The following is a 288,358-nucleotide window of genomic DNA, read 5'->3' as shown; positions in this document are numbered from 1 at the left end:
ATATTTGCACTACGCTCATGTTAAAATTAGTAAGATTTTTATCAAAACTGTGGAATAAGACGTCTTTTTTATCTTTCAGGCTCTTGATAATCTAAAACTAGGGGTATAACAAAATAAAATTAAAGTAAAACTTCACCCGAAATGTTGGGTTATTATTTTTATCACACAAAAAGCCAAATCTTGTATTTCTAGAAGCAAAGAAAAATAGTTTAGCTTTCTTTCAACAGGCAGAACAGCCAGTCACCTCACCTCTCCTACCCTGTGAAGCCAGATAAATATTTTTTGATACGAGCATAATCTGAAACCGCTGCCTCTTTGACAAAGTTAACATTTCCTCAAAAAACCTGTTGCTAAAAATATTTGACAAATTTTTCTAATGAAATGCAAGACATGGAAAACTATTTTTGAGAAAACTAGGTAATGTTTTAAAAGCAATTAGAAATTCAGGTTTTAAAGATATATATTTTCTGAATATTTTTTTCTTGCATCAGACGTTAAAGGGTTAAATCTGTACAAAGGATAACATTTGCAGTTTTTGAGACGTTTTTGTTTGTTTGTTGTAATATCAGTATAACCTGCAACTGCCAGAGAAATTAAATTAAACTCATCAAAAATGAACTATTAGGTTAAACGAATGAGACTGAAAGGTTTTTACAAAAGTATTTCCTATTTGGAAAAAAAATGTATTGCACTGGTAAAATACACTGGTTTTTGCCAGTAAGACTGCACAAAAATCCACAATATATTGCAACTTTATCCCTTTAAGTTTTAGTCTAACTTGTTTGTGGGAAAGAAGTTCTCCTGCCTCTGTTTTTGACAGTGTTCTCCTGCCTGCTCTAGCTTAAAAATCACCTTCTCTGGCAGAATTAGCATCAGTCTCATGGTACCTGCCACATCCCAATCCCAAAACAGGTTATGTGAAATATTAATGCACTGTACTGTCGTATCAAATACAAGTATTTGATTTTATTTATTTGTATTGAACGGATGTTTTTTTTTCTCATAAATCTATTAATTATTGTGCAAAAATCTCAAAATGAATCAATGTGGGTGATTAGAACCTGTAATTTGACTCTTGGTCTAAAGATGTAGTTAACAGTGTTGAGTGAAACAGCATGTTGCTTAGATTACATCTGTTTCCCTCGCTGTAGCGATTTAAACTCTGAATCACCTCTCTGTCCATAGGAAGCAGCAAATTAAAACGCCTGAAATCGTCCCAACCATGAGCGAACCCTCCTTTCATTGACAGCTGGACTGCCCAGCATCGCCGGTCGTTGCTCTCTTTGGTTTCCCTTTGCTATAAAGCATCAGAGACGAGCAGAGGTGGTAAACATTAGCATGCTGCGCGCCGTTTGCTGAAGGCATGTTGTGTGATTTCTGAGGTTTAAAGAATGGAGTTTACAGAGAGTTACCCCATGCTGCTACGAGGAGCTGCCAGCATGCACATTTGCTATACACAGGCATGAATTTAAATTGAGCTAAATATAAAACGCATCTTAAAATTGGACTGAAATCGCAAAGAATTTGAGTCAAGTTGCCCCTTTAAGCTAAAAATGCTTTTAAACTGTATAGCTAGACCTGACGTCATTTAAATATGGTCAAAGTTTCCTTGCATTTTTTTCCACCAGTATCAGATTGGGGACACCAGTAAATAGACTATTTCTGTATTCCTTTCATCCACTTGACTGTACTGGCACGGGGTTTGTCTCTTGGTGCTTTCAATTTTTTTTTTGGTATCTTTACAACTTTGAAGCAGCAAGGTTCCTTTTTTTAGAAGGTTTTCTTCTCTGTTTCAATGATTGCATTTTCCTCTGTTGTGCTGTGTCTTTCTGGCTCTTTGTTCCCGTCTCTGTCTATCTGAATTGTAAACCACGGGGAAAGAGAATTCAGTCCATCTGTCCTCTCCAATGTGGCTCTCGCACCCTGCTGGGAAAACATGGCAGATACCCAGATTTGCTGTCCCCTGCCAAAAGGACAAGCATGCACACACACACACACACACACACACACACACACACACACACACACACACACACACACACACACACACACATATCAGGATTGTTCTGATGATACATCAGCTTCATGAATAGAAACAATCTGAAGGTATTTCACAGACTGAAGCTATATGCCTCCCCTAGTCTGTGTTTGCAGAAACGCTTTGATTTCATCTTTATTGGATGAAAATGTATATTGAATTGTTTTTTACTGCTCTAGTGATGCTGAAAAAGCAGGAATTTAGACTGATGTAAGGTAACTTCACTTTGCGTGTTGCGCCAAAGAAATAAATCTTTGCAGCAGTCATGCTATCTGAATGAAAAGATTAGATTGCATTGTTTGCTTTTTTGTGACAGTAAAAGGATTCCATGTACCATTTTATTGTATTTTCTGATATAGATCCCCACCACTTTACCTTGTTGTAGCTTGGTTAATCCCACACTATCTCATATTTAGATACTTTGATATCCATGACATCAGGTTTAAGTTCCATATATTTGGAATACTTACAGTAAAAGTCATTTTAAAAAATGCACAGATAAGAGATTTTGTGGCCATTCTCCAGTCAGCAGTTATTTTTTTTATTCTGCTTTTAAAAGCTCCAACCTGACAATATCAGTTTGAGCTGTTTGCAATTTCTCTTTAGGATTTGTACATGACAACAATGTTTCTTCTGCTTTATATCTAAATTATATATTTAACCATTTAAAACAATGATAAATGTAATGTTCTGATGCATCTCAGTGATCCAGGTCAAAAAATAAAAAGGCTTGAGTTTATCAGTAACTCCTCAGACTCAAAAAGTCTCTTGGAAAAGAGAAAACGTTTCAACAAAGAAGAACCCGTCCAGAGGACCTAGTCAGTTTTTTCTTTTTTAACAAGTTGAACGATTTTCTCAAAAAGAGACCAAATTTTTCTTTAGTTTGACACATTTTCTTTAATTTAAGCAATCTGAACCAACAGAATGAATATGCCGTTGTTGACAATCTAGTTTGTTTTTCGACGGGCTTCATTTTAAACCACACTCATAATTGAAAATGAACACATTTTTAGTCTTGTGTCCTCTTGAATAACAAAAGAGGGTTGTTTGTCACTGTAGCTTATAAAGTGTACAAATTAAAAATTGTGTGTATCGAGTCACCAGCCGGTTTTCTGGTGCTTCTCTAATCTTTAGACCTATCTTTTCAACTTTATTTAGCTTTTTTCTAAAAAAAAAAAAAAATGATGTGCTTTTTTCTAAAAAGCAAAATAAAATGATGATTATCTAATTACACACAGCCGCTTAATATTCAAGTCAATTTAAATCCAAGAGGCTGCGAAGAAAATTAAGTTTACTACTGTCATATTCAGGTACAGTTTAGTTAATTCCAGTTTTAACCATTTCCAGAAACTATAAACTTTTAGTAGTATGAGTCCTGCATGTCCTTAAATATAGCCATTGATGCCCCTCCAGGTCTTGCTACCCTGGGTGGTGTGCCGTATTGCCCAGTTCAAAATCTGCCCCTGGCAAAACAGATTAATGTATGAAAACAGTATGAGGGTTCTTGATATTATTAAATTTGGCTATGTATCAGTATTTGCGTACTTTAGCAATTATCTGGGTTTCAAGTTTCTAACATATTTTGTAGAGTTGGAAGGTAGCTCACTGTTCTGAAGTACATGCAATAGATTTATTTCTCGCTCTTGAACTCTCTGCAGACAGGACCAACCGTCATGCAAGGCAGAGGATGAGCAACCATCTTCAGAGCCCAGCTACGTGCAGGCCCTGGACAGTCAGGGTGTCCCTCTGTGTCTCTCCTGCCAGCGGGCCTGTTCTAACACAGGTGGACCTTGGGATACGCGATTCTGCAGCCACAGGTACAAGATTGCTACAGTTTGTACAGTTTTCTGAAATTTAGGGAATAGGATTGCACAACGAGTGAAAAAAGATCAATAACGCAACTTTTGATGTTTTTGGGGTTGTTTTTTTGCAGGATCAGAGCTATATTAAAGATAAATCACAATGTTATATGTGTTTAAGACACAAAACCGCCGCTGGTTTTCAAATTTGAGTCAGAGTTTAGACGTTTCGATGTTTGATTTCCAGATGCCAGGAGGAATTCCAGTTGAGGTCTAGCCAGACATACATGCGTTCCCGTGTGCTGGAGGTAGAGCAAGGCGTTTGTCAACACTGTGGCCTCAAGGCTCATGAACTGTTTCAGAAGGTCCGTGATGCCCCAGCTTCCAAGCGAAAGGAGATGCTGGAGAACACATGGCTTTCTCAGCTGCCACTTAAACAGGTCAGTAAGCCAAGAGCTTTATCAGAACCATTTAATCTTGGCAAAACAGTTTATTTTTATTAAAACTGTACTTTTTTAACCGCAGCATGACTGAGTTGAGACATGCAGCATGTAAACTTTTATTTAGTCAAGTAAATCCTTGTTTATGAAGATTAATATTATGTAACAGCAGTGTTTAGTCATGCCCACTCTCTCTTTCTACACCATTTTTGGAGATTGAACACATTACTCACTTTGTTTTAAAGGTAGGGTTGGCAATTTTTCCGGACATTTCCCCCAAGTCTGTTTTTGAACAACGACGCATGTGCAAGACCCGTCTTACCTGCTCTTCCGCTCCTCGGGGGGGATCGCGTTGAAAAAATCTCTCAAATCCAATCTGGTCTTATTTCCTTCTACTCAGGCCTTCCTCTTCTTCTCATGAACTTGTACACGGTTTGCTTCTTGCAGCTCTCAGTCATGTTCAAAGTATACAGTATGAGAGCAGCAGAGCTACAATGAACGGCTAACACAGAAGCTAACTGCTAAGCTAGCCAGATACATAAACACTAGAAATGTGCATGTGCAGCCAGCAAGTAGGCACTAACAAAGAACCTGCATGCAAACTGGTGTTACGTGAGATTGACAGAATGGTTAGCGTGTGGGACAACCAATAGATAAGGCCATAACCCCGGACGTTGTGGGACACAAGGGGGTGAGGGCAGGACCAATCCTCTGACCAATCCCTGCCCTTCGGTGTGAATGACAATGATTGGTCTGTGTTTTTACAGGCCTGCGGCTGTAAAAACTGTAGGGGGGGTTATCTAATTGAAAAAAATATTTATAGCTGTGTAGGTTAGGCTTTTATCTTTAGCAAGGAGCTAAATATTTCTAAAAATGGCTTCAACAGACCCGCCATAACAGAAATTAAAATGACAACAAAGATCACATTAGTGTAAATCAAATAAAAAGGGAAGTGATGCAGTGCTTAAAAAAGATGGTAAATGTTAACCTAAAAGCAAAGTTAAATTATGCCATTGGGTAATTTTGTAAATAAAATTATTTGAGAAACAATTAAACTGTTGTAATAGCGTAAAAAAAATATTTTAGGAAAATAATCTTATGTTAGCATATTATCATGCTAGCCAGGCTAAAATATGCTCTCTTACCAACTATTAAAATGTTTTCCAACTGAGCTACAAATTTGGTTTTACTAACAGCTGTCTGTTATAAAAGGGGGGAAATTGCTAAACTAAATTATATCGGGGTTTTTAGGTGTAGGCAACTCTACAACTGTTAAAGCCCCCATAATGTTTAAGTATTAAAGCATTTTATTTAGTAAAAAAGATTACTTTTGTAATTCAAAGAAAAACAGGAGAAGAACAGTAGTTGAGGAGGTTAAAATGCCAGCATGGGTGAACTATATCATCCTGTTTCTCCTGTTGTAAAATGCCCAGCAACTCTACTAATGTTACACAAAACACATTTCAATCATTAGACTTCACAATTACCTGGAAATTTGCAGAGATTACACAAAAGTATTATCTTAGTTAAACATGTTAGCAAGCTAGCTTTGGTACCACATCATACATATATTAGCTAAAACTTGATGGTTTCAAGTATCGGTATATCTATGGATGAGAAACTATGTTATGGTAAATTATCTCACTCAAAATATATATAAAATATTTTACCATAATTCATTACAAAATTCTTATTAGTAAATATTCTACTTTCAAATTAGATATTTTTAAAGAATGTAGTTGTTGCTATAATAAATCTCAAAGTAACACATTGTTTATCATTCTTATGTAAAATGTTCTTAAGAAAAGATTTTTATAGAACATGTCAGTGACTAACAGAAGACTTAAAATGCAAGGTATATTTATTTTCTTCTAAAAAGGGAAGAAGGCATTTTTATTGGTGTTTTGTGAGTTTAAAAAAAAAAATAGAAATCGCCTCCTATTCTCCATCCATCCCACCTACGCAGATATGCACACAGACACACACAATGGTGCAGGTTGAGCTGCACTCCGAGGGGCCAGCTCCCAGTAAATGGATTGCTGGGCACATTGATTTTTATTTTTTTTTCTGGTGCCAGGTCCCGACCAGTAAGCCTGTTTGATTTGGTTGGCTGTTATCCTGCAAAGCCAGCCCCCCCCAACACCACACACAAACACAAACACACACACAGATAGATACCCCACATCTTCCCAGTGCTGCCGGCATCAGCATCAGTGGCGATCGATGCACTGAGCTTTAGAGGAAACAAACTCAGCCACATGATAAGACGCTGCAGTGGTGGAGAAGCCTTGAGATTATAGGCTCATTCTTCGGTTCATACCAGAGCTTCTGGTGTGTGTGTGTTTGTTCCCAGGTGTGTGTACATGTGAATGCATGTCTTTTGGGTCTACTTTTTTTTTTCTGTGAGGGTGTTTTCTGGATATGTTAAAGCCTTCAGGTGCCTTTGAGCAAAGCCTTAGCGTGTTTGAAAGTGTGCAACAGCAGGGTTGGGTTGCAGGAAGGTGCATGTTGTTGGCACGATAGCAGGTTTAAATGACTAAAACGTGTGTGTGTGTGTGTGTGTGTGTGTGTGTGTGTGTGTGAGAGGTGAACTCTGCCCATCTGAAAAGGCCTATTCTTCAAATCTGCTGGGATCAATTCCTGCTCGCTGCCTTAATGTCGGCAGAGCACTTCTCAAAGCAGGAAAATAGATTTTTTGGCACTAAACTCTTCTCATAACATGTTTTTTTTTTCTCTGGTTCTCTTCATCGTCTTTGTTTTTTTTTTTTTTTACTTGACTTCATTTCTTTCATGTTTTTCTTGTTTACTGTAGAAATTAAAATGCTCACATATGCAAGTGGCTAAATAAGCTACAGGTTCAATATCAAGGCCAGTATTTCCCCACTGCTCCACTGGATCTCCATAAATCTTACTGTAAATATACCCTGCAATAATTCAGATGGGATTAGATCTGTTATTATTTAAAAGTTATTTTATTTTTTACTTCCAAGTTATTTTATAAAAGATGATAATATTAATAATTATCATGATTTCTGCGACGTGTTGGATTTATTTTCTGTAGATTTAGAAAATGGTTTGGAAGCGACACAGGAGCAGCAGAAGCCCAGGTAAACTTGGCAGTGAAATATTTGCAGCTGTGCTACCAATGCTAGCCCCCTGGTGGCCGTGAGATTTGATTCTATTGGATGTTTCCAGGAGATCTACAGGGACCAGCTTGGCCCATATAAATCCACTGTCTGCTGAAATGCCACTAGAGCGTGAAAGGCAGCTGAATACTAGCCCTCTTTTGCATGTCAAAGAGGTTTCTTCACAGAAAATAAAAATATGAATACATTAGTATATCTTTGGGACGGGGTACACATGTGTATATCATCTTAGTGTCTCTTATTTTACGCTATATAAAGGTTGTATTTGTGCAAAAGAGCTCCACTTTATTTAAGATTGCATTAAAAAAGTATTTGTTTCTCTTCACCCAATCCTAGCAGACCAGAATAGCTGCCATGAGCATTTTAGCATCCCACCTCTGCAAATCGTGTTGGTGTTTAACCAGCAACATTTCCATGTTATTGTACAAGCAATAATAATCCAATAACCATATGTGGGAGATACATCCATACACAAACTCAGCATACGGTTAAAACCATTTTGCATGTACTAAATGTGGTAGTAGTATTAGGTTAGATTATAATTAAACAATATGATTTGAGTTAAATGTTTGGGGTCCAAGCTTCTCACAATAGTTAGCTGATATTTTGGCCCATTCCGCCTTGCTCGATCACACGTTTTCAGCTCCGACTGCACATTTTCTGTGGACCTGAGACCCGGGCTTTGTGGTGGCCACTCCAGAACATTCACTCTGTTGTCCTAATTTTGTTGTCCTAATTTTGCAGAATAATTAGGGTCATTTTGGAGACCTGATTGTGTCCAGGCATTAGCTTTCTAGATAATGTCTGGATATGTTACTTAGGTATTTCCAAGGCATGCTCTTCATGATGCCGTCTGTCTTATGAGGTGCATCACTGTGCGTAATGAAGCTATATAACGTATGTTTCACTTTTCAAATGTAATTGGGATGGAATTACCTTTCGATAAATTAACTAAAAAATTATATTTGTAATAAAAAACTATGGCCAGAGCTTTCTGTTTTCGGACTTCCTCCTTCTCTAGAAAGCAACATTAATTAGCATTTCTCAACTAGCTTTAGTTCATGTGCTTCTTTTTTTCCCTTGTTTTTGCCCCACGAGGGAGTAGAAACATGTCCAAGGTGTTTCCTTCCAGGGACGAAATTTGCATCTGTCATAGAAGCTGCCTGTCTCCTCAAATTAGCACATCTTTAGAGTTTGTAAACTTCTTCCCAACTAAATGATTAAGTGTTTCGTTTGCGTTGAGAACACCGTCTCGCTAACTCTGCTTGCAAAGTTTAAAACGAGCCACTGAAAAAAAAGAGGGAGAAAGTTAAGTAATTTAAGCAGTATGTATCTTACTGCCGCGCGGTGTTCCCTGTGGTATTTTTAACCTAATTTCTGCCTACTTCATCAGACAGACTTGCAAGCTCTCCATGATGAAGGTTCCCTACAGCTGCCCATTATATAGGTCAGTCAGGTGATTTATATGGCTGTACCTGAGGCGTCCGATGATGATGGATTACCCAGGGTTCAAAGTTAAAAACCTTATTGATTCAGTGAAGATATTCTTTAAAAACCTGGTCTTATGCTCGCAACCGCAAAGCCCTTCATTTATGTCAACATCTTAAGAGCTAATAAGGCGCAGTTTTTTCAGCAATTTGCTCTCATTAGTTCCAGGAGTTTGCTTTTCTTTCTCGCTGCATTGAGAAGCACACCTCACAAAGTGTCCCTGTGGTGCAAAAATTTGTTTAATCCAAGGGATTTCATGCATTTGTGTACAGTATCTTGCACGAGTATGCGCACGCCTTGGCTTTATCCCCCATTTTGTTACATTACGACTCAACAAAGTAAAGTAAAGTTATTATAAAGTGGAAGGAACGGCAGACAGCTCAGATAACTGTAGAAGATTCAGATACAAAATAATAAACATTTTTAAAAAGCACTGTTCAGTCCATCATCCAAACCTGAAAACTGTGTGACACATCTTCAAACCTACCAAGGCATGGCCGTCCACTTAAACCCAAAGGCACAGCAAAGATGGTATTAATCAAAGAAGCATCTAAGACTTCTGTGGTAACCTTGGAGGAGCTGCAGAGATTCACAACTAGACGGGGGGAGAAACAGATGACAGGACAACTATTAGTTTTGCAGTCTTCAAATCTGCCTTTTATCCAAGAAGGACGCCGTCGTAGAAGGAATACCCAAGAGCGTTGTGTGTAGTTTACCCCTGGAAATGTAGAGGAAACAGCAAACATGTAGAAGAAGGTGTTCTGGTCGTGTGTGATTAAAAGCTTAGAACCTTTTGGCCTTCGTGAATATCGCTGTATCTGACAGCCAACATTGCTCTTTGCTTTCTTTTTTACACGTTTCTATTCTGGACATTATTGTTTGCCTTGCAGGAAAATGATAAGATGTGTTTTTTTTTTTTATTACAGACCCGCAAATTCTTGCCACCCCTTTTCAGACTTTTATCTGTATACGTAAATTTCAGAAACCGTGTGCCAGTTTGCTTCTAACTTCACAATTATACACGGTTATGTTGGGTTTTCACACACAGCCTTAATGAAACTGATTGAAGTTTGTTGTCGTAATAGTTTCATAAAGAACTGTAAATGGAACGCATGGACAAAATTGTGCAACCCCAGCTTGTTTTTGCCAACTCCAGATGATCACAAGCAGAATATGAAGGGTAGCCGGCGCAGTAAGAACGCTCACGCTGTCGCCTTCTGGCCGTGTTTTCAGCTGAACGAGATGATCCGAGCTCCGGTGGAGGGCGATTTTTGGCAGGTCGACCACATCCGGCCAGTCTACAGAGGAGGAGGCCAGTGCTCCCTGGACAACCTGCAGACGCTCTGCACGGCCTGCCACAAAGTCGTATGTGCACACCTCGCATCACTGCGCCCGCATCAGCCACAAGAGCAGCTTTTAAAGCCAGAGGGGCTTAAGGGGCAAAGGCAATTTGTTTGACATTTAAGGTGCGCAGTGGACGAAGCTCTCCTTCATCCCTGTGCCAGAACGTCTCATCGCTCATGTTGAGAATCACATATGGTGTCAGTAATGTGATACATGGTCAAACACATTGATCAAAAGTCACATTATCCCCCCTCAAAGCTATATATTCCCTATAATAGCATCACATGATGTGGCCGCGTGACATATTGATGGATAGCACTTGTTGAGGCAGGCTGTCTCCCATTTTCCCTTCACTCAATTTTCCATAATTGCTGAAAATGTACTTCTCTGAAAGAGAAGCGACTCGACTGCAGCGGTTTGAAAATAAAAACACAGCTTACATTGTAGCCTGAAATGGGCTCCGCTTTCACGCCAGCAAGCGTTTTAGTCAGAGTGGGTGTCAGATTGGAAAGGAAAAGCCTCACATGTAGACGACCATGAACTGATGTGGAGCACTGGGCCTTATGATAAGGGGATCTTCTCGCTGTTCCTGCCAGCCCCTCAGACACTTAAATCTAAGGATGCTCAAAATATTGATCCCCCCACCACAGGTTTAAACTCTTACATCATGCTCCCATTTTCTCCCCACAGCGGACGGCTCAGCAAGCCAAAGAACGCAGCCAGATGAGGAAGAGCGCCGCTGCCTCCAAGGTTGCGTTAGACATCAGCAGGTTCTTCATCAGGAAATGAAAAGACTTGACGGTTAATTTTAGTAGGTTCAGGTTTAAACTTTCTTACATTAAAGTAACAGGATAATGTTATCAATGTCTATCCACACCTCTTGAACCTTTTTTTCCCCCTTTACAAACGCAAACTTCAGTCTATTTTGTCTGGATTTAATCCAATAGCCTAATATGTGTTGGATAACTGTGAGGGGGGAGGAAATTTATAAATAGTTTTTTAAATGTTTTACAAATGTCAGCTGCAAGTCTTTTGAAATATGATTTCACCAGCTTTGCTTTCTTGCTTTTTCTCTGGTTTGTTTTAAAAGATTAAATCACACACAGGTGGACCGTTTTTATTTATTATGTGGCTTCTAGAAGAATTTAAATGGCGATGCTATACAAAATCGGGCCACACTTTCACGACTTTTATTAGAAAATGTCTTAAAAACCATGTCTCCTTTTCCTTACGCAGCACAATTATGCACCATTTTGTGCTGGTCCCTATAAAATACACTGAAGTTCGTGGCTGTAAAGTGACAAAAAGCCTGCGCTGTACGCATTTCTGTACCCTGACCTAGCAAGACGCATCACTTCCCGATGACATCACCTCCGTCCTGCTAGGCCTCATTACATCAGAACCCGCGCTGAGAGAGATTTATCTAAAAGGTTAAAAAAAAAAAATGGTGACGACTTGCTTCAAATGCAAATTCAGCCAACTTCCCTCTCGTCCCCGAACCGTCATGAGCGCATTGGGTTTGATTTATGATGCCCCCCTATTTTTTTATTTTTTTTTTCGGCTCGAGGCGGAAGTGGAGCGGGTTGATTAGAGAGATGCTTCTATTTTAAGATTTTTGCAAACTTGCTAAAAAAAACAAAGGTAAGAAAAAAAAAAGCAGGTGTGACGAATTGGGGGCTTTGAGATGGAACTGTGCTGCAGAAACGCAGCCAGGTGTCCTCCTTGGTCCCTCAACATGTGGCCCCTTGTAATTCCTCTTATGATGGATGGATGATCGCTCACTCGTGAAATAAATTGCTGTTCTTTTTCCTCTTTCCCTCGTCTTCCTTTCTTCTGGTGCTTAGGCCGCTGTGTGGACTGTAAATACACTCGGCTGGGAGATCATTTCATTGCCTGAAGTCAGGAACATTATCCATGTCCACGCATCTACATCCTCTTCAGCTATGCTTGATGATCTGAGCAGAGGTAGAGCGATGCGATGCTATGTTTAGAGAGCGGGAGAGCGGAGTTACTATGGAAACAAGGCTTCAGGTTCAGCCATGTCGGGAATATTGAATCTTTTTTTTTTTTTTTTCTCTCTGTGTGTGTTTGAGAGAGAGAGAGTTACACAATGAGCCAGACATCAGAAACTCCAATCAATATTAGCGGGCTCCTGTGAAAACGAGGCCATCGCATTCCTCCGCAGCGCCACTGTCACGGCGTGTCTGTCAGCCGTGTCAGAGTCCTAACTCAGCAAATCCTGCCATCGCCGGGAAAACTTTAACATTTTCTCTGACAGCCCCAAAACTTCCCGCATCCAATCGGCGCGCTCGGCTGAAGCCGCGGCGTCAAAACTCCTCTCGGAGGAGCGCATGGGTGCGCGCGTAGGCGTGTGTGCGTGTGTGCGTGTATTTCCCCTACGGCGGCTCCAGGTCTCCACTTAATAAGACCGTTGTTCCTCCGCTGTCCAAACCGACAAGCTTTGTGAGTAATGAACATCTCCCAGGCAGCCTTCCAACAACAGCAGGTTTCAGTGTCAGTCCCTGTCAGCAGCCAATGACTCTGATCTGCTGTTTTATTACACCCAAAAGGTGTGTGTGTGTGTGTGTGTGTGTGTGTGTGTGTGTGTGTGTGGCAGAGAGGGAAAGTAAGTGCGACAGGAAAGTTGTGTGAAAAGTGTGTGTTAGGCGGATGAAAATCTGTTTGGCAGAAGGGAAGGTGTATATTGGGAGGAACGAGGGGAGGTGGCGTGTTTGTCAGAGGAAGCCATAATGAGGCAGCGGTCCGATGAAGTCGTCTCATGTTCCTCCCAGAAGGTCTGCTAGGTAAAGAGCGGCGCTTCAGTTTGCGTTGGAAAACAGCCCAGAGGAGAAGCGCTTCCCCCGCAAGGTGATCTCGGTAATAAAGACGGACTCAAACACCGACGGAGGGCCGCAGAGGTTTACGTGTTTGCTCTCAAACACATGACTCCTTCTTGTTTTTTTTTGGGTTTTTTTTTTTTAAATCAGGACGAGGCCAACACCCCAGCTCGCTTCTCCGAATCAATATCTTCGCTTCTGCGTTACAGTTGCAGAGACGTCCCCGCAGGTTTCGTAGCAACAGCGCAGGCGATAAAAGTCACAAGGCTTAAATTAGCTGCGTATCTGGCGGAAATAAGCACATATAATTAGAAAGTCACAGTTGGTGACAACGAGGAAACAGAAGAAAAAGTTCTTTTTGGTGGGGGGGAAAAAAGAAAGAAAAAAAAGGCAACTTCTTAAGAACGAGTAGCGAATGAGTCACAATGTTACACTAGTGGAAATTCAGATGAACACCCATATGGATGTATGCACAGACCATATGCAACACACCGACACAGACGCATAGAAGTTAGCCCAGTCGTTTAGTCCACCTTTTTGTTTACTTTAAACTCAGCAGTTCCTGTATGAAGGTCTCAGAGGCGTGGAGAACATTAGTGAAACAAAATGAAGACCAGGGAACAAAAGCAGACAGGTCAGCGGTAAAGTTGAGAATTTTAATGCATGGTTAGGCTGTAAAGCTAAATTTCTAAGCATCCCACTGAACAAATGGTGGCGGCTTCCTGCTAGGGGGGGGTAACTTTACTCCTGCATGGACAGGGGAACTGGCCAGAGTCACTGGGGAGATGGACGGAGGACAATCCTGGATGAAAACAGGTCTGGTTCTGCCAGTCTGACACATAAATATGCTGCGCTCTCAGCTCCTTAAAGTCTGATACGCCTAAATAAAATCTCCAGTCGCCCCCTTTAAATCGAGTCCAGCTGGATTTTAGAGCTGGTTTTAGTACGCTTTGATCTGTTCACTCCAGTCCCATCTGACTTCTGCATGTTTGCGGTGTCCTCTACATGACTTGTGGCAAGCCGGACTCCTCTTGATGTTCTTTCTGGAAGATTTTACTGTGAGAAAATTAATTGATGTAAAGTAGCTCATCATTGGAGAGACAAATGGCCATCTGTATACGGGTTTTCTTTTCAACTAATTCCAAAATGAGAAATCTTTTGGTTATTGTATTTGTAAATGTGAAATTAGCCTCTTTTAACATCTACATAAGGTTTGTGTCGGTTCCTGTGACCCTCCTAGGTAATAGGCCTAGAAATCTCCTTAGAGGCCAGTAGTGACTGAACACTTTGAGCAGCTTTACAGGAATGTACCCTGAGACTGTCGTAAGAAAGGAGGACGCCACGGTTCATCTTTACGCCAAAACGCTCCCAGATGGACAAGGGAGAAGATGTCTGTTCCTGGGTCTGGTCTGTTTCTGTCACCCGAAGATACGAAACACCGTTCAGATTATTACTGACAAAGGGAAAATCGAGGATTGGCATATTTACGTGTAGGAGATGCAAAGATAACTGCTGCAACCTGAGGTCGAGCCCTAAATCCATCACCGTGTAAGCTGCTGCCTCCGCAAACCAACAGTGGTTATAACTGCTGTGAAGAGACTATTTCATAATAAACGTTTTATTGGCTTCACATAAGAATCTGAAAAAATATAACATCCCAGCCTGTGATGATGCCACCACCGGGTCCAACTTGTTTGTCTTATTTTCTATTAGTGAGAAGTTATTTTATAAAAAAAGGTACAGAAAGAGGATTGAAAATGTTTTTTCAATGTCACTTCCTGGTATCAGAGAGATTTGAAAACATTTTCAGAAATTAATGCCTTTTTTTCCTCATTGATGCATCCTTTCACTGAATGTAGGTCAGAGGACCTCGGGGGGGCCTCAACGGGGCTCCTGGGGGTCCACAGCAAATTAAGAAATAGATTAATAGGGCTGTAACTTAATTCCATAGGAAATTCCTCAATTACAGATACTACACGAGATTTAGGAGCGATTAATGTAAATTTAGATTTTACTTTCACGTCATCTCCTTGGAGGCTGAGGCGACAAAAGCTGCCTTTTCAGGCGGTTTGGGGCAAACTGTGCAGATTCCTTCATAACGCTATCATGATTAGCATTCAGGCAGCGGGCCGCTCTATTTGCCCTCATTCCAGTGGTAATCCATTTCAACCTTGCCTGCCCCCATAATCTACTTTGGCCTTTTCAGCTAAAGGAAACGCTTCCACAAACCCAATCTACTGTGACAGGTGTGATGGAGAAGGGCCAATAAAAGCCGGCGCGGGGCTCGGCGTGAAGCCGCCGGCTCTCCAATCCGCGGCCGGGGCCCCGCTGCGGTTTGATTCCTGGCTGCCACGCTCTCCGCTGCGATCGCTCTCCGGCGTTGACCCTCGGTGCCCTTGGGCGAGGAGGAAGGAAACGGACGCCGGGGAGGCCGGACCCCGTCGCTCCCTTCAGGAGAGGGAAGCAGCCGTGACATTGTCTCCGCACCTCGGATGTCCCGTCGCTCGGTAGAGTGGAGAAAGCAGAACCTCGTTACAGCAAACGAATGAACCTCTGCGGCACGGTGTTAAAACTAAAACACTTAGGTTTTAAAAGGCGGCACCGGTACCAAATAATGCAGCTCAAGAGTCTGTTCTTAGGAAGAAACTCTTAGCTTTAGTCAACCACAGCTGATGAGATGCTTTTGTCTTTATTGTCATATTATCTCCTGGGATGGTGATGAGATGATTAATCATTTCTTGCTTGCATCCTCGCGTTTATGGAGGGCTGGCAACGCGCGCCCTGGGTTGGGGAAAACGGTATTATGGCCCAGGTAATTGGTGGAGGGCCATCACTCATGAGCAATTTAATTAATCTCATTAAAACACCCTCTCTGGCGGCACAGAACTGTTTCTTGAGGACGGCCGCCAACAGAAGGCATTTGACGAAATGGGCTTATCCATCCTGATGAGTGTCATATGCACAGATGATATCCCAGGAGAGCGCTGCGGCTGCAGAAAGTTGCAGAGAAATCGATAGCAACAATTCCACGAAAACCTCTGCCTGCTATTTTCAAATGCCACTCGGCGTGGCGGGGGGACGTGCAGCGGTAAAAGGATGCTTTCTCATTGCTCAGCTGGAGATGGCTTTTGTCAAGCCTAAATTCTATTTGTACAAGATGGCTCCCCGGTTGCCTCCCAAGATGCATGGCGCGGTGTGGATTAAGACCAAAAACGCAATCAATTCACCCAGCAGGAGATCTGGGGAAACAGATAAGATTCTCGGCGTAATTCATAAAGTCCCCAATCTGGCGAGGATTAATGTATGTCTTGGCTCTTGCTCGCTCTCATTTGTATGTGTGGAGCTCGTGTGGGGGTTAAACTGGCGCTTCATGTGGCCCATTACAATCAGGCTTTGTTTGCCAAGGCCCCTGTGAGGGCGGGATCTGACCGCATTGTTCTACACGCCGTTCCAAGTTAATGCAATTTAGGAATGATGCAATCTCACCCATGTGTTGTTATCAGATAGTTTAGCTTTAAAACAGGCTGTGTCAACCTGAGTATAGAAAATGGTTAAAACCTTAAAATATTGCATTGTTTTTGCAATGACGGGGCTGAAGGTGCCGAGAAGCTCAAAGCGGCGCCTTTATGGGAGAATGGGACGAGGGAAGCTATTGAAGAAGTTCAGTTTGCGGTCAGCTACAACCCATGTAGGGGACCAAACATGTGAAACTAGATGCTCTGGTCAGATGAGACTAAAATGTAACTATTTGGCCTTTTCTGGAGGGAAACAGGACAGCACATCATCCTGAAAACACTATAAGTAGAGTGAAACATGACGTTGGCAGCATCATGCTGTGGGGCTTTTCTTCCGCAGGGACAGGGAAGCTGGTCAGAGCTGATGGAAAGATGGATGGAGCTAAATATTTGAGACTGGGGTGGAAGGTTCATTTTCCAGCAAGACGACAGCCCTAAACATCCAGCCAAAGCTACACTGCAAAAAGGGAACTAAAAATAAGTAAGAATTTTGAAATGAGTGTATTTTTCCTTGATTTGAGCAGGTAGATAAGACTATTTGCCAATAGAATGAGATTTTTGCAGTTAAAATAAGAACAATTCATCTCTAAAATAACATAATTAGTTATCCTGCACTTGAAATAAGACAATGGAGATGAATTGTTCCTATTTTAAGTGCAAAAGTCTTATTCCACTGGCAAATGGTCTTATTTACCTGCTCTAATCAAGGAAAATTACAATGATTTCAAGAAAATTTCACTTACTTTTAGTTCTGTTTTTGCAGTGTACAGGTGGTTTAGATAAAGAAAATGAATATGACAGAACGGCCTAGTCAAAGTCTAGACTTTAATCTTTCTATTGCAATACTTTTAAAATGATGTTCGGAGGCATTCTCCGTCCAATTAAACTGAGCTTGAGCTATTGTCCAAAGAAGAGTGAGTGGACAGAGATGCTTAAGAAAAAGCTTACAGGTGTGCTTTCAGAGAAAGATGGGTCTAAAAAGTCTTCACTGGAGTGGCCTGCATACAGATACGCATCACACTTTTCAGGTTTGTATTTGTAAGAAACATTCATTGATATAAACTGCACTACTTTCACACAGAATCCTAATCGAACGCATTGAAGTTCGTGGTCAAAAATGTGAGAAAACAGCTAAAGGTGTGTGAACGCAGGCGCTGTCCATGAAAGCACTTAAAACACGGATAAAGTAATGAGCCAAATAATCTAAACACGCAGCTCCGTCTTTGATATGTCATATGCAATCACATAAGTGTCCGGGGGACACTTGACATCAGAGGAAAAGAGCCACAGTGGGGCTACCCTATTACCGTTTTCCTCTTTCATGTGCGCCGTGTTCAGATGATTGAGGTTAAAAATGGAACGCTGAACAAAACACCCACCAACAAAGTTCCCTTTTCATGAGCCTTAAAAGACATCTTTTCATCTCTCATTTCATTTCGAGACCATTGATCAGACATCTTTCACAGATTGCTTCCAGACAGCTATTCATCCGCTCGGCTGCTGCTCAGCATGCCTCCATTTCATAGGTCTTAATGGCACAGGGTCTGGCTGTTGTGCTTAGATTAAAACCTGGATCGCAATCACCTAAATCTCCCCCCGATAAAGACGCAAAAAATGGTCTTTGTTGACATTTGTGGAAAGCAAATCAGCCCCCGTCGTATCGGATGCAAAACTGGGCAGAGCTTCGGATTTTTGGGGAGGAAACGATGCGCCTCCTCTTGCCTCATTCGGCGAAATTAGGACATTTTTCTTCTTTTGCACACGAGCCAGAAAAAGGTCATGTCAGTCTTGTGACAAGAGTGACAGGTCTGGGGTATCATTACTGGGACTTGGAAGGTCTTTGTAAGCACCTTTGGTCACCTCAGGAGAATAGATCCCCATCGTGCTGCCGTCCGTCTAATGAGCACAGCCAGCCCCTAGTCTAATAAGGAGAGGGCGATTGCCGCTGCCTTCCATCAGCCCTCTGCTCCGCCTGTACTACATCCCATAATAACTTGAACACATGGCATGGAGCGGCGCGACAACGGCGGATATCTTGTCGCACATCGTTGCATCGGGTATAGACTCAGAGCTTGGGGTTTCTGCAAAAATGTCCTCGTCGGAAAACCAGAGCGGAAATCGCTGTGAATGGATTCTTTCGAGGTGTATGTTTATCCACATTCCTACACTCAATAAGATCTTTTGACAGCTTGTCTGGGCAGGCTGCATGAAATAAACGAAGGCATTCTTCAGTTGGATGATATCAATAGGCAGCTCTTTGTGTAGCTGTGTGTGTCCAGCTGGCAAAAATTGTTTGGATGATCTGTTTGTTTTTTTTCCAGTTTCTCCACTCATATTTCTGTTAATTCTTGAGGAAATATCTTTTGAAAATTACTTCAGAGCACTTTTTAGCTCTGTTCCCAGCCTTTGAATCGCATATTTGTGTGTCTGTTGTGTGTGTGTGTGTGTATAAACTCTTTATGGCCAACTTCCATTTGTTTCCTGTCAGTGTTCCTTTGAAGCTTCAAATGATCCTGGATCAAAAGACACTTAACAGGTTTGCAGCATTAAATGCTCTTTTATGTGGAGTTTAGCAACAAATGTAAGCTGCCATTATTACATCTTCTAAAACAAAGGTGATAATCCATTTAGGAAGTGTTATAAGGTTGTTTTAGATGATTTGGTGTCCACTTGACCGCCAATCTACAGTAAAATATAATTTCAATGCAATTTACAAAACAAAAAGGTCCAATTTCTGTCCATTTCAGTCGAGATTTCGTTTGCATCTGTTCAGTCCAATTGGAGCCATATAATAATTCTTGATCATATGATGCCAGTGGGTAAAACGTGTTCATTTTAAAGGTGCATAGTGCAGGTTTTAAGTTAAATATTTATTTTCTTTCCCATACAGGACCTTACAATTGCCTGACAGGTAAAATATTCCTCTATTTACCGCTGTCCCTGCTATAGGCTGGATTAGTCAATTTGTGAGAGAGTGATTTGGGTTGAATCCTCTGGTCGTAGGTGTGACGTGCTGCGCTGTCAGTCACAGGGCTACACCGTCGCCATGGACACATTAGCAAGAGAGCACGGGCTAACTTCAATATTTATAACTTTTATACCTCAGAAAACACAAAAACAAAAGACATGTGCTGTGGCAGTGGCATTTCCTCCTCTTCTCCCATCCACTGGTGTCATTTCTACTTGTCGCCAGAGGGAGCAAACGTCTGCAAAAATCCTGGAACTTGCGCTATGCTCCTTTTTAAGCAATGTTGGCTGCATCAAGTTGACTTTGCAGCAATCTCTCATTCTGAGCAAGCATGAGGCGACAGTGGAAAGGAACTTCTCCCTTTTTAGTAAGAAAGAAACCATCAGCAGAACCGCGTCTGGCCTTTTAGGGCAACTGGCTTTGGTAAGAAACACAGAAGCACTGGTCCCAAGGGGTACTCCCTATGGGAATGGGAAACAGATATTACATATAGTTTCTGGCAGCCAGGAGTACTTTCTAGAGCAAAGAAAATAAACAGGGTACAAAGAAATAATAGCACCAATAGCGTGCCAAGACTAAGTTCAGGAAAGATAAATAATTGAACACCAAAGCATGAAGCTGAGAGAGTCTGACTGCAACTACTCTGCTCAGGAAAGGGATGTACTTAGCGTATAATTTACAGAAAGGCATGGAATGGGTGGTTGGGTACAAGGGGATGTATCTTACCCACTGTTTTATACCTTAGGTCTGCTGGGGGAAAACAATAGTCACAGAGCTGAAACGGTGAGCCAGGATCATGAGATAAAGGCAAAGTCACCACATGTAGAACATTTTGTGTAAGCTAACAATCATGCAGGACCAAAGACCATCTTGGCTTAGGTTCACTAAAGGGCATGTCCTTCCAGCAAACAATTCGGAGGAGATGTTTGGACATCATATGTATTCTGGTCAAAACAAACACAATATCCACAACCTACACCTCCCACATTGGTGGACGTATGACGATTTCAGCGTTGTTTGCAGCCACGGGATCTGAGCACCTTGCAGTCTTTGAGTCCACCATTGTTGCAAATGTGAGGCCATCTGTTCGCCAGCTAAAGCTTGAACAGTGATACCGAATCTTGAAGGAATCACCGTGTTGCGCCGGCCCAGTAAAAGTACAGTTACTCACAAAGATAATTTAACAGAAGGCGCAGAATAAAGAAAATTTGCTCCACAAAGAAAGTGAGACAGTTAAGGTCATACTTAAATGTGGCGCTGCTAAAGATGCTTCTACAGGCTGTTGAATCATCCCCTCAGGGTGTCTCATTACAGTTTAGGTGTTTTTCACGAAATTATTGGTGGACAGATTTGCTTTTAGACGTTGCGAACAATTGCATCGCCTTTAGACAAGATCCAAATCTGGGCTCTGTGCCACTAGATGATTAACACCCCTTTGGTCCTAATTCAGAAACTGCAAAAGGAAAGTGGAGACGAATAAGTTGAGAAGAGAAAGTTTGGGCTAAGTTTTCAAAGGGCATTTTAGCGAGTGCGGCTCACGTCTGAGGCGCTAGGTGCGATTTTGTTTGGGTGGAAATTGGAGAGTGGTTCGGCGTCGTGTGTTTCCCAGCCCTTCGCGCGGTGGAAAGAAAGGGGGATATCTTTTCTTAACAACAAACACATCGCATTCTGCTAAGTTATGTTACAACATTGCCTTTGAGCCAAAGCTGTGATGTAAGTTATCGGGTCCTTTCCTCACCGTTACGTGAGTCAGGCCTGTTTAGACACCGAGACGCAGCAGCTTAGCCTCGGGTCGACTGCTAAGACTTCACAAACATATGCAGAACACAACTGCCAACAAACAGCTGAATGAAAAGCATGCAGTCTTTCATCAGTCTTCCACCTCACTCAACGCCATTTATACCTGTGTCACAGTTAACATGTACTGAGAAGCACTCCCACATTTGGCTGTTTGAGTGGGTAGCATTTGGCCGCTCAGCCGTGGACATCTTCACACCCACCCTTCTTATCTTTTTCTCTCTCTTTTTTTTTTTTTTCCGGATATGCAGTAATGCCAGTTACCGTGTGAGTGGGCTAGTGCGGAGAAAAAGAGGGGGGGAAAGTTGGCCGCAGCTACATTTGCCATCAGCCCACACAGAATTATTCTATGTGATGATATAAATCTTATTTAATGATGTGATAGCGGGCAGGTTCTGCCAGACGCCATGAAAGGAGCGAGGTGTTTGCGTACACCTGGAGAAGCGAAGACCTCTCGGGGAGGTGGATGTGTTCACGCACACGAGAGGTCCGTCTCTGCTAGAGAGGGTGAAAGCCATGTCGAGACGGTGCCAGTGTTTATTTGAGCCCACACCATCCGATAATTTGACTCTTTGAACACAAGCTTGTCCTAGATTCGTATCTGCTGTATTAGTGAGCAGGCTTTCACCCCCCTGGTGGGAGCAACAACCAGGATGTGTCTGGTTTTCACCGTCTGCGAGCAGCTGATGGTAGGTGATCCATTTTTGCCTGCAGATAAACTGTGATTAGGGGTTTGGAGTAACAGGGTTCCTGTGTGTGCAAAGGATGAAACTCTAAATAGTTTTTTTAGACATCAAGTCGGCGTGAGACTATTAAGCCCATCACCCTTGTTTGATTAGATAACCATCTTGTGTCATCCCATAAGTAGAGATGCACCGATTCTATGAGCGAAGCCGATCCAGCATTCCGATCCGGTCATATCTTTTTTTATTATTAATTTCGTACACTGCGATCTAATCACTTCAATTTTATGTTTTGAACGCCGGTTACGTCATCACGCACAGCAGCTAGCGATAAGCAAACACAGTGCCAGGTCTGCTATTTGGAAACATTTCAAACTTGATACGGCAGCAAGTCTGACTGCAACACGCAATATCTGCAACGCGAAAATTGCAAGGGATGGTGATAAATTTGGTCAATTCAACACCACAAACTAAATGAGCACCTCCAACAGCACCTTGCTGAAGAGCACGCTAATATTTTTTTTTAACAACGTTTACGTCAAATCTGATGCTTTCACTCACATGCCAAGCTATACGGTTCATTCATTCAACACTAGTATCGATCGGTATCGGGTATCGTCCGATACGCTCAGCCTGGGTATCGGATCGGACTGGGTGGGGAAAAAACTGGATCGGTGCAGCTCTACTCATAGGTTGCTATGTTTAGCCAGAAGAGCCCTTAAACTGTTGAAATCTCTCAAAGTGATCTGCTGTGAAAAAAAATTGCTTGTTTTTGGCTTTTCTTTTTGTCCCACTTAAATATTTCAGATCATCAAATTAGATTTCGGTATCGGATAACCAGGGTGAAAACAAAATAAAGTTTTCAAATAATAGTTTCATTCCTTAAAGGAAAAAAGTTATCCAAACTTTTTCACAGTTCTACAAGAGTGCAGCTGTACACCCCCAGGTTCCTTTTTTAAAAAAAAAGGTATTCTCAAGTCCTTGATGTGCACCAAAGTGGGAGGGCCACTTTTATTATGATGATGATTTTCTTCCTTTCTAAAGAGTGTCTACCTCCAGATTCAACTTTTGTTTGTTTAGTACTGCAATAAATGCATGACGCTCACTAATTACTTCCCCTTGCAAAAATGTATTCAGTGGCGTTTGGCTTTCTTCTGCGCATAAATTTGGATGCCTCCTAAGTCCACATCTCAGGGCTATTGTTTTAGATGAGCTGAGCCTGTGTGATTTCACACCAACTGGAACTTGTTTCTAGTCGCGGCGTGTAGGTAATGATGACGGCAGCGCTTCCAGTAACCACAACAAAAGCGTTCGGAGCAAATAAGGATAGTGTCAACTCATTATGCCGTATTAGGACGTTGCATAATAACTCCAAGCGAGCAAATCTACTTCATTAGTTATTTATTCTGTCATGTGTGTTTTCTGCGATACGGCGTGCCTACATGAGCGGCTGGGTGATTGTGAAGCGACCAGGCAGCTGATTCGAAGACAGAAAGCAAAGGTAATGAGAGGCCATGAACACACTGTGGAGGAATCATCCTGCAGCAGGTGCATCTTCCGGATCTTTCTCTCAAGGCACACATGCAGGATTAGCTGTTTTACACCCACAGACGCACACATGCATGAATCACTGCCTCTCACACATGCACACGCAACGTCCCCGTTCGAGACATGCTGATGGAAAATGACGGATGTTTCATAAGCAAAACAAGGTTGTTGTTTTTTTTTTTTTTTTTCATTATCTCGGTGTCACCGCTGTTAGATTTGACTCAGTGTTACAGCATTGTCATGTAAGTACTATATTCGAGTGGTAGTTACACAACTCAATCACCCTTATTGCATCTTAAAAACCCAAAAATATCAATAAAGCGCCCCCACTGCTTCAGCATACCGCTGTTGGAGGAAGAAAAAAAAAGATGCTATGCTCTGTCAACCCAAATCCAGCTTTGGAAAGCCTCAATTCCCACCTCTCCAATTCAGCTTTCTCAACTCATCCTCCTCCTCACACTCCCACTCACACTCATAATCCATAATGTTTTGTTTCGCTGCTACACCGATGACATCCAGCCGAATTTTCCCACAGAAACCTGACGATCTGAAAAGCTCTTTGCTCCCTTAGGTACAGGACGTTCTAGGACGAGAACCAGCTCGAGCGGAGATGTTTTTAACTGACCGTTCATCCAATTAAAGCACCGACATGCGTCCTTTCACAAATACATTTAATTCAACATACTTAATGGCTGCTTTTGATCATTTCTTCGGCTTTGATCTGGCTTTGATCTGGATTTCTGCTCTGGTTATGACAAACATGTAGAAGCTCCTTTATGAAGGGGGAGATTAAGTAAATGCATATCTTCGGTTTCAGGAAATTACCACCTGATTGCAAGGTAACTTGGGTTTTAGGAGTCCGGTTTGTCAGGATCGTAGAATCAGCTTTTTTTTTTTTTATCTATACTGCGTAAGAACTGAAAAAGTCTTTCTCCAGACTCATGGACCCTGATTTCCAAATACAATTTAAAATCTTTCAAGTTTCATCCTAAATGAGGACTTTGGACCTGTGAGCAGCAGTCCAGTCCTTTTTCTCTGGTTAAGGAGTGGCTTAACACAAATAATTGTACAATGGTATGCACCTCATGTCTTGACTGTATCTCTGTGTGGTGTGGTGGCTTTGTGAATCTCCCCAATTGAGCCTTGCTTTACAATCCTTTCATCCCTGCATTTATCACTGTTGGTAGTGCAATTTTTATTCCTGCCAAGTTTTTCCTTCCACTTAACTTCCTATGAATATGCCTATGCCTTCATACAGTATTTTGTTACCACCCCCCCCCCTGTTTAGTTATGACCTTTAGTGGCTTGTGGAGGGCATCAATGACTATCTGTTAGGCGAGTATCATGCCAGCAGTCTTCTCCATGACAGGAATCTCTGAAGTTGTGGCCTCATGAGGAGGCACTTGAAGTAGAAACTGGGGCAGTTAAGGGAATAATTAGAGTTAAACTCTAAAATAAATGTCTGGTTTTTCACTGGGAATCGATGGTCAAAGGGAATGCCACTACTTGTGAAAAACGAATACCTGGGGGAAAATAAAGCAAACCGAGAAGAGGGAAGCGAATGTATGCTTCAGCCGATCACTGAATAAAATCCTACTTGCATGGCATGATATTAGTGTGACTGTGTACGCCATAACGTAACATTCCTGTATTGAAAACCCTTTTTATCATTCTTATTTGTATGTATTAACATTTTCTGAGAAATCTAATTTTGTTTTTTCATTACCTGTATGCCCTAATGAGCAAAATTAAAATAAATACCCACTTAAACTCCAACAATATGTAATAAACGTATTTGTAAATTTCACTTTTTAATTGGAATTACTGATGTTAACCGTTTGATTAAAATTCTCATTATTGAGATGCAACTATATGACATCAGTTGAAGCCAGTCAGTATTTAGGTTGGTCAATTGTTGGTTTATGGAAAAATAAGAGCCAAGTCAAAGTTAGTTTATATTTCAGTTTGACTATGAAACTGTGGTCGATAGCACCACCTTTTGGTGGCTAGTAGATATGGCAACTGAATAAACTTTTACCGTTTTGTTGTTGTTTTATTTTGTGGCACAAGCAGATTTTGTTCAAAGTAATTTAACAGGAAATGGGCAGACGGAGAAGGCAAAAGGAAGGGAATTGTACACAAAATAATGAAACCGAAGGCAACTCTACCAGCTGTTTGGACACAAGCTAGCATTAGCACTGCAGCACAGCTAGCTTCTACAGGAAGCCAGAAAAACAGCAATGTAGGATTCTAATCAAAAATAAAGCAAATAAATAATTTCTCATTTCTTTTAACCTGTGATTACTGTCACCCTGACATTTATTGTAAAGCGTATGTTTCTTGGTGTTAATGATGAAAATGATTATTAGCCGCGAGTCACATACTAGCATCGTTTGCTAATTGAGAAAGTCTCTGGGGATAGGTTGCATTCCCATGCACCGAGTTATGGGCGATTCTTTTTTTTGTACATTGCACATTTTGCTAAATGAAGATATCACTTGTATCTTTTGACGCCTTTTCAACAAAACAAGGAATCCATGTATAGATTATTTCCACCAAAATGATTAATAAATCTTAACGCTATATAGGCCATGACCACAAAAGCCACAGTCGAGTATAAACCGAACCATTAGAAGGGAAATAATTATTAGGGGAGGTATTTTCTTGGTGTTGTGATTGCAGGGTCATTATGCTCTCCCTAATGAAACAAACCAGCGGAGAGCCTCCATCTCGACTGTAGCCGTTATCATCACCCTTCAGAGAATATAAAAAGGAAAACACTTCAGCAGCAGGCTAATTAAAACCAGAGAGGTCTGGATGAGGAGGCCAAACAGCCCACACAGGTGGCGAGCGCACCAGTGTGTGTGTGTGTGTGTAAAGCACTGCCCTGCATCATGTTTATGCATGTCTGCGTGACAGTAGGTGTGTGTGAGGAAGCAATTCATGCTTTTTCTTCTGTTATTATTATGAGTGGGTGTGCGTGAGAGGCAGTGAAGGAGGATGCGGAGTGTGTGTTCTCCGTTCCTTTTTAATGGCTTCTGCTGTCGCCTCGTTCCCCCGCCTTCACCGCTGTCAGGAAGGACCCGGCTTTCATCTGACAGGACCCTGCTCAAATAGGCCATTGGTGCTCCATAATTAGTTCAAATGTCGAAGTCGGTGAATAATTGATGACCGGGGACGAGTAGGGAGGAAGACATTTCACATCAACAATTTTTTTTTTTTTTTTAAAGGACAGCTGGTGCTGTGAGGTTCCCACCACAGACATGAATCTCTGGAGTTGAGGCCACAAGAGGATGCACTTGGAGCAGAAACTGTGGTAGTAAAGGGAATAATTACAGAGTTAAACTGCGAAATAAATGTCTTGTATTTCACCGGGAACAGCTGGCCAAGGGGAATGCCAGTGCTTGTGAAAAACAGATACCTGGGCAAAAATAAAGCAAACCGTAGCAAGAAGACAGAGGTTAATTTATGCTGCTGCCAATCACTGAATATAATTGCAATAGCATGGTATAATAGCAGCTCAGGCCTAGTCATTTTCCCCCTCCGGCTCTATCTCAGGTACTTAGAGAGGTTCCCATCAGCTCCTGATTTTTCAAGAGAGACCTCTCAGACAGAAATGACAATGGACTTTCAATGGCTTATAATTATGCCACTTTCCTGCACAATTTCCTGCCCGTCATTTGCATTAAGACTCATACGGGTGAAAGTGAGCCACACGCTGCTCTGCGAAAGCCCTCGGATCGGCCCCATACCTCAAATTACCAGGTGCCGTGACGCTTCTTGGAATGTCTCTGCTCCCCCCGCTGCTGTCCTAAAGTTATCCGACTCTGTTAATTGGATGGATGACGTCCAAAGTTTGTGACTGAGGATCACAAGGTGTGCGGAGAGGCACCTCGGATTTGTGCCACGAAAATCAGCAGTCCCTGTTTCCCTCCCCAAGGTTATTCAACATTGCATCTTGTTTTCTCAACAAAAAAAAAATCTAACATCCTTTGAAAAAAAAAAGAAATAACACAAAAAAAGAGGATGCTGCATGTGTTGATCTGCTCTAGGTGGCGTCAAGGGCCAAAGGTAACACTGCCATCTAGTGGCCATGAGGGGAAAAGATCAACAGGGCTGAAAACTTTTATCTTTAAACAATTATTCCTTTTTTCATGTTTAGAAACAAAAAAAACTGTCTGTAGTTCCAGCGTCTACCTGCTTTTCATATCTTGACACTGAAGGTTTTAGGAACTCTTCTTTGCAAAATAGCTCAAGCTTGGGCAGCTTGAATGGAGAGAGTCTGGCACATATTCATAATGTGGACTTTGGCTGGGACATTGTGAAACAGGGAAATACTTTCATCTGAACAATTTTAATTGTAGCTCTGGTGGAAAAACCTGTAACTTTTCCTCCCGTTATTTAGCTCCATCCAACGACGGCGAAGTTAAAAAAGAGCAACTGTGGAGATAATATGGACCTCTTTGCTGCTCCTCTGATTAGATCTGCCCAGCTTACAGCCTGACCTGTCTGCTGTGCTCCTTGGTCTTCCTGATGCTGTTTGTTCGCTAGTGTTCACTAACAGAAAAGCTGGATTTACAGTGAGACTAAATTACACAAGGGGCGAATTTATTCACTGATATGGTGACTTCTGAAGGCAATAGGTTGCCTTGGCTTTTATTTAAGGCTATCAGAGTAAAGGGGGCTTGAACATAAATGGACACCCTACTTTGCAGAGATTTTCTCTCCAGAAAATATAGAAAACTGCGCATCAAGTGTTACCTAAAATTCAAGTCGGATAAACTGAATAAATTGAAGTTTGTGGATGTAACACAAGCTTGTTCATGATTCTACGGGTATAAATACATCTACAGGGCTCTATAAATAAGGGATGCTATTTACAGAATATATATATATTCGCTTGTGTCTCCATGATACCTCAATAGGAAAATATCTTTAAATCATCCTTTTTTTTTCATACGTAATAGCTAATTAACTTTAAATCTGCTGCCTCAGCTGCTGAAATCATCATATGATGATGGCTCAGATTATATTGTGACAGGGACCTAGTATTTTCATGTCTATATAAAGGGTTTTTTGCATACTTCTGCTTGCAATCAGCAGATTGGGCGATGCTTTCCTTTCAGATGGCTCTTAATTCTGGGATTTGTTGCTCTCCAGAGCAGCTCTCATTTCCCCCCTCGCTCTCTGCGGATCTTTGCGCAGTAGGCGTCTCTCATTGCGTTTTGAGAGGTAGCTGAAAATAAATCACCGCCCTCCCACCAGTATGCAAGTATGTCCAGATGGTGGATTTTTCACTGACGTCCCCCCCTGCTGAATTTCCCCCCATTGTCTTCCTCTCTAAAATTAGAAGGCAATACTTGGTGAAAAGCGCTGCGTCTGCTCAGATGGCGCTGGTTAATTATCAGGAACTGGATTTATGTGCCGCCCACAAGTGAGCCGTAAAGGCTGAATTGTTTGAGAGGATAGCTGAGAACCCTAAAACCCAAAGAGTTGAAGTATTAGGTTTAACTATAAAACAGACCCCTCTGCTTGTCACATTTGCGAGAACAAACTAGATTTAGCTGCTAAAAGAGAACAGACTTCATATATTTTCAGTTAACTCTAATTGCCCTCACAGAGCTGCAGTATTATTTTTGTTGTCCTGTCAACGGGGCTAAAAGAATGGCTGGTTGGTAAGATCCTACAGAAAAACTGCATAAATTAGCTACATTTCTGAATCTGTGGACAAATGTTCATGTGCTGGTAGCAGAGAACAAATGTGACACTGAGACAGATCAGTGGGGTTCAGTTCTAGAGCGAGAGCTGCTTGAGCTCAAATGGCCCAAAATCATCCGCTCGCTTTGCGATTAAACAACTGAGATACGATGGAAAGTTCTGATTAAAGGACATCCATCCACAGGTTTGGATCAGATCTCCGCTCCTTCTCTGCTGATAACTGCCTATTATTAAAAAAAAAAAATGGATCCAGGCTCAATGCCTACCCAAGTCATGCACGTTTCTAAATATTTGCTTTAGGTAGGGATGTAACCCTACAGCCCATGAGACGATACACGAGACAGGGTGGAGGAAGTTTTTAACAATTTTACCCTGAAACATCAGGATGTTGATAATGGTCTCCAAACAGAATGTTTTTCATGGTAGAAAATCTGTTCTGATTTAGCAAGATCTTAGATTATTACCTAGACACAAGCAAATGCAATGTAGAAAATTTTTTTTAATCACTGGACCCATGTCCACCTATGGCTCAAAAACCCAGACTGTCTATTTCTGTAGAACTAGGTCATATTAAGAATTTTGTTTTCATAATAATATCCTATACCTGTTCAGTTGTGATTACTTTCACTATTTGAGTATACGAGATTTCAAGTCCATCAGGATTTTCTGAGGTTACAGTTCAAGCTCAATATAAAGCGTTAACTTTCATTTTATTAATCCTGAGATACAGAAATCTATGACTTGATTTTGTCGTGGCAAGTTGTTTTGCTGTGGTAAGTTTGGTTTTCTTGGACATTTGACCTGCCCCTTATTTTTAAGCAATGATTTTTTTTTATTATTATCATCTTGAGATGCAGTCTTGTTCTGAATAAACAAGTTACATAGTCTTGTTGTAAACAATGTGTGTTGCTGTCACTGCTTCATTTTTACAGCAATGTAATAAAATCCAAGGCTTATTTTTGTCATGTTGACATCATTATGTCGCAATATAGAGACGAGACACACGGAGGGCTTCAATATCTCATCCCGACTTTGCAACAAGCAAGCTTAAATTATCTTAAGATAAAGATATCTCAGCCTTATGTGTGTTGTGACAGCAGTTTCACTATGGCTGAAAGGAGACGAGCTCCTACCATTTTATTGACCTCATCTAGAGATGAAAACTTAAGGCCGTCATTTTTCACAGTGGTGGATGCTCACAGAATCCTTTCCATGGTGAAGAAAAACCCGTCATAACATCCACTCAAGTGAACAAGACTCTCCAGGAAGTAGGTGTATCAGTATCGAAGTCTACCATAAGAAGACTTCATGAGAGTAAATACGAAGGATTCATCACAAGGTGCAAACCATTAATCAGCCTCAACAATAGAAAGGCCAGAATTGACTTTGCCAAAAATCACCTGAAGAAGTCGGCCCAGTTCTGGAACAGCGTTCTTTGGACTGATGAGACCAAGATCAGCCTGTACCAGAATGATGGGAGGAAGAAAGTTTGGAGAAGAATTGGAACAGGTCATGATCCAAAGCACAGCACATCTTCTGTAAAACATGTTGGAGGCAGTGTGATGGCATGGGTATGCATGGCTTCCAGTGGGTCACTTGTGTTTATTGATGATGTGACAAAAGACAGAAGAAGCCGGATTAATTCTGAAGTGTATAGGGATAAACTTTCTGCTCAGATTCAGCCAAATGCACCAAAGTTGATTGGACGGCGCTTCAAAGTACAGATGGACAATGATCCAAAAGATACTGCAGAAGTAACCCAAGAGTTTTGTAAAGCAAAAAGTGGAATATTCTGCAATGGCCGAGTCAATCACCAGACCTCAACTCAATCAAGAATGCACTTAATTTGCTCAAGACAAATCTTAAGGCAGAAAGACCCACAAATAAGCACCAAGTGAAGACAGCGGCAGTAAAGACCTGGCAAAGCATCACTAAGGAGAAAACCCAGCGTTTGGTGATGTCCATGGGTTCTAGACTTTAGGCAGTCATTGCCTGCAAAGGATTCTCAACTAAATATTGAAAAGTAACATTTTACTTACGGTCATGTTTATTTGTCCAATTGCCTTTGAGCCACTTAAATGAGGAGCGCTTGTAAAAAATGTCTACAATTCCTTCATTGTGGTTGTTTCATTTCAAATCCAATGTGGTGGCATGCAGAGCCCAAATCATGAAGATTGTGTCACTGTCCAAATATTTCTGGGCCTAACTGTATGGGTTCATTTAAAACATAACAATGGTTCCTAACAACTGGAATGTTTCGACATTACCATGCTTTTTAAAAACTATATAATAGTTATAGTAACAATGTGAATGGCTTTTAGATGAAATCTGAAAAATAATCACATCTGAACCTAACATTTTATGACTTGTTTGGTCATAAAATGTTTCTTTTATATTGAGATATTAAGTCTGGTATTCATTTTGACCCAGATGTTATTATAGCGATCAATGGAACTGGTGGACAATAAGAACTTGTTTTTATACCCAGATTTTGTGGCCGTTAAAGGAGCTGTAAGTAATACTGACACCTTGTGGCTTACATTGGTACAACAGCTTGCCAATCACAATCTAATGTGCCTTTTTAAACGGTGTTGCTGTTGTGAATTGTTACTTACACAGGATAGGTCTATGATGTTGTATTCTGTTCTATTTCTGGTTCACTTCTTCTACTGGCTACCATGTTAGCAGGCTGCTGCTTTTTGCCAAGATAAAATACCAAATGCTGCGCTCTGTGTTGGGAACCTTCATATGATTGGCTCAGCAACCAGGAAGTAAACACAGGCTACACTCTGACCGTCCAGAGCCACATTGTTGATGGAGAGAACCGATTATTTATTGCGAAAGTTACTTCCATCCTGAGAAATGAGAATGATTTAGGTTGATTTTACAGTGAATATCTTATAGATCCTTTAAAAAAAAGAGAGAAATCTATTTTGAACTTGAATTATAGAGAGGACAAGTGTCTTTAAAAAGAAATGTTACATATAAGTCACAGTAGGGACTCATTTTCAGTGTCCATACATCTTGTATAATCTCTGACAATTACTCCACTTTCTTCACTCTTTTTTTTAATTAAGGAACATGCAACCCAGAAGAACCAGTTATATTTTTCAATATACTTGGAAAATGCCAAAAGCAAATTCCATGCTTTCCAGGACTGCAGCATCTTGAGGTACAAGGTCTAGTTACACCCCTTGTAAATATTTTTTTTTTATCCAATATTAATCTAAATATCTGTCTCTGCATCATACATTGATGTCAATTAATAGAGAAAATGGAAGACAATGGCTGTAAAAATAAAAAATAAATGTCTATGCAGAATGAAGCTCAGTTTTGCATGTTTTTATTTGGGCTCCCAATACATAAATCGAGGATCTGTTCTTCATTACAGTCTGCTTTGGATCTTAATACAATGGAGTCATTTGGACTGATGCAATAACCAACACTTCTGAACTACAGTCCTATATACACACAACTTTAGAAATCTGTATTTTCTGATAGTTAATAACATTTATCATACTGAATAGCGATTGACTAGAAGAATCACAATATTTTTTTTTTGTTTGTTTTAATTTTAGCTGCTATGTCTTCAATGCACATCCACAGCAGTTGTAACATAAGCTTCGTCTGTAGCTCTGTAATGGGTGCTCGTTAGGTTCAGTGGTGGTCCAGGCAGACCTTCAAATAGCGAATGGAGCCGGCCTCACCGAAGCACTCTTGTAACGTAAGCAGACCGTGTTTCCCCGGATCAGATACAAAAAGCTCGATCCATCTCCCCAGGGAGGGGGAGATTTGCTCTTTTTTATCAAAAATGTTTAAGACCTGAGATTTCTGTGGAACAAACTGAACAACAACAAAAAGTGTAAACTGTCACAAAGGCGGGAAAACGTCAGCCATATTTTTTTCTTCTTCTTCTTTTTGTGACTTAAAACGTGCACGGTAAAATACCTTTCAGCTCATTTGAATTAAAATAACATTTAAAAAGGAATCATTCTCCGGCTGCGTTCCAACAACTCTTAACATGGTTTTTGTGTTGCAAGGAATTAATACACAGCTCTATAGTTTGATAGGAATCATCAATAATCAGTGTGTAGACACGACTGAGGGCGATGCAGATAACTTAAGACGGATAAATTCATTTTTTTTTTAAACTATAAAACCTTATCCTAGATAACACTAGGGACTCACAGTTACAAGTTCATTCCTTGGGCACTTAGTAAAGAGTCCAGCATGTCAAAAGTGTTTTTGTAGTCAGTGTGTTGGCCGTTGGACAGCAGCACGCCGTTCGTCCCGTCGTGGCCCTGCAGCTCCATCGCTCTCTGGCCGCCGTCTGACGAGTAGTGAGCCGAGGCCAGGCCTCCTTTGGACGACCTGCTGCTCTTGGAGGAGTGGTGGTGGTGGTTGTTGTGGCCGTCGCCGTGCTGCCTCTTCCGGGACGAGCTGGAGGAGCTCCCGTCGTTGTAGTGGCCGCCGGGGGCCCGCACAGAGAAGGACGCGCCGTCTGCCGCCGCCCTGCTGTTCCCGGCCAGCGAATACGAGTGGGAGTGGCCGTGTTTGGAGTGGCGGTGTCCGCTGTGCTCTTTGTGCTTGTCCTTGCCGGACAGAGTCCCGCCCTGATCCGACGAAACCTTGATCCTCATTTTGAACTCCTCGCCGCTGACGGAGCCGTTCTCGGCGTAGGCAGAGGTGAGCCGCGGCTTTTTGGAGCTGGCCTTCTCCCGCCGGCCGTCGCCCGACTGGCCGGCCTGCTGCTGAGAGCGTCTCTTGTGGTGGTGGGAGGAGGCGGCTGGAGGAGCGTAGGCCTCAGCGCCCAGCTCCTCCTTCACGCCGTTCTGCAAGGCCAGCTCTCCCGCTTGTTTCACTCGGTACTTCTCCAGAGTCAAGACTTTCTGCGGCCGGGAAAAAGTGGCGGCGCTCACGCCCAGCGGCTCGTGCTCGCTGCTCGACCCGGCCGCAGCTTTGTGTTTGTGTTTGACCAGCGTGAAGTCCGAGTGGGCCGGCTGTGAGAACTGCTCGCTGAGCTGCTGGTACATGGGGTAAGGGCCCGCAATGGAGCTCAGGGCGGACATGTCTGAAGAGTTTGATGTGGAGGGGAAGAAGGAGTTGGTAACGCCAGGGAGGCCGTCTAAAGACGTCCCCTGGAAGGCACTCTCCACAGTCGAGCCTTCTGTCTTTGGTTTCTTTGCTGCTTGAATGGCCTACGGAGGGACAGTTCAGTACATTTTTAGCTTTCGCCGTACTGCGGTATAAATAAAGCAGCATGCTACTAGTAGTCGGCTCATTCTGGACGTACCCTCCAGTTTCGTATCCTCTTCAGCTTGCTGGGCGTCCTCTCCAGAATCTGAAGGAACTCGTGGGTGAGCTCTGGAAGCAACAAACATGTCACTGACTGACGATGAAGCATTAAATGTGCAATAATTTATGAACACTTCAAAGTCTATATACAGAGCAGGGTTCCTACAGGCATTCAGGTGCAAATTCCAGACTTTTTGGACTCAATATTTCAGAGTTCTTGGTCCTCTTTTAGCCTATTGATAAAATATTCATATAAAGTCCACTTGGAAATTCTGGGAGATATTTCTACAGATGTCTGGGATTAGATGTGGTACCTGATAATAAAAAAACAGACCAGAGGAACCCAGGAAGATGGAAAACAGATGGTTGGACAAACGATGGATAAATGAACACATGAATGGTTGGCTGGATGGATGAATCTGAACTAGGGATGCAAGTTATCGATTAATGAGTTAATCTAAAAGGTGATTGATCTTTTTGATCGAACGATTAATTGATAAGCATTTTCTTAAAAAACCCAGTTCTCTCTTGTATCAAGAGGGTCTTTCCAAACAATTAAGGGCCATTTCATTTTACAATATGCTGAATTTTAGAAGAGGCACATCATTATATTTTAACTGTTCATCGTGCCACCTGTATTAAATGAATAAATAAAAATTGTAGGTTTCTCAGAAAAGAGTAAACTTGGACATATTTATAGAATATGACATAAAAACTATTAGGTTACTGAATAGAAACATAAATTGAAGAGAATAACATATGAAAGTCTAATAATCCCCATGACAGCTCTCACCATCAGGTGAGCTTTTAGCATCACGTCTTTTTCTATCATGTTACCATATTTTGCGTTATGCCCTCTGCTTTTCTGCTATCACATCAGTCAGTTTTGGTTGAGAAGTTGACTCTGCTCTGCCAGGCAGCCTGGCTGAAAGGAGCCATTTAGCTGGCAACTTAAGAAGCTTGATAAGTGTTTATATTTAAAAACAGAAGCGCATAAAGAGCATGTTTCATCCTTGTCATTAAACAGTGCAAAAGCAATCCCACACCGTATTCTGTTTGGGTCGCTTCATGCTGCGTCCACCATTAATTTGGATGACGACCATACCACGACACTGAAAGAAGGTCCGTCCAAGCGGACATTATCAGTTAATCAGATTGAGCAAACATTAATCTAATTAACCATTAGTCGCAAATTCTTGAATTTATTATTTGTTTGCATTCCTAATTTGAACAAACTGATGAACAGAAAAACCCATTGATTGGGCAGATGTTTGGTCAGATAAATTGTTGGACAGAGCTGGTTTGAAAAACTACACAACAGAGACATGGATGGAAAAAGGAATGGTCCAATGGATGAGCATTTGACCAAATTGGACGAACGGACAAACGGACAGATGGCTGGAGGAAGTCTGATTGATAGATGGAAAAACCGATGAACCATAATGCATTAAATATTCTTCCCAAGTGTGTAATATCACTCCGCCACTCTGTATACACACATACTACCTGAGAGGGCGAGCTATGTCTATGACAGAGTAGTTGGACTACACGGCCCTATTTCTAACAAAACGCCAAAATAAACTTCAGTGTTATATTGAATTAACTTACTTGGTTTATTTTAGCTAGCTAGCTTCCGTGAATGCACTTCTAGTTTAGACATTACAGTCAGGCAGTCTTGTAGACAGCTCAGGGGTCCTGTTACAGGCCAATCAGGTAGTGACACAGTGTACCGTAATGCTCAGAATATTCAGAGTGAAGCAGCTTAGTTGCTTACTTAAGTTGTATGTTTATATAACGTATTTTTGAGCACATTGTACCACATAAAATCAGTCAGTAAGCACAAGTACAATAATCATATATAAGACGCACTATCAATTTTCAGAAAATTCAAGAATTTTAAGTGTGTGTAAGTTAAGTGAATAGTCTGAGAAAGCAGATTTAGTCAATGTCAGGGTTTCTGTGTGATATGAAGAGCTCTGGATGAGTAGGGAAAATAAAATGGAGTCTGGGAAAATATTTGTACTACTGTATTTTTCAGTCTGCTTGGATATGGAAATGTACATATTTGGTGATCAGAGGGTGAAAAAAAAAAACCCTGCACAACCCAATCATCCTGGTTTTCTTCAAATCAAAAAGCTCAAGATAACATTTCTGTATCATTATTTAAAATACCAAATCAAGCTCAAAGCACACGATTTCCCACCATACCATCTAGCAGCTGTAGCGTCACGGTGCGGTCCACGTACTCCCACCAGTGTTTCCCATCTGTGGACACCGGGATCTCCCAGTTGGACCACTTACAGGCCAGGTGGATGCAGACACATGCAACGACCGTTGGCCTGTACTGCAGGCAGAAGGTGGTGAGGTGCAAACTGCAAGAGACGTGAAAATGCCCCAGAGATCCATCAGTCAGTTCAGGAGGTTTCACCTCAGCAAATCTGACTCATTTAACATTTAACCACAAACACTGACTAAATTAACAGCATTCATTTATACAGCGTCTTACCATCGAGAACTGGAACAGTAAAACGTATTAAAACCATTATTAGGAAGACATGATATTTAACGTTTGAGGGAGGGATGAAGCCAAATTATGTTTTTGGACACAGAGGAGAACATGATTTATGATGAAGTCTTCATTGCAGATAGTATGAACCAAAAATATTTTCTACTTTTTTTGTTTTTACAGTCAAACAAAAGGTAGCCACCAAAATAGGGTGATGGACATGCAGTGAAACTATTCTCAAATGCCCCAAGTTATTTTAAAGATCACAGCTTCTAACACACTAGAGTAGGAAGCGTATGTAGATAGTTTCATGTCAGGGTGTACCATCCGTTTGAAGCTTAGGTACATGCATCTCAATAAAAGGTAATTTATTTCAGCAATTCAGTAGAAAAAGTTGCAGATTTATCAGAGCCTGTAGTGTATTTTGGGCAGCTTTTTCTGTTTATTTTGATCACAATGGCTTAGAGCTACTTAAAACACAAAATTCAGTTGCTCCGTAAATTGCAAAGTTAAAAATAAAAATATTTTTATCCAGCTGCAAGGAGTGGCTCTACTGCTAAACCATAAGCGTGGCACTGTGGGTAATATATCTGTGCTAAAACGTGAAGTGATAATGCAACGGTTCGGTACCACCGCCAGGCTATGACCAGTACACCAGCTAGATAGCATAGAAACAGCGGATGCAGGCTGGTGGAGAGTCTGGGCTGAACATCAAGTCACGTCTGAAGGACATGAAGAAATGAGAGCTTCTGCTTCTCTCAAAACTGCTGTTTGATCTCTCCATGACAATCATCTTATAAATTTCTAATATGTATGAAATTGCTTCCTACTGGATCATCATGTCAAGGAGAAGGGAGGGCAGACTGACACAGACAGACATCTGTTCTTGCATTTCAGGCCCAAAACCAATTTGTAAAATCCAACCAAAAAAAATTGTTGCACATGTGGGTACCAATGTAGTAAACAACTGAATAACGGCAATTGCTTCTGTTTATACTCTCTGCAATGAGGAAATGGCTAATTAAAAGTAAGAATTACTGCTTTTATCTATATCCATGCTTTCCAGTTCAAACATTTCTGATATTAAAACTAAATATCAAACGGTTTTCCTCACTTTATTTTAGAATCAAAGATTCGGCCTTATGTAATAAAGATATATTTGTAGAATGATTTATAAAAATCAGCAACGAGGGCACAAAGACCACTAAATCTTATTTTTCAGAAACACATGGTTGACTTAATGTTTTACAGGCTTAGGACGTTCTTTCAGCCTGAAGATCGTCTGAGTATTTGTACTGAAATCTGACAATAGCACCAGTCCCAGACATCTGATTAAAAACACTTTTAAAAACTGGATTTATGTTAATGTTCTCAAACTGTTTAGATGTCCTTATTTTTCTGTGTGGGATTATGCCAACATAACATATTTGTTTTATAGAGTTCAATATTTACCAGGGGTGCCAATTTAACTTGGCCGCCACTGTATAATTTCATAAAAATGTCAATATTAAAGACTTCTGATTACCATGCATTTTGAACAAACCCTAGAAATCTCTAGACAGAACTGCACTCCTAAATCTGTCAGTCACCTGAAAACCAGCATACAAAAAATACTGTGGAAATTTAAGATGAAATAAATCATAACGCGTATCTCAGCTAATTAGGGCAAGGAATCAGTGCTGGAAGAGTCATTTTATTACTAGGATGAAGTAGTGCGGGCTTTTCTTCTGTTCCTGTAGAGCTACTGTGGGTGACATGCATCGCGTTTAAAGATCTGCTCTGCCTCACATCCTCTGAAACGGAGATCTCTCCCAGTATACATCATTTCAGAGCTATTTGCCTGTTGGATCTAATTGGACATTAACTTCATCGTATGCATCCAGCAGCACGCAGAGACCGGTACCCTGCAACAATTGATCTGCCAGAATTTAATTTAAAAACTGGCAAATATTAACCTCACTTATCACCTGGTTGATCCATTTCCCAGCCTCTTATTAAAGTGCATACATTTTAGTATATATGATTAGTTTAATAAGCAATAGTCATTAAGTTTGCACACAAATCAAAGTAACTTGCTGTTACCAATGCTACCACAAGATGGCAGTAATAATCAGTTGTTTGCAGGCATGGTGATGCCTTTCTAAAAAAGGAAGAAAACAGCTTTAGGATAATTGTTTTGATTTTTCTTTTTAACCTAAATAACCACCACTAACACCGCTGCTACATTAATTAAATAAATCTTAAGACGGACAAAGAAATTGCAAATATGCATTGCAGGTTGGACGTGACCAAGTTCTTAGTAGAGCTTCAAAATGCAAAGAGAAGAAACCGGAGCAGGACACAGAAAATAAGAGTTGGTAAAAACAAACTGCTAGAGAACTGGTAAATATATAAATATTCCACATGTGCCAAGCTGGAGGATCAGGTGGGGTGTCTGAATTAAGGCCCTTAATGGTGCTGATTGGAGCCCAGTACCTGTGAGAGGGGGGGCTAAAAGAGCAACAAGGTCTTCTGCACCACAGACTTCCCATTTTTAGACTTTGCAAGGTCAAAACACAGAACATTGAATCATGCATGTCTGTCAATTAACTTTTTTCATGAAATCTCTTCCTTTTAGACCATGGTGCGTGTTGTTCTGACATAAAAACCACTGCCCTGTATCCCAGAACGTTTAATTACACAGAGCAATGTTCCCACCAGTTACCAGTAATCTAAATTACTTTTAAAAAATATGAAGAGCAGTGAGGTGACTCAATAAAGTCCTTTTTAAGACACTTTTGATGTTTTTGAGGCTACTTAGTTTGTTGTTTTTAATAAATTGCCTACTTTTTGTCTCGCTCCCGTTTTTTCTGTTTTGCATTTTGTAAGAGCAGCACATCATTATAAACAAGGTTCCAACAGACTTTCCATTTTAAAAAACCTATACTTTTCCTGGGTTTGCTCAATTTTGTTTCCACAGGTATTCAGAACAACACGGACATCTGACAGCAAAACATTAGGTTAGGTGAATTTTTTTAAAAGTATTTCTTCTACTCCAATTACAAAAAATATTTTAGCTTGCAGTCTGGTTCGCTGTTTCTGTAAAAGGGTGGGAAAAAAAATACATAAAAAAATAAATAAAAGAAAGAACTGAACTGTACTTACCAAGAAACTCTATAAGTTAAAGAATCTTTAGTGGCAATCTATATTCAGGCTACCGTTTGTGTTTTTTTTTTTTTAGACATGTGCACTCCGTACCAAACAACCCTGAGAGGTAAACAGCACCACTACTCTCCACACTGTGCATTCAACCCCTGTGCGCCAACACTGAGCCCCTGTACAATACACCGCACACAGCAGCCCGGCCGGTACTTCCCAGCACTCGGGGGGGGGTTCCCGGGGCGCGGGCTGCACGCGGGGCGTTGGACGCAGGAAGGGGGACCCTGCAGGACAGGAAGCCATAGTGTGCCATTACAGTGCAAGAATGGGAACAGGATAATAACCTGTTGGTAGCCATGAAATAGGAAGTCTGTGCCAAATCCTTGCTTGCTGTAAAAGAAAAACAAAAGATGATTTAGAATTCATTTTAAATCTGCTTGATAATAAATCATCTTTAAATTACAAAATACACATTAGCTGATGCACGAATCCATGACACCAATAGAGGAGCCGCATTTGGAAAAGGTCACTAACTTAAAGATGATTTACTGCGAATCTTGGCAAGAAAAAAGGCAATACCTCGCACTAGCTGGGAACACCTTACAACATCTGTGTGAGGATGATCAACTGTAATTTCAAAACCTGAAATCATGTCGGAAAAAAAAGCATCAATCAACAATAATTCAACCCAGATAAAATCCAGACTGTATTTTACTTGAAATAATATAAAATGAAAGATTTCTCACCCAGCGTTTGCAGCACTATTGTTTCCAGGGCTACAAGCTCTTGTGCCAGCAGCTGGAATGCCTGAAAGAAATTAAAATAATAAAAATGAGCTTCCCAGTACTCCTCTAGAATTAGCATTCCCCAGTCATCTATAACCCAATGCATAATAAGGGCAATATGCAAAGTCACAAGAGCATTTTACACCAAAATCCAGTTTGCTGTGCTCACTCATCAAAATGTCCTTCAACAATTTACCATCAATCTAAAACATTAAGTCTCTACAAGTCGACTTTCATATAAAGCCAAACTACAAATAAAAGCCAACCTAGTCTACAAGTAATGACAAATTAACTTTCTTTTACCCTTTGCATTCGGTTCTACACCCACTTTCCCCCGTGGAAATTCAGGTTGAGAAAATTACATCAAAGCCACAATCATGTTTCAGAACGGTCCAGTCAAAGTCCAGGCTCATCTGCGAATGATAGTTTTGGGACAAAACTGCAAATGGCTGTTTTAACCCAACCCGTCCAGCCTGAGCTTCAGCTATTTTGCAAAGAACAAGGTGCAAAAATGCCAGTCTCTAAACATGTAAAGCTGAAAAAGGAGATATGCCTCTACTTTATGACACGATAGGCCTTTATCGGCTCTTGAAGGCCGGATTCAGCCCGCGGGTCTCGAGTTTGACACGTGAGGATCAATCAATCAGAAAGAGAAGGGGGGTTATGGCAGACACGGAGATCCAAGCAGAGGAATTGGTGGTGCTGTGCAGCTCCAGGGCCCTGATCACCACCTTGTTGCTGCCCTTTCTGGACATTAACACAACGGACGTCTCTATTTTGCATCAACGGATGAGCCGTTCTAAGAAGGACCAGGCCACGGCACACAAGAAGCTTATAATGTGTCAGCCTTTTTGGCAGGAACAAGGCATGCGTTTCCCAGAGGAGGAGAGCCGATCATGTTCCTGTGGCCATTTCTAAAGCCACGGATGCTGCCCCAGAACCAACCAGCAGCAGGCGGAAGAGCAAACACAGCTAACAGAGGAGCCAGGGCTGTGATGGGCCCCTTTTGTTAAGTGGTGGAGCCAAACTGGTTTTAGGCGTGGCCCACATCATTTGTGCAGCACCTTGTCGTGAAAAACACTAGCGTGAAATCTCCAACCTTATACTGTATTTGGCACAAATGTTTATTCTGTTGGCATCTTGATTTGACCCACAATGTTTTATAGTAATACAAAACTAATGAGCCCGACTTTAGGTCCAATATACTATTACAGTACTTCTGAATGATAGAAATACGTTTACATTTACACAGCTGAGGTTGCGCTGGAAAAAATACACAACAGTAAAAAAAAATTGTTGTGAAAGAAAGCTAAAATGAAAAGTTGGAAAACATCCACATGTATAAGCTACTCAACTTGCTTCATGTGTGCTACGTGGATGTTTGGGGGTAACCTGACCCTAGCAAAATGACTTTCGCTCCACCTAGCTCCACTCATCCATCTGGGACAGATCCGTAGGAATGGCGTTTCAGAAGGCTGGGCCTTATCAAAAATCCTTGCATATGATTGGATAAGCCACTTATCTGTCATCTTTATCGACGCGCTATTTCAACCACTCACACCGAAGCTAACCTGTGACGCTGTGAGAGCGACGCAGGAAAAAAAAAAACTTTTTTTATTAAATGTGTTTGCAGCTCTAGTGGCACGCATTTTATTGACAGTGAGCTGACAGGAAGAGGGAGGAAGACAGGCGGCAAAGCGCCGTGGGTCGGAGTCGATTCCGGGCCGACCGCGTTGAGGACTAAAGGCCTCCTAACATGGTTAGCGCTAACCGCTCCGCCACGGGCGCGACCCGGAAAACAAAACTTGCCAAATCCAGTCAGGAGAAGGGTGAAAACATGGTTTCCACCAACAAAAGCCTTCAGAGCCGTTCTCTGATGTTCTTTTAATTAAACAATATTAGGAAGATTGGACAACACGGAAGAAATAGCAGCTTCAATGTTAACGCTTGCTTCCTCGATGCGAGCCGCCATTGCTGTCTGAATCAAAACAGTCCAACGGTCTCTTCTCCACTACGTCACATCTATGAAACTCCAGCCCTGCGTCCTGATTGGCTGGACAATAAAACGGTTGGAGAAATCACTTTCTATGGGAGATGTCCCAGATGGATGTGAGTGAAGCTAGGCGGAGCGAAATCCATATGGCTAGGGTCAGGTTGGTTTGGGGGTGTCCGTTACACCGAATGTTTATACAGTGGCCCTCAAAAGGATATTATACACCCCTTTGAAAATAAAATGCTTCCCCCACTTTGAGAAAAAAAAAAAAAAAACCTTCCCCCTACATACAATGTAACAAATATCCTCTACAATTTAAGCGGAAAAACAGAATTATTAGATAAAGATCAAATTATTAGATAAAAACCTGGTTTCACCACTACCAGCTATTAGTGGGGCTGGTTAACTCTACATAATTCAGCACCTATAGTAGGATTTCCCTCACACCTACACCACAAGCAAAGAATAATAAAAAAAGTATCAGTCAGGAAGCTGGTTGAAGGAGCTAGTTTCTGTTTAGAAGTGACATTATGCTGTAATCTGCAGACATCAGTGTGAAAAAGTAGGACTGGAAGACAAACCCCTTTTCTCCTAAAGACACCCAGGCCTGACCGAATTACCTCAAAACCAAGCAGAAGAATGCGCGGTAAGATCAGACTTTATTCATCCCCCAAAACTGAATATGTTTACCACTCAAAAAGGCGAACCTGGCACAAAAAAACAACAACAACACACCAAGAGAGGATCAAGCATACCCACTAACCCTAACTAACACTCTACATGACACAGGTCATGTAGAGTGGATAAAGATCTGGGATCTCACTAAAAAAGGACTTTAAAGCAGAAAACAGACATTTTGAAGCGAACTTCCTAAAACATCATCGTACCTTTGAGCTTCACTACCTGACGCATGTGGGGAAAACCAAAGCCTCCTCTCCAATATTAGATTACTTACGCTGCTTTTAGAGTCAGGGACCGGCTCCTGCGGGTTAATGAAGGCATGGGCTATTTTGATCACGTGCTCCAGCTTCCTGGGCTGCTCCTCAACCTTGGCCGCCAGGAACAACGTGGTCTGGGAGATGATCTGTTAACGAGGATGGAAACATTGGTCAGCTCGCTGCCGTCCAAACAAGCGGCCGCCAGCTGGTTTTAAGGGGAAATCCACGCGCGTACTTACGTTTCTGTGGAATTTGGTGAAGGAGTGGATCATATAAAACCTATGCATATAAACTATAGCGGTGTTGATGATGAGTTGCGAGCTGCGCTGGGGAGTTAAGGAAGAAAGGCCGATGACGTACAGGACAGCGAAGCAGCGGCTTTTAGCCCAAAAAAAAAAAAAAAAAAAATGTCGGGTCTGACAAAGCGCTGACGTAACGCCGGTTAACCGGGGGTGAAATGTCGTGTTTTTAGCCACGGTCTCCTGGTGGGTTATGTGTGTTTGTGACGCGGCGGCGGGTGTTTATGAACGATACACGCCGTGTCGGCGCTAACAATAGAGGCTGAGCCTGCCCAAACAATAGCTAAGCTAAGCTAAGCTAACCACAGGCCCGTGCTGCCCCGGTACTCCACACACGTCCCGCTGCTCCGGACTCGGCCGCGCCTCTCCTTCGGTCACGGGCGTGTTTTTGCGTGGAGAAGAGCTGAAATCGGCCAGAAAGGTTAGACAACGCGGAGCCCACGGTAACCGGTTAGCCGCTGCCCTCACAAAGGATACACGTTGAGTCTCTGGCCGATGTCCTGGATCAAATTGGCGGCCTGCTGCCGGTAGGAGAGCTCCTTGTCCGCCTCTATCCCGCAGCGGCGGGACGGCGTGCTCTCCAGCTGCTCCCGGGTAAACAGCCATTTCGTCGAGGGTCCCCGGTGCACCGCCATTACGCTCCCACGGCCAAGCCCGACGGCGTTAGCACCGGGAGGGAGCGAGGCGACCGGAGCACCGGAATGACGTCACGAAACCAGAAGCCGAGTGTGAAGCCGGGAAATCGTTTTTTTTTTTTTTTCTTACAACAGCGCCCCCAGTGGCCGGCGCGAGAACATTTTGCCCAATAAACAATTATTCTGATTTTATGTATTTAACAAATTACAAGTACTGTAGGAGCTATTTCTTTATTTTTGTTTTAGAACTCAGATTATTTAGTTCATTTGTATTTATTTGGTTATTTGTTGCATTTAGAATACAGTAGTTTAGAATACAATTATTTCTTAGTAAATTGTTTAATTAGTTAATTGATTTTGTTTGGGTTTTGGGTGTGTCTGGTGTATAAATACATGGACTCCAGGTAGCTCAGGATGGACACACCAACAGCTGCAATAGAAGTAGAAATGGGAGAAATGCCATTAGATTTAATAAGAACAAAACTAGAAATAAATTATTGGCTGAATTTAAAAGGTAATAACTTAGAACATCCAACTTGTGAAATTTTAAATCCATGTTGGGAAAAAGAAAAGAAAGAAATGAGGAGTTTTGGATGGACAATTGAAAATAAAATAAAAGAATTTAAAATGAATAATTTAGAAATTACTCAAACAACACCAATATCAATTATACCACCATGGATTTTACCAGAAGCGACAGTAGATATGACAATAATGGAAAAGAAACAAGATAAATCTTACATTGTAGATAGTTATTCAGTACAGTTACATTTAAATAATTGTTATCAATATATTCAAATTTATACAGATGCATCAAAAATAAATGGAAAAATAGGAATAGCATTTGTAGTACCAGAATTCAATATAAGAATGGGAAAACGAATTACAGACGGATTATCAGTATACACAGGAGAAATGTTGGCAATATTATTAGCTTTACAATGGGTAGAAGACTTAAAACCATTAAAAACAGTCATTTGTTCAGATTCAAGTTCTGCATTATTAAGTTTAAAATATAATAAATCAGATAGTAGGATGGACATATTATTAGAAATATTTCATACATTATTCAGAATACAAAACATGGGTTTAATAGTTATATTTGTTTGGGTTCCAGCGCATATTGGGGAAGAAGGAAATGAGAGGGCAGATAAATTGGTAAAGAGGGCGATTCAAAATCCTATACATTTTATCATTAAAACAAGTAAATCTGAGGGAAAGAGTATGATTAAAGAAAAACTTATGGAAAAATGGCAAAAAAGGTGGGATGAAGAAAAAACAGGTAGATGGTTTTATAAAATTCAAAAAACAGTAAGAGGAAAAAGAAATGGAAGACGAAATAGAAAAGAGGAGAGGGTGATAACAAGATTAAGATTTGGGCATACGGGACTTAATTATACACTTTATAAAATTCAAAAGCATAATACCGGCAAATGTGATTATTGTGGAAAATATGAAACAATAGAACATGTTATATTAGAATGTAATAAATATAAAAGAGAGAACTTATATGAAGAAAGAGTTGAAATGTATTAAGGAAAAGATTAATTTTTTAGATATTTTGAGGAAGCATTTGGGGAGTAAACATATACAAATAGTTATTCAATATTTAAAGAAAACTAAATTATATCATAGAATTTGATTATAGAAGGAGTAAATTATATAAATGAGTAGAATATTAAGGTATATATATATAGATAGATAGATAGATAGATAGATAGATATAGATTGATATATATATATGTATATATAGGTATATAGATAAAATAGACCATTAAGAAACACACTCCATACCAGTAAGTGGCGGTAATGCTACTTAAAGTTTGTTGCCAACCGCCATAAAACGAAGAAGCTCAGGATGGAAAGTGGGTGGGCTTATGGTTTTTTACTAGTCTTCCAGTGCTGCAGTCTGGCAGTCAGGAAGAAAGTCACTCAGCCTGGTTAATCAGTGAGTAGCAGGTGAAGTGAGCACAAAGGCTGAAACCAGGGCAGCCACATAGACAAGTAGTCACTACAAGTACAGTTTAGCAGAGGCGGGTGGAGTGGCCTTTAATTGTACTCATCTAAGAGTAGCACTACTTCAACATATTTTTACTCAAGTAGAAGTAAAAGGTAGTCAGCCAAGAAATTACTCAAGTAAGAGTAAAAAAAGTGTTCAGTAAGAAGGCTACTCAAGTACTGAGTAACTAATCATAACAGTTGATCATAAAGTATTTGAAAATTATATAATCGGACAGACATGTAAGGTTACGTGCAAATTCTGGTATTTTAAAGACAAAAGAAACACTTTTATCAATATTTTTTTTCAACAGTAAACTTGAAATACTTACAGCTGTTAACTTGTATACAGTATGTTAGAACAGGTCAAAGTACTTCCAGTGACAATATCTACTGTTTACTGTATGTTCATTTGACCTCCAAATGGCTCAATGAGCTCAGCTGATAGAAAATAACATTAAAATAACAATAGGAGTAACTCGGGTAATAATATGACTCAAGTAAAAGTAAAAAGTATAGTGCAGTAAAACTACTCCTCAAAGTACATTTTGCTAAAAAAATTACTCAAGTATATTTAACTGAATAACTGTAACTAGTTATTACCCACCTCTGCGGTTTACGAAACTAAAATATAATCTAGTTCATTTACTATAATAAATATAATAAAGTTCAAAGGAAAACTGTGATTGACATACCGAGTGGTATCATTCAAATGTTTATGTAATTTTTGATGATTGTGGCTTACAGCCAATAAAGACTTAAACATAAGTTTCTCTGACAATGTTAATATTGCATAAGACAAATCAAAACAATAGGTAAAGTATAAATTTCACTCTACTGAAAGTACATATACATTGTCGGTTGAAAGAGCCACTTTTTGAATTTGACATTTTATTTAAAAAGCTAATGACATTAAGCTATTTTTTTTATAACAAAAGGAATCCTCTAACTTTTACAAAGAAGAGAAGTTTATTTTGTAGATTGTGGGCAGCTGAGGAAGCCCTTTCCATAACTATGAAAATTAAGAAAAGATAGTAAGCCCACTTAAAAATATGTGTACATAGTTTGAAGCTACAAGACGTTACATTACTTTTAAAATCCCTGTACCATTGATATTCTATGCAGACGTTGCATTAAACCATACAGAAAAACCTATTGCCCTTATCATTACAAAAATCTCTTGCTTAGTTTTATAAGAGTCACATGTGGCTCTGAAGCCACAGGTGTCAGACCCCTGGTATCTACTCAATATTTGGTCTGAGCTTCCTTAACTCTTAATACATCTGTCAACTAATCATTAATTGATGCTGTGATGTCATGTTCAGCTTCAGGTTCCAAATTCAGGGGTAAAAAGAACACAATCACTATATTCATATTTGCAAATTACTGATGCCAACATTTCCTCTGAGTATCTCTGTAGGCGGCTCTGCTGCCACCATTGGTTCTTGCAACACAGTTACAGAACCATGGGTGTAGATGTAATCCATTTAGCTGCATGGACCTCTTTAGTTGCTTTTAAATGAAGTTTTCCTTGCTGATCAATCAGCAAGAACAAAATGTTACTGTTCCTGGAAGTGAGCATATTCGCCACCAGGAGGTCAGTTGTACTTTCTTTAATGTACAAATGACATTTCATTTCAACTAGACTTTTGAATTTTGCAATATCTGTATAATTTTCCAAAGGTTATAATGGACCTATATGAATTGAAATGCGTTCAACATGTGTAAAGCTCATGTTGTTGCTTATCTTGAAGCGACACAACAAACTAGCTAAAAGTATAGCTTTTATTTGAATATTCCCTTTTGTCTTATTACCAATTATGCTGTCTAAAAAAACAACCAACAACTCTCGTTCAGAGAGCCTTTAGTCGTGTTTCTTTTAGTCTGCTCTAGTTGTTAGATGTCTGCTTCATTTATGTGCTGGATGATTAATAATATGAATGATTCTGGTCTTGGTTTTTAAGACCAAACTTAAAATATGTGTTCTTTACAGCTTTATTAAATTCAAACCATGATATGTGTACTATGAACTGCAAACATTGCACAACTACACATCTCTAGTTGACATTCTAGAAATGTGGCATCAAACCAGCTGAAATAGTCTAATTGTCCACTAGAGGGAGGTAGACACAAAGACAGTCAGCAGAGCTTGAACACATGATGCCTTGTGGAGAGTCTTTGTACACTTTTTTTTAATGGTTTCCAACTTTGGTACTTATTAAAATGTAAGATAAAAGACGAAAAGAAAACAAATATGTCAGCTTTTTCCATAATAAGTTTACTTTGACATGCAGAAATGCACCTTGTGCAGGATAAATACTGCAGGCTTTGTGGCCAAAATACAGGATTTTATTCAGTACTAAACGTTGAAATACAATATAGAAGAAAGTAACATTTCAGCATAATGATTTCTTCTGAGTGAATTCATGGTTTTCGACATTCAACCCTTTGAAGACCCCTTTTAAAGACATGGAAACCCCATGACCTAATATGGGCAGAAAATCAATTACTGTAAATGCTTGTCATGTGATTCTGTATCCAAGGCACGGTTTACTGTAGCCTGTTACTATTCTGGGATCACAATGAAAACTTCCCGCCACAATCATCAATGTGTTACGCCCCCAAAATTGTCTTTTCAACCATGTTAATGGACAAGTTTGCAGTGCGTCTGGCAGCTGCGCAGCGCCGGACCCGCGCGCTCAAACCTCATGGGACAGATGTTTTCCTCGCGTATGAGGAGCGCGCGCCAGTAGTTTAGCAGCTGTGCTCCGCGCCGCATCCGCGCGTGGCGTACAGGTCTCGTGGACTCCACCGGGGCTCGTAATTAGAGAGCAGGTGTGACCGCTTCGCAAGGCTGCCACTCTGTCGCTACAATTTTATTTATTTTTTTCTGCTCCTTGTTCACTCTGCACGCAACATCTTCTGTCAGGTTTGTCAACATGTCGCGTTTTAACTTCCGCTGAGTTCCTTCAAAATAAACTAACAGCTAACTTTTAGCATTTTTGGCACACTTGCCTCAACTGGACTTGAGCCATTGGTTCATTGATTTCTAAACGATAGACGCCTATCAGTTTGATTTAGCCTAGTGACACACACACACACACACACCCACACACACACACACACACACACACATATATATATATATATATATATATATATATATATATATATATATATATATATATATATATATATATATATATATATATATATATATATATATATATATATATATATACACACACACACACAAATACACACATCTCACTAGAGTTTGTAACCCCTCCATCAGACTGAAACTTAACTCACATATGGCATACTGTCATATTTAATAGATTACATTATTATTGAAAAGCTAATTTATTTCGGTAACTCAATTCACAAAGTAAAAACATGTGTAGATCACACACAGACTCATGTTTTTAATACTTTTTTCTGGTAATTATGATGATGTGTCACTGACAGATAATGAAAACACAACCTTTAAGATAAAAACTATTACATAAGGACAATAAAAAAAATTAATTGGGAAATGTTCGGAAGCACCATCCACGCAACAACGAAAATTAATTAGACACCTTATCTCATAATTAGGACATCTTATTTAGTAATTATGAGATAAGGTCTAATTTCTTTTCTTTGGGGAATGCAATGAGCTTCCATACAAATGTGTGATTAATAAATACAATGTTTAACACCTGTGTTAAGGAAGTTTTCAAAGGGTACTTTTAATCTGACATATAAGCACCATCTAAAGGCATATTTTAATTTATTGAATGGGACTGTAGGCATGGATGGAGATTGTATTGTAGATTCTATTGCTAATACAACTATTGCTGCTGATATTATTTATTTATTTATTTATGCTCTATATAACATATTACAAAAAAATAACGTTTTATATTAATGAAGTAATTAATTTATTAATTTGAACTATATCTATAGCAGCAGAATATTTAATTTATATGTTGTGGATATTATTATTAATAGGCTTTTTTTTTCCCCTCATTTTTATTTTTTATCTTGTTGTACCAATTCTTATCCTGTTTTGTTTTGGCAATTTTAATGCCAGTTAAAGAAAGTAAATAAAAAAAAGAACATTTTGGAATTTGTGTAAATAAAAGTAACATTTTTGTCCCCGAAGTTTATTTTGAAGTCCATGTTTTCCAATTTCCGGCGTTGTCTCGCTTCCAGTGCGTAATTTGGCGCAGCTGGACTCGCAGGTCTACCAGGAATCTCCCTCCTCCCCACTCTGTCTGTGGAGCTCTCTCGCTGGTAAGGCCGGTGCTCTCGCCCAGGTGTGACATTCCCGGAGTGCCTGACTGGAACCACAGCCGAGAGGATGACGGACCCATCCCCGCCAGACCCCACCGCCGTCCCGGACCCGGCTGCTGGTGCGGGCCCCACGGTGGTGAACGGCCAGTGCGAGCAGACGGACTCCCCACAGCAGCAGGAGAACAACACAGGAAGTCGGGGAGAGGGTTTCAAGATGGACCAGGAGATGAAGATAACAGAAAGCATAGAGGATCAAGGTGGGTGGTGTCAGACATATGTTCATTTATTTTCTTTTATTAGACACTGTGGGTCATTTTTTGTTACTAACAGACTTGTTTTAATAAAAGCTGTTTTACTGAGAAGTCTGTTTACAGGTGTGATTTGAATTATAATAGAAATAACATCTTTTTATGGAGAATTTCTAGGTCCAAAGACTATAAGAGACATTATATCAATATTATTCACAGAGGTGGCATGAAAAATATTAAGGACAAAAGTGTTCATTTAATGAATGAATCAATCAATAGTGCTAAAATATCTTAACACTAAGTAAAATACGAAAACTATAAATAGTAGTTATTAAATATGTTGCCAATTGTATATGATATTTCTAAAAGCATACCTCTTGTGAAATAATTTTCTTCTTATTTTCTCCACGTCATGCATTTATTTACGTTTAGATAAACGTCATTGTGATGCTGTGCGCTGTAGCACAGGTATCGTGAACTCATTTAATCAATACTGAAATAATTACGTACACACTTAGCTTGTGATGATTTACAATCCTTAATTATTTAATTTCTCATCTATTTTTTCAGTAATAACTTTATTACATGATTGGCACATTTAAACTATTGTGGGTAACATATGAATAAATAGATAATAATTTATTTACATTTGACACTTATGGCCCTTCACAGTTGTGTATACAGACCTGAATTCTGATCCATGTGGGTTTTCTGAAACACTGTGCCATAAAGGATCATCATAAAATGAAGAGCTTTAAGGCTTCTTACTAAGCTTTAAGGCCACATAGAAGAAAGGTGAGTTTATATGAGTCCTTTCATACATCCATCTTCTCTGCTGGGTTTACCTTTGTAGGGTCATAGCTGAGTGTTTTGGCAGGTTTTTCCAGCTGATCAGAGGTCAGGATGTCAGTTCAGTTTATTTATACAATGCTTATTCACAAGAGCGTCATTTAAAGACACTTAGGACAAATTCAAACCCAGTTCTATAAAATCCAAATGTATTCAGTTTACATTTTATTGCAAAAACAAAACAAAACAACCTAACATCATCCATCCATTCATCCATTTTTGGATTCAGAAGATTGTACTGTACTAGCCAGTACGAAACAAAAAGAAACATGTGGTTCCTTTCTACCTGCGGGGGCACTGGTTCAGGCGTATTCCTGCTTTTACAAAATTAAAGGCTTGATTGATTGTAAATACAGTAAAATAAGTGATTTATCTTACATAAGTAATTTAGGTTCTTGTGAGATAGGTGGTTATTATCAGGGCACTAAAACAGACATTACCTTCACAGGAACCATTCAGTCAAACCGCTTGAACCTGCAGGGTTTGCTTTATTCCAGTTTTATGGCTTGTTTTTTCTAAGTGCGTCACAAACAGCACTTAGAAAAGTGTTTCATTCAGACTCACTCAGAAGAAGTGCTCGTTTGTTATAATCCAAGGACATTTAGCTGTTATGCGAACGAACTACCAGAAGAGAGTGAAAAGAGAGACACAGTAAGCAACAAGCAGAGAAATCATATACAGACTGAGAATAAAACAAGACGAGGCAGAGTGCACAAAGTCACCAAAGTTATTGGTGGCAGATTGAGAACTTCAAAACAGCAAAGGTTTGGTTTTCCTGAACTCTAAAACGAGTTTCTAAGTCACAAACATCTGATTGTGACTGTGTGTAGGTCTTCTGGAGAGCAGTATGCGCCTGAAGCCTCACGAAGCCCAGAGTTACCGCAAGAAAGCTCTCTGGGTGTCCTGGGCGTCCATCGTGGCCACCATAATCCTGGCCATCGCCGCTTTCAGTGAGTTACAGTTACTTCAACGCTTTTGGTTTTTGTCTGTTTGACTGAAATGCATGGTTGGAAATCGAATGTTTGCTAAGATCTGCGGGTGTGGGCTGTTTGGCCCCTCAGGGGAAGAACTGGTTTGCCGATCGCTGTCCCGCTTCGCAGCACCTTGACAAAACAGGAGTTCTTAAAAGGAAAAGAAAACACGAAAGACAAGCGTCCTGTTTCGTCCGCTGTGCAAACCTTAAACATAAGCAAAGAGTTTGCTCGGGAAGATGAATGCTGTATTCTAAGACAAAAGAAAAAAAGAAACAATCTCTTTACATTTTGGTCTCTGAGACCTGCCGCCACATGCTAATGCTAGTTTCTTTCTTTTCTTTCTTTCTTTCTTTCTTTCACTTTATTTTTAGTAAATTACCCAAAATTAAACACAGGAAACAGTAAAAAAACAAAACAACGATAAACAAACAAACCCACAATTTACCAAAAAATGTCAGATGCTTTTTCCTCTTCTTCTGCATTAGACGTAGATCAGTGCCTAAAAGAGCTCCCACTTTGCTGCTGTGTTGTTGATTAGCATTAGGTGGTGTGTAGAAGACTTCCCGTCCCTCTGAAGACTGCTACTAATGTCACGAAGGGTCATCGATGTGTTTTCATTTGCCCTCCTACACATCAGCTCTCTCTCCATCTATGTGATTGTAGACCTGTTTTTTATTAGCCTGGCAGGGCGACGCACATCGGCTTCTGTCCTCATAAATGAAACATGGCCCCGCTTCCTGATCAGGTGCGGAAATGTGAAGACGAGGCGATGAATGGGGAGGTCGTAGCAGCAGGAACTGCTCTGTCGTTACTCACGCAGTGGTTTTCTTTCATTTGGGGACCATGAATAAAAGGTAGTGTTGCACCGATACCGATACCAGTATGGGACGTGGCTCCGATCCAGCACTAAAATGGTGGTATCGGTATCGGCGAGTACCAACAAATAGGGCACCGATACCATTTTGATGTCTGCATGTCACTTGAACGCAGCCTTCTCTCCCCCGACTACTATTATACATGTTATATAAGTTCATGAAAGTTGCACTATTTTGGCATTTGAGAGCCAAAAGGTTATTCAACTATTGTCACCCATTCCAGGTAGGCAATAAAAAGTTCTACTACCCTAAGTAGTATGCAGTTCTTCATATTTACACACACACACATCAATATCAAACAGATTGTATCGGTATCGGCCAATACTGCACAGCCAGGTATCGGGTATCGTATCGGGGCCAAAAAATGGCATCGCTGCATTACTGATAAAAGGTGTAAACAAACAAAGACACTTCAGTGGTTTAATAATTCTTTTGAGTCATTTCAGTGGTTTCCAAGTTTTTTGTTAATTTATTTCTTGTGCAAGGATTAAAACAGGTATTTAGTTGTAAAACCGACTGCTTTTCAGCGACAATTTAAGACCTTACTGTATTTGTACAGTATCTTACAAAGTATTGTGTTTTTCCACATCATCTCACATATAACCACAACCTTCAATGTAGCAGAAGGAAAAGGATGCATGATTTAGCTGTGGCTAGATGTTTAGGGTCAGGTGGGTTGGGGGTCAGTTCCTGCCTTAGGCAGAGGAGTTGTTCACCAGTGACGGTAGGATGGAGCTGGAGCTGGACATACAGATTGGGGATGATCTGCAGTAATGCGGGCGCTGCTCCAGTCTGTTGTGGTGACGAAAGAGCGGAGCCTAAAAGCTCTGGATTAACAGTCCGTCTACGTTCCGACCCTCACCTATGGCCATGACGTCTGGATCATGACGGACAGATGAGATCCTGGATACAAGCGGCCATAATGACCTTCCTCTGGAGGGTGGCCGGGCTCAGCCTTAGAGATGGGGAGGAGCTCTGTTATCCAGCCGGATCCTGAAGTAGAGCCGCTGCTTCTCCGCATCGAAGGGAGTCAGTTGAGGAGGTTTGGGCATCTGATCAGGATGACCGCTGGGTGCCTTCCTTCAAATGTTTTCAGGGCATGTCCCACTGGGAGGAGACTCCGGGGCAGACCCATAACTCACTGGAGGGACTGAATATCCGTCTGCCCTGGGAACGTCTTCATTCCCCAGAATGAGCTGGAGGGTGCCGCTGGGGAGAGGGATGTCTGGGCTTCCCTGCCGGACCTTTTGCCCCTGTGACTCGATCTCAGATAAACGGAGGACAATGGATGTATGGGGGGTGATTAGGGTTGTTGACCAGCCAAAAGGTGAACTTCCTCCCCTGTCTGACGGCTTTTGTAGGAGCACCTTTCACTGCAGTTACAGCTGAGGTTAGACTCTACCAGCTTTGCACATCTGGAATCTGAAATTTATGTTCTTTTGCAAAATAGCTCAGGCTCAGTCAGATTGGACGGGGAGTGTCTGCGTGGCCTCAGATCCCTAACCGTGTTCAGGTCTGGACTTTGGACCATTTTAACTGAGGAATATGCAACCGCATGACTCGGGTGTTTGCTTTTTGGTGACCCTGCTGACAGGTTTTCAAACCGCATGATGCTGCCACTACTACATTTCTTCATGATGATGATATTCTGCCACACAAAACATTTTGCGTGTAGTTCAAGAAGGTGAGTTTTGTTCTCATCTGATCTTTCACTTTTGCTGTTCCCCCTACGCAGCTTGTTTTTGCAACTTATCCATAGAAGTCAGATCTGTGGAGTGCACAACTATTAGCAGTCCTTTCAACAGATCATCCCACCTGAGCTACAGATGGCTGTAGTTCCTCCAAAGTCACCATGGGCCTTCTGGTTGCTTCTTTGTTTAATGTTCTTCTTGCCTGGTATGTGAGTTTAGGCGGACGGCGGCCATGTCTTGGTAGGTGTACAGTTGGATTCAAAAGTGCGGTACATTTTCAAACTTGAGATACTGCTTTAAGAGTTCAACTATGATTTAAAATTCCAACAAATTTATCGGAGATGAAATTAAACACAGCATGACTAATTACTTCGAAGGTAATTGGTTGGACTTTGATTTAAGGGTATCTGGATAAAGTGGAGTACACTTTTCAGATTTTTCTGTTGACAGCCAACTAAACACTACTTTGTGTCCATAACATTCGAGTTTAGTGACACACCCAATAACTTTTATGATTAAAACAACTTCAGTTGTTTATTTTACATGGAAATTGCCACTAAATTATAGACCTAATTAAGTTATTGTTGACGTTTGAAATGTTGAGTTTTCTAACACTACATGCAGGATTGTATATAAATAATCGAAATAACTTTTTTTAAATTGAGTGTGGATAATGTATTGTGTGTATGCTGTAAGCTAAATGTTTTATACTCTAGTTAATGAACACATTAAGCAGCAGAGTAAATTAGACGTCTCATAGCTTCGTTGTTGTAATTTGAGGCCTTCTCTTTGTGTCACGCTGCGGCGTAAATTAAAATTAGTATGAGTTAGTAAACAGCTCACTGCAGCGGTTGCATAACCTCTCATTAAAACTCTGCTAAACTGTCTGTAAAATTACCGCTGTGCTCAGACACAAGCCAGAGTGTATCTAATATCAGCAGGACGCTCGGTGAGCTTTAGTTTGATATGACTATGATTCCTGCAGAAGAGTCTCATGTTGTCTACTTGTGACAGATATGTACCATAGATGCTACTTATAAAATACTACTTTACACCCGCAAACCTGATTGCCTTTTTCAACATAATTATTAATTTTCCACCCATCCATTATCTATATCCACTTATCCACGCAGGGCTGCGGTGTTGGCGTCTTATCTGCAGCAGCTGCTGGGCCAAAGTCAGGGTTCACCAGGGAACCAACGCCTGCACAGGGAGAACATGCAAACATGCAGAAAACCCCCAAGCCAGGATTTGAACCCAGGGCCTTCTTGCTTCAAGGCAACAGCGCTACTTAATGTTTATTATTATTTAATATTTATGTTATTTGTGCAAAGCTTGCATATAAGTTAAGACTTGCATTTTTAAAATGTATGCCCATTAGATTTAACTTGGAAAACTTTATTTCACTTGTGTATCCCAGGGCTAAACATGGAAACTAGGAACAGTAATCTAGTGTTTATTTTCTAATTATAAATAACTCAATTTTTTTTTTTGTGACTTTTCAGACTTTTATTTTAAATTTCTTTGCACGTAAACAGCTTCCATAGTTATAAAAAGTCAATTTTTAAAAGAGTAATCCTCTCCCCAGAGAAACAGTCCCTTAACTAACCTCAACATCCTATTATTAAAATAACCTAAACAAAAAATAAACGTAAACGTAATAAATGAGATGCATAATTCATACAAACACCCTAAATAATATAATAAAATAATGACCATTTAATTAGAGCTATAGGGTATTAAAAAGAAGTTCTAGTTCAATAGTACACAGATTAAAAAAAGAAAAACATGACAATGATAGTTGGATAAGATGGTTGACTTTTAAGGAAAATTCACAGAAACATGCTTACTGCCTCTTAGAATAATTCACTTCTGCAAGGTGAGGCACAGAACGTATCAGTTTTCTGACTTTTTCATCCCAACCACAAACTTCAATGTATCTTACTGAGACTTTATGGGATCAACCACCACAAAGCAGAGAAAATTGTTAATTTAACCAAAAATGTTTGTGAAATTTCTTGCAGCTATGATGTGCGTTTGCATCCACCCATCAAACTCCGACACGCCTAAATAAAATCCAGTTTCCTTCAGAAAGAGAGTCCAAATGTTCTCCCTTTCATCTCACTGTAAATCCTGTTATTACGGACGGGCAGGAGCAGCAGGACAGTGGAGAAACGTACTTGTTCACGCAGCAGCTCACACCTGATCCCGTATCTGCACATCCTCAGACTGAGACACAGCAGGACTGCTGGAGACCGGCAGTATTTTAGGATGAGAGCACCTGGATGAACAAAACCAGCTCCTGTTTGTTTAAGCTGAACACCGGCTTCTAGACTCCATCGGTCGGCTAAACGTAAAGATACCGGGGAAAGAGAAGCGCTTCAGTCTTATGCAAATCACGGCTGCAGAAACAGCCAGTAATACCAGACAGCTTAGAGCATCTTCTGGTTTCCCTCTTCTCCTGTCTAATGAGACAAGCATCAAAGAAGTGAACAGGAGAGACTTCAGCTTTGCTCCCTCCCGTCTGACTCCTACCCAGCTTCCCTTAGAGCCAATTAGCCATCACTGGGTTTGAATGTGATGGCTGCAGAGCTGCAGCAGTGCTATTTATACAAAATGTCGTTTTCTACGTCTAATAAAGTGGAAGAGACACACTTTTCTTTGCTAAAGTGTGGGAAATATTTGGGATTGATTTTTAGAAATGGAAGTAATCAAAAAGGCAACTCATGCCCATCTAAGATCTTTCCTCGTGGCAGCAGGATGATCACGAGAAAGGTGAAGTTTAGAGGCGGATCGTTGATGATCTGAAGGCAGCTGGGACCACAACCACTGTTAAACCACAGGTAGCTTTGCATCCTCCAGCTGTAGACTGCTGACCTGTACACGACACAGTTTGCCAGCAAACAACTCAGAAAAAGGGAGCGGAAACTCAGAGTTGCCAAGAAACCTAAAGGATTTAGCGAAAGAGGATTGGGCTGAAATATCTACTGAGATATGACTAGAGGTAAGACGCTCCTAGAAACATCTTAGCTTTGTTCTTCCCAATGAACACTCCTCCACCAAGTCATGTTATGCTTTCGGATAAAGCACTTTTTGTATAATTTCTAATTTTGGAGATGCACAATACAATATTTGATCACAAAAAAGATAAAGCACTTGATTTTTTACTTTAAATTTTTTTTAGAGTGTAAACACTTAGTAAGGCGGCAGAAACATCCACTGTGCCTTCATTGCGTGATGATTCGGAGATCTCCAGAGCTCCAAAACCTGAAACGTTGCACAATTAATGCCAAATAAACAGCAGAGCGTGATGTTTGTTCAGCTTTCTCAAAGGTACATATCAGGTTCCCTGTAAACAGAATACCATGTTTAAGCAACCTCCTTGCACTGCTGTTGCTTTTGTGATGAGTTTGGGCTCCTCGCTATGCCGGGAGACCTCCAGGACCCATCCGCTGTGTTCTGGCTCATAAAAGAACACGGTTGTTCAAGATTTCCACACCGCATTGTCCCATCCAGGGACTCTGAAATATGGAGAAGTCTTCCTGTAAACCATGATGGTTCCACCACCATGCTTGACGGTGCAGATGCTGACCTCTAGATCAAATCATTACTTTCCGTCAAAAACAGCACAATCAGTCCCTGGACTCCTGTAAATTCAGGGTTGCAGATGATCGGGTCCAACCTGGCGTGTATCGTGTCTTCCCAGGCTTGTCCGTTCTTATTTGCTTTCATTTGAACAGCTGTCCGTTCCAGGCTACTCCTCCCTGCTCGTTTTAAAGTAAATTGTGCACATTAAGTCGGGTTTTCTTTGGCTAAAACCGTCACACAAACGACGCGCAGCTCCACTCAGAGAATCTACTGTTTTTGAAATTAGATGAGGAGGAAATATTCAGGCTGCGGCTCCACAGGCTTCAGGTGTCATAAAAGGATCCCACTCACTGATTTGTATGCAGGGCAGTTCTCATTCGCGGCCGACAGTTTGCAAGGCGAGCGCGCCGGCTTCGGTGTCTGTTTTCGTTTTGATCTTCTCCGTTGGAAGCAGGAGTGGTGGATCGGGCCCATATCCTTGAGAGGGTGACAGAAAGTAGATGAAACAATAAGAGAGGAGAGGAGAAGGGAGCTCACGCCGCAGGAGGGGCAGAAAAAAAGAGCAGATAGAAGAAAAAGAAACGATGTGAGCAACTAGAAGGAAAGGGTTGCTTCTGTATGCAGGGCTGTTGCAGGCCCCCTATGAGTTTTTCTAAAAATAACATAAAGAGGAGGATTCCTCCCCTCTTTCTGCTTGTATCTCTCTATCTTTGCCTTTTTCCTCCTGCTAATGCAGGTGCATCTGTTTCCTTTTTACATAGAAATGAAATTAAGATTTCAGCTCCTCTTGTCCCGTGTGGCTGGTTTGCTGCAGAAGTTTACAGAGAGTCAGACGGATCTGTTCTCCACCAGATCTGCACAAGGATTGATTATCTATAGAAAGCATTTATTTTAATTTGAATGAAGTCCAGTGTGCAAATGTATCTGAAAATAATAAAGGTCTTATTCTGTGTTCTCTTCCAGCTGTGTCCATCATGCGCCACAGCGCCTCTGCTTTCGGCTTTGCTGTAAGTCCCGTCTGAAGCGTCCACACCGGCACATCCCAGAGCTGGAAAAGGGGGGGAATGTCGCGGAGAGCATGCTAAACGCTTTTTGTTTTCACCCTGCAGTTCGACGCCATGCTGGACGTGCTGTCCTCGGTCATCGTGCTGTGGCGCTACAGCAACGCGGCAGCTGTGCATTCAGCGCACCGCGAATACATGTGAGTGCCGCCAGCCCTGCAAAAGTATTCACACAACGGGTCCCATTACAAGCAGAAAGCTCGGGCTATTGTGTTGGGAGTCATAAAAGAAGTTATCCTAAAGTTTGAAGCTGTGCTGGCCCGATCCTCTTGGGGGGCCCTAAGCAGAATTTGATTTGGGGGCCCCCCTCCCACCATGCAGAATCACCTATGCTAGAAGATGATTGATACAAATGTCACGGTATAATGTTATAGTGAATATTATAATAATAATCAAATTGTTTTGTGATTTTTCATATTGAAACAAAAGACATCCCATTCAAAGCATACAGAACAAAAGAGTGGGACTCAAAATTTACATCACAAAAACAGCTAAAAAAAACACAGACAAACTAACGAAAAGACAGATTCTACTACCATACACACCACCAGTGTTCCAGTTAAAACTAGATACATATAATTATTATCATTGTGGTTGTTATTGCCATTCAAACCTGAGGGGAAAAAAAGGGGGTGGCGAAGTCGCTAGTTATGCTGAAGCAGATGAAAATTCAGATTTAAAATAGGAAATAAAAGGTTGCCAGACCTTGAAATATCTCTTAGTGTTTCCCTGTAAAGTAATTCTAAGAAGTTCCAACTTTAGGTGTGCCATCACCTCCTCTACCCATCTTTTGTGAGTTGGCAGTGCTGCCTTTATCCAATTAAATAAAATCAATCTTCTGGCCAACAATGACGACAATGCCATTGCTTTCCTTTGAAAGCAATGGCATTGTCGTCATTGTCGTTAATTCTGTTTCCCCCGGTGCCACACCAAAAATGGCTACCAAAGGAAAGGGTTCAATATTTTTCTTGTAAATGGATGAAAAGGTTTTGAAGATTCTGATCCCGAATTCTTTGAGCCTGGGGAGAGACCAGAACATTTGAGATGTGTTGGCTGGAACATCTTTACATCTAGGGCAAGTAGGATCAGCTCCCTGGTAAATTCTTGCCAATTTGTCCCTCGTGAAATTAAGTCTGTGTACCACTTTAAACTGTGTTAGTCCATGTCTAACACATACAGACGAAGAATGCATGTGTTCTATTGCCCACATCCATTCATTATTTGATATGTCCAGCTCTAATTCTTCCTCCCATTTCCTTTTTATGTAGGCAAGGGATGGGGAAGCCACCCTCTGGATAACATTATTGGAAGAGGCTCGATTGCCAGATCAAAGAGCAGGGGTGACAGAGGACATCCCTGTCTTGTTTCCCTGAAACAGAGGGAATGGGTCAGATATTATGTTATTCATTCTTACCATATCTTGGGGATTCGCATATATTAACTCAATCCACGAACGAAATTTTGGACCAAATCCCAATCTCTCAAGGATGTTAAACAAATTAAGATACTGTATTCTATCAAAGGCTTTGTGGGCATCTAGGAATATTACAATCTCTTGATCAATGTTACCATCAGCAGTGTATATCACATTAAAAAGGCAACGGAGATTACTAAGAAGTTGTTAACCAGCAACAAATCCTGTCTGGTCAGGATGTATTATATTACTTATAACAGGCTCGATACTTGCTGCTAGTACTTTGGTCAATATCCTATAATGACATCAGACTAGACTCACTGGACGAAATGATTCACATTTAAGTGGATCTTTATTTTTCTTAAGGGTCACCGAAATCATAGCCTGTGACTGTAGCGAATATTATAAACGAATACAGTGCGGTTATGTATTGATATAAAATAAGTTAATAAACGATACATAAAAATACTTCAATCTTTTTTTAAACGTCTGAATACAATCTGTCACAAAACAAATTAAATAAATTATTTTATCATCATTCATTCATTCATTTATATCACTTGTTTGAGTTATTAAATTGTTAATTGTAAAAAAAAAAAGGGGCCCCTGGCCACCAGGGGCCAACTTTGGCTGCTTAGTTCGCTTATGCCTCGGGCCGGCCCTGGTTTGAAGTGGCTGAGGCTGAGGGACGACGTTTGAAGCCCAAATGTCCTGAAGAAGCAAATGCACCATCTAGAAAGTTGCAGACCGCCTTGATTAGGCTGATTAAGTTCACCTGTGGCTGGAGCTGCAAACCAGGACAGGGACCTGAGAAGATGAGGAAGCGCAGAGCTTTAGTTCAAAGAAAACTCTTTTAGCCGGACAAATAAGTGGTTGCTTTAGGGAAAGCTTTTTAAAATAAAGCTGATCTCAGACTGGGGAACCCGATAGGAAGCTTCTTCCAATGGGAGGCCAGGTAAGCTGGCCAAACCATTGTTTTCTCTTCCCTGATAAAAACAGACCCATTACCTGTTGTCTCCGTTATGTTTAGTCTCACACACTTAACTAACTTTACCAGCTTAGCTGCATCTGTAAATTCTTATAAATTGAGATTTTCTGTGGTAGATTAAAACAAGGCAAATGTGAATTTATTTATGCAGCACAATAAAAACAGAAGTTGGCCAAAGTGATTCATAAGCAAAATGCTTAAACAGCATAAACAATAAGACAAATTAATGAAATACCACCTAGGACTTTAAGATCTATGTTGGTCTGGTTCTACTTCTGCTTCATAAATGGTATACAGATGAAATTGTAGATGAAGAAAGGACATGTGGTTTTCACTTTGTCCTTGAGAAGTGTACTGTTTATTTGGATTGAGTACCTTTTACTCTGATACGTCTTTTTGGAATGGACTGTCAGTAGTCACTTAAATGGAGTCCACCTTGGTCTAATTTATCATCAGTATAAATCCAGCTGGTGTGTATGGGCTTCAGGTCGACCTTCTAATCTAAACATACAGCCAGAGTTACAGTGATTTAGCTCAAAGCATTTGTGTTAGTGTGGCCCAGAGCCAAATCTAATTGAGAATTCATGGCAAGATTTGAACTCTAAGGTTCACAGATACTCTTGATCGATTAAGACCAAGCTTCAGCTGTTTTGCAAAGGACAATTCAGAAAAATTCCTGGATGTGTAACGCTGGTAGAGGACGACTCAGTGGGAAACTTTTCAGTTTAATTTGAAACAAAACATTTTAAAAAAACATTTCTAATTTCCCCTTAAATTAACAATAGTGCACCACCTTGTGTCTGCCTATCACATGAAATTTCAACAAAAATCGTTAATGTTTGAAGTTTTAATGTGACAAAATGCAGAAAATGCCAAGGGTGCTGAACTGTCCATGCTCGTTTAAAGTGTGACCAAATTGTTCAATGTGTGCGAGCATGTGGGAGGTCTGCTTTGTTCTGCTGAGAGCTTTATCAGACACTGAGTCTTTTCAGCTCCGCCAGCCTCAGTCCGATGGGACTGATCCCAGACCAGACCCCTCAATGGCTTATCGCCGCCTCTCTGAGAAAAGGCAGAGTGTGTGTTGAGATGTCAGCCATTCAGCGTCACCTGAATGCCGAGCCACCTAACCCCCCGAAAGAGGGAAGGGAGGAAAAAGCGTGCCACATTGTGCCGTCTACAGCAACAAGACCTTGAACTCATCACACTCCAAGTCCCCGACAGAGGCTTCGGTTACAGAGGGAATCAGATAAAAGCCAAAGCTTGCTGTCTGCGCTGCTTCTGGAGGAGCATATGTTGGATTCTCACACACACACACACACCCAGGAGTGAAGATGTGTCACGGTCTCAGAGGAGTATCGAGTAATTGCAGGAGAGACGACGGATGAGATCATATCCTCTGGAGGAGAGATGGAAACATGCACTGAAAAACACTCACTGAAGAATCAAGGATGTGCAATGCAGCAAAACTGTCAGATAGCCTTAAACTCTCTCAATCTTTTATACTCTGAAGGTACATGTGTAAAATACACCAAGATAGACCAGTATATATGGAGGGATTTTTAGGATTAGTTAGAGCTTTTTACTTTACTGTGCAAAATACCAATTATTTCTGATTTCCTTTTTTTTCCCCCATCTCATCAATATAAACAGAATTTAAGTTTTCTGGACCCTAAAATATGAGAAAAAATATGTTGGACAATTATGTCCGTTGTCAAAGTAGCGTGGATGTTCTAAACTTAACTAATGAATTATGAGAAAAAGATGTTTTTCTCTCAAATTCTACAATAATTATTCATGTAAAACATGGATTTACTTTTAATATAAGTAAAAGCAACAAACTGAACAAACACTCTAATTATTTCTGAAATGAACATTCAAATATTATCTAGTGGGATTAAAGGATTACTGCTCTCTCGTGTTCAATGAAAGGGTTTCACAGTCTAGTTTAGAATTTTAATATTTAATAGCTAATGCTAATTTGACAGTGAGAAAAAGGGAATGAACTAAAAATTTCAAAATCATCTGGTAATCCAGGAAACTGAACCAGAATATTGCGGATAAAACGGTGTTTTTAAAGTTATGAGGGATTGCTGCTGAATCAGAGACTCGATGCAATTGCCTGAATTACTTGAAATAACAAACTACACTTAGCTGCGTTGTTTTATAACTAGGATTGAATTGTTCATATGTTTCACTTTAAAAAATCTTGACCTGTTTTTGTAACCTGCCTAGAGACATTTGTTGTGATATGAGGTGAAGTAAACAGAGGCTTCTGTGGGTCACACAAGGCTGATAACTTCCTCTGAAGCCTTTGTGTTTCTGCCACCTCAGTCCTGTACCTGGAAGGAGGGAGGATCAGCTTCCAGCATCACAACTGATTTAATCTGCACCAATATCTGCCCCCCCCCCCCCCCCCCCTTTACAGGCAAGATGTGTTTTCCTCTCCTGGTACTGGCTTCTGGCATGCCTGGATGGTTCTGTGGCCCCGTTTTGTTTCTGTTCGGAGCGTCTACTCAGCAGCTTGCAGAAGGCCTGCTCGGCCAATCAGAACTGGTCGTATTGGATGCACAAGCCAGCCGATAAGAAACCGAACCAATTGGGTTTTACTGATGATCAGAGTAGGATCTCCATGAAAAGATCAACACAGCAGACTTGATGATTCCTCCAGCTAACTGGAGAAGCTCCTCCAGTGATTTACATCCAGACCAGGACCAGGCTTCCCGGCTCATGCAATCAGAAATCATCTTCACAAGTAGAACCGACTTGTACAAAATGCAATCTCGCAGCAGCACGAGATTAAATTAACTCGTATGCATCTTAACTGGGGGCTCTTTGTCTGCGCGTTTCCCTTTTTGATTGAGGTTGTTTTGGAGACAGCCGCTCGCTTTTAACAGCTTAGCGAAGAAACTACCGATGCACTGCCGAGGGATCGCTGTTATTCTTCTTAATTTGTCGACCTGTCTGCGTTTCATAAAAGATACAGCTGAACAGTAAAACCCCGAGGCGGTCTGGTTACCAAGGTAACACACCTGAGGGGAAAACAGATGACATTAAAGACTTTTTTTTTTCTTTTGTTGAAATAAAATCTGAAGCTCTTTTGAAACAGAAACATCCTTTGTTCGCACCCCAGTTGTCAGACTGTGATGCAGTCTTTCTGTCGTGTGTATTAAACGTAACGGGAGCCATATTCCACTCACAGCTGAAAGCTTCACTCACCGTTTCAGTAGCAGAGGAATCAGCAGCACAGGCATTGTACGTTTATGTGCAGTAAACAGGGAACCGGTGAGTGGGGGATGCTGGGCTCCGCTGCGTGTTTTGTCCTGCTGCGGACTTCCCAGAGGGATGTTGTGTGTTACCTTGGTTACCTCATCCAGTGGAAACCCAGGACTCGGAGTTGCTTCGAGAGCAGCCTTCAGACATCGAGCGCATTCACTGCGGCAACCATGCATGACCAGGACATACGCTCCAGCTGGCTTCTGTATCCCCCCCAGACTCGGTTAATTGGACAAAGGTTGTTAAAGGACATCTGCTGCTTCTCAGTCAATACTCAGAGCGCATCTCACAACACTGTAGGGATGTTAGCCCGCTTTCAGAGCAATTCAGGAAAATCATTTTTTGTTTTCCTCTAGACTTAACCACAAACTTCCTATCTGGAGTTTATGTGAAGAATCCAGAGTCAATACTTTGAAATTTAAACTGGAACGTCCCCTAAAGTCGGTGCAGCAGGATGGTACCCGACATCGGCATTCATGATGGCTGCTACTTGCAGCAGCATTGAGTAAAACCTCACACTATGACCTGTTTGCAGCAGCTCTCTATTATTTATGTAACATTTAGTCAGTCGTACAGGTGCTGCCTTTCAGTGTTCATCAGACAAGGATGTTTCAGCTGTAGTTGCACAAAATACCACCTAGAACAGCGTTATTGTCATTGTTGTTTTAACAACATTGCGAGGCTCCATGTTTTTTCCTGCTGTCCGACGGAGGGAAACTGGAAACAAGGTGGAGATGACGTAATCTGCAACTCATGAGTTCTGACCTCCGAGGCAAAAGGAAGCTTCTTGGGGGTATGTCTCTAGCAGCTTTGCACATTTAGAGACGGAGACTTTTGCCCCTTTTATCACTCCAGAGAAGCTTTGAATGGAGAACAAATGGGAGCAGCAATATCTCCAAGTCTAGCCACAGATTCACAACTGGATTTATATCTGGTTGTTGTACGGCTGGAAGATGAAACTCCACCCCAGTTTAAAGTTTTTGGTGGTTTTAAACTAGTGTCTGTGTTTTTCTGCTCAGTCCATCTTCCATCATCTCTAACCACCATGATGCTGCCGCCCCCCTGGTTGACAATGGGGTTCTGTTTTAAAGGGGAACGGCCAATATTAGTTTTTCTGCAGACACACTGTTTTGATTGTTGCTGTGGTTTCACCTCAACCACCTGAGCTGTGGGTTAGTGCAGCTGCTCCAGAGTTACTATGGGCCTCTTGGATGCTTATTTGATCAATGTTCTCCTTACCCGGACAGAAAGTTTAGGTGGGCATCCATGTGTTGTTAGGCTTGCAGGTATGCCATACTGTGTCCACTTTCAAATCAGCTCTGAGATGGTCAGTGCTTTAGATTTCACCACAACCCCGAACTGTCGGCTGTGTTACTGTCTTCATGGATAGTAGGTGAAAAAATATAATAAAACAAGCAATAAAATTACAATTTAAAAACAGGTAAAACCATAAAAACAACAGGATATTAAAATAATATAGATTGTATCTGATCACCATCTGACTTCTCCTCCTCCTCCTCAGAGCCTGTATGATCCTGGGCGTGATCTTCATCCTGTCCTCCGTGTGCATCATGGGAAAGGCCATCCATGACCTGGCCACCAAGCTGCTGCCTGAAGTGGTGAGTAACTATTGTGCACACAGATCTACGAGGTAATCATTATAAAGCCAATCATTTATTACCCAGACAATACTAGATCAGCCTTTGCTGTAAGAGTGTGCAGTAAATACCAGAGATGAGTGAGAGCTTTCCATTAAAACATCCACAATATGGGTAAATATGCTGTAAATTATAGCAGCGGTAGCAGCGACAGTCACACGGCTAAACAAGGCACCTGACCTTCGGTCTGACCAGATGAACTGGAGCTTGGGAATGCTAGCCAAATGCCGGGTGCATAATCAGATGTTTTAGTGGAATCTGTAGGACTTGTCCCGCCAGGACGAGGACACTTCTCTGCTGTCCGGGTGTCTGCCAGGGACAAGGATTTTAGACTTGGAGAGAGCCCAGCTCAGTTTGGGCTTGTATCTAATAATATCTGTACCTCACTGAATCCAAATCATACAGCGTCCAGACAGCCATGGCACATATTTACATGAAGCCGAGTCTGTCCCTGTCTGGCCTTTCAGAAAGGATTTGACTGGAGTCTGAACTTAAAGTATTTTCGTTGGTCGGATCAGGTCCTGCTGGCGGTAATAAATAAAAATGGGGACTGCTAGTCTGGATGTCGGTAAGCAGCTGAAAGGCTTCAGCCTGGTAGTTTATCTCTAAGAGAAATAACAAATATCTGTTTTGTCATGACTGCAGCATGGAGATTCAGTGTAGAACATGCTCTCTTAATTAAATATTATAATATAAAAGGAGCCCTTAACAGACTAAACACACCAAGTTCAACCTTAACAAGAACTTGTTCTAAATTCAGTTCAACCAGGTTGAAATGAATTGATCCAGGTTCAGAGTTCACCATCCATACTTTCTGAACTAGGACCCCTACTCCATCATGAACTAGTTCTTATTCATTTATCATTGTCTGAAGCAAAGTTTAAAAACATAGATATCATATTCCCCCCTGTCGTCTTTGATCACATAAAATGTTTTTAATAATGTCTGAATCCCCAAAACAGCTGCTTTCATTTACAGATTCATGGTATTTTGTTGTCGGAAAATAAAGCAGGCTCTTTAGACTACATCTGTGATAGCAGTCACTTTGGACTCTTATTACCAAAAATTCAGTGCAGATGTGATTTAGCATGGGGTTGTCTTGTTTAAGCTGTTTGTGCTCAAAAACCAAAATAATACCGATTTAACTGACTGAGTTAAAGTTGTCTAGCAAAAAAGGGGACAGACACACTGAGTTATAACTCTTCAGTCAAAAGGAAAACAAAGTATATTTATATTTGGAAAATACAGAATTTTGGTTTGAGTGGGTTAAAGCACTATGATCATCCTAATTAACTTCCTGATGCTGATTAAACCTTCAATTATGTAAAATAAAGACAATCTGTGATGTTTTTTCTGCTGTACCTGCAGGGATGGTCTGAAAAGAGTTAAACGTGTAACTGAACGCAGCTGCAGTTTTACTGTGTCTCCTGCCAATAAACACAAAACCAGGCTGCAACAAAACTCGGTTTGTTAGTTTTGAGGGGTTTGGCCTAAGAATTGAGTTATTATTGCATAAAGCGAAGCCAACTTGGTGACGTTTCTGCATGACATATCCAAAAATATTACCGTTAAAAACACTGCATACTCTTTGGGTCAGCCTTCCATGAAGGATCTTTAAAAGATGTCTGGGGGTGAGCTGCGCTCCCTTCAAGTACATCATGTAAAAAACAGCATTGTTTTCAAAAATGTAAATTTAATTCCTGAAGGCAATAATGGTAGACACTGATCATATGACCTGCTACTTGATTAGGTTTCATTTAAATTTAAGAAAGTATAGAAGTACATTTTAAAAAAGTAATAAAATAATAAATAGTATTGATAACTGGATTAAACAAAAATGTGCATCTCTCCTGCAAACGATAATATGCTTAAGATGGAAAACCACATATGGAAAGAAAGATTTTCATTGAAATCAGTTGAGTGGGCTGATCAGAGTTAAGTATGGATGGCCTTTAGTGGACAGTGGATCCGTTTTAGAGACTAAGACATATCGTCTCACTATTTCTGACATATTTTCATTGGCCTGCCAGTAAAAACAACAACAAACATTTAAATATAAAGAGCCACCACCACAATGCTTCTGTGTGTGGAAGCTTTTCTTAACAAGACACAGGCCAGTTTTCTTTTTGGCTTAAAGGCTTATTCTGTTTTATCAGATCAAAAAGTTTTTACAGTCATCTTTAGCTTCTGGGTGTTGACTAAATGTATTTTTTTAAACACTGGTTATTGTCAACCCAGCTTTGTTTTGTGTGTGGAGCGAAGGGTTAAGTGGACTTATGAACAGACGGATCAGTTTCCTGATGCGCAGCAGTGCCTTCTTCCTTGTTTGGCTTCATTATTTACCTTTTCTAGGAAGGTTAATTTATATTCTGTATTTCATAATTAAGTTAAAGTTAATTCTTACCCTACAATAATTAAACTACGATCAATATTGTTGAAACCCAGTAGTTGATTTTAATGTCTGTTCAATAAAATTAGAGGGTTTCCAGAAAATATGCTAAATAATGATAAATAAGGTACGCAGGAGGCAGTTAGTCTCTAGTTTTGTGGTTTTCGTTTTTTCCAAACTTGCTCTTTTCCACCGACGGTGAGAATGAGGCGTAACCGTGTCGGAGCTGCAGGATGAAGCATGTCAGAAATCTCAGGTGTGAGGACTCGGCGCCGTTGACACTTCTGCAAATAGCTTCACCACCCTGTTGCTAGGCAGTAGCGGTCGCCGTAGAAACTGTGCAGGGGCTAAATTGGATAATTAAAAATAATCATCATAAATTTACTGATCTTGTACATGAGCAAATTTTAAAAAGTATGTTATTATTCCTGATACCTGTTTTGACATTAACAGAAAACCACAAACTTCACGTATTTCTTTGGGAGTTTTTGTGTGAGACCAGCAGGAGGCTGCGTCTGGTTGTGAATGAATGAGATTCTTTCTTTGCTCTGAATAAATGCTGAAGTTTAAAGCAGGATTTGGTTGGAAAATAATAATCCAAGCTTTACAGAACAACTGCAAACCTGCCTCGACATGACTGTCCACCTAAACTTACTGGATGGGCAGGAAGAGCATTAGTTAGTTTTTGGTCAGAAAAGCAACCAAGAGGTCCGTGCTTTTCTTGTTGTTAGCCTACATGCAAAGCGTCGTGTGTGTGGAAGAAAACCAACACTACACATCGTCCTGAATATAAATACAGGGACATACTGGAAGAAAACCTATTAAAGACTTTAGAAAGGACAACAACCCTATACATCCAGCCATGAGACGGAGCCAAGTAGTCATGTTAGAATGGCCTAGTCAAAGCCCAGACTCTACACTGCAAAAACTGATCTAAAAATAAGTAAAATGTTCTTAAAATGTGTGTTTTTGTCCTAGATTTGAGCAGGTAAATAAGATTATCTGCCAATGAAATGAGTATTTTGACCCCTAAAATAAGATAATTAGACATCCTGCACTTGAAATAAGATGATGGAGATGAATTGTTCCTATTTTAAGTGCAGAAGTCTTATTCCAATGGCAGATCATCTTATTTACCTGCTCAAATCAAGGACAGATGCACTCATTTTAAGAAAATATTACTTATTTTTACTTCCATTTTTGCAGTGTAATCTAGTTGAGAGAATAAGACTTAAACTGATGTTCACCATGGCTCTCCATCGAGTCTGACTGATGAGCTAGAGATTCATTTACAAGGAGGAATGGGTCATTAGATCAGGGATGTCTAAAGAGCAGCTCGGGGGCCGTTTGTGGCCCCAGACTAGAATAAATAATGGTCCACTGACCAAGGCAGCACTTTTCAGATTTTATTTGTAATGGATTATTTTCTTTGGCCTTCACAATTTTGCGCTACACTGTGTTGGTCTGTCAAATAAGATCTACCCACAAACATGTTGAAGGTTTTATTTGGAATGTGAGAAAACATGAAAAAGAGGTGAGAGGCTCTACATATTTGTGCTCTGAATGAAAACGGAGAAACGTTATTTTTACCGACGATTGACCGTCATTGCACTTAAAAATCTGTCTGTACGTGGATCTACTTTAACCATGTGTTAATATTTATCGATCAGCCTCAGAGCAAAGAGCTACCAAGCCTAGGTAACGCACCCAGGTTAGAAATTCAATTAGTTTCCCAAATGCTGCATTGATTTATTGGACCAACTGTGTTTTCACTCCATTCATCTGCTGCTGCAGAGAAGAAGACAGACGGTGGTGATACACGGCGAGCGCCACAGCGTAAACAAAGGCTGACAGATTGTGTTTTTCTCCTCATCTCACACTCTCTCATTGTAACACCAGGGCAGCATAAGAGTCAGGAGCCTTTCAACCTTCCTCCCTGTGCCAGGGTTGGAAATAAGGTTAATTTCCCCCCATCCTCATGAAATGTTAATGAGGTAAGCAGCTGCTTAAATATGCAGGGTTAGGGGGAGGGGATGTGTAAAGGAGGGTGGTTGGTTTGACGCCCGCCTGCTCCCGCTCTGCTTCTCTGGGCCCAATTAACGTCAGTAACGTCCGCCACAAAACTCATCTCTGCATTGAGGTGAAAGCCTGAAAACCTTCAACAGGCGCTCCACTTTTTTTTAGTGACCTCAGTGAGGTAAGATGTTCATTTCAAGGGTGTAAAAATACTGCATGTCGCACAAATATCCACTTTTATCTAAGAGGGGAAAGAAAGAAAAGAGAGAACCTCAGATTTGATACCCAGCTGGTTCAGTCAGCTTTTGGCACCAGGACCGCCACAATAAACGCGTCACTTGGTCAGATTCAGCTGATTTAAAGGCACTTTGGTACCAAAGCTGTTTGGACAAGCGTACGCTGCCCTGCCTGAAAACGTGGCCTCCGTCTCAATCAGGAAAGAGTTCCTTTATAAAGGTTAATCTTAAGAAATGAGAATATTGTGGAAAGGGTTAAACATTAGTCACTCATTTCAGAAAGTGAAATTCACATTTTATCTAGATTTGTTACACAGCGGGAATCATTTAAAGTTTTTTTTCTTGTGATTATGGTTTACAGAAAGTGAAAACCCAAAGTCCAGAACCTCAGAAAATTTGAATAACACATAGGATCAAGTAAAAAAACTTTGTAAGCAGAAACGTCAGACTCAGTACTTGGTTGGGTTCCTTCTGACTGCATTACTTTCATAGCTGCCTTTAGCTTCATCTGAAATGTTGGGTCTGGTGTCTATTATCTTAATCTGGACAATACTCCATAGGTTCTTTTGTTTTGGTACCTTTAGCAGGCCGGGCAGACATCACGTCCCACTGGAAAATGAAACCAGCATCTCCATAAGGTTTGTCAGAGGAAGGAGGGACGACGTGCTGGATCAAGTCACAAAATTCAACAAGGATACAGCACTCGTCGTCTTCTGTATCACGTTTCGCAACTAAAAGTAGCAAATTAAAAAAATAGACCTGTCACACATCCAACTAAGAATTTTCAGGTTGCCAAAATACATCTGCATTACCTCTATTTATACATTCAATTAAGGAAAATCTCAAATCAGAATATAGAGAACAGTAAAGGACACAATGATATTCATCTTCCGCCACATTAAGGTCAGAGAACAGACTTTCTCCTCCACAGGGAGACCTTTCTACCCACCCACCCACTTCCACAGCCAGAGCAAGGCTACCACTTCTAATCTGGGCACAAAGAGACGTTTTTTTTCACGGGATAACTTCAGTTTTACACAGCGCTCAGTCACTTTTCCTTAAGCTGAATAGAGTTTCTTTGTTTATTTTTTTCTACAAATATCTTGTTTCCGTCGCTTCTTGAAATTGTTATTTATGGAATTTAAATTACACTGCTGTTTATTTAAAAACATAGTCTAAATCAGAAATTAGGTAAAAAACACAGCAGTTTTATTGGTCAGCCTTCCTCTGGCAGCTGAATAAGGCGGCTCCATAAGCGAAGCATCTCTACGCCGCTTTATAAGGCAGGACACCCTTCCCGTGTTACCTACTGCCAATTTAGCAGCGTACACCTAAAATATACAGGGGTTGGACAATGGAACTGAAACACCTGGTTTTAGACCACAATAATTTATTAGTATGGTGTAGGGCCTTCTTTTGCGGCCAATACAGCATCAATTCGTCTTGCTCTGCTTTGTTGATTGATGCTTTCTTGGGAATGACATATACAAGTCCTGCACAGTAGTCAGAGGGATTTTAAGCCATTCTTCTTGCAGGATAGTGGTCAGGTCACGACGTGATGCTGGTGGAGGAAAATGTTTCCTGACTCGCTCCTCCAAAACACCCCAAAGTGGCTCAATAATTTAGATCTAGTGACTGTGCAGGCCATGGGAGATGTTCAACTTCATTTTCAAGTTCATCAAACCAATCTTTCACCAGTCTTGCTGTGTGTATTGGTGCATTGTCATCCTGATACACGGCACCTCCTTCAGGATACAATGTTTGAACCATTGGATGCACATGGTCCCCCAGAATGGTTCGGTAGTCCTTGGCAGTGACGCGCCCATCTAGCACAAGTATGGGGCCAAGGGAATGCCATGATATGGCAGCCCAAACCATTACTGATCCACCCCCATGCTTCACTCTGGGCATGCAACAGTCTGGGTAATATGCTTCTTTGGGGCTTCTCCACACCGTAACTCTCCCGGATGTGGGGAAAACAGTAAAGGTGGACTCATCAGAGAACAATACATGTTTCAAATTGTCCACAGCCCAAGATTTGCGCTCCTTGCACTATTGAAACCGACGTTTGGCATTGGCACGAGTGACCAAAGGTTTGGCTATAGCAGCCCGGCTGTGGATATTGACCCTGTGGAGACAGTTTTGGTGGAAACAGGAGAGTTGAGGTGCGCATTTAATTCTGCTGTGATTTGGGGAGCCGTGGTTTTATGTTTTTTGGATACAATCCGGGTTAGCACCCGAACATCCCTTTCAGACAGCTTCCTCTTGCGTCCACAGTTAATCCTGTTGGATGTGGTTCATCCTTCTTGGTGGTATGCTGACATTACCCTGGATACCGTGGCTCTTGATACATCACAAAGACTTGCTGTCTTGGTTACAGATGCGCCAGCAAGACGTGCACCAACAATTTATCCTCCTTTGAACTCACCCATGTCACCCATAATGTTGTGTGCATTGCAATATTTTGAGCAAAACTGTGCTCTTACCCTGCTAATTGGACCTTCACACTCTGCTCTTATTGGTTCAATGTGCAATTAATGAAGATTGGCCACCAGGCTGGTCCAATTTAGCCATGAAACCTCCCACATTAAAATGAGAGGTGTTTCAGTTTCATTGTCCAACCCCTGTGTCTGACTGCTTTATTCTGAGACGCACTAATCCATTTAGTTCCCCCCAAACCCCAGCAACAATGGGGCCAAAAACAGAGACGCCCAGATAAACTGGTGAATAAAGTCAAATAAGCTTAAATCTTAAAGAACGCTTTACATTTCATAATGGTGTCTGTGTTTTCTGAAGCGGCTCATCTGTCTGTAGCAGTAAATAAAGTGACGGATGGAGTGGACATGATTTAGTCACTGTAGACTTCCAGCACGAGTCAGATCCATGCAGCAGGTTTTCTCTCCTCTTTGATGCGTGAGCCAGCCAAAGCAGCTTTTCGTGGCTCCAAGGCCGTAGTGCAATATTAATGCTGCTGCAGCGGCACTGAGAGCTCTGCAGCCGCCTTCCTCCTCTCCCAGCCCTCCTTTGTGCTCCGGCCTTCAGGCTGCGCCGACTCTTTCTGCTGTGAAACTCTTAAGACGCTGCAGCAAGAAGATTATTACAGCTGAACGGCAACCAGAGATGTTTGCAATGAAGGAGAAGCTAAAGAGTAATTTAGGACTACCGTTGGTCGTTTAGGAGGGGGCGGATGCAGTCTGTGCTGATTGATCCAGAATCTGAGAGCATTAGGGGAGAGGGGGGGGGCTACCTGCAGAGACTGGAGGGTTGCTGAGGAGGACCTGCAGCAAGGAGCTGAGAGCTGCTCTGGGAGGTCACTGTGAGGCTGCCAGAAGGGATTTTAGTAGAGGCGTCTGATTTGAAGCATTAGGAGCCAATGCTTCAAATCAGCTCTCACCACTGCTGTTACTGCATAACCATAAAACATCAAATGGATAACGAAGCATTAGATAGAACCTGAGGTTTATCTCTGTGGGGCGCCGTCATCAGCTTCAAATACTCAGTTTCTCCTTTCTCGGTCTCTTCCAGGACGACTTCCTGTTCAGCGTGTCCATCGTCAGCGGCTTGGTGTGCGTCGTCCTGGCCGTGATCAAGTTCATGCTCGGCAAAGTGCTCACCAGCCGCGCTCTCATCACCGACGGTACGCGTGCTCACGTGGGTTCTGTGAAACGCGTGATCCAGAGCGCCGCTCTTATCTTCTAACTAAGTCAGACCTTCACGTCTGAAAGCGTGACATTTATTTGTACGTCGACATTCCTGGACTCCTCCACCCACACAGAGCAGCTTCAGTCAGCCTGAAACACACTGGAGGCATTCAAGCCTCCCTCTGCTTTATGTAACTCATATTTTCACATTCTGATGGTTATTCCCACAGCATGATGCTGCCACCGCCACGTTTCACATCTCAGCTGCTTCTCTGCTTTATCTCATAAGATCCTAACATACGTGAAGATTTGTAGCTGTAATGTGACAAAAGGTGCAAAAGTTCAACTGCTTTAAATGCTGCAATGTAGGAGCGCACAGAAAGGTTTCTGAACCAAGCAGCATTTCCTCTTTCCAGGATTCAACTCTATGGTTGGAGGGATCATGGGCTTCTCCATCCTCATCAGTGCTGAAGTGTTCAAACATGAGCCCAAGGTGTGGTACCTGGATGGAACAATAGGCGTCCTCATGGGCCTCATCATCCTCGCCTACGGAGTCAAGTAAGCTGCATCCACATGTGTCTGAAACAAGCGTTCTCCGTCACGTTTGCATGTTTTCTGCTGTCAGTAAATCGTCACTTGGTTTGGTTTTGAGAGTGTAAGAAGAGAAAGATGCCCTTAATCAGCAGCACTGGCTCAAATTATTGACACCAGGGGTGTCTATAATCCTCAAAGACGAGACTGAATTCAGCAGCTACTGCGCCGTCTCAAAAGTTTCCATAGCCATTATATAACTTCTTCACATTTTGTCATGTTACATCCACAAAAACCGTGGATTAATGTGATATTATGTGATAAACCAACACAATGTAGCGTATCATTATTTACAAAAAAATGGAAATAAGATGAGTAAAATTTTCTTGAAATTAGTGCATTTGTCTTTGAGGTAAATAAGATTATCTGCCAAGGGAATGAGTATGTTGACCTCTAAAATAAGATAATTAGATAGGCTGCACTTATAAATAAAATGAGTTGTTCCCATACTAAGTTAAAAAATCTTATTCCATTGGCAGATCATCTAATTTACCTGCTCAGGACAAATCAAGGACAAATACACTAATTTTAAGAATATTTTACTTATTTCAGTTCCGTTTTTGCAGTGGCATAGGTTAAAAATGCATTTACAAATGAAAATATAAAGTATAGTGGGCATTTGTATCAGCCTTCTTTACTCAAATATAGTATAATTGCTATATAAAGTATAAAGTCCTCTGAAACTTTGACAAACAGTATCACGTAGAAAAAGGGACACAACTGGAGGAGCTGCAGAGATTCAGAGCTCAGGTGTGGGAATCTGTCCACAACTAAAATAAGTTGAACTTCCCAACTGTGACTTCTGTAGAGGTGAAGCCAGAAGAAGTCCTGTGTGTGGTTTGCCACGCCCCATAATGGGGACTATATATCCACAGGTTCTACACACCTGTGGAGGAAAACTACACATCACTATATGAACACCATCCCCACGCTGAAACACGATGGGAGTAGGATCATGCAAGTTGCTGTTCAGAGATGTTCTTTATCCAGTCTGAGTGAGTCAGAGTAGGTTTATAAAGCTGGCAGCGACATCCCACAAAAGGCCCAGAGCTGTAGCTGCAGACTCACTTTTCACGGCAAAGTATTGAGTGGCTAAATGCAAATGTCACACTTTTCAGGTTTTTATTTGTGAAAACGTCTTATAACCATGTTATTTCCCTTTCATTTTACAAATGGGCGCTACAAACCCCAAATAAAATAGTTTGTGCACTGTGACAAACTGAGAAGAAAAATCAAGGGCTTTTCTGAGGAGAGAAACTCAAAAGGAGGGGTTATGTTAACATTTTCAGCACAGTATGAAGGGAAATTATTGGATTTACTTCATAAATCTGCGTGTTGATTTAACTCCTACAATAAAAGTGTCATTTAAGTAAAACAGTTTAGAAAAAAGGTGAAGATGTACAGGCTTTGTTAAAAGAAAAAAAAGCCTTTTGTTAAAAGTTTAAATTGTTTCAGGGAGAAACACAGCAGGTATTTTCCACTGTTGCATGCTGGGATAACCAGTTTGACCTAAAAACTGTCCTCCGTGTGCTCCAGGCTGCTGCGGGACATGATCCCCCGGGTCAGGCAGACCAGGAACTACGAGCGCTTTGAGTGACGGCTCACAGAGGAAACCAAGGGGGCCGAGAGGACGGGGGACAGTAGAGACGCTCCTTACTGTCCATCCACAGACGGTCCCACTCCGTCCCCGAGCTGAAGACGTCTCTGTCAGCCAAAGACTGAACTGCGGATCTGAAGCGGATGGGGAACGGTGATGATGGATGAAAGCTTTGGGAACTTGAGTGTTTTACAGTTCAGTGTACATACAGTTTATCTAAGCCTGTCTGGTCACAGTGAGTGGGTGCTCCGCTTTTCCATGCCTCCATTTGTAGTTCTGAGTTTGGGCCGCAGTTTGTTAAAGGCTAATGAGCCGAGAGATTTTAGTTCAGCCAGCTGATTTAGTGTGCCTCAGCTCCAGCTCATCACGATGTAACAGATTATTTGTCCCGTGGTTCCTGGAGGCCATGGCTCAGTTGTGCTATAAAACATTGCAGTGCATCAGCTCCAGGTGATTGATGTAGCAGCTCAGTATTACCAGAGTTTTACTTTTTTATGACCGCAGAGAAGCAAGTCAATATAAGGCCCATTAGGCAAAGGAAGGAGGTCCGGCATTTTAGTGGCTCCGTTCCAACTTTCCCATGCCAGCTTCATTTATTTCAGTCGTGGCCTGCGCTGCACTCACTCTAACAGGGGAAACATAGTTGGAATGACCTTATTTTTTTTATTTGCCATCCAAGAAAAGCATTTGATGTCAAAATCCTGTATTGTTCCAGACTCAAATCTCCACAATCCTCATGTAGCCTTTTATTGAAGTATGACTCCAATGATTCTCCATTAATTTATGGTAGATGCTTCTGCAGAGGTCAGGTTATGATATCGGATGGACGGCCAAATGTGGATATAGAGGATGAATGTATGTGAGTCAGATGGACAAATGGACGGAGCATTTATGCAGTGAGTCAGGAAATTAATTCTGGAAATGCTAATATTTTTTCCATACTCTTATCTCAGAAAATACCTGAAACAGTCTGGTAGGACATTCAGAACTTGCACCACCTACTGGACTAAAGAGGTTACTGCATTTTTATCTAACTACGTACTGTATTTAATACATTTTAGCGTAAAGCAAGTAGAGATGTAGACGTCTGAAGCTTATTTAAAACTAAACCTTTCAGCAGAAATCTGTCTTAAGATACCAGTTTGCTACCTCCTGTGATTAAAAAGTGGTTTCTTATTGGATTATCCAGCAGGTTTGCTCTGTAACATGAAGAGGGAGTGTTTCCTGTTCTGTTTTTAGTTGTTTTCTCACAGGCAGAAAAAGCAGCTGTTTGATTGGGGAATGTTTCCTCTAAAAGCTGCCATGAGTCCCACACTTAAAGTGTTTTTTTTCACCTGGTTTCCAGAGAGTTAACTGGGTTTTGACTCCCTCGTGGTCCATTGCTTCCAGTGTGTACTGCAGTAGCGTTTCATCATGACGAGCTGGATTCAGTCAGGTTAGTGAAGACTGCAGCAGCGTCTGCAGGTACTGCAACAAAACAGCCTTGATTGACTATCCGGAGTTTAGCTCTTTTATTGCCTGACCGCTGGCTGGTTAATCTGATAAATCTGAAACAAACCGATCTAAGGCACCAGCTCCAAAGCTTGGATGCAGGTTCATTGTTTTCCAGGATGTAGCTGCGTTGCCTTCGGCTACAGGTGAGACTGCAATAGGTGTTCCTGGAAAACATTGGATGTGGAAGTTCACATTTACCGTTCTGGGCAGCCGCCAGCTCAACGAGTCAATATTTATCTTAATCATTTATCAAGAGTCAACATGGGAGCTTTTTTTCTGAGCTGCAGTTTGCTCTGGGATTTAAACGGGCAGCTCCAGGTTTAATGTAAGACGAAGGCGAGATGCAGTCAACACGCCACGCTTCCTTCATGTTCATCTTTTCCTGACTGGGAATATCTCGTCCTGCTTGAAAAGATTTTATTATTCAGGGCGTTGGAGACGCCCTGCTTCTGTTTCTATCTGTGCTCGTATTTAAATCTAAAGCCTTAACTCTGCCGATCAGTGAAATGTAATTATTAATGTTAGCGAGTGAAGTTCTGATTGTCAGGTTACAGCAGGGTCCAGGATGTTGTGCTCTTTTTATGAACTTTCCTCACTTGCTGCAGTGGCTGTAAATGAATGTATACTCTGTGCTTTGATGCTAGTTTTTAATTACATGCAAACATTACTGTTTTTAAAACTTGAATGTAAAATGAATCTTTTATTGCAGCAGCATAATCGCTCATTGTAAACTGTAGAAAAATAGTTATGCCCTTTTTTTATCTGAAAGACCATTAAAAGTATTTTTAAAACTTTTTATTCAAACCAACCATTGTGTGCAGGCTTGATGCCAACTAGTTAAGACATTTTACGTCTCTTCCAAAATGCTTCTTTAGTTCTATGCATGGTTGCAGTAACTAATGAATTGTAGTCAGGACAAAAAGTGGGACAATTAGGACTGATTTCCTGGTCCTGCCCTGTTTGGGTCGTTTCCCAAGGTGTGAATTGTAAAGTCGCCTCTGGAGGACAGAGGAGGATGTGACAGCTCTTCTTCCAAAGATTTTGGATACCTCAGTATTCTCTTGAAAATACTAAGCAAATATCTGTAAATGGGCTGTCTTTGGTTCTTTCAGCAGGATAATGATCTAAAACATGTGGCCAAATCAACACAAATTGTTAACCAGACATAAAATAATGTCGATCTCAGTCCCTGGATGAAATCTAATGGAGAACTTCTGGGCTTAGAGTAGAAAAGACTCTGGACGATCCAAAGAAACTGCGCATAAAAGGGATTAAACGAATTACATTGCGTGCAGCAACTACTTAATGAAGGATTTTTCCCCCTTCCAAGAATAAATGGAAAACTGCAGTTTCTGCACTTTTCAGTGTGTGTCTATGCTGTTGCAGTAAAACATGGTACTGTGTGAGGCTTTATCCACATCTTTACAGGAATGAAGTTGGCCGGCGTGTATGAAGCCATGAGAAACTTCAGGTTATCTTTGGCCAGTTGCATCCTAAAACGTATCAACTGTGTGTACCTTCCTGTGATGTTATGGAAATAATCCAGAACCTGAGCCACTTGTCACCAAAAAAAGATTTATTTAAAAAATAAAGCTGTTTCCCTCTGATTAAGAACAAACAAATTGTCACCGTTCACCTTTTGGCTGATTGGACTGTAGTCATCACTGCTCTGCTGTTTTCAGACGCTAGATGCTAACTTCAAACAAGACTTGAAAAACAAATTGACTCGTTCAAGTGACTGTAAAACAGATTAAAAAACAAAAAACAAAACGCTGCGGTCAACAAAAACGAGATATGGTTGGTGCTCGGAGCCGATTCGTAGAAGCCAAACAGAGATTGTGAGGCTTGAAAAACAAAAAGGAAATAAGGCTTGTGGCTGCAACTTTAAAACAGGGTTGTCTCACGGCTGTTCACTCAGGAAGAGCAAACCACGAGGGTAGAGCGCTCAGCTGAGGGAAGGCTGTAGACCTCTGAATAATCAGTTTAAGGCAGCCCGTTATTCTACATCTGCTGCTATGATCCAATTACTCCCAACACTGTTAATTGGGTAATCTGGTTACTAGGAGGCAGAACCAAACTGAAAACACCAAAAGGCACATTTATGTTTTTTAAAATAAAAAAAACAAAAACACCAAATACTAACTTGGCAGCAGATCACCGACGAAAGAAAAACAATTTGAGCAAACACAGAAAGTGAAGCGCGAGTTTCTCCAAAAACATGTAAAAAGAAAAACACCCCGAACAGTTTGAGGTTCCTGCTCCTTTTGGAATAAAATAAGGCACATTTGTCTGCTACTATCCATCTTAAAGACAGCGATGAGACAAAAGAGAAGCTGGTAATTCACGTCTTTAACCAATGACTCCAAATAGTACAAGAAGAGCTTTGCCCCTTTTTGTCTAGGAAATACAAGCTGTGACAACAGCGCCCCCTGCTGTTTGATCTGTACCTGCAGGTAATGGTATAATTAGGAAGACACTAAAACTTAATGTAACTGATGTTTGTCTTCAGTATTAATGGCTTCATATATTTTACGGGGATTTTGTTATACGCCAACACAAAGTGGATTGTTACTGAATATGGAGGGAAATGACGCTTGGTTTTTACAAATAAAATTTAGGAAAGACCTTTTTATTCAGCAAACTAAATCCAGGACCATCCTGGATGTTCATCGTCCACACAGCGTGAGCTGCAATGGCCTAGTCAATAGAGAGTCTGTGGTAAGACCCGGCTCTCAGTTTGAGCTATTTTGCATAGAATGAGTAAAATTGGTAGATGGATACCCTAAAAGATTTGCATTCAGTTGCCACAGGATCTAAAACGATGTTGAAACCATGAATCATTTCCGTTCCACACTTTCTACTTTCTGTTGGTTGATTAAAGATTGTGGTTTAGATAAGTGATAAAAGTTTCACAGGTATGAACTGTGTTTTTTTAAGTCTCGTATCGCTTCTAAAAGCTGAAGAGTTGCAGACAAACCTCATCTTAATCATACATTTTACGATCATTTTATTCTTAAATTACCATCCATAAATAAAAACTGTTAAACAGAAAAAAAGAATAAAGACATCCCTGCTATAAATAAAAAGATTTCCAGCAAAACACAGCCATAAAGATCTGCATACAAAATAAATACAAAAAGGAAAATTTCAACTTATATGAACAATATACAGTGTCACTAATATCTTTTTTAGAAATCTCATACCATAGTGCATTTTTTTTTTCATTTATTACAAGAACTACAAACTTATTTACTTTTTAGTCTGCAGGCAAATTAAAAATACTAATGATTATCCAAGAAAACCAGGTTGTGCACTGCAGGAATGCGTAGTTGGCATGTTTTTGCTGCTTACCGTTTGCTGGACAAACATTTTCTACACGTTTAGACAGCTGGTCTACGTGAAGACACGGATGGACGGCTGTAAGGTTATCGTGTTTCTCTGCAGGCTGCGGTGTTATAGCCTCACTGACTACGCTCTATCATCTACGACGTGACAACATCATGTCTAGCACACGGCGACCCTGTACACCACAGCGCTAGCCACAGAATGACCCTCCACCCCGGCAGGGACCAGACGATACGTAGCAACACTTTCACAATTCTCTACTGGCCTTTTGCAGAATCTCTCTCTCACACACACACACTCACACACTCAGTCATCCTTAATGCAAATGTGCAACTTAAGCAAATAAAAATGAAGACCAATGCTGACTGCTCCACTTCTGAACATTAAAATCTGGGACAGGAGGACGGGGGGGTGTGTGTGTTTCAGAGACCGATAAAACTTGCAGAATAAAAATCTAGACATCTACGTTTACCGAGGACGCCCTCATCTCTCTTGTGCAGAGGAATGAGCTGGTTACAGTGTAAAACTTCTTCTTCTTCTTCAGCATGTATAAGTGTGTATCCAGTCCAGTGCAAACCTACCTAAAGAAGAACAGTGTTAGATTTGAACAGGAGGAATGGACGGAGGTTGTGGAGTGGCGGTCAGTAGAGGGCGGTAGAGTCTGTTTCCTGCTTGAGCAGAAAGGCAGTCACTGATATGAGCTGTGGGCTTAAAGTCTGACCCGACTCCCTTTGTTAGTTCAAGTAAAGCCACCAGTTTCCTGGAGTCTCGGCGCCCCCTGCTGGTAAATCAGAGTTTACGGGCGCGCTGGTTGGCTACAGGAGCGGGTCCCTTCCTGCAGCTGGGGGGAAAATAATAAATATGAAGAACAAACACGGCCGTAGAAAGTCTTCCATGTGTCTGTCGCTCCTCTTCCCCACCCCTCCTCACTTCGCTCCGCCAGCCTGCAGGTGCTATAGGCAGTCTTTGCAGAGCGCCACTTGGCCTTTCATGTAGTCGCGGCAGGGGCAGATGCGCCGCAGCGTCTGGTGGGCGCCGGCGCAGCTGAACAGCAGCAGGTCCGACTGGAAGATGCAGTGGTGGCGGGATTCGCTGTAGGCCGGGACCACCGTGTCGGCGCTGGAATCCACCGTCCTGCAGTTCACGCCGAACCTGACAAACACACACAGCGTCAGCTACATTTGTTCTCTGTGTGTGTGAGGAAGGCTCACTTCTTCCACCTTGCGGCCATTTTTAACAATCCAGGCGAGCGTTGCCCAGATTCCTACCTTTCCAGGTCTTTGTCCTTGTTGAGGTGCTGGAAAAAGGAGGGTTCACAAATGAGCTGCGCCTCCTGACACACCTGTTTACATGACTGACCGGGCTCAGCCATTTTGACCTGCAGGGCGCTGAGGGGGGGCCACATGACCTGACCATGGCAGAAGTCCTGACCAGGAAAGAAGACGTTGTCAGGAAACACAGACAGGAAACACGTATTACTGCTTCAGTTGTGGAGTCGGAGGCTCGATCTGAATACCGTTCTAGAGCAAGGACTCTTTAGCTACAGAGGAAGTGTGTCAGCAGTCACCATAAGTGCTGTCTGAATAGCGCAGTCAGTAAGGAAGGAGGTAGGAAAAGGAGCCTGTATGCTTCCTATCACGGCTAGTTTAGCCTAGGAACCTCTCAAAGTCCCTTACCGGTGCTATGAACCCTTAAGGTATCCCACAATCCTTTGCGTGACATGACTCACAAGCACAGCCTCCACACAGAAAGCAACGAAAATGTCCAGAGAGGAGAGGGCACACATTTGTAGTTCATTTTCAGCCATGAACGTCTCTGTCCTGTAATGACGGCGGAGTTAAAGCTGTCTGAAATCAGCACAGCAGTCCAAAGCTCCTTTCCTCCCCATAACAGACTTCTTACTGTTGACCCCGTAAAAAGTTACGGAACAGGAGATGGGAGCAGAAGCTATAGGGTATTCAGATGGAGCCCAAGTCTCTGGAGCATCTTCTTCCACATGGTTTATAGTAAATTAACAAAACCTTCTACGGCTTTTTCCCCCAACAATGCTTTCTACTTTAAACGTCTCCAGGACCTGCCCTGTTGTGTTTTCCAACAAACCTCTGAGGCCTAGAACAGCTGGATTTAGGCTGAGGTTACATTACACACCACCAGGCTCTGTTAACTTATCAGGTGACGATGACTCGCTACAGAAGATTTTATTTGAATTCATACTTTAGTTTTGTTTAAAAATCGCAATCTTTTGCAACCTTACCACCGTGCATTAGTTTGTGCGGTCTATGATAAACTACTAATAAAGTAGTTAGCTTTTTTATATGTGAGCAGAAGTGAAAATGTTCAAGGGATCTGGGCAAAGGGTTCTTATGATCTGCTATTTTATTGTTTGTTTTTAAGAAGATCAAAGAGAAGGCGCTCCAGGATCCAGCTAACAAAGAGCTCACCCTCTAGGAAAGTGAGCCTTGATAATCGCCTCACATGCAGCTAATTAGAAGCTACGATTAATTAAACCTTCATTCTGTAACGGTGCCAGAGGACAACCACCAGTTTTCAGAGAGACAGGAGGAGATCTCATGTGTAAACAGGAACAACCTCCGCAGAGCGTACCTGGTTCTCGATGAACGCGTTCACTCTCTGCAGCATCCCCTCACAGGTGAACTCGTAGGGCAGATAGGGCTCGATCTGACGGGAAAAACACAACAAAACTCATTATTTAGAGACGGATCAGTATATGGGCATCGGAAGAGAAACTTTATCCATGCGCCCGCTCCGTGTACCGCTGCCTCCAGAGCCCCTTGGGTCTCTGCTCACTCTGGATTACAGCTAAAGGCTTAAAGCACACAGGAGCAACAACTACAGCCTTTGTTGTTGCACCGAGTCGCTTTCTGTGTCTTTGTGCTGGGGGGGGGGCAAGACGAGGACGAAGGGGAGGCAGGGAGAGCGAGCCAAGCTGGAGCCTGGTAGGCTGCTGATCACGAGGCATACGAGACTCTTCAGGCTGCTCCTCTGAACAAAGCTTTTGTTCTGGGCCAGTGGGCAGAGCACAGCGATACGGCAGGTTTGCATATTCATGGAGCCGGCCTCACTTTCATCCTTTATCTCCACATCTGTCTTGCTAGCGCGGGCTTACGTGTGCGCTAGTAGCCGGCGCGTTTGATTGCTTCTTACCTTCTGGCTGAGGATGGAGCGGAGGGCGCGCTCCACCTCGGCAGAGTTCTCTATGTCCACCGTCCAGACGTGGGGCTGCCCGATGTACACCTCTGCGTACGGATGCTGAGAGGTCAGCTGTGGGCGAGACGGAGCAGAGGTGAGGAGGAGAAAGCAGAGACGAGCCGTTCCAATGCACAGGTGTGTCCTCTCACCTCTCTCAGGGTGGGCTTGCCTTTGAAGAAGTCCGTGTTTTTGCTGCTCTTCGGAGGCGTGAATTTGGGGTTGAGGAAGGCGCAGCCGTTGGCGATGGCCTCTAAAGGAGCGGGACCCTCGTAGGGGAAGGACAGACCCACAAACAACTGAAATATAGAAAAATACACAGTAAAAACTTAAAGGGGAACTTTATTTTTCCAGTGTTGCCACAGGTTCTCAACTGGATTACTGTCTGGACTTTGACTAGGACATTATAGCAGGAATGAGCTTTGATAGAAAGCGTTCCAGTGTAGCTCTGGCTGCGTGTTTAGTGTCTTTCAGCCTTTAACAGGTTCTCTACCCATCAGCTCTGATACTGAAGACAAACATCCACACAGCATGATGCTGCCACCACCAGCATGGATTTTACTTAAAGGCGTTGTTGTTGTGCTTTGACTTTTTCATAGAATGAGGAGTTCATCTCCTGAAATACTCAGAACAGTCAGGCTGCAGCGGCGGTGAAGTTAATTTGCTGTCTGACATCAGCCATTAAGGCGTCTTTGAAACTAAATGTTATCAGCACAAAATACGGCGGAGGCAGCACATTCTCTAAGAGCAACAAGGGAGGAAAAACAAGCAGAGTAATAGGAAGACATCAATCTTGGGCTGAGCCCTCCCATGAGCCTGCAGGAGTTTGTCAACATGGGTTACAGACGGAGGCGCGCTGAACCTCCGCGGGAACTTCACATGACTCGATGCAACCGTGAACCGTTAAAGTAAGGCTGGTTGGGATTTTGAAGACCGGCGGTAAACTGCTGCAGAGCAGCTTGTCCACAACAACGAGAGACTGCCATCAAAAAGGCTGACAGAGAGCAGCTGCTAACACACAATGCTGCATTGTAGCTTAAAATCTGCCTGCGCTCACATGACAGCTCCTACTTGTGTTGATAATTATGCTCTGTGGGCTCTTGCAGTATTTATGCCCTGTTTGACCAACAGGTGGCAGCACAAGCCGCGCTCTTTAATATTCCTCCTCAAAGCTGAGAAACAAAGAGCACTATTTATAGAGCGAGGAGGGAAGGGGGCTGAATCCATACAGGCTGAAGGACTCTGAGGCTCAGAGGGAGGAGCTCATGGATACCAGCCAGCATCTCTGATCTGGCTGCTATGGATTAAAATGAAGAGAGGAAAAAAAAAAAAAAACTACACAAATCAATGGGGAATATGTCTTTGACCCAGATTCTCCCCATTAGCTCACATTAAAACCATCCTGTTTACATGTTCTCCTCGAAGCCTCTGCCTGCATGCTGCACTGCTCCGTATCAAAGCTCCCACTGACTGGCACGCTTGAAGAAGCCCGCTGCCTCACTGTGCAGCTACGCCGAGCTCCAAGACACAAATGAGACGAAAAAAAACAAAAAATAAATACACGACAAGCCGGATGGAACGTCGACACATCGCAGCTAAATAAATGGCTCTGACACGGGTTTTTTAAACTGTTAAAGAGTCTCCTGTGTGCTTTCAGACTCTTACTCCCCCTAAAGCAACAATTGCATCAGCCTGCTGCTCATCAGATGGGTTAAAGCATCCGCAGCAGGCTGCACCCATCCATCAGCAGCTCCAGAGAGGAAAAACAACCTTATCGAGTTTGTAATCTCCAAAACTCCTAAATTTAGGCCTTATACCTCGTTGAAAAGCTCAAATACCAAAGTGTTGAGAGGAAGGACACTAATACGTTGGTGTTTAACTCCCCCTGTATGCTGGACATCAGCAGCCATGGAGTCTGAGCAGCTTCCTGTCTCCCACTGCTTGATGCTGCCACTAGCAGTGAGGATGGAGTGAAACGCTCCATCCGACTAGAACATGGTTATTTTGCAATGCCCTGAAACATCTCTGATGATTTTATCATGGGTGGGCCCTTTATCTGAGAGTCCTAATGCTGCAGTCATTGACACACGGTCGCATTTTAAACGCTAAACTTTTCTGAAATGGAACTCAGTTCATAACAGATTTTATGAGGAAATGACATTAATGATTCAGAAGCTTTAAAGGGGTAAATGACTGACATTACAACAGAAAAAACAATGATCAGGATAGTGACAGATTAAGTATTACGACAAGGTGAAACTTCAAATAAATAAACATTTTAACAATTCAAAACCTTAGTGCAGGCTTTAATAACATGAGCAAGTGCTGTTCTAGATAAAAAAAAGCTTTCTTTGTACTTTCATATTGTTTTCTAGATCATTTGTTTTGTGTCATGTAAAGGTTTTGTATTCAGAAGACATCTTAACGGAGCACCAGCTCATTCCTCTGCTTAAAGCATCGACAGCGCAGTCAGACAATGTTCCCAGGAACGGTGCCAGCAAACCATCCAGGTGCTCCATGAAGGCAACGCCACACAAAGAAGATAGGACGCGATACTGAGCCTCACCATTTCCATGAATTCTCTGGTAGTGTGCAGCGCTACACACACACACACACACACACACACACACACACAGACGGTGGGGGAGAAAATAAACAGCAGGATCTCGTCTCCGTATCTCGGCTTAAAATGTAAATTTCACATCATAAAGATGACAGAGATGACAGCTGTCATGCAAACTGTGACGGAGTGACAAAGCAGCAGCTCCCTCGGCTGTGTAACGGCTCCACGCTGAATTTTAGGTGTCAGCGACTTAATGAGGCCCTCTGATATATGATGGCTGCTGCAAAACCGTTGAAATCTTTATTACTCCCATTTCATCTCCTTGCAACTACAAAGTTCAACGTATTTATTGGAGTCCGCCATGCTTCTGTATTTAATTTAATTTTACTCTGATCAGTGTGACCGGGTCCAGTTGATTTATCTCAGAATGGTAAACAGAATCCATCTGTCCAGCTCTTCTGGACGACCTCAGCGGTTCCTTAGAGAACATTTAAGGAGCTCAGCATCAGTCCGATGGAGCGGTCGTTGGTTTTTAATGCAAACCGTATTTTATCATGTGATTATTTACAGCTATTAGAGCTGCCATCCTGCAGCATTTAGATGCTGGATCTACTGAACGGTTGGTCGCCAGGCCTCTGCAGAGCTGAGTGACTGCTGATGGGGCGACAGCCATTTGATTCAGGGTGTCTGAGCTGGGATGCAGCATAGTAGCTATAGAGGTATGGAGTAAGCAGGTTTGGTATCAGGCAGTCAGGTTTCAGCGTTTGACTGGTCAGCACCTAACTGAAGCTCTTAAGGGCAGAACAACAGAAAAACTCTTGGAATCTCAATCGATTTCCTCTAAGAAAGTGTGAAATATGATGTACACCTCTGCTGTAGCCGTTTCTGTCTGACCTCTCTCTGCTCTGAGCGTCTGACAGGAAAGTTTCAGAGGACGAGCAATCAAAGCTTTCCCTCTGCGGAGGGTCAAGGCCCAAAGCAGAGAATTACTGATAGTCTCCATAACCACCAGCTGTGGACACCACAGACGTGTTTCTGTGAGACCCTCACCTTGGTTTCCCGCAGGAGGAACTGCAGGTCGCGGCCGCTTAGGATGCCGTGGTTCTTGACGTAGCTGGGCAGGTAGACGGTGCTGGTGCCGTGCACCGTCCCGTGGACCTCCATGTAGCCGTGGATGATGTCCAGGTACTTCTCCTTGTCCTGGAGCCAGACGGAGAAAACAAACAGACACATTCAGGTTTATTCCACGTGAGGAGGGAGAAGATGTGCAGAGTAGTAGTTAGGTTGTTAAAGCCCTGCTAATCTGCTTTTATGACAGCGTATCCGACATGAGCGTCTCCAAAGAGCTCACACAAAATATGCCGACTTGTGTTAAAGTTCAGTAAAGGAAACATGTAAGAGCCATCAGATTTATGGCGTATTTACAGCTGAAGATAAAATGTCAAGCCTCATGGCTTATTAATTTCAGGATTATCTAATCTGTAAGCGTTTAATAAGTGACAACTCAAGGTAGCGAGACTGCAACTACCTTACTGATGGGATTTAGTTACGTTCAGCGCCTGTTTACAACACGCGTCATCTCACAGCATTTAGAAAGTCAGATTCAATTAAACATCCTGACGGATTGGTCAAAATGTGTGCTTTAGTCTCACCTGGTCATTTGGTTGTGTTCATAATAATAAGTCATGGAAAGGTGTCAGAGTATAGAGAGCTGAATGCATTTACTTTTAAGATTTTTATCCACAAAGCCTTTCAAAAAGCCAGAAATCTTTTCCCTGCTCTTATGTACCGCTGTGTTGGTCTGTCACTTAAACTACTCACGTCAGCATGGGGGGGGGGCTTCAATATAACCCAGTTAAGACAAAACGCCTTTTGCAGCACGCTGATACGGATCCACGCAGCGCTACGATCAGCTTGTGTCCATTTCCTTCTTTACTGCAGGAGACCTCACACACAAACATACTCTGACACAGTGATTGAAAATAGAGCAGAGACCCATGAGGAAACAACATTTTAAAGGACAAACTCACGCAGATCCTCTGCACACAAACTCAGCTGAGAGAAACCTTGTGCTCCGCTGACTTCAGAGCTTCCTTTAGGGGCTTACATTTCAGGTAGGCGCTCGCCTGGGTCCCTGGAGGCCCCCCCGCTATCAGATGCCTCCAACCAGCCTGCTGTAACTAAAGCAGCCCGACGTGAACGTGTGTGATCTGTCGATGCGTGCGCAGGACGGAGAGAGAGATGGAAATGAATCTTTAATTGGGAGGTGAAATCACAAACCTGCACGCTTTTTCTCTCAGGAGAACGGAGCGAGGATGTGTTTGTGAGGGAGGATTTACACGAGCGTGTGCAGGTCAAGTGTAAAACACATCAGCAGCAGAGGAAATGTGCACACTGCTCATCCTACGCTGATCTGCAGGTAAGGGGGGGGGGCATATGTGGGGCGGGAGGAGGCCAACGGAGAGGATGTGCACAAAATAGAACCTAGAAAACGTGTTTTTGTACATAGAAAAACTACAACGCCGGTAAAAATAAACAACTGAGGTATTTTCTTTGCCTTCTTTGTTTTATTTCCTGCACTCGTGACGCTTAAACAGTCAGCACAGAGTTAGGGACAACGTCTGAGAAGAGCGACGCACTGCAAAAACGGAACTAAAAATAAGTAAAATGTTCTTAAAGTTAGTGTATTTATCCTTGATTTGAGCTGGTAAATAAGATTATCTGCCAATGGAATGAGCACTTTAACCCCTAAAATAAGATAATTAGATATACTGCACTTGAAATAAGATGATGGAGATGAATTGTTCCCATTTTAAGAGCAAAAATCTTATTCCATTGGCAAATCATCCTATTTACCTGCTTAAATCAAGGACAAATACACTAATTTTAAGAACATTTGACTTATTTTTAGTTCCGTTTTTGCAGTGCGGATGTGAATCTCACGTCCATGTTTGACCCATGGGGATGTGCGCTTCTCCCCTGGATCGGCCAATTTGCAACGTAAAACCAGGAAGCGGATCGATGGATGGTCGGCAGCAGCTCCGAGCGGGAGTACACGCTCTGAGAGTTATAAAATTACTGCTTGAGCTGGCGAGGCTGATTGAGGCTGGAGGACGCGGCGGTAGTGAGCTTTTATGGCCTTGTAAATCAGGGGGAATTTGTAAACCCCGGCTCAGAGAGGAAACGGGAGGGTTGAGCGATGAGTGTCTGGGGAAGAAAAGCTTACTGGCCAACGTACAGCCTCTGAGAAACAAGCAGAATAAGGCTGAGAATCCCACATATACAGCGCCTAAATAGCTTTCATTTTACTTTTAAGAGGAAAACCTTCAACCCTCAGCATTTTAATATGTAATAGCAGTGAATATTAGACAAAGATAAACACCCATTTATCAGCAGTAATTGTAAAGATGTGTAAAAGTCTAAATATCCAGCCTTTAGATTAAACATTTATTTAGTAGGAGAAAGAAAATTGGGGAATAACCTTTTTACAAAATCCTCAGTGACAATTGTTCCCCTGATGACACCTTTAACACAAACCTAACAGATTTATTCTCATGTCCACTTTAGTAAACCAAAGTTTCTAATAACTTATTTCCTAACCATCAGACTAGCTGTTGCTGCACCAGGAAATAAAATCCCCGTTTCTCTGCTGAAGGCCCAGAGCACCTGGAGCAGAAGGTGCGCTCCTTGGCGACAAAGCTTCTTGAGTCTAAGGTGAAACAGAGGATGAATGTGTGGTAGAGCCTAATATTAGCTTTGCATTAAAAGAATCTGACATTTCAATAAACTCCTCGCCTCTAGCTGCTCCCAGCAAACAGTCTTAGCAGCAACGTATATTTCTTCCTAGATGTCCGAGGTGCGTCTTCGTTCCCAGGCTATGACTGATCCTTCCAGGAAGGCAGCTTGTGAGTTGATGCAACATTTATCTGAAGCTGTAGGAGCTCCAGTCTCATCAGGATGCAGACGGAGCCATCCCAGAACTGTCGTCAACATCAAACGTTCCTCTGAAAGCCTCGGCCATCTGAAAACGTTTCCAGCCGACATGCACTGGCACCCCAAAACTGGAAGCTTGTCAGTCAGAGGAAAAATTCACTTCATTCAATCAGCGTTGCAGGAGGAAAAAAAAAAAAAGTAATTTCCCATGTAGCACACAGTCTGCCAGACATCTCTGCAGAGAGCAAGCAACAGGCCTGATCATGAAAGTAGGAATGGTCTAACTCTGGTTTATCTCAATGCAGATTAACAATCCAGTCATTTTCATGTCAACATAGTGAGCAAACATCCTCAGACAGACTGGGCCCAGATAAAGTCCTTGGACATAACCTCATGCAGACACAAGTCTTCAGACTGCACTGCATCAAGAAGTATCACTGATCAAAACTGATTTGACTCGCCAAGCTCACAGTTTATGGCAAAGCGTGAAGTTTGCCTTTACAGAACTCCTTTATACAAGCAACCAGCCGGCCCAGGTCAGAAACAAAGTCATAGACCAAAGCTGCTTACATACTCCATGAGAACAGACTTTTTCACTCATAGGGTGGGAAGAGCTTCGTCTATTCATACTTCATGGGACGCTCAGCAGCAGAAGTCAGATCAGGAGCAGGGGTAGAGGCTGCAGAAACGGGGGCTTACGGTGCTACAGGGTAGGACTGCCCCGCTAGGATAGTGAGAACAAATTTACACACAAACTCAGCTGAGCAGAAGCAGCATGTCTGACCGCTTAAACCACCAGAGTTGAACTGCAGGACTGTTATAATGTTATAATTTCACGAATGTTGCACTATTTTGGCCTTTGAGAGCCAAAAGTTTATTCAGCTATTGTCACCCATTCCAGGTAGGTAATAAAAAGTTCTACTACCCTAAGTAGTATGCAGTTCTTCATATATACACAGACACATCAGTTTGAAACAGATGGTATCGGTATCGGGGCCATAAAATGGCATCGGTGCAACACTACTAAACATTCCTGGATTTTGTTTGCGTCCTGATTCAACTGCTTATAGTTTTAGAGGTTGTTGTATTGGTTTATATGAGAATTTAGCCAAGAGTTCGACATATTCTCTGGATAAACATGTCGGGTTTACTTTGGGGACTTGCAGTAATAAAAGGTCCTGGGGGTTGGTGTTACTATGACTGTAGAAATTATTGAACTTCAGACATGTGTCAAACGGAGCTGGTAGGAGCTGATCTTTTTCTAAATGAAACGCTTTATTAACTGCAGATAAAATGAAAACTTCGACAGACCAGTAAAGTCTGCGTAAACCGCACTTTAGCCACTCTTCTAGCCAACGTGTCCCCTCCACAATACGAACGCTTCAGACGCCACTGGGTTCAGGTGAGTAATTCAGTTTCAGCGCCTTTTTATCAGTGTTGAAAAGGCTGACAAAGTTCCGGTTCTTTCTCCACTGTAGCTGCATGAAGAAAAACCTTCATATTCCCAAATAGAGTGTAGTGAGCAGGGAGTCCTCCCTGTTTTGATTTGGTGTCACGTTATAAAGCCACTCTACAGAACGCTTTATTGTGCACTTGGCTCCGCACAAACATTTCAGCGTGTGCTCAGTTCTAAAACAACGCTGTATTCGTTTGGTACGTGTGCGTACCGAGCCGACAGGGCTATACCGCATGTTTTTGTATTAATATGGGGGTCAATACATGCATAGTTTCAGTGCCTTTTCCCTAAAGAACGCAGCTCCTTGCCTTCACTGAAAGGTAAAAAATGTTGCTAACATTTCCAATTGGAAATTGTTCCGGAACAGAGGTTAAATGATAAGACATCTTTATCATCCTGTCAGCCTGATTTGTTTTACAAATGTTGTGTTAATATTTTGTTACACCACAAGTGTGCCTTCATTGCATAGGAAATGACAAATAAAAAAAATAAAATAAAAAAAATCAGATGACGTTAATAAGTTTGTTTAAGCGATAACTCATAAAAAAAAAAGACATGCTGCGCCATCATCCACCCACTTCTTCCTTTTTTCGTTTCCATTAAGCAAATTTATTTTCACAATTACAATTTGCGTAATTTGATGGTCGGTGGAAACGCAGCTGATGACTTTTGTCATTTTAAATAGCCTCTTAAATCTCTGAGCTTCCTGTGACTTTATTTTGAACACTGAAACTGAAACGGCCACCTCTGAGGCAGCAGCACCCACAGCTTTATGTGTCATCAGTGGGTTGTCTGATCAGGAAAGGATCAACCTCTGATCAGCCAATCATGCTGAAAATCTCTCAGTTTACATCACCAGCCTAGTCCACATGTAGCCGGGTATCTGGGGAAATAGAAACATTTTTATGCGGTTCTGCCTTTCATCCACACATAAATGAATGAATGCTTGCAGAGAGGTGCTGATTTCTACGTTGTTGTTGTGATTATTAACAATATGCGTCTAATTGATGTTAAACTGGACAGAAGTAAGAGCGTACATGGAGCACTATAAACATCACAGCTGGTCCAGATGCTTTTCATTTAGTTTTACGTGCACAGCTGCTCAAATATGTTGAGGTGCAAAGGAGAAAAAGCAGGTAAGGATCAGCTGTTTTACAAAAAGCACAACGCTGCTCAACATGGCTTTTATTTTGAAGGACTCCTTCTGGCTGACTGCCCCCTTATTCATCTGGCATGTTTAAAACAATGGTTAATGGTGAATTTAAATGGGTTTGTGTGGATAAATCTTTTCTAAAAATGTGTGTACGGTATTATTTTTAAAAAGGATGTGGGCGGTTTTATAAATACCCAGCTACATGTCTAAAAGGCCTAAAACGTGTTCATTTGTACAGTCGTATACTGACAATTTAAAAGAAATTAGTAATCCTGTGATGGCTCTGCTTTCTCCCAAATGAGCAAATCCCTAGTTATCTTTATCTACCTTTATAAATGTTAGTTTGTCTCATCTTAGATCTTTCTTCTCAACATGACAATGGGAAACCATCCATCTAGAAACATCCATAAACAGCTCAACAAACGCCTGTGAAGCCCATAGGGCAGCATGGCGGGGTATAACAACATCCAGAGGTGCTTGGAGTGGAGTCAGGAAACAGTTTCTTTTCAGCGCTCTGCCATGGCCCATTAGACAGAATAGCCTATAATCTATTGGAGATTGGTGCTCTGCCAGAGCATGATTTTTTTTTTCTCTCTCTCCTGTTTTTGGACTGGGAGACGGTGGAGGAGCAGCTATGTGAGCCGACAGCTCAGTCCCTGCTGTGCATCTGCGGGCTGCATCATCCAAGCGCACCAGGCTGAGCATATGTGAAGAGGCAGAGAGCTGCAACAGGAAGAGCAAACAGCAAAACAAACACGCTGCAGATATATTTAAAGTTGGTGCCACAGTGAAGGAAACACCTGCAGTTATCGCCGCTTTCACAGCCCCGCTCCTCAGGGGCGTCTTAGCGGCGTTTCGATTCATCGAACAATTCTTCAGAGAAGTGTGTCGTTAAGTTTTAATCATGCTGCTAACTGTGGATAAATAAATCCAGCTTTGCTGAATGCTTTACAATTTACATTTAACCCCGCACGTTTCTGTCGTCACATTTTAACCTCTTTATGTGGTTGTGTTAGTAGTTTAAACAGTTCAAAGTGCTTTGTGCCTTTTTCCTTTTAAGGAAAAAAACAACGGACAGAAAAAACGAGCGTGTGGGATTAAAGCATCTGTGGCACAAAGTTGCAACATCACACCAGTCGAGTCACAGCTACGCTTTGCTGCTGAACGCCACAACCCGGCGTAAAGGTGGAAGGAAATGCACCTGTGTGTGTTTACCAGCATGCCCCTCTCTACTTTGCATGTGCCATTTTTGTGTGTGTGTGCGTTTTTTTTCTGCTCTGTGTGGTTCCTCTTTCTTCATCGCGTTCTCTGATCTAATGCCAAAGGCCTGCAGCTCTCACCGCTCTGTGCGTTGGGCTCATTCTCACCTTTCTGCCTCGATGGATGGCTTCTTTCACAGTGAAAATAAGACATAAATACACACGGAGCAAAACGGCTTACGGTGCCTTTCAAAAATACTGAAACCTTTCAATGTTTTGTCAGGTTTCTATCGTTTACAGATGGAGATTGTTTTACTGTTCTTTGCCAAATAGCTCAAGCTCAGCCAGTTTTGATGGAGAGCATCTAGTACTTTGGATCATCGTGTTACTGAAAAGCGCTTTATAAATAAACTTCCTTACCTTAAACAACAGTTTATTAAGCTTTGCCAAAGAGTCTCAATAAGATTTAGGTCAGGACTTTGACTGGACCATTTAAACTCAAATATACTTTGATGTAAACCATTTCATTTTAGTTCTTCTTCTATCCTTAGATATTTGTCGTGTAGGACAACCTCGACCATGTTTACCAATGGGATGATGTGTTCAGGGTCCTACACAGTGTCAGTTGTACGGTTGGGAATTGAAAAGATTTTCACGATTCCGATTCCCTTATAGATTCTGTGAAACGATTTGATTCCTTTTCGATTCCAATTTGGGGAAAAAAGGAGAACAAACAGTTTGATGATGGACATCAACTTTGTTTACTTAACTATCACACGACCTTACAAACTAACAAGGTCAAGATGTCCACAGCAAATGTGCAACTGGAGTAACAAAAAAAAGGAATATGAGAACAAACTTAAATGCAGTAAACGAGTTGTTAAGAATACAAGAAAATGTGACAGTTGCCTATTAAGCTCTCTTTAGATAACCTCTAATGGAGAAGGTTTTTGCTTTTTCAGTTTAATGAAAAAGCATTACTGGACAATTTCGGGAAATAAACTCATCTCCCCCTGATTTAAGTAAATGAGCGCCACCTTTCTCTCTCTCCCTGAACTGCGGAGCAACTTCGTAGCATGTTTCGTTACATCCATTGCAATAGCTAGAATCATGTAAGAATTCCAGCTACCAGTAGTTCTAAATAAACATGCTACCAATTAAGGGCTGGATTAATGAGAAAGGCACACTCCCTTAATAACCCCAAAGAGAGGTAGGAAATTGGTTTATTTCCAGAAATGGCATATGGTTTACTAGAAACCAGCTAGTGATGTAAAACTAGCTACTTACCACCAGAGTTGCCTTCCATGCTGGTCGTAACTTTAGCTTCTGTCCGGTAAGAATCAAAAACACGGCATTCATTAAAATGTATGCCATGTTGTGTGCGCAGGTGTTTCTGCCTGTTGGATCTATTTCCTCCCGCGGATATAATTGCCACTTTGCAATGATTGCAAAGCGCCTCGTTGCCATCTTTCTCTTCCTTAAAATTAAGCCAAACTTCCGACCGCGCCATTTGTTTTGTTTTGCTTTAAGCCTGGTCACGCCGTACTTGCTTACTGAATGCCGTGTGCGTAACTTGCGTAATAAACGTGACGTAACTTACGTAACTTGCTGCTCAGAGCTGGAGCACGACGGAATCGAAAAGAGAATCGTTGAGCGAGTTGCCAAACGGTTCCATGGAATTGGAAAACACGGAACCGGTTCTGAACAGGAACCGGTTTTCGATTCCCATCCCTAGTCAGTTGTCTGCTACAGTGTTTTGCATGTAGGCCAGAGTTGTGAAGTTAACTAGTAGTTATGCTGACAGATCCAATCCCACCTGAGCTGTGGATAACCGCAGCTCCTCCAGAGCTGCTGCAGGTCTCTTTCCTGTTTATCTGATTCAGTGTAGGTGTAGAGCCACGCCTTGGTAGGTTTTGTTTACAGTTGTGCCATACATTTAAAAATGATGGTCTCTTATAAACCTCTGATGCCTTCACAGAAGAACTAGATTCATACTCAGATTTTATTTAGAGATATCAAAGGGACAGAAAACAGATTTTCATGAAGAAATTTTGAAACAATGTCTCATTTTTCTTCCGCTTCATAATTATTCATTACAGTGATATTTGTGATGATAGAGCGAGAAAATAGTTCAAGGGGTGTGAATACCTTTTTGGGGGACTATATATATATATATATATATATATAAATAAATAAATAAATAAATAAATCTAGTTATGAGATTAGGTTATGTGCATTGTAATATTTTATGTTCCTTAAATAATCATGTCTCCCTGTCGCTGTCATAAACAATAGCTTGTTTTGTGAGAATGTGTGTGGGGACAAAGATAAGGGTACAGAAAAGGCAGCCAGTCACTCTCTGCTGCTTCGCTCTGAATCTCTACTCTTTCAGCTGAGTTACCATAGAAACGGACATCCGAGGTGATCTGGCCATTTTATTTTAGGTCTCGCCACTAACATCAAGCGCCGCAGTTCCAGGATCCTTAATAAAAGTAATTTGACGACGATGATGGCGATGCTGAGCCCAGAGTTCTGACCTTAAAGTTGCCACAGATGTAAATGTAAAGAAAGCATGAAGTCATGTGGAAAGCTGCCCTCTGGAGGGATTATAGGACTTCTTGTTTGTGCATGAGCATTTCTGCCCACTGTTATTTCTAATCAGCACATTTCAGCCACAAACGACAGCAGCATGCGTTATTTCAACGTTCAAAAGAGCGTTAAAAACATGTCTCCCTCCTAGGAGGCTGAGATCAGCAGGTGCTTTTGTGGAAGCTCCCATCCTGTTATTTTCCTCCTTATTGGCCCTCTGTAGCACAGGAGAGAGATCATGTTTGTCCTGTGCTACAAGCACATTCATGCACACACGCTCTAACATGATCTAATATGGCAGCTCCTACATCCTAACGTACACAAGATTCAATTTATGAGCTTTCCAGTGTGTCTGTAAATAACTCCCACCCCGAGGCAGGTTGGAGTTAGATTCTTGCATCATAGGACCTGCTCTAATAAACCCATGGAAGGGAATGAGAGAACACGGCTTTTAAAAAGGAGACTAATTCCTCTTTAGGCATTCCGACTGCACGGATGCTGATTAAGATGGCACTGAAAATGTGTCCTGAAAATATGGGCGTAAATAAGAGTGTAAATGCAGCTTTAGTGATTACTCAGCCTGCTTCATGCAGCGTTTTTCTCTGTACACTCGCAGGATGAATGTGGCTGCTGCACCTGTGCTCTCGAGCATACTGATCAGGCAGAGAGAGAGAGAGAGGGGGCCTCTAAACAGGCTGTAGTTTATCTGAGGTCCATTACTTCATCAAGAGACATTCATTTTCAGCTAAGCAGCCAATCTGTGAAACGGAGATTCTCAATAACGGAGGAAAACCAACCAGAATCACCAGAATTACACAAAAATAAAATATGAAAGTGTATCAAGTGTTCTAAATGCCTTCACTTCAAACTTAAAAGCAGGTGTTGCTATGTACTGAGATATATATATATATATGACAAACAGCCAGACTTGTACAGCAAATACTGGACATTATGAAGAAATTCTTTGGTTGTTCCAGATGCACCGACAACTGAAGATGACCTCCAAGAACATCGAGCAGCACGGCCTGAAACTGTGACTGCTGCCGCGGCTGACGTCTGATTCCCGCCTCTTCGGCGCAGTAATGAGCGCCTCTACGGCCGTCTCTACCCGTCTGACCGATAATGAGCACATTAACATCCAAACCTGGCCGTCCTTTTATTGACTTATTTGTCTGGGGTGATTGCAGCAACAAGTCATGCGGTCTGGCATCGTGATATTACACCGACACAGTGCGTCATGTTTACATCCTGTACAATTTTAGAAATGGAACAGTGTTCTGTCCGTCTTTTTTTGACTGAAACTGTTTACAAGCAGGTGAGTTTTTGATCTTTATCTAAAAATCATGGGGGAAACTGAACAGCTCCTAATAACTTAAAACCCAAAAAGATGTTCGAGCTACAAGGATGGACATGTAACAGGTAAGTTGTGCTCTGTAGCAAGAAAAACTCTAATCATTGAGAACCAATTGAAGTTTTTTCAATGATCTCATTGGATGTTTCTGAGCTAAAACCCACAATAGCCACTACTTCCTGTTTAAGCTGACAGGAAGAGGTCTCCTAAATACCACAAAACAAAAGCAGAACGGCTCTGTGAGAGTTCCTCTTCTGCTTATCAAGGCTGTAAAAACTGCTCCATTAAAGTTAATATTTCTGTCAGCTTCAACCAGTTACTGTTTTGTTGCTGATTTCTGCCAGAACCAGAATATTTTCACTGTTCTCAATCGCTGACAGTAAACCGTTTCTGAAATGACGTGCACCCACAACCGCTGCAGATTCAGAGCCCCTTAAAGCATTTTCAGACCCCATATAAAGGTCTTGTACCTCTCTACAATCTTCTACTTCTTTTAAATAATTAGCAAAAACGAACCCTCTGGAGTGCAGCAAAACAGATCTAAAAAGAGCACAATCGAATGGGACAACAGAGGGAAACAGTCGGTCTATCAGCTCGTTATCAAGTCAGCTCTAAAATGGCCCTTTAATTAAAAGCAGGAGGTAATGAACACACTTGGGAGTCTGATTAGCAGCTAATGCCCCATGCTGTGAGCAATGGGCTCCCCCCCCTCTGTCTGCCCTCTTTAAAGCTTCACTGAATGGCACACAGCAGCTCAGACTATTGACTCCAAAACAAACCTGAAGTCACCGCAGACACGTCTTACCCCGTTTACACTACCACTTTTTAACCATGCCGAGACCAGTCCGAGCTCGGTAACCGAGATAAAGATCAACTGATCCAAGCTCAGACCGAGCTCGGTATGGATCGGTTTAACAAGGGTAGTGTAAATGGGACTTATGGCTTAAAAACAAGAACCCCTTAAAGGTGCATATCCACACTATTTTTTTTAATCTATACGTCAGTAGCAGTGACGTGCGGTCAGGGGAGGCAGGTGAGGCAGTGCCTCACCAGCCATCATGGAAAGAAAGAAAATATATAATCATAAAGTAATTTAAATTGTTATATTCATCCGGTGGTTTGTACTAAAAAAATATTTATTTTTCATGTAGCTTCACCAATTTTGATTTTTATTTGTTCAAAATCGCTGAATTTTCTTATTTTCCCATTCAAATGCTTGGAAGCGATGCCGGTGAGGCAGCAGCGAGCTCTGCCTCACCTTGGATTGCGCAACCCCTGGCTCTGCGCTGGCTGCTAAGCGGAGAGAGCATGTTGCTGTACGGCGTCAATAAAATGGTTTAAACAAATTTAATATGTGAACTTATTTCCAATAATTTAGCTTATGTATATAATGTACAGTGCTTTTTGTCACCAACTGTGTTTGTGTAAGGTGTTTCGTGTAATGAGCGATTATAAACGGCAGAGAACAGGTTCGAGGTGAGGCAGGCAGTTCTCTTGCCTCATGGCAGGGGGCGCTCAAGATCCCAGACCTTCGTCTTGTTCACTCCTCAACTGCCGAGTAAGTGACAGCGAGCTAGGCTAAACGATTCGGGAAGCAAGTCAAGTGCAGCGATAGATTATAATAGAGATAGTGATTTTTTCCCTCTCTTGCATTCATCCCTCAAAAATGGTGAGGGATGAATGCAAATCTCCTGGACAGCTTCTCAACTTTTTGGCCGAGAAGGCTCTTGTTGTAACTGTTCCTGAGGCGACAAAGTTGCTCCAGCTCGTGCTCACGGTGCCAGCTACTACAGCGTCAGTGGAGCGGTCATTCTCAGCCCTGAAGAGACTGAAAACATACAGCAGGAACAGGACGGATCAAGGAAGGCTTTCTTCCCTGGCAGTGATCTCCATTGAGACAGAGAGACTTTTAAAACTGAAGGAAGATAAGGAGGACTTCTATCGCAAAGTGACTGATGTTTTTGTGCAGAAGGAGCGACGCATGGACTTCATTTATAAGTAAAGGTAAGACAGTAATAACATTTATTTTGTTTTGTTTTTTAAGGAAATGTGTGTTTTGTGAGCTACAGTTTGTATGTGTAACGATGCAGAAGTGAAACATAACCTGTAAACTGCTGTCAATCTATGCATCTATTTGCAAATCTGATTCTGATGACGCCAGTGCCTCACCAGCTATGAACCTCACCGCACGTCACTGGTCAGTAGCTCACTCTGGTTGCATACAAAGTTTTTATGAAAGATTATTATGTCCAGCTGACGCATTAGTTGTTATTTAGTTTTTTTATGCTTTGTTTTTGCTCAGTTAGTAAATAAAGCCTTTTGTGTTTATTTACAATTTTAACAAGTACGTACTGAGCATACACAGCAGGGGTTAAAACAGGGAAGCGGCTAACAGCTATTAGTGTCTAAAGGCGAAACAATGAACAAAGGTCCAAGATCCAAGAGGGAAAAGACTGGAATGTCGCTGGGAATCCAGTATAAACGGTGTTCACTGAAGCGGATGCTAAACCTGCATATTGCTCAGATGTGACGTATGCGTGTTAGTGAAAGCGACTGGGTGAATGTGTAGTGTACAGCGCTTTGGGTGGTCAGCATGACTGGAAAAGCGCTATATAAGTTCAGTCCATTTACCATTTACTGCGAGGCGTGGCAGAGGGTCAGGCTCAGTCCATTATTTAATTTTGATTTATTAATTAAGCAAACCGGCATTATGATAGTTCTGCGATACTGTCACTAGATGGCGCCATGTCTGTTTACATCTGCTAATCGCGCCCAATGCTGGGACTAAATTTATCCACAGAAAGGACCATCAAAACATTATCAGGATGGAGGCTTGGTGTATATAACCTTATTTTATCATGATCAAATGGTTTTTGGTCTTTTTTAAGCATATAACGTGGCTATATACCTTTAACATTTATACACTCATAATGTGACTTTAATCGCCCCTCAGTATGTCATTTTTAATAATGGATTTGCTCCCAGTTTCATTCCACTTCATGACTTAATGTATTGCAGCAGGCTAAATCCCATCAGTATATGGACAATAGAAATATTGTCTAGTTAGAAATACAAAATAACTCAACACTTCTTCACATAATCCACAGATGACGGAGGGTTCCTGCATGTTATGTGAAGCATTCATTAGTATTTCATTGATTTCCTCTGTCAACAAGTCTGAGTAAAAGGAGAAAGCATACACGTGTCAGCTAAAAGCTCATCAAGGCGCAGGCAGCAATCCAACCATCCACAGCAACCAGACGATGCCCAAATCTCTCCAAGTTGTTTTTGTCTAGGATACAGTAATCCCCACGCCTCTGTGCTGCAGTGTGAGCATGAATCTGAATGCATTAAAACTCCACTGAGGGGATGATAAGTTGCTGTTTAAGCAGTTAAACCAGAGTTTTAATAAGTTTTCCTTTACAAGCCTCCCTCCAAAAGGTTCTTCAAAGGGTTTAGATGTAGGACTCTCAGAAATGCTTTAGAGATGCACTGATGGTCACCGGCATAGCTCTAAAGAGATGTCCCTTTCATGTCAGCGACCTAGATACGGACAGAATTTGTCCATTTGTGGAAATCATAACTTTTTCTTAAAAGAGAAAGCCTAAGGGTGCATAAATACTATGCATTTCTGCATTTGCTTGTATACACTGCCCTTCGTTCTCCGTTTAGAAAAGGACATCCACCTATTAAAGACGGGTTTGAGACCCTTTGATCTAAATAGCGCGTGAATAAAAAATGCTCAAAAATGCACAGAATTTTCAGTTAAATGTTGCTACAGCTTCAAAAATACATTTAAGGCTATTTAGACATGGTTACCGGTGGAGCCAGTAAGCATTTTTCTTTCTATAACAGCACAGAAATGGTAAGGTTTCCTGGTTTGAAAGTTGTTCCTTGTGTTTTGGTTGTAGGGCAAAGATCACAGTACCTTCCAGAAGTTGTCGACTTTGCCGTAGACGAGAGACTGGTTCTGCCTCTTGATGTCGTCGATGTGCTTGATGTCGCTGGAGTTGAGGTGCTGCTCCACGACGAAGCCCAAAAAGCTGTTGTCTGGGGTGTGAGCTGTCACAGAGAAACGAGAGAAAACTCTGAATTTCAATTAGGCTTCCATGAGGAAAAAAACAACAACAAAATAGAGTAAAACAACCGATTTTACACATTCAGCCACGTTTCTCCTTAAACTCCATCCATTAAAAGAAGAAACCCAGTAAACACTAGAATCCATTTTAACAGTTTAGTACAGATCAGAAACCCAAAGGGACGTGGATGCTGCTCCGCAGACAAACAATTTCTGACTGCCAAGCGATGACTGGTAACTATGGGAACCACGAGATGAGCAGGTCAAGTGTGGTACCCGGCGCTGGCAGCGCCTCACCTCGCCGCCATCTGTCTCGCACAACAAATCTGTGGACAAGGGTCTGGACTGCAGTCAGAGCAGAACAAGAGTGAAACCAGCCTGACGATATCATTTCGACCCAAAAGCTTGCAGTGTGCGAGCAGAGCAGCCAGGAAGTGAATTAAACCGGCTGCATTAAAAGAGGTGTGTTGGTGCATAGTTGTGGTTTCAAGTGGAGTGGCAGGGAACTGCTGCGGTCAGAGTTCGTTTTTTACCAGAACTTTTTAACCACAGAGACAAACTGAGGCCAATTAGTCGGGGGAGGCGAGACTTTCTCTGCCAACTAATAAATAAAAGAAGAGTTGAAAGATGTGAGGGCGACCTTTAAGACAAAAACAGCAGAAGGTTAATGTTTATTCGTATATATTTATCAGCTGAGGTGTTGGCTGGAATGTGTCAAAACTAGTGTTTGTTCTGTCTGAGAGCTTAACGTATCGGCTCAGGCTGACACCTTTAAGTAAACACCAAAAAAAAAAAAAAAAAGGCCTTCTTCAGAGTAAATGAGCGCGGGCAGTAAAAAGCGTCGTCGTCTGAACTCGGCGCAGAAACGGGAATTCATCAGGTTCTACATCGAGCCGCGCAGATATCTTGGCTGTCCGTTTTTACATTCAGAGAAAAAGAACCCTCAAAAACTAGATCGGATCGTAAGGTTTGCAAATGTAACCCGAAGTATTCAAATCTCCTCGGCAGCAGGACGCACAGAGGAGCGTTTGTGCCGCCCGGCATGGTCGCTCCAGCTTTGCATGGGAAGTGTGTGGGAGAGAGCAGGAATGTGGGCGTAGCACGTGGGAAGAGATCAGCAGATCTGTGGGAGGTGTCCGTGTGAGCAGGAGCCATGTTGGTGAAAACAACAACTTCCATAAATACCTGATGGATTGTAAAGATCATACATTAAGACTAACAATATAGGAACACAGCAACACCATCCGGAAGATATAATTTGGGGAAAAAACAACAGACAACTGATGACGCCTACTGTGTTTTACACTCATATTCATACAAATAAACTAAAACCTTAATAATGACATCATGTCACAGTTAATCTATAAGTTAAAGCTTTAATTATTTCACACAATTGTTATTGTTCTGTTCCCTGATGTCCCCTGGTTTAGGATGGGTAGGGTGTAATTTGTTTCTTATACAGACTATTCATATGAACACTGGCACCTCCAAGGTGGTTTAATATAAGAAAAGCACATCTGCTCCAGATCCTTCAAACAGCACAGATATTCGCCGCTAAAAGGCAGATGTGTTTTAAGCGTACTACAAAGAGGGCCACAGTAGTGCAGCGTACCAAACTGGCTGTATAAACAGCACGGGCTGGTAATTAGCGCTCAGCCCTCTTGATGCTTTTGGCAACAGATGCCTGGTCTCCCACTAGAGCCGCCACTCAAAATGTCACTCAGCTTGCTACAGCTTCAATCACTATTAGCTAACAAACAGCCTGGGAGGACAGCGCTGCTGGAGAACCAGCTGCTTTTTTTGCTACTGATGAACTCGAGTCGGGCGACGAATTTGCTTTGCAGTGAAGTCGGAACTCCTTCTGTTAGATTTGGAGTGAAGGAGGTACAACATGGTCCTCCGGAGCAAAGTTATCGATAATCATCGGTGCAGGACGTGTCCCTCTGGACGTAATTATCTGAAAAACGCTACCTATAAAACAGGTTTCTGCGGTGGATGAGCTGTGGCGTGTACCGGCTGACTTCCTGAAGCGCAGCTACAGCAGGAACCCTAACCAAACCATCGCTATGGTTGCATAATAACAGACTCTTGACTCTTAAGAGCAGTTCGTCACTTCTACAGCATTTCTAGAAAACAGTGTCAGCGCTCTCTCGTTTTGCTGCTGCGTCGCAATCAGTCAAATGGAGCAGCTGAAACCGTTTCAGATGAGGAGCGTTTTCCCAAGCGTTGAATTTTCATGTGGGATCAGTTTAAATCATTTACATTGAATCATTTTCTAAGGATAGCGTCCGTTTATACTACGACTATGTCTTGATTTTCAAACAGGAAATATACGTCTTTCAAGCTCCAGCTGGATTTGAAATAAATCAACATTAAAAGTCTGATTCAGGAAAGTATTTGTAAAAGCTTTTAGATTTCTCTTCACTGTCCCACACATAAAAAAAAAAAAGCCAAAGTGAATAGGTGTGCCAGCGATGTAAGCGATCATAGCTTTCCAGGGACAATCAGACTGGCAGATCACCACCACGATAAGAGCTGCCAAGGCTCCAAGCAGAAATACTCTTCTGTTTTCAATTCTTACACGTGTTCTTTTCCATCTCTGGAAGGGATTAGAAGCAGCAAATAACCAAGAAATTAGATTTTTTTTGGTACAAATTTAAAAAAGCAAAACAGCAGCCGACGAAGCTCTTCAGTAAAAACTTCATGGAACGGTTTGCCTCACTCCTGGCTCCGGACAGAAAACGAAAAGACGCACAGCTCAATCAAATAAACGCAAAGTAAACAGCAGAAAACGCTCATTGAGATTCTAACTCTGATATAGATTAATGAGGTCAATTTAGCTCCATCGTGTCTTGTTGACCAGAGACCAGACAGTCCCAATTCCCTGAACTCAGTGATTTATGGAGCAAAACCTAATGGCCACAAATGAACCAATCCAAATCCAGAATGAATTATTTCACTGCCACTAACTTAATCCATCGCTACATCTATATCCATCGGATGACTTGGAATATCCATTTTGGATTTAAGTTCTGGGTATGGAGCTGAAAGGTTAACTAAAAACAAACGTATATAGTTAAGCACTGGGGTACAGGTATGTTTTTGGGTGTAAAATGATGACAAACGTGAGAACTTTCAGGGGGCGTGAATACTTTTGTAAGGTACAGTGACTGTTCGACAGTATTCTTGGCAGATCCTGATAATAACTAAAATGTCTAGAAGCGGTTAACTCAGAGCGAAAAGGTCATCCAACAAATAAAGATTACTTCATTGTAAAAATGTAATGAATACATGTAATCTGCAGCCTGAAGGCAAGGTGTTGTGCAGCACAGAAAGAACAGAAAAAAATCCCCAGTCTCGTGGCGGCAACTGATGCCACTTTGTGGCTTTAACACTCGCCCAAACCACAGTGCACTTGTTCCACTCCAGATATCATCTAACCTAGCGCCTCCTGGCTAGATCTTCTCCAAAAGCCCCTGTGTTTCATGTGAAAGACATCCCCTATTCAGCGGACAAAGGCCTTATTCAGGTGCAGTTGGATTCGGCACAACTCCTGGCTTCACCTCGCTAACTGGAATAGTCGGGGTAACATTTCACTTTCTCTTAGCCATGGGGAAAAGGTCAGCACCCTGGGGGGGCTGGCTCCCTTCCTCCTTAAAACATTGTGTCTCATCTGCCTTAGGAAATGGGTTTGATTTAACTTAGAGCGTGTAAGCCCTGAACTCAGCACAGCTATAAAACCACTATGTCCTACATTCATAATCACAGTAAAAAGGGGAGCTGAAAGTCTGAGCTCCTATTTACTAATCTTCTTGATGATATTCCATTAGTGGCTGTCTGTTGGATTTTATCTTTTTCCCTCTAAAAAACATCCATTCAGTAGTTAAAATTTAGATGAAACGAGATTTTTTTTCTCTCAGTCAGAACATAAAACTTAGGATTTATGTAAAATATCTTAAAATAAAACCCAGTAATAAAACAAATCTGAGCTGAGGCTTACAGGTGTGTTTACCAACTTCATATTATGAGAGGAAGGATTCCTACAATCATTTCAAAATTTAAAGTTTAAAGCTTCCATTTTTAAATACTGAATATAAAAACTTCACCGTACATTTTCTATAAATAACTGCGTACGTATGGATGGACAATTAGAGGGATGGATGATAGTTGGATTGAACATTTAGCCAATCTAAAATACAAACACTGGCTTTGCCAAATTATTTAAAGTGACAAGCACATTTTTCGGACAATAAGTTGCTCTGGAAAATAAATCATATCAGTTAAAAAATGCATCACAAAGGGCAAAAAAGCAAACATAAGACTATAAGTCTCAGGATCAGCCAAACTATGAAAAGTGCAACTTATAGTCCAAAAACTATGGTATATATTTATTTGTATCCAGTGCGGGGTACAACATGCATTTGTTTTTCTTTTCTTCTTTTTATATGGCTCAGAATAAACTATCCGGACTTACGGAACATGGTGTTGAACTGCTGTGGGTTGAGGTTCCACTTCCCCCACGGCGTCTTGTGACCCTTGGACTGGGCGTAGTGGGCGTGGTTAAACTCTGGCTCCGTACCAAAGGAATCCAGCACGCGCAGCATGCACCTGGAGTAAACAGCAAACAGCAGAGATAAATTAAATCTGTACGGTGCAAGCAGGCTTTCAATTTGGCACCAATCAGAACAATTCACAGCTACTTGTTAAACGGATGCATTCAGTTTGCAAGGCTGAAATATATACATATATTCACCTTTCAACAAGTGGTGTTCATGTTTCTAAAGAGCCTGTATTTTACAAGGACGAGGCCTGATATAGCTGCTGGATGGTGATCATCAATGTCTGCAGCCGTTATAAAAAATGATTTGTGCAAATAGGAAAGTTCAAGGAACTCCCTGACAAGCTAAGAAGGACAACTTAAGTTCACACAAATTCAACCTCGTCATCAAATTCCTTTTCTTTTTAAATATTTGACATTGTGATAAAAGTCCAAATAAGCCATTACAAAAAACATGTAACATTCATATATATGATTCATGTATATGAAACTCCCACTACGATTTTTAGATAAAGTTTTGAATTTATGTGAGAAAAAAAAGCAACTGTTATGACATGACCCAAAAAAAAGAGAACCAAACAGCCACTACAACCGCAAAGATTTAAACACTTTTTAAAATTAGCATTGAAGAATATAAAGGAAATAGACAGCCCATTTAATATAGCAAAAAAGACAGAGTCATGCAACCACTATAAGCCTTTACTGTCAGAGTGAGATGCTGCGGGCTGGTGATGAGAGAGCATCATGGCAAACTCAAAGGTCACAGCACACAATGAATTAGACCGTAACCAGGGGAGGGAATCTTAAACCGCCTGCTGACCTTTAACCATCATCTGCATTTTAAAAACTCACTCATTGTTATTCCCCCCCTGCTTTCTGCATGATCATTTGATTGGATTTTGTCTGCTCCGAGTTGTGTTGGGAAGCATCAACGCATGTATGCAAAAAATATGTGTTAAATTTTATGTAGAGAAAAAAAAAACTTCAACATCCAAGTTAGTAGCATTACATATGGGAAAAACTATGTTGTTTTCAGTCCCACTACTCTGATGCCACACTGTGTGAACTGTGGGAAGGCCCTGAGAGAGGGAGAAACAGATTGACCAGGAGGAAAGTTTGTGCCTAAAGCAGAACACAGACAGCATGCCCACAGGCCCTCTGCAGTCCCTCCAGAGGAAAACGGCCCTCATCTGTCCCTGGTAGGTAGACCTGAACAGATGGGGATGAGCCGCTACACGCCGCGCTACACGCCGCGCAGCCGCCGCTGTGCCCACATTCCCCAGTTGGGGAAATACCAACCAGGTGTTTGAAACCAACAGAGTACATTAACCAATCTGAGCCTGAAAGGGGCTGTTTTCAAAAACACTATGATATAATCCAGCTTAAGTGATCCCTAACGAATTGTGTTCAGGAAAAATTATCGAACGCAAAAGACTTCCATGTGTTCACAACGTCTGACCAAGTCATGGAAACATGACCCCATGGGAACTCCTCTCTTTTCTCAGAGTTTGGGTTTCAGTCTTCATGGTTTGTCTACAAAAACAAGTCAGCTAATCAAATCTTAATACTCGGTTATTTTTGAATCCCGTAGCCTCATGAGCAAAGTATTTGGCCGTTTCTGAAAAGGGGAAGTAGGGGAACAATGCAGTTTCCTAACACAGGCATTACAGCAAGGGACAAGGGACGTCAGCCGACACGGATGTTGCATTTACTTCTATAGGAAACGCACCACAAGCTTCTTTGATTCATCCTTAAACTGTACCAGCAATAGTAAATATTTGACATCCTGTTTCAGGTTTCTCCATCCGATATGCATCAGGTGGAAACATGCACGTTTAGCCAGTTTACAGAGCCGACGTTGGATATGTTCTGCAGCTATAAGCAGGATTTGATTCTGATTCGTTTTTGCCAAATGAGCAAAATCACATTTCCTGCAGCCTTGTTGATGCAATAGAGGGTTTCAATTTCCAAAGAAATGACAGAGATAAAAATCTGATGAATGAAAACTAATGGCTTTTGTTTGCTCTTTGGACAAAAAAAAAAACGACTTGAGGATAGAATCAAGTGGAATGAAGGAAGGAAGGATGGATGAATGGATAGATGGACGCAGAACAGAACAGAAGGACGAATCGATTGTCCGGGACAAATATGGGATCCTCTAAGTAAAACGCTCCCTTTTCCTCAGTAATAAGGCTCCTTTGTAATTTATCACTGCCAGCTAAAGCGAGCTGTGATTCTTATAAGGACTTATAGGAAATGTAACTCATCTATAACTGAGGACGCTATAGTAGAACAGCAACAGAGGGAAAGCTAGTTTTCACTTTGTGATAACAGAATATCACCAATAGCTTCTCCCTTCTTCCATATAAGCACATAAAAGCTTAATGTGGCATTAAGTGCTCAGATATAAACGTGTATCAACAACGGGAAACATAAAGCAGAAAAAAAAATAAACTAATTGGACCTCCCATTAAGCTAGAGGTAAAAATCAATTTCCTGTGGAGCTTCCAGATGGAGGTGAAGGTGTTACTTTGCAGGGAAACAAAGGCTGGTGACAAGCAAAGAGGAACCAACGGGCCATTAGTGCCCCCAGACTTATTCTTCCTCATCTTTTCCTCTCATGAGGAGCTGACAGGAGCCTTTTCAGAGCAAACAAAGACAACCTAATCTACAGTTCTCAACGGAGCGTTTTGGGAGAGAATAGACCCGTACAGTTACAATATCATAAACAAAGGTAGACTTTGGGCCTTTTGGGACATTGGGGGAATGTGCGAGCTAAAATAGCCCCTTTGTTCCCCCAACAAGTATCAGACAAACTTCCTCCCAGCAAAAACTACCTACATGATTGCCTTGGTGAAACCACAGACCAAGCACATAGTTAAAGACCCAGAATGCATTGCAAAGGTATATACACTGCAGGAAGCTTTTTGTAATGTAACATGTCAAAAGTACTTGTGCTTTATTTGGAGTTTGTGAAATACCACAACATGGTTGGGAACAGTTGTAAAGTGAAAGGAAAAAAGTTACAAAAAAGCTGAAAAACATGTATTTATATTTAAGCCCTTTAAATCTAATACTCAAAATCTAAACTAATGGCAACTATTTTGCTAAATATTCTGCAAACGTGCTAAAGCATGACTGTCCTCACAAACCAACAGGCAGGGCAAGAACAGCAATAATCAGGGGAGCAGCCACTATTCCCATGGTAACTCTGGAGGAGCTGCAGAGATCCACAGCTCAGGTGGGATCGTCTATTGACAGCACATCTATTACGTGTTAAGAGCATACGTAGGAAGAAGCAGAGCATCCCCAGCATTTTGTTTCAGTCATCGGGCTTCACAATAACCACAACTAAACAGGCATAAATTATTTCTTTAGATCGCCGATTACCATTCATGATGCAGCTTTCCTTTTTCCTGCAGTCGGAGGTCGGCAGTACATTAAAAAGCCATTTCACCAACACACCTTCACACAGTTTGAGGGGCAGCGCGTGGCTTTTAAAGCGTAACCAGTACCAAGCAGAGTGAGATTAATGTCGCTCCTTTTTAATAACACTGGGGACTCCACTGATCTGTGTTCCCAGATCTCAGCAGCACTCCTGCAGGAGGAAGATGTTTCCTAGCGTCTTTACTTAATATACTTAAGCAGCCCAGTTTTGAATCACCAACCGGTGGACAAGCCCCTAATACTACGGGCTTTTCATCTACCTTGAAAAGGTAGATGAAAAGGTTCCTAGGAAGAAAAAAAAACAGACTGGAATGCAGCCAGAAATTTGTATCAAATTATATAAAAGATCAAATTTAAAAAAAGTTTGAAGAGTGTGAATACTTTAGCAAGGAACCAGGCTTTACTTCTCTATTTACTGAAAGGAGGAAGGTCAAAGGCAATAAGTATAAAGGACTTACTGGTAGTGGACCCAGGAAGGCCCTAAGGTCTTCTTAAACTGGGTGAGGCCCACAATGTCGATATATATGAGCTCCACAATCTTGTCACCCTGGGTGGGGCAGCTAGATTTGTTCCCCATCACCTTACGCATGATCCTGTGGAGTAAAGCTCGCAGTGAACAAAGGATGCAGCTTCTGGTTTCATTTGACTAAGTTTCCAGTAAAAGCTTTAAATCCAGACTCATTAAAACCAGGATGGCAATTCATGCAAACTAAGATCTAGAGAAAAAAAAACCTGAAGGTAAGTTAACCATGAGTAAAACAATGGGTTTGAATTTTACGGTTAGATTAAAAGGGAATCTTTAAGAAAACATCTGTCCTTTAGAAGAAATAAACACTGCCTAAGCTGTATAGTGTACATTACAGCACTGCATCAGACCACATTAAGTTCAAACTAAAGCCCTAAATGTGTCGACTACTGACTCTTTGAGCTCAGCCAGCGACGCTGAGATGCGAACATCATGGCCCAGGAGGTACAGCGTGGTTATCAGGTCGCTCCACTGGACCAACTCCCCCAGCGGACCGCCGCTGAAGGCGTTCTCTGCTATCTTGAAGCCCGACTCCTTGGTGAGCAGGCCCAGGTGAACCAGGATCTGGCAGAAAGGGAAAGCAGCACATTTAAACACCTGATACTGAGGATTTGCATGTGGACTACAGGGAACCAAACAGAACAAAGGAAAACCAGACGTGGCCTGAAGTATCAAGCGGCATCATGCTAAACCAAAAACAGTCGATTTGAAAAACACTTGATCTTATATAATATATCATAAGGGGTCTTCAGTTCCTCTTAAGGAAGATTAAAAAGCAAAAAAAAATCATCACTTTAAAAGCATTATTTATGAAAATATATAACATATTTGAAAAACTGTACTGGCTTTACTCATCAGCCTTGCTTTCAATCACTTATGTTATTTTTTAGCTTTATAAAAAACCTTTTCTTACTAATTATTTTGTTTATTTAAAGTATTAATTTTAAGCACTTTATATCCATTTGAAAGTTTGCCAATGGATACTTGTTTCTAGTTTCATTATCCCCGTTTAGCTGACTTAATATTAATCCTTGAGCTGTTATTGAGGGTATAAGAACTGCATATAGTACTGTAGAGCTGCCCCTCCCCGATCTGTTGCTGCTCACCACAGGTTAGGCGAGTTAATAAGGATTCCTACATTTTTCCCCTTTACTACAAGAATAAAATAAATATTTCTGGTTGTGAAAAACCCTGACAGTGGTGGTTTTTTTCTGCTCAGCCATCAAAAGATAACCGCTTTAAAAACAGCCGTTGGCAGCTATGAACAGTGTGATCGTTAAGCAGCCAGACTAATTACCTACTTGGTGTTATTCAGACAGCTAAACAGACAACAGAAATTTTATTCTGCACATAAAGAGAAATTAGAGCAAACTTCTTTGGTGGATGTTTGTTTTACATTGTATCAAAACCAAAATAATAAATCAATAAACTGCTGTAAAATAACTTCAATAATCAGATTATTTTAACGGCAGTAGGAATCGTCCTTTTCTCCCTTTTATATAAAAACCATTACATCCTACTATACATTTTTGGCTTTATCTTTTTATTTTAACTCAACGCTGACCCCGTCTCGGTCCATGCCTCATCTGAAGTGACCAATGTTCAGTTTCATGGCTGACAGCCAGGCTCTGTCCCCAAGCACACTGATCAGGGATTAATATATGCAGATTAATATCCAAAAGAGATTAGCGGCTCAAATAAAGAACTGGCTTAAAAAGTATCCAGAGAGAGGGGCTTAGTTGATTCTACTGAGAGACGACAAAGGTGAGGAGAGTTGAGTGCGGTCTGAAACTAGAGAGGAGGATGGAAACAGGAGTCTTTATGTTTCCTCTATAAGTCCCTATGACTGAAATGGATGCTGCTTTGCCTCAGCACCACTGTATCATTGATTTATGATGCAAATTTATCACAAGGCCTGAGGAAAGTGTGGAGTACATAATGCAGTGCTGAGAGCAGCCAGAACCTCGGGACACAAAGGAATATCCGTGTCAGTCTGCTGCCACGGCTGCTTCTTCCTCCAGCGCCTAAAGGTCAGTCTGCAAGTGGAAACAAGGGCTTGGCTGTCTGTCAGAGTCGTCTGCAGACCCGACACCATTTGGGAGGGGGCTGTAACTGTTGCCAAAGTCTACCATTGAAAACAGCTTTAAAAATTGACAGGCAATAAATAAATAATTAAACAAAAATTATCCTGGGAGTCGTTTCACTTTTATTTTTAGTGACCGTGCATCGAGTTTACCTTCTTCTTCCGCCGCTTGGTCAGGTTCTGCTTAGCAGCCAGCGAGCGGATGGCGCTCAGCCACGGCTCGGCCATCCGCTTGATTCTCATCATCATCCAGCGAAACTCCTCCCGTTGGGACATGGAGCGGTAAAGCCCCCCGAAACTGGTCCGGACCTCCGCCTGCACACACGCAGCAACAGAGACCCACAAATCAAGCTGACCTTACGCTTCATTAGAACAAATCTATATTCATGCAGAGAAGAAGTCCTGAGAAGCAGGAACAGGGATGCAGTCTGATTGGAGGATCTCTATAGAGGGAACGTTTTCATATTATGTCAACTATTCCACATTTGCCATGTTAAAGTGTCGTTTTGGAGGATTTAATGTGATAGAATGCCACAAAGTGACACACAATTCAGAAATGGATTTAAAAAAAAGATGCATAGTTTTGACCATCTTTTCTCTGAAATGATTTTAAATACATTCCAATTAAATCGTTTATAAGTTTTTGGTTGCAGCAGGACAACATCTGAAAAACGTTTTAATGACCATCTATAGCAGACTTTTATGAGTTTCATACATCATCGTCTATATTTACTTGCATAATTCAAGTCAAAATGCTGAAGCTAAATGATCCCAGCCTGTCAGGACCAGTAAGGATAGTTTATGAAATCTCTTAACTCTAAATGTGTGCTGAGTTTAAACCGCCCTGTAGCTTATTAATGGTGACAGACATGAAGCATTCAAGTTTTCAAGAGATTTCTTTGTATAGTAAATACTGAATCCATCAGAGCGTTTTATGCAGTGACAATCAGAACAAAAAAAAACAAAAAAAGCCAAGAGAGATTTATCTACATGCGTAATATTATAGAAAAATAAGAGTTTCAACATGTCAATCTGTTCCTGTGTTGTAACATTTCTGACTGGAACTTGTGCAGAAAGTAGAAATGAAACTGAGGCTCTACCGCCAAGCCGTAGTAACAGAATTTATGAAATACTGCGAACCCAACAGTGAAGAGCCCAGAAGAGAGGATAAGCGAATCGGACAGGGCCAATGAGAGGAAGACGGAGGGAGGAGAGGAGAAACCACACAGCCATTACCAGCTGCTAAGGTGGCTGAAACAAGGCCGTTGCAGGGCATTAGCATCCCTCATCACGACAGGAAATCACTTTAACAGACTGAACCAATTAAAATCCAGCCCTGAATTAAAATCTCCAAAGCCCGCCTCGCTGCCGCTGAGGGCTCGCTGCTGTAGAGGCATCCAGCGAGGGAGATGAAGAGTGCTTAATATCGATTCATTCACAGCAGAGGGAGAGGGGGAGTGTTTTTGTTAAGTGCTGAAACTGTGGACCGGGCACAAGCCTGCGAGCCTCGATAAGAGCACGCTGGTTACTGCTGCGCTCTTATAAATATTACGGCACACACTTATAATGCTCAAAATAAGGAAACATTTTAAGTTGTATCAAAACCCTTTTATAAAAGCGGGTGCATGCGGCATGAGGCGACCAGACCTGTTTTTGTACAAACAACATCTTGTGCTGTGGGCGTTCTTGGACGGGTTTTAAAAAGGCAGCTTTGGTGGTGATAGTCATATTACTCACCTGCCCAGTCCGGTCAATTTCCTCATTCAGGATCTTCAGCCTCCAGGGAAGACGAGGGCACCAGTTCTCCACCTACAGACGAAGCAGCAGACAGCTCCTCAGTTACCTGCGCGTCTTAACTCAACTTCAGATATTAAAACGAGGCCGGCTGCTGCTGGGTTGTTTTTTTTTTTTCTGCCTCTGAATGTGGAACAGTGAACAGTGAAGCACAGCTGTACGAGTTTTCACAACATCAGAATGTCTCTGCATTTGCTCCCAAGAAAAGCAATGAGCATTTTTTTTTTTTAAACATCTGCGTGACAAGCATTAAATGGATTTCTGCAGCCTTCCTGTAATCATCGTAGAGCGCCGCCTTTATGTACACAAGCACAGAACCTTGCAGAATTCTCCATACCTCTTGCACTTTCACATATTTGCTACGTTAAAAACCACAAACTTTGCGTGTGAAGTGAAAGGAAACAATGCGTGGTTTTCAGTTTTTTCACTGTGGTTACAGCTGGACGGGCACATCTGGTCGCAGAAAATCCCGCTCAATATTCTTTGCAAAGTAGCTCGAGTTCAGTCAGATTTCACGGAGCGCTTCTGTAAACAGCAATTTGTGAGTCCTGCCAGAAAACTCTCAATTCAATTTAAGTCTGAACCTTCACCAGGTCATTCTAAAATAAATATTCTTCAGTCTAATCCATCTCATTGTAGCTTTGGCTCTATGTTTAGTGAGCTGCTTTTGCCGCCTCCAACAGATTTGCTTCCTGTATTTAGCTCTGAAACTCTTCTATTCAGCCCAGCATCCCTGTCCCTGATGAGGAAAAGCAAGGACGGTGCGTTCAGGGTGACGTGGAGTAATAGCTTTATGCACGCGGTCATCTGACCAGCGCACCTTCATTTCATTTTCATTTCATTTCACCTTCTTTCATGTGTCTGACAAGATGACTTCTATTGGCCGTCTTTCAAGGTGGCTTTATTCTCAAAATACTCATTCCGTTGGCAGATAATCTTATTTACCTGCTCAAATCAAGGATTAAAACACTAACTTTAAGAACATTTTATTGAATTTTTAGATCCGTTTTTGCAGTGTAGGATATTGTTTTATAACCCGACCCTGTTTTAAAACTCCAGAACTTTATCCCCGCCGTGTCCGTTGGGCTTCATGATGCCATTTCTTCTCTAGTCCTTTCCATCCACCCCCTGAGGCCTTCGTAGAACAACTCAGATTAATTACACAAAGATTGACCATTTATTAATACTGACTTCAGAAGTTTGTGGACAATAAAGAACAGAGACTGCATTCAAATGCACCTTTAGGACATTTGTTTAAAAAAAAACAACAACAGAACTTTCACTTCTGCTATTCACCACGTTTACATAAAATACCAATAAAAAACAGTTTGTGGTTTAAATATGTCAAAACAGGAGCACTTTAGCAAAACAGGAAAGTTAAAGCGCTCGTCTATTAACGATCAGGGTACAAGCTGGAAATGCGTTCTTTGATGTAAAGTGATTTTGACTCCAGAGTATTCCCAAGACAAGAAAGTAAGACGCCTCCACAAAGGACAGTTTATTTATCTGATACTTTTCAGGACCTGCGATTAAATCTAACACAGATCAGGACAGAAATCCCCCCCACCCCCAGCTCAGCTTCTACATCTGCTTCAGTGTGGTTTTCCCTTTGATAAACAAAAACTGACATTTGAATCTCTCAGAATAATGAGTGGGAAACCAAGCATTTTTTTTTAAGCAGTGTTTGTTTGCCCTCCAACATCAACCACAGCACACGCATGCTGATTAAGCCCCGACACTCCAGCGCTGACATCCGTCACGATAAGTCGCCCCGGTGCGAGGTTAACACGGCGGTCCTGGCGTGAATTATGCACGCTAACACATGCGCTTTAAGTGTACGCGTTAACGGATGAGCTAAGACGCGTGGAGAGACGGAGCGCAGACGTTCCTGGGTGGGAAATATATGCGTGTCGCCATGGCAACTGTCCGATCACGTGACCCTGAATGAAAACAGGTTTCGATTAGCTGGGGGGAAAAAAAAAAAAGAAAAGAGAAAAGAGGAGAGCGAGCAGAGGATCCGTTTGAGTTCTTCCTGTGCTTAATCATAAACATTTCTGTTTCCTGTTTTTGAAAGGACTGACTGCTTTTACCGATATCCATCACCTTTCTATTTTCATCCACCGCATGTTGGCTCTTCTTCTTTGCCGCCTGAAAGGCTTTTAGCTTATATACAATATTCATAACTCACCATTTCCACAACTGAAGCCACGACTGAAAACGTACTTTTCTTAAAATGATTCTGCCTTCTGCCATTATTCATGGATATAAAAAAAAGAAGACTTCAAGCTGAAAAAGTGACTCTCGCTTGAGTTGGCAGATGTTTGATCAACTGATAAAACTTCACAAGGAAAGAAAAAAAGGCATTTTGAAGCATCAAAATCCATCAGAGGATTTGATGATAACGAAAAGCAGAATTGGTTTATTGGAGCTGAGGAGATAAAAAGCAGTGAAGCAGATCTGAAATTAGCATATTTGTGCAAGGCCTGAACTCAGAGGATATGAAATGAGTTAAAGATCAGTAGTAGCAAGGCATTTAAAAGGTTTTGAGAGGATCTGATCAAGAAGTTTCCCTCAGTTTAAAGACTTCAAATAAAAATCAGATTTAATTTCACCACCTGCAAAACGGGAAGTCTAAAAGTATCTCCTGAAGGAAGACGAGCCTCTATATTTTAAGGCTTGTCAATAATGAATGACTCCATCGCGTCCCGACGTGCCGAGGAGATGTGGCGACTGCAGCAGGACAGAGGAGTCATTCCATGCTCCCTTCTGGGCTAAAAACTCATCCCTTCAAAGATTGCCTCCCCTCTCTCTGAATCATCTCCTTTGTCATCTTCTCTACAGAACATTCATTTGCTTTCATAAAAAAATGTTCCCTCCTTTACCTCGCCCTGCGGCTTTTCTTTTTCAGCTTCACTCCTATGTGATCTCTCATGGTATTCAAGACCTGGTTTCCTGTGTTCTCTGCAAGGACTTCTTTGGAGATGTGAGAACATGACACTCTTGACCTCTTGCTTTTTAAAATATAGTGTAAATACACTGGATTCAATAGAAACACACCCATCACAGAGATCTGTTTGCATGCAGTGCAGGATCACGGCGTGACTTCCAACTAAGGCTGGTATTAGCTAGAAAAACATTGGAACTTATATAGTTTCAACAGGTGGTTTATGTATAAGTCCCTTAAAAAGTTAATGATTTCCCCTCTAAGCTGGGGGCTGCAGGAGTTTGTTGTACATAATTTAACATTTCTCTAATAAACAGTTCCAGCTAAAACAATTAAAAGCATTTGGTCTCTAAAACCCCTTATAGGCGTTTATCAGGATTTAGAGGTAAAACAGATGAGCACTGTCTATTATGTTTCAAATAGAGATGAATCAATAATTTTGTGTCCGATTTCCAGTTTTTATAAAGCTTTGATCTGCTGCTGCCGATTTTAAGAGATTCTGGTTTCTCTTCAGCTTTCAGATCGAAAATATTTTCCTAGCCGTCCTGCTGTGAGCAGTCATTAATAGCAGGAGCAGAGATGTCGTCACACCATGTTGAACTATTCAAAAACAAAGCTAAATGACCCCAAGCTTCACATCGTTAACCTACTTTCTTATCAGTCAGAAGAGCATTAAAAACATCCACATGAACCTTTACTTTAACTCGGACCATTTTTAAACCCAGCAGGCTCAATAGCAGCAAGATGGTAAAAGCCAACAAACGAAAAAAAAAAAGCAGCTTTGCTCTCTTGCATCCTGAATCAACCACAAACATCTCTCAAAAAAACAAAAAACAAAAAAACAAAAAAAAAACAACTTTCCATTTAAACAGCTTCTTACTCTTGACTTTATTTTCAGCGCTTCACTAATACTGAAAATAGCTAACTTTGACTCTTCTTCCTTATCCAAAACGTGCAAACTGACGGGTTTTAAAGCTGATATGTGTTCACAAATGCATTTTTAAAAAAAAGACTAATAATTGAGTTTTAAAACAGCTCGTCACAACTTCTGTGTAGATTGCTAGTTCTTCACAGCATTTAATGTCAAAAACAAGGAGAGCCACATAAATTAAAGTTTAAAACAACCTTAAACAACGGACGCACCTCGCTGAGGTAAATGAAGAAGGAGCAGGTGGAGCCATCCACACCATAGTTGGAGTAGCAGGAGTCGGAGCGCCACATGTCCTTCATCCACTGCAAATAAAACACGGAGAAAAGAACATTTAGTCTGCTATTAATTAAAGTCATTCACCAAGAAACGCTACGGATTAAACTGAATTTAAAAACCAAATGAGGCAATTTAGCGACCGTACTCTGTTAGGTCAGAGTTTAACTAATGGTAACCACGCCGTATTTTCATGTACACCGCTTTCTTATCATTTTGTGGATTTAATTAATCAGTATTTTTCACACCTTACAATGCGATTTACAGTGAAAGAAAGACTGCAATGGCTGCTTCAGTCCAATGATCTGCTTTGTGGGTTAATCTCATGTAAATATCCCTGAAGAGGAGAGCTGGGCAGAGAGAAGCTGAAACACTAGTGGTTAAAATGTATGATCCTCTAAGTTTATAAAGCATGAGAACTATTTTCCTTCAGCACAATGAAACCATCAAAATATAATATGAGCAATTGTCAGTGAGTCAAAACACATGCTAACGTTAGCCTAGCAGCACTTTAGCAATCTGCTCCAGACCAGCTAGATGTGGGATTATTATATTTAGCAGGATGTGTCGAGCCAGAAAAAATAACGCGTGCATTTACGTTTATTCTAAGAACATTATAGTAGCTTTCAGAACCTTGTTGACCGATGTTTGAGCAAAATCACAATGCTGTCCAGCAGAAACTCTGGGAGTGACAAAATATTTCTTGGAAATGACTGAACATCTTTCTGCTAAGTGAAGTAGGCAAAACGCCATGAAATATTGATATAGTGTAGTAATCTACTGGAATGTAAGAGTTTTTAACTATGATTATAGCTCAGATTTCACTAAAGAAATAGGCTTTGGGTAATAATCCAGCAAATGGATAATTTAGAATTACATACAGTAAACCGTACTGGGCCATCTCGGTTCATTATGTTAAAAAATACCTACTTATAAAAGTCATACTGCTAATATTAAAGATTGTCTACACAGTGTAAATTTGCCATGAATGAAAATCAAGCATAAAAACAAACACTCAGGGATCACAGGAACACCGCTGCTGGTTCCAGGCGTGCATACACAAGTGTTTAGGTATCGGCTCAGAAATGCTGACGCATCGGTTAAAGATTGTTACTGGTAGAGCAGATAACACAGATAAAAACGCATCGCATGCTTCAGGGAGATAAACACACATACACACACAGAGAGATAGACTAAACTTGTGCATGCTCTTTATGTGTCTCTTTTATGGGTCTAAATAAGCCCAACAACTTGTGAAAAAAATTACAAATGAGGAATTTGATATTAAAGCCAAACGGTTACATTTAACTCCTAATGCTGTGAGAGCAGATGTCAAAGCGAGAGCACCAGGGAACAACTGAACATGCATTTCATCAAGAAAGCCACCCATGATGATTCATCACAAAATTCCTCTTTCACAAACTGCCTATGAGGAAAAACACAAGAGAACCTGTTCAGAGCGGGAATTTTAAGAAAGGACATTATTTAAGACTTGATCAAAGAGACTTCCTGCAGCAAGCTGCACTCGGCTACACGACCTGAAAGCTGCAACAGCACAAAAAGATACTCAGTCCTTATTTATTTTATTCATGTTACATAAGCTTTATGTTAAATATGCTCTCCACTGCCATTGCTATGCATGTTTTTCTTTTTTTCCTTCTTTTTTTCTAATGCATGTTTTTCTTAATGACGCGCACACCAAATACACACAGTTTGGTAAGGATGCACAGGTTTCCATGCCAGGATTTTATTATACAAACGTCTTTATGAAGGAACTAAGGTTAAAAAGCTGCTAATTCTATGGTTGTTTGTATTTGGGTCAGTGACGTGACAAGAGACAGGAATCAAGCTAATTGGCCGGCAATAAAAAACACGGAGAGGTTCATTTCAACAACATTTCACAAGCTTTGAGTTTCGACCGTGTATGTTTGAGCCCAAAGTCATGATCGCTGCTGCCTCAGTAGAGCAGCAGAAAACAGGGAAGCAAAACTTTAACTGGTATAAATCTACTTATATTTATCTCGTAATGTTATTCTCAAAATCCAAAAACCAGTAAATGTTGTAGTTCTGCTTCAGGTAACTTAAATAGCTGCTACTACGCAGCGACAGTCGCGTTTATTTAGCTTATCCAAACACTATTCTGTCTCTGACCGTCTGTCGACCAATAGGATTTGAAGGAAGAGTTTGAATATAAAGAACGCTTGTTGTGATGTCTCCAGTTACATGTGTACATGAAACATGTTTTAGGAGAGTAATTTAATCTTTATTAGTTGATTACTTAAAAATAGGCTAGTATCACGATAATTGTGAGTGTGTTGGCATCTTGTCCCAATCAACTCTCTGATGCTTCTCTGCAACATTTTGCAACAGATGCAGTCAATGTTTCTTCTGTTCAGTTGTTCAGATAAGTCCAATAGATGGAATCAACAAATAAATAGAGGTGTTTAAATGTTTTAGTCAAATAAATAAGAAATAAACGTCTTTTTTTTTGGAGCCAAACAACATCTTAGGACAAGAACGCAGATCCATCTAATAATGGGAAGGGATAAAAATGAAACAGGCTTGTTAGTCACCAAACTGCTTGTAATTAAATCCCTAATGCATCCAAAATGGCAATGAAAATTTCTTTTGTTCATATTTGCATCGACTTCAACCAGGAAAATGAGTCATTCCAACGTGTGTGAAGTGTCTGGTAGCGCGCAAACTGCAAGTGTGCAAATATTATGCTTCAAGTTCACAGTCTGAGTCAATCCAGGAGAGTCTCCATTTCAAATAAAAGGCACAACACCCTGGATCTCACAAAAAGCAAGCAATTTAAGGGGAGTAAAACGAAAGTGTGAAAGGAGCAGGAGCAGAGAGAGAAAGAGAGAGAGGACTGTGTGTGTGATTCACCTTGAGCTTGCCCTCGCAGTGAGGAAAACCATCCAGAGGCGGCAGCTCGCACTTCTCCTGGGCTCCATTTAGGAGGTCTAAAGGAACAGAGAGAGAAACCGGAGAAGGAAATCAATAAGGTCGACTGGGTCAGCCATAAAAAAAAAAGAAATTGTCCAACATCACACTGGAGACAGCAATAGATGAAAATTCAAAAAATTTTGGGATGCTGCAGTTTGGAGAAAGGACAGAGATGGCACGGTGCATCTAATTGTGCCTCCCACAACACTTTTGAGAAGGATCTCTGCATTTCAGAGAGCTAGCAAGACAGGTGGCAAAAACATACAAGTGGCAAATAAAACTAACTATTTTTATGAGCTGTTTAGAAGCGCAAACAATTGCCTCGTGAAAGCATTCACATATTTTGAAAATTTCTCCAATGTTAAACCATTTTTATAGGATTTGTATGACAGTTAAATTATACATGATTTTCAAATTTTAGTCCCAAAACTGAACATTTTAAAGGCTGAAAACTAGCTTCATATGGCGCTGAACACCCCGTCCCTGTGGTGGAACATGGTGTCGGCAGCATGATGCTGTGGAAATAGCTGCAGAAGGATTGCTGCTGAGAAGCCCGTTACAGACAAAGAGGGTTAGGGCGTACCTTTGCTTTAAATCAAAGCGTATTCATGTGTTGAAATGGCCCCGTCAAAGCCCTGACCTACATCCACATGAGAATCTGCAGCAAGACCTAATTATCGTTCACAGACACTGTTTGTTCAACCTGACTGAGCTTGCGGTATTTTTTAAAAAAAGAATGCGGAAAAATTGTTTTGAAGTGTTTAACACTTAACGGATTAACACTTTCCAGATTTGTATCTGTAAAAGAATTTGAAAACCATGACTATTATGTCTTCCTTCTTCACAAACAAGGAAAACTTTGTGTTGCTGCTGTCAAAACCAGACCTGCTGAAAGCGTCAAGACGAACATTCAGGCTTTCTTTCTTTCATGCATGCCCTCCAGTCAAACGGTAATTTGTCCCGACTGTCATTCAGAGGCGCTGGCAGTCATCAGCACTGATGTCTGCTGGCAGAGGGTGAAAACCGGTTCATCGAATATGACATGAGAAGTCATTTATGAAGAGCCGTCATGTAGGGCTATTGTTACAAGCAGGGCTGACCTGCCCCACTGGTTTATTCTGGTGCTTTCCTGGATTTAGGCATGTCAAAGTTCATCATCAGAGCTCAAACCAATCCTTCACACTTAGTTTTTTTTTTTAAGCTGGCTAGTCAAATAACGATTGCTAAATGAATCTTATCGTAACAAAACAGAATTAAAAAAAAAACACAGCAGGTAAAATAATATTGAAAAAGCTGCACATCAATGCCAGCAGAAAAGCGTTTAAAAATGGGCCTTCTGATGTTATTGAAACCTGAAAGGTTACGTTCTGGTTTCACTTCTCTTTCACAGAATGGAAAATAAACTCTGTTGGTTCCTAAGTAGAAGCATCCAACAGGTTTAAAATGAAACCTGTTGGATAAAACAAAGAGGCTTTAAATTTGCTTTAAGTGAGTGAATAGTGAAACCAAAATCTACACCTGAGCTGGTTTACATGTCATTTGGAAACAAAAACATCTTATCAGACAGCCATGCAGAGGTGTGATAGTCGTCTGCAGGGTAAAATATCCCTCATTTATCCAGTGAGGGACAAAGCATTTATTTTAAAACAATGTTTGTAACAAAATCATTGATGCCACACACTTCGAGTTAAAGAAGTAATAAGCAAAATTTCATTAGGTTATATAGAAAACTAAAAAAAAACTATTTTTGTGAAGAACTAAAGGAATCTTTTGGTATGACTTCACACTCCATGTCTCTGTGTTGTTCTCCAGTCTCTTGTTTCCAAAGCTGGGTTCCTTGTGCACCTACGTCCATGTGAGCAGCTGCCACTCAGGACCACCACATTCACCCACAGATGACCAGGACCCATTAATACCATAAAAAAAACAGTCTTTGGCAAAGAAGTTGTCAGAAAAGGGAAAAAGACAAATCAACAATTGGCCTCGTGTTTCAGAGGTGGAGAGCACTGAGAGCCACGGCAGCTCCAGTTTGACTCAGAGCTAACCTTTCTCCTCTGGACTGGTGAGTAACGGCATGAAGTCAATGCTGGTTTTTGGTGCTCCTACAGTCTTGTTAGACTTCTGTTGCTATGTTGATTTCATTCAATTTAATGCTACAATTGTGGCATGTGGCTTAATAGTTGGAGTCTGACCAGCAATAGGCCAGGTGTTACTGTTGTAAGGGAGGAGCCGATAACCCAGCTAACATGGTTAGCATTGTTTAATGCAGCCCAGCGGGCTTCCCACGCTAATCCTTGCATAATTTCAGGGCATCTTTTTTTGACAAAAAAAAGTTACATTGAAGCAGATAACTGGTCTGGTGCTTACATTTTGTGGCTTTTGGTCTACAGACTGTGCTCAACAGCCCACCTAGTGGTGAAGTTTCACTTTTTGCCCCTTTAGCTGGCTCTTAATAATTTACTCATCAAGATTTTCCATCTATGGTTCTTCCTATTTTAACAACTATCACTACAGTATCATCATCATTTCAGTCCTTCAGATCCCATCCCATCTGTAAACTCTAGATTTCTATAAATTTGGTTAAATGTCTTTCTGCTTAAAATTCAGTATATTATAGGCAGCCTGAATGCATGTTGCTTAAAAAAACGTGCTAATACTTAGTGCTGTCCAGGTAGTTCCTCACAATATCTAGAGTCTAAAAACACTTAAAAGCTAAATCTTAAACTCCCTTCAGAAATTGGCTCCATGATAATCTCACAACCAAGTTTAATAATCTCCATGTTTACATTTGTGATGGTAGGGCAGAAGAGGCTTTTTCTGAAATCCTTCCTAAACAAGCAGTTGGCAAGATGGCATCTAAGGGTTGTTCCTATATTTTGATGCCCACATAATCCAACTCTGCAGACATTTTTCACTTCCCTCATTACCTTGCTCTTGCCACGTGATCGCAAGATAAATAGGGGTTCATGTCTATCCTTGTTTATAACAGTTTACTTCATAGTTTTTACTATACTCAGTGTAGAGAGGCACATTTTCTAAAAAGCAATGTCCCTGTCGCCATTTTATGACTATTTTATCTGTATCAACCTACCCTACATAAAAGGTTGTTTTCTTAACCTTCCAATTTTTTTAAAATTAAGTAATCAAGATATTTTACATTTTGGTAAACAATCTTTAAAAAGGTATACATGAAAAAATGTTACACTTATTTCCTGGAAATTGTATTGTAATTATTTTACTTAACATGGGATTTCCTGTGACATACTGTCAACCTGCCTTTCCCCCATTGACAGCTGGAGATAGGCACCAGCACCAGTCGTGACCCCAATAGGGATAAGTGTGTTAGAAAATGGATGGAAGCAACATGGTATTTCATTTTTTTTTTAACATACTGAATAAATTTGTACCAGTTAAAAGGTCCCTCTCAATCTTTCATAAGGGTGATCAAACAACAACAGCCTGTGCACTTGAGGAGCAGCCAGCTTTCTTTGTATCCAGTAACCTGGGCACCTACACCATACAATAACTTTAGCTGAGCCATCAGTTCCTCCCTGTCACACCCAAGCCTGCCGGGCGCTCCCACACACAATCTTACCGTCTTCCCTCATGGGCTCTTAAAGGGAACACGGCACTTCTGAAACAGTGTGTCGCTTGTTCTACACGTAATTACACATCTAAAAACAACATCAAGCCAGCTGTAAACGTCAAAGATTTAGCTGACATGCAAATGAATACCTGTAACATCCAACAAGCCCAAATTCCTTGCATTATATAACATGTCAGATGAATCTGTTAATGGCAGAGGGTTTTTCCTATGGCTGCTCATGCTGCATTCAGGTACAATTGGTAAACTAGTTAGAGCAAATATCAAAACAACTCTTAAGTCATGTAAACATGTTTTATACTCGCCTTTTACAATAGCTTTTAATGTATTATTGATTTTCTGTTTTATGCTGTCCAGTTATGTGTATTTTAAGTATTTTTTCTTATTTTATACTGTTTGATGTACTTAAGTGTCCTTGTATTTTTATTTGATTCTTGTAAAGTGTCAGTTTTTAGAAAAGCGCTATACAAATAAAACATATTGTTATTAAGCACGGGCACATTTAAAAATTTCTAGACATTAACAGTTTTTAAGTGTTACTGTTGCTTAATATTTCTATCCGGGCACTGGCTATGCCAGCTTACACTACTTTATTCACTGAAAAACATCCAAATTTCTAGTTCCATAACCATAACAAAATCCGATTTTCAGAAATTGTAAAATATTGACGGAAACGTACTAAATACCAAACTGACTTTAAAACCTGAAAACGCACTGAACTGTTTTTTTTTCTGTACCGTTACAGCCCTACTGTTACCATCTCTTCACTGGGGATGCCAAAAGGTGCGTACAGACAGCACTGTGTGCAGATGAAACCAGTTATTTGCATACACTGCATAAAAAAAGAAAGCACCCCCCCCCCCTCTTCTCCCCTCACTGTATTACATTCAACATACAGCGAGGTTACCTTTAAACAGTGTGGGCAAATCTAACGATGATGCAAACTTTTATGAGCCATTTCACAACCTCCGAGTTACTTGAGTGTCAACTTTGGATGTAATTTAAAGCAACCCCACAAACACACTGCTTCCTTTTGTGAAGAAATATCTAATGAAATCTTGCCACAATGTCAAAAAGAGAATTGTGCTCAATCCGCTGTGTTTGATCAGATAAAAACTCAAAAAGTGTTTGATCATCATGAACATTTTTACATTTATGTCCTGATGCATCTTAATAATTCAGGTATAAAAATAATAATTTGAGTTCTTAGTTGAAATGTTTCGTCTCTTCAAGAGACTTCTTCAGTCTGAAGATTTAATGATAAACTCAGCCTTTTAAGCAGTGCCTTTGCATAATGGCTTTTTTTACACTTAAACTAAAAACAGGGAAAGCTCGCAAGCCTCAAGGCACAGTCCAAACTGAATTATGGTTGAGGCGGCACCTTGCCGGGGAGGTATTTTGCTGCAGGAGAGACATGTGCATTTCACAAGACAGAAGACATCATGAGGAAAGAACATCAGGTGGAAATATTCAGACAACATCAACCAGAAGGTTAAAGCCTGGGCATAGATGGGTCTTCCAAATGAACAATGGCTTAATGGACAGTGGCTTGAGGGCAACAAAGTCCGTGTTTTGAAGCGACCATCATGAAGCCCTTGTATCTCAGTCACACAGAAACTTTAAAGGTGAAGATGTGTGTGAGAGAGCAAGGCAGCATACAAATTACAGCAAACTCTTCATAAACATACAATTTCAAAGATAATTGTACAAAAATGCTAAAAATCTTTGGAAACTTTAATTATAAGAAGGTGTCTATGCTCCGTGGCTCATTCTGGCATTTTGAACAGGAAACGTATATTCTGATCTAACGTCAGACAACGAGAAAATCAAACACCCGTCTTCCTACACTGTGCAAATAAATATCTCATTTCAACTGTATTTGTAGAGTTGCTTTGTGTAAACAATACTGCGGCGGCTGTGTTCTTCGAAAAGCAGCATAGATAAACAGGACCTTTCAGTTTTTGGGGAAAAGGGGTTGTAGAGAGACAAAAGGCGCAGAGCGAGCTGCTTGTTCTCCATCCTTCAGCCACATCAGGGTAGCAGCCAACCAACCAAATGAACAACCAGGGACAGCCTGTCATCAAGCGGTGTGCGCCAACACCACCGAGCAAATCTTTCCCTCAATTTAATCAAGCAGACGCTGCTGCCAAGGAAGAGCTAAATATAGTTCCCTTCATAATCAAAAACAGGAGAGATGGGGCTGTTTAAATCGGAGGCACTCGTGGCCAATACGCCAAACTAAGTTGACTGCTTCGCAACAACCTCCGCATTGCTCCAAAGTATCACGCAGCAGCAAATCTGGAACTATTAGCGAAGCTTTGAATGTCCAGGAAATGTCAGATGCAAACATAACCAAACGAGGACGCGACGCATGCTTTCTAGGGTGAGGTTAGATCGGAAATACACCAGAACCCAACGTTAATGTAGTCAACAGGAGACCAAACAAACCAAAGCAAACAGAAGCCAACGTCACACGCAGCTGAAAATGGCACTAAAAAGGCTTTTCTTACAAAGTGCTTAAAACCACAAATGAAAAAATGCCAGTACAGAAGTTTATAAGTGGCTGCAGCACATAATAAAATAAAACTGAGGGTGGAAACCGTATTAAACTTAAGATAATGAGGCAAAAAGTCGTATATAAAACATGCAAATAATCAGAAGCTGAGAAAAATGAGATCATTCCAGTTTAAATGATCTATCCAGAGGCATCTTACGGCGCTGAAGTCACTGTTACCCAGCGCTTAGTGAAGTGTTATTCATCTGATCGCCCTTAAAATAGCCTCATCTGTGAAGATATGCAGCACTCCATGTGTTTTCTTTTTCCCTCCATTATCCTTCCCTGCTAGTGTTAGTCCAATTCCATGAAGTCATTTGACATTGGACAACTCTAGAAGTGGACGGCGGACATCTGGTTTATGCTATCCTTTCTCTCCTGCTCTCTGTTTTTCACCTCAGTGTCTGAGCTAAAACAAACTTTACTGAAGCTCCAATGAGAGCGCTCACTTCATGAAACTACGAGTCCCACCGTAACCGATACAGCGCCTGGCATTAGCATTTATACCCTTTGAATGTTTTCCAATGTTGTCACCATACAACCAGAACCCTTTGCAAACGAGGCTGCAAACATACGATGCTCATTTACTTCAGGTTCAGACAAAAACATTCTGTGTTAAAATGGCCTAGTCAAAGTTCAGACATTAACTTAATCAAGTGTCTGTGGAGAGACATGAAAATGTTCTTAAATCAGAATTGTGTGCACAAAAGCCGAAATTTGATTTGGTATCTACTGTTCACAGTGTACTGACCTCAAATATGATATTTTTCATAAAGAAAAAAAGAAAGTCAGGAGAAAAAAAGAGCCAGGTTTTGGTAGGGCAAATATTTGACAGTGACGTCTTCATTGTTTGTTGAGGACGGTGAGGGGGGGCGGTGTGGGGTTTGTTCAGAAGTCCACTATCTTGAGCATGTTAACCTGCTGGTCAGTCAAGATGCCGGTGACCCACTGACACATGGAGGCCACCACTGTGAGCTGTCATTCAGTAAATTATGACACTATTAAAGCAAAGTTGACATTGTTTAAAATGTCTTTGTTATGACAAGCCCTTAATTTAACAAAACCCCAAGTCAAGCCCTTAATTAAACCTAATCCCAAATCAAGCCCTTAATTTAACCTAATCCCAAATCAAACCCTTAATTTAACCTAATCCCAAGTCAAACCCTAAACTTAACCTTGTCTCTGTTAATGTCAAGTTGTCATAACAAACACATTTTAAACAATGTCAACTTTGCTTTAATAGTGTCATAATTTACCGAATGACAATTAATGACAACAGTCCTAAACATTCATAAAGAGTCATTTGTGTTCATAACAGGTGTTATGTCATGTTTATGACAGTGTAATGTCAGTCCTATGTACACCCCTTGAAATAAAGTGTAACCGATGGCGGAAGCAGGAGAGAACCTAACAGCTCAAGTATAGATAAGCAAAATTTCTACTTAAGGTTAAAAAAAACAAACAAACAAAAAAAAAAAACAAGTATTTGTACTTCGTTACTTGAAACCTCTGAACATGACCAAACATGAAAAACTTGAAGCGTGTGAATAGTTTGCCAAGTCGCTGCAGGATGTGTAGATGGTGATGTGTCAAGTCTTATCAGGAAAATCTGAAAATATTCAGAAAAAGAATTCAGGTGAAAAGTGCAGTTTCCCCTAAAGCCAAACAACCTTCCCTTTCCCGGCACTTTCCTGGGAGATAATAACGAGTGCAAATTTACACATCTTAGTGGCAGCTCAGTTAGACAGGAGGGAAGCAGAGCTAACTGTGGACGCTGACAGTTGAACAAGAGAGATCAGGGGATATAATCAGGAAGTCCAGCTTGGATCCTTGTGGTTTAAAAGGATAAAGTAGAATCCTGGATAACTTCAAATCTACAGTTTCCACAACCAGAAGGGGCATGTCCATGTGGCTAATGCGTTTTGTCAAAGGAGAAGTAAAGCATACCCAACATCTAGATAATCTCACCATAATGTAACCCGACTGATTGCCAGTTTCATAGTGCAATAAAACTGATACTAACTAAAGCTCTCAGTAGGAGCTGAGATGAAGAGCAGAACCTGTTGTACTTCACACATCTTCAACGTCACATGGTATTCCCAGACAACACGTGGATGGAAAACAGGGAATGGAAGGTGTGTTCCAACTATCGGGTTTTCCTACTTCTCAGTCTCACTGGAAAAATTTACTTGAGGATGTCAGGCAGAAACTGATTTCCCAATCTTCTGATTCAGGCTACAGACCAGTACATCAGATTTTTACCTCTTGCGTGCCTTTCAAAGGGGACATGAGAGTTTGGTTGTCCAGTCCACATTTGGTCTAGCAGGGGTTCCCAAAGTGGGGGTCTGGACCCCCGCCGGGGGCTCACGAGATTTCTTTTTTTGTGAAATCAATACTGAACTATTAGATCATTTAGTTATCAGGCTCCTCTCCTGTGGTACCAACTCCCAGTTTTAGTCCGTGAGGCAGACAGCCTGTCTACTTTTAAGACTAGGCTTAAAACTTTCCTTTTTGACAAAGCTTATAGTTAGAGTGGCTTAGGTTGAGCTATCTTTGTAGTTATGCTGCTGGTGGACATCAGGGTCTATCTCTCTCCCTATGCTGAGTTCTCCTACTGTTCTCCAATTTGCATTGCTTGTGATTTCAACTTTGAACTTTTTATTATGTCATTTTTTCTTCATAGTAGATACACCTGGTCAGGTATTCTGTTAGCTGTGACACCATCTAGGAGGACAGATCACCCGCTATTACCATTTAACAGGATTCCTGGATCAATGTGTGTTTCTGTGCTTTTTATGTCTCTGCTCTGTCTTCTCTGAACCCCAGTCAGTTGTGGCAGATGACCGTTCATACTGAGCCTGGTTCTGCTGGAGGTTTTCCTCCCTGTTAAGGTGGAGTTTTCCTCTCCACTGTCGCTTCATGCTTGCTCAGTATGAGGGATTGCTGCAAAGCCACCAACAATGCAGATGACTGTCCACTGTGGCTCTACACTCTTTCAGGAGGAGTAAATGCTGCTTATCAAGACCTGATGCAATCTGCTGAGTTTCCTTATGAAATGTTTGACCAATCTGTATGATTTGATTAAATTTGACTTTGTAAAGTGCCTTGAGTTGGCGCCATATAAACAAAATTGAACTGAACTATGACTTTACAAGATGCATGACATTCCTTGTTTTAACGCAGAGGAGGGACTGGACTTTTTTGTAAGAGTGCTTATAAAAAACATTATTTTTGTAATATCACTTTGTTGTCATAATTTCAAAAAAATTCCACCCACCAAAGGTCGGCAGTCTTCTGGGGGTCGCAAACTGAAACGTTTGGGAACTCCTGGTCTAGAAAATGCTTATGAATATTTACACCAAGTGTCTTTTGTGCGAGTTTCTCAGTCCTTGTACAACCAGAGCAAGAGTTAGGTCTGCATCCTCAGAGCAAAGTTCATCTCCTTCCCAGAGCAGACTGCACCAAGGCGGTCACTTGTCACAGATCTTGTTTGTGGTGATTATGACATTTTTAAAGACAGTCTGGAAGGTGTCTGGTTTGGGGAATGCCAGACTTTCATCATTCATTTTTGCAGATGATGCTGTACTGTTGCCATTTCAAAGCCATGGCCTTAAACTGGAGCAGAGGGAAGCAGATTGTGAAGCCGCACGGTTGAGAGTCAGCTTTTAAAGTCTTTACCTATAAAGACGAAGGTTAAAGCCTCTTCAAGGTACTTCCTAGTCACTTTTGTTTTCTCAGCCAATGCAACTAGGGCAAGAATACTAAAGGAAGAAACAGCCTTATATCATATAGGAAATAACAGAGGTATAAAAGAGCGCGTTTGGGAAGAAAATAAAAGCTTCTTGAGGCCGGCCTGCCATCTAGACACATAGCAGGGTAACATAAACGAGAGGGGCTTCCCGGATTGTCCAGCACGTGTTTGGAGGTGGTCAACACACATGTCTCCCACTACCTCCGGTTCCACAGCAAAGTCCTTGAGGCAGAAAACCAAATCCAGGTTTTCCCCCCTTCGTAACCCTGATCTCATTCCCCTCTGCTGCAGTGAGCAAAAAAAAAAAACTTTGGCTGTAACCAATCCGCCTTTTGTGCTCTGGCAATCTGATCAGCCCGATGTTCTCTGCAAAATTATCAGGGAGAAAGATCCAGATTTGAGACACCAAGAGCAGTCCAAGGACAGGAGATGAACACAGACAGCCTTCATCACATGTCCTCGTCACACAGCCGCTGCTAAACTGAATTGTACGGCATATCGCTGCACTAAAAATCGGTAAGGAGCTTTTTGTTCCTTGTTAGGTGAGAACGGATGAGTGAATGCAGAGCACTGGCACAGATGAGGGGTAGGGGAAAAAAAAAAAACTCAACAAAAAGTCTAAAAGCACATCCTGAAATTACTCAAACCTTGGAAAATTGCACCAGAAATTAAATAAAGACAAAATGTAGGGTGAGAGAAGTGCAGTGAGAAAGTGGGAAGCACGTGTCACAGCCAATGGTGTTGGGCCCAGATGTTCCTCCCATCCCAAGCATGCTTCCTTAATCAGCCTAAAAAAAAGGTGAGCTGGTCTGTAGAAGGAGAATGGACGCTTTTTCTGTGGGGGGGTTTCACATTAATTGACCGATTACTAATCAGACACCATCTGGGCAAAAGTTTTATACTTATTTGTGTGTATATATATATATATATATATATATATATATATATATATATATATATATATATATATATATATATATATATATATATATATATATATATATATATATAAATAAAATGTACAAGTTGAACACATAGAAGTTTGTGGTTCTAATGTGTCAAAATGTGGAAAAAGTTAATGCAAGCCAGGAAGTACTATTAGGAGTGGCTTTAGTCAAATGGCTTAACTGAATAATGCTCTCAGCCAAAGCGCCCCTTTTAAACGCCGTGGAGTTCATTTTCACTGTGAATGGGAAAATGTTGCGAGTGGACACGCTGCTGAGAGACAAAGTGGTGAAAACACATTAAGCTGTGAAGCATCTCTTTCTGCAGAAATAGCCAAAGGTGACATCTCCACCAGTGTAGCCAGAGATGAAAAGGACATTGATAAAGTTAAACACACTCGAGGGAGAGAGAAATCCACTGCATAGGGGCTTAAACAGGAGAAGAGAGCGTCAAGGTCCAGCTAGCTGCAAATCACAGCCTGACGATAAATTACGTCTGTCTGTTTTCCGTGGAGTGTGGGATGAGATTAAAACGCCACAGGCCGGACCCCACCTGAAACACCGGTGGGGAGGTTGATTACCCACATCAGCGACACACGGGGAGCAAAGGTGCCTCACGCTGCCGCTGGATCCAGGTCCATTTGCCTCCTGCTAAGCCAAGTAGGATGGACAATCTGATCCCATCAGAGAGTCCTGTGCAAAGACAGAGGGGCCCGCAGCCACCTCTGTCTCCTCGAGGAAATTTCACAGTGCAACAAAGCACTATGTGGTCAAATGGAGAAATGCTGGCTGCATTCACAAAAGACGATAAATAGACCCGTTTACCTCAGACTGACCATTATACACCATGTTTTTAAAACTGTACAAATACAACTACAACTAAACAGTTTCAGGAAAAATTTATTTGTTTGATTCAATTAGATGTTAAATTGTTTTTTGCTTCACTGAAGGCTGATCAGGTCAAGGTATTCTTGGATAAATCCCCGTTCAAAGATGCTAGAGAAATGCATTTTTACACAATTAAATTCATTTTTTTAGAGAAAAATAACGTTCTTTCAGTTTGGTTTTAAAATGTTTAACAGAGTTTCTGCTCTTAAAAGTTAATGGGTTTTTTTTAAGCTATTGATGCTGATGATCATGATGTCTTTGCACTTTTAGACCCTACAGTTGCCTTTGAAACAAAGGATCATGGCTTTTTAATTTCTTGTTGGGGCGTGTTGGTATTAAAGATGCAGCCTTGCAGTCGTTTCCACCTAACCTGACTGACAGAACTTTTTGGGTTGACATAAATGAGTTTGTGTCGTCTACAGCAACTTTTGGCTGTCTCAGGCTGCTATACTAGGAGCTGTGTCGTCAAAGATTGTTTTATGTCCGTCTTAGTTACTGTTTTTAGCTACTTTCTCAGAGCACATGACGTTGGTCAGCCGTTTGTTGCTTTTTAACCGTGCTATATAAATACATTCAATTGGATAAGATTTTGAAAAGTTATGGTTTCAAAACTACAACGATCTTCCATCCTCCATTCAATACTGTTCCTATGGGTTGAAATTTTAATTTCTTTAAATAAAAATAAGTTCTGGGTTGATGAGTTCTCTCCAAATACAAAAAGGAGCGACAAAGAAGCACCAACCATCACTATTATTTAGCTAGCCGCTATTGTACAACTATGGTATTACAGCTACGAGCAGCATGTCTTTAAATCATGGAGCTGCAGGTTGACTACCAGAGCAGGTAGCTCAGTAAATTACCCATCGTGTTAATTGATAAAAAGCAGAAAACCAAATACATGCAACAGATATAGTAGTGTCAAAAGGTCAAAGAGCTTTTATGTGTTCAGATTTGCTTCTCTTTCCAAAAGCTAAGTCATTTAAGAAAAAGCATTTAACTACCAAAAGCCCACAACCAATTACATAATCTTATTTATATAATCTTCTTCCCGCTCGTTTGACGCATCATTACAACTGGACTTGGTGACGCGTTACTGTCAGGAGATTTCAGAGTTGACCCTTTTCAGTGTCATTCATTAAAATCCCAAGTTTTGTCCTCGTTTTACAGCAAATGCACTTGAACAAGGTCTGATGTCACCTTAGGTACGAAGTGGAGAGGAACAATATGTTGAAATCACAATATCAAGATTTACATTGTCACAATAACAGTGGACTGCTTGGTTAATTTGTTTTTGGCTGGATATTATTTAACCACCATGTCTTCAAACTCTGCCAGTAAACAATATATTTGGCTAGTTAGATGGACTCCTTACTTCTCTAAAGTCCATTTAGAAATATGTTTTACTCTCAAATCATGCTCCCCAACCAGGCAGGTCTTTTTAAACAGGAAGAAAAACATGGACTTAGCACACTAAAGAGCCCCAGCCTTGGTTTGTGACAGACCAGCATCCTGAGCTAAGAAGGTTTACAGCATCCTCGGTGGAAACAGTTCAATCCCAGTCTGCTGTTCCATCTTGATAGCAGCCGCCATGAAAGACAGGCGTGTTCGCTTCACTGTCCAGATGATTTCTATCTCTGTAATTGTGCTTCAGTCAGGGAGGAGCAGCAGTGGAGCTGAAAACAGCTCTGCCTGCCACCCACTCCAACACAGGAGGCATGCTTCCTAAGACACTCCGGAGTGCTAGAGACTGTAGTTCACTATCAAGAGAGGCGCTGGCCTCACATCGTCATGCAACTAGAAATATTTATCAAGGTTACAGCTACTAGGGGTGTGAACAGAACAATACATCTTTATAGACATGTCACAGGTCTTGGTAAGCTTACTCTCCGGTCAGAGGAGAAGACCAAACAAAAAGGTACCTTAAACTAAACCATGTTAGAAAACTCTGTACTTTGCATTTGAATACAACCTTGACCTACAAAAGGTTTATACAGTGCTATGAAAAACAGTGTTTTTACATTTTGTCACATTATCACACTAAATCTTCAAAGGGTTTTTATTGGTCATTTAAATACATACAAAAAAAGAGAGCATAATTGGAAGAACATTTTATATCTTGAGTTGTTTATTTGCTCCTCAAGTGTTAATGAATATCAATACATTTGAAAATAGGATTAAATGCAGGTATTGAGTAATTATGGGGTAGAATTTCCCTACTATAAGTGGTGTACTGATGCAGCCTATTATTCATTAATACTGATCATTAATCATTCATTAAGGACAGATGTTGCTGCAAAAACTGCTCTGAATAACCACACATTTCCAACCTTTTTTGGTGAAGTAATTAATGATTAATGATAAAAGGGGACAGTGACATGAGGCGTTTCCCTGCTGGCGTTGACAAAAACAGTTAAAATGTCAGCAGACAGATTTTCAGCAGTTTGACCAAATCTCAGCAAGCACAATCACCGAACTGTGCCATAGCTGCAAAGTTTAGCACAACACAGCGTGTCCAGCGGTGCTCCGGCGGATTGATTTAAAAGAAGAACATGCAGTACATACCGGCAACATTCACTTTTTCTGAGTTTGAGGCACTGGGGGTGGCCGTGCCGCTGCCATTGGTCAGATTAGCTCCAGTGCCGTTGTAAATGTTCTCCACCTTTGACTCGAGCTTGCCAAGTCTCAGCATGATGTTATCCAGCAGCACTGCGAGGGTCTTCTTCAAGTCTGCAGGAGAGAACAGGCATGTTCATTTCCCCAATCAAAGACATCAAGTTTCCAACAAGTTAGGTCAGGCGTCCCGCTGCGTCTCCCTTTCACCTAAACGACTGATCTGCTCATCTTGACATTAAAAACTGAGAAAATTTTTTAGCGATGTCTATGAAGCAAAAAAAAATAGGTTAATTCTCAAAGTATTGAGCGCTTTGGATTTTTTTTTTTTTTTTTTAAATTGTCTTGAGGTTGATGATCTAAAACCACGAAAAGGATAAAACCATTTAGAGTGTTAATATAAACCCCTTATAATATCTCCATTATGCTTTTTAGATCCCGCAGGAGAATCTCTTTCATTATCATCTGGCTTATTTTTTTTTTTTTTTTTTTTCCACGAGATGCCTTTTTCTCCATTAATGTCGCAGAGGACACGGCTAATAGTAAAGCACGCAGGATATTTCTGCACAGTAATGAGATGGAAAGGACATATACTCAGAATGGCATTGACATATTACTAAAGCCCGGCATTCTCTGGCCTTATTTACTGAGCTATTTTCTTTGATACTTTAACCCGCAGCGATTGCGATGACATTTAGAGGAAAATGTTAAGTCTCACAGAGTTCCTTTAACCGCCAAACAGACAATAATAGCCAGTAATACATAACGACCAACCTACTTTTTATCTGCAAAGAGCTCAGATTATTATCGCCAAACCCGGTTCATGATAATTAATATTTGATTTCCTCACATGATAACAGGCTCATCTCTTACATAACACTTTCCCTTACCCCGTCAGACATGCCTGCTTACAAATCTGGGAGATTGGCCAGGGAACGACACACCAGGATGATTTGGGCCAATAGAATAACTGAGTGGATTTTAGCCACACAAATGTAGTTAAACATCATAATGGTACTTATTATATTGCAGCACATTCCTCATAACTCTTCTTTTCCATCATTACGATAACCGCACCACGCTTCCTGAGCTTTACCACCTTCAAATATTAGTTCTATATCTGGTGTAGCCCTAAACTAAATAAATAACATAAATAACATTGGAGAGCAGAGAGTTTAAAGCTACAGAATAGAAATGACCTTTATTGTCCCTCAGAGGGAAAATCAAGTGTCCCAGCAGCAAAGTGAAACGTTAATGGAAGCAAGCAGATACACACGAAAGGTAAAAACATAAAAAAAGAATAGGTGCAATAAGGGCAAATCTGCATCAACAACAAAAATACTGTCCAGTTATTAGTAAATAGCATAATCCGAAAAAAATAAAGTGTGCAAATGATTAGGGTGATTTTAAGCAAGTATGTATAATTATGCATAATAAATACCAACAGACTATTTAGAAAAATTTAAAATACTGAGCTGCTATAGCCAACCAAATATATCGAAACAGTCCTTTACAGGTCAGATTTGGCCCACATTCATTTTGCACAAAGTCATCGCGTAACAACGATTGCAATTAAACACGTTGTGCAGCTCAGAATGAGACAAAAAGGCTAGGATGACATATTTGTACAGTTGTTTTTACCTTGATAAAAGTTATTCACAAAGCATCTTAGCTCTTAACAGAGAAATCCTAAAGTGAAACAACATGTTAGGAGTAGTAATCAATGGTTTGTGAATTGAAATAGTTTTAGAGCATCAGACCGTGCAACTCCCTGAAGGAGACGCCATCTTTTTAATATTGTGTGCATTGATATTAACCGATGGCTCAGAGCTGCGTTTCTCTACTAGAAGCAGCCATTAACTCTTTATTTTCTCCAACATAGAAAGTAGTCCTGGAAAAAAACGCTGCAAAACTCTATTCTATCGGCCAGATCTAATTAGAGTGAAGACTGAATATCAAATACTGATAGTGGTTTCTTCTGCCTCAATAATACTGCACATATGGCACTGATAGGATGACGGCTGCTCTCTCCCAACGTTTAAACCTTCAGAAAACCGACGCATGTTTACGGTAGGTTTATGATTGAGCCGAGTATAATTTTGCCTCTTTTTTTACGCACCCGCCCACTGTTTTGCAAAATTACATTTATACGTATAGCTGAAGCTGCCAAGGTCCCTGAAAGGGCTTTTGGGATTCACAGAATTAAATTGAAATGGATTTTATGGGTCCTTCATGGGTAACGAAGAGCATCCCCGGCCAGCCTCTTGAAGTCATTACAAATCAGATCAAGCCGAATGCAGGAAGCAGAGTGCATCCTGTTGCCTCGCTTCCTAATCAAGACTTGGAAATGGATTTTTGTATGATACTGGACAGCGGACAGCACCCAGCTGTAGCAGTGTGAAACTCAATCACATTACGGGAACAAAAACAAACAGGAAAAGGAAGGATTCTCTGAATATCTACAATCATGCATATTGCATAGTTTTTTTCTCTCACGTTGTTCTGTAAATCAGCTCAGTTGTCTGTTTTTTTTTTATTATTGTATTCCTTTTTTACGTAATGTATGCATTTTTCACCTGCCACTGTCACCCACATCTTCCCCACTGTGGGACAAAGTATTTCTATTCTAAACAGAAGAACACCAAAGAAAAATGTTAGATTTTTATTTGCTCAAAGGTACATCTAAATGTAACTTGATATTTGTATCTTTGAGCAAATAAAAATCTATGTATGCCTCCTGAAAAATAAATCCTAGAGAAATCCATAAGCCAGGGAGCTCCTGTTTCGCTCGATATTCCTGCATCTCCTTCAGGTTCTCTGGGAGCTGATTTAATCTCCATGAGCTTTACTGTATGGTGTTGTTTCTCTGGGAATTAGAGAACAATCAATTCCAATCTCAGGTTCCTAATGAAGACTCATCGAGTCACACAGGTCTATTAATGGCATGAAAAGTTAGTGATGGCTCTTCTATACCTTTTCTAAAGCAGCATTACACTCCAGTTCAGCTGTATCAGCATCATTTACTGGGTTTGCTCAGGAGGTGGACATACAAACCATTAAATCCAGTTCAAGGAAGATTCATTGAATCCCTTACTAAAACATGAAAATATTGGTTATAAATACCTTTCAAGCATTTGTTATAGTACCTGCTTGACATCAGATTTACTGCCAGCATCAATAAAACCAGTGAAGCAAAAGAGAAACTAGGACAATCATTTAAAATGAGGAAATGTGCAGATCAAGATTTGTTGCCTCATCATTACACATCTGATTAACTTCAGTCCACTACTTGAATAAAAACCCACGTCATGTATATACAGCAAAGCAACACTGTATTCAAGGATTTATATATTTAATCCGTTTTACGTGGTTTAGTAACAGTCAACCCACCTATCTACGACGTTCATGGTAAGAGAAAGCTAGGATTAGCTGTCCAGATGTCAAAATGTGCACAACTATCATTAGCGCTAGTCTAATGTTAGCATGATTACCGTATTCTTTGGACTACAAGTCACAGGTCTTTTCAGTTTGGCTGATCCTGCGACTTATAGTCAGGTGCGACTCATATCAATTTTAAAAATGGTAAATAACGCTGACCAACATGAACCAAGTAGTAAACATGACCGTCTATAGCCATAAAAGGGCTCGCTAGGCTAGTGAAAATTATGCTGCTCCTCTACCACCTAAAAATGTATTGAAACATTAACTTAGACAACAAAGACTGAACACGTTTGTATGTTGTTTCACTGTTTCAGTATTCATTCACACAGCAGAGCGTTGTGTGGTGCAGCTCTGTTATTGGGCTGTCCCTGCAGCTAATAGCAGCTAGCGCTAGCTTACAGCTCTATTGTCTGGGCGGTTTACCACTTAGCTGATGCACTCAGGCTTTATGTTGCTCTGAAACATCCGTGTTGTACTGTTAGCTTAGCGCATAGCACCGTTACGCTCATGGTCTAATTTTAGCATAATTTCGACAACTTGAAATGCGCTGACGAGAACTTTCTGGGTTGGAGTTGGTGGATTGTTACGCCAATTTACCCCTTTGAACCTCCCAGGTATGTTCCATGTTATTCAGCAGCTTCTGGATGCAGCTCAGTAATTGAATAAACTGCTTTACCAGATTAAATGTCAGTTTCTAGTCTTGATTGTGTGAAATAAATTTCGAAAGAAATGCAACAATCTGGTGCAACTTATGTGCTTTTTTCCTCTTTATGATGCATTTTTTGACGGATGCGACTTTTAAAGGTACTAACATATTTAAATGTGGTTTAAATTTTCTCGTGCACTCCATTTAGTTGTCCTAAAATGTAACGTGCAGCGTTTGAGCTGCTTTCTCCTGGTATCCACCAACACTGAGGGGTTTCTGGGCACAGAGAAGGTCAGATGAAACCAGCAGCTGCAACAGTTTCTCTTTTACCATCAACTTCATCATAAGAGGTGAAAAGGGAGCTTAGTTTGGTCATTCAATCAGACACTGACCAGGGCTGGGAATTAACATATTCCAGTCCTTTTTACAAAAAAAAAAAAAAAAACATTTAATTTTGCTTCTTAAAAAAATGTATGGTCATATATTATTCTGTTAAAACACCTACCGTATCAGAAATGTAATAAATTACACTAAATTATGCACTTTAGGGACATTTGAAATCAGTTTGTCTCCACAAAAGCTGAAGAAAAAACCCAACTTTGTAAAACAGTTTCTCCATTAATGTTCCTCGCTCTGATTTACAACTCGACATTTAGAAGCACTGACAGGTCATTAGGCCCCACATTTTCTATCATTTTTATAATAATGCATTACTTTGCCAATAAACAACCACAGTGCCATGCAAAAGGCTTCATTTTTTTTACAATAAGTCACTTTATAGCCACAAACTTCTACAGGTGCGACTCAGTAGGTCAAAAGGTAAATGTAATGATTATATCGGTAATTCAATTCTAAATGTCAAATACCCACTGTGGAGATGCTTAATACAGCAATACATTTCCAGTGTTTTGTTCTGTTAATTGTATGAATGAACTGATTAACAGGACTGGGCGATATGGACCTGAAATAATATCTAGATATTTTTATGCTGAATGCCGATATACGGTATTTATCTCAATACGTTTTCTTTTCATAAAGTAATTATAAAAAGGCATCTCTGAATCAAAGCTCTATATTTCCTAACAAACAGCTGCAGATTAAAATGAGAAAGCTGAAAAATAAGCTATTGCAATACATAAAAAGTATAATTATAGCGCAACATGGACCATCTCAATATAAAAGATATAGTCTCATCTTATATCTCTTTAAAAAACTATTCTTAAAATCAGTTTATTGCCCAGTCCTACTGATTAATCTTGGATCTTTGTTAGCTGCCTGCATGACAGCAACTCTAACCAACACCTCTGAAAATGCTACTGAGAGACAATTGAGTGTTATATATTCATATATGATGCATTTACCTTTTTTAAACAGAAATACTGTAACAGATTATCTTTTCTAGGATATTCTACATTATTGAGATGCACCTCAATGTAAATTATTGGGATTTTATTGAGTCATTTGGTTCTACTCAGTGCAAGGGGGCAGAATAGAAACACATGCCACACTTTTCAGATACTTATTTGTAAATAATTTTGGAAAACGATGCATTTTTTTGTCAACTCAAAAATTATGGATTACTTATGTGTTGATCTATTATGCAACCGTTCACTAAAAGCCTTCTCTCTGACAACAACGCGTCATGTAGATCATGTGAAGCAGTAAGCTGAGTACTCACCATAAGCCGTCATGGTTCCCACATAAGGACCGTCCATAACACTTTGGTTCTCCTCGGCCAGCGCTTTAATGTAGCGCTTACTCAGATCCAGGATCTGCTGCCGTAGAACGGCGCTGTTCTCGTGGCTGGTCCTTTGCTGGATGGTGAAATGCAGCAGCATCATGCCCCAGATGAAGCCGAAGCTTACCAGGAAGAAGCCGAGCTTCTGCGACGACAGCTTCCACATGAAGGGAGAGGCCATGCTGAACGGCCCGCTGCGAGTCTTTTGCTACCAGAGAAAGAGTCGGGGGTCCGGGAGGAGGATCAGGACAGCAGTGGCGGCATGACTTTGTTGGGTGGTGTGGCTGCTGCAAACGCGGTGTCCGAGGGCTCCTCAAAACACTACGGCTCGCCTCACTGGCTGGATTTCCCAGCCTCTGGGAAGGCTCTCTGGGCCATCGTCGTCTCTCAGAAACACCTCAGGGAGTTTGAGTCTGCCTGCTGCATTCTCCTGCAAAAACGACAGGAAGGAGAATGAAAGGTCTGCTTGTTAGTTTGCTAAACAGATAATGACGTTGTTCCTCCTGACCTACTGCGACACGCGCTATAAACGTCTAAAACAAAAAGGCTGATAAATGGGTCTGCAGAGATGGGCCGGAGGAGGCATGGCTTCCTTGTCAGGCCAAAATTAAATTTGCTCATTTGTTAACTATTGTTCTATACAACACGGTAGTAAAAAAATAAAGAGCAAAAAAAAAAAAACTTTAACTTTCATCACAATGAACAATCATTATGTAATCAATGCATTTAAAAAGCAATGGGGGTAGGGACGGGTACCAAATTCGGTACTTTTATAGATACCAACCGAATCCTGTCGGTACTACCGGGTACCGATTCATGTAGAATCAAATGGTACCATGTTTCGGTACCTAAACGCATCACTGTGACACTGAGGGATTGGAAGAGTGGGCGATTTTCCATCCCGAACATGAACCAAGCATTGCGCGCACATGAGCGTGATGACGTCAGTAGCCGCCGGTTCAGTCAAAGCGAGCGTGGCTGATGGGAAGTCTGGCTCCACGTTCCAAAATGAGCTGCAGATTACATGCAAGGCCAGCGGCGGGTATACTTCGAATCTGAGGAAGCACCTGGTCACTGCTGCCAGTTTAGCGAATTTCTCGCTATATTTAGCAACTTTTCAGACCCATCCAGCAACGTTTTTCCAAAAAAAAAGCGACTAATTAAAAATCTAGTGACTTTCTTCTGTTATTGGTGACTCAGTGAAAGTAACACTCGTTCGTTGGGGTCTTGTTCACGAATGAGGGGAGGATGGAGCGGGAGATCGACAGGTGGATTGGTGCAGCGTCTGCTGTGAAGGGGCGCTGTACCGTTCCATTGTGGTGAAGAGAGAGCTGAGCCAAAAGGCGAAGCTCTCCATTTACTGGTTAATCTATGTTCCTACCCTCATCTATGGTCACGAGCTTTGGGTCGTGACCGAAAGAACGAGATCCCGGATACAAGCGGCCGAAATTAGTTTTCTCCGTAGGGTGTCTGGGCTCTCCCTTAGAGATTGGGTGAGGAGCTCAGTCATCCGGGGAGGACTCAGAGTAGAGCCCCTGCTCCTCCACGTCGAGAGGAGCCAGTTGAGGTGGCTCGGGCATCTGGTCAGGATGCCTCCTGGACGCCTCCCTGGTGAGGTGTTCCGGGCACGTCCCACCGGGAGGAGGCCCAGGGGAAGACCCAGGACACGCTGGAGGGACTATGTCTCCCGGCTGGCCTGGGAACGCCTTGGGATTCCTCCTGAGGAGCTGGCCCAAGTGGCCGGGGAAAGGGACGTCTGGGCCTCCCTACTGAAGCTGCTGCCCCCGCGACCCGACCCCGGATAAGAGGAAGACGATGGATGGACGGATGGTAACACTCGTTCGGGAGTTATTGTCTTTAAAGAACGGTGAGTGCTGCTGAGAGCATGTTCCAACTTCTCCAAGCCCCATCTCTCAGATAGACAGCTGCTGCCGCCTAGTCTTTAAACCCGCCTGCAGAGGAGAGCCTCTGCCCCCTCATTGCAAATTATCCTGCCTTGATTTACAAAGCTGGATAAAATATTTTTTATTTAGTTTTTTTTTTCTTCTTCTTGGAAACTGTTGCACTAAAATAATTCCTTGAATTTTATTCACACACACAGCTTCAATCAGTCTTCACCTTGTCTACTTTGTACCTGTGATTGCAGTATTGGTCAAAACTTGTTTTAACTGGTGTGGATTCAGACAACGATTTAAAATTCATAAATCATTTAATAAGGTTCATTTCTAGGTCCAAACAAGTTTATATAATCGAGAAATAATTATGTTAAAATTGGAAAATGTGGAGATTGTATCTATAAACTAACATATATTACTACATAAACACAAAAAAGGTACCCCAAAAACAGGAACCGTTAAGAACCGGTATCCGTCCCAGGTACCGGGTATCGGTACCATATTGGTTCAAATGTTAAAGGTACTGATCCCTAAATGGGGATGATACTTTCTCTGCTCTCGATTAACCCAAAAGCACAAGAGAAAGTCCAAACTCCAAGTAGAGCGCTTTGACGCATCTCTCAAACCGAAAACCAGAAGCTTGTCTTCAGGATGTTATTGAGTCGACGTTACCACAACAGGAAACTACTGTTTAAAATTGTTCATCAATGTTCCATTGTCTGGTTAATTACTTTTTAACCCCACCCACTGCTCTTCATTTCTTTGTCTTTTCCGTGGTATAAAGAAAAAAAGAAGCGAAAAACCATTGCAGTGTCTTACTCACTGGTATTTCTTGGTGAGAATAAAGAAGAAGAAGTCCGGCTGCCACAAGGCATTTTGGAGGCACTGCGAACACGTGGAGGGTGGTGATCTGGTTAGATGAGTCATGTTTGGATAGGAGTGTGTTATCTTGATGCAATCTGAGCATTGTGTATTTTGAACCTAATAATGGGCACAAACTTCAATCTGTGGCTGGTAGGGACATACCCCAAAAGAACCTGCAGCTGTGATTGCAGCAAAAGATGGATACAAATTCACACAACCTTTGTCACACTGCTATTAGTAAAAAGTGAAATCCATTTCCCCGCCGTCTTGGTCTATCCTATAAAATTCCAATGAAATATATCGATGTGCTTGTAACAGGACAAAATGTTGAGAAGTTTGGGTAGTCTTGCACGGCTCTGTCCTCCTCCAGTCTCAGATATCTCTAAGATTTTCCTCGCGTCTGAATCAAACTGCAACATGCTGCATTTACGCTGCAATCTAACACAATTTGAACGCTGTTGTTCTGATAAACATTAGATTTAATCATCAAGCTTGAGCTCGCGATAGCAAATGAGGCTGCCCTGCAGCACGTTCGGAGCTATTAAATAGTTCAACAAGTCATTACTGACAACCCCTGGGCGGTAAATGCAAAGCCAAATAACTGCCTGTGGCTGAAGGCTTCAAACAATAACTAAATAGAAAATTGTTCAAGCATGCAACCATGGCGAAACAGAAAGGTCTTAGATGTTCTCTCATCTGCATTCAGTCGACGTAGCTGAAAAGGCAGCCAGGAGGGGAGAGGATTACTGCAGCTGCATCTTTCTTATGCTCGAAAAATGTGGCTCTAACTGGGCCAGAGCAATAATCACCTTCACAGACACACTATTCTCTCACCTGTCTATACCACCACCACCACCATCATCATCATCGTTTCTGGCTCTGGATCGCTTCAATGAGACGTTTTACCCGTTTGGACTAAAGCAAAGATAATTACATCACCAATGCCCTGGTGCAAAAAAAAAAAAAAAAAAAAAAAACATAGCACCTTCCATGTAACCAAAGATGCAGACAAACAGCTGCCTTTTTTTTTTAAGTTTCCATCCATCAGCTTCATAAATAGGTCAGAGAAAGCTGGAAACAGCTTCCAGCAGCGCTGGATCTATCAGTTCAGCAAAGACCTGTGTGTGACTGAATATACCCCAAACATTTCACAATCATCAGTGCTACTATAAAAAAAATAAAAATGTTTTCTTAAATCTCTGCAGTTCAGTGCGTCATGTGACGATTGTACAGTAGCGTTTTGAAGCTGCTGTGCTTATAACGGTAAGCAGCTTTTGTTGCAAAAAGGACTGGCCATTCTTTTTGCTCGAGAAGCTTTAACGTCTCTGCGGACAGATCCTCCGCGGCGCCTGACCCTCTCGTCTTCCTAGAGTGCCTAAATCCATCCTGCCTACTTAACGCAGAACTGCCCACTTTCATCAAGAAGCTGTTGAAAACACAGGCTATGCCCTGTGATCTCTAACAGAAACCAGGACAGACGTACTTCCCGTCTCAGTTACCTCTGTGGTTTATGATTGAGGATCTTAATTTATTTGGCAGGCAGCCCGGCAACGAGCGGCAACAAAGGACCGGGGGGGAAGCTGTGATGACAGCCAACTCTGGTTGCAGACGAGCTGATCCTTTGCAACCTGAGATGATAATGCGACGACACGCTGAATGGTTATTTTACTGGTTGGTTGGAGGAAGTGAAGAGAAAGCTCTGCGGGGTCAAGAGGTGTTCTGGCAGAAACTACAACAACTGAATGATTCTAGCCGGGGGCGTTCGGTGTGCTCTCCAGCCTGCTGTAATAGGGACCTTCTACTGCTGGAGACAAAAGAAAAGCATTTAAAACCTAACTGTGGGGTTTAAAGTGTACACAACCCAGTAACCTTAAAGAAACGGGACAGAAAAGAACACACTGGAACTACTGTTACTTGATATCAGGCACAAATTGGCAACAATACACAATTATCTTCTACAGGGGGTTCTTGCGCAACTCAAAATTCAATCATTTTTAGACCGCACAATGTTAATAATCACATGATTGCAATAATATTGGAAAACAGCGCAATGACAATGCAAGTTGCGACCCAATCCCCCTTTGCTCATTTCTCGCTTTCCTTCATTGCTTCCAACACTCTGTGACCTTTCATGTCTTGAACGCCAATATGTGGCAGGAGCATCCAACGGGAAGAACTTTATTAGCAGGCAAAACTGAAATAAATAACACCTACAATATAACAGGAATAAAAACAATGGCATCTCAAAAAGTCTTCTGCCATATTAATATTGTGAGAACCGATAGAACAAAGACAATTTCTGGTGATCTTGTCCAGTCATCCTATAAATTTATGGCAGATATTCTTACAGATAAATAAGGGATAGAGGAAGGAAGGAAGGAAGGAAGGAAGGAAGTAAGTAAGTAAGTAAGGAAGGAAGGAAGGAATTAACATTCCCAGACATAAAATCCAACAAAAAAAACAAATAGAGACAGATAAATGGGGCCCAGAAAATGAATAAACACAGATTGATAGATGCATTGATGAATGGACAGAAAGACAAAAACGTTTGATTGGAAGCAATTTTTAGACAATCAGGTAATAAAGTCTGGAAATTGATTTTATTGAAAGGTGCAAATCAAGCTGAATCATGAATATTCTGACAGAAATATCTGAATCTGGTTCACAGAAGCACTGGAAGCTAGCTGCCAGGCCGCTTTGAAGCCAAGAAAAAAAAAAAAAGCTATTAAATTCAGTTTTTAATTAAGACAACCAAACTGTCAGTTTCAGAGCCTTTGGCTTAAACGTTATGATGGGTTGTACCCTTGAAGAACCCAACTTTTCATGAAATTTTACACCCACAAGGGTCTTGATGAATACCTACGACTCCTACACAGCAGAATGCTTCGAGCACTAAATGCACATTTAACACTTTTGTAATCAATTAAAAAAAAAACATCTTGGTAAGACTCTTAGCTGTAGTAACAAACAGATTGTACTTAATGCATTAAGAAAAAATGCACAGAAATGGCAATATTTAACTCAAACCTGAGTCAGGGAGTAGTTTTTAATTAAATCCCAGCATGTCGGACACCAGGAAGTGTACGTTCCCCCACTATACGACTCTAAGAAATAATCAACACTCGCAGAGGCAGAGCAAGACCCACGACGAAGAGCGGCAGTCTAACCTGCAGCAATCATGGCTCCCAGGCTGCCTCTTCCCCAGATGTAAGTGCTTAGTGAAAATGTCACCAGGATTACGAGTGAACAATATCCCTGAATCACTCAATAATAATCTTAGGCTTTAATATCGCTTCACCGGAGTCCCGACCGTGCAACCTTCACCCTTGTTACTGTTACATACTTAACTGCTAAGCCCGGCCCAGATGACTGAGGTAAAGTCTCCGTTTATTTCATCCACATCTGTGATGGGAGCTGAAAATAACTTTCTTTTAAATGGAGTTCAGGGGCTATTCCATAAAGGTGAACCAGGCCTGAGGAGTGCCTTATGAAAGAGCTTCACTAAGAGCTGGATGCATAAACACAATATGTGGAAATCTGCTTCAGATATATCGTCCTTTATCTATTATTCATCGGCATTGAAAAAAAGCATCCATTTCCCCTGAAATATAAATAGACTCTCTATGTAATGCCTGGGTGGCTATAGAGCGAAGAGGTGGTGACAACAAGCAGTGTTGGTTTTTAAACATTACTTTTTAACGCCTTTTCCCTTTTTAGATTGATTTCACACGAGAGAACAAATCCAAGTAAGCGCCACGACGGCGAACGCTCCAGCTGCAGCGAGAACCGAGGGACGCCCCGTTAAGAGTACCTTCTCAAAACACAGAGGGCTTCATTATTCTGGGAAACCTCCTACCTCACCCACACCACCACCTTGCCAGCTTGGTTGTTGTTGGTCCAGAGGAGATGCGGCGCTGCTGCCATGGAGACCGGAGCGAGTCTGCATCTTAATGAACTCCTTCACATAAGCTCCGCCGCTTAATTATTCATTAGGTCCTCCGGAGAAGTGGGCCGTGCTGCGGCTTCGCCACCTTTCTGGTGTGAATCCAGCTCGTAACAGGATATCAGAGGTTGCAGCGTAGCCCTACCTGTATCCAAGCCAGTCGTGTGCACTTTAGTCAGTCATAAACATGTCTTCAAGGATGCAGCTCTTAGCCCTAAGCCAATGAAATGTCCATAAGAGCCCTGATCTTAGCAAATTGTTAATAATAAACACATCGTAACAGGGTTGTGTTAATTATAAGTTTAAATATCAAACAACTTTTGCTCACAAGAACAAAGACAGTCACAATTATAGCTACCCCTGCTACAAGCACCATTCCCCCTTTTGCCAATAGGACACAACTTAGTCTTCTGATAAAATGAGCTCTCCATTTAAAACAAATAAAAGTATCTCACCTCCTCATTTGTTTCTCCAGTCTACTTTAACTTCTAGTAATGCTCCATTCACTGTACCAAGGAAGTGGGAACTTCAAACTCATGTTCTTTATTTTGTCAAGAAAAAAAGGATCTTTCCAGTTTTCTAATTTATTTCATGATCAAAAAAAAACTTGAAAATTAAGTAATAACACTATGGGTATGACTACCACTTCAATTAGTGCCTTTAATAAAACCCTGATGCATTTATGCAGGATCTTAATGGAGACTTTAGACCCCCACATACATACGTGGACAGAGTCAGCAGACAGGTACGCTCAGAGCTAAATCGAACGCTAGATCGTTCAGGCGGGAAGTCCGTTGATGAAATGCAAAGTGGATCTACTGGAGTTTACAAGTGAAAGATAACACTACCTGCGGTGCGGCTCCAGCACCAATCCACCGGAGGACCTCACTTGACATCATGGATGACGACATCATGGGGACTTTACATGAATGCACTTGTTTTTTCGCCATTACAGTCAGGCAGTCTTGCAGACAGCTCAGGGTGACGATCAGGTAGTGACACAGTGTACTGTAATGCTCCGAATATCCATTGAGCGGATTCGTTGACTTACCAAAGACGTACTTACACATTTTTACACGTTTGAGTGCATTGTACCACACAAAATCGGTCAGTAAGCACAACGGTAATTAAAAAAATTACGGCTTTTAAGTGTGCCTTATAGTCCAAAAAAATACAGTACCAACCAATTTTGATTATACCAAAGTATTTGGTATCACTGTCCTGCTGGACCACTCTTGTGCTCAACAATCAACCACTAAGATTCTGAGGGGAAGTTGAAGGATCTAGTGCAAGGGTCTACACTTTTCTTTCTAAATGTCTCCATAAAAAAAAAAATGCATTGTCATTTTTAAACAACCACCATTTTATTTCTATTTTTAGGTTTTAAAATGAAGACAAACCTTGGCAAAAAGAGGATATATATATTTTTCTTTGCAGTCTCCTGGTCTAGAGGTACTGTAGTCTTCATTCTTCATGCTCCATCAATGCACTCGTACAAGAAAGCAGCAAAACAGCCCGTCAGAATGACACCAACGCCACGTTAGGCCGTTAGTTTGGGTTCTTAAGCTTAGAGCAAGAATTTGACTTTCAAACATGCTTTGTTTCATTGAGGACAGACAGGTTAAGCTTTGTTTTATCTGATCAGAAACCTTTTATCCAGGAGGAAGCTGGCTTGCCTGTGTGCTTCCTTCTAGGCAGCATGTTTTCAGTCATTGAGGAAAGTGGAACTAGACTCATTGTCAGCAGCGACGCTGGTGTTCCAGCAGTTTTCCTTTCAAGGCAGACATCAGTCTCGGTGGCTTTGAGGTTATTCCTAAAGAAGATCTTTACTGAGTTCCTATCACCTCAGGGGCAGAACGTGGGTAAGACGGTTGAATTGACCGGTTTTCAACATGAAAGAGATCCTAAACTTACTTCAAAACAAGTTCTGGAATGGGAAAAAGCAGGCTTATAATATTAAGCTTCTGGAAACACCCCGACATAAAACACTCTTGGAAGTTGGTGTTTAAGGTTCAAAAGCCCGTCAAAAGCCCGTCTGTGCCAGGAAATTAACCAATTTAAATGAACTATAACTAAAACAGTGGACAAATATCAGTAAGAAATATGACAGAGCAGGGTTTCCCACTAATGTATCGTAGGCCTGGCAGGCCACCAGGCTTTACTTCCTGTCCCTCTCCTACCTGCTGCCGCTCACCTGACCCAGACAATGAGCCGCTGCTAGAAGTCTAACATGTAGAGAACAGCCAGAAGAAAACACTCAACCGTCTTTACAGACATGATAAACACAAAAGCGTTGTTGGGAGAAACGTCCTCAGGCAGACAAGAAAAACCAAATGCTAAACGGTGCTAATGCTAAGCTAACAGCATGACACGGTGGTTTGACAGCAACATAAACAAGCCAGTATCTGTGACTGTGTGCTAATAAAGCTAGCTGTTATTAGCTTAATGGACATTTACACTCATGATTAGAGCAGGAAAACTGCTTTTAATTCAAACGTATGCTCCGCTTCACCCTGTGAATACAGAGCTCCTGCCACACCAGGGTGTATGAAACTAGTCCAAATATAACATAATCCTGCGAAATGTTTCATGTTTATTTTAAAGCTGAAACTGAAACAGAAAAAAAACTAGCTTCAAGCACTAAAACGGCTCTTCGTCGTCACCGCTGCAGCGACAGAGAGTCATCCTGGCAGACATAACTTGCCACGACAGGACATGCAACGCTGAGACCACCCAGAGCAGGACCTGCGTGTTGAAAACAAGCATGGGGCAGACGCAGAGGTTTTGAAGCTAGCCACAACGGCCCCCTTTCCTGTCACCACCACACACACAAACGTGAGCGTAGTTGTTCCAACAACAGAACGTGTCTCTAAACGTTGTTTTTAGCTGACACGGCCATTCTATAAATTAAGGGCAGCGGACAGTTATGCAACAGTACAAGCATACACAGATACCAAAAAGGCTATGGAGGATTTTTACAGACTCCACTAAAAGTCTCGACCCCTATGTGCCCCAAAGCAAGCCAGACCGTCCTCTGCTCTTTATTTTTTAATTATGATTCAAATCCTACAAACGCCACAGAAGAACCAATAAAATAAACAAAAAGACAGCAAACTCACACATACAGGAATTATTAGTGACAGAAGCATGGGGTCAGGTAGAAAAGGAGGTACTCCAGCTGAAATTCGCCTTCAAGCAAAGCATTGTTCCTCCAGATCAGACAGAAACTTTGAAAATTATTCCGGAGGAGGAAAAAAAGCTTGTGGGCGATTATCTGTAACATAACCCAACCTTTAGCTTAAAGAATAAAGCAGCTATGTTTACAGTTAACATCCAATGTCTTATTTTCAAAAAGAAAGTCAAAGACGTCATGGAAAATGAGGTTAGGAGGCGAGAAAGACAAGCGGGGGGGGGGGGGGGGGGGGGGGGGTTGGTTTTGTGGTAACGGCGTAAGAAAAGTTGCTGGACCGGCTTTATACCCGGAAAGCACACAATGACAGCATGATGCAAGTCAGTGGCTCCAAGTGCTAAAGCCAGAGAGACTTTACAGAGCAGAAGTGAAAAACAGATTAGTCTGTGAGCAGAAATACACACATGGACAAATATACAAGCACCGCCGCACGAGACGTCTAAAGACAACTTAAAATAACTCGTCTAGTGGATGCTAGAGAGACTGATCACAATAGTAACTATTCTTCAGATTGTCGATATGGAAAAGCATTTTGTAAGCATTTTATATCTTTTCCCACTGAATAAACATAGTGAAAGTTTTTTTTTTGTTTTTCCTACATTTTCCAGCGAGTGATGTTTTGCTAATGTGGACCTTTATACTGCCTTTCAGAAAGTGAAATGTGTACTGGATGATGGGAAAACGCCCTCAGCAGTCGGATCTTTGAGACAAACAAACGCTGATTACATCTCTGGGTGTAGTTTCTACAAAAATCACCAGTTAAGGAACAAAAAAAAAAGAAAGAAAGAAAGAAAACCCCCTGTATAGGAAACGTTTGTTTTGGAAACGCACAACCGTTTGGCTTTATGATCACAAAGAAGGAAAGGTACGTGTGGCTTGCGCGTGTGAATGCGAGCGCTTGTTCAGGGAGAACAGGAGCCTTTTAATCACAGGGAGCCGCAGCGTTCGCTTTTTTCTCCTGCACGGCATCCGTCAGCACGGCTCAGATCCCCTCCATCTCCGAACCCTCCACTGCCTCTGCTGGCTCTCAACCAGAGCCCACCCCTCTTCACACCAGCACCCCTCAAACCATTCCTTGCCAGCGAAGCATGCCACTGAAGCAAAGCTCCTTTTCTCCAGGATTTATAATCCCAGAGGCCCCTGCAAAAAAAAAAATTAAAAAAAAAACAGCTGAAAGAGCTCTTTATAAAGCCGGGTCAGTCAGCGGCTCACCTCTGGATGGTCGGTATTAGCCTATGGTGCAGCAGGACCGGTACAGATGTGAGCTTTGGGGCTGGGTCTTACCGGATAATATCAAATTACACAATAGAGACGTCTTAAGTTTCTCATCAAAAGCTGAATTAAATTTCAATCCTCCATCATAACGGCAAAGGTTACATGTCTTGTAATCATATCTTAATGACAAGAGGCTAAACATAGCCCAGACAGAGTTTACTGGGCTCAACTGGTAAGCTACGTCCTTCTGCACTGGGCCGTCATCCTCGACCTGACAGCTAGCGCAGCTTTGTAGCGGTGCCGGTTTACTAGCTAGGCTCGCTTGTTCTCAAAAATGAACATAACGTGCATAATTAGCCAGCAGATGTACCCCTACGTCCACTGCCTTTCTGTTTAAAAGAGTGGTGTGCATATGTACGCGAACAACTGACCACAGCTGGATGAGATTTCAGCAGCACGATTTCTAAAACGCGTTTTTATTTGAGTTGATGACATCACAAGAGGCACAGGAATAGAGGAAGTCAGCCGGTATCAGTAAACATTGAGTGACTTTATGTATTGTAAGATTTGGACGCATTTGCCCTGTATTCAAGTTGCTAACAACAAGAACAATAAATAACAATAACTCTGACCGTATAAATGCTGTCAGCTTTACTCCTTGAGCACCAACTTTAGTCTTTAATAAGAATTTTTGCATATTAAAAGTACTTTAACAAAAACATAACTGCAGTAATTTGCCCACGATAATCATTAGTTATGTCCGTTTCCAGGATTTGAATATCAAACGAGCATCAGTGTGGTGTTAAAGGCAAAGTGGATGGCATGTGTTTGAGGAAGGGGGGGGGGGGGGAAAGCATTTTGTTTCAGCCATTACTCCTTTAAATGCTCTTTTCTAAAGCCAAAAGATTACACTCCCCCCCAAGGACAAAAACTGTCCTTGAACATTTCAGCAATTTACACCTTCGTCCACCTGAAATAACTAGATTTGTTTATGCCTAGATGGCTTTTTTTTTTTTTTGCATAACTACACATTTTAATAAGAAACTGTTTTAATCCACTAGTTTGAAGGGTTTTAATCATTGTTATCACTACTACTACTACTACTACTACTACTACTACTACTAATAATAATAATAATAATAATAATAATAATAATAATAATATATTGATTACACTCACACTGAACTTCTAAGGACAAAAAAAAGAATCTCAATTTTTTATTTTTCCTCTCCAAAGAGGATATTCTTTTAAAATCAATTTAAAATATATTGACAACTTCCGAATAATACATTTTAATTACTGTTTCATAACCATCAGGCCCCGAAAATGACAGAAACAAAGACGTTTTATCAAAATAAATAAATACAAATCTAGAGTTGATGTACTAAATTTAAATCAATAGCAAGATATTCCCCAAGGAAAAATCTATTCAATTAATTTCCAAAATCTAAAAAAAAAAAAAAAAAAAAAGGGTAAAAGGGTAAAAGGGTTTTACCCTTTTACCCTTTTTTTTTTTTTTCAACATTAAGTCAGGGACGGCGGCGGGTTTGTCGGAGGGTCTGTTTGCGCCTCTGGTTGGAGTTTAACCGGGCGAAGCGGCGGCTGTCTGTTCAAAGTTCCCCCAGCATACAAGGAAGTGTTCGCCGCTCAGGGAGCCGGAAGGTCGCCTGTCGCAGGTCGATTCATTTCCCCCCTCTGCGGTCTGGCTAAACGCCGTCCAACACGGAGGAGGGGGGGAGCGTTTCAAACACGCCGCTGCGAGCACTTGTTGTGAATTACGGACTGATGAGGCTCGATGCTGGCGTGAAGAGGCACGGTCCGAGCCTCCCTCCTGTTCGGCTTCAACGCCCGGTGTAAGACGGCGCGTCTGGAACCAACATGGTTATCTCACCCTCTGCTGCCGGGGCTCTTTTTTTATCCTCATTAAATGGGGACATATAGTTTCATGACAAGCTAGCTAAGACGGTGGTCTCAGCATAAACAATGGGACCGCGAGCTTTCCGCAGCGACTTACGTCCTCTTTAAACGGCTGTTAACCGTTAGCTACTTTGCTCTTTCGCCGCGCTGCTTAGCGACGTTTTTTACTCCTGGAATTCAGCTGCTGTGTGTCTTTTTTTTAAAGCTACGTTAGCCTTGGTGTTCTGTGCCGTCTCGGTCGACCACCAACAAAAAACACGCATCACCGCAATGACAAGTCACACGCACACGGCTACAACACTGCGCCTCTGCTGTACCACCAGCAGCCGTAGCGCGAGCCGTGTTTTCTCCACCGCCGGACACCAAACGATGCCCTGCGCCGGCTTCGGCTGGTAAAAAAAACGAAACTCACCTTTTTGAAGGAAACCCGTCCGCGAGCGCCTCGGTGATACTGCAGGGAAGGAGCGCGAGTCTGAAGAACAGGGGGGGGCACACACGTCCGCGCGTGCTGAGCGGTCTAGGCAGGCACAGCGAACGAACGAGCGGGTCCCCTCCCACCTGTGTTCGTTCTGACCAATCACAGAGCCAGGGACCGTCTGCGTGTTCACAGCCCGCACCAAAGCGTAAAACGACAAATACGCTGTCATCCTATCTGCACCCTTCAGGGGGTTGTGTGCAAGAAATCATCCCTAGTTCACATTCAACCAAATGCTAAGAGACATAAGCAAACACTGACATTTATCGCAGTATATTACTGTACAGATGGGACACAATTTGCTACAGTGCCTTTTATTATTATGAGGTGGGTTGAGCCTCAGAATGTAATGAATAAATTGAGCCAGGGTTTTCAATATGTCTATAAATTTAAAGCTCTAGTTGGTAATCCTGTTCAGAAACACTTTTTGTTATACTGGATAAAATCGCCCTTCTATCCTGACACTAGTCAATAGTGTTGCGCCATTTTTTGACCCCGATACCGATACCCGATACCTGGCTGTGCAGTATTGGCCGATACCGATACCATCTGTTTGAAATTGATGTGTGTGTTTGTATATATGAAGAACTGCATACTACTTAGAGTAGTAGAACTTTTTATTACCTACCTGGAATGGGTCACAATAGTTGAATAAACGTTTGGCTCTCAAAGGCCAAAATAGTGCAACATTCGTGAAGTTATAACATGTATAATAGTATTTCCAAAAAAAAGTAAAAAAACAAAAACTGCGGAATACAAGTCCAGTTGCTTTGTTTTTTTTACTTTTTTTTGGAATGACCATGACCTGGACGACTGAGAATCTTCACCAGCATGTATAATAGTAGTGCAACAGTAAAATTACATTGATAATTGAATAATCTCTTTTAAACCCAGAGTTTTGGCTCTCAAATGCCAAAATAGTGCAACTTTCCTGAACTTATATAACATGTATATTACTAGTCGGGAGAGAGAAGGCTGCGTTCAAGTGACATGCAGACATCAAAATGGTATCGGTGCCCTATTTGTTGGTACTCACCGATACCGATACCACCATTTTAGTGCTGGATCGGAGCCCCGCCCGATACTGGTATCGGTATCGGTGCAACACTACTAGTCAATACATTAGGGATTAAGCAAAAAAGAGGTTAAGGCCTGTAAGAACTCTGACCAATCCCTGCCGTTCGGTCCGAAGGGCAGGATTGGTCAGCATAGACATTATATACGTTGACACTCCATTGGACGCTGCCGGCCGCTAGGCCGACGTGCCTATAGGGCGGCCATCTTGGGTCAGACCACAGATCAGACAGCTGCTGTCAGAATGAGTAGGATGCAGCTCAGATCTTATTTTAATCATATGTGCACAATGCTCCTGACCAATGCTCCTGACCTTTCAATTAGATTACTCATATTTATTCAGAACCAACACTATTTAAACTGAAGTCAAACTGGATAAGATATATACACACAGTTATAGATTTTGCAGTTACATATTAATATAATAAACACACACAAATTATACACACATCTCTCTCTCTCTCTTTCTCTCTCTATCTCTATCTCTCTCTCCCTCTCTATCTATCTATATATCTATATATAGATATATATCTATATCTATATATATATATATGATAAAGAGCGTTTCCTGGGTCGCCGTTTGTGATTGGTTGGGAAGCATGTTTGGTTGGGATGTAGTGACTGTGGTATCGATCTGCATGATAGGGTAGAACGCAAAAGGAAGGAAAACTGTTATTCTATTCAGTTTGTTTAATATTTTTACATTGCACCTTGTAACAATACATTGGGCAGGAGAAGATGCTGCTCCCCAGCCTCATCTGCAGCTGGCGGTCAGTCAGGAAGCTGGTTATCCACTGACAGGTGGAGGGCGGTATGGTGGGCTGGGTGAGCTTCTGGTTGAGGATGTCAGGATTGATTATGTTGAAGGCCGAGCTAACGTCTACAAACAGGATCCTGCGGTATGTCAATGTATAGTCGAGGTGGTGCAGGATGTTTTTCACATTTTTGATTCATTTAATCAGATTACAATAAGTTCTTATGCAATATAGTACATCAGGAAACGAATCCCTGTATTGTACAAACTATTGCAAAAATGATCTTACATGGGCAGTCATTGCAATTACTGTAATTGTTGAGTACAGATTTCTGTTTATTCATTTAAATATATAAATCCTATGTTTTTATTTAACATGTTCAGAGTAAACCAAATTGGGTTCATAGTTTACAGTATAGCATACAATTAAACCACTAAACACTTTCTACAATTAATAATATCAATAACATCTTAACTTCAGTTAGTGCAGAACCATAAGACAGAGGGTTGTACTTTAAGCATGGAAACTTTTCGGAAATGCCCTTACCTCTGGGATCTCAAATCAAATTCAAGAACTCAATCCAAGCAAGTTTTTACAAAACATCTCTTATTACATGTCATTTCTAAACTAGACAGCATGTCATTAATCAAGATGAAAGATCATCAGATTTTTATGCATTTATACTTTTAATCATTTTTTATTTATTTACAATTATCTCTAAAATTGTAAAATTAACAACATGCCACCTAAAGATAATAGAAATATGGTTTGTATAGTACTTATTTTGTGACGATGTAGAAATGTAAGACGATCCCTAACGGAATTCCTGCACTTAGACATTATCACGTGTTTGGTGCCATCTGCTGGTGATCTGACGCCACTGCTGCTTATTGGACAACGCACGATGCTGTCATATTTTACAGCAGCAGGCCCATGTAATTTATGATAATAGCTATTGGTGCTTTGTGATTCAGCAATTGCCCTGAGAAAAAACTATAAATTGGAAATAAGTCTAGTTCTTAACCGTTGTATAGATACTGTGTAAAACAACAACCAGGGTACATGGACTATTGTTTATATCCTCTCTGTCTGTCTGTCTGTCTGTCTGTCTGTCTCTCTGTGTGAAATTAATACTTAATTTCTATACAACACAACAATTTTCAGTAAAAACAAAGAAAACACGTCTCATGCCCAGTCTGAGAAAACAGTTTTATTATCCAAATAAGGAAAATAGTATACACAGTGGACTCACAATTCTAATCATAAGAAAGAACACGGATAAATAAGATGATAATTTACATATATAATCTCTTCTTCAAAATCTTAAGCCACAACTTTATTGAGCATGATGAATCCAATGCGGAAGATCATTCTGAATAAATTAACACACAAAATGTACAGTACACACGTAAAAAGCTGAAGGTACAGTGGAAGTGAGCTTGAGTCCCACTAAGGCACATATGAGCAGAAGACTTCACTACCAACACTGTGTGCTAAATCCCATGAAACCACATTAAGTGACAGTGCATCATTCACTTTATAACCATGCTTCTTCTTTTTCTAAGAGTTGACTTCATAGATTGACTGTGTGGTTTCAGTCTCCTAGTACTGATAGAATAACGAAAAAAATGTCTGCCTGACATTTTGAGATAAGTGTATCAGTATGGGCTGCAAACTGTAGTGAATAGAAAATGGAGTATAGCTACCACCGCTTTTGAATTACTTTGGCTTAAACACATTTTATATATATATATATATATATATATATATATATATATATATATATATATATATATATATATATATATATATAGTACAACAATCCAGGTTCAGTGTTCTGCAAGGAAATTATGCCCTTTTAATTGATGGAGATACTCAATCTTGTACCCAAAACTGGCTAAACTACTGATCAAATGTTTTGGGAAAATACTTACAATCATTTTAATTTTGACACCAATAAGTGATTTGGTAGACATTTAGGCTTGATGGTGGGCTCACCAAAGAAGTAAACAGTCCAGTTATATTTCAGCTAATAATAAGTATATTTTTAAAGAACTTTGCCACTCCAGTATACTCCTTTTCCACCCCAGACAGGTTATTGGCCTTATGCGGATGAACATTAGTTTGGAGATAAATCACAAATTGGTTAGTTTTTACAATTTCTCTTCCAAAATTCTTAAAAAAAACCCTGTTGGTATAAATTTCACAATGAACACCATTGAAAAGGCACAGTTTTTTTCCTCTCTCACTGTATCACATTAAATAAGACTTGTTTTAGTTCAGTTAGACTTACTAAAAGTTTTTACATTTGCTAAATTCTAGAAATAAAATCTTTTGTTTAAGATTTCAAATTCAGTTCACATATGCCTACAGTTCCTTAAATCAGATTGTCTTTTAAACTTTGTTTTACTTTCTTACCAGCTAATTAAACAGCTTGACAAGATGCTTTGGTTAAGGGGTAGAGATTTATCGACTAATCCTTTCACAGGTGTACCTCCACTTAATTAACATGCTGTAAATTAACCAATTGGAAACTTGAAAAGCCATAACACCATTACCTGGTCTGTCCCAAATTGTTAGCTTAGTTTACTTGAACTTTTGACTTTGAAGAAATGAATGCACAGTTTTCTTATATCATTATCATGGCATTTAGCAAATGTAAAATTTTACAAGTTAATGTGTGTCTTTTTATACATTGTATTGAAATGTCAAAAAGGATTTTTGAAAATTGCCTAACAATACACTTATTTTTGTCAATCAGCACGCACAGCTAACATGGCAATATCTTGTTAGCTTTACAAAGCTAGCGAATTAGGCTAACTTCTTTTGTGTAGGCTGTTGGGAAAATACTGATTTCAAGTGTCCACATTCTGCTTACTTTAATACAAAAATCACAACCATTCTATGCATAGTTAATAAATATTTAGTAGTTTTTCAGATACCGCCTGTCAAAAGTTATGTTATCTTTTTCAATAATAATCAGATGTTACCTAACCATGCTAGCTAACTTGGCGTCATCTGTAGTTATTTTTATTTTTATTTATTATATTATTAATTTCTTTATATTAGCTGTTATTTATAAAAGTCAGAAATAAAACAATAAGACAAACTGTCAAACACTTGACATGTAGAGTGGTTCAGGCCCCACATGTCTCCATTGTAGTTTTAAGATATATTTTGACTCTGAGACACCACTAGATTTAGACATATTTACAAATCAGTCTTAAAAATGTTAAATTATGCTTAAGGAACACATACAATCTTCTTTAAAATTGTGTTATCAGCTATTACTATGGTGCATTCATTTTTCCAGCCTCTTAGCCACAGCCTGGTAGGCTAGCTCGATCTCCACATCTGCTGCACAGGTGTTGGTGAACTCATCTCGCTTGTAGGCGTTGTCAAGGTAACGCCACACCCCTTTGAATTCGGAGGGGATGTCATAGTTCCTGTATTTCTTAGAAACAACCTGTGAATAAAAAATATATATATATATTAGAGCACCACAGTTGATGCCCAAAGTTTGGAGATGATTTTAGCCTAATGGAAAGAAACAGGGAAGCAAGTTTACCTTGAAAACATGAAGCTTAGGAAGAAGGTTGCAGTCAGCAAGGGTCAGTTCATCACCATCAAGGTATTTGCGGGTTGATGGCCCCTCGCCACTATGCCGTCCAGATTGAACCTCATCAGGAACTGGTCGCATCAAATACTCGTCCAGTTTAGCCAGGGCTTTGTTCAGACTCTTCTCTAATGCTTAAACACATAAAGCATATCCACAGGTCCCAATGCTATTACAGATTAATGGCAAAAGTATTCACATCCCTTTAAAATGGCAGATTTTTGAGACTTAAAACATGAGACCATTTCCAAACCTTTTCATTAAATAAATAAATAAATAAATAAAAGATAGTATATACAAATTCCAAGAGGTAGGTATGCTTCACATAGACACAGCCCTGCTCACCAAAATTGAATGCCATGCACACTGTGAAACATTTTAGTGGCACCAATATGCTCTGGGTTTTGTGCTGTGTAGATTTGGAGGTGGACCAAAGTGCAGACAGGATTGTGGGATGAGCATTAAGAAGATTTGAATAATATTAAATTAAACAATATAGCAATTAGAACCAGTAAGCTTATTTACTGAGGGAAGAGTGGAGAATGCCATAGAATTCAGGTGAGTTAACCAGGGGATTATGTGGAGCAATGAAGCAGAGGGAAAGCAGGGAAGCTGAAACATGGAGACTGAAAGCTGGCTTCAGACTGACTATGCTCCATGTATGCTTCGTCATCCATTGCAAAATGTGCCATGTGGCAATCCACAATGGATATACGTAGGATCCATTCATGCATTCTATTGTGAAATGTTACAGATCCCCATTACACTTCCTGCGTTTAAATTCCTGTCTGGCTCAGCTGTTTTTTTTTTTAAATTGCTGTGTTTTGCTTCGTCAGCGGTCTAAAAAGACTCAATCCGTTTTTCTGATGGACGATGGATGAGGGCTCTCCGTCATGCCGCAGCACCACAGAGCTGATGGGAATTACCACATTGACTGAAATGACTTCTATTTGGGACACCTGGATGAAGGCGTCTGCATGAATGAGGGGTAATTAACCAAAAGAGAACTGAACTAAGATATAAGAAACTATTTAATCAATGGGAAAAGACTAACAGAGATCTAAAAGAAATACATCCCAATGTAGAAAGAGCAGAACACCTGAATAAATTAAGAAACCAAACACAAGGGAACATGTAAAGGAACCTGTAACACCTTAGAGACAATAATGAACACTGAGAAATGAACAGGAAAGGGCAAGTCCTTTAAGAACAGGACAAACAAGAAATTGATGAAAACACATACAAAAGAAATCCAATGCAAAAACACTGAAGGATTCCAAAGGCTGAGACAGACCAACAGATTTTTTTCCTGACACACTTTTACTTAGGTGGAACTGAGTTTTTCCCATTGTGGACAAAATTATGAACAGTTTCAACTAGCCATGTTTGTCCCCAAACCTTTCGGTGCAGTATTGGGTTTGAAATGGCCAAAATGGGAATGGGTAAGGGGAGTGAGCCGTGAACACAAATAAAAGACTAAAACAAAATAGAGCCTTTTGATAACTCCGGTGTGTCAGGATGATTTTTTTGTTTTACTTTTTTCATGATTGATTGCAAGATCTTGGGTGGTGGGAGGCATACAAACAAAAAAACACACACAAGAAAGTGAGAAGAAATGTCAAACGTTTCATTGTCCTAGTCTGTCCAAGTGAAGATGGTGACAGATTCTTCGCAAAGAAGACTGGAAGCTGAATTTCAGAAGGTTTCCAACAAAGGTTTCGTTTAAGAGCATGCACACACAACCAGATAATTACAGCGAAAGAAGTTTGGAAATGATTCATCAGGATTTCATCTTTTTAATACTCAGAAACCCAGAAATTTAACAGGGCCTATGTGAAGCGTCTGTTAAGATTTTAAATCGTCTTTATGAAAATAGTTTAAAAAACGGTTGTACTCACAGCGATTTTTCTCTGGTCTTGTGTTTTTGACGTAAGCTGAGAACCGGGCAAATATGTCGTTTCCTGCAACACTGGATTCACGATTCTTTGGTGCAAGCTTGGGATACCTACGTGACAGACGGTTTACATTCAGAATGCTCTCCGTCCCCTCATCCTGATCTCCATTATGGATTGATGCGTACGTTTGCGGCACTTACTTTGGTGGAGCTAGCATCTCCTCCAGGTATTCTTCTATCTTGTTGACATCTGTGAGAACATTCCCCTCGAAGGTAAGAAACGGTGGATGCGTTCCTGGTGCAAGCTTGTGAAGGTCAGCTGGTTTCCTGATCAAAAATAAACAATTTTGTCAAGAAATTCAATGACTGCATATCGGTTAATAATTTTCAATGAGCACATCATATAATACCTTTTACCTAGTTCACCCACCTTGATGACATTTCAAAAACATATTCTAAAATTGCTAAACACAATGTTTAATTAGTCTCCCTCCCTCAGCCTCCCTGCTTTCTTTCTGCCTCAGCTGCATTCTGTGTCAGTTACTGATCTTCCTTGAGTGTTTAAGCTCAAAGATTGTCGTTGTTCTTTGCTGGATCCTCCCACTACACTGCCTGATTTTCTGCCCATGCTCCATGTCCTATTCTCCTGTATAACTTCTGTAAGCTTTTCTATTTTATTATTAAAACCATCGCTGTTATCTGATTATTATACACAGATAAGTCAGTTCTTGCATCCAAGACGTCATTGTCTTGCTGGAAAGCAAACCTCTGCCCCTGTCTAAAGTGTTTTGCAGCCTTTAAAAGGGTTTACTCTAGTATGTTGCTCCATCCATAGTTCCATCATCTCTGACCAGCTTCCTGGTCCCTAATGAAGTAAAGCATCACCACAGCAAGATGAAAGGCTTTTTAGGGGCTTAGGCGAACAGCCATCTCTCTGTAGGTTTCCAGACCACATTCAAATGACAAATAAATACTTCTCTTTGAGATTTTCATAACTTGGGGCATTGTCCGGTTAACCTAAGCCTTCTTTAAACTTCCTCTCAACTTTATCCCTGACCTGTCTGCTGTGCTCACTGGTCTTCACGATGCTGTTTGTTCACTGATGTTCTCTCACAAACATTCAAGATCTACTGAGAATAGTTGCATTTACACTGAGCTTAAATGACCTTTTGCTCACAGTTTGCTTTGATCTAGATGTAATTTACAGGTATTGGAGTAAAGGTGGCCAGATATGAATGCACACCAGACTTTTCATGTTTTTATCCGTAAAAGAAAGAAGATGTGTGATTTTACACCCACTTCCCCAAAATGTGTTTCTTCGTGGCGGTCTAAATTGTATAATTCCAATAATATACAAGCATAAAATTCAGAAGTTTGTGATTGTAATGTGACAAGCTTTAAACCCCACTTTGGTGCTGCAATTATTTTCATACATCATAAAGCATACGTGAAGGGGGCTTAAATGATGGGTTTTACAGCAAAATTTATCTAGCAGGTATTAAACTGTGATGTTTTGTGTGTATGAGAGGAACCAACATGAAACATTTATGTTGACTATTCTCTCTAACACTTAATAAATAATTTAAAATATCGAAACAAAGTCCCTGGAAAAAGTCCCTGATGTTACTGGCAATTCATTGCTGTGATCAAAACACTGATTCCCACCTTGGATCTCCAGATGTGTGCTTTACATAGCAACTCCAGATGTAAGCAGATTGTTTTCTGATTCTTAACTCCAAAATCAACTCTACATGCTGATGCTTTTACCTTTTCAAGTCGACTGTAGTGACGTTAAAGACTACTCCTTTCAACCAAAGGATCATGAAGAGACGTTGGGAGAAAGGACAGTTTCCAATGCTCTCCCCATCACTCCCAGCCTGTGAACACACACATACACAAACAAACACATGGTAACACACAAGAAAAGGAGGAAAAATACTTTAGATTTACAGTGCATTGCAAAAGTATTCATCTCTTTGGCTTTTTAGCTATTTTGTTATAGTCCAAACTGTAATTTAAATGTTTTAAAATTTTGGTGAAATGATCTATATATATATATATATATATATATATATATATATATATATATATATATATATATATATATATATATATATATAGTAGAGTAGCTGGTTGTAGGGCAGCAAGACAACTTTTTTTATTACAAACTTTTCAGTAACAAGACGATTTAAAGCAGGTCTCCTGAAGCAGGCTGTCAGTATATGCTGCGGAGCTTAGAACCAAAACCCAAAAAAACTTCTCGACAATTTTTCCCTTATGCTGATTTATACTAAGACTAAACCAAACACAACTGGACTCTATTTTTAAGAGTGATGACTTTTGAAGGCTATTGGTTACACTTATGCATTGCACATTTTTCAGACTTTTTACCACAAATAATTTGATTTTCATTTTTATTCCAATTTACAATCATCCTGCCTATGTGGAGAAAGCACATTGTAGTTTGTGACAAAAAAGTGAAAAAGGGGCGTTACTGCTTTTGCAAGTGACTGTATAGCTGCAAAAGACGGGCCAAATCCATTACAAACCTACATAATATGAATACGATGTCATTAAAGTTCTTGCATGTGTAAAGGCAAGCATCTTAATACTTTTGGCAGCATTTTGTGGGTGTTCGGTTCACATGTGCCGGGATTGTTTGTGAGTCTGCATGGGCAAAGCTGTAACCGGACACTGTGATGTAATGAGATACAAGGTCCAACATGAATAATCCACACAGCTTCCATTAACCGCCTGACTGCCCATTTGAACCTCTGGTTCTAACACTTTAACAGCGTTTTTTTAGCTTCTTAAATCAGTTTCTATTCAATTGTGATACACGTGTAAGCCCAAGAAAAGTCTCTAAGGTTACCTGAAGTCCTGAATATTGTTGACTCTGTGGAGGAAGAAACCGAGCTTACGGAACTTCCAGTAGAAGTGGATCGATTCGCTTTCAAATGGAAAGCAGAGGTTTCCTGCAGTACTAGACCATTTCAATTAGCTACACATTAGCTGAATAAAATCAGCTGTATTGGACAAAAAACCTTTGAAATGATCAACAATGTGGCGCTAAATGCTGGAAAAATGCTACAAAATACAGAACAAGGCAAATTAGTGTTGCTTGGCAGGAAGGCATGGATGGATGCTAATACAACCTGGTTTTCACATTTTATTTTGTGTCATGATAGATATATTGGCTTCAGCGGTCCTCTAACAATCCTAATTAAATGTATGTTATGCCAATGTGTTGGCATGCATCGTAAAAACACACGTAAGCAGCATTCTTATTGAGGAATATATTTAATCCCTTTGAGGGTAACTAGACTACCAACGTTGTTAATGATGTATAGGTCTCGGAAATACTCAAATAAAAAATATGTACAGTTAACCGTTTTGTAGTTAAGTTGAAGCACTCTTTAGAAAGTCTATATTTAGGAAAGGACTGACCCAAAATCTTCTTAAACCTATTAGTTTTGCATATTTTCAAGCTTTAGTACAAACCAGTTTTTCCTGACATCAACTTCATAGAGTTTTAGATTAAAAAGAATCCCAATATTTTAGGCTATATAGAAAATATATCTTTAATATCAATATATACAACATATCTATCAATATTATGAGATACATATTTGAGCAAATGTTTAGCTCTTCAATGTTTAAAGATTTAAAGGCCTTTCCTTCAGTATGATGTCTGCAGCTGCTCTACTGGTTAAAATTGCCTCTATATTTATCGTGTTACATTGAAAACAAGCAGGCTTTCTGTGTAAGAGACAAACACAAGCCCTAAATGTTAAATCAATCTAACATTAACCGGATCGTACTTTGAAGCTTTTACGCCCACTGGTGAATAGAGTCCAGTTATAATTCAGTAGGACGGAGAGAGAGAGAAAGAGAGAGAGAGAGTCAATGCATGAATGTCGGTCGGTGTCAGGTTAGCACATGGAAAATCAGCACCCAACAACAACAACATGACATGCACACTCTTAAAGGAGCTGCACACAAAGTTGATAGCTTATTTTGGTAGTTACAAAGTATAGCATGCATTTTACTTTTAATGCAGGAAATGTAGCTATTTCATGGAGTGTAAATATGTTTTAAGCTGTGCAGATGATTTAGAAATCATACGGAAGCTGATACAGAGAGAGCTTAGTTGGTTACACACACAAAACATGCCCACCTTAACAAATAACTCAATATCAGGGTCCTTGTCCTCCCCGACTACAGTATCCGTCATGGTAAAAAAAACAAAAAAACAAAAAAAAAAAACTCTTTGCTTGTTTAGATATCACAGTTTAGAAGGGGACTTCTTCGTTCTCTGCAACGGTTTGCCGTGTCAGTTTTCAGCAGATTCTTATCCAGGTCCATTCAGCGCAGTCCGCTCTGTCCCACCACGGCAGCTCTGTCAGAGGATCAGCCGGGGACGAATGCCAGGGAGCGTGACAAGGACAGAGAGAGCGTTGGGGTGGGCCGGTGTGCAAGGGGTTCAGTTTGTACCCTGAGATTCAGCTGCAAGGCGTGACCGCGATAGGCAATAATAGCCCCGCTTTGGCAAACGAGCTTGGGGGGTATGATGCGGAGAGGAAGGAACGGGTTCAGCGTGAGCCCAGCGTATGGGGTAAGGTTTCTGTCAATGAAAAACTTAGACGTAGAAGCCTGTGGGCATGAGGACATTTCAGATTTGTCTATTTGTCTTTTGGAGGTAAGAAATGCTCAACATATCCTGCTTCTACAGCTTTGTCTCAAATTTGGGTGACTGAATCATTGATAGGTCTTTTCCAGAGAGCCCAGGCCCGTGAGAGTCACCCTCTGGATCCCATGGTGTGTGTGTCTTAACCTGCAAGTCCAGTTCCATGTACAGCAATTTGCAAAAGCGTTCACACCTCTTGAACTTTTCCCACACTTTTAAATGTTAGAACCACACATATGTTGTGCATTTCATTGGGCTGTTACGTTACGGACCAAATAACAAAGTGAAATAAATGATTATAATGTTTATTTACACATAAAAACACGTATTTGCATTCATTCCCATTTACTCTGATACCTCTGAATAAAATCTAGTGCCGCCAATTATTTTCAGAATTCGCACGCGACACGTAACGAGATCGCGATGAATTATTTTTAACGTTAGCAAAGTGGAAAATCAAGATATCGGCTTCAGTTCAAATAAACACTGCCTAAACAGGTAAAAAGCTGGTATGGTCAACATTTTAAAAGATGCGATTAGAAAATGCTTTTATATTGAAGAACCGTGTGTATTTTTTTTCAGCAAGAGAAGAAAATGTTAGAAGCAAGTAAAGTTTGCTTTATTCTGAAATAGCCAATAATCAATGAATTCAGAATTCAGATTCAAAGCAACAGCTTGAACACGTTGTTATAAACCATTAACAGCCCAATTTCTACAAATCATCCAAAAAAATAATAATAAGATTTGGATTATTTACCATCTTACTATGAACCCTGACTAAATGCAATAAAGATTTTTCTTGTGTCTCAGGTACAAGATCTCAAGTCCAATTCAAGTCTTGAGTCTTTGTGTGATTTATTTGCCACCCAAGGCCAAGACTCTTTCACTTGACAAAGAGAAAAGCATTTCAGCACGACAAAGCTTACACCCAAATCCCGAGGTCTTTGAAGAAGGAGAGTATAGCCTGACCAGGCACATTGACAAAGATATCTTTGAAAATAAAATAGATAATTTCTCTGCCATCTAGTTTAGCCATTCAGTAAAATGGGCATGTGTTGCAGACCCTAGAAGTCTCACCACTGTTTAAACTGCAAACATTTTAATTAGTCAACTTTTAGCAAGCTCAGTCTTAGGGTGTTGCCTTTAAGCATGACATTTAGCACAGGTTTAAAATAACGTTATCTTTTTAGCACACTGCTTAGTTTATCATTAGATAGGCTTGTGTTTTGATGGATTTGTTAGCAAAACGAATTTACTGAAAATCACTCTAATGATTAATCAAGCTTGTGATAGCATTCTGTCAAGATGGCAGTCGTAAACGTTAATAAGTAGTATAAAGTATATGGTATCCATTATCCTTGAGTGAGACGTACCTATCTTTTTGTACATTAAAAGACATAAAGTGCTCTCCACAGTGTGAGACCCAACCCCACAAAAAAATCCTCCTGCTGAAAATGCCTGGGTGCTATAGTTGGTAATCCTGTTCAGAAACACTTTTTGTTATACTGGGTGAAATGGTCCTTCCATCCTGACAGTGGTAAATACATTATGTATTCAGAGGTCAAAAGATGAAATCTCTCTGAAAGCCTGTAAAAACTCTGACCAATCCCTGCCATTTTTTCATGGCTAGGAGATAATGCTCTGACAGTGAACCCAAAAAACAAGATCCTCCACACAAGCAGCTGAACTTAGCTTCCTCCATAGGTTAGCTAAACTTGTCCAAGGGAAGTTCATAGTAGAGGTGCTGCAAGCCATATTAAAAAGAACCAGTTGAGGTGATTCAATAATCTGATCCAGAACCCTCAGTAATGTCTCTTTTTAAATATGAGTGCATTCAAGCTAGAATACCTTCATAGAGTATCCTCGTGCAGTCACAGAATGTCACCATATCTCAAATCAGTGCCAGAAATCCACACTGTGAGATGTCCATTGTTACGCTTGAAGGTAATTAAGAAATATTGCAAGCTTGAGAACATCATACCAGGTCACCAGGAGGCCCCACTTTGGACACCCCTTAGGTAAACTTGGTTTATTAGACCTTTAAAATAGAGGGATTACCAATATGTAGCTTAATATGAGTCTAAATTCTGGACAGTGGCCTGTTCATGCTGTTGCTGAGTGTTTAGCTAATGCTGTTTGTCTATAACCCATACGTTGAAAGTGTAATGCAGCAAGGTCGATCAATTGCTCACACAATTACTTGATCATAAATTAATAGGATATCACCACTTATTAAATAATGTAAATGCCAGTATCTTATCTACCCAGATAACATATCACTACTAATCTAATCTAGCAGTGCTTATTAACATGGCAGTTCAAGATGAAACGTGCGAGAAAGAATTGAGTAATCGCTTTTAGTGCTACCAGCAGCAAACATTGGTCTCTGTAAATCCACCATAATGGCCTCTCAGTTATCTATGCATAATTCACATGTCACAGTATGATACTTTTCCACTGTAGCTGGACTTTAGAGTGGAATTTGCAGATTATGTAATAATTGACTCTATATGTACTATGCGGTTGTTACTGGATGGACAGATAACTCGTATACCAAAGGCCAAGTGACAGGAACCGCCCTAGAACCGTCCGACCTCTGAGTCAGAACATTCTCGTCAGTTCAACTTAACTTATATTTAGAAACAGAGTAATGCCCCCTCCTCCTCACCCTCCCCTCCACAACACAAACAGAGCAATGATGATGGCACAATGATGAAAGGGCCCAATCAATGGTAGACAGCATCCATGCAGTTTTAGACTTATTTCTTTCAATGAGAATCTGCATACAGAGACACCAGGATGGTAACCCTGACCTTGTAAACATACAGCTGGTTTGCTTTTCTTTCTTTCTATAAAAAAAACTCTGTTACTGAGTGCATTTGTGTCTGTGCAGACATTCCCACCATAAACTTGATTCAGATTCATCAAAAGTGCATGAATTTCTTTCTTACCCTTGCAAAAAGACAGATTTTAGGTTCATCTTCATCACTGCCTGGCTTGTTCTTCACAAAGGATGATGATCTGTCCAATGGCCTCTTCCTGTCCACTGCAATCTCTGGAGACCCCACGTCCCAGTTCATCTTTGTGATGCTCTCCCCTCTCACTACCCCCTTCTCTTCCATTACTTCCATTTCCTCTTCCTCGCCCTGTTTTTCTTCCTCCTCTTCCATCTCACGCATTCTGTGCTCCTGCATCTCCTCTTTCTCTTCAGCCTCAGCGTTTGAAGAGGAAGAGGAGGACGAGAGCGAAGACGAACTGCCACGTCTCTCCTCTGCAGGAGGCTGCTCCGGGGACACGGACGGGGGTGTCAGCATTTCATCTTTTGCGGTTCTCGCGTCCTCGTACCCAGGAGCCTGTTCAGAGGGGTCTTCGTTGGGTAACTCATAAGGCATTTCATAGGTACCTGATGACCGATTCTGACGGGAGTGCTCCGGTTCATAAGGCTCTTCATATGTTGCCTCATCGGTCACCTCATAGGTACCGTCCGATTGATTCTGATGGGAGCGCTCCGGTTCATAAGGCTCTTCATATGTTGCCTCATCGGTCACCTCATAGGTACCGTCCGATTGATTCTGATAGGAGTGCCCAGGTTCTGAAGGCTCTTCATATGTTGCATGGTCGGTCAAGTCATTTAGACCTGATGGCTGATTCTGGTAGAAGGGCTCTGGTTGTTCATACTCATTCTCCCCATGTTCTGGTCTTTCATAGACAGTCTCTTTGACAGGATCCATCCTGGTTGAAGGACTCTAACAGTCTGAGTGTCAGGGTAAACGGCAGATGGACTGTTATCCCACGCAGGACTATCTTATCAAATAGCAACGCCGGACTTTGGACAAGTATGGCTGAAAGGCAATCCTAGTGCTAGACGGCCACTATCTTTAAAAGGAAAGTTATTCATTGGCAACAGAAACCATTATACCTCTTTAGTAGTTTTTCAACAAAGCTTTTAACCTGTCTCGTCAGTACTACCATTAGCTTTGAAGTTGGTTTAATGTAGCAGTAAATCAACCTAAAAGGACCAACATTTTGTGAGTAAAAGGATTTCTTTGAAACTTGTCTCACGTGTCATTGCGGTTTCACTTCCCGGTTTTAAACTTGTGCAAAAGTGGCCAGAATGAGTGCAGGTTCTGTGTCAACATTTCATTTCTGCATTCAGGTGAGGCAGGGGACATCTGAACACAAAAAAGTATGTGGCACATCTGCATACCTATCAAGACATCGGCGTCTACCTAAACCGATAGGCTAAGCATTAATCAGAGAATGAACCAACAGCCAAAGATCCTTAACTCATGAGGGATAATCTAGAAACAGGTACTCTTATTATCCACTGCTAGTGGATAGTAATAGATTGTTAAAGAAAGCTAAGATTATTTGATCCGATCCCGACCATCTACGTTTGGTTTCAGGACGCAGATATAGAAAGCCATGCTGCAAAACCAATAGCCTGAGGAAGAAATCCTTTCTTGTTACTGCAGTCAGACTGATGCATTCTAAAATGTGGGGATCATTGTTGATGAGGTTGTATATTTTTTTGTGTTTAACTGCTGACAGTACAGCAAACCTTTGGGGACAGTAAATGTTAACTGAGCAGACCTGGAAGAAGGATCTCCGGTTAGATGACTCCACATCGTCTCTGTAATACATGGTGATTGCATCATGCCTTGGTGACGCTTTCCTCAGCAGAAACAGGGAAGAAGATGGTCATATTTGATGGGGAGACTGCTGGAGCTAACTACAGGGCAATCCTGAATGAGAACCTGTTAGAAGCTGCTAAAGACTTGAGTTGAGACTGGTGTCGAGGTTCACCTTCTAGCAGGTAAGATATCCAAAACACGAAGCCAAAAATATTCTGGAATAGATCAATAGACTTAGTTATTATGTTTTATGTTTTTTACATGAAAAGTTAGGTAGTTACCTTGACAGTAGTATGAAAATGCTGATTTAGTTTAACGTTTTGAATAGGCGACAACCCAAATTAGCAAACAAATATATCACTTATAGCCTATATTCACACCCAGGCGTGTCGTTAGACCTCTGTCTCGTTCATTACTTGAACAGGAAAACAGTAGGGAAGACGGTTCATTTCAGAGCAGCGGCGGCGGCATCTGGAGAGGGGGAGCCTGGGGCGCGTGTGCACACAGCAACAGCTAGAAGTGGGGTTAGTAGTAAAACTTGAATGCTGACTCAGAATGGGCTGATTGGAAGTTACAGCTTATCACTTATTCACCCGGCAAGACATGAGGTGGAGGGTTGCTCTAACCTCGCCATCGTGTTCATCATAAGGAACAGAGAGCAGAGGGACTTTCACCTGAGCTGTACAGCTCTGGCTATGATAGAAAGCAGTAGGAACCCTGTCTAGCTGTGTTTCCATTACGATGTAAAGAAATATTAGTGCCCGTATTCACAAAGATTCTCAGAGTCTCTCCCAGAGAGCCTGAAAATTCCTACCCAGAAGTCCTAGATTAAGAGTGATTCAGATGGCTGCTGAGAGCAACTCTGGGTAAGGAGATGACAGAGATTTTTATCTTAGAGAGGAGGTGTGGCTGACCCCGTTGCTAGGTGTGACGCTTTCTTTCAAGAGCCGTGATTGGTTGATAGTACAAGAAAAAAAAAAGACAAAATAAAGCAAATGTGCTCCTAGCAAATGTGCTCCTATCAAAACAGAGAAATCAACTGATTAAACTGGATTCAGATCAAATTTAGGAGGTTGATACGACGCGTGTGTATTAATCCTGGACCTAATTTCATGTGACATGTTGACTCCTGTGATAAACTGAAGTCGTGTGGTCCGAGCAATGGGCTGTCCATCTTTTTAGCGATCCTCTCGACTTGGAGAGAGACCTGGAACGGCAACTTCTTCTGTATCGTGGTCAATGTCAATACAGACTACAAGCATACTACCGCCACCATCAGGATAAAGTTATCACATTTGTACAATATAATCATCATGTTTTTTACAATATAATTATCGCATTTATGCAATATAACTTTCACGTTTATACTATATATATATATATATATATATATATATATATATATATATATATATATATATATATATATATATATATATATATATATTTCTACAATATAATTATCATCTTATAAAATAGTTTAAAAAATATATTTTCGCTTCCATAAAATACTGTAAATTCCCTTTTTCTCCTTTACACACTGTCCAGAGAAGGGGTCACCAACCTTTTTGAAACTGAGAGCTATTTAATCGGTACTGTGTCATACGAAGGGCTACCTGTACTGACCTTTGAATGACAACAGTCCAAGCTCACCTTTACGTAATATAGATATATGTTTTTATTGCTTTTGTCATTTTTAAATCTATGTAAATATAAGTATGATTAAAAAGCAAGAGAAACTGAATGAAATGGTTTCTGTTGCCAATGAATAACTTTCCATTCCAGCTCACTGGAGGGTTGTGCTATTTTTTTTAACAGGCTTATGGGCATGGGGGCCCATGTTGGTGACCCCTGGTCCAGAGGACCCCACTGCAATCCGCCCTTACCTGCAGCTCAAACATTCACACGCCTGTCAATATTCTGTATGTCAAATGTGTTGTATTGGTATCACAACCGGGGACATTTCTCGTTAAAATAAAACAAACATCTTTTTTTTTTAAAAAGGGAAAATGTGCGATTTTTTATCAGAATTTATTAACTTTGTGCCCCTTTTAATATAATACAAGAATGTCTGCAACGACTGCAGCTAAAGTCCGGGAGGCATTCTACTCACCTACGCGTGTTACCCAAGTAGGTTTTATTTTGAAATTCCGCACCGGAAGTTTGCGAAAGAAGCGCTAGCTTTTCAACTCCGCCTTTCGGCGCTGGTGTTGTTTGAGGTCTAATGAAGATGTCAGTGGGAAAATAGTGCGTGAGGGAGAGCTGATCAAGGGCAGTGAGAGCCAGGAGGACCGTCCGCCAGCCTGTAAACAGGTAAAGTGACACGACTGACTGCCAGCGTTAACCCAGGAAGCAAACATGCTAGGCGGCTTTAAAGCTATTGGTGTGAAGGGAAGCTTAAAGTGAAAGCAAAAATTAGTTTGCGTCTATAAATGTCACCGAGACGTTGTTTTAATCCCGCTTCTGCTTTACTTCCTCCTCCAGCATACAGCGTGGTTACAAAGGCCCGGGTTCTGGTGTAGTATGAGAAAGTGTGCGACTTCCTGGTTGTGGTTATTATGCACGTCTCCTGCTCATTTATACGGAGCCTTGTAAAAGTATCGCATTACAGAAGAGCTCCGTTTCAGTCAGAGGAAACTGGAGGCGTCCGTTTTTTTCCAGGTTTTGCACAACTGTTGCTTCGGCTTTAGGTCTGGGCTTTGACTAGGCCATTCCAGCACATGAGTTGTTGCTCTGGCTGGAGTTATAGGGTCCTTGTCCTGCTGGAAGGCAAACCTTTTACTTTCACAAGTGTTTGTCACACTTCTCAGATTTTTGCATTGATATTGAGGTTAAAAGAAATGCGGGTGTACCCCTAACCAGGGGCGTTTTTAGGGCTTTGTAACAACGGGGGCTTTACCCCCAAGCCTACAGCCCAGAATAGGCTCCAGCCTCCTTTATTAGTAATTTAAAATCTAAATAATATAGGACATGTATCAGTTTTCTGCTTTGGCGGGGTTTTGATTGAATGTAAATTATTATGAATCAAGCAAAACAGTTCACTGTCATTTTCAAACTTTTAGTAACTAGTTAAAGGAGCTATAAGTAAGTTATTTACTGTAAAATCTACCAGATTCATTCTCATTTGTCACCTGGGATGGATGTAACATCCCCTATAAACAATCAGTCCTCTCTATCAATGTCTTAGTCGCGTTATTCTCCTTTGTAAGGAGAAAAACGCGACTACGGTCCAGAACTACTTCGGTTCAGCGTGTAGCCCTTGTTTACTTCCTGGTTCCTCAGCCAATCGTATGAGATTTCCCAGGGTTCCTAAAACATAGAGCAGCATTTGGTATTTTGTCTTGACAAAAGAGCTGCAGCCTGCTAACCTGGAAGCCAGTAAGAGAAGCGGGGGTCTGAGGGCGTTTTGCTTAGAAAGACCTTTTATTGTGCGAGGATACTGGAAGAACCGGTTGTCCTTTCGCCTTTTTTGCATCACCCTCAGAGAAGTGGCCCCCTCCCCTTTCATTCACAGCTTCGGTCTCGGCCAGTTCCGAGGTCTCCTTTCAGACAAAACCAGACGAAAGGTCTAGGGGATGTGAAACTGTAACGCCACCGCCTATATATATTTAAGGTTTTCCTTCCGTCTCCTTGCTTTTAGGATGTTTCCCAGAATGCTGTTGGGCTTCCTGTGGGCCGTCAGCGCTGTGGCCGCCGAAAACGGCACGGCCCCGCAGGCGCCGCCGCCGCCGCTGCTGCTGGTGTCGTTTGACGGCTTCCGGGCCGACTACCTGCAGAGGTTTCCCATGCCTAACCTGAAGCTCCTGTACAGCCAGGGGGTCCTGGTGGACCAGCTCACCAACGTCTTCATCACCAAGACATTTCCCAACCACTACAGCCTGGTGAGCGTGTTTCAGATGCACTCACAACCCCACTACCTTTTCTCTTTTTTTTTTTGTTAAAACGCGGCTGCAAAACTCAGCGTGTACCAGTGTTGTAGTCAAGTCACTATGCCTCGAGTCCGAGTCCAGGTTCGAGTCACCAGTGTTCAAGTCCGAGTCAAGTCCAAGTCATTAAAAAAAAAATCCGAGTCGAGTCCGAGTCGAGTCCACTACTCATCCGAGTCAAGTCCGAGTCGAGTCACTATTGACGTGTGATGTATGACATGAAGCAGTAACATTCCATTGCACTAATAACTCTTTCGCTGTAGTTACCCTTGGTTTTACTCGGTAAAACTACTGCTTTTTCCAAGTCTAAGACGTCTCCTAACCATGGTTTTTAAACATTGTTGTTATGGAACGCGCAACAGCGACTCGAGGTACGCTGATAGGCCGTATATGAAGGATGTTAAAGCCGCAAGCGGCGTCGATCGGCCCTCGCAGCCAAGCGCACTCCAGCCTATTGGCCACCGCCGCGGTGCCGGCCGGCGGGCGGTGTTCGCGCACCGCCGCGGTGCCGCCTGGAGCCGCGGCGGGGTTCGCACCCCGCCGCGGCTCCGGGCGGCCGGCGGGGTTCGCGGACCGCCAGCCGCCCGCCACCGCAGATGCTGTCACGCATTTTCCTCGCCCGTCCACCGGGCGATTCCCACAAACGCGTTTGGCAGCGCTCCCACATGACTCACAACAAATCTGGTGTGGATCGGTCGATGCAGCGAGGAGATACAGCCGTTGGATAATGATAATGCATTTGGCCACCGGACCGGACTAAATTGTTCGGCGGGCCGGAAAATTTATACCGATTCCTGGACGGTGACTACAAACAGAAAAAAACTGCAAATGACGCCATGAACGCCGAGCAGGAGAAAAACAACGACTTACCTTCCTATCAACTTGGCCAGTTTTCCAGTCTTTCTAAGCTCTCGACACTCAATCCATCGTTTGAGCTGAATGTTGGTATGTTGTTCCACAGTTCTACCAGTAAAATGGGCGCCTGGACATCCTTTTGTGAAAGTTTAACAGCTGTAAAGTCGGTCATATCGTTGTATCTGTTGCATGTGTAATGGCTGGTTGCTACGTGCGCTCTCACACTGTTTGCCCTTCCTTAGCGGCAAGGGGCGTTGCTCATGAGATGGTGACGTCACGTGCGCGGTACGACATTTAGATATTAAAATCATACACCAAATAATATTCTAATGACATATTAAAATTATAGCCTAATGATATAAAAAAAGTCGAGTCTTTTTCTCAATTTCCGAGTCAGAATGATCTGAATGTAGGAGTCCGAGTCCAAGTTCGAGTCATCAGTGCTCAAGTCCAAGTCAAGTCACGAGTCTCTAAATTTAGCTAATGACTCGGACTCGAGTTCGAGTCTCGGACTCGAGTACTACAACACTGGCGTGTACTAGGATTTTATGTGGTGACTAAGGAAAAAAATCTGAAAACTGTGGCGTGTCTGAACGCAATAAAAGAATAAACGTTTGATTAGTTGTGCATCATATATAAAGCTGGCCTTTATGGAGGAGGAGTAAGAAGGAAGTAATTGTTAAAAGAAAGCTGTAGGAAGTCACGTTTACGTTTGCCTGTAGACGTTTAGTGGCATGACAGGGAGATCCCACCTGAGATGTTTTCTACACGGCACAGTGGTGGGGGCGCCATCATGATTTGGGGTGCGTTTTTCCTTCAATGGAACAATGGAGCTTCAGGTTGTGCAGGAGCGTCAAACAGCAGCTGGCTATGTGGAGATGTTGCAGCGGGCATCCCTCATGACTGAGGGCCCTCGTCTGTGTGGTAATGATTGGGTTTTTCAACAGGACAATGCTGCAGTTCACAATGCCCGCCTGACAAAGGAGTTCTTCCAAGAGAATAACATCACTCTTTTGGACCATCCTGCATGTTCCCCGGATCTAAACCCAATTGAGAACATTTGGGGATGGATGGCAAGGGAAGTTTACAAAAATGGACATCAGTTCCAGACAATGGATGCCCTTCGTGAAGCCATCTTCAACACTTGGAGCAACGTTCCCACTAGCCTCCTGGAAACACTGGCATCGAGCATGCCTAAACGATTGTTTGAAGTCATCAACAAGAATGGTGGAGCTACTCATTACTGAGTCCTTTTTTTTGACATTTTGATTTCTGTTTTGGGGGGTTTTCGGGGTTTTTTGAGCTATGGTCTTAAACTTTTGATCAGCTGAAAAAATCATGTTTGAGTATAAATGCAGTTTTCAGACAATTCCCTGCTCAAATGTTCTTGTCTCTTGCACTGATTTGTCCTTTTAACATTGTGAAGCTCTACTTAGAACCTTCTTAAGATCCAATAGTGCAAAATGCAAATTCTTGCAATTTTTTGACTGGTCTTAAGATTTTGATCAGGAGTGTATATATATATATATATATATATATATATATATATATATATATATATATATATATATGAGCTTCTTTACATAAATATGTTCAATCAAATCACTCAAAGCCCCAGATTAATGGCTTTTATGGCTGTTATTTGTGTATGTAACATTCTGAGTGGAAGTAATAGATTTCTTTGATCAGAAAAGATTATTGCTATCGACCTTGAGGTCGCTCTAATCAGGGACGTTCTGCCTCCAGGTCGACGACAACATCGGCCTGCTGATGCGTGAGCTGAACCGGACCGGCCTCTGGGGACGCATCAACCTCATCGTGACCAGCGACCACGGCATGGCCCAGTGCTCGGCCGATCGCCTCATACGGCTCGACGACTGCCTCCACCCGGACAACTACACCCTGGTGGACCTGACACCCGTCGCCGCTCTCATCCCCAACGGTACCCCGGCTGACGTGCCGCGCTGTTTGTTTTTCGGTGCACGGCTTCTCCTACAGCTTGCTTCTGTCTGTCTCGCTGCAGACCCGGAGACGGCCTTCACCTCGCTGAGTAAGTGCCATCCCCACATGACGGCGTACATGAAGAAATCCATCCCCGACAGGCTTCACTATCGGAACAACGTACGCATCCAGCCGATCATACTTGTCGCAGACGAAGGCTGGACCATAGTAAAGCAGGGAAATAAGCTGCCGAGATGTAAGTAATACGTGTCTACCACGCCCGTCAGATATTTAAAGACACTAATGTTAATTCAGGGCCTTTTTGACACATCTGAGCTTTCAAGGTGAGGCTTTAGAACCTTAAGACAATGTATCTGTGCCGTTTTGCTAGTGCTCTCCACAAAGTAGATTAAAGAGTGAAGAAACCAACATCTAGGTGGTTAAAACCTAGATGGACGTGTGTTGAACAGGACAGTGATCTGTAGCATAAAACAGGAATACACTAAATAGTCTTGTCTATAGGCCGTTGTAGAACCTCGTCTACAGCTGTGATTGGTTCCCTCCTTTTAGTGGGCGATCACGGGTATGACAACTCCCTGCCCAGCATGCACCCCTTCCTGGTGGCGGCGGGTCCCAGCTTCCGTCGAGGCTTCCGGATGAAGAGCTTGCAGAGCGTAGATGTGTACCCGCTCATGTGCCGCCTGCTGTCGGTGCCGGCGCAGCCCAACAACGGCTCTCTGGTCCGGGCTCAGTGTCTGCTGGCCGGCGAGACCTGCTGGGACGTGTCCATGGTGGTCGGACTGGTGGTGGGCGTGCTGCTGCTGCTCAGCGCCATAACTGGTAAGTTCGAAGGATCCTAGGTCCTGGAAGTTTTTTGTTTTTTTTAACTAAACTAAAAAAACTAACAGACTTGTTTTTCTGCAGTTCTTTTCAGGTTCATGCGCTCCCCCCGCTCCTCTGGCTCCAGGCCCTTCCAGAGGCTGGACATCCTTTATGACGACGACGAACCCCTGGTTCCATAAGCCGCCCAGCGCCCTGCTTCTTCTGACCTTGTTGCACTTTACTGTTTCGTTTTCTCCTTCCATGTTTTCATTTAGACGTATGCTCAGGTTTGTTTCTATAGGTGTAGGGACATTTTCTCTCTAAATCTCTTTGCTTCCTCTTCCTATGACATGGTGTAGAAACAGCTGTTACCATGGATACTGTTTGTTTGATTTTAATTATGTGATGTGCTTCATTGTGGGGAGACTTATAGCTTTGCTCCCGGAGGGACAAGGACCAGTTCGGACTACTTTTAATGTGACAGCCATCTTTAAAACATTTGTTTTGGTTTGTGAACGTGTGCATTTGTTTGTTGTTCTACTTTTTGCCAGCAGAGGGAGCTCATGTTTAACCTTGTCCTTTTAGATTTCTTCACACTGATTGCCTATTCAGGTCAAAATATATTTTCCATTAGTATTTTTTTTGTTTTATTTTACTTTGAAAGCAACATTGTAAATCTGAATTCATATGTTTTGCACTAAAGCTATGTATGACTAGTTGGCTAATGAAATCAAAATAGAAAAGGGATGCTATTTTTTTTATAAGTTAGCCATATAAGTAATACCAAAGAAGAGATAATCAAAAACTTTTATCATTGGCTTCTGTTCTGATTTTTGGTTTAGACTTGAAGAGGTCCGGTTCCCTTAATAAGGGGATCAAATAAAGGGATCAAAAACTGTGAATTGTTGCTGCTGAAAGCTCAAAGAACAGGTTGTTGATATTCAGTGTTTTTCAAATCAAATAAATCAATAGCAAATTTCATGGATTTCATATCAAGATGGTTTAACAGCACAGTGGATAAAACTATGGGAACAAATAAGTGTGGATTTCTAACTAAACAAGCCTAAAAAATGTGGTTTTGTGTCATCAGGACAAACTAATTTATTTCTCATTTTGGATCATGTAGAAACCACTGCAGTCATAATATTGAATATCTCAAACCTTTCTTTCATGCTGTAATGCTTGCATGGGTCTTCAAACATATGTTTTATAAATAATATATGTATGTCTTTTTCAGGGATTTTTCTTTTTCAGTGTATGTGCAAGAGCACATCTGATTACTGAAACAACTCTAGGTCCATGCTCCGGTCATTTCTAAGATATTTTGCTAAATGTATTTTTTACATTAAAATTTACAGCCTCCTCCATATTGACACCTCTGGTAAAGATGTAATAAATAAATTACTCTTTGATTTTGTCAGTAATGTTAAAACTTGCAACTATTATTCTTACTTTAGATCAAGGCAAACGTGGCCATTTGTCTGCGTTATTACATGTTTTCTTATTTTTTTCTTATTTTGAAGAGTGGTTAAGAGAAATTGTCCTTTATTTATCCCAGGAAAAAAAGGAAGTTGTAGACCCTTAATTAATTACTGTAAATGAACTATTATCAAAATGCTTCAGTTAAATTTTTCGTAGTGTCAGTAATTTGGCACTAATGTACTCAAAGTAGTTTTTTAATATATTTTTTAATTCAGCATGGGACTATGTAGCAGAAATAAAATATTTACTATTATAAATCTTAACCAGTAAAGTCAATAAATCTAGAGGTTGCTGTCATTTTTTTGGGTCAAAATTCCTAGTGAGTTGTTTTTGATTTAATATTCGTAAATATTTCACCGTATACATATTTATGAGCATCATATATGTATATAAATGGCATTGGAAATCTGCATCTTTGTAGAATATTTGTTACTTCTTTCAGGAGGGAAAAATATTTTTGTATTATACTGGCCTGTAAAGAGATTGTTTTGTTTTTGTTTTAGATAAATATGATTCAATACTAGAATCTTTGTGTTGTGTTTTGTTGAAATCATTACATCTGGCTTCGGTGAGAAAGAAAGGGCAACACACGTTTGGAAAAATTCATTTGTATTCCTTTGTATTTTTTTTTTCTCCATTGCAGTCACAACATTACAACGTAATAAAATGGCAAATATATAAAATCAAACCCAATACTGACAATAGATCTCTGTATCGTGTTTAAATCAGCTGTACATATCTTTTATCTCTGTTTAAAATCTCCTCTACGCAATCATCTGTATTACTGTAAATCTTTGTCTTTTCACAGATAAATAGACTTTTATTTTCAGGAGGTATTGTAACAAAAATAACACATTTGCTAACGTTGGCCTCTTGGAGCCATCAAAAAATATTTTTCAACTCTTCCCCAGAATGCCGTAAAACCACGGTGGACACAGAACACGCAGACTGAAACCAGAGACGCCACAGTGTGTCCTCTCTCCTGTCTGATTTGTGAATGGTCAGAAATATTTGGTGTTAGGTTAGAGTCGACCACAGACTACCTATAAATATTTTGTACAGTCGATGGACGCAACCCTTCCAACCAAGCAAAGAAAAGAAAAAAGAAATAAAACAATTCCTGAATGTTCCACTTGAGTTGCTGACGATGGAGCTTTTTGTACACGTTTGATGTCGGTAGCCATCTTTTCTACACAGAAAATGGCGGCCAGACAGCCCACTCTCGCATTTCTGTTCAAGAGTTGAACCGTTCATTAACTTGAGTCAAACATAATCTCACCAAAAATGTGGAAATAATTGATGCTATTCAGCCAGCTTACATGCCTGTTTAATTAGCTGAATCAGAACAAAAGTTATGCTAGGCTAATCTTTCTAGTAAATGCTCCCTCAAGGGTCGGACTGTTAATTCGTCTTGAATTCATAGCATTCTTCTGAGTAAATTATATATATTGACATATATTGCATTCTTATTTTAAATAGCTTAATTGGAGACAGCCTGGTGGCTTTTGTTAAGCTAATGTTTCAAATTTTTGTTCAAATGTGGAATCATTAGCTTGAATCTCCTTTTCAAATATGTAGTTCGATTTAAAAGATATGTTTAATATATTCAGCCAAATTATATATAAATATTTAAATGGCTCGGTCAGCAAACGGTTTTATGCTAAGCAAATATTTCCACTTAAGTGTTGAACTGTTCAAATACTCAAGCTAACTTGGGTATTTAGTTAGCCTTTTTGGACACAGGCTAACAATTTTATGCTAATGTTCTAAACAAGTTTTTTGCTCTGGATTGTAACATGTGCTTTCTTAGCAGAAACCTGATACAAACTATGGTTACGGCTGTCTGGCCAATCACTTCTGATCACTTTAACTCCCCTACAGTTCTAATATCAGTGTGTGCTTATACTAGAGACAACACAGATGGCACAGGTTCCTACGAAACCACAGTTTTTAAGTTGAACTGTATTTTTTTTTTCCTACTTCAACCTTACATTCTGTATATTCTTGAACATTTACCATCAGTTACATTTGAAAGAACCATTTACCCTAACTAATGGAACATAGATACAACCGAGGAGAGCTAAACGTAGTTATTTACAATCCAAATGCCAACCACGAGAAAATAAATGCTACTTCTGCACATCAAATTTTTATAACATTAAAAAAAAAACGCATGACCCTGACAAAATTAAAAGCTTACGGTCTTATAGATACATCCAAGTGAATATTTTAGTTTGACCCTGCCCTGTGTTTATAGTACCAAACCTGAGTCAAACATCTGAAATCCTTTTAACGCTGTGATTGATTCTGAGAAATTGTTTAAAAAAGTAAGAGGCTCCAGTTGCTGCTGGACTCAGGTCTGTTAGAAACTGATCTGAGAACAGGAACAGCTCAGCCTCTGGCCTTGAGCTCTACAGAATGGTAAAGAGTAATGACACCTTCACAGCTCTGGACCAAGCATAAAATCTTTGGCCAAACAAATGAAGAAAAAAAGAACCAGAAAGTCATATGAGGCATTGGTGACCCACATATGCTTAACAGACCCTGATAGCAGAACATTTTCTGTGTTTAACCAAAGGAAGGAAAGATATATGGTTGAAATGTTCACAAAACGTACACATTCTTCAGTCGGGAGGCAGCATTCATCTATCTCTGTGTAAAAGTTACATTTCAGTTTTTTTCCCCTCCCAACAAATCAACCTTGACAGAAAAAAATGAGAATGGTAATCTGCAAAGGATCACAAGCAGAATAAAAGCTCAGAGATGTATCGTCATGGCTAATACACCCTTATTCAAAGCAACAATCATTTGTTGCCTCACTCTGTCGAAAATAGGTAAATACCATCGCAGATGGGCTTCAGCACACGACTTATTACACCATATCTTTATTTAGTTGAGAAAATCAAGCCAAAATGGAGAAGCAGTGAGTGAAAATTTGAGAGCTTTCAATACTAGTTTTGGGAGCAATAACAGTAGATCAACCCCCTCTCCCCCACCCATGAAAAATCTCTTACGCTGTTTTTCATAACACTGAAACTGGGATCACAATCCAAAAGGAAAAAGGCAGTCTGAAATTTTGCAGTTTTGGGGAAGATCTGCATCTGAACTGTCTCAAATTTCATTAAAACAAGCAACGACATCAAGCCAAAAACAAAAAAATAAGATTCAGATTTTGTTTATCTAAGCGGTTTAAGATGTACTCGCCTCAGCATGCCAGATGCCCGAAACCCAAAGTGAAACCGACAGCATGGCTTGCTTTTCAGATCAATTTAGCTAATAATAATTTGAACAGTTGAAGGCACGCATGGAGCATTGGACTTTCATGCTCAGTTTTTCTTTAAATTCAGGAAGACCAACAAAAAAACAAAAGGGGGATGTCACCAGAAAAACAAGGTACCCCATCCTGGCGCAGCTGAACTCTTTAAATTCCTCAACCTTCATTTTGATTAACACACTATGTAAAACAGGAGTGTATCAAAAACGACACACACACACACAAGACATGACAGGACTTGATGTTCCACAAAATCCACTTAATTTCTTCACATCTACTCTTACATAACATATACCGCAAGATAGGGAAGAGTTCGCTGTAGCAAATGACTAACCTTCTGCTTTAATGGAGCTGCTCACACTTTCTGATACTAAGTTATTCAGTGCATTTGAGGAGCACCTGGCTCCTCCTTTCACTCTTACTGCTAAAACAGAAAGGCTGCTTCTGGGTTCACAGAACTGCTTTTGCATTTTGGCAGAGTTTGTGCTGATTTAAGAAAGACGCTAACACAATGGATGCTGTTGTTCATCTGAGGTACAAAAACAACAAAAACAAATCAACAACAGTGATGTGGTATTTCTTAAAGGTTCTCTAAGCCCAGAGCCATCCTGCTTTTTGTAACTTTGCATAGCTGTCGATGTATAGCCATACAAGAAGTGACAGAGCACTGGCTGGATTGAAATATCTCACAATGTGGGCCTAGCTAAGGCTGTGGTTTTTAGATATGAAAAAGTAAATGTTTCATTTGTAGCACAGAAACTTGACTGCAGTCCCAGTGTGGACGTGTGTTTTTTCAGTGAAATGCGACATCTGCACTCTGATTACCGTCCCACAGTCAAGTTCCATCGAAGGCTTCCATGTATACTGTATTTTTTTGGTTGTTTCAGACCTGATTTGGCTGTTAAACCTGAAATCTGATTGGTTGGAGCTCTATGCGCGAAAGGGATGGGCGTGGTTTGGGGGCGAAAGACCAGAAGCCCGAGCTGGAGGAAAAGCCAACTGGCCAGGAGCTCAAAATGATTTCTCCCTTTGTTAACCCAGAATTGTCGTCGAAGCCTCCTGGTTAACACGTGACGTGTGCAGTCGGGGTCCTCAAATCTACAACATTCATGCAAGAAATTCACAAGCACAGTTTGTGAAACGAACAGGAAATGGCTGACTGTGTTCTCAAAATGGCACGTAGTCGGTTTGCAGTGCGGACACAGTGTGCTGTTTTCCACATCCACATGAGAGTGTACCGGAAAGGAGCACCACCCCGCTATGAGCCAGATATCATCAATGGAGCGGATAAGGCATTGTAGCTTTTTTTTTTTTTTTTAAACGTGTCGCTCATTTTCACACATACGCAAGGTGCTGCAGTTTTCACATACACTCCTTACAGAGTTACACGTTTCAGTCAGAATGTAAAACACTAAGGTTCTCCAAACATATTTTGGCTAAATTCTTGACTGCCACCACGGCTATACAAAAAAATCTTTCTGGTTTACCCAATAGCACCATAAGAATATTGTTCCCAAATTATAAAGGGGTAAGGGAATATTAGACATTGTATGTGTGCGTGTGTTTGAGCACTGAGGCACATCCCATGTTGTTACCCTACTTTTCTCTGTGTGGCTGTGTACATATCTCCCTGCTGCAGAGGAAAACCCTGTGTTTGTGCAATTGTGATCGTGAGTGAGTGCGTGTGTGTACACTAAGCACATCTCCTTGCTTCGGAGACTTGCATAGCTTCTGCAAGACAGGAAGAGCAGTTGTCCGTTTAGAAGGAGCCTTTGGCACAGCCTTGGCCGAGAACTGAAGGCAGTACTCAAGTTGCACCATATAATTCAAAGAGACATCTGCCCTTATTGCACCATAAGTACACGCGTGTTTCATGTTTGCACCATATGAAATTGGATTAGCAGCCAATTGACTCTGTAGCTTGAGAGCGTTTGCACCATGTCAACAGCGAGAAAAGCTGCTTCTGCTGCACATCTGGATCGACTCAATCTACTCGCCAGACTGCAGCAAATGATTAGTCTGTTTTGTTAAGCAGGCTAGCACCAGGGGAAAATAATGAAAGCTCGCTCCTCACGTTGCGTTGTCCAAGCCAAAATCAATAGTTCAGTATCGGTTGGTCCTCTTTTCTTTAAGCTTGGCCATGAATATTTGCATATATTTAAAATGCTAATTTCATGGTAATTAGTATAAATTTTGAACCCGGGGATGGGGACAATTACTTAGCAAATCTAGGTCGTTACCATCCTCCTGTCTCATTTGTGATTAGTCAGAAATATTTGGTGTAAATTAGCAACTGTAGACTGCATATACACATGCTGTACAGTCTGTGAGGGCAACCGTTAAACCTACCCAAGAAAAACTGTAATAAATAAGAAGATTGTGATTCCTGTATGGTTTTCTACTGTGCTCATGAAAGAGCAGTTTAAACAGGTTTGATGGTGATAGCCGGCTTTTCTACGAGAACATATTTTCTAGTGTTGAGACCAAATATTCACCGTAACATGTCGACACATTTGGTAACACGCTACCATGCCATATAGATATTTAAACAGCCTAGTATGAGACAGGCTAACGTATTCATTTATATGTTCTCACAGCGCTGAACAGTTTTATGCTAAGCTAAAGTTTACAACTTCCTTTTGCTCCTGTGTCGAAATATTAAGTAGTTTGAGTCCAAATATTGTCCTCACCAAAAAAAGTGGACAAAGTTTGATATCATTCAGCCAAGCTATATGGCTAATTAATTAGCTTAGTCGGAGACAGGCTACTGGTATTTTGCTAAGCTATTTTTTCAACACAATTTTTGAGGGTCAAATTATTCACTAGCTTGAGTCCAAATACTCATCTCACCAAACATTTTGACATATTTCATAGCATTTAGCCACGCTGTGTAGATTTTTAAAGAGCTTAGTCAGAGACAGGCTAAAGGTTTTATGCTAAGCTAATGTTTCCAAATGATCTCTGCTTAAGCTATTAATTGTTCTTTAGCTTGAGTCAAAATGTTGTCCTCACAGAATGAGGGCAGATTGTGAGCTAACCGATGAAAAAACAGAAAAAGGCTTCCGTTACAGAAAGGTAGGACTTCATTTCTTTCTGCACTTGAGAAATATTAACGCAAAATAGGGAGGGAAACATATTTTGGCAGAAGGTTGTGGTATCGAACAAGCAAAAACAAGTCATGAGTAAGTTTAGTTGCTTAACAATTCTTTTTTTGCAAGTTTTGCAAAAGAAATTCAAGAATGAATATATCAATTCCAGTTATATTACATTACATCTGATAGACAGGATATGGGAGCGTTTTACTATAAACCTAATATGGTGGTCTAAACGTCTGACACGCCAAGCTAGAGACATCTGCATTGTCTGTGCAGAAAATGTACCACATGACCAATCTTGTTTTTGCTATGCAAAACCTTGCTCACTCGTAATGGTTTAGAAATACACGCTTATGAGTACAACTCAGAAATTTAGCAATGATTTGGGGGAAACTAAGAATCACCATTTTTTTGTTTTCACAAATAAAGGTTTCATACAACAGAAACTGTTTTAAATAATTTGTAATCATTATAGAGCAGGGGTCACCAACCTTTTTGAAACTGAGGGCTTCTTCATTGGAGCTGTGTCAAACAAAGGGCTACCAGTACTGACCTTTGAACTAAAAGATTCAGAGTTCACCCTAAATTTATGTAAAATAAACATCCATCCATCCATCCATCCATCCATCCATCCATCCATCCATCTATCCATCCATCCATCCATCCATCCATCCATCCATCCATCCATCCATCCTATATAAATGCAAGTGTGAATAAACAGGAAGAGTAATGGAGTAAAATAAAGTTTTAGACACAGCTCAATGGTGGATTGTGCTTTGTTTAGAACAGGTTCATGGGCACCACATGTGGTCCTCAGGGGGCTAGTTGGTGCCCGCAGGCACCATGTTGGTGACCCCTGTTATATAGTATTTAAGTCTAAGTCTGACAAGTTGATGTGTTGGATGTGAAACATTAACTCAACAGAAGTCCTGATGGATAAAATCAAACTTCATTGTGTTATTGTTTACGATCAGAGACCAGTGGGATTTGCTAACTGATATTCTCAGTGACCAAGCTATTGGCTTTCAGCAGATAAAAGCTAATAATGATACACTTCTGAGCATTTTTTTTAATTATTTATCAACGTGTTAAGGTTGTAAAGTACTGCTACCGGTTTAATTAGATAAAACCATCAAAACTGCTTATGGAATGCTTTTTACTGCAGCTATTATATGCATGTCGGCCATAATGGATTGTGGACTCAGGGTTGGTAATGAACCACAACCTTTCCAGCTGGAATACAGACTTTTGGGAAACTAAAGTCCTGTTGTATGCCTGTTTTAGAATATATGTTAGCATGGTGGTACTTGGAAAACTTTAAATATACAGCAGTGGTACTTACTTAAAGTTGAGTTGAGTTGCAAATTGAGTATTGCAGATATTGAACTAGGGCTGGGCGATTAGGCTTAAAAATAAAATCTCAGATTTTATTTTACCCAATTCTATGAATCAATTTTTTCCTCCTTTATGTTTCACAAAATTAAATTATTTTCAAAACTTGCTTTCATGTCAAGTATATCGCCTGGGAGTAGACCTGAATTCAAAGTGCAACTAAATAGAAGCTGTGAAACATTCTTGTAAAACAAGATGTAAACAATGAAAATATAACAAAATGTTTGCTGCTAGTGGTTTTACACAATGAGCTAAGAACAGGCTTCACTTCACTTGTGTAACTTCAAATTAACTAAAAAAAACAACAACTAAATGAGTAAATTAAAGTGTCTCGTATTAAAGTAAAAAAAAGTTTCCTCTTAACAATAGTTTGACAATAAATTTTCTCAAACATATATTGAGCATTGCTTGCTATTCTCTTCATGGAAACCCAATGAGTGCGTTGGCAAAATAAAATCCAGATTTTCCAAAAATTAAATCTTAAAAAATTGTAAATTCAAATGAATCAATTAAATCGATTTTCCCCCAGCCCTACATTGAACTAGAGATGATCAAATGTAGTCAAGAGTCATTTGAAACCTAGAAGAAAGCTTTGGTGGAAATGGTAACTTTAGTAAGAGTCTCAAACCTAGATGCAAGGCATCAAGCTTAAATGTGACAAACTAATAACTTTAGGACAGTTTAGACTAAAATTCAAAAATATGGCCAACTTTTTAACTCCAACAAAAGCAACGGTAAAATAAAAAAAATAAAAACATGTATTTGTATTTCACCTGCCCTCTAGCTGAAATCACAAGTTCATGGCAAAAACATGTGTTTTTTTTTTACACTTCACCCCTTGGTGCGATTGCAACCACCCCCCCGACGGCGTGTCATTTCTTCGTCGTTCCCGCAGACGGGGCCGTGATTGATGCATCGGCACCATTTGCTGTCGCCTGCCAATGTAACAGCTTGTATACCACGGATAAACAAACCAAAAATAAATAAATAATGAGCCACACATCACAGCTCAGCCGTGGGTGGCTTTTGGAGGAGTTGATACTGGACGTGATGCATGAGAAGACAAGTCATCCAGGGGGGGTCGTGACGGTTAAAGTCCACAACTGTTTCGTATCAGCTTTTGCTGCTTGCACCCTGTTAGCGTAGGACCAGCGTGAATAAGACATCGCACAGAGACACTACGCACGGATCAGAAATCATTAGTTAGTATATTTGTTCTCTGTTGTAAATCCCCAGATCTGGGATTTTTGCTGTCGTCTGCCACTGACGAGAACCACTTTGCCGAGTGTTAGCAGGTTTTTTTTTTTAAAGTCTGAGTAAAATATTAAAGCCTCCCCCACAACCCTTGCAAGTCAAACTGGAAAATGAACAGTTAGATAACACATACACAAAACGCAACACAATGTGGTACGCATATTATGCTGCCTCATCTCTATTTCTGTTTTCATCTTTAGTTCTTACGGTAGACATCTGCTTACACTGAGACTTCTGTCACTAGCATGTCATGTAATAGTTACTGTATTTTCTTCATAATATACGAGCAGCATGGTTTAGTCCAAAAACGTTTAGTTTTATCTCCTTTATTCTGGAAATGTATCTTAACTTAGCTCAAACAAAGCTAATAGATAAGTCTACTGAAGCTAAAAAAACAAATTTGCTAAGCAATTGCTAGCGCTCAGGAAGGAAATAAAAGAGGTCTAAATTAAAGTAAAGATTCATTTTGAAATTCAAGGATTTGTCCCTCTATAGAAAATTGTGTTAAAACTACAGGTATAATTATAGTTTCTTAATTTAGTTGAAATCTCTAACTAGCTAGCAGGGTGTAGCTTTTGTCGCTAGCTACACCCGGCCAATACTTAATTGGGGCTATTTCTTCAAACAGTTAATGGTTTTGTCTCAGTTTTTGTACAGTTTTAGCATTTTAAGTGTGACAAGCAAAACATTTTTCTAGAGTTAAACTGTGAGTACAGCTGCCATTTCTTTTCATTTTTAATTTGGCTAGCTAAGAAATGTGGGGTTCTTCCACAGAAAAACATAGGCCAAGAAGTTCTGTTCTTGTCTGACAATCGCTACAAAAGTTTTAGGCTAAAGTCCACCATGTGCTTTATTAACGTTGAGTGGCTTCCATGTTGCCACTATACCATAAAGGCCCGACTGGTGGAGTGTGAACTCCGCCTAAGTAACCATCGGCTGAATACTTTCTGAGGGGTGTTAACGGAAAACTGATAATAGGCCAACTATTAAAAGAATAAGCTAATTAAAGAAAGAGACTATATTGTTTACTTTTGACAGCTTTGTGTATCTCTTGTAACAGCTTTCATTTTGTAATTATTATTATCCATTGTACATTGTGACGTATAATCTTAGAAGTGGACCAAATATTTGGTGTTTTGTCCCAAAGGGAGCCACTGCTTTAAATCAGTAAAATGCTTATTTTGGTTTGGATTAACATCGGTTTAGTTAAGTTAGCTTTTTGTTTGTTTGTTTGTTTTTTTCCTCCAAATTGGTTTAAGTAAGGTAAATGTTTTAAGGATAGACATGTAATGTAGTTACATTGTCAAGATTCAGAAAACTACTTATTTAGTAACTTTTTACTCTAAATTATTATTGGTAATGATTGTTTGATTGTATACAGGCTAATCATAACCGGTTATCTTACGCTAATTGACTTCTGGTATTAAATGTACCATCTGCTGGTATTAGGAAAGGTTTGAAAAATGAAAATCCAGTCGATGAACAATTTCTCCTTCTTTCCACTTGTAGACACTACACACGGCTGTGATGTTCCGCTGCTTCTCTAAACGGCTCCTTTGTTCTGACTTGAAAATCAGCTACATGCCCTCGAGATGAATGACCAAAACTTAATATGAGGCGTTTCTTTGCAAGTTCATCACATAAACTCTGTCTTCTGTCTCCGTCTCCCTTTCGCACTGGTTTAATCCTTTGTTAACCTTTCATAACAAACTTCCAGAACCGTCTTTAAGCTCTTTGCCCGGCCACAAAGTGACATTATTACATTAAAAATATCTGCTCTGTACATAGAAAATATTTACAACCCTTTGACTAGGCTAACCACGTGATCACAATCCTCTTTTTTCGTAAGTGACTTTTTTTTCTGCCTTCTTTCTTTTGTGTCACGTTAATTTATTCTACTCAACGCGCGACGATCGCAACATAAATGATGCGGTCGGGTGCTGCTGCAGAGATGTGCTCGTTTCTCTTTTTAAATTTCTTTTTTTTCCCCTCTTACAGCAGCTTGTGCAGGGGAAATTCATAAAAAATGAGACCAAGTGAAGAGCGATCAGAGGAGCTGAATGGAGAGAGAAAGGAGTGAGAAAGGAGAAGATGGACTGAAGCAGCTTGCTGAGTCATAGCCACGGGACTTACAAGAAGTGTGTGTGAGTGTGTGTGTGTGTGTGTGTGTGCGTGCGCCTGTGTGCTTATAAGTGAGATTGCTTTAGTGTGCATGTGCTTATATCAAGTGAGACCTTTTGCTCATGACTTTTTTCCTCTATCTTCTCTAAGTTTGAACATCCACATGTACATTTTATAGTGCTGTATGTGCTCAGGTGTACCTCTGTATGTTTGTGTGTGTGTGTGTGTCAAAGCGAAGACTCGTACTGCAACAGTTCGTACAGCAACGGTCCGTCGCGATAGCGGATGCCCACAGCAGCCGGCGTTATGTACTGCAGGATGTTTATAGTCCTCCGCAGGCGCCTGTCTACGTAGTGCGCGTCCCAAGCCGGGTAACGCTTCCTGGGCATATCGATTTTTATCAGCGGGCCTTCGGGCTTGGAGGTTGGGGGGGCGGACCTCACCTGGAAGACGGGAAGGCACGTCTCGGCCACGTCCTCCTCCGTCTGGGACTTGGCCATATGGGCCGGGGTGGGCGGGGCAGAGGGCGGGGCCGACGGGGGAAGCGGGAGGCCCCAGAGCAGCTGGGCGCAGCAGGACGAGGCCGGGCTCGGCTGCAGGTGGGTGGTGGCGGGGTGCAGGAAGCCGTAGTAGAGGAACATGACGAGGACGCCCCCGCCGAATGTCAGGTAGACGCTGCAGAGGGCCGGGACGGCGTACGAGTCGGTCAGCACCGGATCCCGATAGGCGTACCTGCATCAGAGAGGAGACGCGGATTTAAATGACTGTTTAAGAACTACAAACAACCGCAAACTAGCTCTAGTTCATTCAGCCGAGAGCATCTGAGAACAGAGATTTCAGGTCTTGCAAAGTTCTCGTTTGTATTAGGTCTGGACTCTGAGCGGTCTGTCTAACACATACTTTGATCCGTTTAGCTGCACGTTTAGGGTCGACTTCCAGCCGGAAGGTGCAGTCGCTAACAGGACCACCATGTATTAAGCTTTATCCATCTTCCTCTGACCAGCTACTGTGTCACTGTATCCCCACAGCATGATGCTACCACCACTTTGTTTCACTATACACAGCGTGATGAGGAGTTTGAATTTTGTCTTGAGGTCAACATTTAAAATTTTGACCAGGCTCCATAAAACTTTGGGGCAGCCCTGCCTTCACTAAACACAGCTTCATTACAGAAGCTGTTTGTGAATTTCAAAAATCGGTAGTTTTAGTGTTTTGTTTGTTTCCCAAACCAGACAAAGTTTTTAAACCACACAAAGGCCCAGTGCAAACCTCTTGTCTAAGAACATATAGATGCCAAAAACAACAACAAAAAACAATCAGATTTTCCTTTTTTACAAGTCTATCTGTTGGTTGACTCCCTCATTTACTCTTAACCGATCAATAAGTTTGGTATAAAATCACGATGAGAAGTGATAATTCAAATTTAACAGTAGTAAACTGATTATTATCACTGTATGAATTAAATTATCCTTCGGAAATTCTGACTTTATCATCTATTTGGACAGGGATCGACGCTACATTGGCATCAACGGTGGTATCGGGTGATGTTAGTCTTTTTTTTTTTATATACCAGCATCAATCTCACACATAACACTGGGTCCGTATTAATAACCGATGTTTATTTCTGTGTATGTGTTTAGGGAGGGGGTTGGCCATGTGGTATTTGTTTGGTCATGTGACCGGGATGGCGATGCAGCGCAGGACGGTGGTGCGTTTAACTCAAGCAGAGAAGCAATCTTAGCGGTGTGGTTGTTTTTTTTTTTGACGGCGTCGAAAGTAGGGGGAAAATATATCTAACATTGGTTATCGGACACTGATTTCGGCCCAACATTTTCCTACTGCTGCATCCCTACTTTAAGGCAAAAGAACCAGGCGTAAAGTCTGGAAACTTCTCACACATTCTTCCATATTCTGTGTTCATTCTGCCACACTGACCCAGTCATTTCCATATTGCATAGTAACCGGATCTTGTGGCTTTCTTTCGACAAGCGTGATGCTGCCATCGCCATGCTTGACCGGGCCCGTAGATTTGAACGCCTAACATCGACTCGTTGGAACATACTTACTGAAACCTGGCCAAGCAGCTCAGTCTGACTACCGAAGGAATTGAACAGAAATCTGAAAAAGTCTCACGGGGTATGACTAATTTAGCAAGGCACGGGATGTCCAGTGTATATTCATAGTATGCTTTAACTAAACGTCATCATTTCATGTGAGCGTTCAGTATTTCATCCACGATGACTCACCACAGGCCTGTGAGCATAGTGTTCTCGGCCAGCACCACGGTGTAGTACGCTATCATTCGGTAACGCGTCCGCCCCTCCTTCACGTTGAACCAGCAGAAGATGTAGACGATGCCGACCACCATGTTGAAGAGCACCTCCTCCCACTTCGACATGCAGAAGTCGGTGCCGCCGTGCACCACCCAGAAGGCCATGGCGCACCAGTGCAGCACCACGAAGATGCCGAAGGAGATGTGGAAGAGGGAGGCGAAGAGGGCCAGCGAGAGGACGCGGGACGAGATGGTGAAGAGGCGCCAGCAGAGGTGGAGCAGCGCGCCGCGGTAGCTCATGCTGCGCTGGTCGTCCCGGGAGTCGCGCAGCAGCTTGTGGTAGGAGGCCAGAACCCAGGCCAGGGAGATGAGGGAGGCCAGGGAGGAGACGCCTGGAGAGACAGACAGACAGAGGAGGCTTATGGAACAGAAAGCAAGCACCGTCCTAGAGGATTTGCAAGTCTCTCCGGGGGCGTTCTGTGTAACACCGTTGGACACATCATTATCTAAGAGCGGGCGTGTGACACCACAGAAACATTTGGCTGTGATGCTGTAGGATGAAGTTATTTATATTATCCCAGCCAGTGTGTTCATCCCCCCTCCCCCTCCCCTGTGTGTGAAAGTCACGTATTTGCATTAAAGTCCCAAAAAAAACCTCAAGAGTAGGGATGAATAACGCCAGTGTGTGGCCGACTAGATGATACATATCCTGCGTGATTAGGGAAGAGGAGGCACATGACTCTTATAGCGCTGCCTCCTTCATCGGGACACCTGAACCCTCCTCGCCATCTGCAGCCGCACATTTGCCGAGCACAATGTGTGCAAATTGCTAATTACCGCTTGTGCAGCTGTTGGCTAACAAGTGCTTTGTCGATTACGGGGAAACACGGCGTTAATGCCACGGCACGTCCGCCCCCGTTCCCTCCCCCCCTCGGTGGCCTGCCCTCCACCTACACTGCAAGGTCTCGGCTCGGTTCTCCTGGATCATGATGTAGAGCTGCAGCACCAGCTGGGGCGCCGACTCCAGGAACGTCTCCAGCAGGCGCAGCATGTTGACGTCGGCGTACTCGAACATCATGGCCCAGTACCACCGGCGCTGGTGCTCCTTCTGCCGCCGCGACATGACCCCCAGGTAGAGCGTTCGGATGTACCTGCGGGGGAAGATCAGGAGCTACATTAGAGACCGCCGGACATGGCGGCGTGAATCAGAAACAGGATCCCGCCATCTGTACACATTTCGCGCGGAGCAGCTTCGCTATTCTTACGACGTCTTTCCAGACCAAACAACTGACTAAGCAAGAGTACGATCAGCAAGATGACTCAAGATCGGGGCGAGCCACTACAAACAGCGGAGTGACAGATCTCTGAAGAATAAAACACCGGCTTTGGGCGTAACTCTGAATCTGCTGATGGTACACGCTGAGTGGGTTTCTGAACGTGGGTCATTGAGAAGTCTCAGGTCAGCAGCAGAGTCATGTATGTGTGTGAGATCAACAGAAAAAAGTATCCGAGCATCCGCGTGGTCCTGCGTTATACAGGTACGGCTGTTACTCCTCCTGTGGTTGGAAATATACAGCACAAGCTTTAAATGGCGTAAAGAATGTGGAGCTATCATGTGAATATGAACCAGACTGCCTCAGTAATAATCTCCAACACCTTGTTGAATCTACGCCACGCAGGAGTTAAGGCAGTTCTGGAGGCAAACAAATGGGTCCTACAAGATAGGAACAAGGTGTGCTTAATAAAGTGCTGAGTGAGTCCACTGCAGCCCAGCCGGATCATGTATGTTCAACCTGTCTAATCGCTTTAAAAACAACATTATACAGGAGGGTGAATAATTGTGACACGGCTATCTTATACAGAAACACTTCATCTTCCATTTCAGGTGTTGGTTTTATTTCTTTACCATAAAGCCAGGGTTTGAAAAAACTTGAACACCAGTCCTTTGTAAACTCCTTGTAGGACGGGATGGGTCTGATTGCAACTGGATATAAAAATAAACATGTTTGTTTTAGGCTGTATATACATATTTTGAATGTGTTCAACAGATTCTTGTTTATTCCAGATCATCAGAGCTGTTTGTCGGAAAATCCCGTCTGATCTCGACACGGGATTATTAATCCAGTCGTTAATTGCACCACATAAAAAAATTGGCATCCGTGCCATTAATGATTAGACGCCAACATCCGCCTGCATCAGAATGCTTTACGTCCCGGACTAGAGAACAGGAAAATGTGTGAGGATTTTGTCTGCCCCTTTAAGGCTCTGAAAAGGAGAAAGTCTTCTCTGTAATTCTCAGGTCAATACCGACTGGCAGGCAAATTCGATGAGCCCTGCCGTGAGAGGATGTGCCTCTAAAGTATCTGAGTAGATCCTCCACCCCACCCCCCCCACCCCATCATTCTCACTTCTTCTTTCACCATCCTCCTCCTGATCTCTATTCCTTCACCCTCCCCCTTACACACAGCCTCTTCATCTCTAAAGCAATCTGTCTCAATCAGGCCATACCACTTCCTTTCTTCCTTGCTCCAGGTGGGAGGGTCCATTCTGTGGTTTGTGTAACGGTGAGGGGCGGAGGGGGTCGGTTTAACCCTACAACTCGAAGCAGTGAAGCTAAGTGGTTCTGGGAGTAAACACACACACACACACACATAACGCGACCTTTCCGCTGCCGGACACCATTAGAGGGTCCTGTTGGAGAAAAGGGTAGGGAGGGATTTATAGTGTACGCTGGCCTTGCACACTGCTGCTGCTGCTACTACTACTACGTCTAGTTGCGACACAAAGACGTGCCCGTGTGTCGTTCTATGCCGTTCCTCTGACAGTGCTTTTAGCAGCTCAATTAACACCTAAGCATGTCCTACTGTGTGTGCGTGTGTCAGATGGGGAGGGGGGAGAGACGAGTTGCCAGAAGCGCAGATGCTTTTCCTCTTTGTACTCTCCATGCACGCTGACACTCGTGGGGAAGAGCCGTGACACCGTTTTTTCCACTCGTCACACACGCCGGCATGCACGGACGCGCGCATGCACGCGAAAATACGGAGTTCTGACCTCTTTGCTGCGCAGTGCCTTGCAAAAAGCATAGCCAGTCCTTCAATGTCTCCATGTTTTGTCGGGATACGACTACAAACTTCGCTGTATTTTGATGGCCGGCAGATTTGACAATTTCTTGAGCCTTTTGGGTGTTCCTAGCTCATGGTAAAGGGTCAGTCAGGTTGGGTGGAGATCATCTATGAACACGAGCTTCAAGTCTTCCTACAGATCCTCAATTGCATCTAGGTCTGGACTTTGACAGGGCCGTTCCGACTTACATTATAACCCACATAGGCTTGAACCATACTAGGGGTGTTGTCCTGCTGGAAACTGAACCTCTACCCTAGTCTCAAGTCTTTTTCAGTATCAACCCCTGTTTTTTTTTTCCACTTTAACCGAGCAACTCTGACCGGCATTCCTGGCTCTGCTAAAGAAAAGCATTCCCATGGTATGATGCTGCCATCGCCACACCTAAAAACAGAGGTGATGTGTTTGAGATAATGCGCAGTGCTATTAGTCTATACTTGTTTTTTGTTCCTCAAACAAGGTGACTTCTCAAGTCAGTTGGTCACGCTGGATTATATTATTATTATTATTTTGGTGGATTGGTGTGAATCCGTTCAGATTTTCCTTAACGTGTGTTGGTCTGTCACATTAAATGCCAATAAGGAACACTGAAGGTTTCGGTTGTAACAAAGCAAAACGTAACAGTATGGCGACAGAGAATGTTTCAGCACCATGGAGAGCGACACGACAATTCTTTTCATTATTAAAACATTTCTTCTTTAAAGGTTGACAGAGAATGCTTCAGCACCATGGAGAGCGACACAATAATTCTTTTCATTATTAAAACATTTCTTCTTTAGAGGTTGACAGCTAAAATACTCCAGCTACATTTGCACTAAAGGATGAGGCGAGGCGAGGTTCAGGTGTGTTCTCACCTCCACACCTGTCCCAGCTGGAGGATGTGGATGGTGGCCTGCCACAGCCAGATGGTGGCCAGCTGCAGGCGGTCCTTTCCGGGATACGAGCATCCCTGGACCACCGTGCCCTTCTTGGTGAGCCCCTCCACCTCTCCGAGCCCCCCGCCGGTGTAGTCCTGCACGAACCAGCGGAAACTCAGAATCTGGACCAGCACGGACGGGACCAGCACGAAGAAGAGCGTGAGGCCGGACCAGAGGTACTTCTGCTTCTGGTAGTAGTCCGCCGCCAGGCACAGGTCCGTGCCAACGTCCCAGAAGAAGACGAGCAGGGCCAGGATGATCCAGAGGCAGTCCAGCCACAGCTGCTCGCGGGGAGGGCAGTGGGTCTCCCGGATGCCGGCCCCTCCGAGGGGCTGGCCCCCGCCGAGCAGGGAGCCCAGGCAGGCTGAGCGGCAGCCCCAGTAGCAGGCGGAGGAGCGGCAGCACTGGCAGATGTGGATGGCGGCGGAGTCCAGGGGCTCCTCGGAGTCAATATCGTACAGCTGGGCGAAACCGCCGCCGCCGCAGCCGACCCCGGCTTTGCCGCCGTCCGACTGCGCGGCCATGTTCCCCTTCCCGCTCCTGCCCTCCTGCGAAATGCACGACAACCGCACCGTGGTGACTGCTTGCGGGGCGCGGACACCACGTCACTTCCCAGGTACCTCCTGTCCTCTTCCCTCTCGCGCCGCGGCGACTGCTGTGTCTCTTTCCCGCCCGGGGCGCGAGGAGCCATCAGAGCCAGAGGCCGCGCGAGGGCGGCTCCCCTTCTTCTCCCTGCCCCGCGCGGGACACCGCCCCCGGACGTTCGCGTGCGGCAGCGGCGGAATCTGCTTCTCTTCTACACCAGCAGCCCCGCATCATCTCCTCCTGCGAGCGCGGTCATCCAGGGCGATGGGAGGTGATGACGTAATGCATCTCCCGCTGTTTTTTTAAGAGACGCGCGTGTGACAGCCCACCGGACACGCGACTTTTGTTTGCTTGTATAAGCCTCCCCGTTTACTGAACCGAGGACCACCGAGTCCCGCTCCTCGTGCCGCCTGGCCGCAGCCTGCAGGTTCCCGGTGTCTGCTGCCACCACTGTCCGCTCCTCTGCTATCCGCAGCTCCAGCCCCTCTGCAGCTCCCGTTTCCCCTCTGCTGCTCACTTTCCCTCACTCACGCACGCTCACTCCGCCCCCTGCTGGACGGAACAACTTCAACCCAGTAGGCACATCTGGACCTGCTGGGGACTTTTTTTTGTTGCAGCGTCTGGGAACAGAATGTTATCGAATGCAAGCAGAGGCTGTTCGAGTAGCCAAAAAATTGTAAGATTTAACAATATTTTTACTCAAGTAGAAGCAACCAAGAAATTACTCAAGAGTAAAAAAGTATTTGGTAAGAAGGCTACTCTACTGAGTAACTAATCATATTAAAAAAATCACATTATCAGACAGACAAAAATATAAAGTTATAAAGTTATGTAATCTACAAGTTCTGGTATTTTAAAGACTAAAGTAAAAACAAAAATAACTACTAAAAGGACACAGCTCGGTAGGCAATTTTGGGGTTAAGTGCCTTGCCCAGGGGCACATCGACATGTGGCAAGGGGAAGCTGGAATCAAACCCACAACCTTCTGATTGCCAGACCACTACTCAACCCATCAAGCCACAGTCACCTGTGTGTGTGTGTGTGTGTGTGTATATATATATATATATATATATATATATATATATATATATATATATATATATATATATATATATCTATATATATATATATATATCTATATATATATATATATATATATATATATATATATATATATATATAAAATTTGGCAATATTGTGTTTGTTAGAACAGTGCAAAGTACCTGTAACCAATGATAATATCTCCAAATGACCTCCAAATGACTCCACGAGCTCAGCAGATAGAGCATAATAATAAAGCTTGAGTACAAACAAGAAGTCTTCCATAAAACTATTCCTAAAAGTAAATTTTGCTCAAAAACGTTACTCAGCCGAGTTACAACCCATCTGAATGTAAGACATGCAGAAGAAACACTTCTAGTCTATCAGTCAGTGCTCCAGTTTTGTCCCCATACTCCAGGTTATCATCTCTGAACCCCTTATTCATCCGCATGTCTGCCGTTTCGTCATGTCACCCTAATCGTCCATGACATACTTTGTTGGTTCCTGCTGAGCAACCAGGAAGGCAGAGGCCTTTGGATTTAGACAGGATGGGAACTACGTGTTCTAAGAAGAGGGTTGGTAAGACAGAGGCTGGGACCGACAGAAGAGAGATGGGTTTTCGGAGAGGAGAAGAAAAGAATACATGGATTTAGGGAGGGGGTGGAGGGTGGGTGAGTGGGGAGGGGGGTTGAAAAGAGGATGCTGGAGAGAAATCAGAAAAAAATTGGGCTTTTGTAGGGATAGAATCAGGAAAAAGGCAAGGAGAAAGAACAAATTTCACAGTAAAAAAAAAAATAGGATAAAAAGGATACATTTATATAATATAATATATTATATAGTATAATAGTATAGTATAATATTATTGTAGTCTATATATAAATGTATATCCTTTATCTATTATGAATGACAGAAAATGGGAAATAAACATATTAGTCTCAAAACCAGCATAGATTCTGGAAAAAAAAAAAAAAAAAAAAGAACCCAAAAATGCCTTTAGGCACCCTAAAGTGAACTTAGAGATTTCCTCATGTTTCTTTAAACTCAGAAGCACGTTTTCATGCAAGCCGTTGCACTTCTTCGCCGTCCACTGGAGATTAGCCCCGGTCGTCATGACAACCACAGCTGTAAGGCTGAAGGACGTGGGAAACGGCATATATGGCTTTACAGCTGTTAGCTCGTAGCACGGGATTTCTGTCCCTGGCATCCAGACCTAGGGAAAACTCCCCGCACAGATATCTTTCCCCGCGTTTATGCGAGTTTACATATTTTTCTGCCTGAGATGGCCTCAGCCTACCTTGACCAGTTTCGTCAACCCCCAGATAGCAGTGGGGGAAAAAAAAAAAGTGTAAACGCAAAGGCAACCTTGTTAGTGAAAGACGACGTTGCAGCTGCAGTCCCACCCTCCACTACACAGTATTCCTCCAAATGAATTAGTAAAAATACCCGAGAGCTTGAGATCCAGCATGCTGATTATTTAGTTCTGTTCCTCAGTGGGGGCAAATAAAAAAAAACGCTGCAGCTAAATCAGCGGTGAAACTCATATGATCCGAATGATAACCTTGCTTCAAGTTGATGTTGATCACAAAGACACTAATGAGAGCTTTAATCAGGAGGATGGAGCTTGATGAGGTTTCAGATGGAATTAGACGAGATAGACGCTCCAATTAAGAATCATTTTTTCCTCTTCGCTTCAACATTTGAGGACTTCTCATATAAGCAGATTGATGTGTACAGGGGGTGGGGGAAGGAACTCGGAGGTTTACTGGCAAGTGAAGAACCAGGCGCTGTACATGTGACAGCTGAGGAGCGTCGGATGCACTAATGATGTACAGCTTTGTAGGAAAAAATTGGATGGATAATAAATGGCGAACTGGGTTGTTGTGTGGATGTAGATAAGGCTCACTCTGTTGAAGATAATGCGAGCACGGCAGGGTGAGCGGCAGGGGAGAATGCTGACAGCTTTCAGCCTGAAAAAAAAAATGAGTCTAAAAAGCAGTGGGAAAAACTGTTCAGATCCAGTTGTGCTTGATGTGACTCAATAATCAGTAAATATCCTGCAATCAAACCACAAAATGATAGATAAAGATGATTTTTTAGTTAGAAAACTGCTGTAAATGTAAACGTGTTCAGTTAGTCTTGTTGTTGCTTGCACTTCTGTCAAAAAACACCAAATACTATGGGTGTGAAAGCTGTAGGGTGTTGGAATAATTGCAATCATTAAAAAATCCTGTTTCCAAGGTGTTTGGTATAAATTATAGTTTTTATTGTGGTATTGCTACAAGCCAGTTTTTCCACAAAGAGCGCTCTTTTCCTACAAATGCTAACCTATTAAATAAGAATACTATAATGCTTGTGGGCTATGAGAAAAACAAACCCTGAAATTCAGCTTCCTCCTCCATATTTAATTTGAATGTGAACACAAATGATACCAATTTATAATCATAGCTCCCGTTGTCTGGCCGATAAAATGATAATTATCTTTTTCTGCCGAGGGAAACATGCAGTGAAAACTATTTTTTTTTGATAGAATGTAAAGCTTTTAGGCTGATAATCCCTCTAATCATCACTCTGTAAAGTATTTTAAATGAAAAAGTGTAGTTACAAAGTTAGCTAAACAAATTTGTACTGCTGCAGAAATTATGCCTATAGCCATAATTCCAATGTAAGTAGCAAGGTAAGGTAAGCTAAGGTAAGTTTCTTTATATAGGACTTTTAGTAACAAGACATTGAAAGTTGCAGAGTTAAAAATGTTGGCCATATTTAAATCAAAACAACTGAGGTACTTCATTTGTATTTTGACACCCAATAAATCACAAATTTATCGCCATCGCAATATGCAAATCGCAAAGCATCGCCTGAAGCACAATAAGTGTTAGCTAATTATTTAAGCACCCTGCGTTCAGACCCTCAGTGCCCTTATTATGTTTAGTGACATTTGCTGTTTAATGCAACAAAAAAGTCATGAAACGTATAACAACAGTTGATGAAGTTGATGAGAAACTACAGTTAAGTTATTGCATTGCCAAAACACGATTATTTGGAAAGAAGCAACCTTTTCATTAAAACCTTGTGTTTGAGATGGAAATGATTCACGTTTTTTTTTTTAGTATCTGGATAGACTACTAATTATCTGGGGTCTAGGTTTGCTAGAATCCTAAAGCAGAAAGACATTCAAACTTTCTGTATTTCTTGTAAGCTGTATTGTCGCAACAATTACAAATTTTATCGCATATCACAACTTTCTTAATGTCAGATTTTAATCTAAGATGGCGGACAGTTTGTGTATGTCTTAACAAGTTTACCAAGTTTACCACGCATATTTGCGCATGTAGCTTTTTTTCCATTTCATGAACTGTAAAACGCAAATTCAAAGTAAAAAAATATTTGGTGACCATGTTTAAATCAAAGACGGTGGACATATAATGTAATGTCATGATGCACATAGTCACGTGTGGTTGTGAAGTGCAAAACTGAGTCAAACAGAGCTTTTTTAATGAAGAATAATGGATAGCGTACAGGGGAAACGACAGAGAGAGGAGGTCATGGAACACAGGCAGCGTAACGGGCAGCATAACAGAAGACTCTAGAGATGAACAACGACAAACAGCGACCTTACATAGTGAGAGAAGAGTGGAAATAGACATTGATTGCAGGTGAGTTAATCAGGGTGTAATGAGGAGCAGCTGAGGCCGAAAGAAAGCAGCCAGACTGAGGGAAGGAGACTAATTAACACAAATGGTGCTGAATTAGGATACAAAGAAACTTCTCAACCAAGGGGAAAAGACTGATTGAGATCTGAGAAATAGATTCAAAATGCACAAAGAATAGAACACAAGAATAAACTAAGAAACTAAACAGACCAATGAAATAATATGGCAAAAGTCATAATGGCAAAAATAACAACAGTATATGACAAGACCATTAGAACATGAATAGACAACAAGGAAATTCCGAAAACACAAAATAAAACCAAAACCCAAACGCCTGTGGATCAACTTCAATTGTTTTTCTTAAATGTTGTTTTCATATGTACCGGAATCTCGGTGTCACTCTGTGAGGTAGGTAGAAAAACGACACTTCCTTGCGTCTTTCTGAAAAAATCTTCACTGAAACTAATAAAGGAAAGGTTATCTACCTTCTCTGAACAAAGATTATGAAAATAAAATCCATACTTCTCACTAGAAATGTAATCAAAATGCATATAAACAGTTTTTTTGCTTAAATGTTTACCTTTCCACAGGCAACGGCAGCCATGTTCTTTTTTTTCGCGGGGCTTGCAAGTCAATAGTAAATGAATAAATAGCCAAATTGTGACAATACTACGTTTCCCCCTGTGGACCAACGTGGATATTACACATTTTTCAGTGAGAATGGGTTGTTAAAGGACACATGCCAAGCTGACAGCTACTGAACCATCGCAGCTCCACAACAAATACAAGAGATTTAGATAATTTTATTGATCTATGACAATTGGGCTTTTCCGTGATTCCTGTCATATCACCAACCACATTTAGCTCGAGCAGAAGCTCAGTCTGCTTGAACAACACGTGAGCAGATGGATACGTTTACAGGATTTTTGAAAGTGTTGCTGATTTAAGCTGTAGACCGTCAAAGTGTAAATTGTGACAAGCTCATTAAAGTTTAACCAAAGATCAAATATACATTCATGTGTGGAAGAAAGTAACTCATGCAAGGAGGAGCTGATTTTGCTTGGCCTTATGCAAGCACATATGTGCTTATAGAGGCACAATGTTTGTGTAATCTAATGACTTTCCTCAACATTTAAAATGTCACTTTGGGTTTCTCAAATTACAGGGATAATACTTAAAGCACAATCTTTCCTTCTCCTAGGGCACTGAATGGATGTCATTACATTTAATATACCATTGTGTAATGGTTTTATTACTTCTTTGGGGGCTTTGTTAAGGTAATTGTAATTGAGAAGACATCTTGAAGCTTCCTTGCGATCAAAGAACCTTGCATTAATTGTCAAGGTCAGTGTTCACGTGGCGCTGTAGCAGCTTTTACTTGGGAACACAAAGATTATCCAAGAGGAAGCAAGAAGAGGGGACACTTAATTATAGATGGAGGGCTTTTTTTGAGTGTTACATAGATTTTAAATGAATCTTGTCGAGGCACAGGATGAACTAACTAATGTAAGAAAGTGAATTGTGCTCATTTGTTGAGGCACAAAGAGAGAGGCCCTTCTGCTTGAGCTATTCTGTCTCTATTATGCATTAGTTCAAACACTGTTCGCTGCTGGTCAGGGAGTCTGCTGCTGCATCATTTAAGGGGAACGCTGTGTTCAGTTTCTGAAAAATGAAGCAAGGATAGTGGATTCTAGGTAGGATATGAAAGACGGAAAAGAGTGGGGTTTGGTAAAGGAAATCAGTGTGATTTAAATAGAAAAATCAATTAAAATTCACTATCTGGAAATTAACAATATGGATTTGAAACCTACCACAGGACAACAACCCAAACCATATAGGTACAGCTACAAGTCAAAGGTCCAGTCAAAGTTTTCACCTAAAGTCAATTGAAAGTATGTGCTCTAAAAATTCAAAATTAATGTCCCTGGCCTCTTCTGACTGAGCTCTTTAGCAAAGAAGAATTTGCCATTTATCGGGTTGCTTGAGGACCCAAAAGGCAGGCAGGAATGAGGCAGCCTTATTGTGAATGAAATCTTTATTTAACAATAGTTAGAAAATGTTCAAACTAATGAATCGGAGCAGAATGAGCAGCACTAGTAACCAACAGAGAATAACAGAAACAAAGAGACTTAAATACTGGGGAGCTTGACTGACATAGTGAATACATATGGCTCTAACTGGCATAATAAATGTCAACATATACAGATTATAATGTATGTATGTATGTATGTATGTATGTATGTATGTATGTATGTATGTATGTATGTATGTATGTATGTATGTATGTATGTATGTATGTATTGTAATGATTGATTTAACAGAACCCGATATTCAACCAGACACGGAGCATATGCTTAATAGGTTTATTTACAAAAGATCCAGTGGAACAAGAAAAACACCGTGGTTTAAATAACTGAAAAAAGGCAGACAGAACTTCCAGCAGCTGACCACTGCAGAACCGGGAGAATGTTGTCCATCAAAACAAGAATGTTTCCCTGAGGCCGTCCAAAACAACAAGAAGCACCAGGCAAACTTCAGGCAGGCAACAAGAACAGAGGGAAGGCTCAAAAAACAGAAGGGCAGAGATCTGGTCGGGAACAAACAAGCAGAATAGCAAAAATAAGCAGAGGCAGGAAGGCTCTTACCGACAGCATGTGAGTGGAGAGGAGTAGAGACGTTCTGGCAGAGTGCAGGGAACTGAGACAGGTATAAATAGGCTTGCTGACAGGTGAAGAGGGAGGGACTAATTAACCAAAACCAGGTGGGAGTAATCAAGAAGGGAAAAGACTAGAAGGCTGAAAGGACAGAAACTAAGATGAACAACTACAGAGCAAAAATAACCATAAAGAGAAAACCCAAGATAGAAAACAAGACTAAGACTGAACAGAACACAAGCTTTAATCAAATCTAATAAAGAAGACCAGATAACTGAAACAGTTAAAGCTAAACATGAATCCAATACTGGAAACATAAATAAACCCTAAGGCAGGAAAGTTAACTTAACCAAAACAACATGAACCAGAACAGAACATTACAGAGCCCCTCCCTCAAGGACGGATTCCAGACGTCCTCAAACCTCTATGGGAGACCAAAACAGAACGAAAGTCAGACCGGGTGGGAGGAGGGGGCTCCAGGATGGAGGGCCAGTGTCTGAAAAAAGAAAGCTGTTCATAACAACCAAAACAAAAGTCTAAACAGAAATCAACCCTTTAAGGGACGAATCCAAACCATAAAATGTCTCAAGGAAAAAGGCCCCAAACAGTCAAAGTGGCTGGATCTCTGGCAAGTCAAGATGTCCGGCAGTCGTCCCGGCGTGACAGGTTCTCCGGCGGGCGGCCCCGGCGTGACAGGTTCTCCGGCGGGCGGCCCCGGCGTGACAGGTTCTCCGGCGGGCGGCCCCGGCGTGACAGGTTCTCCGGCGGGCGGCCCCGGCGTGACAGGTTCTCCGGCGGGCGGCCCCGGCGTGACAGGTTCTCCGGCGGGCGGCCCCGGCGTGACAGGATGTCCGGCGGGCGGCCCCGGTGAGTCAGGATGTCCGGCGGGCGGCCCCGGTGAGTCAGGATGTCCGGCGGGCGTCCAGGAGACCGTCGGCGGAGCAGGAACCTCGGAGACCGTTGGCGGGGCCTGAAGAGAAAGAAAGCAGACCCTGGCGCCGGACTACAGGCTAAGGAAGGCGCCAGACTACAGGCTAAGGGAAGCGCCTGGCTACAGGAATCTAAAGAGAGAGCCTGGCTGCAGGCGACTAAGAAGAGAGCCTGGCTGCAGGCGACTAAGAAGAGAGCCTGGCTGCAGGCGACTAAGAAGAGAGCCTGGCTGCAGGCGACTAAGAAGAGAGCCTGGCTGCAGGCGACTAAGAAGAGAGCCTGGCTGCAGGCGACTAAGGAGAGAGCCTGGCTGCAGGCGACTAAGGAGAGAGCCTGGCTGCAGGCGACTAAGGAGAGAGCCTGGCTGCAGGCGACTAAGGAGAGAGCCTGGCTGCAGGCGACTAAGGAGGGAGCCTGGCTGCAGGCGACTAAGGAGGGAGCCTGGCTGCAGGCTGCTAATGACAGAGCCTGGCTAAAGGCTGCTAATGACAGAGCCTGGCTAAAGGCTGCTAATGACAGAGCCTGGCTAAAGGCTGCTAATGACAGAGCCTGGCTAAAGGCTGCTAATGACAGAGCCTGGCTAAAGGCTGCTAATGACAGAGCCTGGCTAAAAGCTATGGGTGGCGGCGTCTGGTTAATGGCTACAGGCGGTGGCTGGCTAATGGCTATGGGCAGGGCCTGACTACAGGCTTCGGGTAGGGCCTGACTACAGGCTTCAGGCAATAGAGCTTTAAAGCTGCAAGGAGCTGGCACTGGAGACAGTGCGTTAACGCTACGAGGAGCTGGCACAGGAGACTGAGTCTTTAAGCTGCGGGGAGCAGGCACAGGAGACTGAGTCTTTAAGCTGCGGGGAGCAGGCACTGGATGCTCTTCTTTACAGCTGCGGGGAGCAGGCACTGGATGCTCTTCTTTACAGTTGCGGGGAGTCGGCACTGGAGCTGAAATCGAGGGCGGGTCCTCCAAGACCCCTTCTTGGGGCTTGGGCAGAAGCAGTTCCTCCTGGACCCCCACGTCGCCCGCTGGCGGCGGACCCCCCTGGGTCTCCACGTCGCCCGCTGGCGGCGGACCCCCCTGGGTCTCCACGTCGCCCGCTGGCGGCAGAGCCCCCCGGTTCTCCTCGGCGCCCGGTGGCGGCGAACCCTCCTGGGTCTCCACGTGAGACTTGGGCAGAGGCAGACCCTCCAGGGCCCCCTCTGGAGACTTGGGCAGAGGCAGACCCTCCAGGGCCCCCTCTGGAGACTTGGGCAGAGGCAGACCCTCCAGGGCCCCCTCTGGAGACTTGGGCAGAGGCAGACCCTCCAGGGCCCCCTCTGGAGACTTGGGCAGAGGCAGACCCTCCAGGGCCCCCTCTGGGAGCTTAAGAGGCGGGTCGTCCTGGACCCCCTCTCGGAACTCGGGTGGAGCCGGACCCTGCAGAGCCACCTCCTCATCGCCCGCTGGCGGCGGACCCCCCTGGGTCTCCTCGTCGCCCACTGGCGGCGGACCCCCCTGGGTCTCCTCGTCGCCCACTGGCGGCGGACCCTCGGGAACGGGGGCTGGTGCCGAGGCGTCGGCCGGACCCTCGGGGACAGGTGCTTGTGCCGAGGCGTCGGCCGGACCCTCGGGGACAGGTGCTTGTGCCGAGGCGTCGGCCGGACCCTCGGGGACAGGTGCTTGTGGTGGGCTATAGAAAGCCTGGAGGGCCGACTTGTAGTGCCCCTCCACCTCCTTTAATTTTGCCTCCAACTCGGCCGAATAACGGCAGTGAAGAACCTCCCTGAGGCGTTTAATTATGGGGGCAAAAGTTCTAATTTTGTCCTCCAATGACTTGTAGTTGGCGTCTGGGGCACCACTAGGAGGAGCTGTCGACAACTCAGGAGTGGGAAGTGGAGGACTCTGGTCTGCTGGGCAGGAAGTGGCTGGAAGAACAATGGAGGCTGCTGGCTCATCTGATCGACGCTCGGAACAGCTGGAGGTGTAGCTGACCAGCTGTCGCCTTCTCCTCCTGCGACGAGAGGGCAGATCTTGCAGGGGGGCTGATCTCTCCTGAGGAAAAGGATCTGCCAAGTCTCGTGGCGATCCTTGTGCCTCCGTGTCAGAAGAGAGAAACCGTGGCGGCTCAGGAAAGAGATCTGGACGGAGCTCACGCACCACCTCCGCGTCAATCTCCAGGAAAAGGTCCGGATCTGGACGGAACTGCGGTGAGTGATTGACGTGACAGGGATGGGGGGGTGGAGCGCCGGTTTTTGCAAGCAAAGCTCCTCCAGAACGGAGATAACGTGTCGGTGACGGGTTCATGATTATGGCCAGAACGTACTGTAATGATTGATTTAACAGAACCCGATATTCAACCAGACACGGAGCATATGCTTAATAGGTTTATTTACAAAAGATCCAGTGGAACAAGAAAAACACCGTGGTTTAAATAACTGAAAAAAGGCAGACAGAACTTCCAGCAGCTGACCACTGCAGAACCGGGAGAATGTTGTCCATCAAAACAAGAATGTTTCCCTGAGGCCGTCCAAAACAACAAGAAGCACCAGGCAAACTTCAGGCAGGCAACAAGAACAGAGGGAAGGCTCAAAAAACAGAAGGGCAGAGATCTGGTCGGGAACAAACAAGCAGAATAGCAAAAATAACCATAAAGAGAAAACCCAAGATAGAAAACAAGACTAAGACTGAACAGAACACAAGCTTTAATCAAATCTAATAAAGAAGACCAGATAACTGAAACAGTTAAAGCTAAACATGAATCCAATACTGGAAACATAAATAAACCCTAAGGCAGGAAAGTTAACTTAACCAAAACAACATGAACCAGAACAGAACATTACATGTATGTATGTATGTATGTATGTATGTATGTATGTATGTATGTATGTGAAAAGAAAAGTAAAGATTACACCACAAATCAGAATGTAAATACACAAAATACTAAAGAACAAAACCCAAAAATAAAACACCAAACATGACAGAAAATATTCCAGACAAAATTTAAACATGTTTTCTGGATCTGACTGCTCTTGCAATCCACTTTAGCTTCCACATTACTTTCCCATCCTTTACATAAAAAACAGTACTGCTCCCAGTTTCACCTGGATGCTCCTTGATTTCACATTGGTTGAAAGAAAATATTAAGAATAAATACAAATAAACGATAAACTTCTCAGACTTAGATTTCCTCCTAGGAAGCAATAAATGCAGCAGGGACCGTTAATGTTCTCTTTATAAAGCTCTCAAACTGACCAATGACAAATATGCACCATAATATTTAATGAGGTGAATAGAAGAAATCATACTTTACTTGTTTGCCTATTTATTTTGCCTATTTATGCTGTTCGATTGTGCATGCCTGTATTTTTTTGTGCAAGATTTCCGGTTGGTCACTTCCTGTCACTGGCTAGCAAGCTGAAAAGTGGCTTATGCAGCTACTTTGTAGCAAATTACTTTTCATTCTGACTTCGAGGAAGTCAGAGGCTCATTTGTACAGTTAGAGGTTGTAATATTAACCGGTGTAAAAGAAAGGTTTATGTGGAGCAGGAGTGTTTTAATCATCGACCGTGAACAAGAGCTGTGGATGCGAGGCGCCCTGCGTCCTTCACGCCCAACCGAACAATGAGAAATCCCTTCGCTTGTGGTTAAAAGCTTTAAATTTGAAGAAAACACCGAAGCGACTGTATGTTTGTTCTTTACATTTTGTGGACAAAAGACTTACAGAACGATGGCAGAAAAGTGACTGGGCTACGAAGTTCCAATAAAAACTCCAAGATGTGTCAAGAGGAGAGCAGACACATGTAAGCTAAGGTATATTTACGTTAGCCCACTTTAACTCTAAATCCTTAGTTTGTGTCCATCTTGATAACACATATGCTTTCACATCAAGCCTTTTAGGTTTGTTCTCTCTGTAAATTATTATCTGTATATTTTCCATCCCTGCTAGTAGGCTTATGGAGTTGTTTGTAAAGTTACACAATGAAAGATTTATAGCAAAATATGTTCAGACTGTCATAAAAGATAAAAGGCAGGGTTCATTTTCATATATTTGTTATTCATAAATCTATAAATAAGTCATAGTTCTAAGTTAAATATTTAATTAGTAAGCTAAATATTTAGCTCCAAAGTAAACGTTTAGTTTGTAAACTAAACATTTAATTTGGAACTACGTATTTAGTTTGAAAACTAAATCCTTGGTTTGCAACTTAATATATAGTTTACAAACTAAGCACTTAGCTTTGTAATTAAATACTTAGTTTGGAACTGTGACGTGTACAAATGTATAACATGGTGAAAATCAGATTTGCAAAATGAAACCCCATTTATTCTCTTAGGGTCATTACCGTTGTTAGATATTGACTGTGTAACCTTACAAATGGCAACCCAGATACTAGCACAGGCTGTTTGTAAAAATTGGAAGGAATGTGTGCAATATGAATGTTTGAATGAGTATTAGTGCTGACACAGGTGTTGCTATATTAGCTTGGTGTTATAATGGAAGCCTTCCCTGTTTTACCTGATATGTCCTTTGGGACATCCAGAAAGGAGATGGCTTGTGAGAGGAGGACATGTGCACTTTCAATACTGCTGGTATGGAAATGATGAATCTCTATTAAAGTTATGCAATCAAATACATCATAATTGCCCCTTTCAAAGCTTCCCTACATATCTAAGACAAAACCACAAACACTTATAATTTATATTTTAAACACAACACAAACGGGATCATTAAACACCTGGGAAATAAAACTTGTTTTCAGTTACAGAATAAGGTTTTCCTTAACTACTGCTCCAGTGATGGACTGATCTGAATGCTGACGTTATATAGCAGGGTAGAGGAAAAGGATGCAGAATTAAGCAAGCAAACCAAAACAGTTAAAGGTATTCTATGGAGAAAAAAAGCCTTATAGGCAGAGTGATAGGCAGGCACGCAAAAAAAATAAATGGTACCAAGAGGAAGAAACTGCCAAACTGGAAATCACAGCAAAGGAGCTGAAATAAATGCAAGTAGTCTATGATGTACTTAGTTCAGTAGTATGTGAATCTTTGATTTTTTTTATTCTACCTGAGTGTTGGGCGAAATATCATTACTCTGGTGATCTGGTCAGGATTTTGACAAAGTATTACTCTAAAAGTACACAGTAAAAGTACTTCATATTATGCATGCAAGTAGTCTATGAAGTACTTAGTTGAGTAGTAAATGAATCTTGGACTTAGTTCACTACTGGGAATAATTACTGTAAACTAGGTATCGTATGTTTCATGGGTCTGATTGAGAGACCGGACCTGCCCAACAGTCACTACCAGCAGAGTGCTTTCATCACCAGTACCGTAAATGTTAGTAGATATGCACACTTGGAAAAAATGTCCCGCTGATTTGACCAAGCGATCATGAACATCGGCTGGCTTGACCACAGTAGTGAATCCTCTGAGACAAAAACATGCTAACTGTTGCCTCGTTGTGATTAGATTGCTGGTCAGTTAATTTAGCAGAGATAGCGGTGCTACATTTTTGGGATTGAACTGATGCTATAATTGGATATCAAAACTTTCAAACGACTACCTACTTCATAATATTTAGGCTTGAACTTGTACCGATCTGATGTGCGGTCTCAAAGCTCTTGATGTAAGCTTGTCACGTTAAAATGTAAGTTAGCTTTAGATGGATGCTGTAACTTTATTTCTATTTTATTTGCTAGGGTATCGGTGGTAAAGAGCTAATGAAAACATTGGCCTCTAAAGCATTTTTTAAATAAAATTTTGTATATGAATAACGGTTTTATTTTCTAATCAACAGATTGTGCATCTTTTCAAGATAAGTAAAAGCCTGATCTGTTGTTCATTGAGGCTGCTTGGGTTAAGGTCATTGAAGTTTGGGTATTATTCTGTCAGCGTACCACTCCCGTTCTGTAAAACCATTCTAATTCATAACAGTCTAATCTTGAATGTCAATTTGGATAGGTGGAAAAATATGGATAGTTTATAGTTGTCACTATAAACTATCCATATTTTTATATAAATATTGTGACATCAAGGACTGTAATATAACAAAAATAACTGTTCCTTTAACTTTGCCAAAGGTCTGATTGGATTGTCCTGCATATATGAGCAGCGTCGTCCCCAAAAGGCTGAATGATGGATGTTTCCTGCGCCACAAAGAATTAAATGGCCTAAAATATGCTATGAGTCAAACGTTTAAACTTAGCAATGTTTCACCATTAATGTAAACAAACTGCCTAAGTTAATAAATTCAATAAGTGAAATATTGTATCTTCTTACCAGTTTATGTACATAAGATGCACTTTTGTTCTTTACATGTGCTTGGAGAACATCCACTTGATCAAAACATGAATAAATGCAAATTACATTAGCAAGTGAAATCAATTAAAAAATTCAATATTACACATTTTAGTTGGACACAATTTTTGTATATGTAACCATTTAAATGGTTTGAAAATAAGGATATGCAATACTTGAAAAGTTCTTAAGAAGAAGTAACTTCAAAATGTAAAACATCAAAGTGCTAAACAAAGAAATATTTAAAAGTGGAGATCCAAAACACATCCATCTGTATTATAATTCCACTGGTTTACAGTAAAATGTAACTAATCCGCAGTGCAAAATAGAGACACCTAGAAAAATAAAATTTTAAAGACAAATGTTAACAAATGAAAGTACAATCAAGGCACGGCAGGCTGTTAAATTATTCTTTATAAATCTTAAGCTTCAGTGGAAATCAGGATCTTTTTGACATGTAAGCTTCTCTGCTCAATCAGCATCCTCGTGATGATTTCCCCTGCATGTTCAACAGGCTGCACAGATTCTAAAGATTTTGTCCATTTTATATACCAGCTTGATGGGTACAGTCTAGTAGATGATTTTGAAAACTTTGAGCCTCCTGATAACTCTTTCCACATGTATGTGAACATTTGCAATCCTCCTTGTGGAAGTTAGATCCTGCTCAGACAACTGCCCTCATTTTATGAGTGAATGCTGGTAGAACGAGGTTAAATCTCCTCTCAAACAGCAGATCTCTGATGAAGAAGCCTCTGTCTCTCATCACTTCATGGCCAGGACGAAGATACTCCAGGTTACACTCCTAATATGTAGGTGTAATCCATCAGTGCCTGTAGTGTTAGCATCTTTTTTCTTTTTTTCCGGTCAGCCTCTACATCACAGCAGCTGACATCTGTCAAACACAAGACCACATCAGCCCACAATCAGTTTAGCAAACAGCATAAAACATATCAAGACTGCTTAAAACTACGGAATCCCTGACCTAGATGAAAGGCTAGAACCAAAAAGGAAGAAAAATTGTTCTTGTACTGACATTTTTACCGACCTTTTTTTTTTCTATTGCAACACAAGTCTATCGATCGATATATATTGTTATTGAATTATCGTCTGGCCCTAAACGAGATACATTTCAACGTACAGTACTTAAAATTATATGTTTTTTTAAGGTGTTTCTGGATATCTTCCTTATAAACAAATGATTATCATTATCATTAACTCCTGAGCCCTACTTTCTAAGAACTGCTATTTTGTTTTCAAAGTTTCTTAACACCACTAGAAAAGGTCATTTACAGGCTTTACCAGTTAAACTGGCTATTATTGAGCAAAGAACCAAAAATATTGGAGAAAAGGCCCTGACTTTGATTTATCACGCAACCCACATGCACAGCTCTGGTGTCGGGTTGACTCAGAAAGGTTAACACCAAAATGTTCTTCAGATGTCAGATATCATTAATAATCAGTGTCAGCTAGTCATGAGTAATGCTAATACATCAGCGTGGAGTCACAGGCCTACTGAGGAGTCAACGTTATTGAAAAAAGGTGGCACACGGTGCGGAGCATAAAGCAAAAAATATTGCTGGTCTTTTTCTTTCTGGTTGGAACAAGATGTGAAAAATGCCCTCGCAGTCGTGTCTATGACAGCGATTAGCCGGCAGCTCTGAGAGACGGCGGTGGGAGTTCGGGGGAGTGATGAAATGTATCAGACTCCACAATCTGCTGTGGTGTAAATATTTTCTCACTGCCGGGAATTGGTTGTATCAGTGGTGCTCCCGAGGTTGAGCAGCGTGGTTGAAAGGAATTTAACTGTCAGGGACTTCTTTTTTTTTTTTTTTTTTTTTTTTTTACATGTATGAATGTTGCCTAATTATTTACATTATTAAAATACAGGGGAAAAAACAGAATAAAAGCAAGTAGGAATAAAATGTAGAAACAAAATGTGGAAAAATAGAAATTAAAAGCAAACATTAAAAACACTCGGACTACAAAGTTGAACTAATGATGTTTCAGTAAAACAGTTTAACTAGAACAGGCAAAGGCAATCCTAAACATGTTTTTAATCTTTATTTAAAAGAACTCAGGCTTTCAGCACTTTTACAGTTTTCTGGAAGTTTGTTCCAGATATGTGGAGCAAAGGAACTAAATGCTGCTTCTCCATGTTTGGTTCTAGGTATGTTCTAGTAAGCTGAACCAGAAGACCTGAGTGGTCTGGAGGGTTGATGCCCTGATAACAAGTCTGTGATGTATTTAGGTGCTAATTCAGGGATTTATAGACTAACAGAAGGATTTTAAAGTCTATTCTCTGAGATACAGGGAGCCAGTGTAAGGACTTTAGAACTGGGGGGATGTGCTCTACTTTCTTAGTCTTAGTGAGGACGCGGGCAGCAGCGTTCTGGATCAGCTGCAGCTGTCTGATCCACTTTTTAGGCAGACCTGTAAAAACAGTTGTAGTAATCAATTCTACTAAAGATGAATGCATGGATTAGTTTTTCCAGATCCTTCTGAGACATTAGTCCTTTAATCCTGGAAATGTTCCTCAGGTGATAGAAAGCCGACCTTGTAACTGTCTTTAGATGCTTTTGGAGGTTCAGGTCAGAGTCCATCACTACACCCAGATTTCGGGCCTGATTAGTGGTTTCTAGCTGAAGCGACTGAAGCTGTGAGCTAACACAGCTACTGAAAACAGGCAACTGAACTGAACTCAAATTCCTTTGACTCATCACAAAGTCATGCTAATTAAATGTTACCTTAATGCTGAAAACAGTACTGAGGCTTTTGTTAAAATCGATTCTTTCCTAAAGTTGTGTTTTTTATTGCCACACTAAATTAAGATACTCAAATTAAAGAGTGGATTTTTCAACAAACAAAAAAAGTCAAGGCTCTTGCTATTAAAGATAAATTCCGTTTTCAACACTTTTAAAACTAATTGTATTTTTTCTTTATTAAAAAAAAGGCCTAGATGCCATAAAAATGACTGACTCTGTTAATGCGTGTCTATGTTTTATAACCTTTCCTCCTGGGTCTCAAAGGTCCGTTGAACCTTGTTACCCCAGACAGAGCAGCGCTCTTTGTGGCTTTCCCTTTAAACTCTGCCACCAAACAAACTGAAACTGAGAGACAGCTTTTGCGAGGAAGCGAATTTAGCAGAAAAAGTACAGAAATGGCCGCTACGGCAGAACTCGACAAGATTCATGCTTTTTCAACAACTCATGATTGGGAAGTAAGTGTTAAAAAATTGCGGGTTACTGTCTGAGGATTATGTTAGCTGTGACAGAAAGTTAGAGGAAATGGAAGCAGTGAGTGTTTGGCAGGCTGCATGTACTTGTGGCTAAAGCAGGAAGTTTGTTAGCTTCGGATAGCTTCAAGGTTTTCTAGGTACGCTGCAAAGAGCAAAAAAGTCTGTCCTATTTAGGTTAAAGCCTGCTATAAAACTGCATTTGAGCATTTTCGCTAGCAATGAAGGTTTTGTGAGGTGCAGCCACTCAAAGTGAAAGAAAGAGGCAAGATAGAAAGTGAAACTAAAGAAAAAAACATCTCCTTTTCTATTAAAGAAGAAATATTAACATTTATACTTGGATGGTTTGGAGGAGCCTTTAAGTATGTAAATTAGCCCTACAATATCAATTTATATAGCACAAAATAATATTTTCATTACTAATATGTTGCAATTTTTGTTTTGTTATTTGTGTTTCATTTATATATATATATATATATATATATATATATATATATATATATATATATATATATATATATATATATACTCACACACAAACAAATGAGCAAACTTAAAATAGCTGAATCAGAAATAATGCTCTACACCTTTAGATAGAGATTCATCATATGGTAGTTATAAAATTAGCATAAATCAAAAATAAACAAATTCTCCATAGTCAATGATAGGATTTTGGACCAAGAAAATGGTTAAATGATTAACAATCTGGTGAAAAATATTGATGTAAAATGAAAATATTGATCAATATTGTCGTTTTTAAGACGCCTTTATTTTGAAATGCATGCATGAGACTATAGGGAGCAGGTGATCTATTCTTATTAGTAGTATTTTCAAATGAGAAGAATGCTGTTTTGAAATTAAATGCCTGGTACCTAGCAAGAGCTTAGAAATAAAATGGCCAAATTTTTTTTGTGAGTTGATATTAATGTAAATAACAGTGTTAGATGGGGAGATAATATTGCGTCATCAATCAGAAATTGTAACAGACTTTGTGACATCGGCTAACAATGCATCGTCATCCAAACACGTCGATATAACATCGTATCCTGACAAAGCTGTGATTTAGACCCCTGCTTTGAAGCATCATTTCTTTTTTTCCCGCAGTCTGCAGATTATGAGCCTGACCTTCCGGTCTCAGAGATGTCCAACCCCCTAACGCGTGACATCGACAGAGCTCCAGCCCGCGGCATCGTGAAGATGTTGCAGGCCTGCGACGCCCAGATGTTTCAGGACGAGTCAGGAGCAGCCTATGAGGTACGGGCGTTCAGGTCTTGAGTGTCCTCTCCAAAAAAAAAAAAAAATCTAAGAAGTGAAACTGAGTGTTCTCTCCAGAGACTTTTGAGCGACCGAGTGGTGAAATCCTTGATGGAGGTGGCTGAGAGGGTGCAGCTCATTCTCAAGGTATCCTATTTGGGAAAGTTTCAGCTCGCTGACATGGCCTGAATTCAAAACTAGCGTTCGCTCTCGTTTAACAGGATCCTCAGGACGGCCTCATCGTGCTGAGTGGCTGTGGCACTTCTGGGCGACTTGCGTTCCTCGTCACGGTAAAGGTTATTTTCATCTGCGCTCTGACAACGCAGCAACACCTTGTAGCTCATGTCTTTTTAAAATGATGTGCGTTTATGTCATTAGTCCAGATTTAACAGAAAGCTGCGGCAGCTCAACCGCGCCGCCGTCTGCTCGTACATCATCGCGGGAGGGGACAGGTGCGTCTCCGATTCCTGCTCGAAGCCCGCAGTATAAACCCCCAGAATTCATAGTTTTTTTTTTTTATTTTATGCTCCATTTTGCTTAGAGCTCTGCTTTCCTCCCAAGAGGCTCCGGAGGACGACCCCATGTTGGGCGCGCTCAGTCTGAAAAAGGTCAGCGGCGTCACGTGTCTAAGTGCGTATAAAGGTGTGTGAAAGGAAAAGGGGGTAAAATGTGTCGCTTCTTCTTTTTCTCTTCAGGTATCCGAGGGGAAAAAGAGAGTCTTGTTCATTGGCATCTCCTGTGGATTATCTGTGAGTTGTATTTTTTTTATTTCAACAAGCTAAATCTTAAAAAAAGAAATGGTTGTGATGGGCGTTTATTTTCTGGTACGGTAGGCTCCGTTTGTGGCCGGCCAGTTGGACTTCTGCCTCCAGCATCCTGACGTCTACACTCCTGTGCTGGTAGGCTTTAATCCTGCACACCAGGCCCGGTGAGCATCTACAGCGCTTTGCATTAGCATCAATATTCATACCGCTTGAACCTTTTCCATTATGTCACATTACAACCCCAAACCTCAAATGAGGCAGATTCTTAATCTGATTTCTTTGACTGGACCATCTAAACCAGGGGTGTCAAACTCATTTTGGTTTAGGGGCCGCATTCAGCTTAATCTGATCTCAAGAGGGCCACACGAGTAAACTCATTGCAAGATTAAATAGAACTAGTAAAAGTGGACTTTTTGTTGATTTTTATATTAAATTAATTTCACTTTTACACAATATATTATGAATAACCTCAGCGTTTTTAAGAAAAGTATGTGCAATTTCAACAATACTTTTACTCAGTTAAACATTTACTTGTGCATTATGCATAAGAACTGACGACAGTGATTGTACAATGTTGAAAAACATTTATTCACATTTTTTGGAACTTAAAAACACTGTCCTGCATGACAAAATACATCAAACAGATAAAAATTAAGAAATTATTTAAAATAAATGTTCCACATTCAAAGCTCAGTGCTACCATCTGCTGATTAAAACACAGCGCCCCTCGTGGACAATATAGGAACTGCAGATTTTCAATTAAACGAAGTACATGTTTTTTTCAATAATTGTTTTATCATTCTCTTCCTTTTATCTCCTTTTTCTTTCACCTTTTCTTTTTTCTTCTTGTTCTTCCTTTCCTCTCCTACTTTCCCATTGTAGTGTCCATATCATTTGAGATATTCCCCGCATGAATCATAATAAAACAATTCACATTAATAAATCAAGCGGAGCACTATGGCAAAAGCAGTACTGCTCTACTTGTGAAAGTCAAATATGATGAGCTCTTTTTGGCATTAAGACAACAATTATTATTGACACATTACCAGACAGGACACTGAAAAAAATAAATAAATAATTTTTTAAATTTTTCTTTTAATAATGATAATGCATTTAGCCACCGGGCCGGACTAAATTGTTCGGCGGGCCGGAATTGGCCCGCGGGCCGTATGTTAGTCTGAGGCCAAAAACTTTAATTTCACTCTCGTATAACCACAAAAAGGATTTCCTTGAACTTTGCAACGATGTGCTACGCTGGTGTTGATCTGTTACAGAAAAACATCAGTAAAGAACTCTGAACTTTGTAGTTGTAAGTGACAAAACCTGAAACAGTTTCAGCGGTTATGAATGCATGGACCTGTTTATAATTATACTTATATTGCATGTCAAGACTGGTGAAATTAGCCTTCATTATTTAACATGCAAATGATGCCTTTTCCTGTGTAGGAACGAGGCCATACCTGGCTGCACGCTCACGTTTCGCAGCGTGGTGGCAAGGATGCAAGACCTCGCTAACATGCAGAAGGCCTTCCTCATCAACCCAGTGCTCGGGGTACTCCTAATAATTCCCCGTTCTTCCGCCGACTTTTCAGGTTGTATTTGTGTCAAGTCTCCAAAAATGTCCCGGCAGTGACTCACGTTGTGCGTGCGAATGCTCCTGTCCACTCAGCCGGAAGCCATCAGCGGCTCCTCGAGGATGAAGGGAGGCAGCGCCACCAAGATTCTCCTGGAGGCCGTCTTTTCCGCCGCTCACGCCGCCCATTTCTCCAGAACACCCATCACATACAAGTATGCATAAGAGAAATATTGAGGAACTGTCCAAAGGACTTAATGTGCAGCTGCTTGCGCGACAACTGCTATTTTAGTTTCCTGCAGCTAAAACTGAAGCTGTGCTGTCAGACTTTTAGCCAAATGTACTTCTTCCAACTGCTAGGTGATAAAGTGTGGTTGCATATTTGAAAAAGCTACAGCCATATTTTTTTTTTTTAATCTCAGTCTGATACGATTGCAGTGCCCAGATCTCCAGAAAACTAGCAATGGGTGCACAAGTTAGAATTTATCATGAATTCTCTCTGATCCTAATTTAAAATAATACGTACAGGCATCAAGTCATACACACCCACTGATATCTCTAACATGTCGCTTAGAAAGATCAGTCTCAACCACATACTGGAAACCCAGCCATAACTGTCTTCTTTAGAAGAAAGGAAATTGCTTAGGAGGCTCAGGAGCCACCCAAGAACCACAGAGACTCAATACTGCCACTAACTGGAAGCTGCTGGAACAGCAGCCTCGGTGCTGGCAAAGAAGAAAGGTTTCCCCCCAGCTCTGTCAAAGACTTTTCAAGAATCTGATGGCAACTCGAGGGTCTTCCATGGGGTCCCTCAGGGTTCAGTTTTGGGCCCCCTTCTTTTTACTCTTCATCTGCTCCCACTTGGATCCGTTTTTGAAGGCGTGGTGGTGGTGTTACTTTTCCCTATATGCAGACGGTTGCCAAATCTATGTGCCACTCTGTTGGGCCTCTTCTTAATTGTTTTAATGTTTTGAAGTTGTGGATAGCTATAAATTTGTGAAATGTTAATGAAAAAAGATTGAGGTGATGGCATTCGGTGGCACATCACAGGGCCCGTGTTTGGACCTAGGGTGACATTGGCCAGTTTCCCAAGCCAACAGCCACTAATCTTGGCTTTAAAATGGACGATCTTTAATGAAGTTCAGTTATTTCCACTCGTTGACGGTCTTTTTTTCAACGGCACCATCCTGCTTTGGCTTTTTTCTCTACCTGTGATGATTGTTGAGTAATTCATTTCAGCTTTGACCAACCAGTTTAAAGTTTTACTCTGTAAGGCTGACTTAATATCAAAAAGCAGTGAAAATGTTCGCCTCGCAGACAGATTCAAGGTTTCATAAACCAAGGCTTAAGAATTTATGTTCAGCGTATAACTATCCAATGCAGGTTTAAACAGATTAAGTTTTTTTTTTTTCACTTTGAGAAATAAAAATTTCCACGATAAAAAAACGAAAACAAAACATTATTTAACGTAGACCTAAATCAGAACCAGCGAATCAGATGTTGATATAAATTTCATGAGGCTCTTGCAGTGTTCACCTTTCCTTACAGGCATTTATCATTGTCTGAACATGCAAATAAACAATCAAATCCATTTATATAAAATGAGCAATAAAACGTGTTCAGGGTGCAACCCTTATTTTTTGAAACCCAGTGCTGCCCCTTTCTTGGTGGTGAGCCTTGTCGCCCATATAAAAAAATTTAAAAAAATGTTCCCACCTTGGTCACTGGGAAGTTAGGGTGTAAGTTGGTATGCATGGCTTCAGCCTTAGCAAATTAAATAAAACAATATTTTTTATATATCTATTTAAGGATTGTAGGCAAAGACAAGCCTGTAAACCAACATTTAATGGCTGTAGTTTGTGATCTGCAGCGGACAGCGGAGCTATTACTAGTCACCCTGATATGACTTTATAGCATGTTGAGTCCTCTTTCCTGCACCCAGAGGAGCAGCCCGCCACTCTCTAAGTGCTTCTTTGTGTTTGGAGCAAACGGCTTGCAGTCACCTCCATCAAAGCCTCCGCTTGAGAAACCAGGACAAGTTTAACACATTAGTGAGGATCAGCAATGTAGTTGTCTTGACTCTCTTTTAAGTCTCCGCCAATGCACTTCATGGAATAAGATTAAAAAAAAAGAAAGAAAGTTATTTATATTTATATCAGTGTCATTTAAGCTCACACAACTCAAAGAAGCCAACAAGAAGTCCTCAGTGATGTGTGGGAAGGTGCTGCTGACCCCTAGAGGTTAATTTGGGCATTGAAAATGAGCACAAGTACCAGTTATGTAAATATTGTAAATGTAAATGTATTTATTTTTGTACTTTTTGCTTCACATAGTGGGATTCTGCAGCACATGAGATCTTATGAAAAGGCTCTGGACGTCACATACGCACAAACAGAGGGAATAGCTGCTCTGGTGGAGGCTGCTGGACACAGGTAGAGCCCCTTCAATATCAATACAACAACATCAACATTGCTAATGCGTTGGGTCAGAGCGGCATGGAGGAAAAATGCCGAGGGTTACATTAACGCCCGCGTCGGTGGATAATTACAACAGTAATAATAATCGATCAAACTCATTTTGGAAGTTGATCGTGTGCTTCAGTTTGCAGTGTGGGGGGCGGGTGTGTTACCTGAGCTGGGGCTTCCTCGGGCTGCTGGGCCTCATCGATGCCAGTGAGTGTAAGCCCACATTCGGAGCAGGTAAGATCAGTCAGAAACAGCCCAAACATTAAATAAATAAAGGCATTGATCATTTAACATTTTGTAAATGTGTTTGTTTGTGTGTCTCTTAGACTACGAAGACATCCGAGGCTTTGTCAGCGGAGGCTACAAAGAGCTCGGCAACAACGAGGGGGATTTAAAGTTAACGGTATGCGTTGGTTGCTGGTGAATTAGCATCGGCTCAGACGGAACCGGGGCTATTAGAATGAAGCAATCGCCAATTAATTCATCGAACACAGTTTGGGTTTTAACAATGCTTTCCGAACAAAATTAACATCTCTTTGAAGCAGAAGCCACCCTGAACTGTGTGCACCTTTTCTACAAATGGAGCCTTGAAAAGCACAAACTTCAGTGTATTTTTATTGGGATTTTTTAAGATAGGCTAATTCCAGTAATGTTCAGCGGAAGGAAATGACCATGTTTTTTTTTTTTTTTTTTTTGCATTTATACAAATAAACAGAATAGTGGGGCCAGCTTTAGTATTCAGACCTTGTTAGTCAATACTTTCTTTAAACTGCTTGTGCAACTCCTTTAGCCTACGTCTTTAAATCTAGAGACTGAAAGTGTTGCGTCTTTTCACAGATTATCCATCTAATATAGGGCTGGACTGTGAGTCCAGCCCTATATTAGTGCTGGTCTAACATAAAATCACAATAACATACATTTTTGGTTTTGGTTGTACCATGAGAGCATCTGAAAAGGTCCAGGGGGTATTATGGTCTTCAAGAAACAAGAGAAGGAGTCCATTTGCCTTTTATTTTAAGCACTTTGGATTTCTATGTTAAACTGGGAAATTATAGCCTTGTAGATGATAGTGTATAGAATGAGAAGTGAGAATAAGTTCAATAGTTTCAAACTGGCTGAACATCTTTTTTGTAGCTAAACAGAAACTTTAAGATACTTTTATTTGTATTTGTCCACACTTCAGTTTTCCACTATTTCTTCCCCATGACACCATGTTCATGAGAGCTACTGTCAGATAAGCAGGTTTTTCCTTTTTAAATGCTGCCACGGTTCTCAGCGAACACCCCGTTCTCCGTTTTGTGCCTTCAGGATCCTGAGTTTGGCGTCGCACACGACGACTTTCTGAACGGCGTTCTGCCCCGTCTCACTGACAAGGACACGGTTCTGCTCCTCTACTCTCTCTCTGGTGTGACAAGTAGGCTCTCATGTTTTGGATTGTCTCCAGCTCGAAGTCAGCGTGTGCTTCAACAGCCTCTCCTCACAGATGATGTCGACGGGGTGGCCGAGCTGGCCCGCCGAGTGAGAGAGAAGACATCTAACGTGCATGCTGTTTATCATCAGACCGATGGAGACACCGCTGCACAACAAGTATCTGTTTATTTATCCAGCTTATCATTTAGTGTGCCTTGCAAAACTATTCCCACTTATTTTACTTTTTTATTTTGTCATGATGCAACCTTAAAAATACATTGGATTTCACGGGATGTTTCTTATAGTTGGTGTTGCTTTCCTGCTGGAACGGTTCCTCTGTGGTCTCAAGTTTTTACAACTTCTACCATGTTTTTTCCCCCCCATCATCTCTGACCAGTTTCCCTGCATCTCCTGAAAAAATGCTCTCAGGGATTTGTGGTGGATTAGTTTCCCACAACAAATAGTATTTTTTCATGTTGACAGAATGTTTAATTTCGGTCTCACGCTGCCAGCGTCTTGGAGGGTTTACAGCTTTGCCAAGCTATTTCTATTTGTGATGATAAATTGGAAGGTGCTCAGTCAGGTGATCCAATATGAGGACATGTCTTCCTTTAAAGATAAACTGATTGAACTGTTTTTTTTAGGGGCATCAGAGTAAAGGAGGCTAAAAAAATGCACTTCACTATACTTTGCGTTTGTTTGTATATATAAAGTACTAACAGCAAACTGAAGCTTCTGGTTTTAACGTGAAAAATGGGGAAAAGTTCAAGGTGCATAAATCCTTATGCTATGTATATATATATATATGCTATGTATATATATATATATATATATATATATATATATATATATATATATATATATATATATATATATATATATGTATATATGTATATATATATATGTGTATGTATATGTGTGTGTGTGTATATATGTGTGTGTGTGTGTGTGCGTGTATATATATATATATGTATATATATATATGTGTGTGTGTATATGTGTGTGTGTGTGTGTGTGTGTATATATATATATATATATGTATATATATATATATATGTGTGTGTGTATATGTGTGTGTGTGTGTATATATATATATATATATGTATATATATATATGTGTGTGTGTATGTGTGTATATATATATATGTATATATATATATATATATATATATATATATATATATATATATATATATATATATATAGTACCGTATTTTTTGAAATGGGACACTTAAAATCCTTAAATTTTCTTAAAAACTGATGGTGCGTCTTATCATCCGGTGCATCTTCTATATGATTAAAGTTGGGCTTACTGGCCGATTTTATGCGGTAAAATGTGCTGGAAAATCTGTTAAAATGTGTAAATACGACTTTGGTTAGCAACAGGTCCCTGAGCTGTCTACCAGACTGCCTGACTGTTATGTTAAAACTAGAAGTGTCTTCATGTAAGGCAGCCTGTGCCTGGGGCACGCGCTAGCAATAACAAACCAAGTAAGTTAATCCAATCTAAAAGTCATTTTTATTTTGGCCTGATGTTAGAAACAGGGCATTGTAGTCCAACTACTCTGTCTTCCTGACAGAGACAGATAGCTCTCCCTCTCAGGAGAGAGCTGTGTTAACGAGGAAACACTCCGGACGCGTTGCAAAAGCAGCATTAGGTTAGCTTTTCATTTTCATTTAATTATTTTAATAAATGCACACAAAGCATGATGCTACACAACACCTAAATTAGATTGAAGTTCAAATTTCAGAGGCGTATACACGCCTGTTTGGCAGGGAATAAACGGGAAAACATCCCGTTCACAAACACACACGTAGACACGTAAGTTCACGGTGCGCCTTATAATTTGAAAAATACAATGGAATCTGTGTAATATATCTGTCCTTTTTATTGTAGGATGAAATAAATAAACTTTGCTCATCCACCCTCAACTTCACATGGCCCAAAGAAACACCTGCTTTAACGAGCCTGCAACACGCGGTAGGTAAACACACACAGCAGCAGTTCAGTGACTCCCTGAGCGGAGCTCTGGCCTCATTTACGTCAATCTTTCTGGTCCACCGCCTCCTATACGGCCAACCTCAGGAAGTCACACGGAGAAACAAACGAGCTGGAACGATCGAGTCTCTCTTGAGACTCCCTCGGACTAAACCTACGTACGTTTGAGAAAACCGATCAGTTGCTTTCCTCTCTCGGCAGCGGGAGCTGTGCACCAAGCTGGTCTTGAACGCAGTGAGCACTGGCGCTCACATCCTGAAGGGAAAGGTGTACCAGAACTACATGATCGACCTGCAAGTCACCAACAGCAAGCTCTACCGCAGGGCCGCACGTTTACTCCAGGTATTAAAAAAACAACACAATGATGTCTACGGGCTAGGGTCACTGAGGTCAGGGGAGTGAGATCGCCCTGCGGGAATGTTGATTCTCTTTATAGTGAACCATTTCTGTGCTGATTTGGCCACCTGTATTGGATCTTTATCCTGCTAAAACAACCAGTGCACACAACTTTCCAACTTATCTCATAGAGTGCTATGACCCGAAACAATTTTGGCTCCATTCAGATTCACTCATGGCTCGAAAACTGATTCATGCAATAACTCAGGTTATGTGTTTGATGCTCCGCAACATTTTAACGCGATTAAAATCCAAACAGAATCTATCGGTAAGGGGACGAACACTTGTCACAGCATTCTTATTCTGAAATATTAACTACTTACGGAGCCCTAGAGGGGTCATCGCAAAATGTTTTGCATGTTGAGAGAATGTGCGCTCGTTTTACTAAATTGTGTGCACAATTTACTATATTGTGCTCTCTTTTTACTATAGTGTGAGCTCATTTTACAAAATTGAGCTCTCATTTTAAGCATAGTAAAACGAGGGCACAATTTATTAAACGAGGGCACAATTTAGTGAACATGGTTATAGAACATTGTGTGCACGATATACTTAAACGTGGCCACAATATGTAAAACGTGCACTCAATATTGTCTTGACACATGTAAACATGCGCACGTTATAGTATATTCGAGATCTCGATCTACCAAAAATGCACCCACGAATAATTAAAACGTGTGCTCGAATAAATTGTGTGCACGTTTTATTAATTCGAGGGCTCAATTAAAGGAAACGTGCTCACAAATTATCACGACCTGAAAAAAAATATCACTTAAAGTGAGCTCTCCCGGGCACCGTAACTACTTAATGCCGTTCACCACATCAAGGGAGCTTAATTATAAGTTTATTAATGCATGGAAGCTGTTTCATTTTAGAAGCTGTCTGGTCATCCGGAGCCACGATGCGAGGAAGCCCTGCTGAAGGCTATTTATCAAGTGGACAAGCTGACGGAGGACACGCTGACCTGCAACCTGAACACGCATACACACGCTGCTGGAAAGGGCGAGAAGGTACGGCTGTCCCACAGATAAGATCCGCTCGTGATAATTCAGACGTAGAGATGCACGTGTAACTCTCTATCTCCGTTGTTCAGGTTGTTCCCTTGGCTTTGGTCTGCCTGCTGACCGGCTGCTCCATCAAGGAGGCGAAGTCTCGCTTGGAGCAGAAGCCAGTCGTCAGGGAGGCCGTTGAAGCGTGCTTGCTGGAGCAGCAGGCCTCATCGTTAGGCTCGCTCTGATCGTAGCTGAGAGCCTGAGTCTGAAAATTCAAAAACACACGTACCGTACACTGGGGAGGCCCACGCTGGGTGACCGACAAGCCGTGAATCGAGCGGCATGGCTGTGATGGATGTATGGGGACGATCATTACTGAAGGAGATGTTGGGTCTGATGAGATCCAATCAGGAGGCAAAGGTTTAATATTATCATCACTGTTCAGTGTGGGTGTAATGATACACATGTTTATACAGAAAACATCTGGTTTAGCCCTGTTGGTTTGGTATGCAAGATTTAGACATCTATATATTATTATAATTTTTTTTCAAATGAATGTTTCTTTGTTGTGCAAACGTTTTGCAATAATCGTGAACTCCAACATCGGGTTGAAGCTGTTTTTTAATATCATTTATGCAGCGAGGCAGTATTCACTGTTGAATAATACCAGAAACAGGGTACAGTGAATTTCTTTCCTCCCTTCATAACAAATGGAAAACACAGCAGCTCAGAGGAGACATCTGCAGGCAATGCCGGTCCTTTGCTCAAACAATCAATGTGAACTAAGGTCGGCTGAGGCCTTTCTTCAAATAAACATGTTTGGTTAGATTTATTTATTTATTTATTTTTATTTTTTTTGGTGTAACTGCTTACAGCAAAGTGGAGCCCTTCCTGTCAGTGGAGACAATTATACTCGACGTTAGGACATTTTGGACTTTGAAGTTTTGACAAAGTTTTTTTTGTTTATTTGCATTATCAGGACACAAAATGCTCCCTCGTTTTGGGTTTTACAGTTATTCTATTTAAATGGATTAATTGAACGTTTGTGGTCCTGCTGTCAAACCTTACAAAAAAAATCTGAAAAACAGTTTTGTAACAAAATGTAGGAAGAATATAAAATACTGGATCAAGTTGCTGCGTTGGTATGATGCTGACTTTGCAGAGACACAACATCGACCAACAAAATCACCATCAAATGATTAGAAAAACAGCTTTACTCCTCCTAAAATATAGCCGGTGCATAAATTAGAATCCCTCTGCAACAAAAATAGCTCTGTTAGCCGATATTCAGTTTTCCATGGAAGTCAGAACGCTGATCTTGGGAATAAAATCTCTCTGAAATGTAAACACTAAAAGGAACCTGCTCACAAATCGATAATGTAGTGTACCATGGCACAATGAAAACAGTTCTTAGTATTACAGAAAACATGAGAGCACAGTGACAGTACACACACATACTGGACATTTCTCCGGTAAAAACTGGAAAGGGAGGCTGCCAAGAGGTCCACAGTAGAAAAGCTGCAGGAATTTTCAACAAGGGCGGCGTTTTAGGTATGAAAAAAATATATCCTGTGTTTGTTGGAACATATTAGAGGAGTAGAAGATGTTATGTTACATAAAAGGTGGAAAAAGTTTTCAAGTGAAGCAAAAAAAAAAAAAAAAAAAAAAACGAAAGGGCGGACATTTTACCAGGGATATGCACCCTTTTACCCCAAGCGAACTGTTATTTAAACCTGACATCTGAAATCTCAAAATAAATACTTGGGTAATGCTTCACTGATTATCTTTTACTAGAGCTCCGCAGTTATGTGTCGAGGCTATATCGAGTGACGTAAGTCAGCCTCAATCCTGTGCCCCTCGTTGACTTGACACATGCACAGACACAGCCACAGGTACGGGATTAGTGTCCGTGTGTCTGTCTTGAGAACATTTGAGCAGCTTTTGAAGCACCGAGAGCGCAGAGCCAAGCGCAGTGGGAGGGAACAGAGCAAAGGCCGCTCCAAAAAGGTCAAAAGGAAGACCTGAGTTAGCACATGATTTTTTAGCAGTGACTTGCTGGAGTTTTGTTGCTCAAAATCATGCAGAAATCTTGACTGCTTTGCCTGTGATTTCATATTTAGTATACCAAAGCCTTTTAAAGCACTGGCCAAGAATACCAAAAAGACTGGGATTCATAAATGTACCGCTTGTATCTTTTTTAAAATCATATCTCATTAGCTCAAATGTAGACAAAAATGATCAAATTAACAGCTGTTTAATATGTTTAATTCATCGATGGGGGTTGTTACTGACTGAGGTGTTTAGTGATCAGAACAGTAGAAGCAGGCTAAACACTGGAAGGTCATAGCAAAAGATTAGCCAAGCTGGCAGCTATATTTACACACTAAAACAAGCTGATAAAGCTACAGAAACATCAAAGTGACCCAAGTATTTTTTATTTACCTACGAAATAGAATTAAGCAGATGCTTTGAGTGTAACTCACCCTGCTTTAAAAGTACAACCCCATCCCCAGACACATTTTCAAAAAGGGGCAGGACTCAGTGTGGGGGTCAGTTAAGTGGGGCACAAAAACTCAACACCTATTTGCAGCAACTAATTTTTTTTGTGTTGCATGCAACCTGAATTTGATAAATTTTAAATAAAACAGATAAATTAACATAAACCACCACACTAGAAAATCAATTTTGCATAAGATAAAAGTAATAACATTTTTATACATAAAGTTACAAATAAAGGCTCACTCAATGTTCATTTATTGAACAGAAGATTCAATCCTTCAATGATCTACAAGGACAACCAACATTAGATTAATATTTGCTTTTAGTTTTAGTTTACTGAGAGCGTGTTGGGCATGCGCACTGCAACTTCAGTCCGTTATCTAAACACATGTTGGTGGGCCGGCCCAAATATCATGATGCCTCGCGAGGATTTACCCTACTGAGCTTGTCAGTTTTCTGGCAGACTTAGATATAAAGACACAAATGTTTATAGAAAAATGTCTAAACTTTTTTTTTTTTACAATATTGCTCTATATAGAATGGTCACTTCGAGCTTATTATTGTGAACATAGACCTCCACAGCGACATCTGGTGGGGCCTGGCCCCAAATGCAAAGACGCCACAGGTGGGGATGAATGGGGGCTAATCTAGGTTGTGGTCAGGACAAGGGAAAGTGACATGTTGAAACATGGAGTGACCAGGACGGCTCTGGAGGTTTTGCTACAGATCGGTCTTTAGAGGTGGGGGATTTTTCTTCCCCCCCCATCACCGTAGTTTGAGGGAGGCTTTGTGGAGCCCAGCAGGCCTGAGTGTTATCAGTTCGAGCCTCTAGCTTCAGGCCCTGACTCACCTGAAGCCGGCGCTGCTAACATTGGCTAACGTTAAAACTGACTCCCTGCAGGGGGTAGTGGGGGGTCTGACTGAGATGCTTTTATACCCCAACGCTGGGTTATGATGACAAAAGCATGTACTGCTTCAACCAATAGGAAAATTCAACTGCAATAGCCACCTTTCAACGCTAATGGGGCAGCACCAAAACGATTTTAGGACAAATATTGCAGAACTAAACAATTTCACATAACCTGGCCATCAGTCTGGAACTGCTCCATTTGAATCCGTTTTAGGAAAGGGGGGACTTTCAGCAGAGCTCTCCGAGCTGGTTGGGCGAAGCAGCACCTGGTGCCCACTTCCCAAAGGTTGATTTTAGCCAATCACGGTATCAAATTGAAATGTAAGTAGCACGCGTCATGAGAAACCACAACAAAGTAAACTGGTCGAGACACTTCTTGCTGTTCTTTTTTCAACATGATGAACAATGAATTATTACAAAGCAGATCTGACAGAGCAGCAGCTACGCGTGCGTCCTCCTGCGCTGGCATGTTTATGTTGCTTCGGCTGTGGGTTCAGCAGCTCTTGCTTCTGTCACACCGGTATGTCCCGCCTTAAACCACAACACTGCAACGTGATTGGCCCAGACCGTTTTTAGTTCGGTCACAAATGGTTGAAACCGAAGTGGTACAAGATGGATTCTCGTGTGTTTGTGGACACACAAATAATAACGCGAGAATTCATCTTGCAGGCAAGGTTAAAGTTCACATAAAAAATGGAGGAAAAAAATGCACGGTAACATTAAAGTAGCAGCCTTAGGCCCAGTTTACACAGTTTATCTGCAAAGAAAGTTGATTTTGGGGTGAGTTAGACTTTAAGAAAATGTATTTACTCCTTTTAATGGAAAATACAATGCTATTGAGTTCCTTTTTCTCAATGAGCTTGTTATACAAGTAAACTATCTGAAAAGGCTGGGTTTCATCTGAACATACAGATGTTTTTCTAAAAACACGTGTATGTTGTCTGAAATACCAGCACACGTGATGAAATACCAGTGCTGCAGCATTAGGTGGCGATAGTGGCAACAACAGTGACGCTAATTAATTAGAAGAAGACCATCTTAAGTGTGTTGACAGGTTCACTTGGATAGCTATTTTCTCCTAATAAATTCAATAACCTCTTGAAAACTGCCTTTTGTATTTACTTTGGTTATCTTCGTCCGATATTCAAATTTGTTTGATGATGGGAAACATTTAAGGGTGACATAAAAGCAAAAACAGATGTAATCTGTCCTTTTTCGTAGCTCAGCGAAATTGTTTTAAAACACAAAAAATGTCTTGAAAATAAAAAAATAACTTTAAGTACACTGTTCGGTGGACCCAAAGCTTAACGACATTGCAAAAGCTGCAGTAAAATATGAAAATATGGATGAAAAAAAATTACCACTTGTTTATTTTTATTGAGGTCTTTATCATTACAATCATACTGTTTATCCATGTGCTCTCAGTACACAATGTTCAGTTTTATTAGCAATGACTCAGATTATTGGACAGGCATCAGGACCAACAGCAGCATAGGCACACACCCCAAGTCACCTAATACCAGAAATAAGAGGCTTTCGTCAGACCAAGCACTAAATTCTCACTGTCCAGAAAACATGCACCACTTTTGCTTTAAACCATAAGCATGAAACCCCGCCTGGGATAGGTTCAATCAAAAGAAATACCCTCAAAAGGGAAACCCAAAAAAAAAAATACAATCTTTATTATGCTTCATAAAAGGGCTTTGATCAGTACCAGGCGTTGAGGTTTTTTGTGACACTAAATGCATATAAAGACCTTCATTCTAATACCATATATATGTGTTATGTGAGAAAATAGACAAGCCTGTTCCCAAAATATCAAGTTCTTTTAGGTAATCAACTTACATCACCGCATTTTTTGTAGATTTAAACAGCTGACTTCTCAGCAGGGGACAGATTTAGGTAGTTAAGTAATAGCTAGGAGAGGATCTGTCTAAAAGCAAGCTGGCTGTCTGAACCCCTGAGAACAAAGCATGTACTTCATGAGAGAAAGCAAAACAAAAATCGACACAGATAAACCGACAGAAAATGGTTCTGTCGAGCTCCACTAAAAAAAAAAAAAAAAAAAAAAAAAAAAAAAAAGTTATGACAAAACATATCTGAGGTACTTAGAATATCATTGGCTATATAAATTGATACATGTTGAACCTGCGGTCCACTGAGAGCAAAAGCTAATTAAAATTTCAATATTTCCGACATGTTTCTTAATACTTACGATTAACTTTTTAAAATATATTAATACCAGTTGCAAATATAAGTTATATGGTTCCAGATGGAAAAGGTCTTCAAGTTCAAGTTTCAGGTTTCTACAATCATGGTGCGTACAGTGAAGAATATCAGTAGATCTTGAACATGTTCACATTTTGTCATGTTATAGCCACAAACCTCAATGTCTTTTATTGGGATTTTATGAGGCTGAACACAAAGTTGCACATAATTGTGTAATAATACATAGTTTTCGATATTTGTTTTTAAAAATACCAGAAAAAGTATAGCATGGATTTATATTCAGCCCCTACAGTTAATACTTGGTAGAACCACCTATTTGAAATATTACCATTAGTTCTTCACATCACTATTTTTTATTTCCTTCTATCTAAAATAATGAAATTTTGCTTGTTGCTCCTTTAAGGCTAATTCTTTTCCAATTTATTGACCATTTTCCTTTTTGATTCACTAAAAGTTAATACAGACTTATTCTAGAAAAAAAGGTCATTTGCTGCTTTTGGATCATTTTGCGTCTGGGTTTAAAAGAGAACCCTGGGTTCTTGAATTTGGTTCAGTTCAAATGCCAAATTAAAGCATTGAAATCCCAATTTAGGCAAAATTCTGAGAAATTTCCAAACTAAACTAGTTTTAATAATCTGTTTTTAATCCAGGATGACCCAGTCATGATTTTTCTAAGTAGTATACTGTATATTTTGTTAAATCTTGCTAAATCATATTGTTATTTGTGAACCAAAAGAATTAAAAACTATGTATATTTTTCCATGATTTCAAAGTTAGGCACTACTTTGTTTCAATATATCCTATCAAACCCCAATGAAATACATTAAAGATTGACATATGAAAAACCTCAGGGGGTTTGAATACTTAATCAAGTCACTGTTGATTGACCTGTAAACTAAATGGGGAGAAATAAAGTGCTTCAAGTGTTCAAAAGAGTCTTAAAACCAAATGTTTGAGCGATGAGCCCGTTATCCTGCTGCCCTCTGAGTCGTCATCCACTTCCTTGTCGCTCTCCGTGGTTCTTTTGGCCGTTTGACCCTAATAGTGTCTACCACTTTAGGAGCTTCTCTGTAATCCCAAATTTGAAGGTAAATCCATTTCAACGTCTTCCATCGAGCCAGACTGGGACTCCACTGAGGTCCTGGTGAACTGGTGGAGGAAGGTCCCGTCCTTGCTTTTGCTATTAGCAGCCTCCTCCTCCTCCTCTTTGCTCTCTTGATCAGACCTAAACTCCTCCACATCTTCCTCTCCATCTTCTCCACTGCCTTTCACCTCCTCCTCCTCTTTCTCAGTGCCACCAGCCTCCTCTGGTGCAGATTCTTCAGCGCTGGTGTCGCTGTGACGCTTACTGTCGTCTGAGTCCTCCACATCTGCTTCTTCTCCATCCGTCACGCCCACAGCTGGAACTGCATTTCGGCTCTGAGGATTGAATAAAATAGGAAGTACCTCTGGTCAGTCACAATAAAGTACATTGATTTCATAGCTGGAAAGTGGAGTGTTATTTACGGGCTTTCTTTACGTTCTCATCATAAATTTAGGGTTACGGTAAAGATTCCAGCAATGATGACAGATTTAAGATGGAAAACTTGTTCCAGTCTTCCTTTTTTTTTATTTTTGTCGGGTGGTTGCTAAGTGGCAGTAGTAGCAGAGGCTCAGTGTGCCTGCAAAACAAAACAGATTTGTTCAGGCTGCCTAATTGGATGCTGAGATTAGCTTTTCCCACAGGCTTAGAATTAGCTGCGAGGCTACAGTGGGTCAGATTTTAACCCAGGGTCATGTTCAGAGATTTAGCGCTGTTTTAAAATAGAGTTCCGATTCAGCCTCATGCAGATTTTCCCAACAGCACATATAATACTTTTACTTTTACTTTCATTATAACACTGGTCAGCTCTAGCTATACAAGAAACCTCTAGGTGTAGCAATTTGTGGTTTATTATAATCCCAGCTTCATCTCTCAGTAGAATATCCTAATTATTAATTATTAATTGCATACCAGGTTAAAAAAATGCTAAATTGAGTTTGTTCAGATACAAAGCAAGTCTTCAGTTTGGGAAAATAGCAACATTGATATCATTGTCGGGTACGATCTTACCTGGCAGACCGGGAATACCATGTGTCGTCTAGTCATTATGAATCTGAGTGAACAGAGATCGCATGTGGCGTTCCTCAAGGCTCCGTTCTCAGTCTACTTTCTTTCAGCATCTACTATATAGTCTCTCTAGTTTAGATTATGCACTACTACAACATCTCTTATAATATCTATGCTGATGACGTTACGTCTGTTCACAATAGTAATAGCTACGTTTACCTGTACAAAAGTAATCGGAATAAAGGGCTGATTGGAATAAAACATGCGTCATGCAAACCAGCTAATCAGAATATTGTGACCAGATGAAGCTCAGTCGGAATGTAATTGTAACTCGAATGACAGGGGTGGTTTATACCGATTGATAATATGATCAACATGCATGTAAAATACTTGTCAGGGTCAAGTGATTCTGAATGTGGCAAACTGACCGGAGTGCGCACGTAAACGTGACGTATTTCCGTGTTGTTGAGTAGCAGAAATATTTCGGAAAGTTAAAATTGCTGGAGCTCCCGATACAACCTTTCTATACAAAACATAAACAAACTCCTACAATACTGCTTTGTTTGCTATTTTTGTTGTTCTGTAAAGACGGGAATTTGTCTTCCTCTGTTTTTTTGTTTTTAGGGAAATTTGATAACTGCATGTCAGACTGGTTCTATTCTGAATTAAGCTGGGTGCATATACACGCACATTATAATCAGATTAATTGATTGTGTGCCCATATTAACAGTACAATCCAATTATTTTATAGTTTTTTAATCTGAAAACATTTTAGTCTGATCGTGAAATGTTGTGCACATAAACATAGCTAGTGAGTGGATGGGTCCAAACAGAAATCTTAATTTTTAGTCCCAAAATTGCTCTCCACTAGACCCTAAAGGACTAAAACAGGAAAGAACCATTGTTGTCATTATTTGCTCAGGCTAAAAAGCATTTTTTTAAAAAGAACATCACATTGACTGTTAAGCATGGCGTCGACAATCTGATGGTCTGGACCTGCTTTTCTGCTTAATGGCTAGGGATGGATTGCAATGAATTTTGCTCTCTACCAGAAAATGTATGTGAAGAACAGCAGCTGGTTCTTTGTCAGAACAGCACGAGAAGAAGGTTGTTGAGTGACCCAGCCAGAGTACAGATTGAAATCAGACTGAGATGCTGTGCTATGACCTTAAACATGATGTTTCCTGCTCAAAAACCCTCAAATATGGATGAAAACAATTCTGCAAAGAAGAGTGGACCAAATCTCCTCTACAGCCATGTACAAGACATGTGTCTAGTTACCTAAAATGCTTTCTGCCAGTTGATGCTACTAAGGGTAGAACAACTTTGATAGCTTTATATGCTCAATTAAGTAAATAATCCCTGTATCTACGCAGATTTCGCTGACATCAACATTTGTTTAACAATCAGAAACATTAAAGTGAGGCAGGAACAGAAGACGTACGTAACGTGGCAAATGATCTTTTTTCCCCACAACTTTACAGAAAAAATGGATTTTAAACTGTAGGAATGTTTTCAGGTAAAACTGTTAATATTTTCAAGACTGCACATTTGTAAAATCTTGTCTTACTTTGATTCTGGTTACCTTCCCATGTCTAATCACTGCTATAAAAATTGCTAAAATGAAGAGAAAAGTTTTTAAAAAGATCATAAGAGTTAATTTTGACTGAATAAACTATAGGCGGTTTGTAGGTTTTTGTTTCCTCAGACTGATTGTTGCATGAATAACAAATATTCTCCAGCACAATGGTAATAATTTCACCTGCGGTGAAGCTCTCTGCGCCTCGGAGGCCTCTTCTTCCTGCTCCTCACTCTCTCCCTGTTTTTCCTCTTCCTGTGTCTCCTCCTCCTCTCCTGTGCCACCATCTTCCTCCTCTGCCGACGTGCTGATGTCTCCCTCCACCTGCGTCAGTTGCTCGTTTGCCGCCATTGTGGCGTCCTCCCATTCTTTCTCCTCCTCGCTTGTTCTTGCCTCCTTCACTGTCTCCTTATCGCTCTCTTCTTCCTCCTCGTCTCCTGTCCCTGACTCTTCCAGCTGCTCCTTGTCGTCTTGTTCGTCATCTGTGCAGTTGCTCGTTTCCCCTCCCTTGCCGCCTTCTTCTTCTTCGTTGTTGCTCTCAGACCGACAGGTGCATAGTCCTTTATCCTCTTCCTCCTCCCCATTTTCAGAGGCCTCGTCTTGCTCAGCAGCCTCTCCGCTTGTTTCTCCTGCTTCCAGCTCCTCATCCTCAACACTGGTCTTCTCTTTCTCCAGTTCCATATCGCTTCTCTCATCTTTTCCCTCGCTTTCCTCCTCGTCTTCCTCCGGAATCGTCTCCTCTAAAACTACATCAGCTTTGATATCCTCTTTGGTTTCTTCTTCCTCTTCTTCTTCGACCACCTCTAGATTCCTCCCGTCTTCTTCTTCTGCAGCCGTCCTCTCCTCCCTAGCGGGTGGCGGCACAGGAGGGGGAGGTAATGGGCATTTCTTGAGCTGAAGGATCTTCAGGAGGTCAAACTCCATCATCACGGGGGCTTCGGCTGCCAGGGGGTTCTTCTTAGAGGGCCGGGCTTCCATTTTCTTGCGGACGCAAGCGTCGCACGGGCAATACTCGTCGTCGCTCCGCTGGTCGCTGAACTCCCCCGTCAAGTCCTCGTCCGTGTGAGAGTCGGCAGTTTTCACCGACTGCTTCATCACCTACGTAGAACAGAAGCCGGTCATGAGTTTCCTAATTCTGTAAGCCTTTAAAAGGTATCATCACTTGAGCCTTTCACACATTTTGTCACGTGTGTTTTAGGCAGATGTTCAGTGTTGGGTTTCTGCCCCACAGAGCTTTTTGCTGACAGGCCAAAAAGTTAACTTTTGGTCTTACTTGGACTAGCGTACCTTCTCACACGTGCTCTCTGGGTTTCCAGAGCAAAGACATGCTAGCAATGGGACTCAAACCCTGAATGGCTGTGTCATAGGCAAATGTCCTCCATGTATGGAGTGCCCGCACTAACGCTACACCCACTAAACCTTTTGATTTTTTTTTAAACGGTGGATATCTCCTTGCTAATTTCCCTGCTAAAGGCCAGATTTATAAAGCACACAACTAATACACTGCAAAAACTAAAGTAAAAATAAGTCAAATTTTCTTGAAGGTAGTGTAAATGTCCTTGATTTGAGCACGTAAATAAGATGATTTGCCAATGGAATGAGATTTTTGCACTTAGAATAGGAATAACTCATCTCCATCATCTTATTTAGAGGGCAGAATATCTAATTATCTTATTTTAGGGGTCAAAATACAAATTCCATTGGCAGATCATCTTATTTACGTGCTCAAATCAAGGACATATACACTATTTTCAAGAAAATTTGACTTATTTTTAGTTCCGTTTTTGCAGTGTAGTTTTACCTCGGTCAGATTCTCCCACCTGGATCTCTGCAGCTCCTCCAGAGCGACCATAGACCCCTTGGTGTCTCCTATGATGGATTCTCCATACTTGTGCCATTCTCACTGAGATGATGGATTCAACAGAGCTCAGAGAGTTCAAAGCTTGAACGTCCCCACACCTGTCTGCTGTGCCTTGGTCCTCCTTATGTCCTAACAAACCTCTGACCCCTTTAAAGAACATCTGGAGTTATAGTGAGATTAAATTCCTCACAGGTGGATGCTGTTTACAACCTAGATGGCTTCTGAGGTCAATTCATTTAAGGGTATCAGGCTTAATGGGGTTGAAAATGAAAGCACACCACACTTTTTAGCTTGTTATTACACTGCAAAAAGGGAACTAAGAGTAAGTAAAATTTTCTTGAAATTAATGTATTTTTCCTTGATTTAAGCAGGTAAATAAGACTATTTGCCAATGGAATAAGACTTTTGCACTTAAATTAGGAGCATTTCATCTCCATCATCTTGTCTAGTGCAGAATATCTAATTATCTTAGGGGTAAAAATATGCACTCCATTGGCAAATAGTCTTATTTGCCTGCTTAAATCAAGGAAAAATACATTAATTTCAAGAACATTTTACTTACCTTTAGTTCCCTTTATGCAGTGTATTTGCGAAGGTTTTCCATACCTTTAGTATTCGACGCCTCTTCTCCGTCATGGTAGAATCCCGAGACATGTTTGCCAACTGGGGCGGCCGAGGCGACCGCCCCCCTTTCCCCGCGCGACTTTGAATCTTCCTCATCTCCCGCTGGATGCTGCTCTGGATGCGCCGGCTCACCTCCTCCCTCAGCTCCGAGATCATGGTGTCCAGGATGAGGTTGTCGTCCAGGTCCCAGCGAACCTTGAACTCCGCCATGGCCTCGATGTAGTGGCTCATGAACTGCTTCTCCAGCTTCTTCAGCAGGTGTAGGACCCACACCGGATCGGGGTCGAGGGAGAACCTTTTGGACAAGGGTGGCCGCGGGCCAGTGGGAGGGGTGCCGGACCCAGAATCCTCCTGTGTGTCTCTTTCGTTGTCGGTGGGGGATTTGGAGCTGTCGTTGGCCGAGCTCTTTTCTGACGACGAAGGGTTCTCTGTGGCTTTTGAGCTGTCGGGAGGAAGAGTACTTTGCTCTTCACTCTTCATCAGCTCCTCAACTGGGTTTGCTTTGTCTGCCTCCTCGACTTCAGCCTCCCCCTCTGCGTCTCCGGCCGATGCATTTCCACCTTCGTCTTTAACAGCCTTCCCCACCTCCTCTTCCTCGTGCAGGGATTCGGCTTCTTTCACAGGCGGCTCATCTTCTCCTTGGTTCCCGTTGCTCTTCGCTGACACGCCTGAGCCGCTGCTCATGCCCACCCCAGATGAGGACCTCGGTGGACTCACCTGCTCCGTGCCGCTGGCTTTAGTGTCTTTGACGTCAATGTCCCGGGGTTCAGTGAGCCACAGGGACTGAAGGATGGACATCACCTCATCGTACTGCTGCTTGCGGTCCTTCTGTTCATGACTGCTGACGGCAGGCTCGATGAGCTGGAGCTGGGCCAGACAGTCCAGAAGCCCCCTGGCTGACGTGCTCAGTCTGCGTCCATAAACTGGAGACACCTGCACAAGACGGCAAATGTGCAGAGGGTGGCATATACTGAAATTATTTAAATGGCAGCGGTCTACAAAAGGTGTAGGCCATTGAACACACAAAAGGATCCACATGTGTGATATCTCCTTGTTTTCAAATGATTAGAAACTGTGTAACACATAAATGTTTCAGATTAGCTAACAAATTCTACTATCACACAAAGAACAGTTTTCAAGTTATTATTTCAGGAACAAAGAAATCATTTAAAAAGACTGTTTGGCAACTTAAGATACCATATTGTCTGTCCTTAGACAACAACAAAAAAAGCCATTTCTAGGGAACTGGAGCTGCATGGAAACAAAGTCAAAGCCGTTATCTATAAGATATAGATAGATTTTTTTGGCCATAAGTTGGTGACATTATATTCAAGCATACAGGTGGCTCAGTCAAAGCCTGGACCTAAATCCACTGAGATGCGTTAGCATTATTTAAAACAGACCGTCCTTGCTCAAAAACAATGTGGCTGAATTAAAACAAGTAGCTAGGCACAGTGGACCAAAGATCCTCCACAGTAATGTAAAAGACTCACTGTTGCCACCAAGGCTGGCACAACCAGTTATTAGGTTAAGAGGCAAATACTTTTTCATATCAGGGGTTTCATAACAGGAGCCTTTTCTCTCTTAATAAATTACATTTCTTTGCATTATTTAGGTTACAGATATCGCTCTTTTTAGGTCCAAACTGAAGACATATCTGTTTAGGCTGGCTTTTAATACGTAGCAGTGGTGTGACAATTTCATTCATTTCTTTCTTTCTCTGTAACCTTTTTGATTTTGTTGCTTTCTATGTTCTCTCTTTCTATTGTATATTGTGATTTTACTCATTTTGTTAAGCACTTTGGACACTTGCTGGTTGTTGTAAAGTGCTATATAAATACATTTTGATTGATTCATTCATTAAGGTTTTCTGCTAACCTGTTTAATGATCTGAAACATTTCAGTGTGACATAAAAAAGGAGAAATCTGTAAAGGTGAAAACACTTTTTCACAGCAGAGTAAACAGTTAAGGTTTACTTTAAGCATCAGTTGCATTTATTTAATGTGACTATTAAGGATTCCAATAATTGTGCCTCTGGTAAATCTGTCAAAAACAATATTTTAATGACATGGGATTGAAAAAAATCTACTCAAATTAGCAGTTGGATTTATCTAAAATATTTCAGTGCAATCTTATTTGTATACATAAAAAATATCCTTTATTTCAAGCCTTTTTACAAATCCAAGCCAACAAATATGTCCAGATCTGTATGGGGTTTTAGTGGCTTTTTGTGAATGTACGTTTTTTTTCCCAATTTTAAATTTAATCCTGAAGACCTTAAAACATCATGATAGATGCTTAGTTGTTAGAAATATTAGATAATACAGACAAAAACAGTCAGAATGGCCCAAAGCATTACTTTTAAGATTCTAAGATAAAAATAAGTACATTTATGTTTCTTTGTGAACTATGAAACATTTTTTTGTCAGTACTTGCCACCATTGTGCATACTTTGTTCAAAACTTAATACAATAATAAATAATAAAAAAAATTGTTTAATTTTTATTTGTGCTTTTCTTTTTTGTCGTGTGTCATGCCTTGCCAGAGACCCCTGTCTTACCTCAGGCATGCTCCGACATCGACCCAGAGAAGAGCTTAAGAGGACTTTCATCAGTGCTGCAGAGGAATGCCAGTTCCTGGAACGAGAAGAAATCCCGGCTGCATCACCTGAAGTTGGGCCCGCTTCATCAACTTCAGCTTCACCCTTTTTTTCCTCCTCTTGGGGCTCGGTTTTCTCCTCCAGCTCCACCATCTCCTCCTCGGGACTCATCTCCTCTGTCCCTATCTCCTCCGTCGGCGTCTCCTGCGTCTCCTTTGCCTCCTGTTCCGTTTCCTCCTCGTTCACCTCGTTACCGGGTGAGAGCATGCTATTAGCGGGGATGCTGCGCAGCCAGTCGCTAACAACCTCGTTGGGGGAGGCGTTGGGCAAACACTCAGGCGTCAACTCCAACAGGTCTTCCCGATCCTTCCGATTTCTGTTTCTCTCGGACCTCCCACTTTTCTGGCTTTGGGGCTTGTCACTGGTGTGGCTGGCTTTTGACTGGCAGCCCTGCAGCCGTGCAGCAGCCAAGGTCTCCTTCAGGAGGTCCGCGGCAGACAGCGAGTGAGACAGGGTGCTTTCGCTCCCCGGCTGGGCTTTACTGGCCGGTTTGGGGCTGCGTAAGGAACAACGACTTGATGATTTGAGAGGGGTTTCTTTTTGCTCAGAACTGGACACTTTGGTCTTTCCACACTCACTTCCTCTGTGGGACTGGCAAGCTCCTGATTTGACTGAATCCAGAGCTACTCTCCTCTCCTCCGAAGCTTTTTCGCCCTCTGACTGCACCGAAGCTGTTGACTCAGGACAATGACCACAGGGACTTTGGGAGTGGACGCTTGTGACGTCTTCCTCCCCTTTGGTCTTGCTTCCTGGTCTACTGGTTTTGTGCTTTTCCGCATCAGCGTTTGCAGGAAAGCCAGCAGGAGACTTTCCATGACCTTTCATGCCCGATGAGCTCCTGTCGTTTGGGGTGTCCGTTTTGCTAGCCGTTGTTGCAGAAGACTTCACGCTCTCTGTCTCATCCACTTCTTTAACTGTTTTGGAATAAGAACCGGTGCTTTTCTCCTCAGACTGAGCTGCTGACTTGACACTACAGTTACAAGGGGATCTATGAGACCGGCTGCTTTTGACTCTCGTTCCACTGGCCTCATTGCCTTCTTCTCCCCCTCCTCTGGGCGTTTCGATAGTTGGGATATCAACCACCGGAGGATTGGGGAGGGAGGGACTCTTCCTCTCACTGTTGCAAAAAGAGACACTAGATTTACCGCAGTCTGAACCAGCTGTTTCCTGATCCTCCGACAGCCCTAAAGATATCGACCCCGACGAGTTCCGACTCAGCGGTTGATCCGTGCAACCCGATTCTTTCCTCTCTCTTTTTAACGAGCAAGACAGCGAACCCTCGCTCTTCCTATCTTCTTCTACATTCTCCTTGTCAAGTGCCGAGGCCCTTCCGCAGCAGCAGCTGGACCTGCTCACTTTACTGGAGGTTTTGGAGTGAACGGACAGGGAACTGGGTCCTCTTTGCTCACCAGCACCGGAGCAAGGCAACAGGTTTTGCGCAGGGGACTGAGAACCTCTGGAGGAGGCGGAGTGCGGGCGGGATGAAGGTTTTCTTTTCGGAGAGAGGGTTTGGCCATGAGGGTGAATAGGAAACGTGCCCTTTGTTGCAGCGTCGTCCACATTTCTACTGGCTTGTGACGTTTCCGTACAAGCAATATCAGAGCAAGGTGCTCCTTCTTTTGCCTCGTTTCTATCCTCTTCAGCTCTTTCTGGAGTTTTAATGGTGACAACGTTTGTAGTTATGAGATTCTTGCTGGACGCCCCGGACTTGACTGAAGATTTGGATTTTACAGACATGGCACTCTCAAGGACCTCACGGTGTTCAGTTTCCATCTCCTCCTTGTTTGTTTCAGTCAGAGTGATATCGGGGTCATTCTGAGACGCTTTTGGGTGGTTTGACCTCTTCGACTGGGAGGACTTGGCAGAGGTGTGGGATCTTTCTGAAGAAGCACTCGGGGTTCTGTCAAAGTCTTCGATTGCATTGTGAGATTTTGCACAGGATGCTGATTTACAGGATCCAGCGCCACTTACCCTCCCATCATTTCCTATTTCATCTGCCGTTTTACTTTCTGAACCAGGCTCCGTCTCTCCACCATCGTCTACCACCTTTAAGTCTGGAGACGGTGCTTTTCCATTATCATTACACTTGCAGGGTTTTGTTGGATTAACAGATAATCTTCCAGACATTTGGCTGGTTTCACTTTCTGCTTTGCCCTCCCCAGTTTCTGGTCTAGGAGAAATGGATTTTTCCAAAGCTTTAGTGGACCTATGGGATTTGTTAGACCTGGCAGACAGATTTGACTTTGCTGACATTGAACTTGCCGCTCTGTCCTCCCCTCCCGATCCTTCCCTCTTTTCTGTCACATCGTTGCGTTCATCTTTCTCGGTGCATTCTGGAGTTACTGCTTTTGCGCATTGCTTGCAGGATGAACCAGCTTTTGCTGAAACCTTTGATTTATCTGATTTATTCGACAGGATACTTTCGGGCCTTCCAGACTTCTCAGTGGCATTGGACTTAACCGAGAGGCTGCTGTGAGCTCTTTTGTCTGTGTCACCTTCTTCCACAGCTCTTTTGTCTAATGGGGACGCCTCTTTAGTAACTGACAGACAGCCTGATTTATGGGATTTGACTGAGGCACCGGATTTGTTTGACAGGGAGCTGGCTGTTCTTTCTGCAGTGTTCTCTCCTTCTTTTTCCAAGTTTGACGCGATAAGAAGAGCTTCAGTTGTACACTTGGACTTGCTGGACTTGGCAGACGAGACCGTCTGAGCTGACATGGCGCTGTTTGCACGTTTGCAACCCCCACAGTTTTGGCAAACATTGGATGGCCAGGACTTCTGAGAACTTGCTGAAAGTCCCGTATTATGGGATAAACCACTAAGACCCCTGTTGATTTCTTCGCTGTCCGTTGCGGCTGCCCCCTCTCCCTCTAATTTTCGGTTCTTGGGTTCCTGGGACATGGAGCTGGGGACTCGATCCATCTCATTTGGTTCACCCGATGAGGGAGGGTTGGTTGCTCCACAGTGACAGGATGATGCCCTGCTTCCTCGGTTCTCTTGGTTTTTATTGCGGTTGATCGACTTGGTAGAACCGGCTGAGATGTTGCTGGCATGGTCTTCACCCAGCTGGGCTGCTGGGGTAGGGGTGGGGGATGGCTTATTTCTGTGGGAGCACTGGGAAGCGCTGGGCGGCAGATCGTCCTCGTCGTCATCCTGGTCCTCTTTCAGTGACTGCAGAATGTGTGAAGAGCTGCTGACTGCAGACAGAGGTCGCATTTCATCTTCCCCCATCGTCAGCTCCCCCTCCATTGAAGCTCTGCTGGGTGGTTGAACGTTGGCATCTATGGCAACCACCTCCGTCCGACTGCAGCACCGGCTAACTTTGCAGACCTCCACCTGAGTGTCCCCGCCCTGTGCCACCTCTACTCTTTCCTCCAGCTGCTCTGTTAGACACATCTCTTTCTGGATTAAATGGCTCTGCTCTGAGCCCCCCGGAGAGCCGGAGAGCTGCGCCCGGCACCGAATCACCCTTCTGGAATTGCAGGAAGAAGAGGAGCTTGACGAAAGCGTGTGTCTCGTCATAGCGTGATTTGACGCACGGGCCGGTGGGGCAGGGGGGTGCTTGTGCGTGGGATTTTCCCACAAATCAAACTGCTGTTCATGTCTCTGATAGCAACACTGGCATTGGTTCGCCTCCAGTGTACACTGCAGAGGTCTGCTGGAATAAACTACGCCCTCGTAAGGTGTTGAATCGGGATCAGAACAGCTTTCTGAAGTAGCTTGCTGCAGGTAATGGGGTTGGGCTTGGCTCACGGGGCAACAATCGTTAGTTAGAGAGGGCGATTTCTTAATTTGAGTGGACCACTGGACGGTCTCTTCGTTTTGGAGGCGAAAACGCACCCTCATCTCTACAGACAGGCTGCCGTCTTTATTGACAAGGATGCGCTTTTCGATGTCGTCGTTCGTTATGGCCGGTCTCGCTTGGGAGAAGACACCGTACGACTTTTCAGAGGACAAAGATAAACGAGCAGAGCGAGTTGAAGAATCAGATCGGGGGTGGATGATGCTCTTCTTGGTCTCCAGACCAAAGTTCACTGAAAGGAGAAATGAAAATACACTTCTTAGATCTCGGTCGGTAAAGGCTGCGCACAGACTTTAAAATGCCTGTTCTCTGGTGTAAACAGAAAATCTGACCAAGAGAAATAATTTGAATATTTTTTCATCTTTAACCCCATACTGCCTGAATTTATTGCTAGTCAAAAAATACAAAAGTGTTTTTGCTTTCAACAGATTCTAAATGAAGCTGACGCTTTTAATTTTAGTAGGGTACATGCAGTAGAAGAACTCACCATTTGTCTTGCTTTCGTTTCTTTCATCATATTCGCTGGCTCTGGACTGAGCTCCATGAGGCGGCGACCTTATGCCTTGGGTCGCGGGAGACCTGGCACCGTTACCAGGAACCCTTGGACCGAGACCAGGGGACTTGCTCCCCAGACCTGGCAGCTTTTCCTCTGAAGTCTTCCTAATAAAGTTTATGAGCATAGGGCTGAAGGCTTCCCGGCCAACACACACCAACACGCCAGGACAAGTCATCAAGCTTTGCACGCTGTCAATCTAGGAGCAAATATAGCCAGCGTAAGAGATTTACGGGATTCACGGGTTGTAGCTAATTTCTAAGTAAACACTGAGCCAGGATTCGCACCCACCTTGCGCCCTTCCGCAGTGTAGAGCTTGCGAACATGAAACTGCATGACCTCGGACACTTCGTCTAGGAAGGCTCTCAGGCTTCTGGTTGACCTCCTGCTCAGCACGACGCTCCTCCTCATGCCCGGCTCGCTGTTCTTCACCAGCAAAATCCGCCTCTGCCTGTAGGGCATGTGCGAAAGGCCGGGAGGGGTCCCAGAGGAGGTCTCGGGCCGCTGAGGCCTCCGGCTCTGGTGGTACCAGATGCTTTGCCGTTTGCCGGCCAGCTCCATGTTAATGGGCTTGGCCTGACGCCGGTCAGAGCACAGGTAGCAGCCACCATCTTGGAGCTGCTCCAGGTGTTTGATGGTGTGTGTGCCTCGGGGAGTGGTCACGGTCCGCACTCCGAATGGGAGGGGCACCTATAAATAGACAAACAGATATATACATACCCTCATATGCTTACAGATAGCACGTGTCCTCTTATGAAAAATGTGCTGCAGATCAGTTATAAAAAAACAACAACAAGGCTACTGCTTCTGCTCAGGTAAAGACTTTAAAGTGCATCTGAGGAATCAGCTTCAAAAGGGATCCCCGCCCTCACACCCATCCCTCTAACCTTTTGAGAAAGGTCATCCAGCAGGGCATCAAAGCATTTGAAGCTGCGCTTGTGGATGGCCATCCGGACGCCCCCGAACTGGCTGTCGCCGCTCTTGTAAAAAGTTATCCGCTTGGCCGGGGTGGCTGTGTTCACATGAGCGTGGCGCGAACTGGAAGGAGGGGGCGCAGGTAGGGGCGAGGCATGCTTAGGCGGGGGGTGGGGCTCCCACAACCCCGTCTGGACCGACTGCATGCTCTGATCTCAAACACACCTGCAGAAAGTAACCGAAACATGCATGACTGACCAAAGAACACTGAAAAATCAACCTTACTGACAAGGTTTCACATTCTTACAAGGTCAGAGGACTTAAATCAGGATATTTACCAGAGGATTCAGGACATCTACTAACAGGACAGCTTGACACAACGCGGCACATGCCTGGATTTGTTCGCAGCAAAGCCATTTAGATGCACCGATTAGGCTTTTTTTGGACAATACCAATTGCCGGTTTACTTTGACATTTGACGTGTTCAATTTGATTTAGTCAGATTCTTTTTCTTTTTCAGAGACTTTAGCACAGAAAAGAGAAATATTTGTCTGGTTCTTTGACAGAGCCTATATTAAATATATAAATGCAGCGTAATCCCTATTTATGCATCCAAGCATATGTCTCAAACCTTTACCTAATTTTATTAGACTATAAAAAGTACCAATGTACCAGTGATTGTGTTTATAGATTGAAACTGAAGTAAATTTTTTTAATCAGATTTTTCTGTATTTGAGCTGCTGACCAAAGGAAAACTGTTGGATTTAATTTCATATATATTAATAAAATAATTTAATCTGAACTATAGGCTGTCAGGGTAATGTTTAAATGCTAGAGTTAAATATTCTCTTATCCTGTAATCAGTGTGGTAAAAATACTGTTTTTACCCTGATTTCTTACACACCTGAGTTGATATAGAAGTATCTGACCTGCTTCTAAACAACCGTCATAACTAGCTTGTGTAATAATAATTGTTGTCTTTGATCAATTTCTTTTAGTTTTGCAGCTTTGGGTTGAATCGGTCATAATAGGTTTTTAACAAACTAACTTTCCTCATAGTTTTCTCAGGATGAAGCATGAAGACACATTTCTATATATTCCTGCTAACACAGGTTAAACTACATAGTTAAACAGTTTAAACCGTGAAACAAAATAGAAGCATTATTCAGTCCTAACTTAGCACAAAAACAAAGAAAGAAGAGAAAAAACTGCTATTTCAACTAATGTAACATTTGTACAAGTTTTATCTATTCTTTAATTCATTCATTAGCCTAAATAATGTCCAATAACCTGTTTTACAAGGCAAACGTAACCAGCAGGATTATCTGGATTTAAAGCCCTATGAGGATGGGGTTCAGGGTCAAATCGCCACACTGAGCTCCAGACGAGCCCAACGTGACACCATGCTTCTTAATCCTTCAGCTAATTCAGCAAGCATAAGATCTGCTGCTTCCTTTCACTTTGAGGAGACAGCACACCTGAGTATTTAACTACATTTAAATAAGCAATTTAACGCTCATTCTCATTGGCGTTTAACTTCACAACCCTAACTTAAGCCTGTCTTACCCACTTTTGCCGGCATAATTAACAGATGACAAAGATGCTAGGCTACGTTTCAAAACACTTTCTTGTCTTTGAAATCCTGTAGTTTTGAAAATAAATACGAAAATAAAGAGCAACCACAGGTAAATGTGCTGTAATTGTGTTTAAAACTATCCAACAAGTGGACGCAGTTCCTGACTTGGAACAGGCTATTCAAGTTCAGCCAATTAGCTCGCTCTGCCTTCTGATTGGTTTACCTTCTAAAGAATCAAGAGACTGACCTGTGAATTTATAGGAAGGCCAAATCTGGAGATTATCGTTATTCCATACATCTATAAGACTTTGCTACTTAACAGTTCTGAAATCTTTTAACTGTACTTGTACCAAAACATGATGCTTGCAGTGAAGTTGGCGCGCATCACTACTAAGCAGCCTCACACCTAACAGCAATCCATTTTACACGGTCCAAAAAAATAAGGATTTTACACATAAGAATTTAGTCTGACATTAATGCTAATCAATTAATAACAATGTATCAGTTAAATAACAGATTAATAAACTTTTGACAATGTTTGCAATAATTAATGCTAATTTTATCCAACCAGCCCTCTGAGCACTATAGCAACCAGATGAAACACACTTTTATGATATATAAGAATTATTAATTGTAAAATCTGTCACATATACATACATATATTTAACTAAAGATTAGGTTTAAACTTAAAACCACGCAGCAACAGATTACACCGAAAGGAGCTACTCACATAATCAGGAAACATGGTCCTAAGAGATGCGGAAAAGCCAAACTGAAATTTTGTGGATGGCGATGCGGAGCCTGACCGGTCAAATCAGACCATTAATCAAGAATCAAGTTTCCCCTGCAGCTCAGATCAAAAACCAGGACGTGCAACGGAGTCTGCAGGACGGTTTGAGGTAAAATGGCAGCCAGTAATTGGGCTCACGGGCGGGGGAGGGAGGAGGGGTGTATGGATGGATAGGAAGGGAAGTTGAGGAGAAGAGAGGAGGAGCGAGGCTAAGGATAGAAAGAAAATCCTGCCTAATAATCTCTTTGTGTGTGTGTATGTGGATGTGTGTGTGTGTAGAAGAGAGCAGCTGCTTGGGAGCACATGGCAGTAATAAGCAGCCAAAATTATGAGGAGACATGTAAAAGCACATACAATAAAACTTGCTACCATGTAAGTAAACAAATACCTTTGAGTTCCATTAGCAAAATGACAGTCGTTTGAAGTAGAAAAGTGAAATATAAAGACTGTCACCTCAGCAGGGGAGAGGTACTTGAGGAAGTGTAGTAACACTGTTATGACACCTCCAAGAAAAATCCGATCAAAAGCGAAGTTCTTTAAATCTGTATTCTATATAAAATCCAGCAGGAGACTATGACAGACAATGATTCACCACCATTTTCAAGAATCTACTCATAGGCTTCTGTAGAAGGGCGCCAGTCATGTCACCCTTTCAGATGTTTGTACTTTTGCTGTTTTGATGCAGATATCTGCAGCGGGACCATCCGCTCAATCGTACATGCCTCTGGGATGTTTCGTTCCTGCTCTGAGAAACGGTGAATTAAAACAAATTTTCCACAACTGACAATAAAGGGAGCTGCGTTTTGGCACTTCACTGTTATGAGGTTTGGGAGTTTTGTTCCCGTCAGTTTTGGCTACAAAAAGGATCTAACTGCCAAGGTTAGTGCAGACCGCCCACTAATATGTATCTGCTTAGAGGATATTTTGTTTTGACAGCCAGCAATTAACAATTTTCTATAATTTGGTCATAGTTTATTGTAAGGAGGTGCTGGCCATTTCACCCCCTCACCACGTCCCGAAAGACATTTTCATCCATTTTTACCCAACAGGGGAAACGTTTTGTACCCACTTTGACAAAAAATAAAGTAAAATAATCTAGTCATTTCCAATAATTTATGTACAGTGTACTAAAAGAAGAAATGTGCATTCATGACCAATAAACATATGTTTATTGCTATTTTTATTTTTATAAAAAAACCTAGTCTGCTGGCTCAAGCTATTAGCAGAACCTCCCATTAAAAACAGGGTTTAAGAGCATCTTAAATAATAATATAATTAAATGAAATTACATTAGATTTTATGTGATATTTGAGCACTTTGATGAACATTTCTCTTTATAATTGATGAAAATTACAATCACCCCCAATGTAGCAGGAGCACTTAACCTAACAGTCGCGTTTGAACCGTGGAGGCTGGAGCACCACAGATACGAGAACAGAGCCTGCACACCGGGTGCTGAAAGAAGATAAACTGACATGCAATGGTTGGACTAAATGGGTACAAATTGGAAGTAGAAAGGAATGAAATGACACGAAGCGGGTACAACATTGGGCACAGACTGGTGAAGGAACAAATTGAATCCCCAGGATCCTGATTCTTGTATACAAGAAGCAAAAAATATTGTGACCATGTACAATTAAAATTATTATCTGGGCAGCCTTGATCCAAGTTGGATTCAGACTTCAGGATTAAATGAAAGTGATGCGCCTGAAGGTCATTTGGTTTTTGCTTTATATCCTTACGCCTCCCAAGGTTTTCATTATAAATGCCTCAAGAGCTCCGGTTCTCTAACAGCACAACGTCTTAAGCCATTTACAAAGCATAGCTGGGAAAAAAAAACATTTCTTTTGCCTATCCTCACCCAGTAAAAACCAAGAGCAGTTGGTATTTTATGTTGTTTTTTTTTTACAGACTCCAAAAATCCTTGAAATAAGGAGTTCTTGCACAATTCAGCCTTATGTAACTATTTTTTGAAATCATTATTTATTTTACCAATCTGTGTCCGCTCCACGGGACTAATGAGAGACAGAGGCAGAGTAAGTAGGCCTCAGAGACCTGAGGGAAGACAGGAAGTCAGGGATGAGTAGCGCCTGAGCTGACAGGACTGAGGCAGATTGCCTGCAGGAAAGTGTTGATGCTTTTCAGAGTATTCCTGGTGGAGAAATCAGACAATTCAGCACTGTTACATCTGTTTGCGTTGAGACAGCGACATATACTAAACGAGGAGGTGATGATTCTTGTCTTAAATGGCTACTTCAGGAGGCTTTGAAAGTGTTAACGCTTAATCAGGTGAGTCAGTATAGGACAAGAGGAAAGCAGAGGGGGAGATTATATGATATGTGGCCTAGTTTTGCAGCTTCACTCCCTCCTTCCACTTATCCCATAAGCAAGACTCACTTTAACCCCACAACTGGATCTGAAGGGGAAAATATACTGAAAACAGTGATCATTTTATTCCCCCCCAAAAAACACAGGAAACACACTTTCTGTTGGGCTAGACAAGTAGGCTTGTTATCAAAGCAACAAGTGTGATAAGAAAAGAAAAAAAATCTCACCAGAATAGATTTATGACAGCCGGAAGGATAAAAGATGACAATCCCAGATCATAGTCAAGCAAAAACGAAAAATATAATCTGAGACAGTAAAACTATCTATTCTAATTTACAGCCATGAGCCGGGGTGTGATGCGCTCCTGCAGCCGGAGAAGCGGCTCTGCCTTCAGCTCCCCCCCCCAGAGGGGCGCATGTTCGCCTAACAGGAAGCAGGGCGACCCAGACTTTCAAAATAAGGTGCAACTTTGTGGTTCTTTTTTACCAACGTGAAAGAGGCGAGGAAAATTAAAAAGAACTACAGCAAACGTGTTTTATATATCCATGGCGGGCTCTGAGCTACCGTAGGCGTCTCAATACCAATTTTCCTGGGATTTGTGCCAGAATAAAACGACTGATTCCGTCTCCGAAAGGAAACATTTTTTTTTTTTAAAGTTCATTTTGAACTAAAGACTTGTTGCCAATGGTTTAGAACACAAATTCATCAGAAGGGCAGATCATGAAAGCAGAGATCAGATCAAGTTCGTAAAATGTATATGTGCATGAACATGAAGTGGCAGCACCATGCAGTGGGAAGGCTTTTATTCAACATGGTCAGAGCCGATGTGACCATGGAATTTAAATATATAGTTAAATAGAATAATCCTTTGTGTCCCACAATGGGGAAATGCAGGTGCATCAGCAGCATGTATGGGAAAATGTCCACAACTAAAGAAAGAAAAGAAAAAACTGTACAGTTATTAAAAGTTGCATACGCAGACAAAGTGAAATTTGCAACTGAGCAGGGCGACCTGAAAGTTTACAAAATGTGCATGAAATGTATAATATACACGTGTATGTGCAAAACCATTTGATGAAAAAGAAAGTCATGTAATTTACAAGATCTTAAGCTTCCAAGATTTTACCAAGGATTCTTGATTGAAAATTAGGAGAGGGACTTTAGTTTAAAATTATGGACACTAAATATTGCAGAGGCTGGTATATAAGTATTTAGATACATTTGCTTACAGATTTAAAAATCCTGAAGAGGATTATTCTAGTTTTTAGTAAACATACATTTCAAAGTTCTACCATAAATAAAACTCCTGGAACTGCGTTGTATTAGTTGTTACAGTAAGATTAGCTGACCACTGGTGTCTGAAACGTGAGTTTCCAAGCGAAGACCAGGTTTTTCTTACATCATTAACAACCTTTTTAATATCTTATCTACAGCAATGAATATGAAGGGAAATCTGCTCAAAAGAGTTTTAGTACCCTTAAAAATAAAATACAATTCCCTTAAAGAAAGGGGAAATTAATAAAAACATTCTATTGAACAGGATGGTCTCAGAGCTAAACATGGATGGTTTGGTGTCTTTAAGTTAAAGATTCCAATATTTATTCATAAAAAAGGACCACGCATCTTATTAAGTGTGTCACTTTGATTGGGAACAGCAGACCCACTTTTGACAAAAGAATTCGCGCAAATAAAGCTTTTATTTTGAACGCAACAACAGGAAATAGAGTGCTTCGCAATAACTTCATATAAAACTCTGCTGTATTGTTGGCGACCAGAATGAGGATAGAGTAGAGGGGATGGGAGAATGGACGAGGAGGGGGATGTCTGCTTAAGAGGATTAAACTGTCTGGGCCAGTTTTAAACTGCCAATGATGCCCCGTTCAATTAAATAAATAGATAAATTAAATAAAATGGATTCAGTCCTGTATTAATTTAAACAAACAGCATTAAAACCTGTATAATATGGCGCTTTAAGCAACACTGTGTATTTCAGGCAACACATCCGACACGACGTACGTCAACACGTCCCCCCAGAAGCGTCATCGTCATTTCCGCGTTCGTCTCCAATGGCAACCGATCAACGTCGCGCGTCGAGTAATGGATTCCCTTACTGAGAGGGAGATCGCGCGGATAGCGAGGCTGCAGGTAGGCGGACACTGGAGCAAGCAAACGGGGGGCTTTGATTTCAGTCAGTTCCAAGGATGCATTGCGATGAGATTATAAAAGGCAAATAATAAATAAAAATAAATTATCGCCCCTGCTTGATTTAAAGGGGCAGTTCCAATATTTTGACAGAGAATCCAGAACATGACGTGAAACCAAACATCTCATTGTGTGTAACATTATTGCACTGCTATAAAGGGCAGTGCAAAACAACTTAAGCCACTTAAATAAATTCACATTTAATCGCAATATGACCTTAACATCCAATGTAGTTTAAGGGGTTTAATTTGATAGGTCAACACAAAGCATTGTATAATTTTAAAGTGGTATACGTAAAAGTATTTCCAAACACAAATACCAGAAGTGTCATGATGTACATTTGTATATATTTGTAGAGCTGCGCTTCACTGCAATTACAAGTGCTGGTATTTTAGGGCATGTTTTTAACAGCTTTGGGCATTTTTTTTTCTTTGCAAAATAGGAGGGGCTTAATCAGAAGCTCATAGATTTCCAATTCTATTCTGTTCTGTACTTTGACTACACCGTTCTAACACTTGATCTAAACCAGGCGTATCCGAAGTGCGACCTCCGTCCACCCAACTGCAATTCAACAATGATTTGGCCCGCCAGCACATGTGGTTGGTGCTTTTTACTTTTAATTTGTGCAAAAGTCTTAAAGAGGAGTTTAAATCTTCTTTCAACTGAAAATGTCTGGTACAACACAAGGTTTTCCCGTTTTAATTACATTCTCTTTAATTTCATAGCAAACAGCAAGGTCACATCCATCCAACGACTTTAAATCAAATGCAGCCATTGTGCACCAAAATCTGCTTTTAAGTTACTTATTAAAGACAGAGAAGATGATAGTGGACTTCAGGATGAACACCTATCCCTAACCCTCCATTCGTGATGCTATTTTTCACTAATGTTCTCTAAAAAATCTCTGAGGCCTTTGCAGAACAGCTGATTTATACTGACAGAAATTACACACTCATGTTTCGTAGGCAGCTGGTTGCACTGAGTTTTACTTAGGGATACCAGAATAAAGTTGGCCAAATCCAAATAAGTGCTACATCTTGCCGCTTGTGGACCACCAAAGATGATGCATGTCATCTGATTCCAGAGGGATGCCGGCATCCAAAGGCTCAGCCATCACTTCCAGTGGCCTGAGTTTAGCAATGACCAGCTCTCCTTCCATCAGGAGTTTGTGTATGACGTTGCTATGTTCACCACGGAGCGCGGCTTCTCCTGGGCCGACGTGATCCGCTCAGCTGCGCTTGCCAGGGGCGTCTTCCCACAGCTGCACGGTGAGAACAGTGGAGGGAAATACACATGATGCCGTCTCTGCTGTACACATCTTGAACAAAAGCGGGGTTGTTGTTGATAAGCAAACAGCGATGCTCTTTCCCACCTGTGCTTTCAGCTGAGAGTGAGTCATTCTCAGTGATTCATTCCCTGTGTCCCTTATACAAGCAACCTTTGTTGCATCATAAAAAAAAAAAAAAAATCCCTTTCAGGCTGGAGTGGCTTTAGAGTTGTTGTTTTTTTTACGTTCATATAAATCGTTTCCCAGGGTTGAGCTTTGGTTTATTAAACGCCCTCCAATTCTTGCTGCCCTTTCTTCTATCCGCCAGATTTCGACATACACAGGTTCTGGACCCTGCTAAGATATGTGCTGGGTGAGAATTTGCCGACCCTGACGCCTGTACACCGACACGCCTTCACCCGCTACCTGAGTGACACCTGCATCTCCAGAAGGAGGCTGTTCCAGGTGGTGGTAGGTGGAGCGGCTCAGGAGTCTGTGGTGCAGAAACAGCTGGCGGTTCAGCTGCCGCCCACCCCCTGCCCTTTGGCACAGGTATGGGAAAAAAAACCCTTCAAGCAGCATTCTTGTCCCATCTCTTGTCACTAATTTGAGTGTAAAATATGTGGACTGAATTTTCACACTTGTTGCTGCAAGTCGTTCGGCCAGGAGCCGTAACTTATGAAGGTAGAATATTCCTGGGTATTCAGTTTTCTGTAACTCTGAAACAATTTTAGACTTGTAAATTGAACTGAAATCCCCATTTAGCATTTCTATGTTGAGCAAATAGTTATAATATTTACCTATACTTGTTGTCACAGGTCAATGTAGGTTTAACGGGCTTCAGCTGAACAGTGGCGGCATTTTTTTCCCCATGCAGAATCTATCTGCAGTATTTATTATTGTACTTTTTCACATGTTTTCATGCTACATCCACAATTATTTTGATCTAATACAGTCAAAGGCTTTTAATAAATAAAAATCTAAAAACTGCGGTATGCATTTAAAACTAACGTTGCAGATCAGCAATCTGCCCACCGTAAACTGTGATGATGGCAGCGCCATGCTGCATGGACAGGAAGCAAAGCAGGTCCGTGTTGCTAGTAAGATGGGTGGAGCAAAATTAAAGGCAACCCTGGAAGAAAACCTTGAAGAGGATCACCTTAGAGTGAGGGAACGATATTACACACGCGGTCAGATCTGTGGCCTAATCAAGGTTCAGGACTAAATCCAACTAAAAATCTGTGTAAAAACCTGAAAGTTGAGGTTCACTGAGGTTCCTTACCCAAACTGAGTCAGCTTGAGCTTTTTATGCAAAGAAGAATGGGCAAAAATGTCAAAAAGCACTAGAAGCATGCCCCAGAAGACCTGCAGCTGCAACTACAGTCATAGGTATTATAAAAAGTATTGATTCAGGGGGACAGCGTATAAATGCACACAACACTTTTTAGGTTTGGTTATTTGCTACATTGTGCTGGTTTATCACATAAAATCCATTAAAGTTTGTGGTTGTGATGTGAAAAACAAAATTAGAAAAAGAATACGTATGTAAAGCATGGTAGATCTGAAATAAATTCAGACGCACTGTAATCACTCCACAGGGTACTGATCTCCAGGAGTGGGAGGCACAGTCTCAGCAACGGACAAGACTCGCTTCCTCTCTGCTGCTGATGGAAGAAAAACTGAGATGTCTTAGAGCCGGGCCAAGGGTCACTCTGGGGGACATCGATGTCCCATCAGACGGGGAACTGGACAAAGAGGTACAGTTTTAAAGAAATTGAACCCAGTAAAAAAATATCTATTATTGTGTTTTTACATACTTCCTAAAAAAAAACATTTCTGCATTGTTTATGCTTCTCAGAGCATTATGGAGTTTGTTAAGTCTGCTGTTAGAACCACACAAGGCCAGATGCTGGCAAGTCTGAGTGAAGAGGCATCCCTGCTCACAGATATCCATCAGCTCAAACTGCAGCAGGAGGCTTTGACCACTGGGGGGCACCAGAAGACAGCAAGTTCTAAAATGGTAGCACCAAAGGCAAAGATGCAAACAGCAAAAACAGAAACAGGGGGGAAGGATGACTGAAAACACAAAGCAGGAGCTGATTGAATGATAATAATTAAAAATAAAACAAAGTGATCCAAAGCAAGCTAATATGTTTTATTTTTCTGCATTAAAGTGCTTGTCTCTGGGTGATTTTCCTCTTTAGTTTTGTCATTTAGTCTTTTTATTGTGTAACATGTATGTATTTCATTTTATATTCATAATTTTCTAGAAGAAGTGTGATTTTATAGTGAACTTTCTTTAATGCACACAGGATGAACATAAACAGGTTCAAATAAATGCATGCGGCAGTAACATTTAATTAAATGTCCCTTACGAAGTTTTACCTCAACCACACTCTTTGACAATTGGACCACATTTGTTGTCAAAAATAGTAGAGCTAATTTGAATGTTTGGATGTACGGACATGGACACGTTTTTAAGTTTTCGCCATAAAGGTCCATGCCCTTCCAGAACCCGCTTCAACCATTTTGTAGTTTTGATGTGTGTTTAGGGTCTTTGACCATGTTTTAAACAGCTAGTTGTTAATTTTGGGTCAAAGAATTGAAAGGTAGTCCTCCATCTTGTTTCCCATCATATTGGGCAAATGACGAGTAGCTATCCCTGGCAGCAAAACAGCTCTCAGGATGATGTTGCCACCACTACAGATGGGCAATTACTGTACCATTTGTTTCTGAAAATAGCTGTTAGGATGAGAATAAATTAGGATTAATGATATTTGCAAACAGGAAAAAAATAACGTTGTTGGGACTGTTGCTTTCAGTATTAATAAAAAAAGGCATAATCTTGTCTAATTTACCCAGCTATCTTGTTGCCACAACTTTGGTCTGACCATAATAGAGAATATATATATATATATATATATATATATATATATATATATATATATATATATATATATATATATATATATATATATATATATATATATATATATATATATATATATATATATATATATATGTATGTATGTATGTATGTATATAACGTCTATGATGCTAAGTATGAACCTGTCCACCCGGATCTGAACATTAAAACACAAAAACTGTTTCTTGTTGGGGTAAATTAGATAACCATAGACATAAAGCTATAAATGGATGAAACATCGCCCTGTGGTGCGTACTCCCTACCTTCAAGTGGCGTAACAGCTACACCGTGTGGTCAAAATATGTACTGCAGTTTTCACGTCTACTTGATGACCAAAGTATTTGTAATAAAATGATATATTTAACTCAGGGGACCGTTGTCTGGATAAACAGTTGCCTTGAATTGGGACTACAGGCCACATTTTTGACTTTTTAATTAAATCATTAGCAAATTATTAAAGTTATTTTAGATAAAGCCACCATAGCCATTAGCTAGCTTGTTTTTAGGACGGAATGAATCTTGTCGCGCGCCGATGTTAGCCACAAGCCAACAGCTCTCAGAGTCTTTTGGCGTCAACAACTTGAAACAGAAACTGCCAATAAATGTCATTGAAATGGTACAAATGTCCAAGAGAAGAGAGGAACACATAAAGGTGAGTCAGAATCACCTGTTTTATCTGTTTAATTTCCCCTAAAACTGCCTTTCCTTTAGTTTATTTTTTCTTTGAACCTCACAGGACAGGACTGTGTCTTTTAAACATGCTCATATATTCATTGAACATTTCCCCTTTTTTTTTCACGACACTACTGCAAACTTCTCTTTATTAAATTGGGATTTCGTCAACACAATGTAGTGCTTCACTTTTAAAAGGAAAGGACACACTTCAATGGGTTTCACAACTTTTACTAACAAAATCTGAAGCCTAGCCTTTTTGGTATGGTATGATGAAAAATCCCCCAGGGATAGCAATGACTTTGCGATGTCCACTAATTATTAAACAGAATCCACCTGCGTGTAATTTGATTCAGTATAAATCCTGTTCTGTGAAGGCTGCAGAGGTTTATTTAGTGAACAAACAGCTTCATGAAGACCAAGCAACCCAGTAGACAGGTCAGAGAGAGAGATGTGAAGAAGTTTAAAGCAGAGTTAGGTTACAAAACAGCATTCCAAGTCAGAATTAGTCAGAAAAATGAACAGGGTGCCCAACACCCTGGACACACAATCCTAATGAAACATAGTTCCTTCATTAAGGGTAGGGAAGCTGATGTCGAAGTTAAGGAACACACAATCCTAATGAAACATAGTTCTTTCATTAAGGGTAGGGAAGCTGCATGGTTGAGTTAAGGGAATGAAGGGTGGAGTTATTAATTTGGGCAACGCTGGAAGAAAACCGGCCAGAGGCTGCTAAAGACTTAAGATCAGAGCAAAATTCCTGTGTCAGAAGGGCCAAGTCAAAGTCCAGCCCTAATTCCAAATCGGGTCGATGGCGAGACCTGAAAGTTGTTGTTTAGAGATGCTCCATCTCACCTGACTCGACAGGAGCTATTTTCCAAAGACGAATAGACTAAATTTTCAGTCTCAAGACGTGCAAACCGGTTTGGGACACACCCCACTAATAGCCTTGCAGATGTTTTGCAGCACAAGGTGGTTCCGCTAAGTACTGACTCTAGGTCGCTGACGCAATCCTCACTTTTCCTGTTTTTACTTTTCTAAAAAATATCACTTTTTCCCCCCTACTTCTTAATTTCGCACAACTTTGTATTGGTTCATCATAGAAAACGTTTGCAAAGCAACGTAGCTGTTGGGACAGGGTCCTCCAGGGACGTAAGAAGTGATTTTCAGTCCTGTTTTGTGCCTTGGCTGATATCTGATTGGAAACTTATCCTCCGTGGGATCGTTTGGAAGCAATAACCTCAACTTTATATGCACGTTGCCATGTTTAGTATCGCAACCACTTCAACACAAACCAAGGCGTTCGGCGCTAGCATCATAGTGTCCATAGGAAAGAACTGGCTCTCTGTCAGATTCCTTTGACCACATACCAGAAGAGTGACAAGCGAGATTAAGTTGAGACGTGTCGGCGCAAAACGATCAAAACGAACGGAACAAATTTCTCTGTGTAATTTAGATGGAACCTGGTGTCAGCTCTAACCTCGCCCCGTTTAATTACATTCGGGTGATTTATTCTCCGACGCAGGCAAGGAGATTAATCTGTGCCTTGCATCGCAAACTGGAATGGTGGACGTGCCGTGTTGTTGTTGTTGATGAATCGCTTTATTTCTCTAATGAAATCATCAGGGAAGTAATGAGAAACACTTGCTGGCCTAAAGTCTGAGATGATGTCCTTCATGTTTTGCCAAATGCTAAAACAAGACGACTCTGAATAACGAATAGCTTGGATGGATGGATGGATGGATGGTGTTATTTTGCTATTTGCAAGCATTTCAAAAATGCCTTTCATCAAATTAAGTAAATATGCATACACGCATTGTCTAAAATCTATGAGAACTCATTCATCAAGAGGTTCAATTAATGTCTAACAACCATTGCGTGTTGGTTGCATCATTGAGCTCCAGAAAGCTACGTTCAGGTGGGAAAACAGTTTTTTCAGAATCCTAATTAGTCTCTTATGCTGTGTGCATTCATTTTGTTTCACCTTTCAAAAGTCACAAAAGACATTTAACATTCAAAAAATAGATTTATCCTCATTATGTGTCTTGATGTTTCTGCAACCAAAGGATTTTTGCTGTATTTCCATGGTTTTATTATTTTATTTTTTATTTTTTGTGGATGACTATTCTCTCATAGGCCACTAGATGGCAGTAGATACTTGAGAGTTAAAAAGGCGTTGACTCTTTGCAGCGGCTGGCTCTGCAGAAGAAAAAACAAACAAACAAAACGAAAAGGTCAGTGTTAATAGAATTCTTTTTAATAGTAATAAATCAAAATCTCTTTGTAAATAAGAACAAGGTAACATTTATTTAAAAAAAAAAAACAATTTTAATTTGTTCTCCGGCTTTAACGTCCAGAGCTGTTTATCCTTTTTTTTTTACAGACTCATGACAAACTGCACCAAATAGAGCGCTTGGTGGAAACGAATGGTTGGGAATTGGACCGTCGTTCCTTCAGCCCAGTCCACCTGCACATTCCCGTACGTCTGGACACAAACCAATTTTTCCTGTGGATTCATCTTCCAGCCCCGCAGAATGGGCCACAATAGATGATTCATGTCTTATTGTTCATTTGCCTAAATAGCCTCTGTTGTTTTCTTCCATTTGGAGCACCGCCAAGATCTATCTGAATATGTCCCCGTATTCCTGGCTTGTCTTCCCCCCCCCCCCTCTCCTCCTCATTGTTGTGCGATGTACCAAGCTGGAAAGGATGGACTTGGAGAAGCTTTTATCGCTCCAGCAGCTCTGCTTGTGCACATGGAAGAAGAAGATATTCTTTGTTCAACGTGGAAGGGAGGGAGGGCAGGAAATTATCGTCAGCAGAAAAACCTTGAATGAAAAAAAAAACAACGCGAGGGCTTCTAAAGTATCAGAGACTAATATTTTGAATCATTCTCTGGACAAAACCAGATTTATTTAGTTGAATGTGCTGCCGTGGCTCCCCGGTGTGGCGTGTTCGTCTGTCCTGATACTAAGGCCATGGTTCCAGCAAATAAACTCCTGCCAGACATAATTGTTGTTGGATGCGGCGCAAAAAAAAAACAGATCTCATAGTCTGCAGTCAGGCCTGTTAAAGCAGCTTTACGACGACACGTTTGCAATAGTTAGCAGGTGTATTCGTATTAATCTTGTCCCGTAAAAAGCTGATCAGATGTCCAAATCCAAACAATAGGCCTCAAAGGCTCAGTTCTCTTTACTGTCGAGAAAATTTGATGAATTACCCCCCTGCCCCTCCAAAAAAAAAAAAAAACAATCAGCATAAAGGGAGCTGATCTACTGCAAGTCAACTGAATCACAAAAGGATCCATTTTCTCAGCGTTTTGTGTCCCTCCTAATTCCCCATTATGCCTGTGTCATTTAACAGGATCATCCTCAAGTCTATTTACTGCCATTTAAGGCAACTATCACCGGAAAAAGCTTAATTAATTAACTTATTGTAAAATAGCGTGAAAGAAGTAATTCTTGTCAATCATTGTCCTTATTATATTCAGCATAAAAAAACAAAACTGCGTTGGTTTTGAGCTTTTTTTTAATTGTTAAACTGCTAAAATATCTTTATCCCCAAACAGATTTCCCTCTAATGTTCATCCCCCTCTTCATATTTTATTATTAAATGGTATCTTCTCTCTAAAGTCGGCATATAAGGCGAGGAAATGCTCCTTGTATTGCATTGTTACCAAAGAGGGCACCTTAAGTGAATAACAAAAGGCTCTCATTGGCCATAGATCAGCTCCTAATTCCCCATCATGACTCCGTCCTCTAATGGGATCCTACTCGGCCTCATTTATTGCCATTAGGGAATTGAGGTTACACGCGGCGGGTGAGGGGTTAATTACAAACAACTGAAGGGGTCAGAGGGGCGCGGGTGTGTATTAAGCCCGCGCGGTCGTGACGGGGCCGGACCTTTGGTAATGGGGGGGCGGATTTTAAACGAGGATCCTTGGGAGAAGATTTATCCGCGGCCCGTGACACGGCGACAAATAGTCCTGATAGGTGAAGGCCTCTTCGGAGTGGAGTCCAGTCCGGATGACGAATGGCCTGTGTGCGAGCGTGTAAAATAGGATGCCAGGCCGTATTCACTTATCACTGAGTCAGGTCCTTCTCCCGACATCCAGTTAGGGCCCAATTCGCCTCTTTCACGTGATTCTCTTACCTCCTATCTATCCGTTTTCTCTTTAACCCCTCCCCCCCCCCCCTCCTCCTTCACCTCTGCTCTTTTAAGTGCTCTCGGCAGCATCTCCGTGGGCCTCTCAGCCTTCCATATTACACCACCAGATAAGAGAAGGAGAGAGGCCCGGCTGACAGGAACCCCAAATTAATTTACAAGCGATGATGCCGTTCCAGGGCTGATAGAACAGTCTTTGTACAGCATGGAGGGACCGGGAGTGACGCCTCGGAGGCTCCGCTAGGGAGGGGAGAGCGACTGTGGTATCTTTGTAATTATAGGGAGAGACCTTGATACCCCCCCCTCCCCCCACTCTCTGTCTCTCTTGGTTTCTTTTTATTTTTTCAATAAACGCTGCAGAAGCTACCCAAGAGACAAATCCGAGCTTTCGCCCGCCTGAAACGGCGAATTAAGAAATCAGCCTGGCTCTTCCTACAGATTTATTCCGTTTTGTTGTCCATACTTAAGTATTGGCACCCCCGTTACAGATGCGTCAAATGCTTTAAAATGAATGAATTTCTTTATCAGCATGGCGTCCCACTGCTTGTCGTAGTGAAAGTTTATATTATTGCGCTTCCCAGGGGTCGAAGGATCGTTTCAGTTCTAGAAATGGCGGTAAAATTTGATATTGGGTTGGCAAAACAAAACGATAATCGCAAAAATGTCTTTTAGCAAATCTTTAATCAATGAAGGTAATGCTAATGCACAAAAAAAAAAAACAATCCCCCAAAATGTACCACTCAGGGTTGACCAGTCCAGATTTTAGATTTTGAAGTAGACGATCATAAATTAAGTCCAGCTTTTTTTTTTTTTAAAAAACAGCTCTTTATGTGATAGGAAGCAAGGTTTAGATGTACATTAGGCTACGTTTAGACACAAATAAATGTAGGCCGTTGAATTCAGCACGTTTAAATGAATTTAGTACATTAAATGAGTTGCCTTCTTTGTTACTTTTACCACTGACTGCGCAGCTCTACTTAACGCGCCATAGAAACTCAACAGTTATTAGTGGATTAAAGTAATCAGTTCACTCGACGTTGGATTAGCGCTCCCTCTATAGTAGCCATGACACCCTGAGTTTCTGGCACACATCCTGGAAGGTCTTCTGGCAGCGCCCAGCAGACGGGGGCGAGCAGCGAGGTTTGTTGGATCCAAGCTGGCACTCATGGTTTGCTTTCACGCCGTCAAGAGTTTCTGTCTGAGCGCTGAAGTGAAGATTCACAGGCGTGTTGCATTTGGATCCTGAGACGTTCCTCAAAACATTCCACAAACAATTTATGTTTTTTATATGCAAAGTAAATCAACCAAAAGGAAGACATTGGCTTCACAGTTAGTTGCACCCTTGGTAAAGTGTGTTAAAAAAACTCAGAGAAATAAATTTTTCCCTGCAGCAGCATAGTCGCACGCTGAAAAATATGGAAAAACCCAACTTTTGAGGACATTTACTTATTGGTGAATAAAACCCAATATTAAAGGTAAATAGCCACATTATATGCTAAAAAAAGACGAAAAACCTTTTGATCATGGTAAAATAAGATTGTATACTCCAAGCCTCCATCCTGATAATGTTTTGATGGTCCTTTTTGTGGATACAAATAGCCCCAGCGGTGAGATTAGCAGATGTAAACAGATGTGGCGCCATCTAGCAACAGTATCGCAGAACTATCATAATGCCGGTTTGCTTAATTAATAAATCAAAATTAAATCATGCTGGACCGAGCCTGACCCTCTGCGACGCCTCGCAGTAAAGCGGCAGCTCAGCGTGATCGAAGACCAACAGTTATTAATTAAATACACCGATCTACAGCAACTTTAAGAGCCTTATGTCAGAACATTTACTCACATCAATCATCTCTGCGGTCACATCTGAGCCTCGGTAGGTTTAGTGTCCGCTTCAGTGAACACCAACATTCAGACTGTGTTCCCAGTGACGTTCCACTCTTTTCGCTCTTGGAATCATATTTTTTTGCATTTTTGTTCACTGGATCTCTGACCTTTTCTTTGTTGTTTCGCCTGGAGATGCTAATAGCCGTTAGCCGCTTCCCTGTTTTAACCCCTGCTGTGCACGTACAGTATGTACTTGTAAATAAAGACGAAAGGCTTTTTATGTACTAACAAACTGAGCAAAAACAAAGCATAAAACACCAAAATAACAACTAATATGCCAGCAGGACGTGATAATCTTTCATAAACACTTTGTAATCAACCAGTGTGAATTACTGACATATAAAGAAGTCAAATAACATGGCTAATCACCTTTAAGAAATAATTACATTTAACAAATCAGAATCAAGTTTATTGCCAAGTAGGTTTGCACTTACAAGGAATTTGACTTGGTGTTGATGGTGCAGACAAAAAAAATGGCATTGCCCAAAAAAAGTTCCTACAAAATAAACCAAATACAACATACATTATTTTTAATATATGCTTTACTTTTTAAGGTTGATCCATCCATCCATCCATCCATCCATCCATCCATCCATCCATCCATCCATCCATCCATCCATCCATCCATCCATCCATCGTCTTTTGCTTTTCTGAGATCAGGTCACAGGGGTAACAGGTCCAGGAGGGACCCACAAACATCGCTCTCCCCGGCAACATCCTCCAACTCAAATTGGGGGGAATTTGTGTGAATACGAATTTTTAATTAGCAATGCATCACTTAAGGTCTCCATTGTGTATGAATATGACACAGGTTAAATGCTCTTAGCCACTCTTCAAAATGGGAAAAACATGAAAACATAATCTTTAACTTAGGAAGACACATGTTAATCACTATAAATCAGGAAGTGGCTCAAAATTACCTAAACTATCAAATAAGGGCAATAAATACTGGGACAACTGGGATCTACAGATTTCAGAATAAAATGGACACCCCTAATTTATAGCTTCCCAACATTTAATTATGTTGCATTCACTGCCTTCTAAGTGCGGAGTAAAACCCATTTGATCAGAATTCAGATTCTTAGAGGACTTCAGAAATAAATTAGGCAGGTCCAAGGATCCAAATCCTCTGGATCCTTGGACAGCGTCAGTGGTGTTATCGGTGCTGTGCCTTTTACTAGCCGATGCCACAAAATGTCAACTTTGTGCCGCCACTCAGACGGTGTTTCTCATAGAGCGACGATGAGAAGGAAACGAGGGGCAGATTCTGCACGAAATGTGATGGCTAAAGCTACAGAACGTGCACAGTTGTGCTGTGAGGAGATGATGGAGAGACAAAGGACAGGGAAAGAAGAGAGGATAGAGACGAGAATCTTATTGCAGCCCCAAGAGTTCCCCAAGAGGCAACAAATTACAATGTGTAATAATAATCTCTGATGGCAGCTCAGCAAAGACAGAGGTCTGGCGAGCAATTGAACTATTGAAGGATTTCATTTCAACAAAGTTGTTACTTTGCAGAGAGATGCAGCAGACGAGGCCGAGAAACGGGAGAGAGAGTGGAGCATGGAGACGAGAGGAGGTAGCCACGGATGCAGCTCCAGAGAAGAGGATTAAAAGGGACAGGAACGAATGCCTCTAAAGGAGCTATGAGTAAGAAATTTACTGTAAAAACATCCTAAATCATTCTCATTTCTCACCCAGGATGGAAGTAACATTCCCTATAAACGATCGGTCCTCTCCAACGACAATGTCTTAGTCACGTTTTTCTCCAAACCTGGAAGTACTGTGCGGAACTACTTCGGTTCAGAGTGTAGCCCGTGTTTACTTCCTGCTTCCTGAGCCAATCATATGAGAGTTCCCAGGGTTCCCAAAATCGAGTGCACTATTTGGTGTTTTAGCTTGACGAAAGAACTGCAGCCTGCTAACATGGAAGCCAGTAAGAGAAGCAGACCAGAAATAAAGAGAATACAACATTATATACCCATCGTGTGTTAGTAAAAATTCACAACAGCAACACAACGTTTAAAAACGGCATATTAGATTGTGATTGGCAAGCTGATGTGGCTAACAGCTTGCTTTTAGCTTGTGGCTAACATCGGCCACAAACGGTCAATTTTACTTGTAGTGCCTTTACCTAAAGTAAGAATGTACTCACAAGTAGTACAATTTCTTCCTTGATAGTTTTTAATGTTAACAATTGTTGTTTTCCTTCAACCACCGTGTTGTACAGCAGAAAGAGATTCAGCAGAGGAGACTGAACCAGAAAATAGGCGAGAGAGAGAGAGAGAGAGAGTGAGAGACACCTTAGATGACAACTTGGAAGGCAGAAAGAGACGACTGCATGTTAAACTAAGGTATGAGTAGGAAAATGTAAGAACGGCAGTCAAGCTCATAAGCAATACCCCCAACCCCCAATGGGAAGCGTGTAAGCTGGGAATTTTCACCCATTTTATATTTCAGCTCCTGAACATCAAGTAAAGCACACTGGAACTGAGAAACGGTAAAACCCACATTTTGTAGAGCAGACATAAAAGAGGAAAACCAGACTCACATGAGTGAGTCTGGTTCATAATCAGCATTAGCTAGCTCTACGTTACTTTACCTCAGCATTCCTGAGGCATTATTACAGCATTATTATTTTGATCATTAGGGTCAGTCATACATAAATAGACACGATTGTGACAAAAAGATGAATTATTCCCAACTGTCTGAGGCAGAAATTGAGACAGTGGAGATTTCAGATGAAAACGTAGGTGCAGCTAAATGTAGAGTAGCTAGTTTAGCTAACTGGTGGTTTATCGTGATAAAATATGCAAATCTATATACATTTTGCACAGTTGGACCTTAAGAAGGCTCTAAGTAGAGCTTTGAAATGCAAAAAGAACAAATGGGAACAAGAGACCAAAAGTTGTGGGCAGGCAATTTACCGTATTTTTTGGAATATAAAGCTGCACGTAAAATCCTTTAAATTTTCTCAAAAATGTGTGGTGCGCCTTGTAATCTGGTGCAATTGATTAAAGTTGTGCTTACTGAGCGATTTTATGTGATACAATGTGCTCAAAAATCTGTTAAAATGTGTAAGATTGACTTTAGTTAGCAACGAAGCCGCTCTGCTAAATGGACATTCGGAGCATTGCGGTACACTGCGTCACTACCGATCGGCCCAGTAACAGGACCCCTGAGCAGTCTACTAGGCTGCCTGACTGTAATGTCAAAACTAGAAATGCATTCATGTGAGGCAGCCAGCGCCCGGAGTACACGCTAGCAACAATAAACCCAATAAGTTAATTCAATATAAAAGTTACATTTATTTTGGCCTTATGTTAGAAACAGGGCAGCGTCGTCCCACTACTCTGTCCTCACCACAGAGACGGATAGCTCTCCCTCTCAGGAGAGAGCGGTGCACGGTGACGAAATTTGATTTCTCTAATGAAAACTGGGGACGTCTCTAATTTTTGTTCAGCACAGAATCTCTGCCTGGGGTTTGTTTTGTCTGAACTGCAACGCCTGCCGAGAGGGGACGGTGCGTTCAATAAAGCTCTTCTACGTCGCCACCGGGGTAAATACCTCTTGTTGCGCTAAACTTTTTTACTCCATCACAATACACTGAAAGTGGGGGCATTTCCAGTGACAGCTTTTGCCAGGGTCAGGTCATTCAAAACGGGGCCTGTCCCCTGAAGTCGGGGACGTCTGGTCACCCTACCGGAGGGACGGAGTTAGATGTTACACACTTGGGAAGAATATGTAATGCGCCTTATGGTCTGAAAAATACGGTATTATAAACAACAATTTACCTCAAGCAGGCTGTTCATCATCTGATCAAAAGTTTAAAACCACAGCTAAAAAAATAAAACAAAACAGAAGTTAAAGTGTTAGAATGGATTATCCCGTGTCTTGATGGACAACAAGCTTAAAAGTGTCTTGATGGACAGCACCGGCTCAGTTCCGGTGAGATTTGTCTTTGGGGTCTAACACTTGACTTTTTTGTTCCATAACCTTGAGGATCTTTTTACGAAATGCACAATGACTTACTGCGTCCAACCTCAGCAGCGATGGTACATGGTGAGAGGCCTTGTTTATGCAGCTCAGCAATCCTGCCACGTTCAAAGACGGTGCCATTACTGGACAGGAAATGACACGCAATCAACACTTTTGCACAGATTTAGGCTTTTAAAGGCTGTGGTCTTAAACTTTTGACCAGCTGACGAACAGCCTATTTGACTTAAATTGTTGTTTTCAATAACTTGCCTGCTCACAGCTTTTGGTCTCTTGTTCCCATTACTTGTTTTTATTTTTATTTTGAAGCTCTACCTAGAACCTTCTTAAGACCCAAGAGTGCAAAATGCAAATTCAAGGAGTTTTGTAGCTGGTCTTAAGATTTTGATCAGGTTTGTATATGTTCTGGCTGTAGAGCCAAGCTTTTAACTATAGGAATCGTTTTTTTGGGTTTCAACATATTCCAGATAATGTCTGAAAGGAAAGGTTTCTATAGACTGCTGTGGTTACAAGTTGTGTTTTGATTTGAACTAAACATACTTCTTTTTTTTTTAACGCTCCATTAATTTGTGTTATACAATCCTTTGTAAATCACTTAAACTCGCTCCAATATGTTGTGACCTTGTACCGGGCGAGGTTGACATTCAAATCCAAATCCATACCAGAGCGTAGCTTTGTTTTTAAGACCGGACATGGGCCGGGGATCAGCATCGGTGCTGCCGCTGGTAGAAATAACGGATCGGTGTCCTTCCCAAAGAAAGCCCAGCAATGGATTCACATAGTCTGAAGGCTAAATGCTTTGTGAGCTGTGAAATGGCTCATTTGTTCAGGCCAGCGTATTTTGGGGGGCAGCTGCGCACAGTTACACAGTGCTGCCCTGATGGCCGTCCAACAATCCGACGCAGAGAAAACCGATTTAGGTCCAGTTACCGCCTTAATGTGGGATTCCCAGCATTATCAGCTCGGGCCCCCGGACTCACAACGTGATGATGGCTAATTCCAAGGAGCCGACCTCTACTTCCCCTCGTCCCCATGACAGCTCTTTGAACACTTCATAAGCTCTGATCAGCTCTCCTTTTTAGTCAGCATGTCATTTTTTTTAAATATTGAACACGTTCGTTTTTTTTTTTGTTCTTTAGATGAGGTCTTTCTGGATGAGCCAATCTCGCCGAGTTCACCTGCTCGCCTGAGCAAAATGAGTTTCTTTAAACTCGCAGGGTAAAGTTAAACTCAATAAATCCTAACAATGTCCCAACCAAAGTGCTTAAGACATGCACCGATGTCAGCGTCGGGCGTGTGAGCCGTTCGGCTGCTCGCATAGACGGAGAAGTGTAAATCCGAAGCTGAAAACTCCATTAGGCCAGCCCAGCCGTGCATCCGTGTGCTCCAGTGCCAGACAGCTCTGTAAATCAGCGTTTCTTTTTTCGAGCTCCACTGAAGAAAACAATATGGATAGTGTCTGGGTACTGAGCCTCGGGGCCCATGGCGCACACACATGCCTGCCCGCACGCTCTCGGTACACGCACACACACACACACACACACACACCCTTGGGGCCTGGCTGCTACAGTGTGAGACCAAATGCTCTGATCCAGGTTGAACTAACCACTGACATGTGCACCTGTCAGACATGGGCTGCTGAAGGTGTGTGTGTGTACTCTGTGGGTGAGCCGTTCTCTGTGTGTTGCACCCGAGTCTGCAATGCATGCAGCTCGGGTGCAAGATTCATTTCACTCCTTCTGCAGGGACGGCGTTTAGGATTCGTCCGTTTGCGGGCCGCCGCTAATTGGGCGCGAGATTACTATCAGATGATAAACTTGATCAAAAGTGCGTCGTATTTTGATGGATTTCTGAAATAATTCAATAATCTGATTGGTTATTCTGACTTTGATACAAAGACTAACAGAGGATGTGGTCAGCCGCTTTAATCATGGCGCTAGTTTCCACACCATGACTCGTGTTTTTTTTTTTTTTTGCTTTTTCTGGCCACAAATTTTCCAAAAAATCGTTTCTCTTGTAGGCGAGAAAAAAACACGTTGTAGCTGTCTTTCAGCCAGCTGAGCAGCAGTGGGCAGGACCCGGGCGTACGCTCCATCCAGCTGGAGAAAACTTCATCATGCATCTCATTAAACACACTTTTAAAACACAGGAACCGGAAACTGGTTTGTGAAACTCTGAAACCAGTGAGCAGCTCAGGCCTGCTATCTCTGCACATTTTCATGCATATGTGCCGACTGTAAACCAAACGGATTTGGCGGGTGTCTGTCCGTCATAATCTGTGGGCCAGTAAAGGCTGACGGAGGCCTAGCAGGTGCTAGACACTTGTCTGTGGAATGCAGAGGGCCAGACCTCAGACCTCCCACCAGGAATATGTGAGTGTGTGTGTGTGTGTGTGTGTGTGTGTGTGTGTGTGTGTGTGTGTGTGTGTGTGTCTGTTTGGAGGGTGTGTGGGTGGCAGTCGCCACCTGCTCTCAGGCTAATTTCAGTTTTTCTCAGGACCAAAACACCGCATTGCTCTCACAAGAGGCTCAGCCGGGATCCCGACATGTAGAGCTGCTAAGCTGGTTGAGTTATGATGCTGATGTCGCTTCAGTTGGAAGAAAAATGAGACCCGGTAACATCCTTATTTTGCCTGCAATATGCCTGAACTTATAGAAAGTCGAATAATGCTTTATAGTTTGTTTTTTTTCATGCGAAGGAAAGGAAGTAATTTCCATAATGTAAACGTAAAGCCTCAAACGGTAGGAATGAGCCAGAATGGGATTCTCACAGTACGATAGCCATGGCTAATAATACCAAGGTTTCACTGCATTTAAGCAAAGATTTAACTCAACATTTTATTACTTGGTGTAATTGCTTTTATTTAACATAGCTTTTTATTACTATGTGCCATACAGTGAAAGACAACTACAGCTCCCTGGTGCTCTCCATGGCTTCTTATTCAAATGACTGCACCGTAGGAATGCTACGCTGGAATGTTTTATATATATATATATATATATATATATATATATATATATATATATATATATATATATATATATATATATATATATATATATATACTGTTATCTTGCACCTGATTAATGCCTACTTACTTCCTGTTTATAGTCAGTGGATTAAAATAAGTGTAGTGGTATAAGTTGAGAGTAGATAGGAGTTTTGTCTACTAACCTGTTCTCATTACAACATGTTCAGAGAAAGAAATAACCTAATTTCACTTTTAAGCTTGTTGTAAGCGTTTCGGGACAATTATGCTCTTGAGTAAAGCCTGTCTGGGTGTTTACCAAGTTTGTAATATGTCATGCAGAACATCCCGCTCTCTGCATTGCTGGAATCAAAACCTACATTACGTGATTGCAGGACTGCAATGCTGTTTTCTAGAGATCGACTGATACAGTTTTATTCATTTTTTTAAGGCCGATACCGATTATTTTGACATCAGTCTAACCGATCCCTGATAGGTGCTGCCGATTTTCTTGGGGGCCGATTCTTAAAGCCGGTACGGCTTTTTCTTCCCCCACATAAGTGACACAATGACAACAAATGTTACACAAGTCTCAATTTAAAATAATTTTTTTTATTTAACATAACAAACAAAACATATTAACAATCTATAGCAAATGATGTAGAACATTTAAATATATGATAATAAAAAAACAAACGTAACACTTTGTGCAGTTAATGTAGCAGGACGAGGCCTTTGTGGTGCAAATGACCTTCCTGAGAATATTTGTAAATATCAATAAAACAAAAAAACAAATAGAAATGTGAACAATGTAAACATGAGTGTGCTAATGGATCTGCGAATGCATGCACGCGTCGGCCGATGGCGATACAAGGAAAAAAAAAATGCAAACATCGGCCCAAAACGACCTCTCCAAAATTAACTAAAGCTCACTAAGATTGCACGACTTAACTTCCTGCTGGATGAACTGATATAAAAAAAGTTCACAAAACTGTGGATTTCCCTTCTGACAAGTCTATTGGGAGTCATTTTGGGAGTTTGGGGTGTTTGGTGATTATTAGTTAGAGCTTTTCTGGCAACTACCATTGTGCGTACCATACACACCAGGAGAGGCCAGGACTGGAATCAGCCAGCTTTCCCTTGTTTGAAAAGAAAGACGTCAAATACTGAAAATTCTGGATATTTTTATTAAATGCATTAAAACTAAGTACTTTTTAGGTCTGTAAATACATCAACTAACAGCAGGCAGAATATGTTGATCCAGAAATGGGAATACTGTGGCTATTTCCTAATTATCTGCTGCATCCTAAAAACATTTCTTTTTCTTTTAAAATGCTAAATGGGCTGATTTTTATAAAGCGCTTTTCTAGTTATACTAACCACTCAAAGCACTTTACGCTGTAGCCACATTCACCTGATCGCATTCACCAATTCACGCGGCTCGGTAGGCATCTTGAGGTTAAGTGCCTTGCCCAGGGGCACCTGGACATTTGACAGGGTGAAGCTAAAATCTGATTGCAAGAGGCCTACTCAACCCACTGAAGACGGTCCTAAGAAAAAAATGAATTGACATCAAAGAAATCAATCGATATTTAGACTTAAATTGATTAATAATGCTAGATTTTGGGATTTTTAGAGATAGTTTAGTATAGTATAACTTTATTAAGGTAAAATCTTCATCCAGCTTTTACACATGCAAAAAGGATTAAAGGATATTAACATCTTGAGATCGTTAGACTCAGAAGAAAAAAAAGGACAAACAGTCAGGTGTTGGCTGGTGTTGTGCTGCCTTTTAATCATTGCATCTCTGCGAGTGTGAACGCCTCAGCCTGCAGGAGTCTTTCCCCGTAGCTCAGCATTAAAAATACTATTAATTCCAGCTTATCGCTGCAACAGTGTGCAGCCTGGAAATGAGTGTGAATCAGCAGAAAAGCATTAATGTAGATTAATGCTACCTGCCTGCATTCTGGCATCCTCTGTGGACAGCAATTAGCAGCAATAATCACCTTTTCATGGTCCGCGCCCTTAGTAGGTCACCCCCCCCCCCCTCTCTCTCCTGCCTCCACAGTACTACCACTTTCACCAAATGGACGGTAATGAGGAAAGTTTGGAGGGTGTTAATGTTATTGCGTTGTCGTCTTTGTGGGCGTTAGTTGTTGTTCTGTTTTGCTAGTCGCCCGAGGAGCACAGGTGAGCGAGTTAATGCGCAGAGATTCGGGTTTCCGCGTTTTACACGTGCGAGCCATTACACACCGAGAAGCTTGTGCTCTGAGAGAGGTTGAAGTGTTGAGTTATTTCTCCCTCTTTTCCTTCCTCTCCTCCTTCCTCTCATTTTTCTGGTGTCAGGATGACTGATGGTGGCCAGCAGAAGCGGGTGTCCGGCATTATACCCCCGACAAATAACCGCGGCCCGCTCGGCCAGGCCTTGGACCAGACGCAGATCAATATTTCACCATTTAAAATCTTTCAAAGGAGGATTTTTTTTCTTCTTTTTGAGCGTCGCATGCGCCCGCGTCCGCGTCCCCTTCCAACCCACCGCCGTTCCCCAGCCCCCCTTCGGTGCTGTTGCCGCGTCGCGAGCACTGAATCAGACACTTTGTAGCTGCAACCAGTAATCAATAAGCCAGCACCTTCACAGATCCTCGCGGCAGTCGCCTCAGAGCGGTGATGGATGGCGAGGAAGGTCGCGATTCATTTTGTCAGGCCATTAAGCCGGCGAATTTCTGTCCACTTCATCCCACAGATGATCATTTTTCACACTTCATAAGAAGCAGAAATGGGCTGAGGCGAAAGGCAGGGGGGGTTGGTGGTGGTGGTTGTGGTGGTGGGGGGACGGGGACGCGAGAGGAGCCGTGGACGAAAAAGTAAAAAGCAGAGATTGAAAGGGGAAACAAGGAGTGAAAACGAGGGATGACAGATGGTAAGAGACAGCAGCAAAAAAAAAAGGGAGGAAAATTCAGAGATGTAACCCAGAGTTGGGAGGAGGAGGAGGGAGAAAGCGTAATGTCGGTGACAAAACCATTAAAGTCACCAGTTTGCTTTGGAAATCACGTTCAAACTCCTTGATAAAACATCAACCCGCTGCATTAAAACCTCACCAAACTGCTCAGATTAAGCCAAAACAACAACAAGTGAGCTTTACAGAGCTGCTCGGCTTCTGGGCTGTGTGTTACCAAATCAGTCAGGGAGGAAATTGATTTTTTACCCCCCCCCCCTCCTCTCAAACTGAAAGAATTTTATCGCCATAAAGCACACAAGGGCAAAGTAACCATGAACAGCTCCCAGTAGTCAAACATATTATGTTTACGAAACAGCAAAGTGGCGCATTAGTTGAGCTATAACACACTCCGGCTCGGGGAGGTATGCTGCTATTACTCGGCTGCATGTTGGGTTATAATAGCCGTACAGCAGTTAGCTGTGCGTCGTTTACCAGCCGAGAGAACGGGGGATTATAATCGGGGAGAGAAAAGACGAGCCGTACTTCCTCTCCTCCGTCCTTTCCCCCCCCCCCCCGTCTCCCTGCACCTTCTGCCATCTGCGTAAATGTTTCTCCCACCTTCTTCTTTATTATCACCGTTCCTCCCTCCGCTGGCCCGGCTCCCTGAAAGAGCCACGGCGTTCCCCCGTTCTGGATCGGGCCCCGCCTCGGAAAAAACAAGCGACAGCTGCTGTGTGGGTATGCGTGCCGTGCGCTTTGCGTGGGTTCTCGTGTGCGCGTTCCCCCCCGCCGCGTTTCTCGCCCCATATGCCGGCCCCTCACCTGGTGCCGGGGCGAGGATTATCAGATACAAGCCCCTTATTAAAAGTGGATTTGTTTACCCTCCGGCTCGTAGGGGGGGGGCGAGAAACAAAAACAGTTTGTGCGTACACCGGGGGGGGCACGCCCAGGACACCGGGAATAGCCACGGAAAACATTTTTTTTTAGACTTCTGAATGGTTACTGTTAGCTTAGCAGCTTGGATTGGCTAAAACTGACCTTCCACACCAAGAGTTGGAGTTTAAGGCTTCCCTAAAAAAGTGCCAAAAGGTTTGTCTGCCATGTGTCAATAAGGCCTAATTATGGGAGGGTGTTTCTTACGTTCGATTGCAACACCATCTCATCTTTGTTTTCTGTTTTAGAGGAAAACTAAACTGTTTTGGGGCAGTTTAGAGGATTACCAAACATATTTCCATTTAAATAAATGCCAGAATAATAATTTGTGTCCGGTGTGAGCATCTGCTGCCGTGAGACTCTGCCCAACTGGCTAAGTATCACATTAACATGTGAAAGTTCATAACACTTATAGTAGCCAACAATTATTTCACTCCAAACAGTCCTGAACGATGTTGATGTCGCACATATCAGTAAATTGTGCGGCCCTGGTTTGCAGGGCACGTTGCTTTAATAAGGGCTTCGTGATGGCCCTTTGGTCCTGATGTCATCTGTTTTAAGGAAGCGCACCAGTCCCTCCTGCAGCACGGCACAACTGCAACATGATGCAGCTGTTCGCAGGATCGTTCCTGCGAAGTTTCTGCCTCTTGTTCCTCCAAATATAATAACTGTCATTACGGCCAAGCATTTAATTCAGATAACAGTGCCCCAAAAATAACGTCTCTGTTCATCGGCACTGCAAAAAGGGAACTAAAAGTAATTTTAATAATAATAATAAAATAATTGAACTTTATTGATCTCACAATGGAGAAATTCACTTCTGCATCTTAACCCATCCCCTTGGGGAGCAGTGGGCTGCCACTGTGCGGCGCCTGGGGAGCAATCAGGGGTTAGGGGTCTTGCTCAGGGACCCAGAGTGCCGGGACCGGGGATCGAACCGGGTACTTGCAACCTTCTCTGAGTGCAAGCGCGCTGCTCTAACCACTCGGCTGCTCTAACCACTCGGCTACGACTCCCCCCCTTTTATTTATATATATATATATATATATATATATATATATATATATATATATATATATATATATATATATATATATATATATATATATATATATATATATATATATATATATATATATATATATATATCTATATATATATATATATATATATATATAAGTGTGTTTGCCCTTAATTTGAGCAGGTGAATGAGATTATCTGCCAATGCAATGAGTATTTTGAGCCCTAAAATAAATAATTAGATAAACTGCACTGGAAATAAGATGGTGGAGATGAGTTGTTCCTGTTTTTAAGTGAAAAATTCTTATTCCACGAACAGATCATTTTAAGTTGCCTGCTTAAATCGAGGGCAAATACACAAAGTAAGTTTTACTTACTTTTAGTTCCTTTTTTGCAGTGAGCCCGTTTGATGGAACAGTCATCTGGCTTTTTATGGTGCTTTTAGATTAATGGCATCTGCCTCCATTGAACTTTTTAAAGTTAAAAATTAGACGCTAACAATGGAACGACATCATCGGCGGGCCTTTCCAAAGCTGTTTAACGATAATCTTAGAGGATGGGAACTTCTGCATTTGCAGAAATTAAAAGTAAAACTGTTTAAATCATTGCATCTCTGTGAGTGTATATATCTAAATCTATATCTATCTATCTATCTATCTATCTATCTATCTATCTATCTATCTATCTATCTATCTATCTATCTATCTATCTATCTATCTATCTATCTATATGTATATTCTGACATTTACAAATATAAATGCGTTTGTTAATCTTATCTGACTGAAACTGAGGAAAAGTTGTGTCTTATTTAATATCTGTAAAAAAACTACTCATCTCATTTTACACTGTATAAAGTATATAATAAAGAAATGCATTAATGATTCATTATTATAAAAACATTTTTCACATCTTTACTCATAGCTCAGCAGAAATGTAGTTGTCTGGCAATCAGAAAGTTCTGGGATCCAATCCAGCTTCCTCCCGCCTCACGGGTAGCTACCCCTGGGCAAGGCACTCAACCCCGGGTTAGATTGTAACTCAGTAAAATCGAAGGGACAGATAACATGTCTAATTAATAAACTAATATCTGTTTGTTATACTAATAGTGTTACTGTGCTGAGAGAGGACTGACAATATTTTGCACTACAAGCACTTTTAATTATTTTTTTTTGGTAATCCTCTAAAACAGCCTTCTCCTGTGGTGTTTTAACTAACTGATTTCAAACATCTTGAAATATCTATATCTGAGACAGATTTAAGATCAGCGTCTGTCTCAATAAGTGACCTAGAGGGACTGTCAATGCACTAAACTTTATTTTCTCACATCAAATGTGTATCAAAATAGCTTGAATGTAAAAGATAAGATTATCTTAGCCATATTAAACAATATTATGGCAACATCTGGACTTGTCTTCCTAGCCGTTTTAATCATCGTTCCTTTTCTGCATTTGGATTAAAGCAAGTAGATTAGAGCAGGGAAATATATCAAGATTAAAAAATGGAGATTTTTCACCTGCTTCTGATATTTATCTACAGCTGTTTAATACGATGTGAGACCTGTGAGACATTTGGGATAAAGCTTTGATTCATGGATGCTTTTTTATTATTACTTTATGAAAATAAAACATATTGAGATAAATATCATATATCAGCATTCAATCTAAAAATATTAAGATATAACTTTTTGTCCACACCTAAAGTAGAAATTGTTAAAATAAAATAAAACTACGGCCATTGTTAAACTTGTCTTTCTTTCTAAACCAATTTTAGTTTCTTCTCTAATTTAATTTTTTTTAAACTTGTGATGTTATCATTGCTTTAAAAAGTCCTTACGTGGCATATATTAATTATATTAATTAATCTATTTTTAAAACCGTTTTGAGGAATTATCTGGTTTTATACACCGGTATTTGTAATTTTTAAAAGGCGACTTTTGATATAATAAACTGGAATGCACCACAAAAATCACGCAAGCCTCGACGTCCAGAGTGAACGCTGCGTGGTTTTTCCCAGTTTAATGACTTTCAGTTGTCAGTCCACCAGATTATGGGTTGTTAGTGTGTATGTGTGCGAGAGTTCATGCCTTCCAGTAACTGTGTGTGTCTGGCTGGCCTGCAGAGGTGAGAGAGACGCTGCCGTTCTGACAGACCTCTGGAAGAAAATGGGTCACAGTTAACTTAGATGTGTTTTTTTGGAAACGCATGTTGGCAAAGTTGTACACGCTACATTGTTTGTTTGTACAATAACAGTAAACGACTGTATTCTTATTTTACAGTGAAATGAATGTTGCACTAACCTACAGCCAAACACTTGTGCTGTAAAACTAAAAACAGCAAGAAGGAAAGTAATTGATAGCAAAACTATTGCTATAAGTTGCAATAATAAAGATGTAGATCATGATTAATCCGGATTTTCCTCATAGTTATTATTTACTTACCCATGACACAGCCGTTAAAGAAGAACTCCTGGTTGGGGCTTTAAGGGACATCCAATGGGTCAAATATGTTACAGATACTTAGAGCAAATTCTTGACTCTTTAAATATTTTATCCAACCAAATGTTACATCCAAGCAGCTCTTTGCGATTACAAAATTGCACATATTGAGATCGCAGCGATGGTTGGGATTTAATGTATTGTGCTGCTCTAACCTCAGCTTTTTTTTGGGTTTTTTTCCGCCTCTTTTCTCTCCCAGTAATCTCATCTCTCCCAATTATCTAATGTCTCTGGCAATTCTCATTGAAAATGTTTAACTCGCAAACCAAAAATAGATATTGGAAACAATCATGTTTTTATCTAACCCCCAGTAGGTTCAATGCAGTCACCCCCATTCATCAACGCCCTAAAAAGTCACTTCATTTCAGTCAGACGGTTACAGCCATGGAGATAACAGGGAAAGGAAGAGAACCCGAAATCGACTTTTTACGAGTTATGACAGCGCTGCGTCCTTCTTGCTCACCGTAAACCAGATAAAACACGGTAGAAAACGTAGCGCGGCATTTCAGTATTCACACGGAGGCCGCAGGTTGCTCAGAGCTGTAGCACCACTGTGCAAAACGCATGCGGGTGTCATGCAGTCTGTTTCAATTAGGCTCCCCACTATTTAAAGAAACGGCCTGAACCCGGTGACCTTTATTTTTCTGACTAAAACTAACCGTAAACTCTTTATATAGGCTTTATATAGTCAGCGCACAGCTGAGACAGCAAACACTGAGAAGGAAAGAGATCACACGGGGGACAAAACTGAGGATCATCCGCAAAAAAAATTAAGTCGTCCAATCCTCCTAAGGTGCCCATGAGCCACCCGTTACAGATAAAATCACTGATAACGTCACATGAGCTGTTAGCTTAGAGGCTCACATCCGGGATGTCTTCGGGGGTGAAGGTGGTGGTGGTCTCTCAAAAAGTAAAAAACAAGTGACAAACCATCTACCAGCACCAGTTAGCTACCAGCACCAGTTAGCTACCAGCACCAGTTAGCTACCAGCACCAGTTAGCTACCAGCTAGCATTACCGTCTAACCCTTCTAGTTGACACCATCTAATTACCTCTGGCTAAAAGGTTGTAATTAAAATAAAAAGAATCCATGATTTAGTATAATTCGTACACATTGCCATTACATTTGTTGACTTCTATCTTTCGAGCTGACAGAATAATGTCATGCTAGTGCTTGCTAGCTAAGCCTGCTGACACCTGATGTGGTGACTAAAGTAAACGTTATAGGCTGCAGCAAGTCTTTCTAGCAACAGTCATTCACTTAACTCATAAAACTGCTTCCAGATTTTGTCTTAAAGACAGATGAACTTTGCTGAATGGGAGCCACAGTCCATGCCAGGCACTATCTAAGAAAGAGGACACAGAATGTTGCATAAAATAGTGAAATCCAGCAGCTGAAGTGAAAAGGCCGAAAAACACGATATCCCTCTGCTGAGGACAGTATTTCCTACCAAGATGGACGAATGGCAGATACTGTGGTTAACAAGACTGTCATTTGCATCACAATGGCAGAGGATTTTCCAGAATTTTAAATCTATAGTAATCTGACCTTAATATTTTACACGGGACAACGTTGCTCACAATACGGTGGTTAACTGTGAAATTCAGTGACTCTACGGTGACACAGAAAACTGTGGTCAACGCCGCAGTTTTGCTGTTAAAAGTTCAAAAACTACATTTCTTTGGTAAATTTAGTTTTTATTTCACTGAAAAAATATTAATAAGTCAAAACAATTTTGTGGTGTTTGACATCTAAACAAGTGTTTTTTTTTCAAACACGATTTTACAAAATGGGAATATTTTCATAGGATTCTTGTGTATATAATTTTGTTCATGTTCCCCTTTTACCTCCTCTATCTTATTGTTTCCTCTTTAGTAATTTAAGTCCCCGCTATTGCGCTGATCTGCTCTTTTTCACTCGTCATATTTGTCTTTTTCTATCTTATGTTTTACGTTTTTACATGCACGTCCTGGTAATGCAGCCATGCAGTGGGAAACAACAGCCATCAGGGGCCGTAATGTCGGTCAGCGAGCCTTTTTTTCTGCAGCACGTGAGGCAAAGATTCAACGTAACCCCACCATTTTCTGTGTGCAGCTGCAATACCCGCTAAATGAATGCAAACACTGCCTTCCTCCTACAGGAATGACTCCGCCTGGGCGATGGGACGTAGCTTACCAAAACACGGATAAAAGCAGAGAAAGAAGGTTTTTTGAAAAAAAAAAAAAAAAAATACAAATAAATAGGAAGGAAACTAAATAAAACAAACAGAAGAAGGGCTTTGGGAGCGGTGGGGAAATGTGCAGATGTGGAGATGAACGGTAGGAAGAGGTAAAAAGAGGTAAAAACGGGCCGAGGAGCGACGTCAGCATCCGTTCTGGAAATTAACAGGGAATGTGACAAGTTAACGGAGTCATGAAACAGAGAGGGAGCAGGAAGTGAATGAGAGAGTGGTCGGTTCCCTGAGCACATTGGGGGTGACAGGGAGTAGAGGATGATTTAGTTCAGATTATATTGCTCTATCAAAAAGGTGTCCCCCCCCCCCCTCTCTCTGTTTAGTGTGCGCTGCATCATATTTGTGTGAGCTGGTCCACAGATAAACAGCTAACCATGCTAAGATTGTAGATAAAGGCCTATTTCTTGTTTGTGAAAGACTATCACTTTTAATGTATTAGATATTAACCTCTATTTTACAAACAATTTATTGTTTTTAGGCTCATTAAGAGAGGCCTCACATCCCTTTTGTTAAAGCGTACACCTTTGCAGGCAGCGATGAGACCTCTATATTACACAACATTACAGAGTGTCTCTCATTTCTTCAAAACATTTACCTGCATCGCCAGAAGGGGGCACAAAACCACTGGTCTAAACTCCCCGCAGGCCATAGAAATAGGAAGCCGCAGGCCCTCACCTCTGGCTTCACTTCTAAAGGTTTATGTGTAAAACGTTTCAAATAATATTAAAATTACGTTTGTAAAAAAGAAGAAAAAAAAAGATTTTTCCTTAAAAATATACTAGATTTTTACAAAGAGAACCTTTTAGCAAAAAACGTTATTATTTTTTGTATTAAAAATATTAATAGTTTGTTTGAATCTGTTGTTTTGCCGTAAAGAGGCTCCTTGCATGTTTTTAGTATCTTTGTTTTCTCATCTGACTCAGTGATAATTTTTTTTTTTTTAATTTAATAGAAATTACTAAATAATTATACAAATAGTTTCCATTTTGTCAAAAATAGATGCGGAAATTAAAATTGTTTGAGTTTTTCTTACATATTTAAACTCATTAAATCACTGGAAATGGGAAACGAAAACTTGGCCCTTCTTCTAACACGTCACACCAAAAACCTGTGCTAGCAAAATATATGCTTCGCCCTGTGACGTCACGCCCTGACATGGTTAGTCTTTTTCAAATCTGTCTCACACTGTGAGAAAAAAAACTACATTTGTTTTAAAATCCTTGTTTTTTGTCCAAACTTTAAACAAATTTGGATTTGTGGTCTGGTTCATCTGTTTTGGTTTTATGGTGAAAAATTCCCCATGGAGGTCTACAGAGGAAAAGGCTCCTCCTATAGTCACAGTATTTGATGGTAGCAGAATTATTTGCCTGAAGGAGAAAAATGTTGTTTTTTACTACCTTAAATTGTGTTTATATTTATACTCATTAGTTTAAGAAAACTTGAAAAAGTTCTTATTTCAGCTTAGAATTTTTTTTTTTGTTTTAAAAAAAAAGAAATCAAATAATAATTGTTTTTTATTACTATTTTCTAATAATATCAAATTACCAACACATCTATGGACCTTCGTTTGTAATTATAGCATTTTTTTTATTTTTTTTTTATTTTGGATAAAGAATTGGCCCAATCCTGTCAAAAGAACTTTTATATTTATCACACATGCAAAAAGGGGCTTCCATTAGGAAAATATGGCGTTTCGGTTTTAATAAATGAGAAGTCAGGCGCAGGTTAAGCAGCTCAGAGGCGGGGACAAAGAGCCAATTTCCTTTCTGCTTGTCACCTTTTGTGCTGAACAACATTGGAGGATTGAACCCGTCAATCAGGACAAACCAGCGTGTTGCCCCCGCAGCAAGACCAAACATGAAAGGCCGAGGGGGCTTTTTTTTTTTTTTTTTATTAATGGTAATTTAGGGAAACAGGAAAAAAAAGTGTCATGTTTTTAGCAAAACCGAACAATGTAAAATGAAATGATAAAAACGACTTATGTCTGAAGTTTTTTGTAATATTTTCTAAATATGCACAATGCTGAAACAGACGCAGAAATATTCTTTGAAATAACTAAAGTTGCCTCCATTGGTTTTTACTTTTATTTGCCTGTTTATTATAAAATGATCTGTTTAAAAAAAAAAAAAAAAAAAAGCGAAAAAAGATTTCTAATTTAAAACGTTTTACACCGAACGTGTAGAGTTCGGTGTAAAATCTTTTGTAGCCTGATTCTCTGCTGGGAGACGAAAAAAGAAAAAAAAAAAAGAAAAAAGAAAGTGTGGCAAATCTGGGTGCAGGAGCACAGATTGGAGAAACTTCCCTCGGCCGGCCAAGCATCACAGACATCAAAGTGAAGACATTGTTTGGGAGCAACAATGGCTGCCGTCACAGTCCAGGAGTCGGTGTGTTGTTGCGTGTTTGCGCTCCCAGGGATCCCCCCCCCCACCCACCACACCACCCCCACCCCATCCTGACGGCGAAATCACTGGATTATCAAAGCAGCAGATGCAAACTGCAGAGAACAATATCGTCCGCAAAACCTCGGAGGGCGAATCCTCCGAGGCCTGTCTGCAGGAGACGCAGACAAAGAAAGTTGGAACTCAACTCCACGAAACGCTCGTGTTTAGTTAGACCCCTCTCAGCATCATATTTCTGAGATTTATTTATTTTAGACTTGATTTCAGTTGTGCTTTATTACACTCACTCGTAATAAAAACGGGCGTATTTCCCCTTTTTTTTAAAAATATTTTACAACCTATTGTTTACTTAGCTCTGCGTGCTAAACGGCAACCATCTGGTTGTCTTCACGAGGTTAAAACAAATCCGAAGAATTATAAGAGGACAGTCAATCTTTATCCAGGGATGGTCTGTCCCAGTCAGCTGCGAACATATGGGAAGGCCATTAAAGTCTGATTCGCTGTGTCGACATCCCTATAACCTCTGGGATGCTTCAGCCATGGAGGTCCAGGCTACGCCGCGCCTTCCTGACACTTCAAAAACCATCGGCAGACTGGTGGGGCTAATGCAAAACATAGAAGATGGGCTGGAAGCAAGAGAAAAGGGAATAAAAGGGGGTTGAAAACGCGCACGCCACCGTGCGAGCAACCCGCACGACTTCGAGGAGATAACCCGACCTGCTTTGATTGCAAAATAGTCTGTTTGAGAGACAGAAATCCGCCGAGAAAGTCCACCTGGGCATCTGGGCTGGCCGAACAGCAAATCGATAGCGATCACAGAAACAGCAGCATGCACAAACACGCACGGAGGCCCTGTGGATAGAACTAACACTTATCACACCTTATTAGCTGCTGCTCGGGAGAACGGTAACAGCATTGATCCCTGGGTCAATTAATGGGCCTCATTAACGTTTTAATGAAGTTTGGCAGGAACAAGAAGGAAAGAGGAGCAGGGAGCAACAGTGCCAATGTTGAGAAGAAAGACGAAATAGTGTAAGAAAGTACCAAACTAGCCCCATTTCCACTCATTTAAACTTCTATTAACTTTTAAGCTAATTTACGACTTAACGCATTGCATATTCAAACAATCAAATCCAAAATGAAAGGAGGTATTGCATTCATATTTAACAATTTGTCTTTTAATCACAATATGGCTTAATCAAGAACGGATACAATCCTATGTATGCAAAAAAAAATTTAAATAGTGTAATGTTTTTGGATTCTATGGATTTTATTCATACTTATAAAGCAGTTAAAAGCATTTCCTAATAAAAACATAATCGAAATAAGGATCCAAAACAAGTAAAAAAAAAAAAAAGAGAGCGAACAAAATGCTGACAATAGACGTTACAAACATTTATCTTTCACCTAAACAATGACTGCAATCAAAAGAAAAGCAGGGGCGAAGAAATACGAGCTGTGGAGTTGAGACTGCCACATTTATTTTGTCCCTGCGTTGGAAGAGGAAGCAGAAGATGAATACAGCGGGAGGCCGGGCGGATTCAGGAGGAACAGGGCGTCTGTGATCACCACAGTGTGCCAACGAGGAAGAAAAATGATGTGCGTAATGGTTTCCTTTCTTCTGCAGCAGCTGATGGGGTGTCCTGTCTTTGAAAATCGCCAACTACGGGC

The 288,358-nt window shown here is 41.4% G+C and overlaps 10 protein-coding genes and 1 long non-coding RNA gene across 17 annotated transcripts in view; 6 read left to right on the top strand and 5 right to left on the bottom strand.

Moving 5' to 3' along the window:
- zranb3 (zinc finger, RAN-binding domain containing 3) overlaps positions 1-12,070 on the top strand; it is a 121,130-nt gene extending 109,060 nt beyond the window's left edge. The window contains exons 19-22 of the mRNA XM_021321089.2: positions 3,697-3,855; positions 4,085-4,277; positions 10,145-10,276; positions 10,946-12,070. Coding sequence (XP_021176764.2) covers positions 3,697-3,855; positions 4,085-4,277; positions 10,145-10,276; positions 10,946-11,044 — 583 coding nt within the window. The 3' untranslated portion in view covers positions 11,045-12,070. The remainder of the gene's footprint in view (positions 1-3,696; positions 3,856-4,084; positions 4,278-10,144; positions 10,277-10,945) is intronic.
- Positions 12,071-32,647: 20,577 nt separating this feature from the next.
- Positions 32,648-45,004, bottom strand: ccnt2b (cyclin T2b). Of its 2 annotated transcripts, XM_012871753.3 has the most exons (9): positions 44,753-45,000; positions 44,216-44,297; positions 43,994-44,122; positions 41,007-41,067; positions 40,840-40,902; positions 40,605-40,650; positions 36,825-36,988; positions 34,615-34,685; positions 32,648-34,519 (listed from the first exon to the last, which is right to left on the bottom strand). In XM_012871753.3, the coding sequence occupies exons 1-9, from the start codon at positions 44,908-44,910 to the stop codon at positions 33,512-33,514; spliced, it is 1,782 nt and encodes a 593-aa protein (XP_012727207.2). In that variant the 5' UTR covers positions 44,911-45,000; the 3' UTR covers positions 32,648-33,511. The 2 variants fall into 2 exon arrangements, with proteins under 2 accessions (XP_012727207.2, XP_035984284.1); XM_036128391.1 differs by lacking the exons at positions 32,648-34,519; positions 34,615-34,685; positions 36,825-36,988 and having other exon boundaries at positions 40,341-40,650; positions 44,753-45,004.
- Positions 45,005-51,105: 6,101 nt separating this feature from the next.
- On the top strand, positions 51,106-79,520 carry LOC105932546 (transmembrane protein 163). The gene is made up of 8 exons (XM_021321098.2): positions 51,106-51,443; positions 53,114-53,233; positions 60,375-60,418; positions 60,521-60,612; positions 67,670-67,766; positions 75,972-76,083; positions 76,504-76,645; positions 78,215-79,520. Exons 1-8 carry the CDS (start codon positions 51,254-51,256, stop codon positions 78,273-78,275), a joined length of 858 nt encoding a protein of 285 aa, XP_021176773.1. The 5' UTR covers positions 51,106-51,253; the 3' UTR covers positions 78,276-79,520.
- Positions 79,521-81,591: 2,071 nt separating this feature from the next.
- Positions 81,592-144,682, bottom strand: mgat5 (alpha-1,6-mannosylglycoprotein 6-beta-N-acetylglucosaminyltransferase). The gene is made up of 16 exons (XM_012871751.3): positions 144,268-144,682; positions 138,455-138,619; positions 124,092-124,168; positions 121,139-121,228; positions 116,995-117,066; positions 115,411-115,572; positions 113,569-113,738; positions 113,107-113,241; positions 109,118-109,251; positions 104,494-104,627; positions 89,935-90,084; positions 86,474-86,620; positions 86,280-86,396; positions 85,719-85,793; positions 84,383-84,540; positions 81,592-84,266 (listed from the first exon to the last, which is right to left on the bottom strand). The coding sequence occupies exons 1-16, from the start codon at positions 144,506-144,508 to the stop codon at positions 84,068-84,070; spliced, it is 2,226 nt and encodes a 741-aa protein (XP_012727205.2). The 5' UTR covers positions 144,509-144,682; the 3' UTR covers positions 81,592-84,067.
- Positions 144,683-160,845: 16,163 nt separating this feature from the next.
- On the bottom strand, positions 160,846-173,848 carry clic5a (chloride intracellular channel 5a). Of its 2 annotated transcripts, none has more exons than XM_036128485.1 (6): positions 172,804-173,848; positions 166,933-167,042; positions 165,367-165,492; positions 165,170-165,276; positions 163,224-163,405; positions 160,846-163,121 (listed from the first exon to the last, which is right to left on the bottom strand). In XM_036128485.1, exons 1-6 carry the CDS (start codon positions 173,581-173,583, stop codon positions 162,957-162,959), a joined length of 1,470 nt encoding a protein of 489 aa, XP_035984378.1. In that variant the 5' UTR covers positions 173,584-173,848; the 3' UTR covers positions 160,846-162,956. The 2 variants fall into 2 exon arrangements, with proteins under 2 accessions (XP_035984378.1, XP_035984379.1); XM_036128486.1 differs by lacking the exon at positions 172,804-173,848 and adding an exon at positions 169,343-169,584.
- Positions 173,849-180,986: 7,138 nt separating this feature from the next.
- enpp4 (ectonucleotide pyrophosphatase/phosphodiesterase 4) lies at positions 180,987-184,205 on the top strand. The gene is made up of 4 exons (XM_036128487.1): positions 180,987-181,209; positions 181,291-181,464; positions 181,779-182,048; positions 182,133-184,205. Exons 1-4 carry the CDS (start codon positions 181,038-181,040, stop codon positions 182,228-182,230), a joined length of 714 nt encoding a protein of 237 aa, XP_035984380.1. The 5' UTR covers positions 180,987-181,037; the 3' UTR covers positions 182,231-184,205.
- A 7,355-nt stretch (positions 184,206-191,560) lies between these two features.
- Positions 191,561-202,067, bottom strand: LOC105932521 (XK-related protein 6). Its single transcript, XM_012871730.3, has 4 exons — positions 200,895-202,067; positions 197,875-198,071; positions 196,895-197,312; positions 191,561-195,380 (listed from the first exon to the last, which is right to left on the bottom strand). The coding sequence occupies exons 1-4, from the start codon at positions 201,479-201,481 to the stop codon at positions 194,876-194,878; spliced, it is 1,707 nt and encodes a 568-aa protein (XP_012727184.1). The 5' UTR covers positions 201,482-202,067; the 3' UTR covers positions 191,561-194,875.
- A 17,109-nt stretch (positions 202,068-219,176) lies between these two features.
- On the top strand, positions 219,177-231,009 carry gckr (glucokinase (hexokinase 4) regulator). 2 transcript variants are annotated; one of them, XM_012871729.3, is made up of 19 exons: positions 219,177-219,304; positions 220,424-220,573; positions 220,652-220,720; positions 220,795-220,863; positions 220,952-221,025; positions 221,115-221,181; positions 221,269-221,322; positions 221,407-221,501; positions 222,784-222,889; positions 223,007-223,125; positions 225,244-225,342; positions 225,512-225,609; positions 225,702-225,778; positions 226,684-226,780; positions 226,859-226,962; positions 228,683-228,766; positions 228,986-229,126; positions 230,056-230,190; positions 230,274-231,009. In XM_012871729.3, the coding sequence occupies exons 1-19, from the start codon at positions 219,245-219,247 to the stop codon at positions 230,415-230,417; spliced, it is 1,842 nt and encodes a 613-aa protein (XP_012727183.2). In that variant the 5' UTR covers positions 219,177-219,244; the 3' UTR covers positions 230,418-231,009. The 2 variants fall into 2 exon arrangements, with proteins under 2 accessions (XP_012727183.2, XP_012727181.2); XM_012871727.3 differs by having other exon boundaries at positions 226,684-226,789.
- Positions 231,010-234,922: 3,913 nt separating this feature from the next.
- rp1l1a (rp1 like 1a) lies at positions 234,923-254,993 on the bottom strand. Of its 4 annotated transcripts, none has more exons than XM_021321107.2 (9): positions 252,200-252,440; positions 249,866-250,118; positions 249,270-249,668; positions 248,913-249,177; positions 244,525-248,657; positions 241,946-242,896; positions 239,662-240,576; positions 236,848-237,229; positions 234,923-236,775 (listed from the first exon to the last, which is right to left on the bottom strand). In XM_021321107.2, exons 2-8 carry the CDS (start codon positions 250,097-250,099, stop codon positions 236,867-236,869), a joined length of 7,260 nt encoding a protein of 2,419 aa, XP_021176782.2. In that variant the 5' UTR covers positions 250,100-250,118; positions 252,200-252,440; the 3' UTR covers positions 234,923-236,775; positions 236,848-236,866. The 4 variants fall into 4 exon arrangements, with proteins under 4 accessions (XP_021176782.2, XP_035983847.1, XP_021176783.2 ...); XM_036127954.1 differs by having other exon boundaries at positions 234,923-237,007; positions 237,083-237,229; positions 252,200-252,439; XM_021321108.2 differs by lacking the exon at positions 252,200-252,440 and adding an exon at positions 254,815-254,993 and having other exon boundaries at positions 234,923-237,229.
- Positions 254,994-256,613: 1,620 nt separating this feature from the next.
- Positions 256,614-260,171, top strand: c24h8orf74 (chromosome 24 C8orf74 homolog). The gene is made up of 5 exons (XM_012871733.3): positions 256,614-256,732; positions 257,874-258,057; positions 258,385-258,608; positions 259,655-259,813; positions 259,915-260,171. The coding sequence occupies exons 1-5, from the start codon at positions 256,685-256,687 to the stop codon at positions 260,134-260,136; spliced, it is 837 nt and encodes a 278-aa protein (XP_012727187.2). The 5' UTR covers positions 256,614-256,684; the 3' UTR covers positions 260,137-260,171.
- Positions 260,172-263,788: 3,617 nt separating this feature from the next.
- Positions 263,789-269,346, top strand: LOC105932523. Its single transcript, XR_002428696.2, has 3 exons — positions 263,789-263,888; positions 264,038-264,133; positions 269,224-269,346. It is a non-coding gene; the product is annotated as an uncharacterized LOC105932523 (long non-coding RNA).
- The last annotated feature ends 19,012 nt before the right edge of the window (positions 269,347-288,358 follow it).

This window comes from Fundulus heteroclitus, chromosome 24, assembly GCF_011125445.2.
Source record: "Fundulus heteroclitus isolate FHET01 chromosome 24, MU-UCD_Fhet_4.1, whole genome shotgun sequence".
Classification (NCBI taxonomy): Eukaryota; Metazoa; Chordata; class Actinopteri; order Cyprinodontiformes; family Fundulidae; genus Fundulus; species Fundulus heteroclitus.
Note: the sequence above shows the minus strand (reverse complement) of the source record. Positions and strands in the feature narration are given on the sequence as shown.

Excerpts from the sequence above, each read along its gene's own strand:
- ccnt2b (XM_012871753.3), bottom strand. The coding sequence starts at position 44,910 with ATGGCGGTGCACCGGGGACCCTCGACGAAATGGCTGTTTACCCGGGAG. Across the intron at positions 44,298-44,752 it reads ATCGGCCAGAGACTCAACGT|CTCGCAACTCATCATCAACA; the intron begins GTATCCTTTGTG and ends TCCCCAGCGCAG. Across the intron at positions 40,651-40,839 it reads GTGTTCCCAGCTAGTGCGAG|CAAGCAAGGATTTGGCACAG; the intron begins GTATTGCCTTTT and ends TTTCTTTTACAG.
- c24h8orf74 (XM_012871733.3), top strand. The coding sequence starts at position 256,685 with ATGGATTCCCTTACTGAGAGGGAGATCGCGCGGATAGCGAGGCTGCAG. Across the intron at positions 258,058-258,384 it reads CGTCTTCCCACAGCTGCACG|ATTTCGACATACACAGGTTC; the intron begins GTGAGAACAGTG and ends TCTATCCGCCAG. Across the intron at positions 258,609-259,654 it reads CCCCCTGCCCTTTGGCACAG|GGTACTGATCTCCAGGAGTG; the intron begins GTATGGGAAAAA and ends ATCACTCCACAG.
- LOC105932546 (XM_021321098.2), top strand. The coding sequence starts at position 51,254 with ATGACGGACCCATCCCCGCCAGACCCCACCGCCGTCCCGGACCCGGCT. Across the intron at positions 51,444-53,113 it reads AGAAAGCATAGAGGATCAAG|GTCTTCTGGAGAGCAGTATG; the intron begins GTGGGTGGTGTC and ends GACTGTGTGTAG. Across the intron at positions 76,084-76,503 it reads CCGCGCTCTCATCACCGACG|GATTCAACTCTATGGTTGGA; the intron begins GTACGCGTGCTC and ends TCCTCTTTCCAG.
- LOC105932521 (XM_012871730.3), bottom strand. The coding sequence starts at position 201,481 with ATGGCCGCGCAGTCGGACGGCGGCAAAGCCGGGGTCGGCTGCGGCGGC. Across the intron at positions 197,313-197,874 it reads CCGAGCCGAGACCTTGCAGT|GCGTCTCCTCCCTGGCCTCC; the intron begins GTAGGTGGAGGG and ends CTGTCTCTCCAG. Across the intron at positions 195,381-196,894 it reads ACTATGCTCACAGGCCTGTG|GTACGCCTATCGGGATCCGG; the intron begins GTGAGTCATCGT and ends TCTCTGATGCAG.
- enpp4 (XM_036128487.1), top strand. The coding sequence starts at position 181,038 with ATGCGTGAGCTGAACCGGACCGGCCTCTGGGGACGCATCAACCTCATC. Across the intron at positions 181,210-181,290 it reads CGCCGCTCTCATCCCCAACG|ACCCGGAGACGGCCTTCACC; the intron begins GTACCCCGGCTG and ends GTCTCGCTGCAG. Across the intron at positions 181,465-181,778 it reads GGGAAATAAGCTGCCGAGAT|TGGGCGATCACGGGTATGAC; the intron begins GTAAGTAATACG and ends CCCTCCTTTTAG.
- mgat5 (XM_012871751.3), bottom strand. The coding sequence starts at position 144,508 with ATGGCCTCTCCCTTCATGTGGAAGCTGTCGTCGCAGAAGCTCGGCTTC. Across the intron at positions 86,621-89,934 it reads TCCTCCTGCGGGAAACCAAG|TTGTTTGTGGGTCTGTCCTT; the intron begins GTGAGGGTCTCA and ends TCTATATTTCAG. Across the intron at positions 85,794-86,279 it reads GCTCCATCCTCAGCCAGAAG|ATCGAGCCCTATCTGCCCTA; the intron begins GTAAGAAGCAAT and ends TTTTCCCGTCAG.
- gckr (XM_012871727.3), top strand. The coding sequence starts at position 219,245 with ATGGCCGCTACGGCAGAACTCGACAAGATTCATGCTTTTTCAACAACT. Across the intron at positions 220,574-220,651 it reads AGTCAGGAGCAGCCTATGAG|AGACTTTTGAGCGACCGAGT; the intron begins GTACGGGCGTTC and ends TGTTCTCTCCAG. Across the intron at positions 221,323-221,406 it reads GCATCTCCTGTGGATTATCT|GCTCCGTTTGTGGCCGGCCA; the intron begins GTGAGTTGTATT and ends CTGGTACGGTAG.
- rp1l1a (XM_021321108.2), bottom strand. The coding sequence starts at position 250,099 with ATGCAGTCGGTCCAGACGGGGTTGTGGGAGCCCCACCCCCCGCCTAAG. Across the intron at positions 249,669-249,865 it reads TGGATGACCTTTCTCAAAAG|GTGCCCCTCCCATTCGGAGT; the intron begins GTTAGAGGGATG and ends GTCTATTTATAG. Across the intron at positions 237,230-239,661 it reads CGCAGAGAGCTTCACCGCAG|AGCCGAAATGCAGTTCCAGC; the intron begins GTGAAATTATTA and ends TTCAATCCTCAG.
- clic5a (XM_036128485.1), bottom strand. The coding sequence starts at position 173,583 with ATGGATCCTGTCAAAGAGACTGTCTATGAAAGACCAGAACATGGGGAG. Across the intron at positions 167,043-172,803 it reads AAATCTGTCTTTTTGCAAGG|GCTGGGAGTGATGGGGAGAG; the intron begins GTAAGAAAGAAA and ends GTGTGTTCACAG. Across the intron at positions 165,493-166,932 it reads ACTACAGTCGACTTGAAAAG|GAAACCAGCTGACCTTCACA; the intron begins GTAAAAGCATCA and ends ATTTTTGATCAG.